Source organism: Rhinoderma darwinii, chromosome 2 (assembly GCF_050947455.1).
Source record: "Rhinoderma darwinii isolate aRhiDar2 chromosome 2, aRhiDar2.hap1, whole genome shotgun sequence".
Taxonomy (NCBI): Eukaryota; Metazoa; Chordata; class Amphibia; order Anura; family Rhinodermatidae; genus Rhinoderma; species Rhinoderma darwinii.
This window is the reverse complement of record NC_134688.1, coordinates 406350177-406638534: the sequence shown is the minus strand read 5'-3', so window position 1 is coordinate 406638534 and position 288358 is coordinate 406350177. Positions and strand designations below refer to the sequence as shown.

The 288358-nt window shown below is 43.2% G+C and overlaps 1 protein-coding gene across 1 annotated transcript; it reads left to right on the top strand.

Annotated features, from left to right (window-relative positions):
* The first annotated feature begins 138975 nt into the window (after window positions 1-138975).
* On the top strand, window positions 138976-266287 carry SMTNL2 (smoothelin like 2). The gene is made up of 9 exons (XM_075854144.1): window positions 138976-140110; window positions 208520-208604; window positions 208949-209170; window positions 213002-213061; window positions 218551-218620; window positions 228666-228833; window positions 241103-241220; window positions 242278-242429; window positions 263673-266287. The coding sequence occupies exons 1-9, from the start codon at window positions 139766-139768 to the stop codon at window positions 263797-263799; spliced, it is 1347 nt and encodes a 448-aa protein (XP_075710259.1). The 5' UTR covers window positions 138976-139765; the 3' UTR covers window positions 263800-266287.
* The last annotated feature ends 22071 nt before the right edge of the window (window positions 266288-288358 follow it).

Here is a 288358-nt window from a genome sequence, read left to right as displayed (position 1 = left end):
CCAGGGTTGGCCCTGTCACTACCCACCACAGGTTTGAAGGCGATGTAAACCTTTGAATGCAGTTTTTGTTGTTTTACCAGTCTGTTTGGTGCTACTTTGTAAATACTTTTTATTAAAAATTATTTTTACTTTATGAGATACAGCTTCTTTGTATCCTGTACACAGAGCAGCTGTATCATGCACTGAAACCTTTATCTGTCAGGTCAATGGGACTCATGAATTCAGTGTCAGCGGGTCCTGCATGTCCCTGTTCATAATTTAGATTTGATCGATAACAGGTGGATCCTGACCCACCAACACTGAACCCGTCAGTCCCCCAGACAGGATACAAAGCAGATGTAACTCCAAAAGTAAAAATAATTTTAAATAAAAAATATGTGTACATAGCCTTTAAGATCTCTCCCCCTCCCCCAGGTATCCTCTCTCCTTCCTCTACTCCTTCCTTCAGATATCCTCTTTTCCCCCAGTTATCATCCCCTTAGTATAATATCTCCTTTAGTGTTATCCACCCTCCATTATTATCTCCTACCCACTACACCATCATTTCCCTGTCCCCATTGTCATCTAATCCCCTCCCCCCCCCCCCCCCCCAGAGAAAGCAAATGTCTTACCCAGGTCTGTATGACATCCTCCGGACACTGAAGCACAGCATTGTATCACAAGCAGCAGCTCTACGACGGCTCTTATCTCCTATGCTGCGTAACGGGACAATAAACCTGTTTTCTCCCTCTGATACACAGCACAAGAGATAAGAACTGCTGCTGGTGATACAAGACCATGAAGCAGAGCTGAGAGGGTACAGTACCGACATGGGTAACATTGATTTTCATTGGGGGGATGCATAGCTCCCAACCGTCCCGGATCCGGCAGGATAGTTCTCGGTTTCTCACCGCTGTCCCGCCGTCCCGGGCAGTCTGCAAAATGTCCCGCTGGGCGCTGCAGCTGTATCAAAACAGCTGATCGCTGCTGAAAGGCGCCCTGCATGCCAGACGACTGCAGCAGCGATCAGTGTCAGAAGAAGGCAGGTGACAGGTCAGGTGACTGGACTGGTCCACTCCCGGGCCGGCATCGACACCAGTGAGAACGCCGCTGCAAGACTCCTGCCTTCTTCTGATGGTCAAAGCAGAGCGGTGAGTGGCAGCAGTAGGCTACCTCTACCGCTCTCCGCTCTGACGGCATTGTGGCACAAAGTATAAGGGGGTTGTGTGGCACTATGTACAAGGGGGAGGGGGGTTGTGTGGCACTATGTACAAGGGGGAGGGGGGTTGTGTGGCACTATGTACAAGGGGGGGCTGTGTGTGGCGCTATTTACAGGGGGCTGTGTGTGGAGCTTCTACAGGGAGGCTGTGTGTGGTGCTATCTACAGGGGGCTGTGTGTGGTGCTATCTACAGGGGGTCTGTGTGTGGAGCTATCTACAGGGGGTCTGTGTGTGGCTTAATCGACAGGGGGGCTGTGTGTGGCGCTATCTACAGGGGCGCTGTGTGTGGAGCTATCTACAGGGGGTCTGTGTGTGCCGCTATCTACAGGGGGGCTGTGTGTGGCGCTATCTACAGGGGGTCTGTGTTTGGAGCAATCTACAGGGGGATGTGTGTGGAGCGATCTACAAGGGGGCTCTGGTGGATGATTTTTCCATTGACCAGCAGCAGAGTTACACAACTGGAAAAATAAATCCCCATCATGTAACTCTGCTACCTGTCAATTGAAAAGTCATCCACCACAGGGTCTCCCTCTTGACTTACATTGTTCTCAGCCTTTTGGTTTGTCCTGCAGCTGCCGCTGCTGTGATGAGCAAATGTTATAACCAAGTTAGAAAAAGTAACATTAAAGGACGAGTGTCGCGAACAAATTTTTTTTTATATCAATTTGCTTTTAGTGTTTTATTAAAAAATGTTTTATTTATTTGTGTGTTTGTGTTTTACTTTTCTTTATTTTTTAACTTTTTCTTGTCTATGGGGGCTGCCATTTTTTTTTCCATCTCTGTATGTGTCGATTAACGACACATACAGACATGGAATACGGCACATACAGCCCCATAGTGAATGCGAAGGTGGCCTGTTCCATCCACTATGCTGTACGCCGTCTGTGTGGGAACGGCGCATGCGCCATTCCCACACAGTCTAAATTGAAGGTCTTCGGCCGAACGACGTCCGGCGCCATTTCCTTGTGGACCGGAAGCCGCGGCCGGACAGTAAGATTACTACTTACGGTCGCGGCTTCCGGACTTGTGCACTTGGAGCGGAGGGAGCAGACGGAGCGGACGGACCGGAGGGAGCGGCGGCAGGAGCAGGTAAGTTAGGTCGGTGTATGTACGTGTTTTAGTGTGTGATTACTACTGTATGTAAACCTACTACACTGTGTGTTAGCTCAAAAAATGGCGACACAGAGTGTAGGAGGTTTGACCGTTCAATCCCCTCCTTTTTCCTGGCACTAGCCAGGATAAAGGAGGGGGGATTCTGTGAGCTCACTAGAGCGAGTGTGTATTCTCAAATTTTGCAGCATAAAGCAATGTGGTTGCTTTACCACAAGCCAATGCTGCAACTTTGGGAATTGCTCCATCTAGTGACCAGCACTGGGAAATGTTATAAATTAGAATCTAATTTATAATATTTCCTGACTCGTGAAAAAATTAAAAAAATTAGAACAATGTTTAATCACTTATACACTAACTGTTTAACTAAAAAAAAATTTTTTCTAGCGACACATTCCCTTTAAGACGATATAACCTGATCCATAATATTGGTGATATCCATCGTCTTTTTTTGTAAGTCTAGAGATCCGCAGTGAGAATATGATCTTGTTATTTGAAGAAGGATCTGGCCGTGATTTGATGTGTTTATGCGGGATATTGGTCGTGGTCAGGGACGTGGCTTAAAAATTTCCCTCTTTTCTGAATTCAAATGTTGGGAGGTATGGGGATGTGATGTGAGGAGGCTCCGGGCAGCAGCAGCCTCACACAGACATCACATACTCACGGTGTCAGAGGTCTTCTGTAATGACGGGGGTAAGGAAACAGACAAGTGAGCCCTAATCTACCCGCCATTCAGTCCCTGCCTACTTGCAACGACCCGCCCTAGGCGACGGGGTACAACTGGGCGATGATCCCTACACTCAATAGGTGCACGACAGACAAACAGACAAGGGTACAAAGAAGCCAGGGAAAGGGGGAAGTTGCCCACGGGAACACTGTGAGCAATAAGCGAGGTGAACGAGCTGAGTCAAAGCAGGAGATGAGCGAGGTACAAAAACGCAGAGCAGAAGAGTGGTCAGAAAAGCCAAGGTCAATCACAAGCAGAGGATCAGTAGTTCAAGAAGCTGCAGCAGGGCCAGGAAACCAGCAGAGAAGAATCACAAGCAAAGGAGGAACAGGAAAGGCAGGGATAAATAGACAGAGGGCGGGAGCTAGCTCCGTCTGGCCAGGCTGTGATAGGCTCTCCCACTCCTAAGCCTGCCATCCTGGGTGGTGGAAGATGGAGTCAGTCTCACAGACATAGAAGCAGGTGCAGACTGATTACCTATGGGCGTCGACACAGAAGTTGTGTCTGGCAGATCCTTTACAGTACCCCCACCCTTTTATGAGGGGCCACCGGACCCTTTCTAGGTGGACCTGGTTTATTGGGGAACCAATACCCCAGCGTGAACATCCCGGGCGGGTACCCAAGTCCTCTCCTCAGGCCCGTATCCTCTCCAATGGACCAGGTACTGGAGGGAGCCTTGGACCATCCTGCTGTCCACAATCTTGGCCACCTCGAATGCTACCCCCTCAGGGGTGAGAACAGGGACCGGAGGTTTCCTCGAGGGAGCCAAGGACGGGGAGCAGCGTTTAAGGAGGGAGGCATGAAACACGTTGTGTACTCGAAAAGATGGGGGCAACTCCAGTCAGAAGGAGACAGGGTTAAGGACTTCAATGACCTTGTATGGCCCTATAAACTGGGGAGCAAACTTCTTGGACAGGACTTTAAGGCGCAAATTCTTTGACGATAGCCACACCAGATCCTCGACCACAAACAAGGGGTTAGCAGAACGTTTTCTATCTGCCTGAGATTTTTGTATGCTCTGGGACTCCTCTAGGTTCTTCTGAACCTGGGCCCAGACTGTGCACAGTTCCCGATGAAGGACATCTACCTCGGGATTGTTGGAACTACCAGGTGAAACGGAGGAGAACCGTGGATTAAACCCAAAATTACAGAAAAAGGGGGAGACCCCTGACGAGTTACTGACCCGGTTATTAAGGGAAAATTCGGCGAGGGGAATGAATGAGACCCAATCATATTGACAGTCAGAGATAAAACACCTTAAATATTGTTCTAGAGACTGATTAGTCCTCTCAGTTTGGCCATTAGTTTCAGGATGGAAGGCAGAGGAGAAGGACAGATCAATCTCCAACTTTTTACAGAAGGCTCTCCAAAATAATGAAACAAATTGTACCCCTCTGTCAGAAACAATATTGACAGGGACCCCATGGAGACGCAGGATGTGTTTGACAAACAAGGTAGCTAACGTCTTAGCATTGGGTAGTTTCTTGAGGGGCACAAAGTGGCACATCTTACTGAAGCGGTCTACTACAACCCACACCACCGACTTGCCTCGAGATGGAGGCAAATCGGCGATGAAATCCATGGAGATATGGGTCCAAGGTCTCTGGGGAATGGGCAAAGAACGTAGTAAGCCCGCTGGTCGGGACCTGGGAGTCTTGGACCTAGCACAAACCTCACAAGCGGCGACGTAGGCCTTAACGTCTTTAGGCAACCCAGGCCACCAATAGTTTCTGGCAATGAGGTGTTTGGTACCCAGGATGCCTGGATGACCAGATAGTGCGGAGTCATGATTTTCCCTAAGTACCCTTAGCCGGAATTGCAGGGGAACAAACAGCTTGTTCTCAGGAAGGTTCCCGGGAGCTGAACCTTGATCAGCCGCAATTTCAGAGACTAAATCAGAATCAATAGAGGAAATGATTATACCTGGAGGCAAAACACAAGCAGGATCTTCCTCCGAAGGAGGGCTGGCCATGAAGCTATGCGACAGTGCATCAGCCTTAATATTTTTAGACCCAGCCCTATAGGTAACCAAAAAGTTGAATCTGGTAAAAAATAACGCCCATCGAGCTTGTCTCGGGTTTAGCCTCCGGGCAGATTTTAGGAAAACCAGATTCTTGTGGTCGGTAAGGACCGTAACCTAGTGCCTAGCCCCCTCCAGGAAGTGGCGCCACTCTTCAAATGCCCATTTAATGGCTAAGAGTTCGCGGTTGCCAATATCATAGTTACTCTCAGTGGGCGAAAACTTCCTGGAGAAGTAGGCACAGGGGCGGAGATGGGTGAGGGACCTGGTACCCTGGGACAAGACAGCCCCCACTCCCACCTCGGAGGCGTCAACCTCCACGATAAATGGCTCCATTTGGTTGGGCTGAACCAGCACTGGGGCCGAGATAAAGAACTTCTTAAGGACCTCAAAAGCCTGGACAGCCTCAGGAGGCCAGTGGAGGAGATAAGCACCTTTGCGAGTGAGATCCGTAAGAGGCTTAGCGATGACCGAGAAGTTAGCAATAAATCTCCTGTAATAATTAGCGAACCCCAGGAAGCACTGTAACGCCTTCAGGGAGGCAGGTTGGACCCATTCCGCCACAGCCTGGACCTTGGCGGGGTCCATGCGGAATTCATGAGGAGTGAGGATTTGACCAAAAACGGTATCTCCTGCACCCCAAACACACATTTTTCGGTCTTAGCAGTTTGTTTTCCCGAAGGGCCTGGAGCACCTTCCTGACATGCTCAATGTGAGAGGACCAGTCCTTGGAAAACACAAGTATGTCATCAAGGTACACTACAAGAAATACCCCCAGGTAGTATCTTAAAACCTCATTTATGAAATTCTGGAAGACAGCGGGAGCATTACACAACCCAAAGGGCATGACGAGGTATTCGAAATGACCTTCGGGCGTGTTAAACGCAGTCTTCCACTCATCCCCCTCTTTGATGCGGATAAGGTTATACCCCCCCCGTAGATCAAACTTAGAGAACCATTGGGCCCCCTGAACCTGATTGAAGAGATCAGGAATCAAAGGAAGGGGATACTGGTTCCTTACAGTGACCTTATTCAAGTTACGGTAGTCAATGCATGGCCTAAGACCACCATCCTTCTTCCCTACGAAGAAGAAGCCAGCACCTACCGGAGAAGTAGAGGGGCGAATGTAACCCTTGGCCAGGCATTCCTGGATATACTCTCTCATGGCTTCACGTTCGGGACAAGAGAGATTAAATATCCTACCCTTAGGGAGCTTAGCTCCTGGTACCAATTCAATTGCGCAATCATATTCTCTATGAGGTGGTAACACTTCGGAGGCCTCCTTAGAGAAAACATCAGCGAAGTCCTGAACAAACTCAGGTAGCGTGTTCACCTCCTCAGGGAGAGAAATAGAATTAACAGGAAAACATGACGTCATGCATTCATTACCCCATTTGGTAAGATCCCCAGTATTCCAGTGAAACGTGGGATTATGCAACTGCAACCAGGGAAGGCCTAAAACCAAAATCGGACGATAATCCCTGCATCACCAGTACAGAGCACTGCTCCAAATGCATGGAGCCAACAAGGAGTTCAAAAACATGGGTATGCTGTGTAAAATAACCATTAGCAAGAGGAGTGGAGTCGATACCCACTACCGGGACAGGTTTAGGCAAATCAATCAATGGCATAGCTAGAGACATAGCAAATTCCACAGATATAATATTAGCAGAAGACCCTGAATCCACGAAGGCACTGCCGGTAGCAGACCTACCACCAAAAGAGACCTGAAAGGGAAGCAAGATTTTATTACGTTTCATATTTATGGGAAATACCTGTGCACCCAAGTGACCTCCCCGATGATCACTTAGGCGCGGAAGTTTTATGGCTGCTTATTCTTACGCCTAGGACAGGTGTTCACTTGATGCTTGTCATCCCCACAGTAGAAGCAGAGACCATTCTTCCTGCGGAACTCTCTACGCTGTTGGGGGACACGGAGGCCCCGAGTTGCATAGGTACCTTCGAGTCTTCCGTGGAAGAACGAAGCAACGGAACCTCGGGAGGCATCATGGGGGAGTCAGAGGGGAAAACACAAAAACGTTCACGTCGTCGTTCCCCGAGACGTCGGTCAAGTCGTACCGCTAAAGCCATAACCTGATCTAGGGAGTCAGAAGAGGGATAGCTAACTAGTAGGTCTTTCAGGGCGTTCGACAGACCCAATCTAAACTGGCACCTTAAGGCAGGGTCATTCCACCGAGAAGCTACGCACCACTTCCTAAAGTCAGAACAATACTCCTCAACAGGTCTCTTACCCTGACGTAAGGTCACCAGCTGACTCTCGTTAAAGGCAGTCTTGTCAGTCTCGTCATAAATGAGTCCGAGAGCAGAAAAGAAAAGATCAACGGAGGAAAGTTCAGGGGCATCAGGAGCCAAGGAGAAGGCCCATTCTTGGGGCCCGTCCTGGAGCCGGGACATAATTATACCCACCCGCTGACTCTCAGAACCAGAGGAGTGGGGCTTTAAGCGAAAATAGAGCCTACAACTCTCCCGAAAGGAGAAAAAAGTCTTCCGGTCCCCTGAGAACCGGTCAGGCAACTTGAGGTGGGGTTCAAGAGGTGAGGGGCACTACCATGGTAGCGTCAGGCTGGTTGACCCTCTGAGCCAGGGCCTGGACCTGTAGGGAGAGGCCCTGCATTTGCTGAGCCAGGGTCTCAAGGGGGTCCATAGTAGTGTCAGGGACCAGGGTAGACTAGGTATATGGGCTTGTGATTATGTAATGACGGGGGTAAGGAGACAAGTGAGCCCTAATCTACCCGCCACTCAGTCCCTGCCTACTTGCAACGACCCGCCCTAGGCGACGGGGTACAACTGGGCGACGGTCCCTACACTCAATAGGTGCACGACAGACAAACAGACAAGGGTACAAAGAAGCCAGGGAAATGGGGAAGTTGCCCACGGGAACACCGTGAGCAACAAGCGAGGTGAACGAGCCGAGTCAAACCAGGAGATGAGCGAGGTACAAAAACGCAGAGCAGAAGAGTGGTCAGAAAAGCCATGGTCAATCACAAGCAGAGGATCAGTAGTTCAAGAAGCTGCAGAAGGGCCAGGAAACCAGCAGAGAAGAATCACAAGCAAAGGAGGAACAAGAAAGGCAGGGATAAATAGACAGAGGGCGGGAGCTAGCTCCGTCTGGCCAGGCTGTGATAGGCTCTCCCACTCCTAAGCCTGCCATCCTGGGTGGTGGAAGATGGAGTCAGTCTCACAGACATAGAAGCAGGTGCAGACTGATTACCTATCGGCGTCAACACAGAAGTTGTGTCTGGCAGATCCTTTACATCTTCTTCTTCTGCTGCTGCATGACGCCTCAACTGCATTCAAACCTTCCGTTGCCTTCATGACGTCTCTTCCCTCCTTGTCTCCTCCACACACGCTGTCACACCACTGTGGAGGAGGACGGGCGGGCACAATGTGAACAGCAGGCCCTTATGGTTTTACTTTGAAGCATAGAGCGGGCCCAGACTCCGTGATGAGACCTGTTCCTTGCACCAAAGTGAAATCATAAGGGCCCGTGAGCAAATTATTTGCTGCAGTGGAGCGCGGGCCCACGTTTTTTCGAATTCATGACCGGTCCTCTGACGCCAGTACCGTCACTACTGCCCTGATGGCGGCCAGGCCCGGCGGTGATGGTGCGGGCTCAGCTCCTGAGCCCGCACTATCACCGCAACGTAATAGTACAGCGCTTTGCGGGAAGCTGCACTACTGCAGCTCTGTTCCTAATCAAGTGAATAGGAGCAGAACTATAGTAACCCAGGAAGGCTGCAATACAGTGGTCAGAGCCTTCTGCTTCTGTCACCAATTCCTGCATACCTTCAGGTGCTCAAAGGGGCGAGAACAGCTCATCCGAGTTTTAGACCCCCACCAATCATATACTGATGACCTACCCTGTGGATAGGTCATCAGTATAGAAAACAGCCCCCAACCTGGACAACCCCTTTAAGCTCATTTTATTTAAAACTATTTTCTAACAATAAATCACCTTGAAAAACACATAAATCAGATTGTTCAAAAAGTTAAATTTTCTGAAATTGTGTGTCAATATATCTGACATAGATGTCATATCCAAACATATATATCCTATGACTCATATATATGTCATATTATTTGTCATAGTTGTATTATTTCTGACTTCTTATATTCAATATTTGCTGATGACGAGGAAGGAAATATATATGCATTTGTCACATGCAGCTGCTTTGACACATCAGCTTTCTGTTTTCTTAACTGATGTAGCAAAACATGATTTCATATAGGATTGAAGTCAGTGCAGAACCATGCATGAATAGACAGGTTGTGGTGCATAGCTGGATTGGATTCTGTTTACACAGTGTCACAATGATTTCACAATGTAAACTTTGGTGTAATGTTATTGTATGATTTCAGGTAAGAAATTACAATTAACATGTAGAAAAATCTATCAAGAGTAAAAGGAAGTGTCATAGTGTTGCAATTACATAGTCACGGCTTTGTTACATTAAAAAAAATATATATATATTTGACCAAAATATTCATCAACATCTTCTAAATGCATTAAACCAGTACAATAGAATAATTGAAAAATAAATTTGACAGTGAATTTATATTTACTTTTTTTTTACATAAGTTGAATATCTTGGAAATATGGTTTCTCAGAAAATGTACTTGATGTTTTAAAATGGATGTTGATAAAACTTGAGGGTTCTACCCCCTCGGTGTCTCCTCCAGGGACAGCTAACACACAGCCTGGGCAGGTTCTTGTTATTCATATTTTTGTGGATCAGCTCCTCTGGGGACGCATTTATCTACAGAGATGAAGGTAAAAATTATGACATGCGAGTTGTAGATATTTGGTCGCTGGTATCTCTGGAACAGTTGACCATAGATAAGAAAGTATAAAAAGCCAAAGGTGACTAAAACCTTTTGAAATTGGCTTCAAGTCTTTGCCATAATGGCTACTGTCATTACTCAAAAACAATTGGAGAAAGCTTGTGAATTATTTACTTACATAGACACTATTTATCCTGTTTACACGTTACAGCCGAATGGAGATATGAAGATGAGTTCAGATGGCGCCTGGTCCCACGGCCATTGGCTGGTCCTCAAAAGCGATGTTTAGATCCAGCTTATTCTGGCACATAGGCCATCAATATTAGATTGGTAGGGGTCTAACGCTTGGTCTCTCTGCCGATCAGCTGTTTGAAGAGGCTACAGCACTTGTACAAGCGATGCAGCCTCTATATTCTTACTTTTGTAGCGACTGTGCAGAGCTGTCCCATTCAAGTTTTCCAATCTTTCCTTAGGTTATAGGAGGCCTGTCGTACAACTCCTGGGGCATCTCTTTTATATACTGGGCGGCTCAAGGTGCTTCTTATCGACACATGCGGATTTATCATGAAGAGGTGTTAGAGGTCTCAAGTGGCTTCAAGCCCTGCCATTAGTAAATTGACCCATGCTCGGTTCGGGTAGCGGAGCTTATCTCTGTGAATCGTTCTGATTTTGATTGCTTTTCTGCTTTCTTTCCTGATTTAGTAGTAGTCTGGTTGGAACTGGTCCCCCAGGTTTTTATTATAAGGCCTGCATCCATGCGGCTATGCGGGTGTCCTGTCATGTCAGATCAAAGGGGGGGAAGTTATTCGTCACCGCCAGTTAAAAGGTGACAACTGGCAGGAAATGTTGCAGGATATGTTAATTTAAACAACATCGTTTTAGATATATTCCGGTTGGATTTGCATTACGTCAAATACAGCTCTCTGATTTTGCTGATAGGTGGGGGTAGGAGCTTGGTGTAGGCTTACACCTAGCTTCTATGGCAGTGTGGAAGAACCTTGTTCTATTCCAGTCAAGAAATAAGAGTAGTAAAAGTCACCTGACGTACCTACAGATACATGCCCACCGCGGCTGTGATGGCGAGGAATGCAAGGTTATAAGTTAAAGAAGAACAAAGAAATAGTAAAATATTTACTGGACTAAGTTCTCCATACGTTAAAATAAAGCTGTGGCCTACCCCCACTTATTACCCACAACGAAGTCGTGGGATAGTATTGTTTTACAAAGGAACACAAAACGGGTTTATGTCTCGGCAGTCTAGCTAACTAGTAAAGGATTTTTTAAAAATTACCTAATAAAGATGCACCCTTTTATTCCTGATTAACATCTTATGAGCCTTTTTAAAGTATGTCCTTTTCAGTTAGGGTAGGGTCACCATCAGGACAGGAAATTAGCCTGGCCTAACTATGCTCAAAAATGGTCGCACCGCCACCAAACGCCATCAAATTCAGCTGTTCCTGGGGCTTGTGCAGTATTTTTATTTAAAAAAAGTTGGCCCCAAAACATATAAATTTGTAATTATAGGGCCAGTGCATTTCACATAACAAATCCCATTGCCGGCTCCACTTGCACTTGTAATGATGGGCTTTGCCTGCCAATTGCTGTAAGCAGGGCCGCCATCAGGAATTTCAGGGCCCCCTACAGCTAAATTTTCGGGGCCCCCCTACCGTGGCACCGCCTGTTAACGGTACTCCGTCCAGCACTATATCATGGTACCCAGGGCCGCCATCAGGGGGGGGTATTAGGAGTACTGATGTGAGAGGCCCGGCCAAACCTAATTGAAAGGGGGGCCCGGCAAACTGCCGCGACTTGCCTTTGGTAGAAAAAAAACAGGCCCCTGCAATGGGGCCCGTTTTTTTCACCAAAAGAATGTCATGAGCTGCGGGCCCCCCTTTCAATTAGGTTTGGCCGGGCCTCTCACATCAGTACCCCTAATACCCCCCCTGATGGCGGCCCTGGGTAGCATGGGGGTCGTCATGGGGGCCGTCAAACACCGCCGCCCGTGCGACCGATCACGCGCACCCGCAAACTCCCGCGCATGTGCACCGGCGACCGCCTGGAACCGCGCACCGAATTTTGAGGCAGATTTTGACCTGCCCACACTATCTTGCCGCGTTTTTTGCCTGTGGCGATTGAGGACAGCAGACAGAAAACGCAGCGAAAAATGCATTTTCTGCCTCCCATTGATTTCGATGGCAGGTCAGAGGCGGAACCGCGGCAAGAAAGGACGTGCTGCTTTTTCTTTTTTCCGCGACTGGCTCCCATTGATTTCAGATTAAATCAATGGGAGGCGGTTTTGGAAGTTTTTTGGTGCTGATTCTGACGCAGTGTCCGAGTCAATATCAAGGCCCAAAAACTCTGTGAACTGGGCCTTATTGTTAGGGCTTATTCAGACGAACGTGTAATACATCCGTGCAACGCGCGTGATTTTCACGTGCCTCGCACGGACCTATGTTACTCTATGGGGCCGTTCAGACTGTCAGTGATTTTCACGCACCTCGCACGGACCTATGTTACTCTATGGGGCCGTTCAGACTGTCAGTGATTTTCACGCAGCGTGTGTCCGTGTGTCCGCTGCGTAAAACTCACGACATGTCCGATATTTGTGCATTGTTCGCGCATCACGCACCCATTGAAGTCAATGGGTGCGTGAAAATCACGCCCAGCACTTCCGCAGCCGTATAAACTATGAATGAAAACAGAAAAACACCACGTGCTACAAACATACAAACAGAGTGTCATAATGATGGCGGCTGCGCGAAAATCACGCAGCCACGCATCATACGCTGCTGACACACGGAGCTCTTATGGACCTTTTGCAAGCGCAAAACGCCACGTTTTTGCGCGTGCAAAAAGCACACGCTCGTGTAAATCCGGCCTTAGGGTAGGAACACACTAGGCATGAATGCTGCGGATTTTATGCAACACATTTTATTGTGGATAATCCGCAGCGTATCACAGTCGCAGCAGAGTGAATGAGGTTTAAACAAATCTCATCCACACGCTGCAAAAATAATGGACCTGCAGTGTGGCTTTTTAAGCCGCAGCGTGTCAATGTATTCTGTGGAATCGCTGCTCCTCTGATGCGGAAATGGCGCGGTTCTGCCGCAAAAATCACACATGAGAAAAAAAAAAAGGCACTTTTTAAAATTTATAAAAAAGTTTAGACTTGCCCCGGCCGTAGTCCTGGTGACGCGATCCTCTATTCTTAGCGCAGCTCGGCCTCCTGTCATGACGTTTCATCCCATGTGACTGCTGCAGGTCACATGGTCTACAGCGTCATCCCAGGAGGCGGGGCTACGTTCAGAAGAGAGAGACGCGTCACCTAAACTACGGCCGGTGCAAGTCTAAACTTTTTTTTCCCTACAGGATTCCCGCAGCGGACACGCCTCACCAAACCTGCGCCACTATTTGGTGCGGTTTTGCTGGCAGAATTCCCTGCGGCTACCGGGGCGGATAAGCTGTGTAGTTTTACTCAGCATATCCGCCTAGTGTGTCCCTTATGATGTCGCTCCTGGAGCTGCTGCCGGTCTCTAAATAGGCAGTTGGTTCAGTAGAATTTGGAATTATTTTTTTTTGTGAACCAGCTTAAAAAAATACAAAACTTTTGTGTTAGGGCCTGTTCAGATCACCGTTCGCTTCCGTTCCGTCTGAGGTTTCTGTCGGGTGAACCCCGCAACGGAAAGTGAAAGTGACAGCACAGCTTCCGTTTCAGTCACCATTGATCTCAATGGTGACGGAAACATCGCTAATGGTTTCCGTTCGTCACCATTCCGGCTGGTTTTCGGACGGAATCAATAGCGCAGTCGACTGCGCTAATGGTGATGGAAACGGAAGCTGTGCTGTCACTTTCACTTTCCGTTGCGGGGTTCACCCGACAGAAACCTCAGACGGAACCCCGGAACGGAAGCGAACGGTGATGTGAACAGGCCCTAACACAAAAGTTTTGTATTTTTTTAAGCTGGTTCCCAAAAAAAAATCATTCCAAATTCTACTGGACCAACTGCCTATTTAGAGACCGGCAGCAGCTCCAGGAGCGACATCATAAGGGACACACTAGGCGGATATGCTGAGTAAAACAACACAGCTTATCCGCCCCGGTAGCCGCAGGGAATTCTGCCAGCAAAACCGCACCAAATAGTGGCGCAGGTTTGGTGAGGCATGTCCGCTGCGGGAATCCTGCAGGGAAAAAAAAGTTTAGACTTGCCCCGGCCGTAGTCCTGGTGACGCGTCTCTCTCTTCTGAACGTAGCCCCGCCTCCTGGGATGACGCTGTAGACCATGTGACCGCTGCAGCAGTCACATGGGATGAAACGTCATGACAGGAGGCGGGGCTGCGCTAAGAATAGAGGATCGCGTCACCAGGACTACGGCCGGGGTAAGTCTAAACTTTTTATCAATTTAAAAAAGTACCTTTTTTTCTTCTCATGTGTGATTTTTGCGGCAGAACCGCAGCATTTCTGCAACAGAGGAGCAGCGATTCCACAGAATACATTGACATGCTGCGGCTTAAAAAGCCAAAAGTCACACTGCAGGTCCATTATTTTTGCAGCGTGTGGATGAGATTTGTTCTAATCTCATCCCCTCTGCTGCGACTGTAATACGCTGCGGATTATCCACAATAAAATGTGTTGCATAAAATCTGCAGTGTTCATGCCTAGTGTGTTCCTACCCTAAGGCCGGATTCACACGAGCATGTGCTTTTTGCACGCGCAAAAAACGTGGCGTTTTGTGCATGCAAAAGGTCATAACAGCTCCGTGTGGCAGCAGCGTATGATGCGCGGCTGCGTGATTTTCGCGCAGCCGCCATCATTATGACACTCTGTTTGTATGTTTGTAGCACGTGGTGCTTTTCTGTTTTCATTCATAGTTTATACGGCTGCGGAAGTGCTGGGCGTGATTTTCACGCACCCATTGACTTCAATGGGTGCGTGATGCGCGAACAATGCACAAATATCGGACATGTCGTGAGTTTTACGCAGCGGACACACGGACTCACGCTGCGTGAAAATCACTGACAGTCTGAACGGCCCCATAGAGTAACATAGGTCCGTGCCAGGCGCGTGAAAATCACGCACGTTGCACGGATGTACTACACGTTCGTCTGAATAAGCCCTAACAATAAGGCCCAGTTCACAGAGTTTTTGGGCCTTGATATTGGCTCGGACACTGCGTCAGAATCAGCACCAAACAACTTCCAAAACCGCCTCCCATTGATTTAATCTGAAATCAATGGGAGCCAGTTGCGGAAAAAAGAAAAAGCAGCACGTCCTTTCTTGCCGCGGTTCTGCCTCTGACCTGCCATCGAAATCAATGGGAGGCAGAAAATGCATTTTTCACTGCGTTTTTTGTCTGCTGTCCTCAATCGCCGCGAGCAAAAAACACAGCAAAAAAACGCGGCAAGATAGTGTGGGCAGGTCAAAATCTGCCTCAAAATTCTTTAAGGAATTTTGAGGCAGATTTTTTTTGCCTGCAAAATACTGTGTGAACAGGGCCATACATAAACAGCACTTTGAGATAATTTACTCACCGTGTCAGAAGAGCTGCTCCCACTCAAGTCCTCTTCCGGCGATGTCTTCCAGGCGAGGTCTTCGGTCCAGACGTCCAGTCCTTCACCTCCAGCCAGGCTCCAGGTAAGTTTTGTCCATGTGTGTCCGCGGCTGCGCGCGCGGCCGATCGCGGGTGCGGGCGTTCGTGGGTGCGCGCGTTCGTGGGTGCGCGCTCGCGAGTGCGCACGCGCGGGAGTTTCCTTGTGCGCGCGATCGGGTGCGCGCTGCGGGCGGACTGTTTGACGGCCCCCCATGACGAGGGGAGGGGGCCCGCAGCAGCAGCAGCAGCAGCAGCTCACGACATTCTTTTGGTGAAAAAAACGGGCCCCATTACAGGGGCCCGTTTTTTCCTACCAAAAGAATGTTGCGGCAGTTGCCGGGCCCCCCTTTCAGTTAGGTTTGGCCGGGCCCCTCACACCACTACCCCTAATACCCCCCTGATGGCGGCCCTGGCTGTAAGCCCCCTGTAATTTTGTCCTTCTGTTGGCTCAGTTATTTTCACGGCTGCATGGTTGGCCGTAGACTATAATGGGCTGACCACACGGTTACAGAAATAAGCAGAGCGGAGCTAACAGGAGACAAAGTGGGACGACACTTTCCTTAAAAACAATAGGCGGCTTATATTACTGGAAGGAATTCTTACTTTTAGTGATCAGCAAGGGTCACAATGGTTGCATCTCCACCGATCTAACATTGATGGCATGCCCTAGCGATATGCCATCAGTGTCTGCAGTTGGACAACCCCTTGTCCATTTTTATCAGCCCAGACAAAATTAAATATAAAGGTTTCCAAGGTTTGCATATGAAATAAGTATTGCATAAAACAGAAGTTGCCAATTGTTTTTACCTTGTTAGCCGCATTCAACTAAAAAATTACATACTGAATGTGAGACTTAATAGAGACAAATTAAATGTGAAAAAACATGAAATTGTGAAACTTCAAATGTTTGCAGATAAATATTACTGAAATATTGTCAATGTATGTGCCATTTTGTAGCTAGTGTTAATGGTCATAACTCAGGGCTCCTATGGCAAGCCACACATTTGGAAATCTAGAAGAACATGTGGCTTACTGGTTGAGGACCATTGGAAAAAAGGAATCAGATCATCTTTGCAGCCTGAGATATAAAGTCACTGTTAATCACTATGTTCTTAAAATTATTACATTGTTTCAGTTACTTTTTTTTTGGTATTGGTTACTAATGTGTTAGACCCAAACGCAGCAATAAATCTCTGGGACAGTATTAAATTGTAAATGTAACATGCTGAGTGAGGAGAGTCTCTGGAATCTTTTTTATGTTGGCAACTGTACTTCTGGCAAAGACTCCACAAAGCCTACTTGTGTCCAGCGATTAATCCCCTTCTCAGATTTCAAACATGACTGTGCTTTTCTGACAATGGACACAGTTCAAGTGGGATCACATCAGGAGAAACATAACATAGAATTCACTGACTTTATACATGCAAGTCGATACTTTAATGTCTTGATCGAATAATAAATTACTTTTATACCTTTATGACAGCAAGATACATATTTAATAACTCAAACTTTTGTAAAACTTACTGAAGACATGGGCTATTTATGAAGCAAAGTAATTTAGTTACTATCATAAAATATTTTTATTTGGGGAACACTAACTAATCTTTTATATTAAATTATTGAAGAATTAAAGAGGTTGTCCCATGACAACCACTTTTTTACTTTTATAATTAGACAGGTTATAGCCTCTGACAGGTCCAGCCTATGACACCCCCACTGTTGTTAACAAAGGAATGCCCTGAATCCCTATTCTTGGCCTGGAAAGCACAATCTATCTACAGGGGGCATTGTGTGTGGCACTATTTACAGGGGAACACTGTGTGGCACTCTCTACAATGGGAAAATGTGTATATATAGTCTGTATATATGTACTGATTGTTGTTCTGGCACCATATCTTTATACCGGGCTTGTTTCTGGTGCTGTATTTATGTACTGAGCTTAGTTCTTGTCCTGTATTTATGTAATGAGCTTGGTTCTGATACTATATCTATATACTGAACTTCATTCTGGTGTTGTGTATATGTACTGATCTTGGTTCTGGTGCTGCACTGTCCTCCGCCCTTTCACAATTCCAAGCCTAACTAAAAGGGCTGAGCATGCTAAGCCCGCTTAGGGTACTAAATGTGCACATATAGGTCTATACGTGATGGGTGAGTTTAATATAACAAGTGTGGGTAGGTAGGTAGGTAGGTAGGTAGGTAGGTAGGTAAGTAGGTAGGTTTGGATGCTTTTGTTCTTATATACATATTGTGGAATATTTAATTACACATTCTGGACAATTAGCCACACAAGCTTGGAAAGTTTCTATGATATTACTGATACATACAAAAATATTTATTTAGAGTCCACATTCTTATATAGAGTATTTACAATATTGTAATTGTTTTATTTGATCATTAGAGTCATAATCATTATCCGTGGAGTGGCACAACGTGCCCCTTCCCCCTAGCACATATATCTTTGTAGGCAAATTAGAGAAAATGTTGTTAAAAATTTGAATCCCACACCTGGATATGTTGTTCATCTCCATAAAGATGAATAGGAGTGTTGGAAACCGAATACACTCTCTATTTCATTGTGAATGGGATCATCGGAAACCGCAAATTAAGCTTGCTGAGCTTTTTCCTACATTTACATCTATCTTTATGGCGAGGGCTGGCGCATGCTGGTCTTGGTTTCTGGAAAAGAACAGGAATTTAGGGGTCCTCATTCTCAGCCATACTGGGGTGTCAGAGGTTGAATCTACCTAAATTACTTTTTTAACTTGTCATATTGGCGGGTTACAACAATAAAAAATAATTGTTGTTGTGGGACAAACCATTTGGTTCACTGGGCAGCAATAGTTCAACTCACCCTCTGACATGTAGTTTTTGCCACACCGCCACCCTGACAACACTTCGACACACATCAAGTACTGCCCAGATAACACAGTAATAGAGAACAATTAGTCTGCCAGTTTAGTCATCCAGATCACTCTTGGGCTGACACCAACATGCTCAGACAACTTTGTGAGTAATAGTTCCAAACTTCATGAGTGTACAACATTGGTGCAGGTTGATCTACTCTTGCAACTAATCATTTCATTTATGAAATATTAAGATCTCTTTATTTTTCCACATAAGTGAATGTTAACCAGATGACACTGTATGACACGTTATTGGACACATTCAGCAAGATCATTGTGTCTGGTTAAGGCCCTAACATTGTTTGCGGTGTATAGCAGTATTTCTGTTATCACTAGTTGGGTGTGAAAGGCAAATAGCAATGAGCAAGCAGAATGTTTTAGACATAACACAGTTATACACACAAAACATCATATAATAAACAATGTATATATTGTGTAGCCATTGGCTGGGAAAGTACTGAAGGTGGTGTATTTCTCATCTGGCTGGTAAAGATGAGTGAGATGGGAGGAATCCGGGAAAATTAGGTTTCTCAGCAAAACTTAGTTTGCTGAGGGTTTTTGTTAAATCTGTATTCTGGGCCTGGATTTCTATGGAATGGCAAGTAGGGTTAGTAGAGGGACTCTCAGCTCTACTACAAGATTTCTCTTAGTCAGTACAGGTGTGCACGTTGCTGGACTATTTAGGGCTGTAGTGTCAGAGCCTGGGAATTCACACTAGGATAGTGTGGAAAGCCTGATCCAAGGAACTATGTACTACTGGTTTACTATAGTTGAGGAAGCCTGCTGTTTAGTTAGTTGCTCAGATAGATAAAGTGTTTACTTTCTGCAAGTCTTGTATTGGCCATTTTACACCGGCTGATAAGCGGCCGGTGCAGCGAGCTCCGATCAACGAGACATCGTTGATCGGCACTCGCTTGCTCCTGTCACACAGAGCTATGGATGGGGATGAGCGCTCGTTACTCCGATCGCTCGTCCCCATACATTATTATCATGTCGGCAGCGCCTCTCCCTGTCCACACAGGGAGATGTGCTGCGGACAACAATAATATTTGACTTTTTTAAAATGATAAGACCAGCAGATGATCGATTTGCTCGTTCATCTGCTGATAGTTCCCCTGTTTACATAGGGCAATTATCAGCAACGAGTGTTCTATAAACGCTCATCTGCCTGATAATTGCCAAGTGTAAAACCCCCTTAAGTTGGATAAGCACTTTAGTTTCAAGTTTATTTTTGGACTGCAATAAAGCAAAATTTGGACTTTAAACTTAAATGGTATCAACATTGTAATTGCCAACTGCTCCCCCGTCATACACACAGATCCAGAATAGTTTTTTTGGATTATATGTACTTCTGGAGTGCCGCTACCGTTCATGGATGGATAGTTTGCTGTAGGTGAAGTGGTCTTTTACCTAGAAGCTAGTACCCACCTAATAAGGATCCCTTACTGTGCAGCTCTATCCCTTGGCTGGTTTGTATTAATAATTTCTATATATTTACATATATTGTGTAACAACATTCAATAACAATGGATTTATTCATGGTTATGTGACATTTATCAATAGAAAGAAACTCTAATGTCAACTATACAACACATCTCTACAAAGTGGTGTTTATTTATTTCTACTATTTCACACAAAATAATTGAATACCTATAACACACCTCAGACTGGGGAAATACAAAGGGGGGAATTTATTAAGACTGGCTTTTCATACGCCAGTCTTCATATGAAGAGTGCTGGAGTAAAATGTGCCTAATTTATTAAGAGGTGCATGCCTTTTCAATTTTTAGGTTCATTTCTGGCTGACCACGCTGAGGAAAAAAGGCAAATCTGTGCCTGCTAGATCTCTGCTATAATTTACGCCAATTTCTGGCATATATTATAGCAAAAGTGCTCATTTTGCTAAGCGCTGCCCACTTTTCAAAAAAGTGGCGAGACAAGCACAAAAGTTAGAAAATTTTTGTGCACAAAAGAAATAGTTTTAGCACAAATTTGGACTTTTCTATGCCAGAAAACTGGCGTGATTGCTTAATGAATTACCCCCACAAACTATTTGCAGAGAAACAGCCGAGATTCGTTGCATCCACAATCTGTGTGCAGTCCCAACCTAACTTATCACTGGTTTGTCCAATGGTTTTATAAACTTTGTATTTAGTCAAGTGGAGATCACCTGCCTGATCTACAAGTGTTTCAAGTCATTGCTGTATAAATAGCCTAGGTTTCAAGCCACAAGTGCGTAAAATGCCTAGGTTACCAGGGAAAAGCAGCCGCTGAATGAGTATATTAACATGCAGTAGATTTGTGTCAGAAATTTCTGCGACTGTCCTATTCATTTATATAGGACTTGCAGAAATCATGCACATGCTGCAGAAACCATCCTTTGCAGATAAATGGAATGGATTTTTTGTTGGAGAATTTTCTACAATGAATCTGTCGCATGTTAACATACCTAAACTCCATTGTTTATACAGGACTCTAAAAAAAAGTAATGGGCAGACCACTGAACTAATGGAATTTACAGAGGATATTTGACCATCATAGCTTACACGACCACAGGATTATCAGGGGCAAATAGGCACTAGGCATCAAGGATTACCAAGGCAAGTGAGCCACCAGGCATCATCAGGTCACTAGGCATCCAGGAAACAGATGGCAAAATGATTCACTGACTGACTTTCAGGTAGTGAATGTTGACTGTGCCGGTGGCCGCCTGGTACTGGTTCACTGACTGTACTACTACTGAGACCACTAGGAACCAGATTCTGACTGTACCATTGACCACTTGTTTACCATTAGACCTAGGAATCACATGTTGAAGGTCGCTGCTACCTTAAAGGGGTTATCCGGGGACCAAAAAAAAATAAAAATTGCTTTGCATTTATATTTTTGTGTAAAAATAAGTCACTTACTAATGTACTTGAATTAAAAATTCGATACTAAATGGTGCCGTTCAAACCCGGCAAATTGTTCCCGGAAGTCCTGGAGTTTTTTTTCTAATATTGATGACGTGCCGACATGGCCCCACATGACTGAGGGCTTGCTGCCTGTGACGTCGGCAGCAGTAGTGGAGTCCCTAGGCAGAGCATCAGCTGATTCTCTGCTCGGGAATTCCAGCTATAGGAAACCCCTGAAGTCACTGACCAAATGTCAGGAGCAGTGCTGGAGTCCAGCAATAGGCAATGTGACAGCCCCTTGCGGTCATGCCCTTGATAACGCACCATTTAGTACCGAATTTTTAATTAAAGTACATTAGTAAGTGACTTCTTTTTACATAAAAATATGAATGCAAAGCAATTTTTAAAAATGTTTGGTCCCCGGATAACCCCTTTAATCTAAGTACTCTGCGTGAGGGAGAAATGGGGCTATATGACACTACCAGGTGATGTTGACACTACTATGTGGCATAACTTTATTTGCTCTATCATCTGGTGGAACTATATGATAAGTAATGTGACACTGGTGAGTGGGTACTAGTGCATGTCATATTCTGCTGTGGCATCAGCAATTGTTTTACAAGGTCTTAGGCCCCATGCACACCGCCGGCTGCTGATGGACGCCCGTGCTCCCAAACAAAGTAAAATATGAAAAATAGGACATGCTCCATAATTCCTGGCACAGTTCTATGGCACGGACACCCATCTGTAGCGATACGGAAAGGTGTCCTCGGCCAATAGAACTGAATGGGTCAGTAAAACCGTGGACGGCGTTACGGTCCGCGGTTTTACAGTCTTGTGCATGGAGCCTAAAGGCCCTTATTACACTGGCCGATAATCGGTCGTTGCAGCGAGCGCCGATCAACGACACATCGTTGGTCAGCCCTTGTTTGCTACTGTCACACGGAGCTATAGATGGGGGAGATGTGCTGCCGACAACGATAATATTTTACTTTCATATTAAGATCATATTCTATATTATATTCTATGAACGCTCGTCTGCCCAATAATCGCCCAGTACAAAACCCCCTTAACAAAAATTAGTTTGTATGTAAGTATCAATGAGCCTCGTCCTAAAATTTCAGTTACAAGAAAGTGTCCTTAAAGAGGCTCTGTCACCAGATTTTGCAACCCCTATCTGCTGCAGAATCAACTGAAGCCTCTGGTGCCGATGTGTCCTCGCTCGTCTGACACGATGCAGGACCTGTGAGTGACGTCACAGCGTGATCTGGCAGAAGCTGGGCGTTCTGAAGAGAAGTGGATGATACTTCTCATCAGAACGCCCAGCTAGTAAAAGTATTAAAAACGCCCCGATGTACGCACATAATACACGCCCACTTGGACTTTTACTTTTAAACACACCCACTTGGACTTTTGCAAGCCTCATTTGCATAACTACAAAAATGGTCATAACTTGGCCAAAAATGCTCGTTTTTTAAAAATAAAAACGTTACTGTAATCTACATTGCAGCGCCGATCTGCTGCAATAGCAGATAGGGGTTGCAAAATCTGGTGACAAAGCCTCTTTAAACATAGTAGTAACCTTAAAAGTTGAACGCCCAAATCTGAATGGCTGCTATGGGCAACACTAACAATTTTTCTTACATCAGTCTTTATGCATGCTCATTGATACAAGAACATATGACAAATAAAAAGAATATGAAGAAAATTGTTTTGCAATTGAGGTTAGGCGTATGTTGCTGTCTGGCATTTCTCTATGCTGCCAATTTATTCTTGAATATTGTTATTTGGCACTACAATGCAGGTACTACTTTGAGATCTGTTATACCAGCGCCGTGGAACATTAGAAGGACACAAAGGCTACCTAAGACACCAGTATTATGAATGGCACATAATGGGTGGGGGCCCTGTTACAATTTATGCATTGGGGCCAGGAGCTTCAAGTTATGCCACTGTGTGATAGTCACTACTATATCACTGCGACTAAATTCTAGTTTTGTCTACTGTCCTCTGTGAACAAGGGAGACCCAATTCTAATTTCTTCTAAATGGCACTGTAAATTCTAATTCTACTCCTGGACCTGTCCTAGAACAATGACGGCTGCTATTTGATTGGTTGCTATAGACTACATTTTTACTTTACATAGTTACATAGTTGATCAGGTTGAAAAATGACACAGGTTCATCAAGTCCAACCAATAATCCTACCGTTTAGATCCAGAGGAAGGCAAAAACCTCCATTAAGGTGGATGCCAATATCCTCATTGGGGGAATATAGGAATAAATCCCTGGATCAACGTCCCATCTCCAGAGCCTAGTACTCATAAATTGTAATATTATATTTTTTAAAAGGAAGGCATCAAGACCCTTCTTGAACTTGCTCAATGAATCAACCATCGGAACATCACGTGGCAGAGACTTCCAAAGTCTCTACTTTTCATAAATAATATTATTAGTTAGTTACTTAGCACCATAAACTTCCAGGGCACTGCACTATTTGCGCCACTGAAAAGTAAAACATTTCCTAAAAGTGAAAAACATTTATAAAAATTATCCACTGTCAGCAAATCATTGTTATGAAGTGTGGAGAGATAAAAATAATCAAGAGTTCTGTTTTAAAGATATTTCCATGAAATCAAATGTTTATTTTTGTAATACGCTTCTCTTGGGCTCCACAGTTTTGTTACCAGATATGGTGTGATCTATGACTAAAATACATTATTCATGGGAAAACGCATTACTTTGTAATAAGAATGACCTCAAGACCCACATTATTTTGAGTATCTTCTCTAAGCAGTCAATGTCTTCTGTCTCTCTAATCTCAAAGATTATAGATAGCAACTAAAATAAGATTGCTCATGTTATTTTAGGAGTATGATCAAAGGTTTGATAGAAGGGGATGTATAATAGAGGAAAATTATGGGAGATCTTAGAGAAATTAGTTTTTTGTGCAGAAAATGGTTTTAATGAAATTATATTTGTAATGTTCCTTTCAACGAACGCTGATTCATACATCAAATAAGAAATATTCCTATAAAGATAAATGACCAACACACACGCAAGAGCTATTGGGGCCTCATGATGAGAAAATAATTGCACTTTATCAATGTTTTGTAAGTAATGAACTGAATTAACCCATTCTTGTTTCTATTCTTGTTATATAAGGCAAAAGCTGTATCATAAAAAATATGTTAAAGAACATATATAAACAGATCTTTATCACCTATTGGGTACAAAAAACTGTTTCTAGAGAAGTGGTGTCGCTAGGTCCATCTCCTAGTACTGGGATTTTATTAATGGTCTTCAACAGAGATATAAGTGGGGAATGATGGTTAGTATAGGCAGAGATTACACATGTGGGAACCGTAACAGTGTTTTTGGGATTGGAAACCAAACATAGCACCACTCTTGTCCATGGGATGTGTCGGGTATTGCAGCTTGGCCCTATTCAAGTGAATGGACATGCTTGTGTAAACACACACTGATTTCATCTCAAAGATCAAGCGCTACCACCACCTTTCCCCACCTTCTACTGCCCTCCTTACGATATGTTTTTGTGATGTCTCTCATAGTAATTCTTGGACCTGTCCGTTACTAGAACAGCATATTATACTAACATGTCTGCTTTATGAACCCTTTTTGCTGAAGCAAACTAATGTGGAAAAAAACATATATACTGAAGAGATACGCAACTGTATTTATCTCCGTATAGCTGTATCTCTGTCTGCAGACCTACTCGTGCTCTACGCTCTACCAATGATCTAGGATTAAAGGGAAGGTGTCATGATTTTTTTAATTTTATTAATTTATGTGTTTTTATGTAATAAAATATTATATTTATTTGATTTATTTTTTGTCACAAAATGTAGTTTTTTACTTACATGTTTTTCTGCACTGGGGGCTACCATTTTTATTTTATCTGTGTATGTGTCACTTGACGACACATACACAGAGGAAATATGGCATCTACAGGGCATAGGACATAACGAAAAAATACGAAACAATACATCCTGTGCTTCAGCCGTCTAGCTCTGTACTGCGCATGCTGTGTGGCATGCACAGTTCAGAGCGACCCAGCATAGAAGCTGGTTTGTAGGGGGAAAGCCGGCACCATTTTGGTGAAGACCGGCCGGTTTCAGGTAAGGTGTGTGTGGTGTGTGTGCCCCTTCGCGACCCCCCCCCCCCGCTGCCCTTCGTTGTGGGCCCCCTTCGTCACGGACTCGCCATCCCCCCCCCCCGCCCCACCTCGTCGGCTGCATGTGTGGGTGAGGTTTGTGGGGGGAACTCCATGATGTGCAAGAATTATAATATTTATGCTGCATCTCTAGTTCCCGTCCCAGTTCACTGACCTCTAGTTTCTTTTGTGGCACAGGGGGAAGATAGACGTCTGCTGTAGGTAAGTATTTTTGTTTTTCATATTACTAATGTAACGTCTATGGCCAAGGGCCGTCGCTCAGACTTACCCTTTGATGGCCCCGGCCATGGACATCTGTCTTCTCGGCGACATTACCCCTCCAGGGAGACGCCGGAAATCACTTCCGGGTCCTGGGACTGTTTTCCGCAGGGCGCGCGCCCGCGCGTGCACGACCTTAAGGCCAGTACGCGTCCAGCTGTCATCACTCAATAATTAGCCCAGAGTGCTGCTGGACTATAAAAAGGGCTCTGCGCACTTGATCCTTGCCTGAGCATTGTTGTCTGCCTTTAGTTTGTCTTGCAAATGTTCTTCCAGTTTTTTCCAGTTCCCAGTGTTACCCGTTCCTGCTGCCTGTACCCTGTATCCCATGCTATCGTATCTACAGAGACAGTCAAGTCGTGTCTAATGCTGCATCTACTGTGCCAGCTACAGTGAGAGTCTAATCGTGTCTTCCGCTGCATCTACTAGCCTTCTACAGTGAAAGTCAAGTTGTGCCTCCGCTACTGTCTACATTGCCTCAGGTACCCGTTCTGGACTATAGACATTGTTTTGTACCTAGTTGGCCAGCTGCTAACCCGCTACGTGGTACGGCCTAGTGGGTCCACACCCCGCGCTGTGACAACTAACTTTATTTTTTTTGTTTTGCAGGTTCCGCTGGAAATATTGGACTACATCGTCGATTCGTTGCACTACTGCGATGATCTATATTTTTTTTTAAATAAATAGAATGGTTAATGAGGGTCTTGTGGGGGAGATTTTATTGCAATAAAAAAATATTTTCTTATGTCTCTGTGTTTTTTTTAATACTTTATTAGCGCCTTAGTAATGGCAGTTGTCTGTTTGACAACGTCCATTACTAAGGCATGGCTTAGTATTAGCCAGTAAAAAGGCTAGCAGTAACCCCCCCCCCCCATTATTACCCCGGTACCCACCGCCACCAGGGGTATCGGGAAAAGCTGGGTACAATCCAGTACCCAACCATCTGTAGTGATGGACGAGCACTAGGACAGCCGCAGACTGGTATTACTAGGCTGGGAAAGGCCAAAAACAGAGGTCCTTCCCACCCTGGTAATGCTAGGCTGCTGCTGCTATGTTTTATCTGGCTGGTTATGAAAATTGGGAGGGAACCCACATCATTTTTTTTTCTTAAATAAATGGAAAAAAACGACATGCCCCCCCCCCCCCCCATTTTTCCTAACCAGTCAGATACAACATAGCAACAGCAGCCTATCATTACAAAACAGTGGCCCTTCCCACCCTGGTAATTACGTGGGTACCCCCTCATTTTTATAACCAGCCTGATAGAACATAGCAGCAGCAGTCTAGCATTACCAGGGTGGGAATGGCCTAAAAATTACACCCCTGCGGTCGCCCCAGTGTCCGACCATCACTACAGATGGTCAGGTACTGGAATATACCCGGCTCTTCCCAATACCCCTGGTGGCATTAGGTACCGGGGCAGGGGCGTAACTAGGAAAGACTGGGCCCCATAGCAAACTTTTGACTGGTGCCACCCCTTCCCTGGGTGTCACACAACCCCCCTTGTAGATAGTGCCTTTTTTACAGCCCCCCTGTAGATAACGCCATACAGCCCCCCTGTAGATAACGCCATACAGCCCCCCTGTAGATAACACAATACAGCCCCCCTGTAGATAACGCCATACAGACCCTCCCTGTAGATAACGCCATACAGCCCCCTCTGTAGATAACACCATACAGCCCCCTCTGTAGATAACACCATACAGCCCCCACTGTAGAGAACGCCATACTGCCCCCTTGTAGAGAACGCCATACAGACCCCCTGTAGATAACGCCATACAGAGTCCCCTCTGTAGATAACGCCATACAGCCCCCTTTGTAGATATCTACAGAGGGGGCTGTATGGCATTATCTACAGGGGGCACTCTGTATGGCGTTCTCTACAGTGGGGGCTGTAGGGCATTATCTACAGGGGAGGTCTGTATGGCGTTATCTACAGATGGGTCTGTATGGCATTATCTACAGAGGGGTCTGTATGGCATTATCTACAGGGGGGTCTGTATGGCGTTATCTACAGGGGGGTCTGTATGGCGTTATCTACAGGGGGGTCTGTATGGCGTTATCTACAGGGGGTCTGTACGGCGTTATCTACAGGGGGATCTGTATGGCGTTATCTACAGAGGGGGCTGTATGGCGCTATCTACAGAGGGGGCTGTATGGTGCTAACGCCATACAGTCCCCCCTGTAGGTAACGCTACACAGCCCCCCCTATAGGTAACGCTATACAGCCCCCCCTGTAGGTAACGCTATACAGCCCCCCTATAGGTAACGCCATGCAGCCCCAACCCCCCCAAAAAATATGACCTACAGTCTGTCCTACAAAAGACATGTTTCCCCTATCCACAGGATAGGGGATACATGTGTGATCGCTGGCACTGATAGGGCGAACGGGGGACTGAAAGTCCCCTGAAGTTCTCCATGACTAACCTCTGACTTCCGGCGTCTGCGCAGCTCAATAAAAATGAAAGGAGCGCTGGTCACGCATGCGCACAAGCGCGACCGGCACTCCATTCATTTCTACGGAGCTGCCGACAAAGACCCCGGAAGTCCGAGGTTTGTGATGGAGAACTTCAGGGGACTTTCAGTCCCACGTTCTCCCTATCAATGCCAGCGATCACACATGTATCCCCTCTCCTGTGGATAGGGGATACATGTCTTTTGTTTAATGGCAGAGCGGGGAGATACCTCCCTGCTCTGCCGTAGTGTTCAGTGGCGTCGCGCTGTAGCAGCCATAGCGGCTGCTAGTGGAGACTCCGGCCATGGTGGGGGCCCGTGCCGGCAGGCGACACGGGCCCCCTCATGCCGCGGGCCCCATAGCAGCCGCTACGCTCCTGTAGCGGGGTAATAATGGGGGGGTTAGTACTAACTTTTTGACTCGCTAGCACTAAGCCCCTCCTTAGTAATAGACGTCGTCATACAGACAACTGCCATTACTAAGGTGCTAATAATGTATTAAAAAACAGAAATAACTCCATGTTCACAGAGAGATTTTTGGTGCGGAAACCGCATTGGAATCAGCGCAATAAAACCCCCAAAATTGCCCCGCATTGATTTCAATGTGATGCAGAGGCGTCTACTTCCAAGGCGAATTTGACCACTCGCAGGAAAAAAAAGCAGTGTGTCCTTTATTGGCGCAGCTTCCGCCTTGACCTTTTGAAATTAATGGGAGGCAAAGAAAAACTGCAGCGCTCGTTTCCAAGCGTTTTTCCTGCCGTTTTTTGCATGCTGTCCTTGCATTAGATCTAATGGCCACGGGCAAAAACCGCACTGAAAACCGTGAACAAAAAAGCGCACGCAGTTCAAAATCGACCTCAAAATTCCTGAAGGAATTCTGGCTCAGATTTTTTTTCTGCCTGCAAAAAACTGTGTGAACAGGGCGTAAGAGTGTATACACATAGTGCGGTTTTGCCACGTTTTCCCCCCATGGCTGAAAAGCACATAGAAAAATGCATGCATTTTTACGGCAATTTTTTCTATGCGGTTTTTGTCAATGTGGCGAAAATGTGGCAAAACCGCACATTTCAATACACCCTTACAAAATATTTTTTATTGAAATAAAAACTCCCCCACACAATCCTCGGTAACCATTTTATTTTAAAAAAAAACAAAACGTAGATCGACGTAGTCCAAACGGTTCAGCGGAACACTTTTTAAAATACAGGTGTGTTTTACGCACACTTTTTCGTGTGTTTTGTGCGTGCTTTTTGCCGTATAATTAGGACTCCCACTGACTGAATGGCAACATTTGGAGCGTTTTACGCACCAAAGAATTGATCCGACACCTCTTTTTTATGCAACACGCTTTTTAACAACGCTCACGTAAAAAAGTGCGTTGTATGTACTAAGAGCGCGCTTTACCATTGATGTAAATTGGAAGCTTAGTGTAGCGTTTTTTTTGCGCATAAAATGCACCAAAAAACACGTAAAATACACACCGTGTGAACCTGTCAACTGAAAAGTCATTCACCACAGGGTCTTCCCTCTTGACTTTCATCATTCTTAGCCTTTTGGTGTGTCCTGTAGCTTCTGGCAGCTGCATTGTACAATCTCTTCAAAAATGGAGCTGAACAATGCTTAGCAATTTGAAGACACCTTTTCCTGGTTTGTAGCCAAAAATAGGGGGGGTGTCTCACGCCCACATTTACAGCAGCTGTAAGTCAGGTTGCTTTGCCTGATTCACCTTGCTGTAATTCTTGGAAGTGCTCCCTCTGGTGGCCAACATAGGAAAATATTTCAAATTATTATTTACTTTTAAATACTTTCTACTTTGTGCAAAAAAAAAAAAAAAATGCACCAAAAAAAATAATACAAATAAGTAACTTGCTTGAATTTTTTTTTAAATTCCCGACACATTCCCTTTAACATCTTCCAAACTCTAGAATTTTCCTTGTGCTGCAGCAGTCCTCTGGAATGCATTATCCTAGATAATGAGATTGATTTCCGATAACCACAGCTGTAAGCGTGACCTAAAAAAAATTTTTTTTAGGCGCGCCTAATTCCCTTCATTTGACTGTTCTTGTTTTCACACACTCTCTAGCTATTCCTCAGAACGCAATCCCCTCATTCAGCAATATCTCTCACACCTCTTACATCCTTAGGGTATGTTCACACGAGGTCATTATGTCCGTAATTGACGGACGTATTTCGGCCGCAAGTACCGGACCGAACACAGTGCAGGGAGCCGGGCTCCTAGCATCATAGTTATGTACGACGCTAGGAGTCCCTGCCTCGCTGCCGGACAACTGTCTCGTACTGAAAACATGATTACAGTACGGGACAGTTGTCCGGCAGCGAGGCAGGGACTCCTAGCGTCGTACCTAACTATGATGCTAGGAGCCCGGCTCCCTGCACTGTGTTCGGTCCGGTACTTGCGGCCGAAATACGTCCGTCAATTACGGACGTAATGACCTCGTGTGAACATACCCTAAGGCCTCCTGCACATGGGACAGAAATTCTGCAGCATTTACAAAACATAAATTGACATGCTGTAGATTTAAGATCCGCACCACAGTTTAATTTCCGCACATTATTCTGTCGATATTATTGCAGTGTATGGATGACATTTGTTTAAGTCTCCCCCACTTTACTGCTACTGCAATACACTGCAGCATTTCTGTCCTATGTGCAGGAGGCCTAGTGCACTCCATATATGTGTCTGCAGCGATACTGACTGGGGGAATGGCTCATGCAGCTTTATGAATCTTTCCAAAATTTGCACAAGAGATTGCTGGTACAGAACAAGCACTTTTACCTCTAGTGACACCCCCTATGTCCTCATAGAGTGTATATATGAACAAAAAAAGGGGGAAGCAAAAGGGAGGATCCTATAGGGCGCTGCTGCGTGGTTGTTAAAAGATGGTCAATGATGATAGATACTAAAATATATACGTGGATATTTATTTAGAACATTCAGGCTACGCGTTTCGACACTGTACCAGCGTCTTCCTCAGGCCACCTGAGGAAGACACTGGTACAGTGTCAAAACGCGTAGCCTGAATGTTCTAAATAAATATCCACGTATATATTTTCGTATCTATCATCATTGAGCATCTTTTAACAACCACGCAGCAGCGCCCTATAGGATCCTCCCTTTTGCTTCCCCCTTTTTTTGTTCATATATTTTGACTAGCGGTAACCGTTCTGGTTTACCGGCTTTGGATCCTGGCAGCAGCACGAAGTGGACTTATTATTCTTTGCCTTTATCACTTACTAACGAGGTGAGCAGAACCGATTATGTTTATGGCTCTCCCGTTATCCCATTGACCTGCACTATGTGGCGCCGTGCTTTTTGCTTCTTTTTTCTCTCATAGAGTGTAATCTCCTGTGAGCAGGTCTCCCACTCTTCATGTTTACTTGTCCCCCTGTAATGTCGGATTTTGTTTGTACACGTATCCTCTGAATTGTAAAGTGCTGCGGAATATTTTGGCACTATATAAAGATTATTATTATTAACTGTATACCTATATAGCTGCGTACATTTACTATTGACTTCCAATATACATGTATACTTTAAAGCAGGGGTCTCAAACACGCGGCTCGCGGGACACAGAGCCGCTAGTATAGGTTCTGCTTTGGGACTCTGTGGAATCCCCCGACATCACTGTCCATATATGGACAGTGATGTCAGGGGCTTTCTCAGAGCCGGAGTCCTGGGCAGAGCACTAGTATAAGCTCTGCCCCGGGACTCGGGTAAGCCCCCGACCTCCCTGTCTGTGCATGGACAGTGATGTCAGGGGCTTCCCCAGAGCCGGAGTTCGGGACTCTGGCTCTGTGGTTGCCCCTGACATCACTGTGCATATATGGACAGTGATGTCAGGAGCAGAGCTGGAGTCCCAGGCACCTGGGACTCCGGCTCTGAGGTTGCCCTGACATCACTGTCCATATTTGGACAGTGATGTCAGGAGCAGAGACGGAGTCCCAGGAAGAGCGCCACTAGCGCTCTGACCGGGACTCCAGCTCTGGGGTTGCCCCTGACATCTCTGTCCATATATGGACAGTGATGTCAGGAGCAGAGTTGTAATCCCAGGCAGAGGGCTAGGAGTGGCTCTGCTCCAGGACTCCAGCTCTGAGCAAGCCCCTGACATCACTGTCCACATACGGACACTGATGTCAGTGGCTTTCCCAGAGTTCTAGAGCAGAGCCTATACTAGTGCTCTCCTCTGGGACACCGGCTCTGTGGTTGCCCCTGACATCACATTCCGGTCCAGGAGGATCCCCTGATGTGACTGTCCACATCAGGGGCTCCTCCAGCAGAGGAATCCCCGGACAAAGCATCAGCAATGCACTGGCTGAGTATTCCACTCCAAGAGGGAACCCCAATGGAGATATCTACTGGGGTGTGTGTGGCACTATCTACAGAGGGCACTGTGGCAGTATCTACATAGGGCACTGTGGCATTATCTACAGAGGGCAATGTGGCATTATCTACAGAGGGCACTGTCGCATTATCTATGGGTGGGTGTGTGGCGGTATCTACAGAGGGCTCTGGGGCATTATCTGGGGGGGGTGGAATTATCTACAGAGGGCACTGTGGCATTATCTACAGAGGGCACTGGCATTATCTATGGGTGGGTGTTTGGCAGAATCTACAGAGGGCACTGTGGCAGTATCTACAGAGTGCACTGGGGCTTTATCTACAGAGGGCAATGCGCCTTTATCTAAAAATTTGTGTGTCTGCCAAACTCTGCCAACTGAGCCACCGGACTGCATTTAGCGAAACTTAAACTGGAAAACTGGATTGTTTAAATAAGCACGTGTGGAAAACTGGCAAATTTCCATTAAGTTTAAACTCAGCACTATTATTATAGTAATGTAGTATTATTATAGTAATGTAGTATTGTTATAGTAATATAGTATTGTAGTATTTTTATAGTAATGTAGTGTTATAGTAATGTAGTATTGTTATAGTAATGAAGTGTTATATTAATTTTGTGTTATAGTAATGTAGTATTATTATAGTTATGTAGTATTGTTATAGTAATGTAGTATTGTTGTATTGTTATGGTAATGTAGTATTGTTATATTAATGTAGTATTGTTATTATAGTAATGTAGTATTATTATAGTAATGTAGTATTATTATAGTTATGTAGTATTGTTATAGTAATGTAGTATTGTTATAGTGATGCAGTATTGTTATAGTAATGAAGTATTGTTAGGGCACGTTCAGACGTGGAAGAATTTTTCCGCTGCAAATGTTGGTGCAGATTTGGGGCAATTACGCAACGAATCTTCACCAACATTTGCATATTTGACAGGTAAGTCAGACGTTGCTGGAAAAGACAGTGGACTTGCCACAGATTTCAGTTTTTGCATTGCAAAGGCTGAAATCCGCAGTGAAATTCCGCTTCTTCTCCACAATGGAAAGAGCATGCTGCGGAGGGAAAAATCTGCACCGCAGCCTAATTTCCGCACAGTTATTTTCTGCAACGTCTGAACTAAGTTTCCTAAAAATGTATAGAAAGAAATTTAAAAAACGGCTGCTGCAGAATTCCACTGCGTACTGTCCGCAGCAGAATTCAACAGCAATTCCACCACATCTGAACGTGCCCTTATAGTAATGTAGTAGTGTTATAGTAATGAAGTATTGTTATAGTAATATAGTATTATTATAGTAATGTAGTATTATTATAGTAATGTAGAATTATTATAGTTATGTAGTATTGTTGTATTGTTATAGTAATGTAGTATTATTATAGTTATATAGTATTGTTGTATTCTTATAGTAATGTATTATTGTTATAGTAATGTAGTATTATTATAGTAATGTAGTATTATTATAGTAATGTAGTATTGTTATACTAGTTCAAATAACATTGATTAACAATAATTTTGTAATATATCAAATTTGAAAGTAATGTACCCCATCAACTTCACATTTTTTCTATATGTGGCCCACTTACCCGGCCGAGTTTGAGACCCCTGCTTTAAAGGCTATTTAAACCTTTGAACACTTTTTTTTTTTTTTTAATAAAACAATGTATTATGGTGTTTAATGCAACGTTTGAATTGGTTGCTATTACATTTTTTTTTACTAAATAGAAGCTGTATCTTGCACTGAAGCCCGAATACGTCAGGTCAGCGGGACTGACAGCTTTGGTGACAGTGAGTCTCTGACTTAGATCATAACTTAGATGCGATCTATAACAGGTGGATCCTGCATGTTAGAGACACGCAGGACTCGCTGTCACCAAAGCCATCAGCTCCGCTGACCTGACGGATTCGGGTTTCAGCGCAATATACAGCTTCCATGTATCCAGGATACAAAGAAGTTGTGAGTCAAAAGTAATTTTTTTAAAATAAAAAAACAATTCAAAAGTTGCATTAAACACCATAATACATTGTTTTATTACAAAAAAAAAAAAAGTATTCAAAGGTTTACATAACCTTTATTGTATACACTTGGTATATGTCTGGCCATAGAAGTCTATATAAAAATCAAAGTACCGTATTTTTCGGACTATAAGACGCAGTTTTTAGCAACAATATATCTTGCTAAAAAGTCCCTGCGTCTTATAGTCCGCAGTCAAGGGCCTTGGCATCACCGGGCCCCATGGCCGCGTCATTATTTAACTCCTTCCCGACCCATGAAGTGCCGGCACCTCATGGAGCTGGAGGGGGATGATATGTCAGCTTCTGACACGCTGCTATAACGGCCAAGAACAGCAATTTCGCTGTTCCTGGCAGTTTAAAGGGCTTGTGCCATAAACCACATGTATCCCCTATCCACATGATAGGGGATACATGTGTGATCGATAAGGAGAACGGGGACTGAAAGTTACCAAGAGCGCTGCATGAGAAGCTGTGACTTCCACGTTCTGTGTCCAGCAGCTTCATAGAGATCAATGGGATTCTTCAGCACATGCGTGAGCGGCTCTCCATTGATCTATATGGAGCTGCGGAACAGATAAGCCGGACACAGAACCCGGAAGTTCAGGCGTCTCATGTAGCGCTTTGGGTGGTCCCCTGTTCTCCTTATCACTGGGGGTCCCAATAAAACTACAGCTCGTCCCGCAAAAAATAAGCCCTCACACCACTCAATCGATGAAAAAAATATTAAAAAAATTTGGCTCTCAGAATGTGGTGAAACAGAATGAATAATTTTTTAACAAATAATTTTTTTCCTATTTTCTGTTGTCTAAAACCTGGGTGCGTCTTATGGTCAGGTGCGTCTTATAGTCCGAAAAATACGGTATATACTAGATACCTTCCCGATAAATATGCCGAATGGAATTGGTAAACTTAATGTGAACAGAGCTTAACCCTCGAAATTCGGCTCCTAAAATTATATAAAACACTATAAGACATTATATATATATATATATATATATATATATATATGTATGTATATATATATATATATATATATATATATATATATATATATATATATATATATAAATTTTTACAGTAAAAATCATTCCCATCTCTCTATGACCACCATTTATGATAATAGTGATAGCAATGCTTGGTCAGAGAAAATGTTTTATGAAGGTATGATCATTTTCTAAATTTGCCAAGCGATTATTGCTACAATTGATAATTTTTTGTCCAATCATATGAAAAAAATCACTGCCATTAAATACTGTAGGGAGTCTGTCGGCCAGACACTTGTATTTGGACATTAAAGGCTATGTAAGCCTTTGAATGGCATATAATTTTTTTTAATAAATAGATCAGTTAGTGTGATAAGTGCAACTTTCTAAATAGTTTTTTATTAAAAATTTGTTTTCGTTTTTGAGATACAGCTGCACTGTATTCTCTATACAGAGCAGCTGTATCTTTCGCTATGAGCTGAATCAGTCTGTCCCACGGACCTGACGGGTTCAGTGTCATCGGGTCCTGTATATCTTTGACACGAAGGATCCACCTGTAATGTATCACATCTAAGTCACAGAACCCGTCAATCTCGATTACCTGACGGGAGCAGGATTTAGCGAACGATACAGCTGTTCTGTTTACAGAATACAGAGCAGCTGTATCTCTAAAAGTAAAAAATTATTTTTAATAAAAACTACTTATAAAGTTGCCCCAATCACAATGACTGACCTTTGTATATATATATATATATATATATATATATATATATATATATATATATATATATATGTGTGTGTATATATATATATATATATATATATATATATATATATAAAAATGCCATTCAAAGGTTTACATAGCCTTTAAAGCGTAACTCCAGACAAAAACTGAAAAAACAGGCCACACCGATGTACCACAACATTTCCCTAAATATTTTGCTTACCTAAATACCGTAATTCCAGATATCCTTCTTTGTTCTCTCCAAGGCTAAAGGCTATGGTATTTATGACTACATATTGGCATTTGGCAGTCGTAGTACTTCCTATGTTGACTGCCAATTGATTCATGCCAGTGCTGCTTGGTTGTCATGTCCAGCATAGGCTACAACTATGGCTTATTAGAGGACAGTAGGTCACCTCCGAAATGGCGAAAATCATCGAAGAAACACTTTGGGGAGATGTAGCGCTCTATGAAATTTGCCAAAATCCATTTTTGGCCGTATTTTCAATAAAGACTTTGCACATAATGTTAATATTATTTTTAAAAAAGTCTCCTGCTGAGAAAGTGCACTAGTTTATACCAAGATGTCCCGTCTTTGTTTTGTAACATGAAATGCGGATCAGATATGTTATATGTTCACAGCACTATCCAGCACAAACACAATACTATAATATGATTCTTCCTTATCAACTTCCATATATAAGTTCACTTATCGTTGCCTGCCCTACCTGCTGCTGCAGTTTTCTGCCCTCTTCTGTAATATTTATGTACTAGATTTATCAACCATTAATCTACAACGTTTTTCTTTGTACACTGATAAGTGTTAGGCTGGGTTCACACGACCTATTTTCAGGCGTAATGGAGGCGTTTTACGCCTCGAATTACGCCTGAAAACACGGCTCCAATACGTCGGCAAACATCTGCCCATTCATTTCAATGGGTTTGCCGATGTACTGTGCCGACGACTTGTAATTTTACGCGTCGCTGTCATAAGACGGCCCGTAAAATAACAGCCTCATCAAAGAAGTGCAGGACACTTCTTGGGACATAATTGGAGCTGTTTTTCATTGAATCCAATGAAGAACAGCTCCAAATTACGTCCGTAATGGACGCCCCGCAAAACGCGAGTACGAGCAATTACGTCTGAAATTCAGGAGCTGTTTTCTCCTGAAAACAGCTCCGTAATTTCAGACGTAAATGCAGTTATCGTGTGCACATACCCTAAGGGTATGCCCAGACGTGGCGGAGTTCTGCATACACTGTCCGCATGAATGCCGCACAGAATCTGCATTGCAGATTCTTTTGCGGCTTTGCCTAAAATGGGCATTAAATTGATGCGGACTAGCCGTTGCGTATTGAGGGGAAGAGGGCTTCCCTTCTCTCTATCAGTGCAGGATAGAGAGAAGGGACAGCCCTTTCCCTAGTAAAAGAAAAATAAATTCATACTTACCCGGCCGTTGCCTTGGTGACGCGTCCCTCTCTTGACATCCAGCCCGACCTCCCTGGATGACGCGGCAGTCCATGTGACCGCTGCAGCTAGTGATTGGCTGCAGCCGTCACTTGGACTGAAACGTCATCCCGGGAGGCCGGACCGGAGGAAGAAGCTGGGAGTTCTCTGTAAGTATGAACTTCTATTTTTTTTACAGGTTGATGTATATTGTGAGTCACTGTCCAGGGTGCTGAAACAGTTACTGCCGATCGTTTAACTCTTTCAGCACCCTGGACAGTGACTATTTACTGACGTCACCAAGCAGCGCTCCCGTAATTACGGGTGCACACACGTAGTCGCCCGTAATTACAGGTGCACACACGTAGTCACCCGTAATTACGGGAGCCCCATTGACTTCCTCAGTCTGGCTGTAGACCTAGAAATACATAGGTCCAGCCAGAATGAAGAACTATCATGTTAGTAAAACCAATACGCTCCGCAGCACACATAACATCTGCGGACTTCATTGCGGAATTTTGACTCTCCATTGAAGTCAATGGAGAAATTCCGCAATGAGTCCGCAACAAGTCCGCTACACGTCCGCAACAGTCAGTGTATGCTGCTGACACCAAATTCCGCACCGCAGCCTATGCTCCGCAGCGGAATTGTCCGCAACGTGTAAACGAACCGAACTAAAACGCTGTGGAAAGCAATGGAGAAACGTGTACGCTGCGGATTTTCGCTGCGCACTGTCCGCAGCGGAATTCCAGAGCAATTCCGCCACGTCTGGTCATGCCCTTAGGGCACATTCACACGTGGCAGAATTGCTGTTGAATTCTGCTGCGGACAGTCCGCAGTGGAATTCTGCAGCAGCCGTTTTTTACATTTCTTTCTATATTTTTAGGAAACTTAGTTCAGACGTTGCAGAAAATAACTGTGCGGAAATCAGGCTGTGGTGCAGATTTTTCCCTCCGCAGCATGCTCATTACATTGTGGAGAAGAAGCGGAATTTCACTGTAGATTTCACCCTTTGCAATGCAAAAAAGGAAATCTGTGGCAAGTCCGCTGTGATATCTGCAACGTCTGAATTACCTGTCAAGTATGCAAATGTTGGTGCAGATTCGTTGCTTAATTGCCCCAAATCTGCACCAACATTTGGAGCGGAAAAATTATGCCACGTCTGAACGTGGCCTTATTCTTCCAGTACTTAGCTGCTCAAACATTGAAACTAGCACATAATAATATATGTACATTACATTCATACAGTACATTACAATATACACAATACAAATAAAACATCATCGAAATGATAGGAGGACAAACAGTTTTTCTGAGCACACAATAGATAACAATGACACAGGCAAGGATATCAGCATATGATGCACGGTCACTAGTAAATGAGGTAACCATTCGAGTCTCCTGTACATGATGTAAAAGGGCCCTAAGAGAACATCTATACTGTTGGTATAACTTGGTTGGTATAACAAAGTGAACTTGTCCCTCCAACTGTGTCATCAAAACGCAGCTCCTTATTATATATTTGATTATATAATATATCAATATAATTTGTGCTTCAATTATTCAACATTTTCAAGATTTATTTTCTGTCAGGCCCCATGCACACGACCGTAAAAAACCTCAGTTTTTGCGGACCGCAAACGCGGTCCGCAAAATTGGACCCATTCACTTTCATTGAACGCGGACACCTTTCCGTAGCACTACAGAAGGGTGTCCGTGCCGTGGAAATGTTCCGAAAATTATGGAACATGTCCGTTCTTTTGCATTTTGTGGGGCGTGCTCCCATACTTTGTATGGGAACACGGCAAGAAAATGCGGCTGTCAGTGGGCGGCCGGCCGTGCCCGCAATCACGCGCCGTGATTGTGGGCACGGTCGTGTGCATGCGGCCTCAGTTGTAGCAAATTGCACAATTGTAGCAAACTCCCAACTCTTACAAGGGTTTGCCACAATTGTATCCAGTCCACAAGCGAATATGGCCCCAAGCACACGACCGTAGCCGCGTGCACCATCCAATTTCGGCACGGACGGCCCGAGGAGTGTCATCCGCGGGCGTCTGCAATCACGGACCGTGCACACACAAGATGTGCATTGACTTTAAGGAGCCTGGACTGCAAATGCGGTCCGTAAAATGACTTGTCCTATTTTTGTGCGGTCCGGACTCCCGGAAAATGCATGGGCCGTGGATACCACAGTTGTGTGCATTGGCCCATAGGATAGAAAGTGTTCTATACTATCCGCAGTTGCGAATAGTGTGCAGCCGCAAAACTACAGTCGTGTGCATGAGGCCTTAGACTGATCCCATAAGCAACAGTTCCAGTTTTGTTTTCAGTTGAGATACAGCCACACATACCTTAGAATTATGACCCACCATTCTGCTGCCGAACTCCAACAGATCTGACTTTCATGAATGTCTAATTGACATGTCACAAAAGTCTCTCCTTTAAACACTTTTTTCTCCTTGCTTTATCCTTCTCGTTGCTCTGGAATCCATTTTAAAAACATTTAATGTGAAGGAGTTTCTAATGTCAAATAAATGCAAATCAGTTTAAAAAAAATAAATGTAAATATCCTGGTCATACGGCACGCCCTCATGTCCCACTGCTGTACCGTCAGCTGATATTGCCATGGCAGTACTTCTATGTGGGCAACCTCAAGGTTTCCTTACAAGGGAAAAAGTTGTTGGTGATTTACAACGATTGTAAGAATTCCAACCATGTTGAAAATGATTATGATTGTTAGTCAACTTTTTCCAATATACATAAACATTGAAGTGCGAGTCGTAGTAATGTCCCGTTTTTATTTTGCAGGCAATCAAAAGTCACCGTGTAGCATTAGCTTTTGGCCTCATTCAAATTTGCGCATTGACATAGAGAGTTATATAGTCACATGAAATATGGATAATTTTGAGTCAATTTGCTCTATATTGATGTCAGAATTGTGTCAGTATTTTGTATCTTAGGACCTGTTCACATCATCATTGCCCTTCTGTTGAGGGGTTCCGTTGGAGGTTCCGTCGGGTTAACCCCTCAACGGAAAGGCAAACGGAAACCTCAGCTTCTGTTTCCCTCACCATTGAACGCAATGGTGACGGAAACCTAGCTAATGGTTTCCGTCTGTCATCGTTGTGACAGGGTTCTGTCGTATTGATTCCGTCCCAAACAACGGAACCCTGTCACAACGGTGACAGACGGAAACAATTAGCTAGGTTTCCGTCACCATTGCGTTCAATGGTGATGGAAACGGAAGCTGAGATTTCCATTTGCCTTTCCACTGAGGGGTTAACCCGACGGAAACCTCCAGTTTTCAGCAAGTGCTGTGTACACTTGCGGTTAGGTCAGCAGTCATCAGAGGGCAGGATTTCAATGAAATGTTACGCTTTGATTATATAGCTGGAGGCAGATAACACAGGATCACATAATTCAGCTCAGTTCCTACTCCTTCTCCCTCTCCCTGCATAGTGACCTCTGCACCTGTCACAGAGCATGCTCACAACACTCTAGAAAAGTAATTTTTCTTCCTTCATTTTCGTATATATTCCCTTGTCTATTGTAAAGCAAAACTCTGGCAACTGCAGCAGCTCAGACAAGATGGCTTCCCCCATAACCATGTAAAATAAAAAAAAGTGAATAAAAAATATACAAATCGAACAATAAAAATATAAAATATTTCAGTATATGTATTGAATTAGTAAGAAAGTAAGGTGATACATTAATGTATATAATCTTTAAGAAACCTCACTGTTGAACATTGAGGGTAAAAGTATGTACCCCCATTGTACCCAGCCCCATTGCACACAACTCAAGCATCGAGACTATATATATATATATATATATATATATATATATGAGAAAAAATTATCTGCATATGCTGATATTTATCCAGATTAAAAACAAAGCACTTAAAATGGGGTAGCGTCTATTACCAGTACTCAAGCTTTCCTATGAAAGTTATTTATATGCTTTTCTAATAATAAAACATTATGTATGAACTACAAATGATGTGAAACCAGCCAAGAAAAGCAGAAGAGATTTTTGAAAGAATAAACATAAAATCTAATTCATGGTTATTTTTAGAAATAAACAACCCCCTCACAGTTCAGATAATTGAGACACTTAACATGATCAAAGAAAAAAAACTCCAACTTTGCCAACTGTTTATAGACGTGTACTATTACCACTTGTTTTTTAAAGCAGTCCCCGAATTTGAACTTTCGTAATGGAGCCAATGAAAATGGGTTTGCATCTAAATGTGTCCTATTTGAATCATTTAGTTGCATCTATATAAGGCTGTTTACATGACGTCTTGGCCATATACGTTTAGCATGTACATCCGGAAAGCTACCGATATATATGCTAAATGTGTGTATATTGCTCAATTGTCAAAAGTAGGCCAAAAAAGGTATGGAATAGAGTAGTAGACTATGCCATTCTATCCCGCTGAGTCCAGCAAAAAAAAACACCATATACTTTAAACGTATACTTTCTTTAACATGGTAGCCTATGGCATCCATCACAGACTTCCGTACATGCTATGAGCTTTTCAATAGCTTTTATTATGTATCCTTTAAACATAATATATTATATTTTAGATATTTATTATAATCCTGTTATGGACCTGAATTATAAACCCTCTATAGTACACCCAAATTGGCACTGCCTAAACTAAAACAGTGGGTGGATTTAACAACTTTTCTACACCTGTTTTCTGCTGTAGAAACGTTGCAAAATTGAGCCATTACCACTGCTCTCACCACTTTTCTAAAAAGGTGGGCTGAGTTTAGCAGTAGTGGTGGGGCCAATCGCAGCCTAACACATTTACTATAATTTACGCTAGTATAAATTATAACGGAAATCTACGTCAGCTCTTGTCTGGCATAGATTTCAGTTAGTGGCGCTCGGACAGCTGAAAATGTGACAAATTTATTAAGAAGCGTGCGCCTCATAATGAATTTGTTGCATCGAACTCCAGCTTATTTCCTATTAAGACTGGGGCATAAAATGCCAGTCTAAAAAAATTCTTCTCTAAGGGATCCCTCTAAGTAGTCAGACAACACAGGCAAAAATCAGCAAAATAGCCGGAAACAACGTAAGCAAACAAACAAACAAACAAACAAACAAACAAACATAACAATGCAACAGCACTCTGCGGAGACTAAGATATGTGCAAATAATGTACAAAATCCAATCCCCCCATTCAAGAGTACAATGCAAAAAAGTACGGCGGTCTACCTAAATACTTTATCAGGGGAAGTTCAATAGGGTTAAGACTAATGACTTAGATATCTGTCACCATGTCAAGAAAAATATCTGTGGAAAAGTTGATCTGTTGGATTTTTCCAGTTGTTGTCGGTTGCAGTCTTGGAAAGTCATTCATGGTAAGCGACAGATTTACATCCCATCAATAGAAGCTCAGACAAGGTTACAGGCCAAGACTGAGATAGATCGGTGATTTTTTGGTATGGCGTTGTCATCCAGAATGACAGCCTTCACAGATCGACCACAAACGACAAGTCGCTCAGAAAACAGCCGTCTGAAATTACAAGAGTGTGATCAGCTTTAGAGTAATTGAATAAAACATTTTAGTTTATTTACAATAATTGAATCGATGATCCTTTGCCTTTTTACCAAGCAGCTAAATGCAGTCAGGTTGAATGGAGATGCATAATAACTGTTTATATCCAAAATAAGAGAGGTGTTATGTGGCACACAACCTTGTAATAGTTAGTAGTAAATTTTCCAAAACTGTCTATCTTCAATCTTCGCCTGGGAAATTCTTCTATCAATTGTATGAAATCCCTTGTAAAATACGCCTTGCACCACCCATGTCTTCAAAAATCCAGTAACTTTTGACACTTTCAGGTCTCACCCTGAGATATCACACCTATCAGACTTTAGTTCTGCAAATGCTAATGTTCTGGCAGGAAATGATAAAGCCGAGTAGTAACTGGAAAGGTGACATCACCCTAGAGACTTTTATAAGCATAAATTGAACAGAAAACACTTTCCATAGTAGGGTCCATAGAAATATTTGTCAACAGACCACTTATTGGTAGGAAAAGGAGAGATGATATTAAGTTATAAGGCAAATAATGAAATGATAATTAATGAATACACAAAAACAAAGGATCCATCAATGCAAACATTCCATTAAAGTTAAACAATCTTTAAAATTACTTATAATGACAAACATTCAATGTTTGTCATTATGAGGCATCACAGAACAATTGGATTTTTCTGGTTATATCATGCTGACCTAGTAGGATAAAGAGGGGTCTGCCACTAGTGATTTAGTAGTATATACAGTGTTCAGTGACCTAATCATATACACTGGAGCCAGTACCATGTGATCAGTTGGTAAATATTGGGGTCAGTCACTATTGACATAGCGGTACATACTGAGCTTATGTAGCGTCCATGGCCACGGGCCGTCGGGTTTACTTACCTCCCGACGCCCGCAGCCATGGACCTGTGAGCGCTGGTCCCCATCTCCTACCTAGGAGACGCCAGCGCTCACTTCCGTTCCGGTCTGCTGTGTCCAGTAGGATGCGCGCACACGCTCGTGCCCGCTCTTAAAGGGCCAGCGCGCACCTGTAAAACAATCATCATTATCAACAACATGATTTCCTGGTCTATAAGAAGGCCAGCCCTTCTGATTCTTGCCTGAGCATTGTTAGTTATTCCCAAGTCTGTCTTGCAAATGGTCCCTTAGTGTTTCCCGTTCCAGTTTTCCCCGTGCCCTGTTACCTGTTCCTGTATCCCATGCTGTGTTCTTGTTCCGGTGCCTACTAGTTGGAGTCGTGTCTACTGCACCTGCTGTTGCTTTGCCACTTCCTGTGTCATCTGCCACGTCCAGAGGGATTCACCACGTCTGGCGCAACCTGTGGCACCTGTTTAATCTGCCACGTCCTGAGAGATTCGCCACATCTGGCGCAACCTGCGGCACCTGCTGTCATCCGCCATGTCTGCCGTTACCTGTTTCACCCGCCTCCATCCGTGCCAGAGCTGCGGCCACTGTCTGGACTATCCAGGTACCCTTGTGCGGGACTTTGTAATTCTGGAGTTCCTGTTGTTTGGCCAGCTGCCTCCCTGCTTCGGCGGTGCGGCCTAGTGGGTCCACATATCCAAAAACCGTGACAGTACGCTCAGGCCATATTGTGCGTCTGTGTCCCCAGAGGCCAGAGAGACCCCATTGCCTAGGATTAGTTGGAGAAACAACTCTAGGTGGAATGGTACCTAATAAAGCATTCTGTTCCAAGCTGACTATTCCTGTGACCCTAGTATCCGGCGAGAGGATGCATCGGATTTCTGCCTATCTTGACTCTGGGTCTGCGGCAAACTTCATTCAAAAGGAGCTGATGGATCATCTTCAGTTGCCCACAGTTCCCCTAGAGACATCTTTGGCTGTTTCCTCAGTGTATGGACTGACTCTGCCTGATCCCATCGTTTCTAAAACCAAGCCGTTGAAGCTCCAGGTTGGAGTCCTTCATTCTGAACTGATTTCTTTCCTTGTTTTGCCCAAGGCCATCAATCCTGTTCTGCTGGGCCTGCCTTGGCTTCGACTACATGCCCCAGTCCTGGACTGGAATTCTGGAGAGGTTCTTCAATGGGGCTCCAAGTGCCTTGGTCATTGTCTGTTGCAGATCCATCCTGTCCAGCCTCCTCTACCTCAGACCTTGGCAGGACTGCCACCCCAGTTTGCTCAGTTTGCAGATGTTTTCAGCAAAAGGGAGGCTGAGACACTGCCTCCACATCGGATTTATGACTGCCGCATTGAACTGGTTCCTAATGCCTCTCTCCCCCGTGACCGAGTATATCCTCTTTCCTTGCCAGAGTCTCTATCTAATGTCGGCCTATATCAGGGAGAATTTAGAGAGGGATTTCATATGAAAGTCTTCCTCCCCGGCCGGGGCTGGATTCTTCTTCGTTAAAAAGAAAGACGGATCCCTTCGACCCTGCATTGACTACCGTGGTCTCAACCAGATCACGGTCAAGAACAAATACCCGTTGCCACTTATATCCGAGCTGTTTGATCGCATACGAGGAGCCAACATTTTTTTCTAAGCTAGACCTGCGGGGCTTATAACCTAATCCGGATTCGCCGGGGTGACGAATGGAAGATGGCATTTAATACCCAGGACGGGCACTACGAATACCTAGTGATGCCCTTCGGACTGTGTAACGCTCCCGCAGTGTTTCAGGAATTCGTTAATGATATCTTCCGAGATCTCCTCTATGTCTGCGTTGTTGTTTATCTCTATGATATTTTGATTTTCTCCCCAGATCCGACGACTCATCGGAGGTATGTCCGTTTAGTGCTACTACGATTAAGAGAGAATAGTTTATACGCCAAGCTGGAGAAGTGCGTTATCACGAGGCGGGGTGTGGACCCCCTGGGCAGCTGGCCAAACAGGTATGGTACAAAATCTATAGTCCAGAAAAGGGTACCTGAGGCAATGTAGACAGCAGCAAAGCAGGCTCAGTTGGGACCAGGCAGCAGGTAGATGTCAGGCATGGAGCAGCAAAATAGGCATGGAGATGAAGCACAACACGACAACAGCTCAGCACGGCAGTAGACCAGGATGGTACAGATAGCACAGGAAACAGGATACAGGATACAGGTATGGGGAACACTGGGAAGCTGGAAGACACTTAGGAGACCTTTTGCAAGACAGACTAAGGGAAACAACAACACTCAGTCATAGCAGGGGGCTGGACCCCTCTTGTAGTCTAGGGTACTCACGGGTCAATGTTCATCACAAGTTCCGGTGCATTACAGTATCCCCCCTCTTACGCCCCCTCTTCTTGGGACCAGAGCGAGAGAGGAACTTTTTCAGAAGAGATGGGGCATTGAGATTCTCCTCTGGCTCCCAGGACCTCTCTTTAGGACCAAGCCCCCTCCAATCCACAAAAATAAAAAGTTTTTCCTCGCACTCTCTTGGTGTCCAAGATCTGCTTGACCTCAAAGGTTTTCGAAGGGCCGCTGGAGGCAACCACAGGGCTGGGAGTCTTGGAATAGCGGTTCAGAATCACCGGTTTCAGGAGGGAGACATGGAAGGAGCTGGGAATCCTGAGGGTTGGAGGCAGCCGAAGCTTGTAGGCGACAGGGTTGATCTGTTGCAGGATCTCGAATGGTCCGAGGAACCTGGGAGCAAATTTACAGGATGGCACCCTCAGCCAGATATTCTTTGAGGACAACCAGACTCTCGTACATGGAAGAAACTGAGGAGGATCCTGTCTTCTAGTATCTGCTTTTCTCTTCATGCGATCCACCGCCAGCAGAATAGAAGATCGGGTCTGTTGCCATATTTGCAGAAAGTCCCTGAAGGTCGAGTCAGCTGCAGGCACCTGGGACATAGTAGAGACAGGAAGAGGTATTCGAGGATGTAGACTATGAAGAACGGGCTGGAGATGGTGGACTCACTAGTATGGTTATTATAGGAGAATTCTGCCAACGGGAGCAGCTGCACCCAGTCATCATGTCATCTAGAAACGAATTGCCGCAGATAGTTCTCCATAATTTGGTTAATCCTCTCGACTTGCCCATTGGACTGGGGATGATAGGCTAACGAGAAGTCCAACTTTACACCAAGGAGACCACAGAGTGCTCTCCAAAACTTTGAAGTGAACTAGATCCCTCGATCCAAAGCAATATGCAGGAGAAAGCCGTGCAGATGGAAGATGTGTTGTATGAAGAGGTCAGCCAGTTGAGCAGCAGAAGGCAGTCCAGTAAGGGGAACAAAATGAGCCGTTTTAGAGAATCGATCCACCACCACCCAGATCACACTGCAACCCGCAGAGAGAGGAAGATCCGTGACAAAGTCCATTGCAACATGCTGCCAGGGGGCATCAGGCACAGACAGTGGTTGGAGCAGGCCAGCTGGTCTGGAGTGAGCAATTTTATTAGCTGCGCATACAGTGCATGAGTAGACGAAGTCCCTGATGTCTTTGGGCAGCGTGGGCCACCGGAACTGACAGGCGATTAGGTCTTGGGTCTTACGAGTCCCCGCGTGACCTGCCAGCTTGGAGCTGTGACCCCAGCGAATGATTCTTCCTCTGTCAGCCAGACGTACAAAAGTTCTTCCTGGAGGAATGTCTCTAACCTGCAGAGGGTTCACAGAGAAGATGCAGGAAGGATCAATAATATTCTGTGGAGACTCCACAGTGTCCTCTGTTTTGAATGACCTAGCCAAGGCATCGGCCCTCACATTCTTGTCGGCAGGTCGGTAATGGAGTTCGAACCGGAATCGAGCAAAGAATAATGACCACCTGGCTTGACGAGGATTCAACCGTTCAGCCGTCTGTAAATAGGTCAGATTTATGTGATCCGTGAAGACCACTATAGGGTGGACTGCGCCTTCCAGTAGGTGACTCCTGCCGGGCCAGCTTAATGGCCAGTAACTCCCGATCCCCAATCGAGTAGTTGCACTCTGCGGAAGAAAACTGTTTGGAATAGTAGCCATATACCACAGTCTTGCCTTTAGAACCTCTCTGGAACAACAGTACGCCAGCACTAGCAGAGGAAGCATCTGCCTCTAAAGAAAACTGTAGGGACACATCAGGGTGGTGAGGAATAGAAGCTCACGTGAAGGCTTTTTTCAAGGTCTCAAATGCGGCTTCAGGCTCCGGAGTCCACATTTTGGCATTCATACCCTTCTTTGTGAGGGAAGAGATATGGGCTGTCAATGACGAGAAGTTGGGGCTGAACAGCCGGTAGAAGTTGGCGAATCCCAGGAAGCGTTGTATGGCCCTTAAGCCCTGGGGGAGTGGCCACTCCAGGACAGCCTTTACCATTTTCAGGGTCCATTTTGAGGCCCTGATCGGAGATTATGTAGCCCAGGAAGGGAAGGGATTTTTTTTCAAACATGCACTTCTCCAGCTTGGCGTAAAGATGATTCTCCCTTAAACGAAGCAACACCTGGTGGACATGACTCTGATGAGTTACTGGATCTGGGGAAAAAATCAAAATGTCATCAAGGTAGACTACTACACAAACACAGAGGAGGTCACGTAAAATCGCATTCACAAACTCCTGGAACACAGCGGGGGTGTTACACAGGCCGAAGGGCATCACTAGGTATTCATAGTGCCCATCATGAGTATTAAATGCGGTCTTCCACTCATCACCCTGACAAATCCGAATCAGGTTGTAGGTCCCCCGTAAGTCCAGCTTAGAATTTTTTTTTTGCCCCCCATATGCGATCGAACAGTTCCTAAATTAAAGGCAAAGGGTACCTGTTCTTCACCGTGATCCGATTGAGGTCTCGGTAGTCATTCCAGGGACGGAGGGATCCATCCTTCTTCTTGACAAAGAAGAACCCGGCTCTGGCCGGGGATGAGGATTTACGAATGAAGCCCCTCTCCAGATCTCCTTAATATAGGTCGACATAGACTGAGTCTCTGGCATGGAGAGAGGGTATACTCTACCGTGAGGAGGGGATGAATCAGGAACCAAGTCAATCGGACAATCATAGGCACGATGAGGCGGCCAGGTCACTGCTTCCTTCTTGTCGAAGACATCAGCGAACTGAGAGAAACACGGAGGCAACCCTGCGAATGACTGATGCAGAGAAGGCTACGGTGGATGGATATGACCCAGACAGCAGTCGAGACACTTGGGACCCCACTGGAGAACCTCTCTGGAGTTCCAATCCAGGACTGGGGCGTGCAAACGGAGCCAAGGCAAACCCAGCAGCACGGGGTTGACGGCCTTGGGCAGAACAAACAGGGAGATGAGCTCAGTGTGAAAAGCTCCCACTTAAAGTCTCAATGGCTTGGTCATGGAAAAAACTGGGTCAGGCAAAGGCAGTTCATCTACCGAGGCAACGATCAATGGACTTTCCAGGCGGACAGTAGGCAACTGGAGTAGATCCACAAGGTCTTGACGGATGAAATTAGCTGCAGAGCCAGAGTCCAGGTAGGCAGAAACCGGATGGAGCCTCTTGCCAGCGACGATGGTCACGGCAATAAACAGTTTGGAAGAGAGTTCAGAATTAAATGCAGTAGCGCCCAGGGTTGTCTCTCCAACCAAACCTAGGCATTGGGGTTTTTTGGTTTCTGTGGACACAGATGCACGACATGGCCAGCGAGGCCGCAATACAGACAGAGACCAGAGGTGCCACTGCGCTGTTTCTCTTGTATAGACAAGTTTAGGCGATCCACCTGCATCGGCACCTCGGGCGTAGCAGTAGATGAAGGCAAGAGGGGTTGTTGAAAGTTGGGTGCCAATCTAGGAAGCCATCTCTCCTATTGCATCTCATGAGACCTCTCCCTGAGCCTTATATCTACCCGAGTAGCCAACAGAATCAGGTCGTCCAAGGCAGGTGGTAGGTCTCGGGCAGCAAGTTCGTCTTTGATCCTGGGCGACAGGCCATGCCAGAAGGATGCCACCAAGGCCTCATTGTTCCAGGACAGCTCTCCCGCCAGGGTCCGGAACTGGGTGGCATATTTGCTCACGGAGGAGTCCTCTTGGCGAAGGTAAAGGATAGCTATGGCTGCCGATGAAACACGTCCTGGCTCCTCACACACAGTACGGAACAACCGTACGAACCCCTGGAAGTCTCGAGTCTCGGGTCCCTGTCGTTCCCAGATTGGGTTCGCCCATGCCAGAGCCTTGCTAGCAAGTAGAGACACGATGAAGGCGATCTCGGTTCCGTCCAACGGAAAAACTCGGGCGTGTAGGGAAAAATGGATATAGCATTGGTTAAAAAATCCTATGCACGTACTTGCGTCTCCATGGAACCGAGAAGGTAATGGCAGCGAGAACTGGGAATCTGAACTTAAACCGCCAGGAGAAGTAGCAGGAGGGTCGGTCGGGGGAGCGTGTATAGAGGAAATGGAAGCAGTTAGCGCCCCTAGCTGCTGCACCATGGAGTCCACCGCCACAAGAAGTTGATCCTGTTTTGTTCGGAGATCCTACAGGTCCGCCTGCATGGCTTGGGAGGGTGACATGCCCTTAAATTGCCGAGCGGGGTCCATGGCCTGAGTGTACTGTCACGAGGCGGGGTGTGGACCCACTGGGCCGTACCGCGTAACGGGATGGCAGCTGGCCAAACAGGTATGGTACAAAGTCTATAGTCCAGAAAAGGGTACCTGAGGCAATGAAGACAGCAGCAAGGCAGGCTCGGCTAGGACCAGACAGCAGTTAGACGTCAGGCGTGGAGCAGCATAACAGGAGTGGAGATGAAACACAACACGACAACAGCTGAGCACGGCAGTAGACCAGGATGGTACAGATAGCATTGGAAACAGGATACAGGTACGGGGAACACTGGGAAGCTGGAAGACACTTAGGAGACCTTTCACAAGACAGACTAAGGGAAACAACAACACTCAGGCATAGAAGCAGGGGGCTGGACCCCTCTTATAGTCCAGGGTACTCACGGGTCAAAGTTCATCACAAGTTCTGGTGCGCGTGCTGCGCCTTTAAGAGCGGGCACGAGCGTGCGTGCACACCCTACTTGATCTGGCTGAAGTGAGTGGACGCGAGCGCTGTCATCTTCTGAGGAGGAGGCTGGGGCCAGCGCTTGCTGACAAGTGGCTGCGGCTGTCAGGGGGAGGTTGGGGCAGACGGCCCGCAGCAACGGACATTACATGCGTCTTTGAGAGGAGTTCTTTGCCCTTCCTGGGCTACATCACCTCGGATCAAGGTATCAAGATGGATCCTGAGAAAGTGAGAGCTTTCCTGGAGTGGCCACGTCTTCAAGGCCTAAGGGCCATACAGCGGTTCCTGGGATTCGCCAATTTCTACCGGCAGTTTATTCCAAACTTCTCATCTCTGACGGCTCCCATCACTACCCTTACCAAGAAGGGTGCGAAGGCCAAGGTGTGGACTCCAGAGGCAGAGTCCGCATTTATTAGTCTCAAGAAAGCCTTCACTTCAGCTTCGGTCCTCCATCATCCTGACGTATCTCGGCAGTTCTCATTGGAGGTGGACGCTTCCTCTGTTGGTGCAGGTGAACTTCTGTTCCAGAGGAGCTCCAAAGGAAAGGCAGTAGTATGTGGCTACTACTCAAGACTTTTTTCTTCTGTTGAGCGCAATTACTCTATTGGAGATCGGGAGATCAAATAGGCTCTGGAGGAGTGGAGACATCTTCTAGAGGGCGCAGCTCACCCCATCCTAATCTACACCAACCACAAGAAACTTACCTACCTTCAGTCCGCTTAACGACTAAATCCCCATCAAGCCAGGTGCTCGCTGTACTTCACCCATTTCCAATTTGTGCTCCACTACTGTCCCGCTGACAAAAATGTGAGGGCCAATGCCCTGTCCAGATCGTTTGAGACAGAAGACACAGTGGAGTCCCTTCAGACATTCATAGACCCGTCCTGCATTGTCACTGCTAATCCTCTGCAGGTTAGAGACATCCCTCCGGGGAGGACGTTTGTTCGGTTGGCAGACAGGAGAAGAATTCTCCGCTGGGGACACAGTTCTAAATTGGCTAAGGCACGCTGGTGTCTGTAAAACCTTAGACCTGATTGCTCGTCACTTCTGGTAGCTCACGCTGCCCAAGGATGTTGTGGACTTTGTCTCTTCTTGCACGGTGTGTGCTTCTAACAAAGTTTCTCACTCCAAGCCTGCTGGCCTGCTTCAACCTCTGCCTGTACCCAATGTCCCCTGGCAGCACATTGCGATGGACTTTGTCAGAGACAGGATGCAACACTGTCTGGGTGGTGGTGGACCGGTTCTCTAAGATGGCACATTTTATCCCGCTGACCGGCCTACCTTCTGCTCCCTGACTGGCGAGTCTCTTCATTCAACACATCTTTCGCTTGCATGGCTTCCCTCTTCACATTGTGTCTGATCGGGGGGTTCAATTTACGTCAAAGTTCTGGAGAGCCCTCTGTAAACTCCTGGATGTGAGATTGGACTTCACAGCACGATAACTGGGTACAGCTTCTTCCGTGACCGAGTTCTCGTACAACAACCACACAAGTGAGTCCACCACTTCCACTCCATTTCACATTGTGTACAGTCAACATCCTAGAGTCCCTCTTCCAGTGTCGACTACATCTCAGGTACCCGCTGCTGACTCTGCATTTGGGGACTTTCTGCAAATCTGGCAACAGACCCGGTCCTCTATTTTGCTGGCAGTCGATCGCATGAAGTGAAAAGCAAATACAAAGAGAAAGGAGCCGCCTCAGTATCTTCCGGGTACCAAAGTCTGGCTATCCTCTCTGAACATTCGTTTGAAGATGCCTTCATACAAGTTTGCTCCCAGGTGCCTTGGTCCTTTCGAGATTCTGCAACAAATAAACCCTGTCTCCTATAAGCTGTGGCTGCCTCCTACCCTCAGAATCCCCAACTCCTTTCATGTGTCCCTCCTGACACCTGTGGTCCTGAACTGCTACATCAAGACTTCTAGTTCCACAGTTGCTCCCAGCGGTTCTTCTGATGTTTTCGAGGTGAGGGAGATGCTGGACTGCAAGAGGGTAGGAGGAAGGACTTTCTATTTGGTGAACTGGAGAGGGGTTGGTCCTGAGGAGAGGTCCTGGGAGCCAGAAAAGAACCACAGTGCTCCTGCTCTCATTAAGAAATTCCTCTCTCGCTCTGGCCCCAAGAAGAGGGGCATAAGATGGGGGGATACTGTAGCGTCTGTCATGAAGGGTCTGTGGACCCACTGGGCCGTACCGCCTTGGCGGTAAGGCAGCTGGCCAACAGGGAGCTGGTGATTGTCTATAGTTCTATAGGTACCTGTGGCAGCTCAGACAGCAGCAGGGCAGGCTCGGCTGTCAGGCGAGGTGAAGCAGGTCAGACTTGGATGCAGCATGGCACGACTTTGGCACAGCTCCGTGCTAGACCAGGAAGGCATGGATTGCTAGGAACAGGAACTGGAAACAAGTATAGGTACAGGGACAGGGACTGGAACAGGAAACACACTAGGAGGCCATCACATAGACAAACTATAGGGAACACAACAACGCTCAGGCATAGAACTAGGGGGCTGGACCCCTCTAATAGCCAGACCTTAGTGCCAGGAAGAAACCGAGGAGGCTCTCTTCTCCTTGTGTCAGCCTTCCGTTTCATGCGGTCCACTGCCATTAGGATGGAGGATCAAGTCTGCTGCCAGATCTTCAAAAAGTCTCTAAACTTGGATTCAGCTGCAGGTACCTCGGAAGTAACAGGCACCGGGAGAGGAATTTGTGGGTGCTGGCCGTAGACAATGCAGAACGGTGTATTCCTAGTAGACTTGCTGGTGTGATTATTGTAGGAGAACTCCACCCATGGGAGCAGCTGCACCCAGTCATCATGCTGCTTGGATATGAAGTGGCGTAGGTAGTTCTCCAAAATCTGGTTGATCCTCTCAACCTGACCATTAGACTGAGGATGGTAGGCAGAAGAAAAGTCCAACTTCACGCCAAGAAGTCCTCAGAGGTCTCTGCAGAACCTCAAGGTAAATTGAACCCCCCCGATCAGACACAATATGCTGCGGCAAGCCGTGCAGGCGGACGTCAGGCGAGGTGAAGCAGGTCAGACGTGGATGCAGCACGGCACGACTTTGGCACAGCTCCGTGCTAGACCAGGAAGGTATGGATTGCTAGGAACAGGAACTGGAAACAAGTATAGGTACAGGGACAGGGACTGGAACAGGAAACACACTAGGAGGCCATCACATAGACAAACTATAGGGAACACAACAACGCTCAGGCATAGAACTAGGGGGCTGGACCCCTCTTATTGTCCAGGGTACTCACGGGTCAAAGTTCGTCTATGAGGTCTGGTGCGCACGCTGCCCCTTTAAGAGCAGGCACGAGCGTGCGCGTGCACCCTACGGGATCTGGCAGAGGTGAGTGGACGCGAGCGCTGGCGTCTCCTGAGGAGGAGGCTGGGGCCAGCGCTTGCCGACTCGTGGCTGCGGCTGTCAGGGTGAGGTTGGAGCTGACAGCCTGCAGTGACGGACATTACAGTATCCTCCCTCTTACGCCCCCTCTTCTTGGGACCAGAGCGATAAATTTCTTCAGAAGAGTAGGGGCATTGAGGTTCTCCTCTGGCTCCCAGGACCTCTCTTCAGGACCAAACCCCCTCCAATCCACCAAATAAAAAGTCTCTCCCCTCACTCTCTTGGTGTCTAAGATCTCCTTGACCTCAAAGATGTCCGAGGTGCCGCTGGAGGCCACCGCAGGGCTGGGAGTCCATGGCCATGGTCGGGTTTACTCACCTCCCAATGCCCGCAGCCATGGATCCGTGAGCGCTGGCCCCCATCTCCTTCCTAGGAGATGCCAGCGCTCACTTCCGCTCCGGTTTGCTATGTCCCGTAGGGTGCGAGCGCACGCTCGTGCCAGCTCTTAAAGGGCAAGCGCACGCACCTGTAAAACAATCATCATTATCAACCAAATGATTTCCTGGTCTATAAGAAGACCCCAGCCCTTCTGATCCTTGCCTGAGCGTTATTAGTGATTCCCAAGTCTGTTTTGCAAATGGTCCCTTAGTGTTTCCCGTTCCAGTTGTTACCCGCGCCATGTTACCTGTATCCCGTGCTGTGTTCTTGTTCCGGGACCTACTAGTTGGAGTCTTGTCTACTGCAGCTGCTGTTGCTTTGCCACCTCCTGTGTCATCTGCCACGTCCAGAGGGATTCGCCACGTCTGGCGCAACCTGCGGCACCTGTGTCATCTGCCACGTCCTGAGGGATTCGCCACATCTGGCGCAGCCTGCGGCACCTGCTGTCATTCGCCACGTCTGGCATTACCTGCTGCACCCACCTCCATCCGTGCCAGAGCTGCGGCCACTGTCTGGACTATTCAGGTACCCTTGTGCGGGACTTTGTCATTCTGGGGTTCCTGTTGTTTGGCCAGCTGCCTCCCTACTTCGGCGGTGCGGCCTAGTGGGTCCACATATCGTGACAGCTTAGTTTCCCTATACTAGGTTTAGTTCCTGAGGACCTTGCTGTAAACACTATAGTCTGACACTAGTGACCTGGTTGTGTATTGCTGTGTATATTAGGGCTTTATGCTTCAAACTAGTTGAGACAAGATGGGAAAACTTCCTGCAAGAAAGAGTGGTCAGGCAAAAAGAGAAAAACCACTGTACCACAATATTGGAGGTGTGTCTAAACGTGGCATCTGACATGCCAGCATGAAATGGACCCCATGTATCAGCCAAGGTGACCCATTACACTAACATACATTGCAGGTCATGGGGTAAAATGCAAGGAAGAAGGGCCCCAAGGTTCCAGATCAGAAAACAAAGTATAAATAATGCCCGTTAGTGGCCGCCGTGAAAAGGCGTATTGGCGGTCACTAACGGGTTAACAATATTTAAAATGACAACAAAGGGGGAAGATAGTGTAAACTTCATCTTCATGCAAACTCTCACATCCAATAATGATAGTAGTTTAATGCTGTTCCAGTCACATTTAAATAGTGTTAGTCCATGAGACATTGCATAAATGACATATATAACTCCAGAAATGGCAACTTGCCCATTAGAAATATAAGTGGCTACCTGGCATCACAACCCGATGCGGGTTTCGGCACAAAGCCTTCGTCTGGGGGTGGTGCCAGAAAGTCATAGCGACGTATTTATATCTAAATAAACAAATAGAAATTGTTCCGCTTGCCGATGGCAGCTGTAATGGATAAGACAGATGAGCACTAGCCGGTGTGAGACGCATTGCGTTCCCCATCAGGTCCAGCGGTCTAACATCCGGGTTGCCACTGATGACATCAGACGTCGCGACCTGAGGCGTCACGCGTAGACACACCACATGACAGCGGAAGCCGCCGCTGGTAGCCGACGGGTGCGCATGCGTCAAACCCCACCTCCCAAAGCACCCTGCACAATGGAATTGTGCAAGTTTCTCCTAAAGGGGCAGTAACCATACTGAGAGTCACATGACCACATGGTTAGCTCTGCGTGTGCTGAATTGGAGAAGATCGTATTCAAAAAATAAGTACCCTACCATTGGCAAATATGCCATAAATTGCATGATGTTATAACAGCCTAACATCAACATTCAAAAAGGGCTCCAGGTCTTCCCTGGGTAATTATAGACCAGTAAGCTTAACATCCATTGTGGGGAAAATGTTTAAGGGGCTGATAAGGGACTATATACACAATATATGACAAAAAATAGTATTAGAAGTGACAGCCAGCACGGTTTTACTAAGGACAGAAGTTGTCAAACCAGCCTGATTTGTTTTTATGAAGAGGTGAGCAGAAGCCTAGACAGAGGGGCCGCTGTGGATATAGTGTTTTTGGACTTTGCAAAGGTATTTGACACTGTCCCTCATAGACGTCTAATGGGTAAATTAAGGACTATAGGTTTAGAAAGTATAGTTTGTAATTGGATTGAGAATTAGCTCAAAGACCGTATACAGAAAGTTGTGGTCAATGATTCCTACTCTGAATGGTCCCCGGTTATAAGTGGTGTACCCCAGGGTTCAGTGCTGGGGCCACTATTATTTAATGTATTTATTAATGATATAGAGGATGGGATTAATAGCACTATTTCTATTTTTGCAGATGACACCAAGCTACGTAGTATAGTACAGTCTATGGAAGATGTTCGTGAATTGCAAGCAGATTTAAACAAACTAAGTGTTTGGGCATCCACTTGGCAAATTAAGTTTAATGTAGATAAATGTAAAGTTATGCATCTGGGTAGCAACAACCTGCATGCATCATATGCCCTAGGGGGGGCTACACTGGGCGAGTCACTTGTTGAGAAGGATCTGGATGTACTTGTAGATCATAAACAAAATAACAGCATGCAATGTCAATCAGCTGCCTCAAAGGCCAGCAAGATATTGTTGTGTATTAAAAGAGGCATGGACACGCAGGACAGGGATATAATATTACCACTTTACAAAGCATTAATGAGGCCTCATCTAGAATATGCAGTTCAGTTCTGAGCTCCAGTTCATAGAAAGAATGCCCTGGAGTTGAAAAAAATACAATGAAGAGCAACGAAGCTAATAAGGGGCATGGAAAATCTAAGTTATGAGGAAAGATTAAAAGAATTAAACCTATTCAGCCTTGAAAGGAGACCACTAAAGGGGGACATGATTAACTTAGACAAATATATGAATGGCACATACAAAAAATATGGTGAAATCCTGTTCCATGTAAAACCCCTCAAAAAACCTGCAGAGGCGACAAGCCTTCTTTACTGTGAGAACTGTGAATCTATGGAATAGTCTACCGCAGGATCTGGTCACAGCAGGGACAGTAGATAGCTTTAAAAAAGGAATAGATAATTTCCTAGAACGAAAAAATATTAGCTCCTATGTGTAGAATTTTTCCCTTCCCTTTTCCCATCCCTTGGTTGAACTTGATGGACATGTGTCTTTTTTCAACCGTACATACACTACCGTTCAAAAGTTTAGGGTCACTTCGAAATTTCCTTATTTTTGAAAGAAAAGCACAGTTTTTTTCAATGAAGATAACATTAAATTAATCAGAAATGCACTCTATACATTGTTAATGTGCTAAATGACTATTCTAGCTGCAAACATCTGGTTTTTAATACAATATCTACATAGGTGTATAGAGGCCCATTTCCAGCAACCATCACTCCAGTGTTCTAATGGTACATTGTGTTTGCTAACCGTGTTAGAAGGCTAATTGATGATTAGAAAACACTTGCTGTTTAGAGGAGCTATAAAACTGACCTTCCTTTGACCTAGTTGAGAATCTGGAGCATTACATTTGGGGGTTCGATTAAACTCTCACAATGGCTAGAAAAAGAGAGCTTTCTTGTAAAACTCGACAGTCTATTCTTGTTCTTAGAAACAAAGGCTATTCCATGCGAGAAATTGCCAAGAAACTGAAGATTTCCTACAACGGTCTGTACTACTCCCTTCAGAGGACAGCACACACAGGCTCTAACCAGAGTAGAAAGAGAAGTGGGAGGCCCCGCTGCACAACTGAGCAACAAGACAAGTACATTAGAGTCTCTAGTTTGAGAAATAGACGCCTCACAGGTCCTCAACTGGCAGCTTCATTAAATAGTACCCGCAAAACGCCAGTGTCAACGTCTACAGTGAAGAGGCGACTCCGGGATGCTGGCCTTCAGGGCAGAGTGGCAAAGAAAAAGCCATATCTGAGACTGGCTAATAAAAGGAAAAGATTAATATGGGAAAAAGCACACAGACATTGGACAGAGGAAGATTGGAAAAAAGTGTTATGGACAGACGAATCGAAGTTTGAGGTGTTTGGATCACACAGAAGAACATTTGTGAGATGCAGAACAACTGAAAAGATGCTGGAAGAGTGCCTGACGCCATCTGTCAAGCATGGTGGAGGTAATGTGATGGTCTGGGGTTGATTTGGTGCTGCTAAAGTGGGAGATTTGTACAAGGTAAAAGGGATTTTGAATAAGGAAGGCTATCACTCCATTTTGCAACGCCATGCCATACCCTGTGGACAGCGCTTGATTGGAGCCAATTTCATCCTACAACAGGACAATGACCCAAAGCACACCTCCAAATTATGCAAGAACTATTTAGGGAAGAAGCAGGCAGCTGGTATTCTATCTGTAATGGAGTGGCCAGCGCAGTCACTAGATCTCAACCCCATAGAGCTGTTGTGGGAGCAGCTTGACCGTATGGTACGCAAGAAGTGCCCATCAAGCCAATCCAACTTGTGGGAGGGGCTTCTGGAAGCATGGGGTGAAATTTCTCCCGATTACCTCAGCAAATTAACAGCTAGAATGCCAAAGGTCTGCAATGCCGTAATTGCGGCAAATGGAGCATTTTTTGACGAAAGCAAAGTTTGAAGGAGAAAATTATTATTTCAAATAAAAATCATTATTTCTAACCTTGTCAATGTCATGACTATATTTTCTAGTCATTTTGCAACTCATTTGATAAATATAAGTGTGAGTTTTCATGGAAAACACAAAATTGTCTGGGTGACCCCAAACTTTTGAACGGTAGTGTAGTTACATATGGATACATAAAAATAGCCAATGACCATATATTACTTGCAATAAATATATACATGGTGTAACCTGACCCTACATCATTAATAATACATAGCTTCTCCCAAAACAGTACTTTATGTACTACAAGAAAAACATTCGGCCAAAAGCATGAAGTGAAAAATAGCGGGGAAAAAAGTAAAAACAAAACAAATATTGAAAAATAGGCCGTGCACCATTTGGTTCAATGCTTTGAAACTTTGTATCTTGTATCTATGTCCATTTAAGCTTGTTGCTACCTGGTGTCCACTAACACACTGTGGCAATCATCACTGGATTTTACATATATACATGCAGTATATGTGTTTTATATTTTTGGATTCAATAAAATGTATACTTTTTATAATGTATTGGTGTTTGACACACTTTTTCGCTGTAGGTTATTATTCTAATTTGAGTAAGTTGACACCACTTCTTATTTTTTATAATCTAGGGCAAATATAGGCCTCCCCCTACATACGAGATATACATATGGGATAATTCTCATTGAAGTAGAGGGGGTTTATGGTCGATCCCTGTTTTGGTATAGTATGTTATACACTTTTCTCTTCCTTATACCACATCTTGGTTGGTTTATTTTATACCAGTAAAATTCGACAAACTTTTTGCGCACATTGGCACATTTTAAACCACGTCTTTTTCAGCTAAGCAATGCCCCCTAAACATTGGCAGATCATTGCAACAGGACACTCTGTTACTCAGTTTTCAACCCAAATAGTGGTTGTCTAAACCAGTCAGCCCCTTTAAAGAGGCTCTGTCACCAGATTTTGCAACCCCTATCTGCTATTGCAGCAGATCGGCGCTGCAATGTAGATTACAGTAACGTTTTTATTTTTAAAAAACGAGCATTTTTGGCCAAGTTATGACCATTTTTGTAGTTATGCAAATGAGGCTTGCAAAAGTCCAAGTGGGTATGTTTAAAAGTAAAAGTCCAAGTGGGCGTGTATTATGTGCGTACATCGGGGCGTTTTTAATACTTTTACTAGCTGGGCGTTCTGATGAGAAGTATCATCCACTTCTCTTCAGAACGCCCAGCTTCTGGCAGTGCAGACACAGCGTGTTCTCGAGAGATCACGCTGTGACGTCACTCACAGGTCCTGCATCGTGTCAGACGAGCGAGGACACCGGCACCAGAGGCTTCAGTTGATTCTGCAGCAGCATCGGCGTTAGCAGGTAAGTCGATGTAGCTACTTACCTGCAAATGCTGATGCTGCTGCAGAATCAACTGTAGCCTCTGGTGCCGATGTGTCCTCGCTCGTCTGACACGATGCAGGACCTGTGAGTGACGACACAGCGTGATCTCTCGAGAACACGGCTGTGTCTGCACTGCCAGAAGCTGGGCGTTCTGAAGAGAAGTGGATGATACTTCTCATCAGAGCGCCCAGCTAGTAAAAGTATTAAAAACGCCCCGATGTACGCACATAATACACGCCCACTTGGACTTTTACTTTTAAACACACCCAATTGGACTTTTGCAAGCCTCATTTGCATAACTACAAAAATGGTCATAACTTGGCCAAAAATGCTAGTTTTTTAAAAATAAAAACGTTACTGTAATCTACATTGCAGCGCCGATCTGCTGCAATAGCAGATAGGGGTTGCAAAATCTGGTGACAGAGCCTCTTTAACTGTGTATAAAGTTATAAGGGCAGGTAATATTATATTTATATGATCATGCAGAAATGTCACAATAAGTTCTTGCAATACTGGATGAATAAGTTTATTAATTAAAGATCTATTCTCTCCACAGGCACTGGCGTTTGGCGATAAGCTATATCTTAGAGCTGTCCAAAGATTAGGTCATAGAATTTTTACTCCCAGGATTTATATGATAGAATGTAAGAATTAGATCCTTTGGAAACTGTAGTTCTATCCCCCAAGTCATTTCTCACTTGGCTGAGCAGATTTGGAATAAAGTTCTGTAGTTAGGCTGCAAGCACATCTTGTGCATCTTGTCTTTTGCACATCAGAAGCAAAATATATTTCTATGCCTTGTGCCAAAATATTTAGTCATAATACATTTATCGACATCCCTGCAAAAGTAATTATTTTTATGTAACGGAAAAAAAAGCCAGATCTTTGATGCTGAAACCATATCCCATAATATCCTACCATATAATGAATATCCAGAAACTCAGCAACTCTCCACCTTTATCAGAATCTGTACTGAACTCCAAATGTAGAGTACTCCGAATTTTCCTGTTATGTCATACTGTTTGGTATTAAATAGTCTGTTTTGGTAGAAAACAATTTGGGAGATTTATCAAAATTGGTGCGCGGTAAAAGTGAAGGAGCTTCCCACAGCAACCAATCAAATTATGTTTTTCATTTGTAAAAGGGCCTCTGAAAAATTATATCTGAAATCTGATTGGTTGCTTTGGGCGACTGCTACTCTTTTCCTTTGCACCAGTTTTGATAAATCTCCCTCAATGGTTATTATCCCTTAAAACTAGTGCAGAAAAAAAGTGAAGGGGTTGCTTTTTCCAACCTATGACTTTACAACTTTTATTGCCAAGTGCATGTTGAAAAAGAAAGATATTTTCTGTTTTGACATTTCACATACACTAGTTACTTTCAAATGGTCCAATATGTTCCTATGACTGGATGTATTAGAAAATTGTTAGAAATTAATACTTCTAAGCAATAGGACCATGGTTAAGTATTATCATCTAAGCAAATAGCATTTTCATGACTTGAATCATTCAAAGGGATCTTTCACGTGAGCAAACAGTAAACCTAACTGAGTTGTGTCTTTTGGGGCTACATATCCGCATAGTGGATAAAGTAGGACTTAGGGTTAGTCGAGACAAGACGGATTTGCTGTGGATTTGTGGTGTGGATTCTGCATTCTGCAGCAATTTACAGTACAATACAAGTGTTAAGAGTTTTTAAAACCCCGTTCACAAGTAACAGAAAAAAATCTGAACTGTAAGTCGAGCAATCTTATTTTTGTGCAGAGAAGCAGTAGATTTTCATCACAGATTTCACCCTTTGCAATGCATAGGGGGAAACCTGTGGCAAATCCGTGAAAAAAATCTGCATGTACCATATGCAGATTTTGCTGCAGATTCCTAGTGGACTTGCTGCAAAAGCCAATTGTCTGCCACGTCTGGACGCATCATTTAGGGGTTGTCTGAAATTAAAAAAAGGGGTTTACTTTTTTTCCAGAAGCAGTGCCACCTTTGTCCATGGGTTGTGTCTGGTATTGTAGCGCAACTCCATGCCCTTGAATGGGGCAGAGCTTGAATACCAGACATAGCCAATAAACAAGGGTGGCGTTGTTAGATGGGTTTTCCAATTCTAAGAGATTGATAGGCAATCAATACCTGATTGATGAGGGCCAGCGATCATCTGTTTTGAAGGGGCTGTTCATTCTGTGAATCGCCTACACAATTGTAGCGGCGGTATACAGTATTACAGCCTTCTCCTTTTCATTTGGATAGGAGAAGGCTGTAATACTGTTAACCTGCCGCTACAAGTGTGTCGGTGATTTACAGTACGAGCAGAAACAGGAATGAAGGGGAGGCAATGCTCACACGAGAGCCGCACCCCCTTCACAACAGATGATCGCCGGGGTTGGCCCTCATCAATCAGGTATTGATGGCCTATCCTGAGGATAGGCCATCAATTTCTTAAAACTGGAAAACCCCTTTAAAATAACCCACTTATTCTATTCAACATATAGATATACACAGCTATTATCAGTCATCAGTTTTAAACTTGGATATGCACATTACATATTGAACACTTCCAGTACAGTAAACCTGATGGCTGACAGGCTAGTCAATTATAAAACCCTAGCAACTATTCTAAAAATACTTTTAAACTTTTAGAAGAGTATCATGGTGATAGACACATTCACTGGCCTCAGAGGATTGAGCAGTTGATGAACTGCCGACATCCCAGTCATTGGAACGTCTTAATCTAATAAAGAAGCTGCAAGAAAAAGAGCATAAAATAATAAACACAATAAAGTCAAGAAAACTAAAGCTAAATTGCTATATTTTCTACAATTAAATGACAATCAGCATCTGTTTATTCCAACGATTTGTCTCAGTTACTTCTTGGAAATACAATCACAACAGAAATATAACTGAATAATAGAACTGATTTATTTGGACAGTACAGAAAGGCTCTAAATGGACAGAGGAAATGCTAAACTTGCTGAATAATATAATTACCATGAAATCAGGACACGGAGTGCATAACAGAATGGGAAACTTAGGAGAGTGTTTTGTATTCAGCACAAGATTTAGCACAAGAAAAGCTGACTAGGTCATTGTGTTTCAATGCAAACCCTCAATATCATCCTTCATGTTTAATATCATTCTCAGCTGCATTTCCATGAACATGAAACCAGGGGATAGAACTTTATACAAAGCTCCGGAGACCTGCAGTGGTATCACTTCCCCGTCCAGAACACAAGATCATTTTATTATTGTACATAGTGTATGGTTTCCTTTTATAATGAAGAAATAATAGACCAGCGTTATAAGGGTAGCTTTGTTCTTGCAGTGTAGAACTTTTACTTGCCAACAAAAAGTGGCGCGTATGCTTTTCCAAACATAACAGCATTTGCAAGAGGGTTATATACATATAGCTAGGGGGGCTGATTAAGGTTACTTTTATTTATACATTTACCCAATATTCTCAAAGATTATGCAGATTTGTGGAGATTATACAAGAGATTTGGAAACTGAATTGCATTGACTATCTGGCTCCAGTGGTAAAGGTGGTGTAAAGAACTGGAAATGTTGTAGCTATATATTTGTGCTTGGAGATGTATTACCCTACCCATAGACATCAGGAGAGTCTAAAGAAACTTTAATGAAGCAAATGAAAAAAAAAGAACAAAGAATATAAAACTGCTTTCGGGGTTTATCAACATGTGCCACTCGCTACTCTGCATTACAGCAAGAAAAAATGGTTTTAATAGGAGCATGCAGATCCATCGGAACTAACTACATACAGTGACATTTTTTACAAAGCAATGGTCTGACCATATGCAGTCTACTGTCTAATAAAAAGAGCACATGAAAAAATTAGTCATGAGAGAGGAAAATCACTAGAACAAAGGGACTGTGTTGTTCCTCTGATGCTGTTGAGCCAGTCACTGCTCCTGAGTGAAGCCAACCCAAGTCCCTTGAAGCCAAAGAATATGGCGCGGTGAAGAGTGCTGCAGTCTTTTTGTTCCAGAGACTAGTGGGGCTCTCAGCTTATAACCAAGTTCAGGAATCAAGGAACCAGTTACATTTGTCAAGGATACACTAAACAGACAGTTAATACAAGATGCTTTGACTGTCCCAGGAAAGTAAAGGCTTTACTAGGCCAAAAGGCCTAAACGGAGGCCACCATGACACGGCCTATAGGGAGGGAAGTAAGAGTAGGGAGGGTTTAGGAGGTGGTGGGAGGGAGAGTTTTATAAATAGGCTCCTTATGGGGGGAAGATCATCAGTTGGGTACCAGAATGCAGAGTGCTATATGGGATTTTACATTTTATTTGGTTTTGGTTTGGGTGTCGGTCTAGAATTTCTGCTTTTTGGCGTATATTTTTCTGTTGTCCTGCTGTCACGGCAGCGGGGATGGCGGGTTGGTGGTCCTTGGAGTTGTTTAAATTGGTAGGGGGGATTTATAATGGGTATGTTCCCCTTAATAATTATACTGAGGTATTGCATTCTGGCGTATTTTGGGCTCCTGCTGGGTGGTGTCCCGGGGAGTGGGTGGATATTGGGAACACCTATCTGTTGTTTCTTCATGGTGCCCCGGAGCCTGTGGTGCACAGCTGGGGGTAAAATGGAATATGCGTGCAATATGGCGGCCAGATTTTGTAGCTCCAAGGACCTCCTCCGTCTTATGTGTGGGGGTTATCATTAGAGGTTTGAGTTCAATGTTTTCTATTTGTGGTATTAGATATTTTCTATTGTTATTTAATGTTTGTTAATAAAATGGCTGCTGTGGCCAATTCAATTCAACCATCTGTTTCTGTCTCATTACTTGAGTGGGGACGCTGGGGTTGGTATAATTGAGCAGTGTTTGTAGGGAGATGGTTGAGGCTTTAATTTAGCGTTCTGAACTCTACAGTACCAGTGTGAAGACATAGTAGGATCTGGTGAGGTATTCTACGAAGGTTCTAAAAACAGCACACAGGAAAATATGAAAAGCTCTCAGATCATCTGGAAGATCATGCTCTATAATAAGTGAAACAATCTAAGGAAAGACAAGTAATTAAAATAGGCCAAATGCTGGTGCGTAACATTGTGCCTATCTCAAATGAATCTTTGGGCCACGATCACACACAGTTTTGCTGCAGTTTTTGTGGCAGTTTATGGCTCAGTCTTCGGAGCCAAACACAGACGTGGACACAAAAGGAGGGAAATGCAACAGTCTTTTCTTTATACCTTTTGGATCCACTTCTGGCTTTGGCACAAAAAACTGAGCCAAAAACTGCCACAAAAACTGCATCAAAACTGTGTGTGATTCTGGCCCAAAAGAATAGGAAAGCATATAAGACATAAAGCTTAACTAGGGAAAGCAGAATGAAAAAATCCCCACAGAGTAAAGCTGGCTATATATGGTCACGTTTTTCCATATGATAAGATGCTGACACAGTTTACGGTAGTCTTAATAGGCGTTAAATAGGCGTTAAATGGGTTGTCCAGGTTTCAGCAAATTAATGTTATTCTTTGTATAATTAAAATGTAGACATTTTTACAATATACTTTCTGTATTAATTCCTTGCAGATTATTGTCTCAGCTAGGTGAATAAATCTCATCCGCATGCTGCAGAACATTTTACTGACAGAAATCAGAGATTGCTGCGGATTTGAAATCTGCAGCATGCTCATTCTGTTCTGGATGTTTACTGCGATGTCACCCATTTCAATGTAGAAGGTTTATGCTACGGAAATGTTGCGGAAAATCCTCAACATTTCCGCCCCATGTGAATCCAGCCTATTAGTATCTTTTTGAAGGTCTTAACTATTACCAGTATATGTACGAGGTGCATCCCAAAAATAATGAGAATGATTTTTTACGCTCCCCACGAGGGCTGCGTAAGGAAAGGGGGGATGGATGTTGTTGTGGGGGTATCTCAAGTATACCGCTAGACCTTTCTCAGTTGAACTCGAGCCTTTTGAAGCGTCGGTACGTTAAAAAAGCGCACCCTTGTTTTTCCCTCTTGTCACGGAAGAAAATGCAGAGGAGCATCGAGCAGCGTTACGCAATCAAATTTTGTGTGAAACTTGGAAAAACAGCTTCAGAACCTCAGAGATGCTGAAGACAGCGCATGGGGAAGCTGCTTTGTCGTTAGTCCAAGTTTTCAGATGGCACAAGGTCTTCAAGGATGGAAGGGAAGTCGTTGAGGATGAACAGCACTCGGGGCGACCTTCAACATCAAGAACCGATGAGAATGTGCCCTATAGCCCTGACTTGGCACCGTGTGACATTTTCTGTTCCCCAAAATCAAAACTCACCTGAAAGGACACCATTTTGGTACTGTTGAAAAGGTCCCGTCAGCCGCGACGAGGGCCCTGAACAACCTTTCATATGCAGACTCCCAACACTGCTATGAAGAATACTGCTGGAATCGTTGTGTTCAGTCCCAGGGGACTTACTTTGAAGGTTATTGAGCCTAATTGTATGGTCTTTGAATAAAAGGATTTTTTTTTAAAACCATTCTCATTACTTTTGGGACGCGCTTCGTATTATTTAAAGGAACAATGTCACCCCAAAATTTTTTTTTATATCAGTTTGATGTTAGTGTTTTATTAAAAACTTTTATATTTATTTGTGTGTTTGTGTTTTACTTTTTTTTATTTTTTTACTTTTTCTTCCCTATGGGGGCTGCCATTTTTTTTTCCATTTCTGTATGTGTCGATTAATGACACATACAGACATGGAATACGGCACCTACAGTCCCATAGTGAATGCGAACGGGGTCCGTTCCATCCACTATGGTGTACGCCGTCTGTGTGGGAACGGCGCATGCGCCGCTCCCACACAGTCCAAGTTGAACTATGCGCCGTCCGGCGCCATTTTCCTGTGGACAGGAAGTCGCGGCCGGACATTAAGATTACTACTTCCGGTCGCGGCTTCCGAACTTGTGCACTTGGAGCAGCGGCAGCAGACGGAGCGGACGGACCGGAGGGAGCGGCGGCGGCAGGAGCAGGTAAGTTATTTCTATGTATGTTCGTGTTTAAGTGTGTGTTTACTACTGTATGTTAACCTTCTACACTGTGTGTTAGCTCAAAAAATGGCGACACACAGTGTAGGAGGTTAGACCGTTCAATCCCCTAGTTTCTCCCGGCACTAGCCAGGATAAAGGAGGGGGGGATTCTGAGAGCTCACTAGAGCGAGGGATTTTTTTCCAATTTTCCAGCATAAAGCAATGTGGTTGCTTTACCACATGCAATGCTGCAATTTTGGGAATTGCTCCATCTAGTGACCAGCACTGGGAAATATTATAAATTAGAATCTAATTTATAATATTTCCTGACTCGTGAAAAAAATAAAAAAAATTAGAACAATGTTTAATCACCTACACACTAATTGTTTAACTAAAAAAAATATATACATTTTTTGCTAGCAACACATTCCCTTTAAAGGTTTTGAATGCTTTTTCTCCAAGGCATGTTATGGCAAATTACTAGGCTATGCCATCACTCATTTTGGGAGTCTGACTGCCTCTACCTGCACCGATCCTTAGAATGAAGGGACTGCAGGGCTAGCTATGTTCTTGCTCCTTCATAGTGTTTCCCTGCAAAGTGACGATCCGGGCTCCTGTTGTGCAAGGAACTGCAACACAGCCTAATTCACTTGAAAGGAGCTGCGTTGCAATTCCCTGCCTAGAGGGTGGCCGGGAGCATCGCTCTTCAGATAAAAAGGCTGAAGAGATCTTGGTTCCATGGTCCCTTCGTTTTTAAAATCGGCAGGGGCAGAGAGTTCAGATCTCCAACGATTGGAATTTTTAATGCATATCCTAACAATAAGTCATAACATTCTAAGATGGGAATACCCCTTTAAGCGTAACTCCACTCAAAAGGCCTCAAGGGATCCATAACAAAAGAAGATCTGGGGTGTTAAAGCTCAAGTTCAGTGTTGTTACGATTTGCCAAATGACATTAAAAATTCTGACAGTGTGAGCTCAGATTCTGACTGGACACTGACACTTTCTCACTAAGTATTGTAAGTGGTAGTTAGTTTATAGTCAAATTCGGAACTTTAGCCGGCAAAGATGACATCCACATCCAACTGTTTTTATTTTGGAAGGAACGATCAGCGACATATAGAGAGGTGCGAGCTTGTTCAGGTGTTAATAGTCCACACAGCTCCACTCCTTGTGTATATAAGTATGTGATTACTGAGCACTGGAGTTGTACTTGAGTTTGTCATTCTTGTGGAGCACCACTTATGCATTTCTGATGTATTTGGATTATTTACCAGGTTCAGGGAAGAGCTCTTGTAATTGCTTGTGTACTCATTTGTCAAAATGTCCAGTGTATAAAGCGCTTACGTACATGTATCATTCTGCTATTGTTAACTAAAGAGCAGTAAGTATGACGGGTATTGAAATTTTGATTTACTTACGTTATTTATATTATTTAAAAAAACATTTTTAGAATCTGATGATTTATCTGAAACATGTGAGAACATAACGCTTAATGATATTTTTATAGCGTTGCGCACGGCACAAAGGATTGGTGTGTGTCTATGCTAAAACCTTTAAAAGAGCAATTCAACTTGGAATTTTTCTTTAATGCTACACAAGTTGATGCAGATTGTGTCCCTTTGACTGCAGTTTATATTCCTTTATATATTTTTCCTTTTCCATTTTAAAAGACAGAAAAATTACAACATTGTATACCAGTATACCGCCATGTATCATAGAAGAAAAAAAAAGAGCAAATACACAACCTTATAGACATGTATTCCAGCCACATCACAAGATCCAATGCTTCCCCCCAATCCTTAAAAATAAATAAATAAATTTTAAGATAAGGGCATGAATAAACCTCCTCCTCGTCCTTCCTCCTCTTTTACCCAGTTGGGTTATTCAACAGGGGCCTCTCTTCAGTTGACCTAAACTGAATCCAAGAATCCCATAATCGCCTAAATTTGGCTAGGTAGTTTTTTTTTTTGTTTTTTTTTAATAACCATATTCCATATCTTATGGAATATCTTATAATTCTTGTTAACAACTTTTTCCATTCTATCACCAGTGGGGATTGTAACACTGGCGGCCACTGATCACCGCTATCCTGCTTCCCCTGGTGGCTGCCAGTGTCTGTTATCTTAGTGCCAGCGTCTCCCTCCTCCTCCTTGGGGACGCCGGCATGTACTGTTCCCGCTTGCTGCTTGCTCCCGTAGGGCGCGCGTACATGCCGTGGTGACCTCTTGAAGGACCAGCGCGCACCACTAAAATCTTCTCTAGCATATCCCTCCTTCCTGTGCCTGAGAAATGTTGTGTCTACCCATGTTCGTTTAGCAAATGGTCCCTTAGTTGTAGCCTGTATCCGGTGTTCCCGTATCCTACTTTCTGTATCCCGTATCCAGTAATTGTGTTTGTTCCAGTGCGGGGTGTTCTAGTGGTGGAGTTGAGCACACTATCTGTGCCAAGTGTCATCTGTGCCAAGTGTCTGCCACACCGATGGTCTGCCATGCCAAGGGTCTGCCATGCCAAGTGTCGGCCACACTGAGTGTCTGCCACGCCAAGTGTCTGCCAAATCTCCTATCCAGGTACTCTTGTCCTAAAGACTTTCATTGACTATTGTTTGGCCTAGTGGGTCCACATAACTCACGATCGTTACAGAGATGTTCGGGCCATCCATTTGCTTGCAATGGTCAGTCTTGCAAAAAAAAGCAATATAGATATTATATTTCTTATGGGTTGGGGTATCAGCATCCTATCTTGGCCTCAGGGAACTTAACCTTTAAGTTTTGATCTATTTGTTTTTAGACATCTGCCCAAAATTGATAAACCAAGGGGAATTTCCAGTACCTACGAGTAAAACCTGCTTCTAGTCTTCCACATCTGGGACAATCTCCAGCATCTCTATCAGAAAATCTTGGGGGTTAGATATAGACGATTTGCAATGAAATACTATGTAATTTTATGTGATTTACATGTCATCCTTCTCCATTCTATAATATCTATTGTGCCCAAGACACTTTTCCATTTCTCTTTCCCCCCATAAGTCATCCCATCACCTACCTCATTTTTAATTCTTTATAAATCACGGATAACAATCCTCTATGTCTATCTAATTGGAGTAAGTTTCATAATTAGTCGGAAGATTCCAGTTGGAACAGAGTTTCGTCCGATGTAGCTATCACCGCGTGGTGTAATTGGAAATATTAAAATTTCATATGTAAAAATATATTAAATTCTTTGGAAAGTGACTCAAACTCTTTTAACTTCACGTCGTTCAAGTTTAAACATCCATTCAAATGTAACAATTAAAATTGCCGAACAACGGCGTGAATTTTTGTGCTTTTACTGCAGTTACTTATCTACTGTCCCTCGGGTCGTGGTCTTTTAAAGTAATAACTGCATTGGGAGGACATTTTGAGCATCTATAGGAGTTGTCACTCTTTGTCACCTGTTCAATATTGAAAGTGAAAGCGCACTCCTAACTAGGGACATTTTCAATTTGAGAGTGAATCTGTAGACAAGAAATCATCATTTAGGACATAGTCACACGCGGCAGATTTATTGCAGAAATTTCTGTGACTGTTCCATTTATCTGAATGAGGTTTGCAGAAATCCATGCACATGCTACAGAAATAACCCCATTCAGATGTATGGAATGGAATTTTCAGTCGCAAACATTTCTGCCACGTGTGAACATACCCTTTTGTGTTTTTTTTGTATCCAAGTATATGGCTTTCTTTTACTGGAATCAAAAGCAATACAGAAAAGAGTGATTATTTATGTTGCATGTAGATACAGTAAATTGTATGGGCAAGGCCCCCCCCCACATGGCTGGAGGCTCCGCTAGCAGCCGCTATGGCTGCTACAGCGCGACGCCACTGAAGGGGTTGTTCCTACAAAAGACTTGCATCCCCTATCCGCAGGATAGGGGATACATGTGGGATCTCTGGGACGTCCGGCGATAAGGAGAACGGGGGACCGAAAGTCCCCCGAAGTTCTCCATGACAAACCACGGACTTCCGGGGTCTATCGGCAGCTCTACAGAAATGAATTGTGCAGCGGTCGCGCTTGTGCGCATGCGTGACCAGTGCTCCTTTCATTTTTATTGAACTGCGCAGACCCCAGAAGTCCGAGGTATCTCATGGAGAACTTCGGGGAACTTTCGGTCCCCGCTCTCCTTATCGCTGCCAGCGATCACACATGTATCCCCTATCCTGTGGATAGGGGATACATCTCTTTTGTAGGACAAACTATAGGCAGTTTTTTTGGGGGGAGGGGGGTTGGGGACTGTATGGCGTTACCTACAGGGGGGGGTTTAGGGCTGTATGGCATTATCTACATGGGGGGTTTGGGGCTGTATGGCGTTATCTACCGGGGGGCTGTATGGCGTTATCTACAGGGGGGGCTGTATGGCGTTATCTACAGGGGGGACTGTGTGGCGTTATCTACAGGGGGAGGGCTGTATGGCGTTATCTACAGGGGGGCTGTATGGCATTATCTACAGGGGGGGCTGTATGGCGTTATTTACAGGGGGCTGTATGGCGTTATCTACAGGGGGAGGGCTGTATGGCGTTATCTACAGGGGGGCTGTATGGCATTATTTACAGGGGGAGGGCTGTATGGCGTTATCTGCAGGGGGGCTGTATGGCATTATTTACAGGGGGAGGGCTGTATGGCGTTATCTACAGGGGAGGGCTGTATGGCGTTATCTACAGGGGGCTATGTATGGCGCTATCTACAGGGGGCTGTATGGCGTTCTCTACAGGGGAGGGCTGTATGGCGTTATCTACAGGGGGCTATGTATGGCGCTATCTACAGGGGGCTGTATGGCGTTATCTAAAGGGGGCTGTGTATGGCGCTATCTACAGGGGGCTGTATGGTGCTATCAATAGGGGGCACTGTGAGGCGAAATCTATAGGGTGGCACTATCTACCAGGGGGGGTGGTGTGATACCCATGGGGAGGGGGTGCCCCAGTAAAAAGTTTGCTATGGGGCCCAGTCTTTCCTAGTTATGCCCCTGTTTGTGTACATTACGCTAGATTCATGCCACAATTATGCGTCATATGAAAAGGTACTGTTTTGTTTCAAGATTAAAAAAACAAAAGCTACTTTTAAACCCTGAAGCACGCAGCCTATTTTGACCTTCAGGGCACAGGAATTTTTTTGTAAACATTTCTGTAGCACCACATTCCAAGAGCTATAACTTTTCAATTGTCTGTCTACTTAGCCATATGGGGCTTGTTTTTTTGCAGGACGAGTTGTATTTTTTAATTGTACTAATTTGTGGTACATATAACCCATTGATTTACTTTTAGCATTTTTTGGGTGGAGGAAAAAACAGCAACTCCGCCATCCATTTTTTTTTCTTTTCATATTATCCATAGTGCAGTATAAATAGCATTTTACCTTCATTATATGGGTCTATACATTTACGCCAATACAGGTATGTATAGTGTTTTTTAATATGTGACTACTTTTTCCACTATTAAGGGTATGTTCACACGCACTATTTACGGACGTAATTCAGGCGTTTTTTGCTGGAATTACGGCCGAAAATACTGCTTGAAAGCGTGGGCAAACATCTGCCCATTCATTTGAATGGGTTTTACGATGTTCTGTGCCGACGGTCATTTTTTTTACGCGCCGCTGTCAAAAGACAGCGCGTAAAAAAGACGCCCACGTCAAAGAAATGCATGTCACTTCTTGGGACATAATTGGAGCCGTTATTCATTGACTCCATAGAAAAACAGCTCCAATTACGTCCGTAATGGACGCTGCGAAAAACGCCTGCACATGCCATTACATCTGAAATTCAGGAGCTGTTTTCGCCTGAAAACAGCTCCGTAATTTCAGCCGTAACGGACGTGCACGTGTGAACATAACCTAACCCCTTCCCGACATTTCCGGACGTATACATACATCCTTGCTGGCACAGGGGAGTATGGAGCGATAAAATATTTAACCCCTTAGATGCTGCGGTCAATAGACGTTTTGAAATTTTTTTTTTTATTTTTTTTTTAATACAAGTGTGCATCAGTGTGAATGGTGCAACAAATACATTTTAATAAAAATACTTTTTGAGATACAGTTGCTTTGTATCCTGTATACGGAGCAGATGTATCATTCGGTAAGACCTGAATCCATTCAGGACTGACGGGTTCAGTGAAAGCGGGTCCTGTGTGTCTACGATTACAGGTAGATTCAGCGTGTCAATCACATCTAAGTTATGAACTTAGATGTGATTGGTAGACACCCAGGACCTGCTTAGGGTATGTTCACACGTCTTAACAATTTACGTCTGAAATTACGGAGCTGTTTTCAGGCGAAAACAGCTCCTGAATTTCAGACGTTTTTGCAAGTGCACGCGTTTTTCGTGGCGTCCATTACGGACGTGATTGGAGCTGTTTTTCAATGGAGTCAATGAAAAATGGCTCAAATTATGTCCTAAGAAGTGACATGCACTTCTTTGAGGCGGGCGTCTTTTTACACGCCGTCTTTTGACAGCGGCGCGTAAAAATACACCTCGTCTGAACAGAGCATCGTAAAACCCATTGAAATCAATGGACAGATGTTTGCAGGCGTAATAGAGCCGTCTTTTCAGGCGTAATTCGAGGCGTAAAACGCCTGAATTACATCCGTAAATAAGCCGTGTGAACATACCCTTAGGGCAAAGCCACACGTGGCGGAATTGCTCTTGAATTCCGCTGCGGACATTCCGCAGCGTTAATCCGCAGCGGAGCCGTTTCTCCATTGACTTCCACTTCTATTTAGTAGGGTTCGTTTAGACGATGCGGACAATTCCGCTGCGGAGCATAGGCTGCGGTGCGGAATTTGGTGTCCGCAGCATGCAATGGCTGTTGCGGAGTTGTGGCGGACTGGTTGCGGACTCATGGCGGAATTTCTCCATTGACTTCAATGGAGATTCTAAATTCCGCAATGAAGTCCGCAGATGTTATGTGTGCTGCGGAGCGTATTGGTTTTACTAACATGACATTTCTTCATTCTGGCTGGACCTATGTATTTCTAGGTCTACAGCCAGACTGAGGAAGTCAATGGGGCTCCCGTAATTACGGGAGCGTTGCTAGGCGACGTCAGTAAATAGTCACTGTCCAGGGTGCTGAAAGAGTTAAGCGATCGGCAGTAACTGTTTCTGCACCCTGGACAATGACTACCGATCACAATATACATCAACATGTAAAAAAAATAGAAGTTCATACTTACCGAGAACTCCCTGCTTCTGTCTCCAGTCCGGCTTCCCAGGATGACGTTTCAGTCTAAGTGACAGCTGCAGCCAATCACAGGCTGCAGCGGTCACATGGACTGCCGCGTCATCCAGGGAGGTCGGGCTGGATGCCGAAAGAGGGACGCATCACCAAGACAACGGCCGGTAAGTATGAAATTCGTTTACTTTCACTAGGGAAAGTGCTGTCCCTTCTCTCTATCCTGCACTGATAGAGAGAAGGGAAGCACTTTTACAGCAGTCCGCAGCAGCTAGTCCGCATCAATTTACTGCACATTTTGGGCAGATCCGCCACAGAATCTGCAACGCAGATTCTGTGCGGCATTGATGCGGACAGTTGCGGAGGAAATCCGCCACGTGTGGGCATGTCCTTACACTGAACCCGTCAGTGCCGCTGACCTGACAGATACAGGATTCAGAATAAGATACAACTGCTCTGTATACTGAATGCAAAGTAGCTGTATCTCAAAAGTAAATTTTTTTTTAAATAAAATGTATTTAGGAAGTTGCACCAATCACACTGATGGACAATTTTATCTAAAAAAAACAACAAAATTATTTAAAAGGTGTACATATCCTTTAAAGGGAATGTGACGCTAGAATGTATTTTTTTTTTTAGTTAAACAATTAGTGTATAGGTGATTAAACATTGTTCTAATTTTTTTAATTTTTTTCATGAGTCAGGAAATATTATAAATTAGATTCTAATTTATAATATTTCCCAGTGCTGGTCACTAGATGGAGCAATTCCCAAAATTGCAGCATTGCATGTGGTAAAGCAACCACATTGCTTTATGCTGCAAAATTTGAGAAAACTCACTCGCTCTAGTGAGCTCACAGAATCCCCCCTCCCTTATCCTGGCTAGTGCCGGGAGAAACGAGGGGATTGAACGGTCAAACCTCCTACACTGTGTGTCGCCATTTTTTGAGCTAACACACAGTGTAGTAAGTTTACATACACTAGTAAACACACAGTAAAACACTTACATACACAGAAATAACTTACCTGCTCCAGTCGCCGCCGCTCCCTCCGGTCCGTCCGCTCCGTCTGCTACCGCCGCTCCAAGTGCACAAGTCCGGAAGCCGCGACCGGAAGTAGTAATCTTACTGTCCGGCCGCGACTTCCGGTCTACAGGAAAATGGCGCCGGACGGCGCACAGTTCAACTTGGACTGTGTGGGAGCGGCGCATGCGCCGTTCCCACACAGTCGGCGTACAGCATAGTGGATGGAACGGGCCCCGTTCGCATTCACTATGGGACTGTAGCTGCCGTATTCCATGTCTGTATGTGTCGTTAATCGACACATACAGAAATGGAAAAAAAAATGGCAGCCCCCATAGGGAAGAAAAAGTTCAAAAATAAAAAAAGTAAAACACAAACACACAAATAAATATAAAAGTTTTTAATAAAACACTAAAATCAAAAAAAAAATTCCGTGACACTGTTCCTTTAAGCCCTAATAAGAGCCTGTCAGTAACAGGATATGCTGCAACACAATAGTATTGCTGGTTAAAGTCCTCTAGGGGGACTAATAAAAAAGTCAAAAATATCTAAATAAAATTTTTTATGTACAAAAAAATATTAAAAGATAATTTTTTTACTATATATATATATATATATATATATATATATATATATATATATACATATACATATATATATATATATATATATATATATATATTTATATATTTTAACATATTTGATATTGCCACGTCCGTAAAAGTCATAACTATTGCAATATAACAATATTCAGGCCCCCTTCACACACAGAAAAGTTTTGGCGTTTTAAACTGCATCAAAAAACGCTTCTAAAAATGCTAGCGTTATTAAAATGTAACATGCCTTTTTTAAGGCGTTTTTAATGGTCTTTCTGGTGGCTTTTTTTTATGTGGTGTCCTATAGTGAAGCCTATGTGAAAAACACCTGACAAAACGCTATACCCAGAGCATGGTGCGTTTGGAAAAATACGCCACTGACCACAACATTGCCTCCAAAACGCCATAAACCAAAATGTAGTTGTGCATAGTGCATTCAATATTTTACTATAGACTTTATTGTATCATCTGGCTGTACACTAAAAAAAAGCACTACAAAACACTTCCAAAAAAGCTAATAAAAATGCTCATAAAACCGCTCATAAATGCTCATAAATGCCGCAAAACGCTGTGTGTGAATTCAGCCTTAACCCGCATGGTGAATGCCGTAAAAAAGCAAAACATTAAATTGACAGAATCACTGTTTTTTAGGCACCTCGTTTGTCGTCTCAATGTAGTTTTTATTGCACGGTGAGCGCCACAAAACGAAACCCCAAAAAACATAGAGAAATTGTATCCACTCTGTGCGCCGCAGGGAATCCTGGCCGAAAAACCGCACGAAATTGTGGTGCAGTTTTTCGTCCGGAATGCCTGCTGCGGAAATCCTGCACAGAAAAATAAATTGGATACTTTTCATGGTGACGCATCCCTCCGACATCCTGACGTTCTGTAGCCCTGGGATGACGTTTCATCCAATGTGACCACTGCTGCCTGTAATTGGCTGCAGCGGCCACATGGGATGAAACGTCATCCTAGGAGGCCGGCCTGGACGAAGAAGCACAGATTTCTTTGTACGTTTGTTTTTTTTCTGAGTTCCATTTTTTTGCGGTGGAATCACTGCTTTTCCACTGCAAAAAAAAACACAACATCTGTAATTTCTTGCAGGTTTTACCTCATCATTGAATTCAATGGGGAAGACGCGCAACAAATAAGCAGTGATTACGCAAAAACAATTAACATGCTGCGGAATAAAAAAACGCACCACAGGTCAATTTCTGAGCGTTTTTTCCACTTTGCTGCTACTGTATTATGCTGCGGATTTTCCGCAACTAAATCCGTTGCAGAAAATTGGTAGTATTTACACTACGTGTGACCTTACCCTTATGGTTTTTGGAAGGTGGGGTGGAAAAAGCGAAAAAAAAATCCCAAAAATGGCTGTGGCGGGAAGGGGCTAAAACATATTTTATAGAAATTATTTTCCATCGCTACATTCCAAGAGCTATAACTTTTTATTTTTCTATCGACTTAACTTTATGAGCGCTCGTTTTTTGCAGCACGAGTTATATTTTTCAATTCAACCAAGTTGGGGTACATATAACTCATTGATTAAAAGGTAACTAAACTTTTAAAAAACTTTTGACATGTCCGAGCTCCATTTCTCGAAAACCTGCACCAGCTTTGTACGGGCTCATGGATTTTCTATTGAGTCCGTACACTGCTGTCTCGGCTTTCCGAGAAAATCCGATCATAAACTAAGTGGCACAGCATTCACATTCTGCTGCTTCGTTTTTGCAATCAGTCTCTGTGCTTGGGCCCCCACCGATCAAAACTTCTGACATGTCAAAAGCTTTTTTAAAGTTTGGTTACCCTTTAACTTTTTTTTAAACAAATTTTATAGGGAGGTTAAAAAATGCGTAATTGCCCATTTGCATCAATATTTGCAGCGGAAAAATTCCGCCACGTCTGAACGTGCCCTAAGGGTATGTGCACACGGCCTATTTTCGGCCGTTTTTCAGTCCGTAAACTGCCGAAAAATCGGAAGCAGAACGCCTCCAAACATCTGCCCATTGATTTCAGTGGGAAAAACGGCGTTCTGTTTCTTTGGGCCGTTTTTTTATGCGGCCGTTTTGAAAAACGGCCGCGAAGAAGTAGTGCAGGTCACTTCTTGGTACGTTTTTGGAACCGTTTTTCATTGACTCTATTGAAAACAGCTCCAAAAATGGCTGTAAAATACGCTGCGAAAATCGCGAGTGCCATAAAAAACGTCCCTTGAAAACAGCTCTGTATTTTCAGACGTTTTTGAGTTTGTGTGTGAACATACCCTAAGGGCACATTCAGTTGAATTCCGCTGCGGACAGTCCGCAGTGGAAATCTGCAGCGGTCGTTTTTTACATTGGTTCCTATACATTTTTAGGAAACTTAGTTCAGACGTTGCGGAAAATAACTGTGCAGAATTTTACCTCCGCAGCATGCACATTTTGTTGCGGAGAAGCAGCGGAATTTTCAATGCGGATTTCAGCCTTTGCAATGCAAAAACTGAACTCTGCGGCAAGTCTGCTGTGATATCTGCAACGTCTGAATTACCTGTCAAATATGCAAATGTTGCTGCAGATTCGTTGCGTAATTGCCGTGGTGTGGCGTTTACGGCCCAAAATACGCCTAAAAAAAACGGTAGCTGAATGCCTGCAAACATCTGCCCATTGAATTCAATGGGAAAAACTGTGTTTTTAAAAAAACGTTGCGTAAAAAAACGCATCGTAAAAAGAAGGAGCATGCCACTTCATGAGATTTTTTTGGAGCTGTTTTTCATTGTGTCAATGGAAAAATAGCTCCAAAAAGTCTAGAAAAAAAACGTTTTCAGCTTCAAAAACGGCCGAAAATCAAAGGCTGTTTTCCCTTGAAAACAGCTCCATAATTTTCAGCTGTTTTTGACTCAGCGGGTGAACATACCCTTAAGGCCTTATTTACACGAACGTGTTTCACGTCCGTGATACGCGCGTGAAAATCACTGTAACTCAATGGGGCCGTTCAGACAGTCCGTGATTTTCACTCAGCGTTTGTCCGCTGCGTAAAATTCACGACATGTCCTATACTTGAGCGTGTTTTGCGCATCACGCACCCATTGACTTCAAAATGAAAATCACTTCCGTGTGCTGCGCGTGATTCGCGCAACAGTAGATCAAGAAATGGAGGGAAAAAGAAAACCACCGCCTTCATTTATTTTTCTAAACCTCAAAACCGCGTGTCATAAGGATGGCATATATGCGAAAATCACGCAGCCACGCACCAAACACTTATGACACACGGAACTGCAACGCGCAAAAAACGCAGCGTTTTTTTGTGTGCACAAAACGCACACGTTCGTGTGAATTTCGCCTAAGGCTCATGCACACGACAGTAATTTCATCTATCCAGAAATACTGTCAGCAAACACGGATCAGTAGGCATCCGTATTTCATCAGTATATACCTAAGGGTGTCTGTAAATACGGTCCGTATTGCATCTGTATTCCATCCGTATATACGGATCCTTACAAAAAAAGGGAGGTTGCAAATGATGTCTTCAACATGTTGCCTAGCAATGCTTCCGTAAATACGGACGGTATACGGATGCACATCAGTAGCCGTCCGTAATTACGGACAAGTATAGGACAGGTTCTATCATTTTTTCAGCACGGACACCCATTACTAAAAATACTGAAAGGTGTCTGTGGCCAATAGAAATGAATGGGTCCGTAATTATTGTCAGTATTTACTGTCCGTAATTACTGATGAAAAATACTGTCGTGTGCATGGGGCCTAAGGCCCCATGCACACGACCGTAAAAAACCTCAGTTTTTGCGGACCGCTATTGTGGTCCGCAAAAATGGACCCATTCACTTTCATTGAACGCGGACACCTTTCCGTAGCGCTACGGATGGGTGTCCGTGCCATAGAAATGTTCCGAAAATTATGGAACATGTCCGTTCTTTTGCATTTTGCGGGCCGTGCTCCCATACTTTGTATGGGAGCATGGCCCGAAAATGCGGGTGGCAGTCGGCAGCCGGCCGTGCCCGCAATTGCGGGCCGTGATTGCGGACACGGTCGTGTGCATGGGGCCTTAGGGTATGTTCACACGCTGTGTTTTCAGGCGTATTTCGGGAAGTAAATGCCGCGAAATACACCTGAAAAAACGGAAGCTAATTGCCTACAAACATCTGCCCATTGAATTCAATAGGAAGAATGGCGTTTCGTTCAGACGGGGCGTTTTTTACGCCGCAACTTTAAAAAACGGCACGTAAAAAAAAATGCCCTGTAAAAACAAGGAGCATATATATCACTTCTTGAGCCATTTTTGGAGCTGTTTTGAAAAAATGCCTGGAAAAAACGTTTTTATCTTAAAAAACAGCTGGAAATCGGAGCCTGTTTTCTCTGAAAACAGCTCTGTAATTTTCAGCCGTTTTTTACTCTGCGTGTGAACATACCCTTTTCAATGCGGTTTTTGGCAGTGCAAAACTGCACCGTGTGAATACACCCTTAGTTGTGATGTCATTAAAATAGCAAACTATTAAATTTAAAAAAACATAATTGGAATATTTTGTTAATTAGAATATAGTTAAAATTGTGCCCTTTAGAATCTCAGATTAAATATAACATATTTGTTTAATAAAAGGAATTTGATCTACCTGGACCATTAGTTTCCAAAGTACTTAGTTTAAGTTACCGTGACATGAACCCGGTGTGCTTTTTCCACCCTGTCTGGCACGTGACATTCCAACTGTGTGTAACTAGATGCGCACAAAGTGCATGGAAAGAGCTCTATTCTGGGAATAGAGCCACTAACAGCTGATAGTCACAGATAGAATAATTTATGTCTCGCTAGTGAGGACCATTATTCTCAGAGCTTTGTAAAGACGCATTCCCTGATAAGTGTTATATGTCTTATGCAGATTCATACATGAGTTAATGTGTAGACCTGTAATCCACACCCAGCTAGCTTATCACTCATTAATATCTGCCGCCTCTGAGCCATAATATTCCTGTGGGGCCACAATCACACACAAACACAGTTGTGGTACAGTTTTTGGCTAAATTTTTGAGCGAACGCCAGAGGTGGATTCAAAAGGAAGTACAGTCACACGCGGCAAATTTTGTTTCAGAAATTTCCGCAAATGAAAATCCGTTCCATTCATCTGAATGGGGTTGCTTCTGCAGCAAGCACATGGATTTCTGCACACTGCTGCGTCTATTACGGAAGCAGCTGAGCTCCACGATTTCCGTTACTCCCATTCACTTCTATGGCAGTTACGGAAACAGCGTAGCACAGCGAGCACGGCTGTTTGCCATAATCTCAATGACCTCTCCATCCGTTCTCCGCCTGAACACGTCCCAGAGGTGGGACCCATATGTATCAGATATTTAAGGCATATCTAGTGGATATGCTATAAATGTCTAAAATGGGAATGCCCCTTTAAGAGGTTAAAGGGATTATATAGGGTATATGCTAGAGCAAAAAACATAAGGAGTGCATCAAGAGATGCCCCAATAGTACAATATATGAAGAAAAAAGGGGGTATCAATATTGGATGTGCACATCCAATAATAAAAAAACAAAAAACTGTATGTAAGTAACAAAGAAATTACATTTAAAAGCTTAAAAATTGCATACAGAAAAAACAACTATGTGGTAGTCCATAATAAGACATTTCATATCGGAATGAAGCCCCAAAAATATATAGACTATTGAACAAATTAATTAATTATTTCCCAAAAAGTTTGCAAGCATAATTAGTCACATATAAAAAAAAAAAAAAACAACACAAAATAAGCATGCAAATAGAATGGGGACAAAGGCATGCCAAAAAATAAAAGCCAAAAGGAATGAATAAACCTGTATTGAATATGATATCCAGCTATGGGCTAACAACCCTGACCTACGTTGATCACTGAGCTTCTTCAGGAGCCTCTGTGAAATGGTTATTCTTAAGGCCAGGTTCCCACTTAGCGTAAACGTTGCGGAATTTACGCAACGGAATTCTGTGCGGAAATTCCGCAGCATTTACAGTAGCAGCAAAGTAAATGAGATTCAGAAAATCTCATGCCCACGCTGCAGAAAAAAACACAGCGTAAACGTTAATAAATTGACTTGCGGTGCGGAATTTAATTCCGCAGAATGTTAATTTATGCTGCATTTCTGTTGATTTTCCGTTGCAAGTTTTCCCCATTGAATTTAATTGGGATACAAATCCCGCAACAGAAAGCCAAGTGTTGCAACTTTTCTTCCTGCAGTCCGGCCTCCTGAGATGACGATACAACCCATCTGACCGCTGCAGCCAATCACAGGCTGCAGCGTCACATGGCCTGCAGCATCATTGTAGGTGGCCGGACCACGCGTAGAGAAGAGGGAAGGGGTAAGGTTATGTTCACACGCCTCCAAACATCTGCCCATTGATTTCAATGGGAAAAGCGGCGTTCTGTTCCGACGGGCCGCCAAACAGAAGTGAAGTGTATGTCCCTTCTTCAGCCGTTTTTGGAGCTGTTTTTCCTACTCTATAGAAAAACAGCTCCAAAAACAGCCGTAAAAAACGCAGCGAAAATTTGCGAGTGGCTTAAAAAACTTCTTGAAAACAGCTCTGTATTTTCAGCCATTTTTGAGTTTGTGTGTGCACATATCCTAAGTATCGATGTTTGTTTGTTTTTCAAGCGCTGCTTTCCACGACAGAAATTCAGTTCGAAAAACCGCACCACAATGCGGTCCGATTTTTCGGATGGAATATACTGCGGGCTCCAGGTCGGATACGCTGCGTGATTTTTAAGCAGCGTGTCCAACATGTGGGAACCTGGCCTAAGGCTGGATTCACACGAACGCGGCGTTTTGAGCGCGCAAAAAACACTTGACAGCTCCGTGTGTCATCCGTGTATGATGCGCGGCTGCGTGATTTTCGCGCAGCCGCCATCATAGAGATGAGGCTAGTCGACGTCAGTCACTGTCCAGGGTGCTGAAAGAGTTAACTGATCGGCAGTAACTCTTTCAGCACCCTCGACAGTGAATTCCGATCACCATATCGAGCAACCTGTTAAAAAAAAAAAAAGAGGTTCGTACTTACCGAGAACTTCCCGGCCGTTGCCTTGGTGACGCGTCCTTGGTGACGCGTCCTTGGTGACGCGCCTCTCTTGACATCTGGCCCCACCTCCCTGGATGACGCGGCAGTCCATGTGACCGCTGCAGCCTGTGATTGGCTGCAGCCTGTGCTTGGCCTGTGATTGGCTGCAGCTGTCACTTGGACTGAATTGTCATCCCGGGAGGTCAGACTGGAGGAAGAAGCCGGGAGTTCTCGGTAAGTCAGAACTTCTTTTTTTTTTACACGTTCATGTATATTGGGATAGGAAGTCACTGGCCAGGGTGCTGAAACAGTTTAACTCTTTCAGCACCCTGGACAGTGACTATCTCCTGACGTCGCGTACCGGAAATTTTTTTGCCGGGTTCGGCCAAAACGAGTTCGGTCGAACCCGGTGAAGTTCGGTTCGGTTCGGTTGTCCGGGTTCCCTCTTCTCAAAGACACTCCATTTGGATGTTTGTAAACAGAAAAGCACGTGGTGCTTTTCTGTTTACATTCATCCTTTTGACAGCTGTTGCGCGAATCACGCAGTTCGCACGGAAGTGCTTCCGTGCGGCATGCGTGGTTTTCATGCACCCATTGACTTCAATGGGTGCGTGATGCGTGCAAAACGCCGAAAGAACGGACATGTCGTGACTTTTTTTCAGCGGACTCACGCTGAGGAAAAATCACGGACATGTCTGCACGGCCCCATAGACACAGATAGGTCCGTGCAACGCGCGTGCAAATCACGCGCGTTGCACGGACGTTTTTCCCGTTCGTCTGAATAAAGCCTAAGACTAATTAAATAAGCTATACCTGTAGGGACAACAGTGAAACAATGCCGGTTATATGGCATCTCTGTTGTCAGAATGCACCTGTGCCAACACTCTGGCATAACAAAATAACGTCTTGACGTCACACATATGAAAGTGTGCATGCAGAGTTAAAAATAGAACAAATAGGTTCACTCTGACACTGGCGTCTCTATTGTCAGAATGCGCCTGCACCAACAATTTGGTATATCAATATACCGCCTTAAAGAGGCTCTGTCACCAGATTCTCAAATCCCTATCTCCTATTGCATGTGATCAGCGCTGCAATGTAGATAACAGTAACGTTTGTTTGTTTTTTAAAACGTTCATTTTTGGCCAAGTTATGAGCTATTTTATATATATGCAAATGAGCTTTGAAATGGACAATTGGGCGTTTTTTTCCCGTTATTGTCCAACTGGGCGTGTGAGATTCCCGCAAGCCGCGCGTAATGTCGCGAGATTACAGATGTAAACGAGATTTCGTTTCCCTTGCTGGAAATCTCAAAGAAAAGAGTCAGATGTGTCAGGATTCTGAATACACATGACGTCCAGGCTGGATGGTCATGTGTATTCATTATCAGGACACTTGATTAACGTTAATCTCTGTGTATGCGGCTGCACATCGCTGCTGTGTAAATCAATGGAGATGAGTGTATGACGCTGACTGGTCATTGATTGGTCAGCGTCATACACGTAAACACGCCCAATTAAAAACACAATACACGCCCAGTTGGACATAACTAAAAAAAAAACGCCCAGTTGTCCATTTCAAAGCTCATTTGCATATATATAAAATAGCTCATAACTTGGCCAAAAATGAATGTTTTAAAAAAACAAAAAACGTTACTGTTATCTACATTGCAGCGCCGATCACATGCAATAGGAGATAGGGATTTGAGGATCTGGTGACAGAGCCTCTTTAATGTCACACATATGTAAGTGCACATGCATAGTTACAATTAAATCAATATACAACTCAATCTATATAAATAAAAGTTGTATCGTGCAAAGAGAAAACACGTAAGAACCACACATAAAATTTCTAAAATTAGCACTGAACGTGCGGAACAATTCTGCAATGTGTAGATCAGATTACTTGAAATCTCATTTACTTTGCTGGTACTGTATTACGCTGCGGATTTCCTGCAGGAAAATATGCACGGCAAATCCACACATAATACGCATCATGTGCATTTTGTCTTAAAGTGCAAAAAAGTGCATAGAATAAAATCATGTACAAAAATCATTGAAGTAATAAAAAGTTATAGAGATTACATCACATAAATTAGTATTTATAACTAGACTAGAAAACTTTTTATTACAGTATACAGTGATGTTCCTCAACCTGTTGCAGGAAAATTTTATAGGCCAGTTTGTGGAAGACCCGACTAGAGGTGAAGCTCTGTTGGATCTGGTCATTTCTAATAATGCAGATCTTGTTTGAAATGTCATTGTTTGTGAAAACCTCGGTAACAGTGATCACAATATAGTTATATTTTACATATACTGTAAAAAACAAACGCAGGCTGGGAAGGCAAAAACAATTAATTTTAAGGAGGCCAATTTCCCCAGGATGAGGGCTGCAATTCAGGACATAGACTGGGGACAACTAATATCAAATAATGGTACAAATGATAAATGGGAGATTTTAAAATCCACTTTGTATAGTGCAAAATTTATTCCTATAGGGTAACAAGTGTAAACGACTAAAATTAAACCCCACATGGCTTACACCTTCTGTAAAAAGGGCAATACATGACAAAAAAGGGCATTTGAAAAATACAAATCTGAGTGTACAGCTGTAGCCTTTGTAAATTAAAAAGTGCTTAAAAAAAAAGCAAAAATACAAAATCAAAGGCAGGTGGCCGAGGATAGTAAAACAAATCCCCAAAAATGCAAAAAAGCCAAGTTCTGAACATTTAGGACCCCTAAATAGTGGTAATGGGGAGTTGGTCACAGGGGATCAAGGCAAAGTTACTAAATGGGTTCTTTAGCTCTGTATATACAACAGAAGAAAGTGCAGCTGATGTAGCCGATGCCTGTGTTATATCAATTAATATACTGAATTGGCCAAATGTAGATATGGTCCAAGCGAAGTTAAATAAAATAAATGGGCACTAGGCTTTCGGACCAGATGGGTTACAACCTAGAGTTCTTAAAGAACTTAGTTCAGTTATTTCTGTCCCCCTCTCCATAATATTCAGTGATTCTCTAGTGACTGGTATGGTGCAAATGTGGTGCCTATTTTCAAAAAGGGCTCTTGGTCTTCCCTGGGTAATTATAGACCAGTAAGCTTAACATCCACCGTGGGAAAAATATTTGAGGGGCTATTGAGGGACTATATACAGGAGTATGTGACAAAAAATAGTATTAGGGTATGTTCACACGGCTTATTTTCGGCTGTTTTTCGGGCCGGAAAGTCGGAAGCAGAACGCCACCAAAAATCTGCCCACTGATTTCAATGGGAAAAATGTTGTTCTGTTCCGACGCTTTTCAAAACGGCCGCGTAAAAAAACAGCCCCGCAAAAAAGAAGGGCATGTAACTTCTTAAGTCGTTTTTGGAGCCGTTTTTCATTGACTCTATAGAAAAACAGCTCCAAAAACGGACTTCAAAAACGCTTCGAAAACGCGACTTTGATTAAAAAAAACTTCTGAAAATCAGGAGCTGTTTTCCCTTGAAAACATCTCCGTATTTTGAGAAGTTTTTTATTTTGTGTGTGCATGTTAAGGATCTGCCAGGCACAGCTTCTGTATCCACGCCCATAGGTAATCAGTCTGCACCTGCTTCTATGTCTGTGAGACTGACTCCATCTTCCACCACTCAGGATGGCAGGCTTAGGAGTGGGAGAGCCAATCACAGCCTGGCCAGACGGAGCTAGCTCCCGCCCTCTGTCTATTTATACCTGCCTTTCCTGTTCCTCCTTGCTTGTGATTCTTCTCTGTTGGTTTCCTGGCCCTGCTGCAGCTTCTTGAACTACTTGTCCCTGCTTCGTATTGACCCTGGCTTACTGACTACTCTTCTGCTCTGCGTTTGGTACCTCGTACACTCCTGGTTTGACTCGGCGTGTTCACTACTCTCCTGCTCTGCGTTTGGCACCTCGTACTCTCCTGGTTTGACTCGGCTCGTTTACTAGTGGCGGGTAGATTAGGGCTCACTTGTCTGTTTCCCTATCCCTGTCATTACATAATCACAAGCCCATATACCTACTCTACCATGGTCCCTCACACCACTATGGAAACCCTTGAGACCCTGGTTCAGCAAATGCAGGGTCTCTCCCTACAGGTCCAGGCCCTGGCTCAGAACCAGCCTGATGCTACCATGGTAGTGCCTCTCACCTCACCTCTTGAACCCCACCTCAAGTTGCCTGACCGGTTCTCAGGGGACCGGAAGATTTTTCTCTCCTTTCGGGAGAGTTGTAGGCTCTATTTTCGTTTAAAGCCCCACTCCTCAGGTTCTGAGAGCAAGCGGGTGGGTATAATTATGTCCTGGCTCCAGAAAGGGCCCCAATAATGGGCCTTCTCCTTGGCTCCTGACGCCCCTGAACTTTCCTCCGTTTATCTTTCCTTTTCTGCTCTCGGACTCATTTATGACGAGACTGACAGGACTGCCTTTGCCGAGAGTCAGCTGGTGACCTTACGTCAGGGTAAGAGACCTGTTGAGGAGTATTGCTCTGACTTTAGGAAGTGGTGCGTAGCTTCTCGGTGGAATGACCCTGCCTTGAGGTGCCAGTTTAGGTTGGGTCTGTCGAACGCCCTGAAAGACCTGCTAGTTAGCTATCCCTCTTCTGACTCCCTAGACCAGGTTATGGCTTTAGCGGTACAACTTGACCGACGTCTCAGGGAAAGACAACGTGAACGTTTATGTGTTTTCTCCTCTGACTCCCCCATGATGCCTCCCGAGGTTCCATTGCTTCGTTCTTCCACGGAAGACTCGGAGGTACCTATGCAACTCGGGGCCTCCGTGTCCCCCAAACAACATAGAGAGTTCCGCAGGAAGAATGGTCTCTGCTTCTATTGTGGGGATGACAAGCATCAAGTGAACACCTGTCCTAGGCGTAAGAATAAGCAGCCGGAAAACTTCCACGCCTAAGTGATCATCGGGGAGGTCACTTGGGCGCACAGGTATTTCCCGTAAATATGAAACGTAATAAGATCTTGCTTCCCTTTCAGGTCTCTTTTGGTGGTAGGTCTGCTACTGGCAGCGCCTTCGTGGATTCAGGGTCGTCTGCTAATATCATGTCTGTGGAATTTGCTATGTCTCTAGCTATGCCTTTGATTGATTTGCCTAAACCTGTCCCAGTAGTGGGTATCGACTCCACTCCTCTTGCTAAGGGTTATTTTACACAGCATACCCCTGTTTTTGAACTCCTTGTTGGCTCCATGCATTTGGAGCAGTGCTCTGTACTGTTGATGCAGGGATTATCGTCCGATTTGGTTTTAGGCCTTCCCTGGTTGCAGTTGCATAATCCCACGTTTGACTGGAATACTGGGGAGCTTACCAAATGGGGTAATGAATGCTTGACGTCATGTTTTTCTGTTAATTCTATTTCTCCCCCTGAGGAGGTGAACACGCTACCTGAGTTTGTTCAGGACTTCGCTGATGTTTTCTCTAAGGAGGCCTCCGAAGTGTTACCTCCTCATAGAGAATACGATTGTGCTATCGATTTGGTACCAGGAGCTAAGCTCCCTAAAGGTAGGATATTTAATCTCTCTTGTCCCGAACGTGAAGCCATGAGAGAGTATATCCAGGAATGCCTGGCCAAGGGTTACATTCGCCCCTCTACTTCTCCGGTAGGTGCTGGCTTCTTCTTCGTAGGGAAGAAGGATGGTGGTCTTAGGCCATGCATTGACTACCGTAACTTGAATAAGGTCACTGTAAGGAACCAGTATCCCCTTCCTTTGATTCCTGATCTCTTTAATCAGGTTCAGGGGGCCCAATGGTTCTCTAAGTTTGATCTACGGGGGGCGTATAACCTTATCCGCATCAAAGAGGGGGATGAGTGGAAGACTGCGTTTAACACGCCCGAAGGTCATTTCGAATACCTCGTCATGCCCTTTGGGTTGTGTAATGCTCCCGCGGTCTTCCAGAGTTTCATAAATTAGATTTTAAGAGATTACCTGGGGGTATTTCTTTTAGTGTACCTTGATGACATACTTGTGTTTTCCAAGGGCTGGTCCTCCCACATTGAGCATGTCAGGAAGGTGCTCCAGGTCCTTCTGAAAAACAAACTGTTTGCGAAGACCGAAAAATGTGTGTTTGGGGTGCAGGAGATACCATTTTTGGGTCAAATCCTCACTTCTCATGAATTCCGCATGGACCCCGCCAAGGTCCAGGCTGTGGCGGAATGGGTCCAACCTGCCTCCCTGAAGGCGTTACAGTGCTTCTTGGGGTTCGCTAATTATTACAGGAGATTTATTGCTAACTTCTCGGTTATCGCTAAGCCTCTTACGGACCTCACTCGCAAGGGTGCTGATCTCCTCCACTGGCCTCCTGAGGCTGTCCAGGCTTTTGAGGCCCTTAAGAAGTGCTTTATCTCGTCCCCGGTGTTGGTTCAGCCCAACCAAATGGAGCCATTTATCATGGAGGTTGACGCGTCCGAGGTGGGAGTGGGGGCTGTCTTGTCCCAGGGTACCAGGTCCCTCACCCATCTCCGTCCCTGTGCCTACTTCTCCAGGAAGTTTTCGCCCACTGAGAGTAACTATGATATTGGCGACCGCGAACTCTTAGCCATTAAATGGGCATTTGAAGAGTGGCGCCACTTCCTGGAGAGGGCTAGGCACCAGGTAACGGTCCTTACCAACCACAAGAATCTGGTTTTCCTAGAATCGGCCCGGAGGCTAAACCCGAGACAAGCTCGATGGGCGTTATTTTTTACCAGATTCAATTTTTTGGTTACCTATAGGGCTGGGTCTAAAAATATTAAGGCTGATGCACTGTCGCGTAGCTTCATGGCCAGCCCTCCTTCGGAGGAAGATCCTGCTTGTATTTTGCCTCCAGGTATAATCATTTCCTCTATTGATTCTGATTTAGTCTCTGAAATTGCTGCTGATCAAGGTTCAGCTCCCGGGAACCTTCCTGAGAACAAGCTGTTTGTTCCCCTGCAATTCCGGCTAAGGGTACTTAGGGAAAATCATGACTCCGCACTATCTGGTCATCCAGGCATCCTGGGTACCAAGCACCTCATTGCCAGAAACTATTGGTGGCCTGGGTTGCCTAAAGACGTTAAGGCCTACGTCGCCGCTTGTGAGGTTTGTGCTAGGTCCAAAACTCCCAGGTCCCGACCAGTGGGCTTACTACGTTCTTTGCCCATTCCCCAGAGACCTTGGACCCATATCTCCATGGATTTTATCACCGATTTGCCTCCATCTCAAGGCAAGTCGGTGGTGTGGGTTGTAGTAGACCGCTTCAGTAAGATGTGCCACTTTGTGCCCCTCAAAAAACTACCCAATGCTAAGACGTTAGCTACCTTGTTTGTCAAACACATCTTGCATCTCCATGGGATCCCTGTCAATATTGTTTCTGACAGAGGGGTACAGTTTGTTTCTTTGTTTTGGAGAGCCTTCTGTAAAAAGTTGGAGATTGATCTGTCCTTCTCCTCTGCCTTCCATCCTGAAACTAATGGCCAAACCGAGAGGACTAATCAGTCTTTAGAACAATATTTAAGGTGTTTTATCTCTGACTGTCAATATGATTGGGTCTCATTCATTCCCCTCGCCGAATTTTCCCTTAATAACCGGGTCAGTAACTCGTCATGGGTCTCCCCATTTTTCTGTAATTTTGGGTTTAATCCACGGTTCTCCTCCGTTTCACCTGGTAGTTCCAACAATCCCGAGGTAGAGGTCGTTCATCGGGAACTGTGCACAGTCTGGGCCCAGGTTCAGAAGAACCTAGAGGCGTCCCAGAGCATACAAAAAACTCAGGCAGATAGAAGACGTTCTGCTAACCCCTTGTTTATGGTCGGGGATCTGGTGTGGCTATCGTCAAAGAACTTGCGCCTTAAAGTCCCGTCCAAGAAGTTTGCTCCCCGGTTTATAGGGCCGTACAAGGTCATTGAAGTCCTCAATCCTGTCTCCTTCCGACTGGAGTTGCCCCCATCTTTTCGAGTACACGACGTGTTTCATGCCTCCCTACTTAAACGCTGCTCCCCGTCCTTGGCTCCCTCGAGGAAACCTCCTGTCCCCGTTCTCACCCCTGAGGGGGTAGAATTCGAGGTGGCCAAGATTGTGGACAGCAAGATGGTCCAAGGCTCCCTCCAGTACCTGGTCCATTGGAGAGGATACGGGCCTGAGGAGAGGACTTGGGTACCCGCCCGGGATGTTCACGCTGGGGTATTGGTCAGGAGGTTCCACCTTCGTTTTCCCCAATAAACCAGGTCCATCTAGAAAGGGCCCGGTGGCCCCTCATAAAAGGGGGGGTACTGTTAAGGATCTGCCAGGCATAGCTTCTGTATCCACGCCCATAGGTAATCAGTCTGCACCTGCTTCTATGTCTGTGAGACTGACTCCATCTTCCACCACTCAGGATGGCAGGCTTAGGAGTGGGAGAGCCTATCACAGCCTGGCCAGACGGAGCTAGCTCCCGCCCTCTGTCTATTTATACCTGCCTTTCCTGTTCCTCCTTGCTTGTGATTCTTCTCTGTTGGTTTCCTGGCCCTGCTGCAGCTTCTTGAACTACTTGTCCCTGCTTCGTATTGACCCTGGCTTACTGACTACTCTTCTGCTCTGCGTTTGGTACCTCGTACACTCCTGGTTTGACTCGGCTTGTTCACTACTCTCCTGCTCTGCGTTTGGCACCTAGTACTCTCCTGGTTTGACTCGGCTCGTTTACTACTCTTGTTGCTCACGGTGTTGCCGTGGGCAACTGCCCCGTTTCCCTTTGTTCTGTGTTTCCTTGTCTGGTTGTCTGTCGTGCACTTACTGAGTGTAGGGACCATCGCCCAGTTGTACCCCGTCGCCTAGGGTGGGTCGTTGCATGTAGGCAGGGACTGAGTGGCGGGTAGATTAGGGCTCACTTGTCTGTTTCCCTATCCCTGTCATTACAGTGCACATACCCTTAGGGTATGTTCACACGGAGTGTTTTCAGGCATATTTCAGGGCGTATACGGCGTTCTGCTCCGACGGGCATTTTTTTATGCCATGTTTTCCAAAAATGGCACGTAAAAAGACCACGCGAAAAAGAAGAGCATGTCACTTCTTGTGACGTTTTTGGAGCCGTTTTTTCATTGACTCGATAGAAAAACAGCTCCAAAAACGGCCGTAAAAAACGGCTGAAAATCAGGAGCTGTTATTCCTTGAAAACAGCTCCGTATTTTCTGACATTTTTAATTTTGTGTGTGCACAAACCCTTACAAGTGACAGCCAGCACGGTTTTACTAAGGACAGAAGTTGTCAAACCAACGTGATTTGTTTTTATAAAGAGGTGAGCAGAAGCCTAGACAGAGGGGCTGCTGTGGATATAGTAATTTTGGACTTTGCAAAGGTATTTGACACTGTTCCTCATAGAAGTCTAATGGGTAAATTAAGGACTGTAGGTTTAGAAAGTATAGTTTATAATTTGATTGAGAATTGGCTCAAGGACCGTATCCAGAGAGTTGTGGTCAATGATTCCTACTCTGAATGGTCCCTGGTTATAAGTGGTGTACCCCAGGGTTCAGTGCTGGGACCAATATTATTTAACTTATTTATTAATGATATAGAGGATGGGATTATTAGCACTATTTCTATTTTTGCAGATGACACCAAGCTATGTAGTAATGTTTGGTCTATGGAAGATGTTCATGAATTACAAGCGGATTTGAACACACTAAGTGTTTGGGCATCCACTTGGCAAATGAGGTTTAATGTAGATAAATGTGGGTACCAACAATCTGCATGCATCATATGTCCTAAGGGGATCTATACTGGGGGAGTCACTTGTTGAGAAGGATCTGGGTGTACTTGTAAATCATAAATTAAGTAACAGCATGCAATGTCAATCAGCTGCTTCAAGGGCCAGCAAGATATTGTCATGTATTAAATGAGGCATGGACTCGCGGGACAGGGATGTAATATTACCACTTTACAAAGCATTAGTGAGGACTCATCTAGAATATGCAGTTCAGTTCTGGGCTCCAATTCATAGAAAGGATGCTCTGGAGTTAGAAAAAATAAAAAGAAGAGCAACGAAGCTAATAAGGGGCATGGAGAATATAAGTTATGAGGAAAGATTAAAAGAATTAAACATATTTAGCCTTGAAAAAAGGCGACTAAGGGGGGACAGGAATAACTAATATAAATATATGAATGGCATATACAAAAATATCGTGAAATCCTGTTCCATGTAAAACCCCCTCAAAAAACAAGGGGGCACTCCATCCGTCTGGAGAAAAAAAGGTTCAATCTGCAGAGGCAACAAGCCTTCTTTACTGTGAGAACTGTGAATGTATGGAATAGTCTACCGCAGGAGCTGATCACAGCAGGGACAGTAGATGGCTTTAAAAAAGGCCTAGATAATTTCCTAGAACAAAAAAATATAAGCTCTTATGTGTAGAAATTTTTTACTTCCCTTTTCCCATCTCTTGGTTGAACTTGATGGACATGTGTCTTTTTTCAACCATACGAACTATGTAACTATTCACATATGGGGTAATACCATACTCGGGAGAAATTGCTTTACAAATGTTGGGGTGCTTTTTCTTCTTCCTTGTGAAAATGAAAAATGTTGATCTAAAACTACATCCTATTCATTTTCACGGCTTAATTCTAATTAATTCAGCAAAAAAACTTGGGGTCAAAATTTTCACTATACCCCAAATGCGACATGGTGCCCAAAAACAATTCCAAAAGCCAAATGGCTCTCCTTCCCTTTTGAGCCCTACCATGTGTCCAAACAGCAGTTTGACAGCATATGGGGTATTGCCATACTCGGGAGAAATTGCTTTACAAATGTTGGGGTGCTTTTGCTCCTTTAGTTGTAAAAAAATTAGAAAAATTGTTAAACCTACATTTTATTGGCAAAAATGTAGATTTTCATTTTCACAGCCTACTTCCAATAGTTTCTGAAAAAAACCTGTGGGGTCAAAATACTCACTATACCTGTAGGAATTACCTTGAGGGGTGTAGTTTCCCAAATGGGGTCATGGAGTGTTTTGACCCCTCAGGGACTTTTCAAATGTGACATGGCCTCCGCAAACCATTCCAGCTAAATTTGCGCTCCAAAAGTCAAATCACGCTCCTTCCCTTCTGAGCCCTGCCATGTCTCCAAACAGCCATTTATGACTACATATGGGGTACTGCTGTACTCAGGAGAAATTGTTTTACAAATGTTGGGGTGTTTCTTCTCCTTTAGTCCTTGTGGAAATGAAAAAAGTTTTATAGGAAAAAAAATTATTTTTAATATTCACAGCCCAATTCTAATACAATCTATAGTAAAAAAAATAGTGCAGTACCGTGTTAGCCAGAAACAATATGCAATGTTAAATACCTTTGTGTCAAAAAAGACAAAAGTATAGAAGGTATGATACCTTTATTGGCTAACCATAAAAGTTCTATATGCAAGCTTTCAGAGCACACAGGCTCCTTCTTCAGGCAGTTTACAAATGAATGACTTCGAAAAAAGCACAACATTTAGATGTTGCACAAAGACAATTAGTACATGAGGTGATACATCATTAAGATAAGCCGAGGCAATAAAACGGAGGTTATAGGGGTGATGACTTAGGAGTTAAGGCATTTGGAGTCAGTCTGATGGGGGATGTGACGTGTGTCCATGTAGTGGCTCATAAATCCTGGTGTTAGATTGACGCCTTGTGTCAATGACTGGAATTTTATCATCATCTTGAATTCCCAAATTTTTCTCTCTCTGTTGTTTTTAAAATGACCCTTTAGTATTAGGACTTAAATCTGCCAAACTGTGATCAGGTCCAGAGAAGTGTTTTCCCACGGGTGTATCAACCTCCTGTTTTATTGTATGTCTGTGAAGATTCATCCTGGTTTGTAGTTTTTGTATGGTTTCTCCAATGTAGATTCCTTTATTGATGCACCTTGTACACAGGATCATGTAAACTACATTGGAGGATGTACAGGAGAACGTGCCAGTGATTTTATAGTCCTGCTGCGTGTTTGGTATGTGGATGGTGTTTGATGACAAGATGTTGGTACAGGTCTTGCATTTTCTACTGTTGCAAGGAAAAGTTCCAGTCTCTGATGGTGGTGAGAGGGCACTTCTGACCAGGAGATTCCTTAGGTTTGGTGGCTGTTTGTATGCAAGGAGAGGTAAATCCGGGAATATTTCCTTCAGTTTATTGTCTTTGTTGAATACAGGTTGGAGATCAGCAGCAATTTTCCTCAAGATGTTCATTTGTGGGTTGTATATGACCACTAGGGGCACCCTGCTGTTGTCTTCCTTCTTTTTGTGCTCCAGAAGATTGCTCCTTGGAGTTCTTGTTGCTCTGTAGATCTGATCATCTATAATCCGTGGATGGTATCCCTGTTGTAGGAATGTATTCCTCAGTGATAGCAGGTGTTGTTTTCTGTCTTCACTGTCTGAACAGATTCGTATGTACCGCAGAGCCTGGCTGTAGATTATGGATTTCTTTACGTGTCTCGGATGGAAGCTGTTCCATCTCAGATATGCTGGACGGCCTGTGCGTTTATGGTAGATTGTTGTTTGTATGGTATTGTTTCTCATGTATATGGTCATGTCCAGGAAATGTATTTGATATGTAGAGTAGTTGAGAGTGAGTTTGATGGTAGGATGGAACTTGTTAAAGTTTTTATGGAAAGAAAGCAGTTCATGTTCAGAGCCTGTCCAGATTATCAGCAGGCCATCAATGTACCGGAAATATGCTAGAGGTTTAGTTGCGCAGGTTGATAAAAACTCCTCCTCTAGTTTGGCCATAAACAGGTTAGCATACTGTGGTAACATTTTGCTACCCATAGCGCTTCCCATACATTGCAGATATATGTCTTTGTCAAATAATTGTGATGGAGTACGAACCTGATGAGTTGTAGGGCTGGCTCTGTCGCTAGATTGTTCTTTTGAAGAAAGTGTTGGCATGCGGCTATGCCATCCTCATGGGGGATGTTAGAATATAAAGATTCCACATCCATAGTTGCCAATATTGTTCCCTCTGGTAGTGGACCTAGGGCTGAGAGTTTGCAGAGGATGTCTGTGGTGTCCTGAACATAACTGGGTGTGCATCTCACCAAGGGCTTTAGAAGATTTTCCACTCAGCCAGAAATATTCCCAGTTAGAGTCCCAACACCTGAAATGATTGGTCTCCCTGGATTGCCTTCTTTATGTATTTTAGGTAACATGTAGAATGTTCCCATTCTGGGATTGTCCGGTATGAATAGTCCGGAAATGAATGTTCTATCTAAAGGACTTACATTTTGTCCCACTAAACCACTTGACAGAGCCCAGTTTTGCAGTGACGTGGAGGAACACTTCCGCAGATTGCGGATGAAAGAATTATTTTCTGACAAAACAGATATGACATCACAAGCTGGGATGGGAAAAGAAACCTCAAGAAAGAAGAAGACAACAAGCTGGACCCCTCAACCTGGATACAATCCAACTTTGGATTACCACATTGACTGCTTCAGAAAAAAGTGAAATCTGACATATTGGACCAACAGCACAAAGTAACACGCAATCTCAGCATGGAGGAAAGGAACACCACAAAATCACTAAAATCCAACAAAGACATCATCATCAAACCGGCTGATAAAGGATGCGCTGTAGTAATTCTGAATACATCTGTCTACATCCAGGAGGCACATAGACAACTCTCAGACAGAAAATACTACACCCTGTTTAATGAAGACCCCACCAAACAATACACAGTGGAACTTGTCCATATCATCAATCGTTTCATCGTTGTGTAGGACCTTATACCGGACAATCCCAGAATGGGAACATTCTACATGTTACCTAAAATACATAAAGAAGGCAATCCAGGGAGACCAATCATTTCAGGTGTTGGGACTCTAACTGGGAATATTTCTAGCTGGGTGGAAAATCTTCTAAAGCCCTTGGTGAGGTGCACACCCAGATATGTCCAGGACACCACAGACGTCCTCTGCAAACTCTCAGCCCTAGGTCCACTACCAGAGGGAACAATATTGGCAATTATGGATGTGGAGTCTTTGTATTCTAACATCCCCCATGAGGATGGCATAGCCGCATGCCAATACTTTCTTCAAAAGAACAATCCAGCGACAGAGCCAGCCCTACAACTCATCAGGTTCGTACTCCATCACAATTATTTTTTATTTGACAAAGACATATATCTGCAATGTATGGGAAGCGCTATAGGTAGCAAAATGTCACCACAGTATGCTAACCTGTTTATGGCCAAACTAGAGGAGGAGTTTTATCAACCTGCGCAACTAAACCTCTAGCAGATCTCCAGTACTTTGATGACCTGCTGATAATCTGGACAGGCTCTGAACATGAACTGCTTTCTTTCCATAAAAACATTAACAAGTTCCATCCTACCATCAAACTCACTCTCAACTACTCTACATCTCAAATACATTTCCTGGACATGACCACATACATGAGAAACAATACCATACAAACAACAATCTACCATAAACCCACAGGCCGTCCAGCATATCTGAGATGGAACAGCTTCCATCCGAGACACATAAAGAAATCCATAATCTACAGCCAGGCTCTGCGGTACATACAAATCTGTTCAGACAGTGAAGACAGAAAACAACACCTGCTATCACTGAGGAATACATTCTTACATCAGGGATACCATCCACGAATTATAGATGATCAGATCTACAGAGCAACAAGAATTCCAAGGAGCAATCTTCTGGAGTACATAAAGAAGGAAGACAACAGCAGGGTGCCCCTAGTGGTCATATACAAACCACAAATGAACTGGCACGTTCTCCTGTACATCCTCCAATGTATGTACATGATCCTGTGTACAAGGTGCATCAATAAAGGAATCTACATTGGAGAAACCATACAAAAACTACAAACCAGGATGAATCTTCACAGACATACAATAAAACAGGAGGTTTATACACCCGTCGGAAAACACTTCTCTGGACCTGATCACAGTTTGGAAGATTTAAAAGTCCTAATACTAAAGGGTCATTTTAAAAACAACAGAGAGAGAAAAATTTGGGAATTCAAGATGATGATAAAATTCCAGTCATTGACACAAGGCCTCAATCTAACACCAGGATTTATGAGCCACTACATAGACACACGTCACATCCTCCATCAGACTGACTCCAGATGCCTTAACTCCTAAGTCATGACCCCTATAACCTCCGTTTTATTGCCCCGGCTTATCTTAATGATGTATCACCTCATGTACTAATTGTCTTTGTGTAACATCTAAATGTTGTGCTTTTTTCGAAGTCATTCATTTGTAAACTGCCTGAAGAAGGAGCCTGTGTGCTCTGAAAGCTTGCATATAGAACTTTTATGGTTAGCCAATAAAGGTATCATACCTTCTATACTTTTGTCTTTTTGACACAAAGGTATTTAACATTGCATAATACAATCTATGAAACACCTGTAGGGTCAAAATGGTCACTACACAGCTAGATAAATTCCTTGTGGGGTGTAGTTTCCAAAATATGGTATTTTTTGGGTTGCTCGTTTGCTTCTGAGGCCTGTGCTTCAGTCCATTACCTCACTAGGGCCACATGTGGGATATTTATAAAAAAAAAAATGCAGAATCTCAGTAATACATATTTACTTGTATTTCTCTGGTAAAATGTTATGTGTTTCAGAAAAAAATGGATTAATATTTCTGCAAAAAAAATTTAATTTGTCAATTTCATCTTCACATTGCTTTAATTCCTGTGAAACTCCTAAAGGGTTAAGAAACTTTCTAAATGCTGTTTTGAATACTTTGAGGGGTACAGATTTTAAAATTGGGTGATTTATGGGGGTTTGTAAAGCATAGGCCCCTCAAAGCCACTACAGAACTGAATTGGTCCCTGAAAAAATAGCCTTTTGAAATTTTCTTCAAAATGTGAGAAATTGCTGCTAAAGTTATAAGCCTTGTAACATCCTAGAAAAATAAAAGGGTTTTCAAAAAAATTACGCCAATCTAAAGTAGACATATGGGAAATGTTATTTAGCAACTATTTTGTGTGGTACAAGCATCTGTTTTACAAGCAGATGCATTACATTTTTTTGGTGTTTTTCACAATTAAATACTGAATGTAACGACCAAATATTACCACTAACATAAAGTCCAATGTGTCACGAGAAAACACTCTCAGAATCGCTTGGATAGGTAAAAGCATTCTAAAGCTATTACCACATAAAATGACACGTCAGATTTTATAAATTAGGTTCTGTCAGGAAAGTCAAAACAGCGGGAGGCATTTAGAGTTAGATTTTGGAATTATTTTCCTAATTGAAGAAAAGTTCTTCAAAGATTGTGTTCTCTGGAATACTGTCAGTGCCAAGCGCAACACAGGCACGGAAAAGGGAGCTTAATGCATGGCTGTAGTCTTGGTGTAAGGAAGAGATTTTTGGGTTCATAGAGCACTGGGCTGACTTTGCATTGGAGATCAATCTTTATGCTGTTGATAGATTGCACCGAAATGGAAGTTGGCCGCTGTACTAGGGAAGAGGTTTTCGAAGATGGTTGGAGGAGTGCTTAAACTAGATAAGAGGGGTGGAGGTGATTTGGAAATTGGTGGCCTAAACAGATCAGGCAAAGATCAGGGACCAGCTAATATCCCATTGTTACAACCTAAAACACTACTTAAAAACTATGCAACTACGTGCAACTCTGCCACCATTTCCATGATAAATATCTTTTGTCTATTCAATGGATATTAAATCCAACATCCAACTTAATATTGGAAGCAGAACTCACTGATTTTATAACTAATGTTTAGCATAGTTTGATGGCAGTGATGCCTTTTAACAGACCTTACATACTGTATCTGCATAGCAAGATATTCTGTTCCAAGAACGTTTGGCGGGAGTAAAGGTCTCTTCTGCACACACTTAAAGGGAAAGCATCATTGTTCAAACATTCCACCTGCTATTAGGTAAGATGTAAAGATGATTCAGAAAATGGATACACTGATTTCTGTATTACGTGTGTACTATGTTGGTTTATCAACTTTCAGCTTTACAAGTTGTAGATTGCCATTGTGGCATATTGCCAGCTCATTTAAGTGCTTACTACAGGCAATTAACTCAGATGAGATACTACTGTACTTAAATGCAGACATGTCACATAAACATTGTGTAGACAGTCACTTTGTGGGCTGAACCTATCAATTTTCTGGTATCCATTAACATCACTGCCTGAAAAGTATAGTTGTAACTGATATTTTAAAAGTTACGACTTTGCATTCCGCTATGATAACATCACGTTGTATAAGATGTATATACTAAGGTCCTTAGTAAAAATGTCAAAATATGTGTTGCACGTGATCGGTAGTGGAGTTCCGCCTCTGAAGACCAAAGGAGGAAGTTTACTACTGCGCGAAGAACCGTTTCAACTTTGCTGGGCCCAGTGCAAAAGTTTCATGAGTGGACCCCCCCCCCCCATGCTGAACAGACTGGCGCACTGAGGATTAATATTGTCGTTGTTCCCAGTGATCGGGCTGCACTGCTGGCTGTGCTGTAGTGTTCTGTACTTATGTAGTTTACTGCTCTACCGCGCAACCCTCCACGCTGCTCCTATATCCCCGTGACCCTCTCTCCTCAGCACCCAGCCAACCCGCATAGCTGGCATGTTGCCACTAGACTCTGAACAAGCTGATGCTGCACTCCTCCCTCCTAGCCCGGCCACATGGGAAACTCTGTCTCTCTGACAAACAGTAATGCTACAGAGTGTTCAAAGACACTACAGCGAGTCGCATGCCGCTGAACAGAACAACAGGAAGGAGAATGGCCAGACCGACACAGAAGGGGAGAAGGAAGACAGATAACCAATAACGTTGAAAGATGCAAGGACTAATAAGGGACATATACTCAGGGGAAGACACATAATAATGCTGCTCTCCACCCTGTCTCTGGGTGCCCCCCCCCCCCCCCGCCCCCAAACCTCCCTTACAAGTTTTCAGCTGTGTCTGCCTCCAAAGAACGCAAACACAGTTTAAAATGGTGCCGCCACCAGGGACCCCTTTGCAGGTGGTTAAATCGGCCCTGACTGGGCATGCTTACAGTCATCCAGAACTGCAATAGAGAACAGGAAGACAGTATAAAGGCAAGCACTTAATATAGCAGATACATACTTAGCAGTTATACACTTTTTAAATGTTTATTTTATTGTCATTCAAACTTGCACCTAATTTCCAGGACATACACATAGATACCTGCTTAAAGTTATCTTATTGCACACTGTTTTACGTTACCAACTACGCATACATTTATACACAGCGAGCAGACAACCGGCCTTATTTTACATGAAACAATTATGAAGGAGTCGGAGTTGGAGTCGGACAGTGGAAAAAAAAAGGAGCTAGAATCGACTGTTTGGCTTAACAACTCCACAGCCCTGCTACTAGCTGGATGTGTGTAGCGTCCACAGCCGCGGACCGTCGGGATTATTCACCCCCCGACGGCCGCAGCCATGGATCTGTGAGCGCTGGCCTGCATCTCCTTCCTAGGAGACGCCAGCGCTCACTTCCCATCGTTCTGCTGTGTCCCGTAGGGTGTGCGCGCACGCTCGTGCCTGGCCTTAAAGGGCCAGCCCGCGCACATGAAAATAATCATTAATTAGCGCATGATCACCCTGGAGTATATGAAGGGTCCTGCCCCTTTACTCCTTGCCTGAGCATTGTTGTGTTTACCCGTATTAGTCTTGCAAATGGTCCCTTAGTGTTATCCTGTTCCCAGTGTTCCCGTACCTGCTACCTGTATCGTGACAGTAGGCTCAGGTCATGGACCCCGCTGGTCAACCCAAGACCATGATGACGTCACAAGCCATTCGGGCGGTGAAAATTATTGCGCATCGGATGGATACGCAAGCTACAACCCTCCCGGCACCTGCTCCTATTGCTCCTGCTGCTCCTCCTACTACACCTCCTGGCAGTACACATTTGCTATTCGCTCTGCCACTGCCTCTCCGTTACGACGGAGACGCGAGGACCTGCAAGGGATTTCTGAACCAGTGTCAGATCCACTTCAGCCTACATGCCAGTGCATTTCCTTCTGATGGCGCAAGGATCGCATTCATAGTAACTTTCCTTACTGACAAGGCCCTGGCATGGGCGAACCCCATCTGGGAACGTCAGGGACCGGAGACCCGTGACCTACAGTGTTTCCTACGGACTTTCTGAACTTTATTTGAGGAACCTGGGCGAGTATCTTCAGCGGCTGCATCCCTGCTGACCCTTCTCCAAAGAGATACTTCCGTGGGCGAGTACGCCATTCAGTTCTGTACCCTGGCGGCAGAGCTGATCTGGAACAACGAAGCCTTAGCAGCTACATTCTGGCAAGGTCTTTCCTCCGATATCAAAGACGAGCTTGCCACTCGAGACATACCCTCTACTCTAGATGACCTCATTCTTCTAGCCACCCGGATTGACATGAGGATCCAGAAACGGTCTCAAGAGATTTACCGGGTCAGGAGATTGCCCAGGCTGGCTCCTACATTCCAGCAACCCCTGCTGCCATCATCAGCTGTCCAATCAGTGGAGTCTACACAAATAGACCATCTCAAACTGTCTGCCCAGGAGAAACACCGCAGACGGACTTCGGGACTTTGTCTGTATTGCAGCCTCGAAGGCCATGTTGTGCGTTTGTGCCCTCAGAAGCCAAAAAAACTACAATGCCTAGGATTGGTTGCAGAGACAACCCTAGGTGTAGCGGCGCTAAATAGGAAGTTCTCCTCTAAACCGTCCATTCCAGTGATCATAGTGTCTGGTGAAAAGACGCACCGGGTCTCTGCCTATCTGGACTCAGGGTCCGCAGCAAACTTCATCCAAAAAGACCTAGTGGATCTTAGTGGACACTGTTTGGCCAGCTGCTATCCCACTATGGCAGAACGGCCCAGTGGGTCCACATACCCACAGATCGTGACAGTGTGCATATATCAAAAATCCATTCCAACTTGTTCAGTAGATGACATGTGAAGGGTAGGTAATTCAGAAAATACTTGTTTTCCCTCTTAACCCTGGTTTGACATTTGGTCGACAGCTTTCTAACTTTGAGTCTAGTATAAAATGTACTTTATGCATAGAGCGTGCAATATTTTCTATAACAATAAACTACTGGCCAGTGAAGAACAGTTGGAGACAAAACCAATGGCATCTTTTGATAAAAGTCAATAGTCAATAAGTAGTTTAGCAACGTAAAACAATATTTTGCGATGTAACCTAATCTAATCCTAGTTTAGTAATTTAAAGATTATTTCTCCACGTCTATCAAAGTGCCTGCTTAATATAATAAAATAAAAAGAACTCAGCAACCCTACTCAAGAACAGCAGTACTGCTGACAGCCATTCCAGTTTACACATCAGTATTCAGTTTACTATTTTTTTTAAGCAGCAAGATATATGAAGGTCATTCAAGTGCCATTAAAAAAACATTAGGCTAAACAAATCTGTGACGATCGAGTGTTATAAATTATGGCCACTCTTCTACTTTAGAAATGAGGTATATGATATTTGTTAATGACAAGCAATTATTCAAACGCTGCTGGTACTTCACTAACATGTGACTCTAATCTGTAACTAAACATGTTTTATTGTACTATTTTACTACAAGCAGATATTGTTAGTATAGTTTCCTACGCTTGCATTCAAACTAAACCACTAAACATCTCACATTTTATCATCCCATACTATTTCACTCATTGAACCACAGCTTCTATCTCTTACGTACATATTAACCCTAATTTGGTCAAAGTAAATTTAGAAGACTAACGTATGCAACTCCCTCTCAGTTCGTGATTTTTACTCCTCTAACTTCACCACAATATAAAAAAAGAACAATGGAATTTAATTGGACCACTGATACAAAATAGCGGTCCGATCCTTTCTGCACACAAAAAGTTACAGGTTCAAAAGACATTAGTGTGAATGTGCACTCCAAACTCTTTCATCCTACCCAGAACCCTCTGTAGGTGTATATGGGCCCTTTGGCAGCAGAGTGACAGTAGGTCCCCTGTCCTCGCTTGACAAGAGTAAACCATGTTCACCGATATTGCCATAGGCCCCTGAAACTGGTATGCCCTGGCATCTGCCCTGGTTTCTTTGGTTCTAATGTCAGCCCTGATCCTAACAAAGATCTGATCAATCTTGTCAAAGATCATTGACTTACTTCACCCTGACTAAATGTTCTTTCATCCTTTGTGTTGATAACTAGTAATTAAAAAGAATATGGTCATATTCACAAAGTCCTTCGCTCGCTACTAGGTACCTAACCTTGCCACACTCATAGAGGCTTGTTTACACAAGTGTACTTAAAGAGGCTCTGCCACCACATTATAAGTGCCCTGTCTCCTATATAAGGAGATCGGCGCTGTAATGTAGGTGACAGTAATGCTTTTTATTTAAAAAAAACGATCTTTTTTCACAACGTTAGGAGCGATTTTGGTTTATGCTAATGAGCTTTCTTAATGCCCAAGTGGGCGTACTTTTACTTTCGACCAAGTGGGCGTTGTACAGAGGAGTGCATGACGCTGACCAATCGGCATCATGCACTCCTCTCCATTCATTTACACTGCACTAGCGATATAGTTATATCACTATGTGCAGCCACATACACAAGCCCTAATGTTACTGCAGTGTCCTGATAATGAATACACATGACCATCCAGCCTGGACGTCATGTGTACTCAGAATCCTGACATTTCTGACTCTTTTTTTGTGAGATTCCGGCAAGTGAAACCAAATCTCGTTTAGCTCCGTAATCTCGCGAGATTTGGTTTCACTTGCCGGAATCTCACAAAAAAGAGTCAGAAGTGTCAGGATTCTGAGTACACATGACGTCCAGGCTGGATGGTCATGTGTATTCATTATCAGGACACTGTAGTAATGTTAGGGCTTGTGTATGTAGCTGCACATAGTGATATAACTATATCGCTAGTGCAGTGTAAATGAATGGAGAGGAGTGCATGATGCCGATTGGTCAGCATCATGCACTCCTCTGTACAACGCCCACTTGGTCGAAAGTAAAAATACGCCCACTTGGGCATTAAGAAAGCTCATTAGCATAAACCAAAATCGCTCCTAACGTAGTGAAAATAGATTGTTTTTTTTAAATAAAAAGCATTACTGTCACCTACATTATAGCGCCGATCTCCTTATGTAGGAGACAGGACACTTATAATGTGGTGACAGAGCCTCTTTAAGATCTGTGTTCCCCTGTAGATCTTTTTTTCAGAAAATTGAGCACGGATGCCGCAAAGAGAAGGATATTAGGTTTTCCTTCTCTCTGCTAGGATCCATTCCAGCTTTTGGAAAAAAAATACAGAAGGGAACATGACAATAAAATTTGCTGTCACTTCTTCACGTATGTATGAGTCACATAGGTCTTTTAAAGTCGGCTACTCTAAAGCCACTTCACATGGGCGTATTTTGGTCAATATTTTTTTCAGCAGCACTTGTAAGCCAAAACCAGGAGTGGATTCAAAACATGGAAGAGGTACAAATCTTTCCATAATACTTGTTCATGTTCCTCTCTAAGTTTAGGTTTACAAATGTTGATGTTTTCACACAAGCGTTTATTTCTGCAGTATTACGTCCAAGTGCCGGGGCCCACTAGCCTTCGGGGGGCCCACCCGTCCGCCAGGCGCTGATGCTGCTATCATGGCTCCTCCAGGAGTGTTGCAGACAGGATTCTGCTTCTAGAGGGAGCCCCTGTCTAGGAGGCTGCGTAACTACCGCTGTAGCAGCCATAGTGGCTTCTACGGGGCCCGCGGCATGAGGGGCCCGTGCCATCCCCCGTCACGGTCCCACCATGCCCAGTTGCCCCGCTAGTAGCCATTATGGCTGCTACAGCGGTAGCGACACCACATTCAATAGTACAAGAGCAGAGCCTTTGCTAGCGCTCTGCCCGGGACTTCAGCTCTACTCTGGACATCACTATCCATATATGGACAGTGATGTCAGGAGCAGAGCAAGAGTCCCAGGCAGAGTGTTAGTAGCGCTCTGCCCGGGACTATGGCTTTGGGGTTGCCCCTGACATCACTGTCCATATATGGACAGTAACGTCAGGGAATCCTCCTAAAGTGGAATCCACGGCCAGAGCATCGGCATGCTCTGGGTGGGGATTTCTCTCCTGGAGGAGCCCCTGACATCACTGTCCATATATGGGTAGTGACGTCAGGGGCTTCCCCAAGAGCGGAATCCCCGGCCAGAGCATCAATAATGGCGGTTCCACTACTACCTACAGCGAGGGGGGCTGTGTGGCACTACCTGGGAGGGGGGCTGTGTGGCACTACTTGGGTGGGGGGCTGTGTGCCACTACCTGGGAGGATGGGCTGTGTGGCACTACCAGGGAGGAGGGGCTGTGGGGCACTACCTGGGAGGGGGGCTGTGTGGCACTTTCTGGGAGGGAGGGCTGTGTGGCAATACCTGGGTGGGGGGCAGTGTGGAACTACCTGAGAGGGGGGCTGCGTGGCACTACCTGGGAGGGGGGCTGCGTGGCATTATTTAAATTAATGGTGGTACAAACTGAGGGCCTAATTACTTTACGGGGGCATAAACAGGGCCTAACTTCTATATGGGGGCACAAAGTGACTTTTGCTGACATTTTATTGCCGCCGTAAGTTCACCCGTAAAGGGACCCACTAAGTCTGTGTTGCCAAAGGGCTCACATAAACCTGGAGCCGGCCCTGATTACGTCCATATTCTTTGGTGCACAATACAAAGCCAATGTTACCCTATAGGACTAGTCATGTCCCGTGAAGACATTAAATTAGTATTACAGATGAGTAATACTGATGCAATATGATGCATAATACAGATATACAGTAGTGTGGATACGAATTATGTACTTTTACAAATAGACTTGTGTGAAACTGGCTAAAAGCTGAATTCTATCAGCAATTTTTTCCTAAATTGTCAACATTCATTCCCTGAATTCTCCTCCTGCTCCAGTGCAAAACAGTATGGTCAGCTGCACCAATATTTTTTTTTTCTAAATTCATTTAATCCGATACCCAAAGGATCTGAGTGATGCAGATTATGAAGCAGTTTGGGAGCAATCAACATTTTGCAATCTTGAATTTGTCCCAACCATGATATGATTGTTTGCACCATTTTAACTATCGCATATAAAATCGATCTTGTCCACACATTCAATTTTACTAGTAATAGACTATAGTAGAAGAAAGTTGTAGGACAACAATTTACATGTTACAATTAAACCATGTAACTCAAAGAAGAATTATAATTTTTATGTATATAACATGTCTTTATCATTCGTCATATACATCGTTCAGCTATAACAATAAAACCACTGACAGGTGAAGTAAATAACAATTATTATTTTGTTCCAATGGTGCCTGTCAATTGGTGGGATTTATTAGACAGTTCTTAAAGTTAATGTGATGGAAGCAGGAAAAATGGGCAAGTGTAAGGACCTTAGTGACTTTGACAAGGACCAAATTGTGATGGCTAGATGACTGGGTCAGAGCGCCTTTAAAATGGCAGGTCTTGTGGGAGGTTCCTGTATGAAGTGGTTAGCACCTACTCCTGTCCACCGCCAAAAATTGCTTACAGTGGGCATGTGAGCCTCAGAACTGGACCGAGAAGCAATGGAAGAAGGTGGCCTGGTCTTATGAATCACATTTTTTTTTTACATCGTGTAGATGGCTGGGTTTGTCTGCGTCGTTTACCTTGAGAAGAGATTACACCAGGATGCGCTATTGGAAGAAGGCAAACTGGCAGAGGCATTGTGATGCTCTGAGCAACGTTCTGCTGGGAAATGATGAGTACTGGCATTTATGTGGATATTACATTGACATGTACCACCTATCTACATTGTTGCGAACCAAGAACATCCCTTCATGGCAACAGTATTCCCTAATGACAGTGGCCCCCTTTCAGCAGGATGATGCGCCCTGCCACAATGCAAAAATTCTTCAGGAATGATTTGAAGAACATGACAAAGAGCTCAAGGTGTTGACTTGGCCTTGAAAATCCCCAGTTTTTAATCTAATCGATCATCTGTGGGATGTGCTAGAGAAACAAGTCCAATCCATGGAGGTTCCACTTTGAAACTTACAGGACTTAAAGCATCTGCTGCTAACATCCTGGTGTCAGATACCACAGGACATCTTCAGAAGTCTTGTGGAGGCCATGCCTCGCCAGCTCAGAGCTATTTTGGTAGCACAAGCGGAACCTACACAATATTAGGCAGGTGGTTTTAATGTTATGGCTGAACAGTGTATATCTTTTCATAAATTTACACTTAGCAATAATTGCCACATGTAAGTTGGCTGTTAGGCTTCATTCACCTGTTAGGCTTCATTCACATCTGCATCGAGACTCCGTTCATGGGTTCCGTCTGACCTTTCTGTCAGGGGAACCTATGAACGGAATCCAAACTGAAACAAACGGAATCCATAGGTTTCCGTTTGCATCACCATTGATTTCAATGGTGACAGATCCGGTGCAAATGTTTTTCGTTTGTCACCGTTGTGTAAGAGTTCCGTTGTTTTGATGTAATCAAAACCGTAGTCGACTGCACTATTGATTCCGTCAAATCAACAGAATCCTTACACAATGGGGACAAACGGAAACCATTTGCACCGGATCCGTCACCATTGAAATCAATGGTGATGCAAACGAAAACCTACGGTTTCTGTTTGTTTCAATTAGGATTCCGTTCATGGGTTCACCTGACGGAAAGCTCCGACAGAACTCATGAACGGAGTACCGACGCAGATGTGAACGAAGCCTTAATGTGTTCGAAAAAGAGTCCGTCTAGCACTCTTTATCAAGGTTTTTCATCACTTTTCTGATTTGAAAAGTGGCAGTAAATGCCAGGTCCATAATGATGAATATAACACACACTGCACTTGTTAATAGGCTCATGTGCCAAAGGGACGGTGCACCAGTATTTTATTAATCTCACTAAGTATACCAAATCCATAGCAAGTTTGGTAAGAGATCATGTGATGCCTACCTCTTGCACAGATTAAAAAGAGGAATTCAAAGCACTTGGGTGGCATGTAAGTAACTAATTAGCAAAACATCCAGTGTGTTTAATTATATAGAGGAATTCTCAAAGAACAAAAGAAAATCCAACAACAACTGAAAGTAAATTTTATCAGGTCAATTTTGTGTATCTTGATTTATGTATTGACATTTTTGCTAATTGAGTTCCTGGTATTGCATTTGTTTTGTTGCCTGGGGAATAAATTGTCTTTTTATCGCTTGGATGCACAAAACGTGTCATGAGCTACTTACAAAAGCAAAGGATCTCAGATATGACAGCTGTGCAACTAAAATTGACTTTAAGCATGTTCTTTCAAATAAATGTATTGTAATAATACAGTATCATACAATTATTATGCATTACCTTTTTCAGCAATTTGTGCTACAGTACCTCTTCTGTGGGATCGGACACGACAGGCTAGCCTCCGCTCACACACGCCTCAAGGAGGCTTGGGCGCCCATCATCGGGTGTGTGCGTGCGTGGCTGTTCTCTTAAATAAATGTAACATGATAATAAAATAGCATAGTTAAAAATTGTTTGATCTAAAAATGTTTATTTACATTATGACATCAAAGAATTTACTGTCACAGTTTATGGTATAAGACATACAAACAGAGAAGTAATACAAAGAAAGTACTATACACCTACAATTAGATATAGATCTTGTATGATAAGCTACAGGGTGCTCCACGAAAAATAAAACCCTGTCTCCCTTCTGTGGTTTGTACAGGATAATAGAAGAATTACATACTTACCCGTTTCAGAAGATGCTGGAAGTGGTTACCGACAGCAGCTATGCAAAGTTGTGCCCATCTTATGTTCAGGAACACCTTGCACACCACACGTTCTATATTCCTGACATGAAATTCAATTCGCTATTTCAGTTTGGCCACTATCTGCGGATTAGTTTAATAAAACGTACCCTTCAGGTAACCCCACAGATAAAAGCCGCACACCATTAGGTCTGGTGACCATGGAAGCCACGATCCTTTACCCATTATATGTTCTTCTGTGAACTCGGCATAGGGATGCACGCGACAAATGGCAAGTTGCTCCGTCTTGTTGAAAGAAACAATACTCACGCTCTTGATCAGTTAACTGTGCACAGAATTACTCGATGTCCATGTACATGGCTGTGTTCTCATTTTCATAAAAAAATATTGGTCCCACATTCCACGTACCCATAACTGCCCACCAAACGCCAATTTTGGATAATAAAGTGGCTATTGGTGCCGTTCGTGTGTATTATCTGTGTGCCAGTACCTATTGCTCTGCGAATTGACACACCCGGTTAGATGAAACTACGCTTCATCGGACATGATTTATTGCAATGGGTGCAAATTGCTGTCTACAATCATATCCAGTAGCCAATTGCAATACACCCCACGCTTCTGTTTATCCCCTTCTTTAAATCTTGCACAAATTACACTCAGTATGGCTTTAGGTGAAGCGATTTCAGTACATGTTGTTCTGCTTAGGAGTGCCTGTTGGCATAATACTCAAGTAGATTTCCGAGGGCTTCTTATAATCCTCCCCTAGATGTCTCCAACAACGACAGGTGTTTGAACACGTGATTGTTTTTTGTTTTTTTTTTGTATCGGCTATGGATAATCTGTTATGCCAATAATAGAAGGTTTTGCAAATACTCTCACTTTTTATGTTATACAAGTGAGTGTTGGAACCAAAATGGTGTATACCACCAATGTTATATAAATTTGTATTGAGGAAAGGACAAGTGGGACAAGAGTAATAATCTGTTATGCCTCTTCTGCTCTAAACGATGTATACTGCTTTTTGCTGAAATGGGAGGTCTGGAAAGTGACCAGCAAAACAGGAAAATAGAATACTTAAAGAGGCTCTGTCACCACATTCTAAGGGGCCTATCTTGTACATAATGTGATCAGCGCTGTAATGTACAAGGGTGGGCCATTTATATGGATACACCTAAATAAAATGGGAATGGTTGGTGATATTAACTTCCTGTTTGTGGCACATTAGTATATGGGAGGGGGGAAACTTTTCAAGCTGGGTGTTGACCATGGCGGCCATTTTGAAGGCGGCCATTTTGTATCCAACTTTAGTTTTTTCAATGGGAAGAGGGTCATGTGACACATCAAACTTATCGAGAATTTCACAAGAAAAACAATGGTGTGCTTGGTTTTAACGTTACTTTATTCTTTCATGAGTTATTTATAAGTCTCTGACCACTTATAAAATGTGTTCAAAGTGCTGCCCATTGTGTTGGATTGTCAATGCAACCCTCTTCTCCCACTCTTCACACACTGATAGCAACACTGCAGAAGAAATGCTAGCACAGGCTTCCAGTATCCGTAGTTTCAGTTGCTGCACATCTCCTATCTTCACAGCATAGACAATTGCCTTCAGATGACCCCAAAGATAAAAGTCTAAGGGGGTCAGATCGGGAGGCATTTCTTCTGCGGTTCTGGTGCAGAATCAAATGTAGCCTCTGGTGCCGATGTGTCCTTACTCGTCCGACATGATGCAGGACCTGGGGCAGGAAGTGAGTGACGTCACAGCGTGATCTCTCGAGAACACGCTGTGTCTGTGCACTGTCGGAAGCTGGGCGTTGTGAAGAGAAGTGGATGATACTTCTATACACAGCGCCCAGCTAGTAAAAGAAGTAAAAACGTCCAGATGTAACGAACACAATACACGCCCAGTTGTACTTTAACGTTAAACACGCCCAGTTGTACTTTAGAAAGCCTCATTTACATAAATATAAAAATGGTCATAACTTGGCCAAAAATGCTCGTTTTTTAAAAAAAAAAAACGTTACTCTTATCTACATTGCAGCGCCGATCTGCTGCAATAGGAGATAGGGGTTGCAAAATCTGGTGACAGAGCCTCTTTAAAACCTCATTTATGAAATTCTGGAAGACCGCGGGAGCATTACACAACCCAAAGGGCATGACAAGGTATTCGAAATGACCTTCGGGGGTGTTAAATGCAGTCTTCCACTCATCCCCCTCTTTGATGCCGATAAGGTTATAAGCCCCCCGTAGATCAAACTTAGAGAACCATTGGGCCCCCTGAACCTGATTGAAGAGATCAGGAATCAAAGGAATAAGATACTGATTCCTTACAGTGACCTTATTCAAGTTTCGGTAGTCAATGCATGGCCTAAGACCACCATCCTTCTTCCCTATGAAGAAGAAGCTAGCACCTACCGGAGAAGTAGAGGGGCGAATGTAACCCTTGGCGAGGCATTCCTGGATATACTCTCTCATGGCTTCACGTTCGGGACAAGAGAGATTAAATATCCTACCCTTAGAGAGCCTAGATCCTGGTACCAAATCAACTGCGCAATCGTATTCTCTATGAGGAGGTAACACTTCGGAGGCCTCTTTAGAGAAAACATCAGCAAAGTCCTGAGCAAACTCAGGTAGAGTGTTCACCTCCTCAGGGAGAGAAATAGAATTAACAGAAAAACATGACGTCATGCATTCATTACCCCATTTGGTAAGATCCCCAGTATTCCAGTCAAACGTGGGATTATGCAACTGCAACCAGGGAAGGCCTAAAACCAAATCGGACGATAATCCCTGCATCACCAGTACAGAGCACTGCTCCAAATGCATGGAGCCAACAAGGAGTTCAAAAACAGGGGTATGCTGTATAAAATAACCATTAGCAAGAGGAGTGGAGTCGATACCCACTACCGGGACAGGTTTAGGCAAATCAATCAAAGGCATAGCTAGAGACATAGCAAATTCCACAGACATGATATTAGCAGAAGACCCTGAATCCACGAAGGCACTGCCGGTAGCAGACCTACCACCAAAAGACACCTGAAAGGGAAGCAAGATTTTATTACGTTTCATATTTACAGGAAATACCTGTGCGCCCAAGTGACCTCCCCGATGATCACTTAGGCGCGGAAGTTCTCCGGCTGCATTCTTACGCTTAGGACAGTTGTTCACTTGATGCTTGTCATCCCCACAGTAGAAGCAGAGACCATTCTTCCTGCGGAAGTCTCTACGTTGTTGGGGGGACACGGAGGCCCCGAGTTGCATAGGTACCTCCGAGTCTTCCGTGGAAGAACGAAGCAATGGAACCTCGGGAGGCATCATGGGGGAGTCAGAGGAGAAAACACAAACACGTTCAAGTCGTCGTTCCCTGAGACGTCGGTCAAGTCGTACCGCTACAGCCATAACCTGATCTAGGGAGTCAGAAGAGGGATAGCTAACTAGCAGGTCTTTCAGGGCGTTCGACAGACCCAATCTAAACTGGCACATTAAGGCAGGGTCATTCCACCGAGAAGCTACACACCACTTCCTAAAGTCAGAACAATACTCCTCAACAGGTCTCTTACCCTGACTTAAGGTCACCAGCTGACTCTCGGCAAAAGCAGTCTTGTCAGTCTCGTCATAGATGAGTCCGAGAGCAGAAAAGAAAAGATCAACGGAGGAAAGTTCAGGGGCGTCAGGAGCCAAGGAGAAGGCCCATTCTTGGGGCCCTTCCTGGAGCCGGGACATAATTATACCCACCCGCTGGCTCTCAGAACCTGAGGAGTGGGGCTTTAAACGAAAATAGAGCCTACAACTCTCCCGAAAGGAGAGAAAAGTCTTCCGGTCCCCTGAGAACCGGTCGGGCAACTTGAGGTGGGGTTCAAGAGGTGAGGTGAGGGGGACTACCAAGGTAGCATCAGGCTGGTTGACCCTCTGAGCCAGGGCCTGGACCTGTAGGGAGAGACCTTGCATTTGCTGAGCCAGGGTCTCAAGGGGGTCCATAGTGGTGTCAGGGACCAGGGTAGACTAGGTATGGGCTTGTGATTATGTAATGACGGGGGGTGGGGAGACAGACAAGTGAGCCCTAATCTACCCGCCACTTAATCCCTGCCTACTTGCAACGACCCGCCCTAGGCGACGGGGTACAACTGGGCGACGGTCCCTACGCTCAATAAGTGCACAACAGACAAACAGACAAGGGTACACAGAGCTAGGGGGAGAAAGGGGCAGTTGCCCACGGCAACACCGTGAGCAACAAGAGAAGTAAACAAGCCGAGTCAAACCAGGAGTGTACGAGGTACCAAACGCAGAGCAGGAGAGTAGTCAGCAAGCCGGGGTCAATTTGAAGCAAGGAAAATAGTACAAGAAATTGCAGCAGGGCCAGGAAACCAAACGAAAAGAATCACAAGCAAAGGAGGAACAGGAAAGGCAGGTATAAATAGACATAGGGCGGGAGCTAGGTCCGTCTGGCCAGGCTGTGATAGGTTCTCCCACCCCTAAGCCTGCCACCCTGGAAGATGGAGTCAGTCTCACAGACATAGAAGCAGGTGCAGACTGATTATCTATGGGCGTTAACCCCGAAGCTGTTCCTGGCAGATCCTTTACACTCTGTCACAGATTTCTTAAAACAATTCCAGACAAAATAGAACAGCATGCAGCATTATTTTGTATAGTAAAATGATGGATACCATGATGGAAACCTGACAGAACCCATTAAAGTTAATGGGTACTGTGGGCATCGTTGGTCCAACACTTCCATTAATTTTTATCTTCTATGACGAAATAGAAAAACAGAGATAATGACGCAGATGTAAACAGAGCCTAAAAGCCCTATTGCACCGGCCGATAATCGGCCGATGCAGCGAGCGCCGATCAACGAGATATCGTTGATCGGCGCTCTTTTTCTCCTGTCACACGGAGCCATGGATGGGGACGAGCGGTTGTTACACCGATCGCTCGTCCACATACGTTATTATCACGTCGGCAGCGTTTACACAGGGACATGTGCTGCCGACAACAGTAATATTTTACATTTTGAAAACGATAAGATCAGCAGATCGTTCAACTGCTGATCGCTGCCCTGTTTACACAGGGCAAATATCGGCAACGAGCGTTCTATGAATGCTTGTCTGCCCGATAATCACCCAGTGTAAAACCCCCTTAACAGAGCTCCAAATCTTGATAAAGTATAATAATATGTATAATATAATCAAGTACCCTATACATTTATTAGCAGCACAGGTGGAGGTTCACTATAAGACAGAGGGGGTCATAAATAAAGCATTTGAATATTTCTACTTGTCCAGGCTGTCCAGCTCTGTGTATGTCATCAAGCGTGGCAAGTGGTCACTAAGCGTTCAGCAGTTTTAGAATAATGCAGTCGTCATATTTTCAACTTGTTTCCATAATATCTGAATTTAGAGCAGGGCAGCCATGTATGGATAAAAGTGTTTCTCTGTTTACAGTCCTAAAGCATTCATCAAAAATTTTTGAACCGATTCCATATCTACTATCTTGAGTTAAATAGGCACAATGTACCATTCTGTACGCCTGCTCGGAATATTTTAATGAAGTGAAACAGTTGCCCACTCTGTTACATTCCATTGCTTATTTGAATATTATTTTTCAATTATATTCTTTAATATGTATATTGTTTCAATCATACAATTCAAAGACAATTTTCTTGACTTTCTACCTCATAGACATAGTTCACTGTTTTTGTAATTGATATCATATGATTTATTTCTGCATATTGTATGTGGGAAAGGATAATTGAAAGTGGGTTTCTCCAGACAATCTATATTATTCTATAGTGTAAAAGTAAAAATACTATATTTTATAAATCAACCATACAGTACTTTGTTCTATACATGTTTTCATATTTCAATGATAACCTGCTGTAGATTCAGCCAGTGAAGCATTGGTCATATTGTAAATGGACTCACTAAAAGATTTGATCAATAATCTATGTTTATGAGCAAAAGAAACTGTGGCAAATGGTATCATGAATTTAGTGATGGCTGGTTGAGTATAATTGATAAACAAAAAAGTGACAAATGAGGCTTGAAGGTAGTCTGTCAGATGATTTATGGCTACTAAGCTTATAGCAGCAGAGGATAAGGGGCTTAAACACATGTGAAATATACCTTTGTGGGCGCAGAAAGACTCAGGAGCGCAGAGAAAAATAACTTTGTTCGCATATACAAATAAGCTAAAAAAAAGTGCCTTGAGGGAAGTCCCAAGCCCAGTAAGTGATCCGGCTCTTGCAAGTAAACCCTGCCCAACACCTCTCCCTAAGTCTTGATTGACGACCAAGGTGTTTGGCAGGGTTTGCTCACTAGAGCCGAAGCACTTGCCGGGCCTGGCTCTGCCCTCGGGGTACTTGCGAGCTCATTTGTATCGAAAACAAAGTTCTTTTTTTATGCTGTGCTAAGTCTATCTGTCACCACAAAGGTATGTTTGCACATGTGTTTAAGTCCATTATACAGTGCTAGAATTAGCTTATTAGCCATAAAGCATCTGACAGACTCCCTTTAAGGGTATGTGCACACACACTAATTACGTCCGTAATTTACGGACGTATTTCGGCCGCAAGTTCCGGACCGAACTCAGTGCAGGGAGCCGGGCTCCTAGCATCATAGTTATGTACGACGCTAGGAGTCCCTGCCTCGCTGCCGGACAACTGTCCTGTACTGTAATCATGTTTTCAGTACGTGACAGTTGTCCTGCAGCGAGGCAGGGACTCCTAGCATCGTACATAAGTATGATGCTTGGAGCCCGGCTCCCTGCACTGCGTTCGGTCCGGTACTTGCGGCCAAAATACGTCCGTATATTACGGACGTAATTAGTGTGTGTGCACATACCCTAACACTGATAATTGTAAGGTTATGCACTTAGATAGGTAAAATACATGAAATCATTACATTCCAAATGAGAAAATACAGTAAAACTGATATGAAAAAGGACTTAGGGATTTGGATCAACAGTAAACTTCACCATAACATCAGTGTCAGGCAGCTGCTGCCTAGGCAAATAAGATCATAGGAAGCATCAAAAGGGGAATAGATGTACATGATGAAAATATAGTACTACTATACAAATCACTAGTTAGACAACATTTGGAATATTGTGTACAGTTTTTGAAACAAGAAAAACAAAGTAGAGACATAGTTGAGCGGGTTCAAAGGCACGCAACCAAAGTAATAAATGGAATGGGTGGACTGCAGTACCCTGAAAGATTATCAAAATTGGTGTCATCATCTATTAACAAGGTATAAATGTCAAAGCTGAATAGAGATTTTTTTTATACTCAGGATTGTAACTATAACAAGGGGGCATTCTCGCCACCTAGGGGAAAACAGTTTTCTAAGTCAGATAACTTATGTCCCATGCACACGAGCGTATTTTTCATCCATCCGTAAATACTGTACGTAAATACGGATCTTTTGTCATTTATATTCAATTTTACTGCCTGAAAATAGAACGATTAAAATATTGATTTATTAAATTGTTTCATTAAAATGAGCCATCTTAGCCCTAAGTACAATGTAAACAGGCTCAGATGAGGTGGTCAGTAATAAGGAGAGGTGTTGTAAAGGATCTGCCAGGCACAGCTTCGGGGTTAACTCCCAGAACTAATCAGTCAGCACCTGAGAATACATCCCTGAGACTGACTCCTGCTTCCACCATTCAGGCTGGCAGACTTAGGAGTGGGAGAGCCTATCGTAACCTGGCCAGACTCAGCTAGCTCCCGCCCTCGGTCTATTTAAGCCTGCACTTCCTGTCCCTCGGTGCTTGTGATTCTTTCCTTGTGGTTTACTGGCCCAGCTACAGCTCCTGCTATTTTTGATCCTGCTCCATACAGACCCTGGCTTACCGACTACTCTTCTGCTTTTCGTTTTGTACCTCGCACACTCCTGGCTTGACTCGGCTCGTTCACCACTCTGGTTGCTCACGGTGTTGCCGCGGGCAACGGCCCCTTTTCCTTGCTTGTGTTCCTTTGTATGTTTGTCGTGCACTTACTGAGCGCAGGGACCGCCGCCCAGTTGTACCCCGTCGCCTAGGGCGGGTCGTTGCAAGTAGGCAGGGACAGAGTGGCGGGTAGATTAGGGCTCACTTGTCCGTCTCCCTACCCCCTGCCATTACATAATCACAAGCCCATACCTAGTCTACCCCAGGTCCCTGACACCACTATGGATCCCCGTGAGACCCTGGCTCAGCAAATGCAGGGTCTCTCCCTACAGGTCCAGGCTCAGGGGGTCAACCAGCCTGATGCTACCCTGGTAGTTCCCCTCACCGCACCTCTTGAACCCCACCTCAAGTTGCCCGACCGGTTCTCAGGGGACCGGAGGGCTTTTCTCTCCTTTCGGGAGAGTTGTAGTCTTTACTTTCGTTTAAAGCCTCATTCCTCAGGTTCTGAGAGCCAGCGGGTGGGTATAATTATGTCCCGGCTCCAGGAAGGGCCCCAAGAGTGGGCCTTCTCCTTGGCTCCTGACGCCCCTGAACTTTCCTCCGTTGATTGTTTCTTTTCTGCTCTCGGACTTATTTATGACGAGACTGACAGGACTGCCTTTGCCGAGAGTCAGTTGGTGACCTTAAGTCAGGGTAAGAGACCTGTTGAGGAGTATTGCTCTGACTTTCGGAAGTGGTGCGTAGCTTCTCGGTGGAATGACCCTGCCTTAAGGTGCCAGTTTAGGTTGGGTCTGTCGAATGCCCTGAAAGACCTGCTAGTTAGCTATCCCTCTTCTGACTCCCTAGACCAGGTTATGGCTTTAGCGGTACGACTTGACCGACGTCTCAGGGAACGACAACGTGAACGTTTATGTGTTTTCTCCTCCGACTCCCCCATGATGCCTCCCGAAGTTCCGTTGCTTCGTTCCTCCAGGAAAGACTCAGAGATACCTATGCAACTCGGGGCCTCCGTGTCCCCCCAACAACGTAGAGAATTCCGCAGGAAGAATGGTCTCTGTTTCTACTGTGGGGACGACAAGCATCAAGTGAACAACTGTCCTAAGCGTAAGATTGCAGCCAGAGAACTTCCGCGTCTAAGTGATCATCGGGGAGGTCACTTGGGCGCACAGGTATTTCCCGTAAATATGAAATGTACTAAGATCTTGCTTCCCTTTCAGGTCTCTTTTGGTGGTAGGTCTGCTACCGGCAGTGCCTTCGTGGATTCAGGGTCCTCTACTAATATCATGTCTGTGGAATTTGCTATGTCCCTTGCTATGCCTCTGATTGATTTGCCTAAACCTGTCCCGGTAGTGGGTATCGACTCCACTCCTCTTGCTAATGGTTATTTTACACAGCATACCCCTGTTTTTGAACTCCTTGTTGGCTCCATGCATTTGGAGCAATGCTCAGTACTGTTGATGCAGGGATTATCGTATGATTTGGTTCTAGGTCTTCCCTGGTTGCAGTTGCATAATTCCACGTTTAACTGGAATACTGGGGAGCTAGCCAAATGGGGTAATGAATGTTGTACATCATGTTTTTCTGTTAATTCTATTTCTCCCCCTAAGGAGGCGAATACGCTACCCGAGTTTGTTCAGGACTTCGCTGATGTTTTCTCTAGGGAGGCCTCCAAAGTGTTACCTCCTCATAGAGAATACGATTGCGCTATCGAATTGGTACCAGGAGCTAAGCTTCCTAAGGGTAGGATATTTAATCTTTCTTGTCCCGAACGTGAAGCTATGAGAGTGTATATCCAGGAATCCCTGGCCAAGGGTTACATTCGTCCCTCTTCTTCTCCGGTAGGTGCTGGCTTCTTCTTCGTGGGGAAGAAGGATGGTGGTCTTAGGCCATGCATTGACTACCGTAGCCTGAATAAGGTCACGGTAAGGAACCAGTATCCCCTTCCTTTGATTCCTGATCTCTTTAATCAGGTTCAGGGGGCCCAATGGTTTTCTAAATTGGATCTACGGGGGGCGTATAACCTTATTCGCATCAAAGAGGGGGATGAGTGGAAGACTGCGTTTAACACGCCCGAAGGCCATTTCGAATACCTCGTCATGCCCTTTGGGTTGTGTAATGCCCCTGCGGTCTTCCAGAATTTCATAAATGAGATTTTGAGAAATTACCTGGGGATTTTTCTGGTAGTGTACCTTGATGACATACTGGTGTTTTCCAAGGACTGGTCCTCCCACATTGAGCACGTCAGGAAGGTGCTCCAGGTCCTTCGGGAAAACAAACTGTTTGCCAAAACCGAAAAATGTGTGTTTGGGGGTACAGGAGATTTCATTTTTGGGTCAAATCCTCACTCCTCATGAATTCCGCATGGACCCCGCCAAGGTTCAGGCTGTGGCGGAATGGGTCCAACCTGCCTCCCTGAAGGCGTTACAGTGTTTTTTGGGGTTCGCTAATTATTACAGAAGATTTATTGCTAACTTCTCGGTCATCGCTAAGCCCCTTACGGACCTCACTCGCAAAGGTGCTGATCTCCTCCACTGGCCTCCTGAGGCTGTCCAGGCTTTGAGGTCCTTAAGAAGTGCTTTGTCTCGGCCCCGGTGCTGGTTCAGCCCAACCAAATGGAGCCATTTATCGTGGAAGTTGACGCATCTGAGGTGGGAGTGGGGGCTGTCTTGTCCCAGGGTACCAGGTCCCTCACCCATCTCCGCCCCTGTGCCTACTTCTCCAGGAAGTTTTTGCCAACTGAAAGTAACTATGATATTGGCAACCGCGAACTCTTAGCCATTAAATGGGCATTTGAAGAGTGGCGCCACTTCCTGGAGGGGGCTAGGCACCAGGTAACGGTCCTTACCGACCACAAGAATCTGGTTTTCCTAGAATCTGCCCGGAGGCTAAACCCGAGACAAGCTCGATGGGCGTTATTTTTTACCAGATTCAATTTTTTGGTTACCTATAGGGCTGGGTCTAAAAATATTAAGTCTGATGCACTGTCGCGTAGCTTCATGGCCAGCCCTCCTTCGGAGGAAGATCCTGCTTGTATTTTGCCTCCAGGTATAATCATTTCCTCGATCGATTCTGATTTAGTCTCTGATATTGCTGCTGATCAAGGTGCAGCTCCCGGGAACCTTCCTGAGAACAAGCTGTTTGTTCCCCTGCAATTCCGGCTAAGGGTACTTAGGGAAAATCATGACTCCGCACTATCTGGCCATCCAGGCATCCTGGGTACCAAACACCTCATTACCAGAAATTATTGGTGGCCTGGGTTGCCTAAAGACGTTAAGGCCTACGTCGCCGCTTGTGAGGTTTGTGCTAGGTCCAAGACTCCCAGGTCCCGAACAGCGGGCTTACTGCGTTCGTTGCCCATTCCCCAGAGACCTTGGACACATATCTCCATGGATTTTATCACCGATTTGCCTCCATCCCAAGGCAAGTCGGTGGTGTGGGTGGTGGTGGACCGCTTTAGTAAGATGTGCCACTTTGTGCCCCTCAAGAAACTACCCAACGCCAAAACGTTGGCTACCTTGTTTGTCAAACACATCCTGCGTCTCCATGGGGTCCCTGTCAATATTGTTTCGGATAGAGGGGTACAATTTGTTTCATTGTTTTGGAGAGCCTTCTGTATGAAGTTGGGGATTGATCTGTCCTTCTCCTCTGCCTTCCATCCTGAAAGCAATGGCCAAACGGAGAGGACTAATCAATCTCTAGAACAATACTTAAGGTGTTTTGTCTCTGACTGTCAATTTGATTGGGTCTCTTTCATTCCCCTCGCCGAATTTTCCCTTAATAACCGGGTCAGTAACTCGTCAGGGGTCTCTCCTTTTTTTTGTAATTTTGGGTTTAATCCACGGTTCTCCTCCGTTTCACCTGGTAGTTCCAACAATCCCGAGGTAGAGGTCGTTCATCGGGAACTATGCACAGTCTGGGCCCAGGTTCAGAAAAACCTAGAGGTGTCCCAGAGCGTACAAAAAACTCAGGCTGATAAAAAACGTTCTGCTAACCCCCTGTTTATGGTCGGGGATCTGGTGTGGTTGTCGTCTAGGAACTTGCGTCTCAAGGTCCGTCCAAGAGGTTTGCTCCCCGGTTTATTGGGCCGTATAAGGTCATTGAGGTCCTCAATCCTGTCTCCTTCCGGCTGGAGTTACCCCCGTCTTTTCGGATACACAACGTGTTTCATGCCTCCCTCCTCAAACACTGCTCCCCGTCCTTGGCTCCCTCGAGGAGACCTCCTGTTCCCATCCTCACCCCTGAGGGGGTGGAATTCGAGGTGGCCAGGATTGTGGACAGCAAGATGGTCCAAGGCTCCCTCCAGTACCTGGTCCATTGGAGAGGATACGGGCCCGAGGAGGGGACTTGGGTACCCGCCCGGGATGTTCACGCTGGGGTATTGGTCAGGAGGTTCCACCTGCGTTTCCCCAGTAAGCCAGGTCCACTTAGAAAGGGTCCGGTGGCCCCTCATAAAAGGGGGGGTACTGTAAAGGATCTGCCAGGCACAGCTCCGGGGTTAACTCCCAGAACTAATCAGTCAGCACCTGAGAATACATCCCTGAGACTGACTCCTGCTTCCACCATTCAGGCTGGCAGGCTTAGGAGTGGGAGAGCCTATCGTAACCTGGCCAGAATCAGCTAGCTCCCGCCCTCGGTCTATTTAAGCCTGCACTTCCTGTCCCTCGGTGCTTGTGATTCTTTCCTTGTGGTTTCCTGGCCCAGCTACAGCTACTGCTATTTTTGATCCTGCTCCATACAGACCCTGGCTTACCGACTACTCTTCTGCTTTTCGTTTTGTACCTCGCACACTCCTGGCTTGACTCGGCTCGTTCACCACTCTGGTTGCTCACGGTGTTGCCGTGGGCAACGGCCCCTTTTCCTTTCTTGTATTCCTTTGTGTGTTTGTCGTGCACTTACTGAGCGCAGGGACCGCCGCCCAGTTGTACCCCGTCGCCTAGGGCGGGTCGTTGCAAGTAGGCAGGGACAGAGTGGCGGGTAGATTAGGGCTCACTTGTCCGTCTCCCTACCCCCTGCCATTACAGGTGTGCTGATGTGATAGTATAGTTGCAAACACCAAGCACCACCTCACCCCTAACGATATATTCTACTGACACACCTCACTGACTGACAGACAATCCAATTGGGATTGTCTGTCAGTCAGTGAGGTGTGTCAGTAGAATATATCGTTAGGGGTGAGGCGGTGCTTGGTGTTTGCAACTATACTATCACATCAGCACACCTCTCCTTATTACTGACCACCTCATCCGAGCCTGTTTACATTGTACTTAGGGCTAAGATGGCTAATTTTAATGAAACAATTTAATAAATCAATATTTTAATCGTTCTATTTTCAGGCAGTAAAATTGTTAATTTACGGAACGGAATATTCTATCAGTGTGCGTAGTCATTTATATTCATGCTTAAATCATCCGCATTTACAGATAAGGGTGTCCATAAATACAGTCCGTGTTGCAACCGTATTTAAAGATCCACTAAAAAACAGGACGGAATCTAGGGTAATCCCCTGGCGTTGGACATCCCTAGCCGTCTGTAATTACAGAACTGCCCATAGACTTCTATGGAGAGTCCGTGCCGTAATTATGGTAAAAAAAAGGACATGTTTCGCCGTTTCTACGGGACAGACACCCATCCGTAAAGCTACGGAAAGGTGTCCGTAGCCCATAGAAATGAATGGGTCTGTAATTACAGTCCGTAATTACAGATGAAAAATACGGTCGTGTGCATGGGGCCTAAGCAAGCAGGGTAAAGGCCCTTTTACACTGGCCAATTATCGGGCAAACAAGTGTAAACAGGGCAGCGATCAGCAGATGAATGAGCACGTTCATCAGCTGATCGTATCGATTTAAATGCTCATAATATTATCGTTGTCTGCAGCACATTTCCCTGTGTAAACAGGGAGACTATCACGTTGGGTGCGTGGACCCACTGAGCCGTACTGCCTTGACGGTATAGCAGCTGAAGTGTCCTAGGTAGTTCTCCATGATTTGATTGATCCTCTCGACTTGACCATTGGATGGTAGGCTGAGGAAAAGTCCAACTTTACATTGAGGAGTTTACAGAGGGCTCTCCAGAACCTTGAGGAGAACTAAACCCCATGATCAGACACGATATGCCGCGGCAAGCCGTGCAGGCGGAAGATGTGTTCGATGAAGAGGTTGGCCAGTCGAGAAGCAGAAGGTAGGCCGGTCAGCGGAACGAACTGAGCCATCTTCGAAAATCAGTTAACCACCACCCAGACCGTACTGCATCCCGCAGAGGGAGGCAGGTCCGTAACAAAGTCCATTGCTATATGGTGCCAGGGAGCATGGGGCACAGGCAGTGGCTGGAGCAGGCCAGCAGGTTTGGAGTGAGCAACATTGTTAGTTGCACACACCAAGCAGGACGAAACAAAGTCCATGATGTCTTTGGGCAGCGTGGGCCACCAGAAATGACGGGCAATCAGATCCCGGGTCTTACGGGTACCCGCGTGACCTGCCAGTCTGGAGCTGTATCCCCAGCAGAAGATTCTCCCTCTGTCTGCCAGGCGCACAAAAGTCCTCCCCGGAGGGATGTCTCTAACTTGCAGGGGGTTGACAGAGACAATGCAAGACGGATCAATAATATTTTGTGGAGACTCCATGGTGTCCTCTGTCTCGAACTACCTGGATAAGGTATCGGCACTCACATTCTTGTCAGCCGGACGGTAGTGGAGCTCAAACTGGAACCGGGCAAAGAACAGTGACCACCTGGCCTGACGAGGGTTCAGCCGTTGGGCCGTCTGAAGATAGGTGAGGTCCTTGTGGTCTGTGAATATCAGGATGGGATGAACTGCGCCCTCTAGTAGATGTCTCCATTCTTCCAGAGTCAATTTGATGGCCAGTAAATCCCGATCCCAAATCGAGTAGTTGTGTTCTGCGGAACCTCTCTGGAACAGGAGTGCAGCAGCACCAACAGAGGAGGCATCTACCTCCAATGAAAACTATCGAGATACAGCAGGATGATGGAGGATAGAGGCTGACGTGAAGGCACTCTTCAGGCTATTAAATGCGGATCCAGCCTGGGAGTCCACACCTTAGCGTTCATCCCTTTTTTGTGAGGGTAGAGATGGGAAATGTCAGTGAGGAGAAGTTTGGGATGAACTGCCGGAAAAATTGGCGAATCCCAAGAAACACTGTATGGACCTTAAGCCTTGAGGGCGTGGCCATTCCCATACGGCCTTTACTTTCTCCGGATCCATCTTGAGACCTTGGTCCGAGATTATGTAGCCCAGGAAGGGTAAAGAGCTCCTCTCAAACACGCACTTCTCCAGATTGGCATACAGGCGATTTTCCCTCAATCGCAGCAGAACTTGATGGACATGTCTCTGATGAGTTAACAGGTCTGGGGATAAAATTAAGATATCATCGAGATAGATCACAACACAAACATAGAGGAGATCCCAGAAGATGTCATTGACGAACTCTTGGAAGTCCGTGGGAGCGTTACACAGGCCGAAGGGCATCACCAGATATTCATAGTGCAGTCTCGGGTGTTAAATGCCGTCTTCCATTCGTCACCCCAGCGAATCCGGATTAGGTTGTAAGCCCCACGCAGATCTAGTATGGAAAAAATTTTGGCTACCCGTATGCGGTCAAAATGCTCTGAAATCAATGGCAACGGATATTTATTCTTGCCCGTGATCTGGTTGAGACCCCGGTAGTTGATGCAGGGTCGCAGAGAACCATCCTGCCGGGGAGGAGGATTTACATATGAAACCCCTCTCCAGATTCTCCTTAATATAGGCGGACATGGACTGAGTGTCTGGTAAGGAGAGAGGATATACCCTACCATGGGGAAGGGATGCATCAGGAACCAGCTCGATAGCACAGTCATACGCCCAGTGTGGGGGCAGCGTCTCTGCCTCCTTCTTACTGAAGACATCCGAGAACATAGAATAATGACAAGGCAATTCTGTCAAAGGCTGAGGACGAGGAGGCGGGGCTGGATCGATCTGCCCCAGGCAGCGGTCGAGGCCACCAGGGCCTCATCTTTCCAGGACAGCTCTCCTGCCAGGGTACGGAATTGAATGGCGTACTCGCCCACGGAGGTGTCTCCCTGGCGCAGGTTCAGCAAGGAGGCCGCTGCCGACGAGACTCGTCCAGTCTCCTCGAACACAGTGCGAAATATCCGGAGGAACCCCTGGAAGTCTCGGGTCACAAGTATCTGCCATTCCCAGATCGGGTTCGCCCACGCTAGGGCCTTGCCAGTGAGCAGAGAAACAATGAAGGCAATTCTGGCGCCATCAGACGGAAATACTCTGGCATGAAGAGAGAAGTGGATCTGGCACTGATTGAGAAATCCCCTGCAGGTACTGGCATCTCTGTTGTAACGAGGCGGTAGTGGTAGCGAGAATCGGGGATCAGCACTGGTGCTGACAGGAGGTTTAGCAGGAGGATCAGTCAGAACAGGAGCTGAGGAGGCTGCATCTTACGCATCTAGCCGCTGTGCAATGGAAATCACTGTCAGGAGGAGTTGGTCCTGTCGTGAACGAAGGTCTCGCTGATCTGCCTGCACCGCTTGAGACATCGACAAAGTCTTAGGCTGACCAGCGGGGTCCATGGCCTGAGTGTACTGTCATGTTGGGTGCTTGGATCCACTGGGCCGTACCGCCTTGACGGTATAGCAGCTGGCCAACAGAATACCAAGTCAAAGTCTATAGTTCGGATAGGTGTACCTGTGGTAATTTCAGACAGTAGCCAAGATGGGCTCAGATGGGACATTGATAGCAGGCAGACACCAGGCGTGGTGTAACCAGGAAGACGTAGTACACAGCACAACACGACTCCAACTCTAAACGTCACTTGGACCAAGATATCACGGGACACAGAATACAGGTAAAAGGAACGGGAACACTGAGAACTGGAAAACACTTAAGGGACCATTTGCAGAGATAAACATAGGTAAACAACAACGCTCAGGCAATGCAGGAAGGGGCAGGGCCCTTCTTATAGTCCAGAGTGATCACAGGCTAATTTGGTATCTAATTCAGGTGCGCTCGCTGGCCCTTTAAGACCGAGCACAAGCGTGCGCGCGCAACCCACAGGACACAGCAGAGTGAAGAGGGCGCTGGCGTCTCCTGAGGAGGAGATGCGGGCCAGCGCTCACTGATCAATGGCTGCGACCGTCAGGAGGTGAGTAATCCTGACTGTCCGCGGCCATGGGTGCTACAAAGATGTGCTGCCGACACTATATAAATGTATGGGGACGAGCAATCGGCGGAACGAGTGCTCGTCCTCATACTAGCTCTTTGTGAATAGTAAACGAGCGCCGATTAACGTGCTGTCTCGCTGATCGGTGCTCATTGCACCGGCGAAAGTTGGCCGGTGTAAAAGTACCTTAAGAGCTTGTTCATATAGTGCAGTCCCCCATATTTTACTCTGGTGCATATAACAAAATGAACTATAGTTATAAGTATAAAATAAGACCATTAGAAGTGTGCTTACCAACTCTATTCTCCCACATTGCTCTGAACAGGACTGTTATCTTCAAATTAAGAGTAGTTTGAATTTGGCATTCTGGCACAAAGCATAAAAGTCCTGAATGTCGAAAACCAAGAAAAAAAGGCCCAGCTAAACCGTCTGCTTGGAATCTGTACGGAGGTGCACAGAGTCTCTGCGGCTCTGTACTACTACTATGTTGATAGCATATAACAGAGATATTGTTCTGCAAAGTATTACTTCCAGTAAGGATAATCTCAGTAACGCGATGTCAACTTGGAGGTTGTACGGAGCTCTATCATGGTTGTGTGCATAAGGCCTTAAAGGGGTATTCCCAACTTAGACATTTATGACATATCTAGAGGCTATGCAATAAATGTCTGATAGATGTGGGTCCCAGCTCTATATCGAGAACAGGGGTCACCTGAACCCGGTTTATCTGGTGAGGTGGCCGCTGGCTGACGATTCTGGGCAGGGACTAGTGGAGAGGGGGCCGTGCTTGCTCGGCTGTTTCCATAACTCCCATAGAACAGTATGGAGAGAGCTACGCACTGCTGAATTTATGGAAACTGCATGGGGATGAACTTTCATCCCAGAATAACAACAAACATTGCTCTATGAATATGGAATCGAGTGCTCATCACGTCATTATTGTCAATCGGCCCTCATTACCGGACAGTGTAAAAGGGCCTTTCGGTGGACATGATTATTAAACTACGGTTACTGGTCTTATCTGCTTCCTAAGTTATTTCTCCTAGAACAACCATACATCACATTGGTTGTGGAAAACAATTACCAATCTTTTTATGTGTCTACATTAGGACAGATCTAAAGTCTTGTTGTAAACACTTCCCAGCATCGGCCTTCTACAGCTGAGTAAGTGTATTTCTTTTCCTCAGCTGTTACATCCTCTATGACAAAAATCAGATAACCCAGAAGTAAGGTATGAGTGTTCGGCCCCGTCTGTTCTACTAGTCTGAGTAAACACTTAGTATAATATACTGTTTTATTGTGTCTACTGGTAGTCACAGAAATAGTTATAACATTAGTCTGTGTTTTTCTAATTATTTATGGTCCGTGTGACAATGAGTAAGAGGAACATACCAGAAGTATTTTTCTGTTATGGTAAGCCAGGTCACACATACTGTAAAGACTAAAGATGGCCATACACATAAGAGAAATTATTGGCCATTTTGGCTGACCACCGTTTGTAAAATTCGCAATGGTCGACTTCTGTCTGTTGAAAATGTGATCGGCCAAGTTGGAAAATTCCGGCTGTTGTCAGCCGAAACTACTTGGCATGACCAAATTCGGCCGATCATTTGCTATTGTGCGCAAGACCCAGGGACTCCGTTTTTTTGTTTGTTTTTTTAACCCCTTAAGGACGCAGCCTAGTTTGGGCCTTAAGGCTCAGAGCCCATTTTTCAAATCTGACATATTTCACTTTATGTGGTAATAACGTCGGAATGCTTAAACCTATCCAAGCGATTCTGAGATTGTTTTCTCGTGACACTTTGGGCTTCATGTTCGTGGTAAAATTTGGTCGATATATTCAGTGTTTATTGGTGAAAAATTGCAAAATTTAGAGAAAATTTTGAAAAAATTGCATTTTTCAGAATTTAAATGCATCTGCTTGTAAAACAGACGGTTATACCACCCAAAATAGTTACTAGTTCACATTTCCCATATGTCTACTTTAGATTGGCATCGTTTTTTTAACATTCTTTTATTTTTCTTGGACGTTACAAGGCTTAGAACATAAACAGCAATTTCTCATATTTTTAAGAAAATTTCAAAAGCCTTTTTTTTAAGGTACCTCTTGAGTTCTGAAGTGGCTTTGAGGGGCCTATGTATTAGAAACCCCCATAAAACACCCCATTTTAAAAACTAGACCCCTCAAAGTATTCAAAACAGCATTTAGAAAGTTTTTTAACCCTTCAGGCATTTCACAGGAATTAAAGCAATGTGGAGGTGAAATTTGCAAATTTCATTTTTCTTGCTGAATTTCAATATTATTCCATTTTTTTCTGTAACACAGAAGATTTTACCAGAGAAATACTACTAAATATGTATTGTCCAGATTCTGCAGTTTTTAGAAATGTCCCACATGTGGCTCTAGTGCGCTCGTGGAATAAAACACAAGCCTCAGAAACAAAGGAGCACCTAGTGCATTTTGAGGCCTCTTTTTTATTAGAATATATTTTAGGCAGCATGCCAGGTTTGAAGAGGTGTTGAGGTATGAAAGCAATGGAAACCCACCAGAAGTGACCCCATTTTGGAAACTAGACCCCTCAAGGAATTCATTTATGGTTGTTGTTATCATTTTGACCACACCGTTTTTTCACAGCACCTATTTGAATTGGGCTGTGAATTAAAAAAATGATATTTTTTTCCATTAAGATGTAATTTTTGTTCAAAATTTCTTATTTTCACAAGGAATAAAACACCCCATTTTGTTGCCCAATTTGTCCTGAGTGCGGCAATACCCCATTTGTGGTGATAAACTGATGTTTGGGCCCATGGCAGGACTCAGAAGGAAAGGACCACCATTTGGCCTACTGGAGCTTTTCTTGTGCTAAGTCATGTATGCAGAAGCCCCTGAGGTACCAGTACAGTTAAAACCCCCGAGAAGTGACCCCATTTTAAAAACTACACCCCTTAAGACATTCATCTAGTGGTGTAGTGAGCATTTTGACCCCACAGTTATTGTGTAAAAGGTAATGCGCAGCAGATGGTGCAAAGTGAGATTTGCAATTTCCTATGCATATATGCCATTTCAGTGTCTGATATATTGTGCCCAGCATGTGCCACTGGAGACATACACCCCATAAATTGTAATGTGGGTTCTCCCGGGTACGGCAATACCCTACATGTGGCTGTTATTAGCTGCCTGGGCACACGACAGGGCTCAGAAGGGAAGGACCACCATTTAGCCTACTGGAGCTTTTCTGGTGCTAAGTCATGTAGGCAGAACCCCTGAGGTACCAGTACAGTTGAAACCCCCGAGAAGTGACCCCATTTTAAAAACTACACCCCTTAAGACATTCATCTAGTGGTGTAGTGAGCATTTTGACCCCACAGTTATTGTGTAAAAGGTAATGCGCAGCAGATGGTGCAAAGTGAGATTTGCAATTTCCTATGCATATATGCCATTTCAGTGTCTGATATATTGTGCCCAGCATGTGCCACTGGAGACATACACCCCATAAATTGTAATGTGGGTTCTCCCGGGTACGGCAATACCCTACATGTGGCTGTTATTAGCTGCCTGGGCACACGACAGGGCTCAGAAGGGAAGGACCACCATTTAGCCTACTGGAGCTTTTCTGGTGCTAAGTCATGTAGGCAGAACCCCTGAGGTACCAGTACAGTTGAAACCCCCGAGAAGTGACCCCATTTTAAAAACTACACCCCTTAAGACATTCATCTAGTGGTGTAGTGAGCATTTTGACCCCACAGTTATTGTGTAAAAGGTAATGCGCAGCAGATGGTGCAAAGTGAGATTTGCAATTTCCTATGCATATATGCCATTTCAGTGTCTGATATATTGTGCCCAGCATGTGCCACTGGAGACATACACCCCATAAATTGTAATGTGGGTTCTCCCGGGTACGGCAATACCCTACATGTGGCTGTTATTAGCTGCCTGGGCACACGACAGGGCTCAGAAGGGAAGGACCACCATTTAGCCTACTGGAGCTTTTCTGGTGCTAAGTCATGTAGGCAGAACCCCTGAGGTACCAGTACAGTTGAAACCCCCGAGAAGTGACCCCATTTTAAAAACTACACCCCTTAAGACATTCATCTAGTGGTGTAGTGAGCATTTTGACCCCACAGTTATTGTGTAAAAGGTAATGCGCAGCAGATGGTGCAAAGTGAGATTTGCAATTTCCTATGCATATATGCCATTTCAGTGTCTGATATATTGTGCCCAGCATGTGCCACTGGAGACATACACCCCATAAATTGTAATGTGGGTTCTCCCGGGTACGGCAATACCCTACATGTGGCTGTTATTAGCTGCCTGGGCACACGACAGGGCTCAGAAGGGAAGGACCACCATTTAGCCTACTGGAGCTTTTCTGGTGCTAAGTCATGTAGGCAGAACCCCTGAGGTACCAGTACAGTTGAAACCCCCGAGAAGTGACCCCATTTTAAAAACTACACCCCTTAAGACATTCATCTAGAGTGTAGTGAGCATTTTGACCCAACAGTTATTGTGTAAAAGGTAATGCGCAGTAGATGGTGCAAAGTGAGATTTGCAATTTCCTATACATATATGCCATTTCAGTGTCCGATATATTGTGCCCAGCATGTGCCACCGGAGACATACACCCCATAAATTGTAATGTGGGTTCTCCCGGGTACGGCAATACCCTACATGTGGCTGTTATTTGCTGCTTGGGCACATGGCAGGGCTCAAAAGGGAAAGATGAGGGGGATAAGCTGTGCGGAGTGCATCAGGGTAAATTAAAAATCAAGGGATGTATGGTAAATTTTAAAACAATCTTTCATACAGAGCCCTGGTTTTTCGGGACACGTGTCGCATTGGTATGTTGTGTCCTTCCTTATCCCCCTCTTATAGCACACTTTGCACCTCTTTTGACTTTTTCCCTTCTTGCCAGTTTGGGGAACTTCTCCTGGAAAGTGTTGCCCTGGTACGATGCGTGTGGCCTCGCTTCCAGAAGTACTGGGTGCCCCTCCTTCCTGGTCGCCAAAAATTAGGTTCTTTATAACCACCTCTTGAAATTCCAGGAAAGTTCCCCTCTGGCCTGCACATCGACGTAGCACGTACGCATTGTACAATGCCATCTGTATGATGTGCACGGCCAGCTTCTTATACCACACCCTCGATTTCCGCGTAGCGCTGTAGGGCTTCAGGACTTGATCTGACAAGTCCACCCCTCCCATGTACCTATTGTAGTCCAGGATGCAATCTGGTTTGGGGGTCTCTGTACTGGTACCTCGTACAGGTACATGGGTACTGGTGTGGCCATGTATTGTTGTCAATACAAGGACATCTCTCTTGTCCTTGTACTTGACACACAATATGTTGCTACTAGAATGTGCCCTGCTCTCACCCCTTCTGAGTGTTTGCCCAAGCAGTGTTTTAGGGAGGCCTCTAAGATTTTTTCTAGCAGTGCCGCATGCCGCAGTCCTTCTGGAAGCGAGGCACTTGAAGAGCGGGACGCTGGTATAAAAATTATCCAGGTAGAGGTGGTAACCCTGGTCCAGCAGTGGGTGCACCAAATCCCACACAATTTTTGCGTTAATTCCCAGTAAGGGGGGGCATTCTGGGGGCTGAATACTGCTGTCCTTCCCTTCATATATCCTGAATTTATATGTATACCCTGATGCACTCTCGCACAGCTTATACAACTTCACGCCATACCTTGCCCTCTTACTTGGCAGGTATTGGCGGAATTGAAGCCTCCCTTTAAAATGTACCAGGGACTCATCAATAGAAATACACTTCTCGGGGGTGTATGCTTGGGCAAACCGGGCACTGAAATGGTCTAATAGGGGTCTCAGTTTATATAAACGGTCAAAACTGGGGTCATCTCGGGGTGGGCACTGCTCATTATCGGCATAATGTAGGAAGCGAAGTATTGCCTCATAACGCATCCTGGACATGGCCATACGGTACATCGGGGTGTGGTATAGGATGTCCGTGCTCCAGTAGGTCCTAATGGATGGCTTTTTTAGAAGCCCCATGTTCAAGAGCAGTCCCCAGAACTTGCCCAACTCTGCTGCGTTTACAGGAGTCCACCTCTGGGATTGGGCATAAAATGAGTTGGGGTTCTTGGTGATATACTGTTGGGCATATAAATTAGTCTGGGTGACCATTAGCTCTATAAAGTTATCAGTGAAGAAGAACTTGAAAAAGTCCATCTCACTGAACCCTGCCGTGTTAAATTTGATGCCTGGGCTGCCCGTGTACTCAGGGATTTGGGGTTCATAATGGTCTGGTGTGGGTGTCCAAATGGGGTCACTTCGCTCAGGGGTATCACTTGTTGTGGGGTCACTTCTCTCAGGGATTTCTACTATGGTGGTGGTCCTGGGGCGTCTCCTAGGGGGTCCCTCCTCTTCATCGCTGGATGAGGAGGTAGACAAATAAAATACTGTATCGCCATCCGACGAGTCTGTGTCGGAGGCCAGAAATGCATACGCCTCTTCAGCAGTAAATGTCCGTTGGGACATGCTTGTTGTGCGAAGACAAAATTTATATACTGCAAAAAAATAAATCCCTAACTGGGAGCAATAGGATAGCACAACTAGCACAAATGTGTGTTTTGTTTTTAGAGAGCAAGTGGACTTCCCTGACACTAAAGCTAACTAGGGCGAGGGTTCCTAACACTAAACCTAACTAAATTTTATGTGGACTTCCCTAACGCTAAACCTAACTACGGCGACGATTCCCTGACACTAAACCTATCTAGATTATTTCAAGCTTCCCTGACACTAAACCTAACTACGGTGACGGGTGCCTGACACTAAACCTATCTAATTATTCCGAGCTTCCCTGACGCTAAACCTAACTACGGTGATGGATCCCTAACGCTAAGCCTATCTACGGTGACCGATTCCTGACGCTAAATTCCCTGACACTATACCTAACTACGCTTTTTGACGGTTCCCTGACACTAACTAACCCTAATACTAAACTAACCAGTTAAATTTTCAAAATTGGCTAAACTAACTATTTTTTTTTGTTTCTTTTTTTTCTTTTTATATTTTTTTTTTTGTTTTATGTTTTATATAGAAAAAAATGAAAAAAAAATCCCCAGGGACCAAGAAATGTGGTCCTGAAGACTGAAAAGTGGTCAGTGATAGGAGATCACTGACCAAAAAACGTGGGTAGAACTCAAAGAGGAAGGGAACAGGAGTGGGTAGTGGATGGGGTGGTGGGAAGCAAAAAAAACGTTGTTTTAGAAACTTTTTTTCACTTTTTTTCACTTCTTTTCTCTCTGACTCTCTGCTCACAACCGATCTCAACGCCTCGCTAACTCCAACAGGGCGTTCAGGGCGGTTGCAGCAGGATGTGAGGTCAGAGAGAGGAAGTGACGAGAATGATCGCTGCTATTGGCTAGTTACTCACTGACTAGCCAATAGCGGCGATCGGCGAGGCGGGACCATAGTAAATGGTCCCGGCCCATTATGCTGTGATAGCATGCTGTCAGAAACAGCAGCTATCACAGCTCAGGAACGCCGGGCTCGAGCACTGCTGTGCTGAATGAGACCGATCGCTGCTATTGGCTAGTTACTCACTGACTAGCCAATAGCGGCGATCGGCGAGGCGGGACCATAGTAAATGGTCCCGTCCCATTATGCCGTGATAGCCTGCTGTCAGAAACAGCAGCTATCACAGCGCATGAACGCGCCGGGCGCGCGCACCGCTGTTCTAACTGCAAGACGTACTATTACGGCATGGAGCGCGAACGATAGAGCTGCCATGACGTAATAGTACGTCAAGGAGCGGGAAGGGGCTAATACTAAACTAACCAGTTAAATTTTCAAAATTGGCTAAACTAACTATTTTTTTTTGTTTCTTTTTATATTTTTTTTTTTGTTTTATGTTTTATATAGAAAAAAATGAAAAAAAAATCCCCAGGGACCAAGAAATGTGGTCCTGAAGACTGAAAAGTGGTCAGTGATAGGAGATCACTGACCAAAAAACGTGGGTAGAACTCAAAGAGGAAGGGAACAGGAGTGGGTAGTGGATGGGGTGGTGGGAAGCAAAAAAAACGTTGTTTTAGAAACTTTTTTTCACTTTTTTTCACTTCTTTTCTCTCTGACTCTCTGCTCACAACCGATCTCAACGCCTCGCTAACTCCAACAGGGCGTTCAGGGCGGTTGCAGCAGGATGTGAGGTCAGAGAGAGGAAGTGACGAGAATGATCGCTGCTATTGGCTAGTTACTCACTGACTAGCCAATAGCGGCGATCGGCGAGGCGGGACCATAGTAAATGGTCCCGGCCCATTATGCTGTGATAGCATGCTGTCAGAAACAGCAGCTATCACAGCTCAGGAACGCCGGGCTCGAGCACTGCTGTGCTGAATGAGACCGATCGCTGCTATTGGCTAGTTACTCACTGACTAGCCAATAGCGGCGATCGGCGAGGCGGGACCATAGTAAATGGTCCCGTCCCATTATGCCGTGATAGCCTGCTGTCAGAAACAGCAGCTATCACAGCGCATGAACGCGCCGGGCGCGCGCACCGCTGTTCTAACTGCAAGACGTACTATTACGGCATGGAGCGCGAACGATAGAGCTGCCATGACGTAATAGTACGTCAAGGAGCGGGAAGGGGCTAATACTAAACTAACCAGTTAAATTTTCAAAATTGGCTAAACTAACTATTTTTTTTTGTTTCTTTTTTTTCTTTTTATATTTTTTTTTTTGTTTTATGTTTTATATAGAAAAAAATGAAAAAAAAATCCCCAGGGACCAAGAAATGTGGTCCTGAAGACTGAAAAGTGGTCAGTGATAGGAGATCACTGACCAAAAAACGTGGGTAGAACTCAAAGAGGAAGGGAACAGGAGTGGGTAGTGGATGGGGTGGTGGGAAGCAAAAAAAACGTTGTTTTAGAAACTTTTTTTCACTTTTTTTCACTTCTTTTCTCTCTGACTCTCTGCTCACAACCGATCTCAACGCCTCGCTAACTCCAACAGGGCGTTCAGGGCGGTTGCAGCAGGATGTGAGGTCAGAGAGAGGAAGTGACGAGAATGATCGCTGCTATTGGCTAGTTACTCACTGACTAGCCAATAGCGGCGATCGGCGAGGCGGGACCATAGTAAATGGTCCCGGCCCATTATGCTGTGATAGCATGCTGTCAGAAACAGCAGCTATCACAGCTCAGGAACGCCGGGCTCGAGCACTGCTGTGCTGAATGAGACCGATCGCTGCTATTGGCTAGTTACTCACTGACTAGCCAATAGCGGCGATCGGCGAGGCGGGACCATAGTAAATGGTCCCGTCCCATTATGCCGTGATAGCCTGCTGTCAGAAACAGCAGCTATCACAGCGCATGAACGCGCCGGGCGCGCGCACCGCTGTTCTAACTGCAAGACGTACTATTACGGCATGGAGCGCGAACGATAGAGCTGCCATGACGTAATAGTACGTCAAGGAGCGGGAAGGGGCTAATACTAAACTAACCAGTTAAATTTTCAAAATTGGCTAAACTAACTATTTTTTTTTGTTTCTTTTTTTTCTTTTTATATTTTTTTTTTTGTTTTATGTTTTATATAGAAAAAAATGAAAAAAAAATCCCCAGGGACCAAGAAATGTGGTCCTGAAGACTGAAAAGTGGTCAGTGATAGGAGATCACTGACCAAAAAACGTGGGTAGAACTCAAAGAGGAAGGGAACAGGAGTGGGTAGTGGATGGGGTGGTGGGAAGCAAAAAAAACGTTGTTTTAGAAACTTTTTTTCACTTTTTTTCACTTCTTTTCTCTCTGACTCTCTGCTCACAACCGATCTCAACGCCTCGCTAACTCCAACAGGGCGTTCAGGGCGGTTGCAGCAGGATGTGAGGTCAGAGAGAGGAAGTGACGAGAATGATCGCTGCTATTGGCTAGTTACTCACTGACTAGCCAATAGCGGCGATCGGCGAGGCGGGACCATAGTAAATGGTCCCGGCCCATTATGCTGTGATAGCATGCTGTCAGAAACAGCAGCTATCACAGCTCAGGAACGCCGGGCTCGAGCACTGCTGTGCTGAATGAGACCGATCGCTGCTATTGGCTAGTTACTCACTGACTAGCCAATAGCGGCGATCGGCGAGGCGGGACCATAGTAAATGGTCCCGTCCCATTATGCCGTGATAGCCTGCTGTCAGAAACAGCAGCTATCACAGCGCATGAACGCGCCGGGCGCGCGCACCGCTGTTCTAACTGCAAGACGTACTATTACGGCATGGAGCGCGAACGATAGAGCTGCCATGACGTAATAGTACGTCAAGGAGCGGGAAGGGGTTAAATAAAGCTGATTAACTGATCGGGCAGTTTTGTCATTTATGCAACTGGTGGGATTGTTCATAAGAGCAATTCCACAGACGATTGATCAGCCACATTGCAGCTGATCACTATCTTAGTAAGGTTTAGTAGTCAAGGGGCAACAGGTCATAGTTACTACTTGTGGGACAGCTGACACCCCATCAAACTATGAGGCTGGGTTCACACGACCTATTTTCAGGCGTAAACGAGGCGTTTTACGCCTCGAATTACACCTGAAAACACGGCTCAAATACGTCGGCAAACATCTGCCCATTCATTTCAATGGGTTTGCCGACGTACTGTGCCGACGACCTGTAATTTTACGCGTCGCTGTCAAAAGACGGCGCGTAAAATAACAGCCTCGTCAAAGAAGTGCAGGACACTTCTTGGGAAGTAATTTGAGCTGTGTTTCATTGACTTCAATGAAGAACAGCTCCAAATTACGTCCATAATTAACGCCTCGCAAAACGCGAGTACGAGCAATTACGTCTGAAATGCAGGAGCTGTTTTCTCCTGAAAACAGTTCCGTAATTTCAGCTGTAATTGACGTTATCGTGTGCACATACCCACAGTCTGTTCTGTCTATAGAAGACAACCAATAACACACCAGTAGTCTCAGAATAGATCCTGGATGTATTTTTGACTGTCATGTACTCAGATTTATATTATTTTATTGGGTCTACCGGTAGTGATAGAAATAGTTCTAGTCTAAGCGCAATTTACATGAGCAGATAACCGGTCAGATTTTAACGCTAATGTGTGAGCATGCACGATAATCTCCAAATGTGAATAGGTGACTGAACGACTAGCGATAATATGGTTGTTGATCATTCAAATAATCATTTATGTGAACCTAAAAATAATTGTTGGCTGTTCTGACATTGGGGTTTGTAACATGAATCTTTTGATATCCAACAGACCAACATGTACTACTGGTGAACAAGTAATGATGTTTTTACGGTTTTTGAGACGATAACACTGCGTGTAAATACCGGTCTAGAATTGCTATTCAATAGTTTAGAGTGATTTCTGCTTGTGTAAATGGCTTCTCCATATTTATATTCCCCATAAAATGAGTTTAGAGGAGAGCTCTCTGCCCTGGTCAGCTCCACATTACAGTCTCTCTCCTGCTCATCGCTGTCACCTCACCCCTCCTCCTATTCTCCTCTGGAGATAGATAAGGGGCCTGTTTATTTTGGCACAGCATGGTAACACAGGAGAGAAAGGCTGGGACTCCCCCTCCTCCACGTCTCCTCTGTCCCTCCCCTGCCTGAGCATCTCCTTGCAAGCTGCCTGAGCGTATTAGAGAAGCAGTACTAACTCAGTCAGGGCTTAGCAGTGTGCAGGAGCAGCAGTAAGCAGTGCAGCATCAGTAGTATAGAAGCAGCAGTGAGTGGTGCAGCACCAGTGATCAGAAGTACAGGAGAAGTAGTGAGTGGTGCAGCACCAGTGATCAGAAGTACAGGAGAAGTAGTGAGTGGTGCAGCACCAGTGGTCATAAGTAGTACAGGAGCAGCAGTGAGTAGTGCAGCACCAGTGGTCATAAGTAGTACAGGAGCACCAGTGATCAGAAGTACAGGAGAAGTAGTGAGTGGTGCAGCACCAGTGGTCATAAGTAGTACAGGAGCACCAGTGGTCAGAAGTAGTAAGCAGTGCAGCACCAGTTTTCAAAAGTACAAGAGAAGTAGTGAGCAGTGCAGCACCAGTGGTGAAAATTACAGGAGAAGTAGTGAGCAGTGCAGCACAAGTGGTCAGACGTACAGGAGTAGTGAGCAGTGCAGTGAGTGGTCAGACGTACAGGACTAATGAGCAGTGCAGTGAGTGGTCAGCAGAATACAAGAGCAGTGCGCAGTGGAGAGCAGGACTCTGCATCCTGTCAGGTACAAGTGGGGTTTCCCGCCTAGTAGCAGCAGCAGAACCTGAGCGCCTGCCTTCATACACAGTGACAGGTGACTAGCACAGAGGTGACCTCCGCACATAGCCTGTATACAGCAGCTCCCAGCATCACCTCACACGGCGGAAGTGACCGGTGCAGGACAAGGTGTCGCTCATCACTACAGGACATGAGTGTGTAACGTGCGCTGCTGAAGTAAAAGTTACTGCACGTTTTCTCCCAGCGGCTCCGGGCACTATGGATAACCAGGGCGTGGAGGTATCCGTGTGGCCGGCGGTGAGCTGCAGGAGTATGGCGGAGGAAGAGCAGGTGTGCCCGCTGCGCGGAACAGTACAGGGGCTGCAGGCGGAGATGGAGGACTTCAGGCGCGGGGTGGAGAGGCAGCTGGAGGACGTGCTGAGACTGTCCGGACCGCTCTCCCGTACTGTCACCGACCTGCAGTGCGAGAACCGGCGTCTACGGGAGCAAGTGGAGAAACTCAACCGCCAGGTGGAAGCACTGAGCCGGGCAGCAGGGCTGAGCGGGGAGGGTCAGACCAGGTACTCCAGCCATGCTCTGCTGTCAGTGTCTGCAAAAGCTCAGGTCAGTCACTGCTTGTATACAGCTATATGATTTGCATAACGAAAATGGTTGCAAATGTCTTGTTCAAAACATCAAGAATCATTCTCCTTGAATAAAGTCGTTGTGCTATTTTATGTATATGTTAATAATTTTATAGTGAAAAGGTCTACAACTTTCATTTACTCACTATTGTCAAGATCTCTGATTGTTGTCAGTTGATGATAACATTCTCGTTTACAACCAGAGGCTGAAAATTACAGACCAAATTTGCCAGTGACGGAAAAAAAACCAACACGGCAGATCAAGTTTTCCATAGATTTTTGCATGCTTGTTCGAGTCATGCAAAGGCACAAACTGTCAGCGGAAAATGGGCTACGTCGACCTTTATTGGCGGTCCCAAATCTCTCTAGTCTGGTTTCACACACAGTGTCTTGATACCTTATCGGTGACTTTTTTATTCTGCGGTTATTTGCACAAAACTGCTGCTGCCAGATGCAGATCCGTTTTACCTACATTGATACATTGCAACAAACTGGCCGGGAGAAGTCCAGAGCTTTGATGCTAATGTATATACTCTCAGGGTTGACTACTGGATGTAATTGTATCTACTTCTCAGCTGCGGGCAGGACTAGGTCTCTACAAGGTTTCTCTTTTGGAGAATATACACAAGAATGTTTTCATCCACTGAGAGCAAGCAAAGTATATTAGAAAGTTGCAGAACTGTTTAATCTCTTTTAATGTGTTTGTTTATCGGACATTTATTATGTTGAGAGGTTCTATTGTATTTTTTACATACCATATATATATATATGGTCAAGTTCACAATGAGCGTCTTTCTGTAGCTTGCACACCTCTGTATAATGAAGATGCAAGTTTTTTTTGGTGTTTCTTCATCTTATACCTTCTTATGCTTTTCCTTAACATTAACTGCAGGTGTATAGATAGATATACACGTGTAATTTGTGAAAATGGCACCAAAATGTGGGGCATGTTTCAAGTTTACAAAGCTGGTGTTTTGATGGGGCTCAGTTTGCATGTGTCTGGGCGTACATGTGCACTTTTTAACAATATCACAGATGTTGGCTTTATAAATATGGCGCAACATGTGCATCTTGATAGCTGTGCCCCTATTTGACCCCCTATTTCATGCAGCAACAATCAGTCCGCAGGCGTTGGAAATTTTGTATTTTTTTTTGTTTGTTTTTTTTAAAAGCCCTTTTATTCGTGAATCAGCGGGCTAAATAAAATCCTGGATAACCCCTTCAAAGGGGTTTTTGCTATTTAAGATCATTTATAGCATATCAAATGGATATGCCATAAGCGTTTCAACCACAGAAAGGGGGATGCCTAGTCCCCCAAACATCTCAGAGAGGTTTAGATTATAATCTAAGGGTGTTACAGAGACATCAGAGATCGCTTACTGAAAGCGGTCATGTCTCTTATTCATTATGTTTTCAATACAATATAATATATCATGCAGCCAAGATTTCCCTTACGTGTTAAAGCGTACCTGTCGTTTCAGGTGACTTTTTAGAATAAGCCTTCATGTGTATAAATGGAGAATAACACTATTCCTGGCCATTCGGTAACTTGTATACGGCATTTTTGATCAGTTTACGTCTATGTATGCTCTTTCTAATTGTCAGATTTCAATGTGAGAAAGAGGAGAATCCTGTTCCCCCAATCTATCTGTAGCACACCCTCAGAAGCAGCATGGAGGACATTATACATCAATGAGCAGTGTAGCTTCAAATCCAGTTTTTGGGTGAGAGAGAACACTTACTATAGGCTGCAACAGGGTCTCTGTGTGTCTCTGCCTCCCTCCAGCAGCTCCATCCCCTCAATAGATTTATTATATGCGCAGCATGTAACCTAAACCCTCAGTGAACTGATAATCCAGATTTTAGCAGTAAATGGAGAGCACATAATGAATTCAGGGGTGGGGGCAGGTGAAGTGCCTTATAAGTAGAGAGAGAGGGGCATTTTTCTCTAATAAGATATATTACAAGGTTTCTTGTATTCGTTTGTACTATTGATTTGTTGAAATGAAAGTGACAATTTAATTCCTTAAAGCTGGTAATAGCTGTTGGCCAACAATAAGGTGCTGGTAGGTTGTCGCATGTATCTGGAGCCATGCTGACTGTAGTGCATCCCACATTTGTTTGAGTAATACTGCCACCCTTGGCCCGAAAGCCAATAATCATCCCTTTTTGGAACTCTGATCGCCCCTTTTACCCATGGCAACAACGAGTGATGTGTTCAGGCAGCCTATCGCATACCTTATACCCACCAAGCCAGCCCACGACACATCACTTCCTTCATGGGCTACGCGCTGCCGATGTCGAAAGCAGGAGGACGTCATAATAATGTGACTCCACTGTGTACGTGCTTGACTTGGTCGAGTGTGCATGTATTTTTAATGGGGAGAGGGGAATAAGCCGCTATTAGACCTTAATGCGGCTTCTCTTCCGTGGGAGCAAAGGATTCTGCCATTGGGGGACAATTGGATGAAAACGGTGGGTATATGGCCAATTTTATTACGAATTATGAGATCGTAATAGTAGATCATGCTTTCAATGCTGAGGGGTTAGACAAAGATATAAGGATACTTGTATATTAACACAAATTTAGCAGAGGATTAAATAGTACTTGTACTGTCAGAGAAATTTTGATATGATTGAGCGACATATCAGAAGTTTTAAATGTTGGTGGTCGACGTTGACGAGTAGAGCCAATTACAGCCAAAGGTGCAGAGTGCTCAGCTGAGTGCTTCTGCCCCTTTTTTTTTAAGCAATTGTGGTAGTCTCCGCTACTGGACCCTCACTCATTAATACTTCTGATATGTCGCTATGACATTTTCAGAGTTTTCTGAATGTGTGGTTACTTTTTAAGCTGGCTGTAAAAAGATTTGTTTCCTCTGATCTGAGAAGCATTCAGATAATTCTATGGACGTTCTCATATAATGTGTCTGACTCTACCATTTATTATTGCGAATCTGCCATGATGTATGACCCCTTTAACTTAACCAGTTCAGGACCGGGCTATTTTGCGCCTTCAGGACCAGACACCGTTTAGCCATTTTTAGCACGTGTTAAATGGCTGTAACTTTTTTATTTGTGCTAACGACATGATTTTTGCGACGTTTTTTCCGTAGACAATGCAGGTTTCATTTTTTATCGTTTTTATACACACCTTTTTTGCTATTTTAGAATTTGTATTCATAAAGTTTGAAAATAATAGTAAAAAAATAAGCTTTTTTACGTTTCAGCTATTTTTTTGGGGTAATATGCGTTTACCCTAAAATAGACCTTTTATTTGTGATCGTCATTGTCTACCGTAAATTTTAATATATTACATGTCTATATTAGGGTAATTGGGTCAGCGCTAGCGTTACAACAAAAATTGGCGGGGGGGGGGGGAACGTTTTTTTTTGGGGTGGGTATTTTATGTGTATTAATTTTTTTTTGCACTTTACTTTATTCTTTTATTACTATGGTCTGTCCCTCAAAGGACAAAAAAGACCTTTGGGGAATTCTATATATATTTTTTTCTTTCTTTTACACCATGTTTTTCCACTGTAACTGGAGCTGCACAGTTACAGGGGAAATCAGCCATCTCATAGTGACGATTGTCACTAACTGGGCTGTGCTGGGTCTAGTAAGACCCAGCAGCAGTCTGTCAGTAATGGCACCCGGCGATCATGTGACCAGTCACATGCTCACCGGGAGGAATAGAGACAGCGCCGCTGCTGCTGTCTCTATTCCTATACACAGCGTTCATTGAGCGCTGTGTAAAAAGACATCGGAGAAGACAGAAGCAGCTAAAGCTGCTAATATCTTCTCCTCAGGGTCCCCGGCAGTCACTGACAGCCGGAGACCCGACATTCAGCTGCCCGATCGCGCGGGCAGCAAGTTAAAACCCGAGCCGTAAAAAGTCTATGGCTCGGGTTTTAAGGACCCGTCCCTGACCGCTGGCCGTAAAGATACAGTTAAAGAGAAACTTTCACCTCCCCATGCATGTGCAGCATGTAATGGGCAGGGATGCACAAACCCTGGGGCACTTAACATTTTTTTTTTTTCTACCCTCCGTTATTTAGATATCGGTGCCATTATATTTGGCGCCCGATATTTAAATAACCCCCATGAACGGTCAATGGGGCGTCTACTGGCAAGGGGGCGTATTACTATGGCTGTGACACTGTCCAATCAGATATGGACAGTGTTACAGCAAGATAGAGGAGAGAGAGAGAGAGAGAGAGAGTGTGCGCGCGCACGTGCTCACTCTTCAGCTTTCAAGATCCATTTTCTGGGGGTGTGTCACTGCTATGGACAGTGTAAGGGTATGTTCACACGGCCATTTTTCGGGCCGTAAACGCTCGAAAAACGTCCGAAAATTCGGAAGCAGAACGCCTCCAAACATCTGCCCATTGATTGCAATGGGAAAAACAGCGTTCTGTTCCGATGGGCCGTTTTTTTACGCGGCCGTTTTGAAAAACGGCAGTGAAAAAGAAGTGCAGCTCACTTCTTGGGACCTTTTTGGAGCCGTTTTTCATTGACTTTAGAAAATGTCTCCAAAGACGGCCGTAAAAAACGCAGCGAAATTCGCTCTTGAAAACCGCTCCGTATTTTCAGACGTTTTTGAGTTTCCATGTGAAAATCCCCTAAGAGCTGTGGAGCACTCATTTGTTCAGCTCTTGCGAGAGATCAGTCTTGTACTTTGTCTGCCGAAATGACAAATGCACAAAATCACGGTAAAGAAGCATGCGGTTTATCAATGCGGTTCCAACTGCACCTCAACCGCATAGTATGAGTGAACTTTCATTGCTTTGTTTTTGTTAAGGGTTTATTCGTTTGGTGCAGTTAAAACGCAATTTGATCCGGTTTTCAATGCAGGAATAACACAGCAGCATTGAAAAAATGCTTTAAAATTGTTGCAAAAACGTAGTTTTTGGATGCGTTTTAATTGCACCTCAACCGCGGCGTGTGAACATAACCTTTTAGGCCTTATTCACACAAGCGTATTTCACGTCCATGTTACGCGCGTTAAAACAACGGACGTCACACGGACCTATGCAATTCAATGGGGCCATTCAGACATTCAGTGTTATTTGACGCAGCGTGTCCGCTGCATGAAACTCACTGCATGTCCTATTCTTGTGCGTCTTTTTGCGCATCACGCACCCTTTTGAAGTCAAGGGGTGCGTGAAAAAAACGGACCGAACACGGACGTCATCCGTGTGCTGTCCGTGTTTTTCACGCACCAGTTGCTAAAGAATTGATGAAAAACACCTTCAGTTTTTTGGTTTTTTTTGCTGACGTAAAAAACGCCTGACATACGGATAACATACGCGCGTAAAAAACAGACGTGCACCATACACAGATGCCACTCGGAACTGCAACTCAGGAAAAACGCTGCATTTTTTACACTCGCAAAACGGCACGTTCGTGTGAATAATGCCTAATAGAAAGAATTTATGATAAAGCCAATATTCTTTAAAGGGGTGCTACCCGAATTAAAAATTATCACCTATTCACAGGATAGGTGATAAATGTTTGGTCACTGGGAGCCCCACCGATTATGTGAACGGGAGTCCTGAACCCGCCATTCTCCCTTATTGCATCCCCCGCAGTGAGGAGGAGCTTGAGCTCCATTAACGTCTGAGTGACTGAAACAGCCGAGCGCTGTGGTCGAGCGCTGTCTACGTCCTTCCCGTTGACTTTGTGCGCTGCTGCTGCTTCATTCATTCTCAACTGCCGCTCCATTTAATCGATCTAACAATCGGTGGGTCCTCCAGCAATCCGAAAATAATTATTTATCCTGTGGATAGGTGATCATTTTTGCTTCTGGAACAACCCTTCAAATTTAAAAAAAAAAAAAAAGTTTTTTCTGTGTCCTCCCACAATCTATATTTATCTATAGTACTGTTCACTTTATATTATATTTATAATGCTGTTATTTCGGTTCATTGTACTGAACTTACTGTAATGTGTTAAACCACGAATGGACAGAATGGTCTGAAAAAAATCTGCCAGTAAAAATCAAATGTCAATTTACAAAACCGTGCAGATTTGTATAGTGTATAAGGGTCTAAGTGAAAACCCTCAGGGCATGTTCATATGCAAAGTAACTTTTCCTCTGCGGAAATGACCTTGCATGCAGATTTTAATAGGGATTTCATCCTTTGCATTGCACACAGGGCAGTTTTGATGCATTTTTCTAGTAAAACGAAGACCTGATTAAAAAAACAGATTAAATATAAAGCATAAAGACTTGGATTGTACAATCCTGCCACATAAACAAGACCTAAAAATGCAACAACTATGTGAACAAGTCCTGAAAAAAAAAAATTTTTTATGATACCTTGTAAAATGTACAATATATGCTATATTTTGTTTCATATATGACCCTGTTTACATCTGTGGCGTAGGCTCTGCCACAGATTATGTGACAACTTGAAAGCAATCCTAGTGCTTCATTTAGCAACCCCGTTGTAAGTTAATGGTTTCTGTCGGGTGCTGGTGGTATCCGTTGTATGTAAGACTAAAATCAATAATGTATATCTATCTTTTCACTTTGGCAAAGGCATAATTGTAATCTATTAGGTGTTTTTATGTTTTATGAAAACAAAGTAACAAGTTCAGGATCAAAACACTGTAGATACAATGGGGAGAATTTGGCAACATTTCTATGTCAGTCTTCTGGCATGGAAAAGTTGCAAAAGGGTCTAAAAGTCACAATTTGCATTTTAAATGGACAATTTTGGCTTTTTTTACACCGCCCTCGCCACTTCTGTGGAAATTGGGAGTCCCTTCACAAAAGGGGGTGTGACCGCAGCAGCCCAACACATTTATTATAATTTACGCCAGAAAGCTTTCATAAATCATAGTGGAAAACGACACCATCTCCTAACTGGCGTAGGATTCACGCGGGGGGGGGGGGGTAGCAAGGTAGGTGCCTATGCTGAGCCTGTTCTTTGTTTCCCCCCCAAAATCTGCCTACCGGCGCAACAGACAATAAATGAAAAAAAAAAAATTTAAGCCAGTCCTGTTCTCCCCTGCAGGCCCCTCATCATAACGTGGCTCTTACAACGTACTGACGCCAGCCAGCGTTAGGACGTTGTATGTGACGCAGCACTGATGATGAGTGCAGCGTCACATATAAGCTCTACGTCAGGACCGTGTGTGAAACACTCGGTGCGCTGAGGGAGCTTGAGGGGATCTGAAGGGGCGAATAAGAGCAGTGAGGTTACGATATTTTTATTTTATGGCTGATGGGGACAAAGGATGGCGCACGGCCCGCTGAAAGGTGTTTGCTCTTAATAAATGTGTCACATCTTACTCCTAGATTCTATTCGGACTGCTGCATGACACGCCAGTCTTAGTGAATTCCCCTCAATGTTTCCTAAATGAATGTCTTCAAGAATGCAGTATTGCAGGGCAATTTCAAGTGATCCAGTGGCTATATCTAGAACTCCCCTTCTTATGTCTTTCACTGCTGGACATTTGGTGTGGAATTCTTTCCTTCCTCCCCCTTTCATTGTTAAAAATAGCTGACCACTTTAAGTAGCCCCTTGTCCAGTCATTGTGTCAGACTGTCCCGCAGAGAGCCTTCACAGAAGCTTTATTCTGATCATGTCCTGTCTGTTTCAGGTAATCTCTATGTCCCTGCTCAGCGGTGCTGGGGTTTGTTGTGACTATTCAGTCTTTCTAGGAATTATATTATTGTTGGAGAGTTTGAAGTTAGTTTTATTTGATAATTATACAGTTTGTTTTTGTGCTAATGCCGAGACGTTACTTAGTTAGCATTCGTTAAGCTAATGATTATTTACTGCAAAATTGTCATAAACCTCTAGGCTTTATATTATGTTTGTTTATGTGGTTTTATTTCTACTCAACATGTTTGATGTGCATGTTGTATATAGTTGGGTTCACACACCATGTTTCTCATGCAGATCTTACTTTGTAAAAATACCTTTAATACCCTTTGTTACTTTATATCATACGGATGATGTGCTAATCTTTCAATTATGCTTTTTCTCTGAACGTTTTTACAAAAGCAAAGTTCTGACCGAAATACTGCTGTATGAAGTAGCCTTCTGCTTTTTCTTTCAGTATGTGGAAATGCGCAGAATTATGGGTCTATTAGTCCATTATAATAAATTAGAAATTGAGTAAATTGTAATTGCATCGGGACAATAGCTGTGTTTTTTTGTTTTTTTTGTTTGTTTTTGTTTTTGCTATTATGAGAATCATTTGATATTTTTCCCATACTAGCAAAACATCTCCGGGCGCAAATACATTATCTGCAAGTCTGACTGATTATTTGTCATAGTCTATGCCTGTCGTTCCAGCCGGACTCTACAGAATATATGTACTTTGATACTTTCTGAGTGTGATTCAACGCTCCTGTTGTGATGGTCCTTTTTGTGTTCCTATCATGATGTTGCCAGACATAAGGCTGTCTCACTATTTCCTGAAAGTCACCCGCTGTGCCCTATGTAGTGCAGCTGAAATAGCTTAATGGCACTGCTATTTTATTAAAAATGTTTTCCATTCCCCCCCCCCCCTTCCTTCACGGCAGGTTGTCTGATTTATCATGTTAAAACAGGTGGATACGTCGGTTGTTGTCACTATGACCTTTCTGCCAGTAACGATAAAGCCACCTGCTGTGTAATGTATAGAGATCATGAGAATGTACACAGAGTCCATCACAGCTGAAGATCATGTACTAAATTTAAATGACTTGGTATCAAAAGTAAGCTGATAGCAGCATGCCCTCCAATGTGACCTATTTCCCCCTGGATGTACTGTTCTACTTCTGTTCTTACCATTTACTGTATATCCACATAAAACTTAGCTATAGTTAAAGGGGTTGGCCAGGAATTATTATTTTGTTCTAAAAAGTGTCCCCCAGCCTTGGCTTGCCTTCCCTAAAACCCCCTACTAACCTTCTAACCAGTCTGTTTGATCTCCATTGTCACTGCTGCTCTGTTTGTTTACATCCCTTGCTTCTGTTCCTATCTGTTTCCTGTCTTGTAACCCACCATACCCATGATCCCTTGCTGCATCCGAGGAGACGGGTTACACCCCCCTCTTCCTCCGCAGCATCTCTGCTATTTACATACTGCCATGCCCCTCTATATTCACAGGTCATTCCCTGCTCTAATTAGTCACCCAGCTCCCTGCACTGTCACACACACCAGGTAATAATCACACAGGGGTGATGGGGGTTATATACAGGGGTGATGGGCATAATACACAGGGATCATGGGGTTTATACATAGGGATGATGAGGGTTATATAGAGGAATGTTGACCCCCATCATCCATGTATTTATATAACCCCCATCATCGATGTATTTGTGTAACCCAGAGTGGGCGATGAGAGAAGCGGAGCGGGTGTGTACGAGGAAAGATGCAACAGCCAGGCATTGAGGGAACTCCAGGGATATCCTCTGTAGATACTGCCACACACCCACCTATAGATGATGCCACAGTGCCCTCTGTCGATGATGCCACTCACCCACCCGTGGATAATTAAGTGTTACGACTTTTACTTCCTCTAGCTAGTCAAGTTTGATCGTCTTCTCGGCATGGACTGTGATGTCAGAGGCTTCACCAGAGTCATGGGGCAGGGCCTATACTAGCTTTCTGCTTGGGACTCCGGCTCTGGAGAAGCCCCTGACATCACTGTCCATATATGCATTACCTTGAAGTGATTGTTACTTTTTCTGTTTATTTAGTTTTTTCTTACTTGACAATATAATAACTTTATTATGGAACATTTTTTTTAAAGCTATTAAAGGGAAGGTGTAATTTTTTTTTAGTCATTATATTGCTTTTTATATAATGTAAAGAATTATTTTATTTATGTTGTCACTTTCAACTTTTTTATGTATTAACCCCTTCCCTCTTTAGCCACTTTTAACCTTCCTGACCGAGCCTCATTTTTCAAATCTGTCATGTCACTTTATGTGGTAATAACTCCGGAATGCTTTCACCTATCCAAGCGATTCTGAGATTGTTTTCTCGTGACACATTGGACTTTAAGTTACTGGCAAAATTTGCTCGATATGTTCAGTATTTAATTGTGAAAAACACCAAAATTTAGCGAAAAATTAGCATTTTTCTCAATTTAAATGTATCTGCTTGTAAGACAGGCAGTTATAACACACAAAATTGTTGCTAATTAACATCCCCCATATGTCTACTTTAGATTGGCATTGTTTTTTGAACATCCTTTTATTTTTCTATGACATCACAAGGCTTAGAACTTTAGCAGCAATTTCTCACATTTTCAAGAAAATTTCAAAAGGCCATTTTTACAGGGGCCAGTTCAGTTGTGAAGTGGCTTTGAGGGCCTTATATATTAGAAACCCCCAAAAAGTCACCCCATTTTAAAAACTTCACCCCTCAAAGTATTCAAAACAGCATTTAGAAAATGTCTTAACCCTTTACACATGTCACAGGAATTAAAGCAAAGTAGAGGTGAAATTTACAAATTTCATATTTTTTTGCAGAAATAAATTTTTTGTACAATTTTTTTTTATAACACGGAAGGTTTTACCAGAGAAATGCAACTCAATATTTGTTGCCCAGTTTCTGCAGTTTTAGGAAATATCCCACATGTGGCCGTAGCGTGCTACTGGACTGAAGCATCGGCCTCAGAAGCAAAGGAACACCTAGTGGATTTTGGGGCCTTATTTTTGTTAGAATAAATTTTAGGCACCATGTCCGGTTTGAAGGGCTCTTGCGGTGCCAAAACAGTCAAAATCCCCCAAAAGTGACCCCCATCTGGGAAACTACACACCTCAAGGAAATTATCTAGGGGTACAGTGAGCATTTTGACCGCACAGGTTTTTTTACAGAAATTATTGGAAGTAGGACGTGAAAATTAAAATCGACATTTTTTCAAAGAAAATGTAGGTTTAGCGATTTTAATTTTTTTTTCTCATTTCCACAAGGACTAAAGAAGAAAAAGCACCGTAAAATTTGTAAACCAATCTCTCCCGAGTAAAACAATACCCCACATGTGGTAATAAACGGCTGTTTGGACACACGGCTTGGCTTAGAAGGGAAAGAGCGCTATTTGGCTTTTGGAGATCACATTGAGCAGGAATGGTTTGCGGCGGCCATGTCACATTTGCAAAGCCCCTGAGGGGAAAAAACTATGAAAACGCCCAAAAAGTGACACCATTTAGGAAACTACACCTCTTGAGGAATTCATCTAGGGGCGTAGTGAGCATTTTGACCCCACAGATGTTTCATAGAATTTATTAGAGTTGGGCAGTGAAAATAAAAACAATCCTTTTTCTTCAATAAGACGTAGCTTTAGCGCAAATTTTTTCATTTTCGCAACAAATAAAGGAAAAAAAGAACCCAACATTTGTAAAGCAATTTCTCCCGAGTACGGCAATACCCCATATGTGGTCATAAACTGCTGTTTGGGCACACGGCAGGGCTCAGAAGGGAAGGACCGCCATTTGGAGTGCAGATGTTGCTGGATTGGTTTCTGGGCGCCTGTGGGCCCAAAACAGTGGAAACCCCCCAGAAGTGACCCAATTTTGGAAACTACGCCCCTCAATGCATTTACCTAGGGGTGTAGTGAGCATGTTAACCCTGCAGGTGTTTTGTAGAAATTAGTGTGAACTCGAAGTTGCAGAGTGAAAATGGGATTTTTTCCACAGATATGTGGACAATATGTGGTGCCCGTCTTGTGCCACCATAACAAGACAGCTCTCTAATTATTATGCTGGGTTTCCTGGTTTTAGAAACACCCTACATGTGGCCCTAATCTCTTGCCTGGACAGTCGACCAGGCTCAGGAGTGAAAGCGTACCATGTAAAATTGAGGCCTAATTTGGCAATTTACAAAGTATTGGTTCACAACTGCAGAGGCTCAGATGTGAAATTATAAAAATAAACCCCCGGGAAGTGACCCCATTATGGAAACTGCACCCCTCAAGGAATTTATTAAGGGGTGTAGTGAGCATTGTCACCCCACAGGTCTTTTCCATAAATGAATGCGCTGTGGATGGTGCAAATTAAAAATTTATATTTTTCCCTAGATATGCCATTCAGTGGCAAATATGTCGTGCCCAGCTTATGCCACTGGAGACACACACCCCAAAAATTGCTAAAAGGGTTCTCCCGGGTATGACTGTGCCATATATGTGGAAGGAAACTGCTGTTTGGGGACGCTGTAGGGTTCAGATGGGAGGAAATGCCATTTGGCTTTTGGAGCGTGGATTTTGCTTGGTAGTAGTTTTGTTTGGAGTCTTACTGGTGTTTCCGTTTATAATGTAGGGCATATGTAAGCCGGGCGGAGTATATAAGGGGCATAGTCAGGTGGTAGTATAATGGGGTAAAAAAAAAACCAATAAAATGATCCATAGATGTGTGTTACGCTGTGACACAATCATTTCTGCACAGGCCGGTGTCGCACTGATATATGGCCTCCTTTATTATCCCCCTTTTGATCCACACTCCGCGCCTTTGTAGTTTGGGGAATTTTGCTAGGAAGTGTTGTCCTGGTATAATACGGGCACCGTCTCTTCCAGCGGATATGTTTGGGCTCTCCCCTTCCTGGTTCTCTAATTTTAGGTCCTTGATAAATCGCCTCTTCAAACAGAAGAAATGTTCCCCTCGGGCACAACTGCATATTTTTTTATTTCCTGACTTATTGGAGCCATAACTAATTTTATTTTTCATAGACGTAGCGGTATGAGGGCTGGTTTGTTGCGGGACGAGCAGTAGTTATTATTGGTACCATTTTGGGGTACATGCAACTTTTTGATCACCTTTTATCCTATTTTTTGGGATGCCAGGTAAACAAAAAAACGCAATTCTGGCACAGCTTTTTTTCGTTTTTTTAATTCAGCGTTCACCATGCGTTATAAATTACATGTTAACTTTATTCTGCGGGTCAGTACGATTCTGGCGATACCTATTTTATAGGACTTTTTTATGTTTTACAACTTTTTGCACAATAAAATTACATTTGTAAAAAGAATGTATTTTTTCTGTCGCCAAGTTGTGAGAACCATAACTTTTTAATTTTTTCGACGGAGGTGTATGAGGGCTTCTTTTTTGCGGGACGAGCTATAGTTTTTATAGGTAGAATTTTTGGATACGTGCGACTTTTTGATCACTTTTTATTCTAACATATGTAGGGCAAAGTGACTAAAAAACAGAAACTCTGGTAACGTTTTTTACGGGTTTTTTTTACGCTGTTCACCGCGTGCAATAAATAATATCATATTTTTATACCTCAGGTCGTTACGGTCGCGTCGATACCAAATACATATGGTTTATTATTATTTTTCAATAATAAAGGACTTGATAAGAGTAAAAGGGGGATTGTGTTTTATTTGATTACTTGAAACTTTTATTGTTTTCAAACTTTTATTATTTGCACTTTTTTTTTACACTTTTTCTCAAGTCCCACTAGGGGACTTGAAGGTCCAACGGTCAGATTTATTTTTTTTCTAATACATTTCACTACCTATGTAGTGCTTTATAAAATATAACTTTTACTTCATATTGTTTAAAATAATGTGCAAAACATACACACAGGACAAATTTAAAGGCTAAAAATGTGCTCTCTTTTGTGAGAGAAAAACTGACATTCTGTACGTTTTGTGCAGAGTAAATGCAACTGACATTCTGTACGTTTTGTGCAGAGTAAATGCAAGGCTCCAAAAATTACTGCATAAAGGAGGAGGTTTTTTCAAAGGTATCCTTTGAAAAAACCTCCTCCTTTATGCAGTAATTTTTGGAGCCTTGCATTTACTCTGCACAAAACGTACAGAATGTCAGTTGCATTTACTCTGCACAAAACGTACAGAATGTCAGTTTTTCTCTCACAAAAGAGAGCACATTTTTAGCCTTTAAATTTGTCCTGTGTGTATGTTTTGCACATTATTTTAAACAATATGAAGTAAAAGTTATATTTTATAAAGCTCTATCATTATTCCAGTGATTCTTTACTAATTCTAAATAGAGTATTTATGCTATAAAAAACCTTTGGTGGAAGGAATAAAAATACCACCTGACAACTACCTATGTAGTGCAATGTATTAGATCTGTCAGTCATTCACTGACAGCAAGCCGATTAGGCTTCGCCTCCCGGCGGGGCCTGAATCGGCTTCCGTAATGGCAGAGCAGGAGACCATTGTGTCTCCTGTTGCCATAACAGCAGTCGCCAGTCCTGATTGCCTGTCAGGGCTGGCGATCTGCTAGTAACCGCTACGATGAAGCAATTGCTTTCGATTGCTGTATCGAAGGGGTTAATGGCAGGGATCGGAGCTAGCTCCGGTTCCTGCCATTACAGGTGGATGTCAGCTGTACAGTACAGCTGACTTCCACCGCTGATGACGCCGGATCAGCTCCTGACCCGGCGCCATCTTGCCGGCAGCTACGGAAGCCGATCAGGCTCCGCCGCCGGGCGGATCTTGACCGGCTTCGGTGCTAGGCAGACTGGGAGGCCAGTATTATGCCTCCGGTTGCCATTGCAGCCACCGGAACCCCAGCAATTTCATTACTGGGGTTCCGATGAGCTGCAAACACCTTAAGTGCAGCGATCGCGTTTGAGCGCTGCACTTAAGGGGTTAATGGCGGGGATCGAAGCTAATTTCGGTCCCCGCCGTTACAGCCGGATGTCAGCTGTAAGATACAGCTGAGATCCGGAGATGATGGCACTGGCTCAGCTTCTGAGCCGGTCCCAAACATTCGGCGTAAATGTACGGCAAGATGCGGGAAGTCAATGCTTTCCATGACGTACATTTACGGCAAATGTCGGGAAGATGTTAATACTTTTACTTCTCTATGGGGGCTGACATTTTTTTTCATCTCTGTATGTGTCGATTAACGACACATACTAAGATGCTATACGGCACATACAATCCCATAGAGAATGCGAACGAGAGCCGTTCCATTCTCAGAAGCGTACGCCGTCTGTGTGTGAACTGCGCTTGCGCAATTCACACACAGACCAGAACGAAGCTCGTTCCTAGAGAGAAATCCGGCGCCATTTTCATGTGGAACGGAAGCTGCTGCCTGACAGTAAGATGACGACTTCCGGCCGCGGCTTCCGGCCATATGTTCAACGAAGCGAAGGCGCAAGGAAGAGGAGCGTAGGCGGCAAGAACTTGGTAAGACGCTCAGAAAATGGCGGCACACAGTGTATGAAGTTTGAAGACATTCAAACCCCTCCCCCGCCTGGCACTAGCCAGAAGAAGGGAGGGTGGATTGTGTGAGGACACTAGAGGAGAGTGTGTCCACCCCAAATTTGCAGCAGAAATCAATGAGTTTGCTTTACCACAGTGACCATGCTGCAATTTTGGGAACTGCTCCCTCTAATGGCCAGCACATGGAAATATTATAAATTAGAATCTAATTTATAATAATTTCTGACTTGTGACATTTTTTTAAAACATTAAAACAATGTATAATCAGTTATATACTCATTGTTTAACTGAAAGAAGAAAATAATTCTAGCGACACATTCCCTTTAAGGCTTAGTTCACTTGACTTGACTGTCATAGTGAAGGATCCATGTTTTGGCAATGTCAGGGCACACTCGCAAAACGTTGGCCCGATCCAGAGCAGCCTTGATAACGGACACATTTTTATCAGTTCTTGAAATTGTTCAGTGGATCCAGCACTTCGTCAATTTCATTGTTCTGCTCCTATAATGGGGCAGAACCACGGAATAGAAGAACGTATTTGTGAACAGAGCCTATTCACACGTTTGAAACACTTAGGACCACTATTATTCAACTTATTTATTAATTATCTAGAAGAAGGGATTAATAGCACTGTTTCTATTTTGCAGATGACACCGAGCTATTTACTATAGTTTAGTGTCTGGAAGATGTTCCTAAATTACAAGTCTGCTTAAATACGCTAAGTGTTTGGGCATCCACTTGGCAAATTAGGTTTAATGTGGATAAATGTAAAGTTATGCATTTGAGTACTAATCCTCTGCATGCTTCATATGTCATAAGGGAGCTATACTGGGGAGTCACTTGTTGAGAAGAATCTGGGTGTACTTGTAGCTCATAGACTAAATAACAGCACAATGTCAATCAGCTGCTTCTAAGGCCAGCACGATATTGTTGTGTATTAAGAGGCTTCGGCTTAATACTACTGCTTTACAAAGCATTAGTGAGGCCTCATCTGGAATATGCAGTTCAAACCTAGGCACCGTTTATAGAAAGGATACCCTGGAGTTGGAAAAAATACAAAGTAGAGCAACTAAGCAGATAGGGGGCATAGAGAATCTTAAAGAGGCTCTGTCAGCAGATTTTGCATTTTTGGCCAAGTTATGACCATTTTTGTATTTATGTAAATGAGGCTTGCAAAAGTCCAACTGGGCGTGTTTACAGTAAAAGTCCAACTGGGCGTGTATTGTGTGCGTACATCGGGGCGTGTTTACTTCTTTTACTAGCTGGGTGTTGTGTATAGAAGTATCATCCACTTCTCTTCAGAAAGTCCAGCTTCTGGCAGTGCAGACACAGCGTGTTCTCGAGAGATCACGCTGTGACGTCACTCACTTCCTGCCCCAGGTCCTGCATCGTGTCGGACGAGCGAGGACACATCGGCACCAGAGGCTACAGTTGATTCTGCAGCAGCATCGGCGTTTGCAGGTAAGTCGATGTAGCTACTTACCTGCAAACGCTGATGCTGCTGCAGAATCAACTGTAGCCTCTGGTGCCGATGTGGCCGACACGATGCAGGACCTGGGGCAGGAAGTGAGTGACGTCACAGCGTGATCTCTCGAACACGCTGTGTGTCTGTGCACTGCCAGAAGCTGGGTGTTAACGAACAGAAGTTGATGATGCTGATTCGTCAGCATCATACACTCCCATTCCTAACGCCCAGCTAGTAAAAGAAGTAAAAACGCCCCGATGTACACACACAATACACGCCCAGTTGTACTTTTACTGTAAACACGCCCAGTTGTACTTTTGCAAGCCTCATTTACATAAATACAAAAATGGTCATAACTTGGCCAAAAATGCTCGTTTTTTAAAAATAAAAACGTTACTCTTATCTACATTACAGCGCCGATCTGCTGCAATAGGAGATAGGGGTTGCAAAATCTGGTGACAGAGCCTCTTTAAGGTGGTTTTACACAGCGAGATATCTCCCGTGTTCACCACTTTTAGGCCATGTTAGCACTGGGCGGATACGCTGCGTAAAAGCACGCAGTGTATCCGCCCTGTGCGACGCAGGGAATTCCGGCTGAAAAAGCGCACCAAACCATGGTGCGGTTTTTCGCTGCGGAAAACTGCTTAATTAACCGGCCTGCTAGCAGGACAGATCATCTCCGGAGACAATTGGCTGCAGCGGCGGTCACATAGGATGAAGCGTACCCTCTGACGACATACAGGCTAGTCTCCTGGGATGATGTTTCATCCCATGTGGCCGCTGCTACAGCCTGTGATTGGATGAAACGTCATCCCAGGAGGCAGCGCTGGAGGGAGGAACACAGACTTCTGAGTAAGGCTGGGTTCACACGACCTATTTTCAGACGTAAACGAGGCGTATTATGCCTCGTTTTACGTCTGAAAATACGGCTACAATACGTCGGCAAACATCTGCCCATTCATTTGAATGGGTTTGCCGACGTACTGTGCAGATGACCTATCATTTACGCGTCGTCGTTTGACAGCTGTCAAACGACGACGCGTAAAAGGACTGCCTCGGCAAAGAAGTGCAGGGCACTTCTTTGCAACGTAATTTGAGCCGTCGTTCATTGCATTCAATGAAGAGCAGCTCAAGATTACAAACGTCAAAGACGCCTCGCATAATGCGAGGAGGAGCTTTTACGTCTGAAACGACGCAGCTGTTTTCTCCTGAAAACAGTCTGTCTTTTCAGCCGTAAAAGCCACTCCTCGTGTGCACATACCCTTAGTGTGTTTTTTTTAATGTATTGCGGGATCGCTGCTAACCCGCCATAAAAAAGGCAACAAATGCTATTGCTTTGTTACGGGATTTACCTTCCTATTGAATTCAATGGGGAAAACCCGCAACAAATAAGCAGCGTTTACGCAAATACAATTGACATGCTGCGGAATAAAATCCTGCACCGCAGGTCAACTTCTGAGCGTTGTTTCCGCTGAGTATTTACACAACGTGTAGATGAGACTTGTTTGATCTCATACACTTTGCTGCTGCTGTATTTGCTGCAGATTTTCCGCAACTAATTCCGTTGCGGAAAAACCGCAGTATTTATGCAGTGTGTGAACTGACCCTTAAAACGCGCACCAATTGACAATACAGTTTTTATATCGGCGCTCATTGCGCCCTTTAAACGGAGCAATGATCGTTGATTATGGGGTCGAACAATCGATACTACAATTGCTCGTCCCAATTCATTTGCATCATGTCGGCAGCACATCTTCCTGTTTACACAGGGCAATGATTGGGACAGGGCAATCGTTGGCTCATGTAAAAAGGCCTTTAACCTTGAAGAAAGATTAAAAGAATTACATCTAAGACATCTAAGGGGGAGCGACGACATGCAAGTATAACAAAGGCCCGTACAAAAAATATGGTGAAAAGCTGTTCCATTAAAAATTTCCTGTAAAAGACAAAATGGGCTCGCCCCATCTGGCGTAAAAAAATTAACAATTATTTAACCCCTATCGGCACGAGGACGTAACTGTCCGTCGTTGCGGGAGGTTACTTCCCGCACGAGGACGTACAGTTACTGAGTTTTTCCCGGTGCACACGGTCGCCGACAGCTGACACTCCCCTCTTGTCGGCCAGCGGTCCTTTGTCGCTGATTTCGGCGAATTAACCCCTTAAATTCGGCGATCGGTTGCAATCGCCAAATTTTATGGGTTTCTAGCATATCGGCAGACCCCCGTCCGAAATCGCGGGGTCTGCCGATAGTTAGTATGGCAAACGGAAGCCAAACAATGGCTTCCGGGTCTGCCATGGACAGAAGCCCATCAGGACCAACCTTCGGCTGGTCCTGATAGGCTTCCTGTCAGAGTGACACGAAGTCACTGTGTCGTTCCCGATGCACACTGTTGGCGACAAGGTGTGCGTCGGGAACTTGGAGATCAGCTGTCCCCGACAGCTGACACTCCAGTGTTGCCGATCAGCGGCTCATCGCCGCTGATTTCGGCAATTAACCCGTTACATGCGGGGCTCGATTGCGATCTCCGCATGTAGCGGGTTTGTAGCGCATCAGCAGCCCCCATGCAATCGTGGGGGCTTCTGATGCTTGTGATGGCACCCGGAGGCCAGACAACGGCCCCCGGGTCTGCCATGTATGTCAGCCTATGAGGATCAGCCTCTGCTGATCCTCGTAGACCAACTGTCAGAGTGACTGTGACGTCACACTGACAGTTGGAATACGTTACACTACCTAGGTAGTGTAATGTATTCTAGCAGCGATCAAAGCTGCAGGTCAAAAAGATAAAGTGTAAAAAGTTAATAAACAAAAATATAAAGTGTAAAAAGTAAAAAAAAGTTAATAAAAATGTTTTATAAAAGTGTAAAAATAAAAGGTTTTGTTTTCCTATAATAAGTCATTTATTATAGGGAAAAAATGAAAATGTTAAAAAAAAAGTACACATATGTGGTATCACCGTGTTCGTAACGACCCAAACTATGAAACTATAATGTTCATTTTTCCGCACGGTGAACGCCGCAAACAAAATAAATGGAAAACTGTCAGCATCGCTATTTTTTGGTCACCACCCCTCCCAAGATATAGAATAAAAAGTGATTAAAAAGTCGCATTTACCCCAAAATGGTACCAATAAAAACTACAACCCGACCCGCAAAAAGCAAGACCTCCCACAGGTTTTTTGACTAAAAAATTAAAACGTTACGGCTCAGAATAGCGTCTCAGAAAATAAATTATTTTATAGAAACTTAATTTTATTGTGCAAACGCTGCAAAATGTAAAAAAAATTATACACATATGGTATCGGCGTAATCATACTGACCGGCAGAATAAATTAAAACGTAATTTATTGCGCACGGTGAACACTGTAATAAATAAAGAATTTAAAGCGCCAAAATCGCTGTTTTTTGGTCACCTTAGCTCTAAAATAGATCCTGAGGGGCCAAAATGCTCACTATACCCCTAGAAAAATTCCTTGAGGGGTGTAGTTTCCAAAATGGGGTCACTTTTTGGGGGTTTCGACTGTTTAGGGACCACAAGACCTCCTCGAACCTGACATGGTGCCTAAAATATATTCCTAAAAAAAGGAGGCCCCACTAGGTGCGCCTTTGCTTCTGCGGCCGGTGTTTCAGTCCATTAGGACACTATGGCCACATGTTGGATATTTCTAATCTGCAGAATCTGGGCAATAAATATTGAGTTGCATTTCTCTGGTAAAACCTTCTGTGTTACAGATTTTTATTTATTACAAATTAATTTCGGCAAAAAAAATGAAATTTGTAAATTTCACCTCTACATTGCCTTAATTCCTGTGAAACACCTACAGGGTTAAAATACTTTCTGAATGCGGTTTTGAATACCTTGAGGGGTGCAGTTTTCAAAATGGGTTGATTTTATGGGGACTTTCTAATATATAAGGCCCTCAAAGCCACTTCAGAACTGAACTGGTCCTTGAAAATATGAGAAATTGCTGCTAAAGTTCTAAGTCTTGTAACGTCCTAGAAAAATAAAAGTACGTGAAAAAAAGATGCAAACATAAAGTAGACATATGGGGGATGTTAACTAGTAACTATTTTGTGTGGTATTACTATCTGTTTTACAAGCAAATACATTTAAATGTAGAAAAATTCAAATTTTTGCACATTTTTGCTAAAAATTGAAGTTTTTCACAAATAAATATTGAATTTATCGACCACATTTTTTCACTAACATAAAGTACAATGTGTCATGAGAAAACCATCTCAGAATCGCTTGGATAGGTAAAAGCATTCCGGAGTTCTTACCACATAAAGTGACACATGTCAGATTTGAAAAAATCATCTGTGTCCACAAGGCCAAAACAGGCTGTGTCCTAAAGGGGTTAAATAGGACATGCCGTGAGTTTTGCGCAATGGACACACGCTCTGTGAAAAATCACAGATGTGTGAATAGCTTTTTTGGATTGCATGGGTCAACGTGCAATCCGCAGGCTTCAAAAAAGGCTTAAATAATTTCTTAGAACTAAATAACATCAATGGTTATGTAAACGTGTATTATTGTTGATGCAGTCTGATCGCCACTTGGGATCAGGAGGGAAATTTCTTCTTTATAGGGCAGATTGGCTCATGCCTTTTTTTTTATTTTTTTTTTTTTTTTTTTTTTCCAAACCTTCTTTCGGATCAATAGGGGGGAAACAAAATTCTACCCTTATCACTTCCCTCTCTCCCATTCATTGGTTGAACTTGATGGACGTATATCTTTTTTTATAACGTGCTAACTATGTATGTAATTTATTGCTTGTTCTGATCTTTTAGTTTCTGATTTATTCATGATACATAGTAGCACTAATGATTCTATAGTATACACGCAAAGAGCATATAGTCTCAGTAAGAAAGACGACCGTTTTCGGGAATAGTTTCAGTAATGTTGCTGAAAATTTCTGTTGTCAGCAGTTTATTTAGTTCTGCCGGCTGCTATTGAAACCAGTCAACAAACCGATTGACAGACATATCCCGAATAGCGGAGCAGAGCTCCTGTAAAGCTTTCTCCTGTTCAAAGTCCCCTCCATTGCATCTTAGGAGCTAGGACCCTTCTGTATACTTCTCACATAACCGTGTCTACAGCACATCTTCACATCTTCTTATGGGTCATGCTTGTAAAGGGAATAATTCCAATAATAACATTCCATTATAGAACAAAAAAAAAGGAGACAAAGTTTTGACTTTTTTTTAATTTGTACTTTCTCTCCCCACTTGAGAATATTTTGGAGAGTTATCAGTGTTTTATATTTTCTCTGCTGGTTCCCAGTAAGCAAAAGGCAAGCGGAGCCTAATATGAGTGGTAAGCCAGCATGCATTCCATTCACACCAGATGCTATTGTATTGCAGTCTAATTTTCCATCCTACTATATTGCATGTAGAGTGGTGAAAAGTGAACTTACACATATGTATTCTATCCCTGTTGATGAAAGCTGTTGTTATGGTAACTGCTTACATGTAAATAAATGTTTCACTTATTTAGCGGTCTAGAAGTGCTGCTGGATACACTTTCTATGCTGTGTCATAGCACATCACTTTCCAACTACTGTATAGCAGTTGATTCAACGCAGAACCTCAAGGGTTAATTAACTAATTAAATATATATATGTATATATAGCGGCTACTCAAATGAATTGGTGGCCTTACAATTATACTGTATATTATAAGTCCACACTTTGCAGTGACTCTCCACACCAGCTAGTAAAAGGGAATTGTGAGTAGACTATCACCTTCTATGAAGTTCATATTTTCTAATAGGGCATGTGGACAGTGGATGTCCAGTTGGGACTAAACCTTTTATACTTTATTTACATACAAATGAAAAAAACTCTGGCATGAAGATCGTTCCAGCCTCTTAATCCACACTAATCAAATATGTGGACTGTTGATATTTCAGGGAGCTGGGGTTTAGATGCTGTTGGCACATATCCATACAAACGACCTGCCCATTTTCACTATGTATAGTTGTCACCGCTGGATTTCAACAGGATTTGGAGAACTTTGATGCTGCCTATCTAGCATAGCAATGACAAAAGTTATTCGTTATGAATTCTGGATTCTCACGAATACATCAGTACAATGGGAAACTGAAGAAAATCTGTACATGGGACAACACTCAAGGATGTTTTAGGCGTAGACTAGACAGACACTTTTTTTAAGACGTGACTACTTGTAGTCTAGCCTAGGCCCTCTTCTGCACAAGTAAATGGTTATTTAACTGGGAAAACCAACAAAGTTGCTATTTTCATTCCAAACGGAACAAAAATAGATGTAAGCAGATGTTTCTCATTTATTGTGTCCCAGCTGTCTCTGTCTTCCTATACACTAAGAAGCTTCTCTATCTGAAGTTACAGGGCTATAAATATTTCCCTTTGTGTATGTAATGTGTGATACATATACCCTAGACCAGGGGTCTCCAACTCAGCCGTGTAAATGGGCCGCATTACATTCAAATTTGATACAATACAAAATTTTTGTTAATTAGTTATTTAAACAACAATTAATACTTCATTACTATATTAATACTACATTACTATACCGATACTACAATACTATTATAATACAGTTTTCCAGCTTAAGTGTCACTAAATGCAGTCTGGCAGCTCAGTTGGTAGCGTTTGGCAGACACAAGAATATAAAGATTGGGCAGACCCTTAGTGCCACTGGGCCCACTGTAGATAGGGCCACTGGGCCCACTGTAGATAGGGCCACTGGGCCCACTGTAGATAGGGCCACTGGGCCCACTGTAGATAGGGCCACTGGGCCCACTGTAGATAGGGCCACTGGGCCCACTGTAGATAGGGCCACTGGGCCCACTGTAGATAGCTCCATTGGGGCTTCCTCTAGGACGCTTTGGCCGGGGATTCCTCTGCTGGAGGAGCCACTGACGTCACTGTCCATAGACAGTGACATCAGGGGATCCTCCTGGACAGGAATGTGATGGCGGCAAACCCCACAGCAGGAGTCCTGGACAGACTGGTACTAGCACTCTTCCTGGGACTCCAGCTCATCTCCTGACATTACTGTCCATGTATGTGATATCAGGGGCTTGGCCAGAGCCGGAGTCCCGGGCAGAGCGCTAGTAGCGCTCTTCCTGGTACTTTAGCCCTGCTCCCAACATCACTGTCCATATAGTTGTCAGTGGCAACCCCAGAGCCGAAGTCCTGGGCATAGAGCTACTAGCGCTCTGCCTGGGGTTGCAGCTCTGCTCCTGACATCACTATCCATATATAGACAGTGGTGTCAGGGGCTTCCCCAGAGCGGGAGTCCTGGAGCAAAGCCGCTTCTAGCGCTCTGCCTGGGACTATTGCTCTGCTCCTGACATCACTATCGCTAGTATTGTCTCTGCTCTGGGACTCCTCCTCTGGGGAATCACCTGACATGACAGTCCTTATATGGACAGCTACTTCAGGGGCTCCTCCAGCAGAGGAATCCCCGGCCAAAGCGTCGGCAATGCATTATAAATGACCTATTTAAGTTAGTCTGCGGGTTGATGTGATTGCGGCGATACCATATGTATATAGGTTTTTTATGTCTTCTGGCGTTTGCACAATAAAATCACGGTTTTTAAAGAAAATTATTTTGTTTTTGTGTCGCCATATTCTAAGAGCCATAACTTTTTTTTTATTTTTCCATCAAGAAAGCTGTGTGAGTGCTTGTTTTTTGCGGAACAAACTATTTTTTATTGGTACCAGTTTTGGCTACATGCGACATTTTTATCCCTATTTATGAAATTTTTTCGGAGCTGAACTGACTAAAGATAGCGATTCTGGTATAGTATTTTTATTTTTTTATGGCGGCCAACGTGCAGGATAAATAACATTATATTTTTGTAGTTCAGGCCATTTGATGATTTTTATTTTTATTTTTTCATTTTATTACTTTGAACTTTTACTTTTTATTTTTGTACTTTTTTTTTTTTTGTTTGTTTAGTCCCACTAGGGACTTGAAGATCCAACTGTTGGATTGTTGTTATAATACCCTGCAATACTTATGTACTGCAGGGTATTAGACCTGTCAGTTTGACACGGACATGCAGCGTATTCGGTTCTGCCTCTGGCAGGACCTAATAGCCTTCCATAGATGGCAGAGCGGAGGCCAATCAATGAAGCAGCTTGTTGATCGGCTCTTGGCTGCTCCTTTCACAAGGAGCTATGATCAGTAATGTATGGGTTACTACGATTGTTCTTCCCCATACACTTCCATTGTGTTGGCTGCAAAGAGAGATGTGCTACCGACAACTATAATATTTCTTGCCGTATAAATGAGCCAATGAATGAGTGTTTGCTTCTTAATCGGCTGACCATTGCCATGTTTACACAGGGTAATGATCGGGAACGAGCGTTCATATGAAAGTTACCCACACTAACTGCATCCATATGTCTGTTCTCCTAGTGTGTACAATTGTATATGTATTAAAGAGGCTCTGTCACCAGTTTATAACTGCCGTATCTTCTACCTAATCTAATAGGCGCTTTAATGTAGATAAGTAATGTGTTGTTTTTTTAAAAAAACGTTTATTTTTGATAAAGTTATGAGCATTTTAAGTGTTATGCAAACTTGTTCTAAATGCCCACTTTTTTTTTTTACTCTACTATGCCCACTGGGTCAAAAGAGAAGTGTATGATGCTGACCAATCGGCGTCATACACTTCTCTTTATTCATGTTCAGCTTAATCCACAGCACAGCGTGATCTCGCGAGATCACGCTGTGCTGTCACTAAGGCCCCATTCACACGAGCGTATCAGATTCACGTGCTTGAAAAACGCGTGTGACTCTGGTCCGCGTGTGTTGCGTTATGCATCCGTGTGCTTTGTGAGTGGCATGTGTTATTCACACACTCGCAAAGCATATCGTGTGTGTGTAGTGTGGTTTTCACGCACCCATAGACATCAATGGGCACGTAGGTGTGTGTGAAAGCACCAATATAGGACATGCAATGAGTTTCACACAGCGGACTCTCGCTGCGTGAAAACTCACGCATGTGTGAACGGCCCCATTAAAATCAATGGGTCCGTGTGCTGCGCGTGATTTCCATGCGCAGCACACGGACGTTATTCACGCTGTGCTGTCACTCCCGTAGTTCCTTCACACAAGCGATGGGAGTATGACCAGACATCACCTCCAGGCTGGAGGCGATATCCGGTGATTCTCCCGTCGCTTGTGTGAAGGAACTACGGGAGTAAGTGACAGCGCAGCGTGATCTCGCGCTTCACATATCTACATTAAAGCGCCTATTAGATTAGGTAGAAGATAGGACAGTTATAAACAAGTGACAGAGTCTCTAAGTATGTTAGTCACGAAAGGTAAGTAAAAATGTAGGCATTTTGGTGAATGTGGAGCCTTTTGGAGTTAGAAGTCGGTCTGGCTCAGGAACATTTGTTTAGTTCTGTCACTGTAGCTCTTTGTTTACACAACCACTTCACATATTAATGACTCTCGTATAAAGTGCAGAATTTTTATTCTATCTTTTCTGCCAAATGGAATTGGCAGTGTGAAGAAAGTACAACCATATGTTTTTTATTTATTTTTTAAAAATGGCGACAAACATTAAGATTTCTCTATAGGCATGCACTGAAAGATTTATAATGCTGTGGTGGTTCAGTTTAGTTGGGACAATGACAAATGGCCTTTGGTATTGATCATTTTACTATCAAAGAGTTTGGGATTTTTCTTTGAGGGAGAGTCAGTCTATAATATGTGGAGGGAAACAAATTTAAGGGGTTCTCCAATGGTAATAAGATTGGGAATTCCTGTTCTATAAGATCAATATCAGTCAGACTGGATTCTTGTAGCCTCATCTAACCATCAGATACATATTAGATTGTAGTATTTCAGATCATATGGATAATAATGTCTAGAAAAATACTTCAATAATTGGTCCCTCCAAGGAAAATATTCTAACCCAGAAGTATGTACTTTGCTGCATCACTAGTCTTCTTAAAATAATTACCAATACAAATAAGCTAACACTCATAACTAATATTAGTCAGTATTTTGCATTCGTTTTTGTAAGCCAAAGCCAGCACTGGCAACCGCAACGCTAGTGCAAACACTGCATTAGGGTATGTTCACACATAGCGTAAACACTGCGGTTTTCCGCAACGGATTCAAATCCGCTGCGCATTACAGTAGCAGCTGAGTGAATGAGATTTGAACAAATCTCCCCCACACGCTGCATAAAGAATCAGCCGAAATCAAAACGTTTATAAATTGACCTGAGGTGTGTTTCGTTTTTGTTTTTTTTATCCGCAGCATGTCCGTTTATGCTTCGGAATTGCTGCTTTTGTGTTGTGGGTTATTCCTGTTGCATTCAATTGGGAAGTAAAACTCACAACGAATGTTGCAATTTTTGTGGCGGAAAAGTTGCGATTCCACTACTAAAATTGCAACACAGAAAAAAAAGAATGAATAAAAAAAGGTTTATAGTTACCAGATGGGTGTTGCCAGTGACGCTTTCTTCTGTTCTCTGTCCAGGCCGGCCTCCTGGGCTGACGTTTCATCCCATGTGATTCCTGCAGCCAATCACCGGCTGCAGCGTCACCCCATTTTGCCGGACTGCATGGACCATAAAGGGATGCGTCGCCATGACAGGGATAAGTATAATTTTTTTATTTATTTAGTTTTTTTTTTCCAACCATGGTTTTCTGCAGCGGGCATTCCACCCGAAAAACTGCACCACAATTTGGTTCGTTTTTTTCGGGCGGAATTCTCTGCGGGATCCGGGGCAGCTACGCTTGTACTTTTACACAGCTTATCCGCCCTGTGTGAACATGGCCTTATCGTTTTTCTCGGTTCAGGGTTCCACTCCTGGTTTTGAAGCAAAATACTCACAAATACTGCCTTGTGAAAGTGGCCTTTAAGCCTTATTCACACGGACGTGTCCGTTTTGCGCGCCCAAAAAACGCTGCGTTTTGCGTGCGCAAAAGGTCCGTGTGTCATCCGCATATGGTGCGTGGCTGCGTGATTTTCGCGCAGCCGGCATCATTATGACACTCTGTTTTTATGTTTACAAACATAAAAGCACGAGGTGCTTTTCTGTTTTCATTAATTTATTTTACTACTGTTGCGCGAATCACGCGCGGCACCCAGAAGTGCTTCCGGGTGCCGAGTGCAATTTGCACGCACCCATTGACTTCAATAGGTGCGTGCTGCGCGAAACACGGGCAAGTATAGCACATACGCTGCGTGAAATTCACTGACCGTCTGAACGGCCCCATTCACTAACATCAGCATTGTGAGAAACTAGACATGGACCGCACAATCCACAATATATACGTTGATCTGAGCCGCTAGGCATAATTTAGAAACATGAACATGAGGTTCTTTGTAAACATTTTGATCAAACTGTATAAGCCCACTTGCCACTTCACGGCCATTCACTAACATAGGTCAGTGCGACGTATTATACGTTCGTGTGAATAAGGCCTTCAGGTATGTTTAGACAGGACAAGAAATCTATGACCTGAAAACTACAATTTTCTCTAGGGAAAGGTCAGCCACCTAGCAACAGCTGATGGATACATGCGACTAGCCTCCTAAATTGAGTCCGAAAGTGATTGAATGCATTACTGGCAATGTTCTCACTGCTTCAGATGAAGTCCGGGGCTTCTCAGAATTTTTTCGAAAGCGATAACTTCTACATCCACTAGAGATATTAGAGTTACCGTATATGAAGTAAAGGGATCAAACCATTATGACTTCTGTAGGAGTGAATTTGCTGGTAATTGAGCACACTGTCTTATTAACCCCTTCCCCTGCATGCATTCTGGGCTTTAATGACCAAGCAATTTTTTTTTTTCGTTTTTTTCCATCGTCCCATTTAAATTGCTATAACTTTTTCATTTTCCCGTCGTCATGTCTGTATGAGGACTTGTTTTTTTGCGGGATGTATTTGCAAGCTGTATTTTTCAATGGCACTGTTTTGGGGTGTATAGGATGTTTGATTAACTTTTTTTTGGGGGGGGGGGAATATAAAAAAACAGCCATTTAGAGGGGCGTGGCTTGGACATGGCGCTGATCAGACGTGCTGCCTGAGAGCTCCGTTCCTGCACTTCCCTAACCCGCTCATAAGCACAGCAAAAATCACACTTGCACTTACCTAATGGTCAGAAAATCCAAGGCCACCACGGGGACTCCATACTGTACGAGGCAGATGTCTTCAGCCGGCTCCATTCAGAGATTCCTCACCGACGCTGCTGCTGGGCCGTCTCCCAAGATGGTGCCGCTGGAGTGGAAACGAGCTGGCGCCGGGACTCCGCTTGTGGAGGGGACATCTTCGGCGGCTGTCGCTGCATCATCAGGTACCGACAGTACCCCCTCCTCGGCCTCTGGTTCCCTGGGGCAGTTTCCTTCCCTACTGGCGGGGGTGGAGATGTGTTCCTCTGGGACTATCATGGCGCTTCCTGCTCACCACGTGGTGCCTGTCATGGCGCCCAGGTCTCTCCTTCTTCATCCTCTGGCGTGCCGGGGCCTGCATTACTGCCTACTGCTTCTCCCAGGGAACAGGATCCTCATCCCTCTCCCCATATCGTTGGTTCTGCTGGCATGGGGGATGATTTACAGGGACTGAGACAACAGCTATCCGCATTGCCCACTAAACAGGACATGGAGCGTTATGTAAACCATCTGGTGATGACCTACAAATCAGAGATACAATCTCTTACTAATAATCTCTCTCAATTGTCCGATCAAGTGCAGCGCATGGAAGGCGACATTTCCACTGTTACACAGCAGCAAGTCTCTCATGCTGACCGACTGGATCATCACTCCCAGCAGATTCATGCGCTATTTAACCTGGCTGAGGATCATGAGAATAGGAATCGCCGTAACAATATTCGGCTTCGGGGCATCCCTGAGGATATCTCTCCGGGGCAACTCATACCCGTCTTACAGTCCCTGTTTAACTCCTTGCTGGAGAGCCCTACTGATGACCCGCTAGAGCTGGATAGAGCTCACAGGACTCTTGGCCCTCGTAACCCGGATCCTGATAGGCCTAGAGATGTGCTATGCTGTGTCCATTTTTTCTCTCTAAAGGAGCAGATCATGAGGAAGGCCCGGGATAAAGGGGAAGTTTTATTACAAGGGGTCAAAATTCAGCTGTTATCTGTTTTGTCCAGGATGACCTTGGACAAACGCCGAGTGCTTCGTCCTTTACTGGATGTTTTGAGAGAGCATGAGATCTCCTATTCCTGGGGTCACCCCTTTCAGCTACAGGTTCGCAGGGATGGGACATTGTTGAGTGTTCGGGACCCAGGGTATGTTCCGGATTTCTGCGCTGCTCTCAGTGTGCCTAGAGTTTGCCTTCCTGATTGGCCTTATGTTCCCCTTCCACCGCAACACCCAAGACCACGCAGGCGTGGTCGCTCTCCCGCTTCTCCTATGGGGCGTCCTGGTGGACGACATGCTGATCCGCTGTGATTTCGTGTAGATGTCTCCTTTGCGGCTTGCGGTCAGACTGGGCCTGTCCATTTTTAATTGTTATTGCATTTATCATATGAGACGATAGTCTGCTGTGTTCAAAGTGAAATTATCTTTATGTCCGTTCTTTTGCTATAGGTGGAGGCTGCCGGAGAACAGATAACCACCGGCAAGTGGCCTAAGTATTGTTGTTGAGTTACCAGTGATGCTTCAACATGACTGTTATGCTATTATTTCCGTTATTGATAATTGCCTGCATGTACATTTATGTTGAGAATGAATGCATTCCAGGGAGTTTTCTTCTCTGATAGTTTCTTTCTGTTCCTGATAATACTGCCTGTCATTGCCTAATTACCTTAGGATATTGTGCTAATTACCTTGATTTTCTTTTCTCTTATGTTATGATTCTTATTAGATGTGTGATATTTGTACTGGGTTGGGGGGTGTGGGGCGCTGGCTAGACCTTGTCCTGACACTTCTCCACTTAGGGTCTCACTGGTTGTATCCGGTGTATATTGGATTGTTTCTCCTTGAGTAGATCAAGGAGTGGGTGATTGTTTCGCCCGTTTGTCTGTCTTTGTTGTCGTGTCTCCCTTCCTTGTCTGTCTGTCTTCTTTTCGCCACTGCTTTAGCGCATTTCTTTGCAAGCTCCTTCGGTGGGAGGTGGTGATGGCGCAATTGAAAGTCTGTACCTTTAATGCTAGGGGGCTTAATGTCCCAGAAAAACGCTCGCAAATTTTATATAACATGCACAAAGAGCGGGTACATATATTGTTCCTACAGGAGACTCACTTCCAGGTGGGCCATACGCCACAGTTTACAAATCGATATTATCCGGTCTGGTTCCACAGTGCCAACCCGGAATCCAAGTCCAAGGGCGCTAGTATATGTATTCACAAATCGCTCTCCCATAAAACTATTTATGTTCTTGTTGACCCAGGTGGTCGGTATGTTTTTCTCAAACTGTCCATACAGAATAAGATTTTTACTCTGGCTAATTTGTACCTCCCCAATCAGGACCAGGGTCGAGTGGGCCGATTATTTTTGAGGAAATTGAAGGAGTTCACCGAGGGCGTTTTAATTGTAGGAGGAGATTTTAACTTGACTTTCGACTCCAGGCTTGACACCTCCTCGGGCAGGTCTGCTGTTCCTAAGTCGCACTTAGGGGCACTGAAGACTGTGATGCATTCCATGCAATTGATTGATGTGTGGAGGATTCTGCACCCTCAGGTAAGAGAGTATACTTACTTCTCCCCACTGCACAACATGTACAGTAGGATAGACGCTTTTTTGGTTAGCCACCACTTGCTTACCTGGCATCCTACTTCTGAGGTGGGCCCTATGGTTTTGGTCAGATCATGCACCTGTGTTTCTGACACTTACATTTCCTAATTTGGTGCCTAATTTCCAGTCGTGGAAACTCAATGATAATTTACTACGTGATACAGTATGCGTGTTGGCCCTTAAAGACTCACTCACCATTTTTTTTGAGGTTCATGAGCATGAATCTACTCCCTTGCCACTCCAGTGCGAGGCGCTGAAGTGTGTCATTAGATGAGTCTTGATACAACATGGGGCACGCTTGAAGCGAGAAAAAGGGGTAGCTATTGCGCGTCTCCTTACTCAGATACGGGATCTGGAATCCTGTCATAAGCGGGTTCCATCCTCACAGGTTTTTGCGGATCTTACTACAGCGAGAGAATCCTTACGTTCTCTAATAGATCAGTCACACGCGCGGTTCAGGGATCGGATGCGGAAGCACTCCAACGAATTTGCGGACAAATGTGGCAGGTCTTTGGCACGAATATTGCATCCCCGTACACAAGTGTCATACATCCCTAAAATTACATCTCCCTCGGGCAGTGAGGTTCATGACCCGGTTGGTATTACTGATTGCTTCAGACAATATTACTCGGCTTTATATAATATTAAAGGCCAATTTCATGATATTACGAGGTATTATGAGGTGTTACGGGATAAAATCGACCGTTATGTTCATGATACTGCGTTGCCGTCCTTGGAGGATGGGGTGGCTTTGGGGCTCGAGGAAGATTTTTGGGAATCGGAAGTGGAGCGTGCTATTGGAGACTCTCCCGTGGGCAAGAGTCCGGAGCCCGATGGGTTTAATAACAAATTCTATAAGACATATAAAGATCAACTGGCTCCTTTTTTGACGACAGTCTTTAACTCTGTGTCTTCCTCTTGTCCCTTTTGCGCCTCAGTCCCTCGAGGCTCATATTACCCTCTCACCAAAACCAGGCAAGGATCCAACGTCGTGCGCAAACTTCAGGCCCATATCGCTAATCATTGTTGATGTAAAGCTTTTCGCGAAGTTGCTTGCCTCTTGTCTGTCGCCGTTACTGCCTGGCTTGATCGTGGATGATCAGGTGGGGTTTGTATGCGGTCGGGAAGCGCGGGATAATACTAACAAGACCCTCCTTTTAACATCATACTGCCAATCCCGTAAGATACCAATGTGCTTACTTTCGGTAGATGCCGAAAAGGCTTTTGACAGAGTGCACTGGGTGTTCCTCCGCAGTGTCCTGACGCAGGTTGGCCTTGGCACCACTATGGTGGATAGAATAATGGCGTTATACCGTAGGCCTACAGCTCGAGTTCGTGTTAATGGTCTATTATCTGACTCTTTGTCTATCGCTAACGGCACGAGACAGGAGTGCCCACTCTCGCCTCTTTTGTATATTCTGATCATGGAACACCTGGCCGTGGCACTGCGGAGCAACCCTAATGTTAATGGTGTACGTGTTGGCTCACAACATCATAAATTGGCCTAATATGCATATGATCTCCTTGTGTACATTACGACTCCCATGATTTCTTTGCCATCTTTGACAGAGGAGTTTGAGCGCTTTGGTAATTTTTAAGTAATTTTAAAGTCAATTACTCTAAATCAGAGGCCTTGAATATATCTCTGGATGCTCCTCTGGCTGCCCATCTCGCTGAGGTTTTCCTGTTCAAGTGGCAATCTATGTCCTTAAAATACTTGGGGGTGCATGTCCCCACGTAACAGTCAGACCTGTTTGCTTTGAATTACACGCCCATTCTGCAGCGTACTCTGAAGGAATTGGCGGAGTACGGCGGGAACCGTATGTCATGGTTTGGGCGTATCAACGCGGTCAAAATGGATATCTTGCCCAAATTCCTATACATCTTCCAGACCGTCCCTATTGTCGTACCATTGGGTATTTTCCAGACCTTACACAGGGCCATAACTAAATTTGTATGGAGCTCCTCTAAGCCTCGCATCCGTTTTGCTGTCCTTAGTCGGCCAAAAGTAGACGGGGGCGCGGGTCTTCCAGACTTTAAACGATACCATCAAGCTGCGATGATTATGAGGGTAGTGTATTGGTTCAGTTCGGAAACGGGTAAGCAATGGGTGCGCATGGAAAGAGCCATGTCTCCTCTTGCATTGTTCTCCCTGCCATGGTTGTCTGTCCTTCAGCGACAAACTGTTTCTCTGCCTTTCCTCACACGTCAGTTTCTTGTGGTATGGGAACGGGTCTTTGGTACTGCGGGCCTTGTTCATCGCCCGGGTCCTTTTGACTCCTCTCTTTGATAACCCTTCCTTCCCTCCGGCGGTGGGTGTTGATACATTCCTCTGTTGGGAGAGAGGGGAGGGTGGATATTTGGCTGAGACCCTTACTCCTGACGGTGCCATCCTATCAATGAATGCTGTCTCTGAGGCCTGACCGGGGAGACGATCAATCTGGTGGTCCTATTTGCAGTTGCGTTCCTATCTTTCTTCCCTGGGTGACTGTCTTGTGTTGCTACAGGATAAGACTCCTCTGGAACATTATTTGTCCTTGACTACTGCTCCTTCTCATGTGTTGTCCTATTTACATGGAATCCTTCTGCCTAAGTATTCTTTCTCTCAATTGTCCTTCACTACTGCATGGGACGAGGAAATGGGGGTTCGACATTCTGAAGAGGAATGGGGTACTTCCTTCCTTCTAGCTCAAGTTACCAAAGTCTTGTTTTGCTCCGGAGAAGAACTATAAGATACTTACCAGGTGGTACTGTTGTCCTGCCTTGTTGCATAGGATATTTCCTAATGTGTCTGAATGTTGGAGGTGTGGGGAGGCTCCTGGAACTATGTTGCACATTTGGTGGGACTGTCCCAAGCTACGTCCCTTTTGGGGGAAAGTTTTTGATCTAGGTAACAAGCTTTTTCACACTGAGGTCCTGACCTCGGCTTCCATTGGACTACTTTCCATGGTTCCTGGATCACTCCCACACCCCAAAAAGGGTGTCTTTAGGCATTTTCTGACCACGGTGAGAACGGTGATACTGGAAGTCTCATACTGTACCTTCTTTGCAGGAATGGGTAACGGAGGTGAACGGGATTATGAGGATGGAGGAGTTGCTGTCCGCTGATAGGGGCAAATCTGTGCTCTTTGTCCAAACTTGGGCGGTGTGGTCTGGATTCCGGGGTGGTGCTGATCTACCTCTCTGGTTGGATGGAATATTCTGAACAAGCTTATATAGCCTAGCTGAGTGCGCTTTGTCTGTATGTGTTTCCCTTTGTCGTCTGGTGTCTTGTGTTTGTGTGACTCTACATTTAAATGTGCACTTATACGTGCCAACTCTTACTTCACTGGGGGACTGGTTCCCTGACTTGTTTTGATGTGAACATGGTACAGTTATTACCACTACATTTCTATTACTACTCAATCTTGATGGTTGGGAGGTTACCTCCTAATGATCATATATTTATATACTGTTATTACGATGTGAAAGTTAATCTATTGCACTGCTTGCAATTTTTTTTGCAAATATGTGAAATGTTTTATATACTGTTATATTTTCAAAATAAAAATCTTTGATAAGGAAAAAAAACCCCGCAATTTAGCCATTGTTCTATGCATTTTTAAATTGATGCCGTTCACCATGTGGCGTGAATATCATGCTACCTTTATTCTATGGGTCGGTACAATACGACGATACCAAACGTATAGTTTTTATTACTTTTGCAGAATAAAAACACTTTTGAACTAAAATAATTTTATTTTGCATTGCTGCTTTCCAAGAGCTATAACTTTTTATTTTTTCCGTCGATGTCGCCATCAGAGGGCTTGTTTTTTGTGGGACTTAATTGCTACCATTTTTGGGTACATGGGACTTATTGATTAGCCTTTATTTTTTTTGGGGGGGGAAATGGGAAAAAAAATGCAATTTTGGCGGTTTTTGCGTTTTTCTTTTTTACTGCATTCAACTTGCGGTTTAAATAATATGCTAACTTTATTTTTTGGGTCATTACGATTGCAGTGATACCATATGTGTCGTTTTTATTTATTTTTTACACTTTTACTAAATAAAACTTTTTATGAATAAATATAATTTTATTTTTTTCTCTGGGTACCTTTTTTATTAATTTTCTTTTCACATTAATAATTTTTTTCAGTCCCGCTAGGGACTACACTTTTGATCGCTTATATAATGCTTTTGGTATACTTAGTATATATCAAAGCATTACTGCCTGTCAGTATAAAACTGACAGGCAATCTATTAGGCCATTCCTCTGGCATGGCCTAATAGGCATATATGCCAGGGCGCCTTTGTTAGGACCCCAGCTTCCATGCCAACACCGGCGGCCCGCGATCGCATTTCGGCCGACGATTGGGTACAGCGGGAGCTCCCTCCCTCTGTAAACTACTCTGATGCCGCAGTCGCATCTGAGGAATTAAACGATCACGATCTAAGGAAACTTCGATCTCTAACGTTGGAGCAGTAGCCTGGCTGTCATTAGACAGCTGAGCACCAGCTCCAGCCTGCACGGGACCCCCGTGCAGGACTCTGATTAGGCCGCTGTAAAAAGGCGGTGGCCTAGAATAAGGCCCCTTAATGACCACAGTGAAAAGGCGTATCGGCGGTCATTAAGGGGTTAAAGGACCATCTTATCTCTATTCAGAAATACATACATCATCGCATACAGGAGCTTGCAAGAGAAAACCTTACAAGACGGTAACCAAAAACTGTCAAAAATAGTTTTTCGTTGTTGACCACTACTTGTAGTCCCCAGATTTCAGGGTCTTTGTTTATTTCTGTGCCTTTTGTTCTGCCTGCAAATAATATACAACCTCCTGTACTGTCACAGGTTAGGCTTCGTTCACATCTGCGTCAGGGCTTCGTTCCAACATTCCGTCTGAGCTTTCCGTCGGAACGGAGCCCTGACTGACCTATATGGACAGTGAAGTGAGGGACTTCTCCTGGATTGGAATCCCCGGCCACAGCGGTGGGGATTCCGCGTCAGAAGTCCCTGACATCACTGTGTCCATATATGGACCGTGAAGGCAGGGACTTCTCCTAGAGCGAAATCCCCGGCAACATCGCCGGGGATTCCGCTTCAGAAGTTCCTGACGTCACTGTGTCCATATATAGACACAGTGAAGTCAGGGACTTCTGCTGGAGCGGAATCCCCAGCCACAGCGTTGCCGAAGCTGTGGCCGGGGATTGGGGTTTCCGCTCCTACAGGGAGGAAAAAAATACCCTCCTCCTCCTCCCCACATGCACTTCGCACTGTGAGGAGGAGAAGGAGAGCGAGCGAGCGACGGAAGACACGGCCGTCACTTGGGAACACCTTCAAGTGATGGCATGTCCCAAGTTTCCCGGGCCGTCAAAAAAATCGGTCGTGTGAATAGCACCATTACGGCCCATTACGTGACGGCCGGCAAACTCTGTCGTGTGCATAAGGGCTAAGAAAGAAAAAATTAAATAACAATTCTACCAAATATATTTCTTGGCCTTTTTGAATGACAGACCATAAGAATAAAAAATTGCGGCCATGTGCATGGGGCCTTAGAGACTCTGTCACCACATTATAAGTGCCCTGTCTCCTATATAAGGAGATGGGCGCTGTAATGTAGGTGACAGTAATGCTTTTTATTTTAAAAAACGATCTTTTTTCACGTTAGGAGCGATTTTGGTTTATGCTAATGAGCTTTCTTAATGCCCAAGTGGGCGTACTTTTACTTTCGACCAAGTGGGCGTTGTACAGAGGAGTGCATGACGCTGACCAATCGGCATCATGCACTCCTCTCCATTCATTTACACTGCACTAGCGATCTAGATATATCGCTATGTGCAGCCTCATACACAAACCCTAACATTACTACAGTGTCCTGATAATGAATACACATGAAATCCAGCCTGGACGTCATGTGTACTCAGAATCCTGACACTTCTGACTCTTTTTTTTTTTTTTTTTTTTGTGAGATTCCGGCAAGCGAAACCAAATCTCGTTTAGCTCCGTGATCTCGCGAGATTTGGTTTCACTTGCCGGAATCTCACAAAAAAGAGTCAGAAGTGTCAGGATTCTGAGTACACATGACGTCCAGGCTGGATTTCATGTGTATTCATTATCAGGACACTGTAGTAATGTTAGGGTTTGTGTATGAGGCTACACATAGCGATATATCTATATCGCTAGTGCAGTGTAAATGAATGGAGAGGAGTGCATGATGCCGATTGGTTAGCGTCATGCACTCCTCTGTACAACGCCCACTTGGTCGAAAGTAAAAGTACGCCCACTTGGGCATTAAGAAAGCTCATTAGCATAAACCAAAATCGCTCCTAACGTTGTGAAAAAAGATCGTTTTTTTAAATAAAAAGCATTACTGTCACCTACATTACAGCGCCGATCTCCTTATATGGGAAATAGGGCACTTATAATGTGGTGACAGAGCCTCTTTAAGCACGAAATACAATAAAGGGATCATTCGTTCAAGTTATAATGTAAGGGAACACTCAAAATATAACTAAATATTTGTTACATATGCAGTGCCATCTCAACAGCCATAGTTTACTCTAGCAGATATTTGGAGGATGTCCCTTAAATTATACTTTTGCTCATTGAGGTAGTGTCCAAAATGGTGCATATATTTGTAAATCTATTAGAATCCTTCACCTGGTTTATTCGATTTGGCGTGATCGCATGTACATGAGTACCTAACAAGTATTTATGGAAGGCACTCACATGAGGACTGACCCTTGCAGCTATATGTAACAGAAAGTAGGTTTGTGTATTATAAAGTCGGGACCTTTTGTAATTTTTTTTCCTCGCTGCCCCCTACTGGTATGGCAGCTGTGTGGCAGGAATTCTCCTAATGGAGTAATTGGGAAGAATTTCCACTGTTCCCTCAGATAACTGAGTAGAGTAAGGCTCAGATAATCTGTGAGGTGATCTGTTTGCTGTAGCCAAATGACGAAGCAATCGCTACTTTTGCCTCAGTGATGACTAACTCAGACCAAACAGGTGTTTATATGTTGTGAGCCAATAGTGGAGCAAATGCTCTGCTTACAGAATGCAGTTCTGTTGCCTTATAGTAAAGACATCTTTCATAGTCAAACGTATTCCCTCCATTTTCCTTCAAATCTTCTGGTTTTCCCAGAATAGACATGTATAAGGCTGGGTTCACACGAGCATGTTACGTCCGTAAAGGACGGAACGTATTTCGGCCGCAAGTCCCGGACCGAACACAGTGCAGGGAGCCGGGCTCCTAGCATCATAGTTATGTACGACATAACTGGGACTTGCGGCCGAAATAAGTTCCGTCCTTTACGGACGTAATGTGCTCGTGTGAATCCAGCCTAACCTGCTGTCTCCCCAGCTGCTATCGCGTTTATTATCAGAGGTTCAGGTTCTATCTCGCCAGCTGCTGTCATATATCCGAGCTGCAGGGTCCATCTCACCAGCTGCATTCACTTATCAGATGTACAGGGTCCATCTCACCAGCTGCATTCACTTATTAGAGGTGCAGAGTCCGTCTCACCAGATATAGTCACATTATTAGGGTATGTGCACACGATGAGAGGCTTTTACGGCTGAAATGACAGACTGTTTTCAGGAGAAAACAGCTGCCTCGTTTCAGCCGTAAATGCTCTTCCTCGTATTATGCGAGGCGTCTGTGACGCTCGTAAATCTTGAGCTGCTCTTCATTGAGTTCAATGAAGAACGGCTCAAATTACGTTGCAAAGAAGTGCCTTGCACTTCTTTGCCGAGGCAGTCAATTTACGCGTCGTCGGTTGACAGCTGTCAAACGACGACGCGTAAATTACAGGTTGTCTGCACAGTACGTCGGCAAACCCATTCAAATGAATGGGCAGATGTTTGCCAACGTATTGTAGCCTTATTTTCAGGCGTAAATCGAGGCATAATACGCCTCGTTTACGCCTGAAAATAGGTCGTGTGAACCCAGCCTTAGTCACAATGAGCCCTAAGATAATCCTTTTCTTAAGGCTGACCATACAGCTGTTTAAATGCGCTGTTTGCGTTGTTCGTGTGGGAAATGAGACCCTTATGGCAGTGTCCATTGTGCTACATACTTTAGTCCACTCTCCTCATATTCAGAGCTTGAGAGATATGTACATATAGCATTGCCCTTTCCAGACACCCTGCTTCTTTTCTTTCAATGTTTTCTTTCTCTTCTAAGGAAGAAGATGAACAGAGTATATACCTCCTCTCCCTTCCTGCATAAACCAGCGGGACATCACTTTTTGTGGGGATATCCCCATATAAACTGACCTAGCTTCTTGTTTCCCTTTCCTAATTTCTGAGCGTGGAGCTGGGTTAACTCTGTGCATTTTCATTACGTTTTTACCAGGCGTTTTTTTTGGTTGATGATCTCCCATTGAGAGACATGCTCGAAAAAGCAACTGAACACAGCCTGAGAAGGTTTCACATATTGCATGGCCCTTTCCAGACGCCTTGCGTGCTGCAGGGTCTCATAGGTGAACTGCATCTGTATGAGTATGAGACCGGAATAAATTGTTGTAAGTGATCCACTAAATCTCTGTCCTGAGTGATGAACACCACTATGCAGGTCATGATTTACCACAGAAGTCTAGTCTGTATAATCTGATGACACCAGTAACATCCATCCCTCGTATATTGACTGTGACATAAAATATATTAGTGAAAAGAGGCATGTTTTTTTTTTGTCCTAATCGGAAAGAAAAATCTCTCAGCAACTCTGAGGCTGGGTTCACACGACCATGTTACAGTACGGGACAGTTGTCCTGCAGCGAGGCAGGGACTCCTAGCATCGTACATAACTATGATGCTAGGAGCCCGGCTCCCTGCACTGTGTTCGGTCTGGGACTTCCGGCCGAAATACGTTCCGTCCATTATGGACGTAACCTGGTCGTGTGAAGCCAGCCTTTTAGCCCCGAATTACGTCCGAAATAGCGGCTCCAAAGCGTCGGCAAACATCTGCCCATTCATTAGAATGGGTCTTACGATGTTCTGTGCAGACGGTCATTTTTTTTACGCTCCGCTGTCAAAAGGCGGGGCGTAAAAAAAGACGCCCGCGTCAAAGAAGTGCCTGTCACTTCTTCAGACGTAAATGGAGCCGTTTTCCATTGACTCCATGGAAAAACAGCTCCAATTACGTCCGTAATGGACGCAGCGAAAAGCGCCTCAACATGCCATGACGGCTGAAATTACGGAGCGGTTTTCTCCTGAAAACAGCCCCGTAATTTCAGCCGTAACGGACGCTGCCGTGTGAACATACCCTTAGTAAAGACGTTTCGGCCGAACCTCGGCCTTTGTCACGGTCGCTGTAAGACGATATCACTGGTATGGGTTGTCCACCGGATATTCCCTGTGTGTCACACACACGGAATATCCGGTGGACAACCCATACCAGTGATATCGTCTTACAGCGACCGTGACAAAGGCCGAGGTTCGGCCGAAACGTCTTTACCAAGTCGCTTTCCACCTCAACTTTACCATCTTTTGTTGCAATAAAACTTAAATTTGTTTGCATCTGGATCTTTTGCGTACCTCTGTGAGTGCTGGGGTTATATATTTTCAATATTGTGGGATTCTCGTCCCTACCTTACTAGCACCACGCCAATTGATTGAGGAGTGCATCCCAATATCTTTTTTTGAACATACCCTTAGGCTGGGTTCGCACACCTTATTTACGGACGTAATTCGGGCGTTTTAGCCTCGAATTACGTCCGAAAATACGGCTCCAAAGCGTCGGCACACATCTGCCCATTCATTTGAATGGGTTTTATGATGTACTGTGCCGACCGTCATTTATTTTACACGCAGCTGTCAAAAGACGGCGCGTAAAAAAGACGCCCGCGTCAAAGAAGTGCATGTCACTTCTTGAGACGTAATTGGAGCCGTTTTCCATTGACTCCATGGAAAAACCGCTCCAATTACGTCCGTAATGGACGCAGCGAAAAACGCCTGCACATGACATTACGTCTGAAATTCCGGAGCTGTTTTCTCATGAAAACAGCTTCGTAATATCAGGCGTAAAGGAGGCTGCCATGTGAACATACCCTAAGGGCATGTTCACATCACCGTTCATTTACTTTCCGGGGTTCCGTCCGAGGTTTCCATCGGGTGAACCCCGCAACGGAAAGTGAAAGTGACAGCACAGCTTCCGTTTCAGTCCCCATTGATCTCAATGGTGACGGAAATATCGCTAATGCTTTCTGTTCGTCATCATTCCGTCTGGTTTCCGGTTTTCCGACGGAAGCAATAGCGGAGTCGACTACGCTATTGCTTCCGTCGGAAAACCGGAAACCAGCCGTAATGGTGACGAACGGAAAGCATTAGCGATGTTTCCGTCGCCATTGAGATCAATGGTGACTGAAATGGAAGCTTTCACTTTCCATTGCGGGGTTCACCCGACGGAAACCTCCGACGGAACCCGTAACGGAAGTGAACGGTGATGTGAACAGGCCCTAAGACTGCTGTCTGACTAGAAATACAAATTTCGTAGGATATTAGAAAAGAACTGACAAGAAGTATGCAGCCCGCCTTACTTACTAACCATTTGTAGTAATCTGGGAAACATTTTGTGCAATTCTGTGGTAAAACTACACATAACGTGCTGCTTTACCCGGTAACATCTGTATATGAAGCCGTCTGAAAATATTCTGAGGTAAAGCCCTACCTGGGCAGAATTCCACCTGATGGGAAGCCGCGCCCCAATCAGGACTTCACCTGAAGCACTGACTACATGCGCAGTAATGCATTCTATCACTTTTCAGGAGGCAGAAGGTCTGTACACATCCGCTGTCTCCCGAAGACAAAATACAAACGACAGTGCGATGCTAGTTAATGATGGGGTTTTACAAATCTCATTCACACGCTGTGGATGTACTGTGCAAATCACTCATGTCTGAACGTGGCCTAATAAGGTACAAGCACTTTTATATTCACTGTTCTTTAAGGTGAGGAGAAGTTGTAATACAAGGGTTAAATATTTTGGGTGCATTTGCCAAATATTTGTGAACATTTTTTTTTTCTTAATCACTTGTGATATACAAAGTCTGGTTCTAGGAAAATGGGTTTAAATGTAAACTCCATCCTGCAATAAGTCTGCTGGTCCAGACAGCTGTTGGCTGAGACGTCCAGATTGGTTCCTGGTGACATCACTTCACCACAGCTGGCTCCGTGCATGTCCCCTGAGGCAGCGCTTACAGCTGGAACTGCTTCCAGCATGGGAGGTGATATCAGCTTTGGATCTGCTAGTGTGATTAATGGCTTATGCTTTCTTAATAGACAGTGTGAGCACTTAATCCCCCCCCCACCTTGTTTAGTCCGGGCTGATTACGACTTACCTTTATTGTGCAGTAGGGGGCGCAGCAAAATAACTTTATGCCATTAGAATAGTGTGTTTTAACAATCAAAAGGGTGTTGCTATTTGCAGAGGATGTTGATGTATTTCAGAGAATTATCAACTTTCCTTAGGGCCCATGCACACGACGTTTGTTGTTGATCGGGCTGCAAACTATGTGTCATATTGCCTGTATTTGGGTCTGTAATGCCTTTGAGTTACTTGCGCAGCCATTACAAATATACATCTATTATGACCGTGTTTTCATTTGTATTTCGCCATCCGCAAAAAAAATGGAGGGAATTGTTACTATATTTTCCTATCATCACGTGGAAACACCCATAGGAAGGTCTGGCATTTAACGTATACCTCTGGCGGATGCTGCACAGTGGCATCTGTCACACGTAGGCGCCCATGTTTAAAAAAAAAAAAACTGTATTCCGCATGGCATACATATATATATATATATTTTTAGCGAATTCCTTCAGGATGGAATAGCGAAGTATACTAAAAGAACACTCTTTTGGTCTCTGTGGGGCTAATGGAGCCCTATGGACGTGCACGTTGGGAGCTGTCCCGATGTACACAATAGACGTAGGGCACAATCGTGATGTGAATCAGACCTTGGTTGAGTTTGGTTTTTTTTATAATCCAGTGCTCCGTGATGATCTTAATTCTGGAAGTGTTGTATTTTTACTTAATAGGAAATCTGTGATTTTCTAGGAGTGCACTTCATCGCATTGAGAAAAAAACTATCTACCGGTAGAAAGTTGTCCTACGCAAAATGGAGACTTGTTTGTAAACGACCGCAGGGATTGATTAACCCCTTCCCGACATGCGCCGTACATGTACGGCGCTGTCGGGAGGTGCTTCCCGCAAAGCGCCGTACATGTACGGCGCAGTGATTGTGCGGGCTCAGAAGCAGAGCCGGCACCGTCACCGCGGGGTGACAGCTGTATTATACAGCTGGCACCCTCCTGTAACTGCCAGGACCGGAGCTACTCTCCGATCCGGCAGATTAACCCCTCAGATGCTGCGCTCAATAGAGCGCAGCATCTAATAGGTTTTCACCCGATCGGCAACCCAGTGATGCAATCGCTGGGTTGCTGTGGCAATCGGACGCCAGAAAATGGCGTCCGAGTCTGCCTTGTACGGGAGCCGATGAGGACCCGCCTTCGGCGTGTCCTCATAGGCTTGCTGTCAGTGAATAACTGACAGCGCTAATACACTGCACTACGTATGTAGTGCAGTGTATTAGAGTAGCGATCGGGGCATCAGGCCCTCATGTCCCCTAGTGGGACAAGTCAGAAAAGTAAAAAAAAGTTAATAAAAATGTGGTAAAACAATAAAAACACACACATTTCAAATAAAAATAAAGCTAAACTGACTTTTTTCCCATAGTAAGTCTTTTATTATGGGAAAAACCGTAAAAATTAAATAAACTATACATAATTGGTATCGCCGCGTCCGTAACGACCCAAACTACAAAACTATTATGTAATTTATCCCGCACGGTGAACGCCGTAAAAAAAAAACATGAAAAACAACGCCAGAATCTTTGTTTTTAGGTCACATCTCCTTCCAAAAAATGCTATAAAAAGTGATCAAAAAGTCACATTTACTCCAAAATAGTACCAATAAAAACGGCAATCCGTCCCGCAAAAAATAATCCCACACACCGCTTTGTGCACTCAAAAATAATAACGTTATGGGTCTTAGAATATGGCAACACAGAAAACAAATGATTTTATAAAAAAAGTGATTTTGTTGTGCAAAAGCCGCAATACATAAAAAAACTATATAAATTTGGTATCGCCGTAATCGTATCGACCCGCAGAATAAAGCTAACATGTAATCTAGGGCGCACTGTGGATGCCGATAAAAAAAACAATAAAAAACGATTCCAGAATTGCTTGTTTTTGGTAATTTCCTTTACCAAAAAATGAAATAAAAAGTGATCAAAAAGTCGTATGTGTTCCAAAATGGTACCAATGAAATCTACAGCCCGTCTCGCAAAAAACAAGCCCGCACACCGCCCAATCAACTGAAAAACAAAAAAGTTACGGCACTAGTAATGCGGTGATGAAAAAACATCTCAATGCGCAGGCCGGAGGGGAACATTCCTGCAGTTTCAGGGCCCTAGTATTTAGGAACTAGGAAAGGGCAGGGACATAGCACATCCGCTGGAAGCGAGGGCACCCGTATTATACCAGCGCAAAACTTTCCCAGTAATATTTCCCAAACTACGAAGGAGAAAAAGTCCCCAAAAGGTGCAGAGCGTTACAGAAGGGGGATAAGAAAGAAAACCGTTTATCAGTGTGACACCGGCCTGCGCATAACGGATCGCTTCACAGCGTAACACACATCTATGGATAATTGTATTATTTACCCCATGATTATACCCTCCTATTATGCCCTGATCTACTCCGCACAGATTACATATACCACCACATTATAAGCTGAAATACCAGCAAAACCCCAAACAGAACTATTACCAAGCAAAATCCATGCTCAAAATGGCGGTCTTTCCCTTCTTAGCCCTACAGCGTGCCCAAACAGCAATTTATGGCCACAAGTAAGGCATTACCATACCCGGGAGAACCCGCTTAACAATTTATGGGGTAACATTCTCTAGGGGCACAACATCTTGTGCGGTGAATGGGCAGATCAGTGGAAAAATTGCAATTTTCACTTTGCACCATCCACTGCGTATTCATTTCTGAAAAACACCTGTGGAGTCTAAATTCTCACTACACCCCTTCATAAATGCCTTTAGGGGTGTAGTTTCTAAAACGGGGTCACTTTTGTTTGGTACATCAGGGGTTTTGCAAATGCAACATGGCGTCCGCAAACCATTCCAGCAAAATCTACGCTCCAAAAGATAAATACCGCTCCTTTTCTTCTGAATGCTCCCATATATGTCAACAGCCGATTATAACCACATATGGGGTGTTACCGTACTCGGGAGAAATTACTTTACAAATGTTGGGGTGCTTTTTCTTCTCTATTCCTTGTAAAAATTAAAAATGTTGATCTAAAACGACATCTTGTTGGAAAAAAAAATTATTTTTCATTTTCATGGCTTAATTCTAATTAATTCAGCAAAAAACCTTTTGGGATCAAAATTTTCACTATACCCCTAGATGATTCCTCAGGAGGTGCAGTTTCCCAAATGGAGTCAATTTTGGGGTGTTTCCACTGTACTAGTACTACAGGGGCTCAGCAAATGTGACATGGCGCCCAGACACTATCCAAAATCCAAATGGTGCTAGTTCCATTCTGAGCCCTACCGTGTGTCCAAACAGCCGTTTATGACCACATGTGGGGTATTGTTTTACTCGGGAGAAGTTGCTTTACTAATTTTATGGTGCTTTTTCTCCTTCAGTCCTTGTGGAAATGAAAAAAAAAACCTAAACCTACATTTTATTTAAAAAAATGTAGATTTTCATTTTTACGGCCTACTTCCAATAAGTTCTGTAAAACACCTGTGGGGTCAAACTGCTCACTGTACTCCTAGATAATTTCCTCATGGGGTGTAGTTTCCAAAATGGGGTCACTTGTTGGGGTTTTCCACTGTTTTATCCCCTCAGGGGCTTTGTAAATGTGACATGGCCTCCGCAAACCATTCCTGCTAAATTTGAGTTCCAAAAGCCAAATGGCGCTCTTTCCCTTCTCAGCCTCGCCGTGTGTCCAAACAGCCTTTTATTACTACATGTGGGGTATTGTTTTACTCGGGAGAAATTTCTTTACAAATTTTATGGTGCTTTTTCTCCTTTAGTCCTTGTGGAAATGAAAAAAAATTTGCTAAACCTACATTTTATTTGAAAAAATTTAGATTTTCATTTTCACAGCCTACTTCCAAAAATTTCTGCAAAAAACCTGTGGGGTCAAAATGCTCACTATACCCCTAGATAATTTCCTCAAGGGGTATAGTTTCCAAAATGGGGTCACTTGTTGGGGGTTTCCACTGTTTTGTCCCCTAGGGGGCTTTGCAAATGCGACATGGCCTCCGCAAACCATTCCTGCTAAATTTGAGCTCCAAGAGCCAAATGGCGCTCTTTCCCTTCTAAGCCCTGCCGTGTGTCCAAACAACCGTTTATTACGACATGTGGGGTATTGTTTTACTCGGAAGAAATTGCTCTACAAATGTTGTGGTGCTTTTTCTACTTTAGTTCTTTTGTAAATGAAAAAAAATTAGCTAAACCTACATTTTATTTGAAAAAATTTAGATTTTCATTTTCATGGCCTAGTTCCAAACATTTTTGCAAAAAAACTGGCCGGTCAAAATGCTTGCTACACCCCTATATAAATTCCTCGAGGGGTGTAGTTTCTCAAATGGGGTCACTTTTGGGGGGTTTCCACTGTTTTAGTTCCACAAGACCTGTTCAAAGCTGACATGGTGCCTAAAATATATTCTAATAAAAAGGAGACCCAAAATCCACCAGGTGCTCCTTTGCTTCTGAGGCCGGTGCTTCAGTCCAGTAGCACGCTAGAGCCACATGTGGGATATTTCCTAAAACTGCAGAACCTGGGCAATAAATATTGAGTTGCATTTCTTGGATAAAACATTCTGTGGTACAAAAAAAATGGATTCAAAATGAATTTCTGGAAAAAAATAATGAACTTTGTAAATTTCACCTCTACTTTGCCTTAATTCCTGCGCAATGTCTAAAGGGTTAAGAAACTTTCTAAATGCTGTTTTGAATACTTTGAGGGGTGCATTTTTTAAAATGGGGTGACTTATTGGGCGTTTCTAATATCTAAGGACCTCAAACCCACTTCACAACTGAACTGGCCCCTGTAAAAATAGCATTTTGACATTTTCTTGAAAATGTGAGAAATTGCTGCTAAAGTTCTAAGCCTTGTAACGTCCTAGAAAAATAAAATGATGTTCAAAAAATGATGCCAATCTAAAGTAGACATATGGGGGATGTTATTTAGCAACATTTTTGTGTGGTATAACTGCCTGTCTTACAAGCAGATACATTTAAATTGAGAAAAATGCAAATTTTTGCAATTTTTCGCAAAATTTTGGTGTTTTTCACAATTAAATACTGAATGTATCGGGCAAATTTTGCCAGTAACATAAAGTCCAATGTGTCACGAGAAAACAGTCTCAGAATCACTAGGATAGGTAAAAGCATTCCGGAGTTATTACCATATAAAGTGAAACATGTCAGATTTGAAAAATGAGGCTCTGTCAGGAAGGTCAAAAGCGGCCAAAGAGGGAAGGGGTTAATTGCTCTGAGTAATATTCCACTTTTATAACCTGGTTTTCATAAATGTATGTCTGTGTTTCCAGTGCATATGATATGATTGCATTCACACCATGAAAGCACTGGGGTTTTTTATGTATTTCATTGTACACCATGCACTGATGCGGAGCATTAAATTGCTTGATGTCTGCTACTCCTGTGCATAGCAATGAGGATGAAGCTGTCATATGTTGGCTCACATCTCTGCAGTAGTGTTTTTTGTTTTTAAACTTGCCACCCTCTGGCTGGGTTCATATGTCATGGTCAAAATTTAGTTTTTTTTTGCTTCAAAACGCTTTTTAACCGCAACGTGCAAACCCAGCCTTCATAAACAAAATGTTCACATCAGCAAATAATTTTTTACAGCCGCTACCAGTAAAGTAGGCTGTCTTGGTGTGTCACACTTGCAGTGACGAGGTCAAATCTCCCCGCGCTGCTTCATACTATCCTGTCCACTCTGCAGAATTTCATGTGCAGTCTGCCCCCTCTATAACCTTCAGTAGTTACCAGAAGGATAATGTTTTCACCACAATTATTTTACGGGTCATGAACAGCGGTAATTTGAGTGCATTCCAATTTCTGTTGATGTATAGAAGTTATGACTTCTAAAATACTTAAATAATGAGTGTGTTCGCTTGGGACTTGCTGGTAAGTGATGGGTTAATCCTGTTATTATGGGAAAGGTTACATTGGCTTTGCAGCAGAAATCCTTGTCAATAACCTAGTGTTTTCTAGGACCTTCTGTGTTCTGTTTTGGGCTCCCTGAATTTGCACCTGTTATTGCCGGAGGCTTGGTTTCAGAGCGCCTTGTAAAATTGCAGTAAAGGAGGAATTTTATTAAAATGCACAGGAAAGAAGCGGGATACCCACTGAAGAAAAGGTTCATTTATGTACAGTTTTCACTGGCAAGCTGGTACATCATGCCAGAACTATCAAGGTTTAATCATTTTCGTCTCGCCTGTGTTCATTCATCTGGCTTCAATCACCTACTTTTATGCAAAGTACAGACACTGGAAAAGTGGTGACATTTCTAAGATCTTCAACAACAATGAAACCAGATTTGTAATGTTTTATTAAAGTGCATTTCCCCCAAACATAAAATCATTACCTGGTTACAAAAGTCAGAGAGTTGTCCTGTTGTCTGACCTTCATTCTCAATTCAGAAGTGGCTGAATACTCTTGGTTACCCTACAGGAGTAGACAACCAATGTAATGCTTCCGCGGAACGTATAGGCAGATGATAGTCAACTGTGTTCCTGAGTTGCATACATATGCCATAAAAAAAATAAATTTCATGCACTTTTTTTTTTTTGTTGTTTTTGCAGCCTATTAGGGTATGTTCACACGGCCTATTTACGGACGTAATTCGGTCGTTTTGGCCCCGAATTACGTCTGAAAATAGCGCCTCAATAGCGCTGACAAACATCTGCCCATTGAAAGCAATGGGCAGACGTTTGTCTGTTCACACGAGGCGTATATTTACGCGCCGCTGTCAAATTACGGCGCGTAACTAGACGCCCGCGTCAAAGAAGTGACCTGTCACTTCTTTGGCCGTAATTGGAGCCGCTATTCATTGACTCCAATGAATAGCAGCGCTAATTACGGCCGTAATTGACGCGGCGTTCAAGCGCCTGCACATGCCGGTACGGCTGAAATTACGGGGATGTTTTCAGGCTGAAACATCCCCGTAATTTCAGCCGTTACGGACCCCCGCCGTGTGAACATACCCTTACATTTTTCAGTAGAGTTGGGGCTGCGAATCCTGGCGTATCCCGTCCAAAAGGATAATGTTTTGTCTTTTTTTTTTTTGCCCAATAAATGGGTATTCGTATTTCAGCAAATTTAAATTTAGTCTTTTGTATTATGAAAAGTTATAAAAATTTGCAATGTGCTTATTTTGTCAATTCATAACGGTTTTCAATATTTCTGCTTACTGTCATTCCGTAGAAACTTTTTGTTTACTCCGAGGTGATAAAAATCCATCACATAACCAGAACCGATTTTTAAAACTGGAAGTAATCACTGAAGGATCTTTTTGCATCACTGCAAGCAGAGATCTTAAACTGTGAGGAATTGATACAGAATAACGTTACATTTTACAAAGCATAACATTTATGTTCTGAAACTGGAATAGTTTACCAGATCATCACTACTGGAAAATGTTGTTTTTTTGCTACAATATTACTAGGTTATGGTGATAATGGTTAATAATTGCTTTTCCCATCAAAAAAAGAATAGACCAAGAAAATGTATTGATTTTGTCTCTCCAATGTGGCTAGTTCCACGGTCTAGTTCCAAAATTGGCAGTTTACAGCTTTCCTACAGGTAGAAAGTCTTAAGCATGTGTTCTCTGCATTCTGTCCTCAAAGGTTCGGGTTGCACCAACTACTGATTCTATCTGTTATCTCTGGATTCTTACATTAAATATTAACTTTCTTAACCACTCCAGAAATAATAATACATAAAACTCTGGTAGATTGCTTATCTAATCAGTAATACAGGGTACACATTTTCATACATTCCATTAGAATAAAGAAATAGTAACGAGTCTCCGAGGCCTGGATTGCTAAATAGAAATGAGGTCAGGCACATTTATATTGTCCACCTATTTTTTTTTTTTTTTTCTGTTATTTCCTTTTTATCACTAGCTAATTTAGCCAAATGTTTACACCTCACATAAAATATATGGTTAAAAGCATGTGAACACACCTCATAATTATTGGGTTTAGTTGCTACATTCATTGCAAACCGGTGCATAAAATCAAGCACACAGCCATGCAATCTCTATAGACAAACATTGGTAGTAGTATGGGTCATAGTAAAGAGCTAAGTGACTTTAAAGAGGCTCTGTCACCAGATTTTGCAACCCCTATCTGCTATTGCAGCAGATCGGCGCTGCAATGTAGATTACAGTAACGTTTTTATTTTTAAAAAACGAGCATTTTTGGCCAAGTTATGACCATTTTTGTAGTTATGCAAATGAGGCTTGCAAAAGTCCAAGTGGGTGTGTATTATGTGCGTACATCGGGGCGTTTTTAATACTTTTACTAGCTGGGCGTTCTGACGAGAAGTATCATCCACTTCTCTTCACAACGCCCAGCTTCTGGCAGTGCAGATCTGTGACGTCACTCACAGGTCCTGCATCGTGTCAGACGAGCGAGGACACCGCCACCAGAGGCTACAGTTGATTCTGCAGCAGCATCAGCGTTTGCAGGTAAGTAGCTACATCGACTTACCTGCTAACGCCGATGCTGCTGCAGAATCAACTGAAGCCTCTGGTGCCGGTGTCCACGCTCGTCCGACACGATGCAGGACCTGTGAGTGACGACACAGCGTGATCTCTCGAGAACACGGCTGTGTCTGCACTGCCAGAAGCTGGGCGTTCTGAAGAGAAGTGGATGATACTTCTCATCAGAGCGCCCAGCTAGTAAAAGTATTAAAAACGCCCCGATGTACGCACATAATACACGTCCACTTGGACTTTTACTTTTAAACACACCCACTTGGACTTTTGCAAGCCTCATTTGCATAACTACAAAAATGGTCATAACTTGGCCAAAAATGCTCGTTTTTTAAAAATAAAAACGTTACTGTAATCTACATTGCAGCGCCGATCTGCTGCAATAGCAGATAGGGGTTGCAAAATCTGGTGACAGAGCCTCTTTAAACATGGCAATGTCATAGGATGCCACCTCTACCACAAGTCAGTTTGTTAAATTTCTGATCTGCTAAATCTGTATCAATCAACTGTAAGTGCTATTATTGTGAAGGGCCTATTCACATCAGCGTTGGCTTTCTGTTCAGGGGTTCGTCGGGTGAACCCCTCAACGGAAAGTCAAACGGAAACCTTGGCTTCCGTTTGAATCACCATTGATATCAAACCATTACCGTTTGTCACCATTCCGGCAGGTTTCTGTTTTCTCGATGGAATCAATAGCGCAGTCCGTACCCACACGCATTGCAGATTTGAACCCTTCTACATTTAAAAATCCACAGCATGCTCTGAAAAAGTTCAGCAGCCTGCAACACTGTCCTTCTGCTGATTTTCTGCCTGCAAATCCGTATGGATGTTTGCAGGAGGTCTTGCACTCCAAAATCTTGTGGAGAAGAGTGGGGTCTGTTATAGCTGCAAAAGGGGGATCACCTCCATATTAACCCCTTAACGCTATGTGCTGTAATAGTACATCACAGGTGTTGTCCTGTTAACGCGAACTGACGGACTATTATGTCATAGCGTTAACAGGGTACGGTGTCTGCAGTCACAGATTTAAAGCAGTAATAGCTTAACACTATGGGTATGTTCACACGTCGTATTTGCAGTAGTTTTTCAGGCCATGAAACACCCCGAAAAACGGCTAAAAATATGGGGGCTGAACGTCTCCAAACATCTGCCTATTGATTTTAATGGGAAAAACGGCGTTCCATTTCCAAGAGGCGTTTTTAAGCAGCGCATAAAGAAGTGCGTGTCACTTCTTGAGCCGTTTTTGGAGCCGGTTTTCATCGTCTCAATAGAAAATCGGCTCCAAAAACGGCCGTAACAAACACCTCAAAAAACGCTTGATGCATAAAAAACAGCTGAAAATCAGAGGCGGTTTTCCCTTGAAAACGGCTCCATATTTTACGTCCGTTTTTTGTTTGCCGTGTGAACATAGCCTATCACTTCACGGCCTGGACCGGAGCTAGCCTCCGATCCGGCCGATTAACCCCCGGTTTTGAGCGCTGCATCTATGGTGTTTACAAGCAGATCGGTACCCTGCAATGCATTCACAGGGTTCCGATGACTGCTCCGGCAGACCGGAGGCCTAACAATGGCCTCCTGTCAGCCAAGTATGGATGCCTGCTAGGTCCCGCCCAGAGGTGGGCCTAAAAGGCGTCCGGCCGCAGTAACAAGAGGGTGCAGGCTCAGACTCTGAGCCCGCGGCATCAGTCGCCGGTGTTGGCTGTATGTTACAGCTGACACCGTTCTGTAACGGCAGGGAACGGAGCTAGCTCCGATCTCTGCCATTAACCCATTTGATGCCGCGATCAAAAGCGATCGCGGTATCTTAGTGGTTTGCCTCCTGGTCTGCCGCATACGATAGCCTATTAGGACCCACCCAGAGACGGGACCTAATAGGCTGACTGACCGGTCTAATGCATTGCACTACGTGGGTAGTGCAATATATTAGAGTAAAGATCAGAAGGGCAGGCCCTCAAGTCCCCTAGTGGGACAAAAAAAAAATGAATAAAAGTTTCAAGTGAATAAAAACAAACCCTAACTTTTATCCTATAATAAGTCTTTTATTATAGGAAAAAAATGAAAACGTAAAAAATAATAAAAGCACACCTATTTGGTATCGCAGCGTCCGTAACGACCCAAGCTATAAAAATATAATGTTATTTTTCCTGCACAGTGAACACCGAAAGAAAAAGAAAAAAACCATGCCATAATCGCTGTTTTTATTTTTATTTTATCCCCACCCCTCCCAAAACATGGAATAAAAAGTGATCAAAAAGTCCCATGTACCCCAAAATACTACCAATAAAAACTACAACCCGCCCCGCAATACACAAGCCCTTACACCGCTTTTTTGAGTGAAAAATAAAGTTCTGGCTCTCCGAATATAGCGACACAAAATGTGCCTTGTCCAAAAGCGGAAAAAGATCGAGCACCATTTATCAGTGCGACACCGGCCACGTATCTCTGAAATATTTATTTACCGCATTAATAATACCCCTTTTAATATACCCTGATGTACTCCAGACAGATTACATATGCCCCCTCATTACAAACTGAAATACCAGTGAAATCCCAAACCGAACAACTTCCAGGCTAAATCTGCGCTCCAAAAGCCAAATGGTGCTCCCTCCCCTCTGAACCCTACAGCGCGCCCAAACACCAATTTACGTCCACGTATTTGGCATCGCCATACACGGATGAACCAGCTTAGCAGTTTACGAGGTGTGTGTCTTTGGTGGCAAAAACTGGGCACAAGATATTGTGCACCTAAATGGCATATCAGCAGAAAATTGCAATTTTCACTTTGCACCATACGCCGCGCATTATTTCCGAATGGAAAAACACCTGTGGGGTCAAAATGCTCACTACACCCCTTAAAATGCCTCAAGGGGTATAATTTCCAAAATGGGGTCACTACTTGGGGGCTTGTTTTACTATTTGACCTCGGCCCTGCAATTGTGGGCCAATACTGTGAAAATCGCCAAAATAGACCTCAAATGTGCATATAGCTCTTCACATCTGAGCCCTGTCATATGTCTGAGCAAATGATATATGCCTTGAGGGGTGTAGTTTCGAAAATGGGGTCACTTCTTGGGGGCTTCCACTGTACTTTTGTTTTTTGGGCACCATGTTGCATTTGCAAGACCCTAAGGTACCATCCAGCCAAATCTGCATGCCAAAGAGCGTTCCTGACATTCTGAGCCCTGCCGTGTGTCCAAACAACAGTTTATGACCACTTCTGGGGTATTTTCCTAATCAGGACAAATTGCTTTTCAAATGCTGGGGTGCTTTTTCTCTTTAATTCCTTGTGAAAATTGAAAATGTCCACGTTTTTTCGGAAAAAATATAGCTTTTCAATTTCATGGCCTAATTCCACTAAATTTAGCAAAAACCTGTGTGGTCAAAATGTTCACTATACCCCTCGATAAATTCCTTCAGGGGTGTAGTTTCCCAAATGGGGTCACTTTTGGGGGGTTTCCACTGTTTTGGTCCCACAGGGGCTTTGCAAATGGAACATGGTTACCCAAAAACCATTACAGCGAAACTTCAGCTCAAAAAGCCAAATGGTGCTCCTTCCCTTCTGAGCCCTGCCGTGGGTCCAAACAGAAGTTTATGGCCACATATGGGGTACTGCCGTAATTAAGAGAAATTTATTTACATATGTTGGGGTGATTTTTCTCCTTTATTGTGAAAATGGAAAATCTATTTTCCATTGAAAAAAAATTAGATTTTCATTTTCACGGTTCCATTCCACTAAATTCAGCAAAAAAAACTGTGGTCAAAATGCCCACTATACCCCCTTGATAAATTCCTTGAGGAGTGTAGTTTGACAAATGGTGTCTTTTCGGGGGTGTTTTGGCCCCATAAGACCTCTTCAAACCGGACATGGTGCCTAAAATACATTCTAATAAAAAGGTCCCAAAATCCACTAGGTACTCCTTTTTGCTTCTGAGGCCTGTGCTACAGTCCATAAGCATGTGGGATATTTCTAAAACCTGCAGAATCTGTTCAATAAATATTGAGTTGCATTTCTCGGGTAAAACCTTCTGTGTTACAGAAAAATAAGGATTAAAATTCATTTCTGCAAAACAAATTAAATTTCACCCCTACTTTGCTTTAATACTTGTGAAACGCCTAAAGGGTTAATATAGTTTCTAAATGCTGTTTTGAATACTTTGAGGTGTTCAGTTTTTAAAATGGGGTGATTTATGGGGGTTTGCATTGTATGGGCCCCTCAAAACCACATCACAACTGAACTCGTCCCGGAAAAAAATAGCCTTTTGAAATTTTTTTGAAAATGTGAGACATTTCTGCTAAAGTTCCAAGCCTTGTAACGTCCTAGAAAAATAAAAGGATGTTCACAAAACGATGCCAATCTAAAGTAGACATATGGGAAATGTTAATTAGCAACTATTTTGGGTGGTATAAACATCTGTCTTACAAGCAGATACATTTAAATTTAGAAAAATGCAAATTTGTGCAATTTTTCGCTAAATTTTGGGGTTTTTCAAAATTATGTATCAACCAAATTTTACCTCTAACAAAGTCCAATGTGTCACGAGAAAACAATCTCAAATAGGTTTACCGTTTCACTTTGTACAATCGCAACTGAAACAATTTAGTTGGCAGGATTTGATGGTACCAATCATCATAACATATATGTTCCCAGTCACATTTAGGCCCCATGCACACGAACGTGTTTTTGCGGCCGCAATTCCCCCGAAAATCCACGGGAGAGTTGCGGCCCCATTCTTTTCTATGGGGCCATGCACACGACCGTAGTTTTTACGGTCCGTGCATGGCCCGGGAACCCGCACCGCAGAAAGAACGGGCATGTCCTATTACGGCCGTCTTCTGCTGTCCGGGCTCATTGAAAACAATGACGGCGGCCATGTGCATGTCCTACGATTTGCGGGCGGCCCGCGGCTGACAGTCCGCAGCCGGCCGACCCGAAAATCACGGCCGTGTACACGGCTACGGTCGTGTGCATGAGGCCTTACGGTTTACTGACTTGATCGTGCAGAGGATGCCACGTGATTCTTTATTTCTTGGGACTGCACAAGCTGTAGCTTACTGTTTGTCCTATGAGTCAGTAAGTTTTTAGTCTGCATGTGGTACATTTGTCCTGAGAATAAGATTATTTATACTTCAGAGTCTAAGGACATGATATCATTAATAAACTGTTGCTTTCCTTGCCAGGCAGACTTATATTACGCACATAGCACTTGTGAATGTTATGACATGCACGCCAACGCTGGAGCCGGACTATAAATTATTGAGGCCTGTATCTAAATAGTATTGTTGAGTGTGATGCGGTCCTTTACGCAAGAGGATGGTACAGTTAATCATTGATGAGAGATCACAAGCACAAGGAATGGCGTTTATTGCCTTTTAAACTTTTTTGTCTACTCAAACACAGACTGACACAGAGTCTGAATCTATAAGAACAGCACCGCACATGTCACTGTTTGTGCAAGAGGAGCGGTGATCTATTTGCCATAGTAAAACATTGATCTTTGCAGCTGTTGTTCATTAATGCAATGTAAGTTTTTAGCTCAACCTTCCGTGAATGTATTTGTGTGGTCATAGCATTACAACGTATTACTCACATCACTTTGCACCAGTAAATGTTTACTTACACTCATTTCAATATCCCCAGTCTGTGGGTTCATTGATGGGCAGTACTGTGAGGGTAGGGCGAAAGGTGAGGTGGTTCTGCTGTATCGCATGTGTTACTGCATAACTTGTCAGGTATGTAAAATACCTTTTAAACGGCTTGTCCAAATGCCATGTAAGGACAAATGAACACTATTTAGGACACTGTCAGGATCGGTTCACACGTTGCGTAAATAGTGCGGATTTTCCGCAACTAATTAATCCACAGCAAATACAGTAGCAGCAAAGATAAAACAAATTTCATCCACACGCTGCGTAAATACTGAGCGGAAATACCACTCAGACTTTGACCTGCGGTGCAAAATTTTATTCCGCATCATGTCAATTGTATTTGCATAAACGCTGATTGTATGTTGCGGGTTTTCCCCATTGAATTCAATAGAGAGGTAAAACCCACAACAAATAGCAGTTTAAATGCAAAAATACAACTGAGAAAAAATAAAAATAAATCTTATACTTACCCAGGGGTCTGTTCCTTCCTCCAGTCCGGCCTCCTGGGATGATGTTTTATCCCATGTGATCACTGCAGCCAATCACAGGCTGTAGCGGCGGTCGCATGGGATGAAACGGCATCCCAAGAGGCAGGCCTGGATGATGTCAGAGGGCCAGCCTCCTGGGATGCCGCTTCATCCCATGTGACCACCACTGCAGCCAATCACAGGCTCCTGATCTCCTGGGATGAAATGTTAGCTAGCAGGCCGGCTAAGTGCTGCAGGTTTCCGCAGCGGACATTCTGGGCGAAAAACTGCACCACAGTTCGGTGCGGTTTTTCGCCTGGAATTCCCTGTGGCGCACAAGGCGAATACGCTGCATGCTTTTGCGCAGCGTATCCGCACCGTGTGAACTCAGCCTTAGGGTATGTTCACACGGCCTATTTACGGACGTAATTCGGGCGTTTTTGCCCCGAATTACGTCTGAAAATAGCGCCTCAATAGCGCTGACAAACGTTTGTCTGTTCACACGAGGCGTAATTTACGCGCCGCTGTCAAATGACGGCGCGTAAATAGACGCCCGCGTCAAAGAAGTGACCTGTCACTTCTTTGGCTGTAATTGGAGCCGTTACTCATTGACTTCAATGAATAGCAGCGCCAATTACGTCCGTAATGGACGCGGCGTTCAAGCGCCTGCACATGGCGTTACGACTGAAATTACGGGGATGTTTTCAGGCTGAAACATCCCCGTAATTTCAGCCGTTACGGACGCCCTCGTGTGAACATACCCTCAGAGAGGAGAGCCCCTGGAAAGAGCAGCTCTTGCTCAATAGGGATTGGCACAACCAAGGTTGCATGTTCATTTAAATTGACATTGTATAATAAACCTGTGGCCACAAGCAATTTCACAAGGCAATATCAGTGGAATACTGGAAAGTCTACAATTAGAAATGGGCGGTTTTATAGTCCACTTTTTTGTCATGGATAAACAGGCGCAGAAATTTATGGATCTCTTTTATAAAGGGTATATTTACATGCGGCAGATTTCCTGCACAAATTTCTGGAACTGAAAATCCGTTGCATATAACTGGGTTTTTTTCTACAGGAAGCACATGGATTTCTGCAAGTTCCATTCAGAAGAACGGGACAGTCACAGAAATTCAAATCTACCTTGTATTAGACTAATCAAAGGTGATTTCTCTGGTGGCATTACTAGTAGTTCAACACCTTCCCGCCCATGACGTAATGGCATGTCACAGCAAATCCCGCATACTGCTGTACTATTACGTCAAAGTGATTGTGCGGACACAGGAGCTGTGCCCGCACCGTCACCTGCAAAAACCTCCCATCCCAGGCTGTTTAACTCCTTCGATGCCGTGGTCACTAGTGTCCAAAACATCCAAGTGGTTAGATAGAGGAAGGGGACTCTTTCTGTCAACCCATTGCTGCTCTTGCAACGCTATCATGGGGTGACCATTTGTTCTCATGGCAGCGGGGGGCTTCACAAAGACCTGCGAGTCTGACATGTGAATGTGCTTATGGCAGGGCCTAATAAGTTGCTTGTCAGTGCAGCACTAATTCACTGCAATACGGGGGTTAGGTTTATGTGTAAATAATCTATATGTAGACCCTATGCATAAAGCAGTTTGCATTAAGTTTTTTAGGCTGTGTTCACATCTGGAATCCATTGTTCTTCTCAGTCAACGAGAATGCAAGAAGAGCAGGATCCATCGCATCTCTTTTGCCCAGCAAAGTCTACGAAGTTTGTGACAAATGCCCCTAACAGAACCACCGACACAGATGTGAACATGGCATAACCAAAACTGAACAAGATGTTTATTCTTGAGACAGATGTGTAAAACGCTTTGCATAACTTTCGAAAACACAAGTATCGGAAATTTATGCCAGCAAATATCTGTAATGAGCGACCTTCATACAGCGTTTTAATGCATGTGTTGCATGACTGAGACATTTTTCCAGACTTCATTTTTATGCACCAGCCAGTTTTGGCATTATCATCCTCATCTATACACTTCGTGCACATTTACATATGTTTTAAGAGCATACATATTTTGCTTTTGCTCTTCACTGTTCTTGACTATGTAGGGTTGGTTCGTGAGTGTTGACAGGGAAGCTGGCGCTATCATATAGACAGGGGTGTCTGGCAGCAGATGCTAGGCAGTCTTCCAAACAGAAGTGTAAGTGGGAGGATGGGCCTCTGTGGTATGTGTTGTCCTGATAACACCCCCAGTGAAACAAATATTTGGTGGACACGGACACATTGTCTGAAATCTAATCGGAGAAGTATTATAAAATTAAGTTCTAAAGGTTAAGAGCCTGCTTACTGGTAGAATTACATATCCAACATCCATTATTTATTTATATATCTCCTTCCTTCTTTCCTTCCTCCTGGATGTACACAATATACCAGGCTTGTACAGTTTAATAAAAATTCAAAATGGTGGAAAGATAGTGGAATACAATTATTTTGGAACCATATATTTGATTAGGCGATTTGAAATCCATGTAAAGAATCCTAGAACTTGAGCTGTCGGGAAATGTAAGCTCATGCTCTAAATTGGTCAGACCCACTGTCAAATCATATTTAGAAATATTTTATTTTAGTACACCTACAAAAAAGATCTCCATGGGGTGGTTGAAACAGAGTTGTTTCAAAAATCTGGTGCACTGGAAGAATTTAGTTCTTTCAAAAATAAGTAGTTGTATTTGTGTAGCACCACAATTTTTTTATTTGTAATGCTTTTCATTAAAGAACATTTTTTTTTTTCTGCTAGAATTTACCTTATCCCCACATTTATTAAGTGGGTCAAGCTGCTCTACTGTGCACGATCTTCTAGAGTGGCTTTGAGTGGTTGGACTCCTGACCCTTTTTTCTTTGTTTAGAGGTACTCTACAGGTTTGCCCCCTTTCCCCGCTACTGTTTGCTCTAGCGACTGACGTTTGCCCCAAATTGTAGGTTCTAATCTTCCTTCTAGAGAATCCCTACATACAACGCTCTTGTCACTTGCTTTGGATAAATGTCTGGCTTATCTATTAATTGGTCCAAGTCTCATATTCTGCCATTGGACATGTTTGCGTACGCATAGACAGCAGTCTTTACCCCGATTCTATGGTCCACCTCTATTACCTATCTTGGGATACAGATCTCTAGATCAGTTTCTGACTTTGAGAAGTGAACGTCACCCCCCTCATCGCCTTCTGGCAAATCAAAATTGGTAGATGGAATAAACTACTTCTATCTACTGCAGCAAGACTGAGTCTGGTCAAAATGATCCTCATGCCTAAAATACTGTATGTACTGCAACAACCTCCCGTGTGTCTTCTTAACCGTTTGCTGAAATGCGTTGAAAGTATACTTGCTACATTTGTCTGGATTGTTGGCAGATCACTGGTTTCACGCAAACACCTATGTGCTCCATGGGATGAGGTTGGTGTGTCACTACCCAATGTTGGGTGTTATTATATAACAAGTCACTTCTTTCAATTGACCAGGTGAGGTTCAGATAAGCGTGTGAGAGTCCAGATCTTAATAATTTCAGCTATTCTCACCCTCTATACCTGCTCTTCTGTGGAATTCAACACACTGCCAGGAACCATGGAATTATCTGACCTTATGTCAGGACTTGTTGGTTTGGAATTTTCTATTCTGTGGGGTTGACTAGACGCACTCCACTGTGGCACTGTAAAGCCTTTCCGAAGCTTTTACAGTTTTCTTCTGAGATCACCTGGAGTAAGAGTGGAGTTTTCTACGTTTCTCATCTATACTCCGACATTGACATCAAGCCATTTTCGGAGATACAGGGAGAAATTAGCCTTTTCCATTTCCAAATATCATATTTAAGAGTTAAACATTAGTCTTGAGACGCGGTTGGGTCCTTCCTAATTTTATTCTTTCTCCTCCCTTAAGTCCTTTTAATCACTGTTTATTTTACGATCTTTTATCTAAAAGTCCAGGGAATTTGCACTCTTATCCGTCTGAATAAAGTGAAAGGGGAAATGTGGGCCCCCAAATTATCTTCCTCCAGTCATAAAGAGGCTCACACAGTTCTATATTTTACATAAGGCATGTTATGACTACTAGACTCCACAGGTTCCACCCAGATTACTTAGGCCTCATGCACACGACCGTAGCCATGTGCACGGCCGTGATTTTCGGGTCAGCCGTGAGCCGCCCGCAAATAGCGGGCCATGCACATGGCCGCAGCCATTATTTTAAATGAGCCTGGCACGGACCGTGAAAACCAGGTTGTGTGCATGGCCCCATAGGACTGAAAGCACGTTCGTGTGCATGGGGCCTTAGATGAATGCCCTAAATGTCAACTTACCACTGGTACATTCTATCATTTGATTGTGGTTATGTCCTAAAGTGGCGGAGTTCTGGGACCAGGTTGTTAAGTCTCTCAATGACGAGATGGGATGTCCTGTTCCACTAAGAACATGATATCCAAAACTTGCCTATCATATTGTGCTCCATCATTTATGGGTTGGCTAGCTATCATTGGTAAAATGCTGCCTTCCGAAAAATGGATTTACCAACATCGAAATTATCCTCTCAAATACATAAAAATATGGAAACGATGGTTGCAATCTCCTGCAACGGTCTGCTTTTCACGCTTTGTGTTTGCCTCACCAGCATTTCTTATTTGATTTATCTCCTTATTCCATGTTGGCTCTATTTTTATTTTATGTGACCATCATACTGAATGTTTACCACCGCAATAACCTGTTGATCATAAATATTTTGATACATTTTGTCTTTGTACTAATGGAAACTGTCTGATTTGTTCTAGTTAATTTACATGATCTTTTAGTCTGAGTCGAATTTACCCACATGGATACTCTACTTTAGTGTGTATATATACCGTTCCCCATTTGCTTCATACGTCGTTAGGCCTCATGCACACGGCTATGCCCGTAATCACGCTCCGTGATTACGGGCATGGCCAGCGGCCACGGACATCCACCCGCATTTTCAGCCCCGTGCTCCCTCTATAAAGTATGGGAGAACGGTCCGTAAAAATCAAAAGATGGGACATGTCCTGTCTTTTGCGGAGGCTTTCTACGGCCCGGACGACACCTTCCCGCAAATATACCGGAAGGTGTTCGTGGTCAATAGAAATAGGTCCGTAATTACGGACTAAATCTACGGTCGTGTGCATGGGACCTTACTTGTGTACTACCAGTTCTACTTAGTTCAACTTTTTGTTTCTTTATTCATAGGGACTCCTTTGTTAGAACTGGTCTATTTGCATGATTTCAGATGCATTGTTTCGATTTATTTTGATCCACTCTATTTATATAGCTTATAATACTTTGTATTTATATACACATTTTTCTGTGTTGCTTATATTCCATACTTGTATGTTGCTTTGTGTGTGGTATATGCTGTACTGCAATAACGTTTACTTGCTAATAACACTTTATACAGATGAAATTCCGTAACAAGAACGCGATGTGTGAAACCAGCGGTAAAAAGTTGGGGCTGCTCAGTTCACACAGGCATTTTATAAGTTTCTAGCTATAGATACACATATATTCCTAATGTACTGCTATTTGACAAATTAGGTTGCATGTTTTATGACTTGTGATACAGGAATATGCTATTTATTTTATATTTAACTTTTTATGAATTATTGTTGTGGTTGTAGACTTTTTTTATTTTAAGATGCCTTTTTTTCTCCCACTGTGGGATAACTGAGACCACTTGAGGATAATAAATATCAGATCATTCTCTGCAGTATAATCATATTTACAGTGTAATCCATGTCCTGGTGCAGAGTGGGAGGTTGATGTGAGGTGAAGCAGCTGTGAGCTTCATTCCTTCATGTTTAATAGAAAATATGACTCTTAGGTACACACAAATGCTTTAGTTATCTATAACGTATAGAGGTCAGACCCTTAAAGATTGCTGGAGGACTGATCATGCATGAGAAGCTTGAATGGAGCGGCGATTTAAAATGTCTGCTGAACCATTCAGTGTCTAAGACTAAAGGAAACAGCCGAGCGCTGTACTCGGCTGTTTCAGTCAGTCTCCTAGACTTTGAATGGAGCGGTAAAGCACATGCTCGACTTTAGCTCTATTCTAAGCCACTGTGGTTGAGCAGTGAGGAGAAAAAGGAGGTTCGGGACCCCAGTTCTCCCAACCAATGGTGCACCCCCCCCCCCCCAGCGATCAGACACTTCTCCCCTATCCTGTAGATGGGGGATAATTTTGTCGATTCTGGGAATACCCCTTTGCATTTTAAGTATCATACACATACTGAAATCTGAAATTGTGCCAATAAAATAAAATTTGATGGAACAATTGCAATTTATCAAATACTATAAAGTTTGTGCCGAGAGCCCCTAAAGCCATCCCTCAGCAGGGGATAAAGTTATAACACCAGTAGTAGATGTTTACATTGATCAGGCGAGTACAGTAGAGTGGAGGAAGGTCCAATATTACCAGGCAAAAGTGAGGTGTTTTTTTTTCCCCTTTTTATTGGCCATAATTTGCATTTAAGAAACAAAACGTGCATCTATTGTAGATATGCAGTTCCCTTTCTTTGGAATAGTTAGGCTGTTTATGCGTGGTTTGGCTCCTCATTGCACCACCGATAAAGTGATAAACATTATGTTTATACATGGCTGTGGTTATGTCACAAGCATTTGTAGTGACCCTTTCAGTAACGGAGAATACGTAGGCTTTGCAGATCCACACATAACATGACATTGCCAAATGCTAAAATCATATTACACAGCATCTGTGAAACTAAAACTATCGGCATGTTGGAGAGCACTGCTCTAGAAGGTATGATTGAATGTTACTTGAATTGTTTCTTATATGAACACTCTCTAATTTTTATTTTAGTGTCCTTTGTCTAAGGGATAACTTGACCCTGTGTAAGTCGTAATAACTTTATACAGTGATCGTACAGAATGTTCCTGGCTCAGTGTCTTCTGATGGAGATAAGTTGCACAACAGTCTTGTTATTGTTGAGATGCTAGGTCTGTTTTCTCAGTGTCTTGTGTACTAAGATAGGTTGCACGTATGCAGACAGAGGTTTTGAATATAGTATGTTCTAAATCCCAAGCTATTTGCATTGCTCATTCATAAATAAGAATTGTAGGATTGTGATTTTATGGGCTTTTAACACATGTGTATATCTTGAACCGAAGCATTCGCATGTAATGTCATTAGCGTTCAATGTCAATCAGCTGCTTCTAAAGCCAGTAGAATACTGTCGTGTATTAAGAGGCATGGACTTGAGTGACAGGGACATAATATAATCACTTTACAAAGCATTAAAACCTTCAGTTACACTTACATGCTTATTTGTAAAATATATTTGCACTCACTATAAGCTGCAGTTTTAGATATCCTTTTTAATTTAAAATGACTGCTCCTTTAAGACATGTTCCAAATTGTACTTGCAAATATCTAAATAGATTTCAATGTGGTGTCCTATAAAGTAGTACTGATCCATTATTATTGTAGACTGCAGCTGCTTTGTTAATATCATATAGTATATCCTATCACCTATACAATTGCTTTTGCAAATTTAGGCTGGGTTCACACAGCGTTTTTGCAGGAAGATTTAGCTCTGCCTGCACGCTCTATTTCACCCGTGGCCATTGAGCGCCGATGGGCAAAAACGCAGCGAAATGTGCTTTCTCTGCCTCCCATTGATGTCAATGGGAGGTCAGAGACCTAAACGCCCGAAGATGGGGCATGTCGCTTCTTTTTCCCGTGAGACGGTTTTTCCGCGGGGAAAAAAAAACGCCTCCGCCTCCCATTGAAATCAATGGGAGGCATTTTTGGCCATTTTTTTGGAGCTGTTCATTTATTCAATAAGTTGCGTTTTATTGCAATATTATGTAGTTAGGTAGTGTGCCCTTAGGGCAATCAGTTGTGAATAATGTATATATTTATACCCGCTAGCTACTAGAGTCGAATAATTTCTTTCCCCCCTGCCTCTCCCTCTCTATGGTGACTGACAGGCTGCTGTGTATTAACATTTATAACTACCGCTGTATTCTTTCAGAGCTCCTATTAACCAAATGGCACAATATTTTTCAATTCGCACAGCGTATTCAGCTGACAAATCCACTTTAAAATGGTTTAAAGTATTAACCCTTTCCCGCAAAATGACGTACCAGGTACGTCATGGTGAGGGGGATGATGTATGGAGCAGGCTCACACGGCACATTCTGCAGATGTCCGCTTTGTATTACAGCTGACACCCTAGACTAACGACGAGGAACAGAGTGTTATTCCTGTCCGTTTAAACTCTCAAATGACGTGGTCAATAGCAACCGCGGCATTTAAGAAGTTAGAAAGAGGGGGCGATCCCCTCCGACAACCCATCAGCCCCCTGTGACACGATTGCAGGGTGTCGATGGTTGTCATGGCAGCCCATGGGTCTAATGAAGGCCCCCAGGACTGCCTTCTGTCTGCCTCTGCTAAGCCCTGCCTCCGGAATATCTGTGGAGGTCATCAACACATATGCTAATATGAAATATTATGTTTCCATGGACTCCCAAACAAGACTTTACTGACAACCGTGCAACCAAATATAGTATTTGGGTTATTTTTCATATACACAAAAATGAACATAGAATTGAATTGAACATGTTCTTTTACTTCAGGGTCCCTTAGCTTTTTTTTTTTTTTTTTTCAAGCATTTGGTTACATTCATTCCAGCTTTACTAGAGGAAGTAACAAGGCAACAAAAAGCAGAAAGAGAAATGGATATCTTCTGCGGATTGAACTTATGTGTTAGACCTCATGCACACGACCGTAGTGGTGTGCACGGCCATGATTTTCGGCTCAGATGGCCACGGAGTGTCACCCGCTTGCCGCCCGCAAATCACGGGCCGTGTGCATGGCCGCGTACATTCTTTTCTATGAGTCTGGACCGCAAAACATGGCCGTAATAAGACACTTCCTATCTTTTTGCGGTCCAGGCTCCTGGGCAATGCACGGACCGTGGAAACTACGGTCGTGTGCATGGGCCCATAGAAATTAATGGGAGTGGATGAATTGTGGCCGCAAAAACACGTTCGTGTGCATGGGGCCTTTTATATTGAGCTGCCATTTTCTACGGAGCCTCATGACCCTTTCCAACAATATGCATGGGCATATAAATCCACTTGCATACTGCTATGCAGTGGAGTTGGGCTTTAAGCACAATGGCATCCTACCCAAAAAAGAAACTGATATTGTACACTTCTGATCTTTAGCAGCACACAATATCTTCCCCCTACGCCATCATACTCGGTCTCATCATCCTCTCAGGTATAAGAAAACCGTACATGTGGTGTATTGTGTGTACATTTATGTAAGTATGTACTTTAGATCAGTACTTCATTGAATCATATTGTATGGCAGGTTGTGTATTAGTATGTTGTATGACTACTAGGTATTCCTGTACTGTTGCTGAAGGGATTAAGAATGTGATCAGTTAAATGGATCCAGTACGACTGGCAGAATCCAACTGTGATGGCACTGGTATTTGATTTATACAGTGGGTCACAGATTAAATAAGTTTAGGTTTATAGTAGCAAGTCCTTAAACTTGTCACACATTATTAGATCCACTACAGGTATGACACGGAATGAAATGTTTGTCAATCTTTTTGTTCATTTTGAAAACATTGTAGGTGTAAAGTATACATTTTACACGTACGTACGTACGTACGTACGTACGTACGTACGTACGTACGTACGTACGTACGTACGTACGTACGTACGTACGTACGTACGTACGTACGTACGTACGTACGTACGTACGTACGTACGTACGTACGTACAGAACTTTTCAAGAACGTCACCGTGAACACCCACATTCTTAAGATCTGTTAAGCGTTACATTTGTATGATCGCATCATCTCTCATTGGCCAGGGTGCTGTAGTTCAGCATGATGGTACTAGTAGGTGCTTGTTACCAACACTTTGTATACAATCCTACATCACCTTCTTTACAGGAAACAGATGTATTCAAAGGCTCCCACCTTCTACTTGAAATGTATATACATTACATTATGTTGCCTAGTTTCAAAACATTGATCTTTTCCTGTATACAGCTTGTTTTTGTAATGTAAAGGGTTGTGTTGTTAAACAGTATGACAATGGTAATATGTAAGGGGAAGTTGCTGAGCAAAGTGTAATACAAATAATGCAGAAATGAGCTACTTTCTGTCTTGTTGCAGTATATCAGGAGTATGTTCTGCTTATATGTAAACCAAGTTAACTGAGTATAAACAATATAATGGGCAAAGATGTATACAAAAGGCTCCATTATACTCAACACACACACTATAAACATTGAACTGTTGCCATCATTTCATTATGTATTGAGGGATTTTTCTTTTCTTTTTTTAGTATGCCTGTAGATCCTTTATTATATTATATTTTGTAACATTGCAAGAATTCTGGGAAGCATAATTTTTTAAGAAACTGTTTTTGGAGGCTCATATTTTCCCTTGTATGAATTGAGGCCCCAATAACTTAAATCATCTAAGTGACTGAACTCTCCAGACATAATGTATAATGCACCAAAGAGAGAACTCTTGTGTCATGCTCCGCCCCCTCACGCCCTGCACTAGTGATAACGCAGTGTAAGTTATGCCCAGTGTTCCTTTAAACTACTTGCATCACTTTTTATTCTCTAAATGTTTACAATTATTAAATATGAGTAAGAATTAATCTTTTAGCTTTTATGCTATAACGTGTAGAATAAATTGAAATGGAAATATACTCTTTATGTAGATCTAGTATTAATTTAAAGTGTTGTCTGGTTAGCAGAAGTTAAATATTACAGTACAGTACATTACAGTAAAATTTGAATTGACATAATTATTTTGGAAGAAAAAAAACATACATATTCTATAGTATCACTGATTATTTCTACTACTTGACAGTGATGGAATGGTAATCTTTTACTGACTGAGCATAGCATTAATGTAATTCCTGCACTCTTAAGCCTAACCCCAGTAAAATCTCTTAAAGCCCTGGCTAGCCATCCAGTGTGAAAAATGTATTTGGTTCTAAGCCTTCTAATCCTGCTATTTTTCAAGTTGACATAATCTGTAACCTTGTTCTTTAAATGTGATCGCTAATCGGCTACGAGCTGGCAGATTCATGTTATATTTGGTTCATTTCCTTGGCAGAGCGTCGTGCCAGAGGCACACAACGATGTTGATGCTGCAAAATCACCTAGTACAGTTGTTGAAAATGGACATCAACCTTACCCTGGTATGTATGCAGAAAATGTAACCTAATATTGATCATTTCAAATTTACACAGTGAATACAGTCTTTATTTTGGCTGTAGTCCTATAGATGTCCTCTTTCCTTTGCATTAGTGGTCCCTCCATCTTTAATTTGTGCCATGTAGAAAGTTTGTAGACAAATTATTGATTCCGAGTAGCTGCCTGGAAAATATAATGCTGTAGGAGTAAACCCCTGCTCTATAACTCTGATCTGTAATTTATTAAAAGAAAAATGGTATACATTTTCTAAAGCTAGGTCAACCGCAGAAATTGGTTTTTGTGATGCTTATGTTAATGCCTATTGCTTTTCCCATACACATTTTAACAGAGAAAGAGAAGACCCCATTGGATTCGGTCTCCGAGACTCCCACACTTCCAACCGAGGAACACTCGCCAGCCATGTCAGTCAGAATGCCACACATGCCTGTCACTGCAGTGAAAAAACTATGTGGGGACACCCACTCTACCACTTCCAATGGTGGCGTCCGTCTACAAGCCTCAGAACCAAAAAGTCCTATTGAAATGGCTTCAAAACAAAGTAGTTCACAAGGTGAGGACAAACATTGAGATTAAATTCTGGGTATCAATCAGCCACATAAATGAGATCATGAGTTCTTTTAAAGAAGGAGCCACCACCATTAAGTTTCCAGTGAGTTCCATTGTATTGTAGCCCTGGTAATAAACTCTTATTTGTTTAGGTGTGAATAGTGTGCTAGAGGATTATTAGAATGGAGCTTTGAAATATTTTTTAGTTACAACCAAGGTATATTCAATTTTCTTATGCTCTAAACATTCTATAAAATGTCTAACCCTATTACCCTTAGACTACATTCAGACGAGTGTGTCTGATTTGCTCGTGTAGAAAACGAAGCATTTTTCCTACATTTCTTGTCCGTGTGCGTTATGTATTGGCATGTGTTTATCACATCCGTGGAAGAACTTCATTTTTTTTTTATTTCTTTTTTACATTTATTTCTCTGCTTTTCTATGTATTTGATGCCTGAAACACGGACAGCACACGGATGCCGGATGTGAAAACGCACCAATATAGGACATGCAGTGAGTTTCACGCAACAGATACTCACTGCGTGAAAATTAATGCGTGTCTGAATAGCCCCGTTGAAGTCAATGGGTCCGTGTGCTGTGAGTTATTTCAAGGCACAGCACACGGATGAGTATTATGCTCGTCTGAATGAGCCCTTAATAGGTTTGCCTACACTTAATTCCTCTCAAGCGAAGCAGTGCCCTTGGGTATGCAAGATGTTCTAACAGTCCACAGTAGTCTAGAAGTAGTCTGAGTAGTGGCTCATATATGTAGCCCTATAATGTGTGTTATCTATATTATATAGCCATAAGTAAATTATTTAGTAATAGGAACAGATTTTCCAATGTCCTGGAAATATGCAGATTTGATTGTGGGCACTATTAAATCGTAAATTATTATTTGAATGGAGAACAATATGAACTGCTGAATTCTGTAAAAAGTTTAACTTGCAGCCACCATGGGGCTTTTTCCACCATCTATGGAAGTTGAAGCAGGCAGTCAAGAGGCTACCTATATTTGCATAACTCCTATAACGGATCGATCGTCTCTTCCAGGCATCGGGCAACGGCCTCCTGACTTCTCTCTTTTAGTACCCAGTAGACTATATGGGTATAATCAATGTGGTAAATACAAGAAGATTGTTACTGTATACTAATGTACTTAATATTGTTTTCCAATCAGATCATTTTGGTGCAAGAGCCCCTTTAAGATTCTGAGTCTTTCAAATGTTTACTTATAACTGATGTTAAAGCTACGGGTCTATAGGTTCTTGCCTTTATTTTAGCCACTATTTAAATATTGGTTCTACATTTGCTTTCTGATATTGAGCCTGTGTTTAGGTTTTACCAAAGGTAATCTAACCATTACAGCACTTACATGAAAATATGAGTTTTTGCAGCAACTAGCCCTTGTCTCTATAGATTATCAGCTTAGATATTCAGTATATGGAAAACTGGGTAAAGGGAACAATGATCCACCTCAATAATTCCTGATGGCAGGTAGACCTGTCTCCCAAAGCTAGCAATCTGCATAATTGCAGTTTTGTTACCATCCCTATGGTGGTAAAAGGGTTTACAGCAAATTTGAGGGCATTGGAGTGTTATATATTACACAATACCTATAGTTGTATTGCAGAATTTGCTCGAATGTTTCCACTAACTATACCTTCATCAAATTGTTGAATATTTTAAAGGGATCTGCAACATTTTAGCAATTATCTAATGATAGATTACAGATCCAGCCAATTTTGCTTCATTCTGTTTAGAAAACCTTTCATTGTAGCTAGCTCCAGTATTTCACTTTCTCCTGCTGGCAACACTCTTTGTTTTCCTTTTGTAAATCCTCTATAATTGCTCAGGTTACTAATCATGTTCTGTTCAGCCAGCAAAGTGGCACATCACACTTCTGTAACTGATAGGTGAAAATGATAGGTCATATTTTAATGGTCCTCAACAAATAAAAAAAAATCTGTTTTATAGTTCAGTGATCGGAGATATTGTGGCAGATTTAATAGACTGTATAAATTTAGACCAGGCAGTCTGTAGATGCGCCAAATTTATCAGTGATTTTCGCTATATAATATGGCACATCTTGCTAGAGATGTAAGACGTTTTTGTTTTCCCTATACTATTTAGCTTTGATTTCATTTGTCTGACTTTGGCACTTTTGAAGCCACGCCCCCTCTTCTACTAAGCCACACCCACTGTTGTAGACACTCTTTAAAAGTGGCTAGTGAGGTGCAATCATCTGTTCTTAAATAGTCTAAAATTAAATGCGCCAAAATTTGGAGCATTATTTCAACGCATTCTAGATGCAGACACGGTAGTAAATCTCCCCAATTGTGCCTTATGCTATACCAACACCTCACACGATATTCTATAATGTACACAGTCCCTACCAAAATGGTCTGTTGACCACATACCCTGTCCACAGGGACTCCCACAACTTGTCTGAACCTTGATCCTCCATGTCTGAACCTTTCTACATGCTAAAGCCAGTCAATACCTCTTGAGAAGTTGTTGGTGGACTTAAGTTTTGGTTAAACCAACTGTTCATAGTGAGACTTTCGAATTCAGAATTTCTTATTTTTATTAAAATATAGGGGTTTATGCCTAAAACAACATTCCCAACATATATTTGTGTATAGCCTTTTAGCTGGATTGTATCAATGATGAGGAAATAACCGATGGGTCTAACATGTGGTTTATTATGCTCAAACATCAAGACTTGTCAAGTGCAACGTAGATTCTAGAGTATGTGAAAAAAAAAATTGTGCCCTTGTGTGACAGTTGGGCTAGTATAATCTGATTTTATCATTTTAATTTATTTCTGTATAACATACAGAACACTTCTAACAGCTGCTGACCCACTGTGTGTCTCTAAGTTCATAACTATACGATAAGCATTTGTTTTTTTTGTTTTTTTTTTATTGAATTGCTCGCCGGGAAGAGGTCATACACAAACATATTTCCCACCACACAAGTGATTTCTTTGTTTTTGTTTCCCATGCAAAATAATTAGTATGATGGTAAATCTCATGCAATTGCATTGTTTCACATGTATGTTTCTTAGTCAATTGTATCAAATTTTGAACATGAAACATACGTGTTCCAAACAATTGAGCAGATGGCAGACGTCAGTCGGAACAGAATAGAAAACCTACAACGTCCCTTCTATCATTCAGAACAGGTCTTATTTATTCCATAGACATAACAAATCGTTATATCGTTGTTCATAATTATTATGGCTGTGGCCGGCAAAATAGTGTCTCTAGAGTCAAAAGTTCAAAAATGGATCGATTTTCACGCTGCAAAGCCAAAACTATTTTGTTTGTCAGGGAAAGAAAATCCACAGATGATCACTTTGGGGGGCCGTTTAGTAGGTATAATTGTACCCGCTACTTTATGGCTTTGTTAAAGCGGTCGCTGGGTTCCGCTTTGTCAGATTTCCAGTATTTTTGACTCCAAGAATAGTGTAGTCCACAGCGCTGTTACAAAAACACAACTGAATCCTGACTGACCAAGTTAATGGGCTTGCTCAGGATGAAGTGGGATTCGTTTTAAAACCGATCAACAGACGACTTTTTACCATCTTGTAATAGATTTTACAATCTGCTACACTAAAAAAAAACCAAAAAAAAAAAACCTGAGAATTCCATATTCCTTCCCCACACTGCACTGGTACGGACTTGCACTTCATAAACTACTTTCCATTGAAACAGGTGTTACATGAATGACATCATTCTGAATACTTGCTGATGACCTGGTTAATGTAAAGATGAAGTATTGTATCTAAACACTTTATTGTATCTTTGTCTCTGCTTTGTGTAACTGTTAGGTGCTGTCAGGACATGGAATGCCAGCGTTGTCAGGACAATGGGTGTAACGGCAAACTCTGGTGAGAATCTTCTTGTGTTACTTCTCCAACTCTAATTCCCTCAGTGCCGTAAGGCAGAGGATTAGCGGATGGCGTGTGAAATATAGCCATTAAATATAAACTATTAGGATCACAGTTGATACCTGATTTTAATGCGCTGCAGGCATCGGAGTTTCAGCACATAATCCCAGCAAGGTAGAATTTGTCTGCATGTGTTTGTCATTTAGTAACCTTCTCTTCTTTCAGTTAAAGCTGCTATGAGTTATGACATAATAGTATGTTCTGTGTCAGTGGTAATGCATGCCTGAGAACATTGACAGCACTCGTGTGTGTGTGTGTATGTATATATATATATGTATATGTATATATATATATATATAATGTGTCGATAAAGTTATTTATAACATCTGGTGTGATTGAATTCAAAATGTTTACTATTCTTTCCCGCAGCTCGTCTAAGTTTGCGATCCTAGTCTCATAGACTTTACTTTTTAAATACCCCCAGTAAAAAAAAAAAAGTCCGATCAGATCTGGTGATCTCGGTGGCCATTCTATCGGACCTCTTCTACCAGTCCATTGATCAGGAAAATTATCGTTCAGAAGATTTCGAGCTCGCAGAGAAAAATGAGCCGGAGCTCCATCCTCCTGATACCAAACATTGCGGAAAGGCTTCTCCAGCAATATTTTGAATAGCCGGTATCACTTGGTTTCTTAGCAAATTGCAGTAATTTTCTGCATTTGTTTCCTTCAATGAAAAACGGTCCTACAATATGATTGAGAAATATTCCGGCCCAAACGTTAACCTTCTGAGGATACTGGTTATGACTGTCGAAAATCCACATTGGATGAGAGTCTGCCCAATACCTCATGTTCTGTCAATTTACAGAACCGTTTAGTTCAAACGTAGCTTCATCCGAAAAACAGGTCCAGTTGAAAATCTGATGATCATCATCAAATTGTGTCCTCATTGTATCGCATAATTCCACTCTTCTGTCATAATCATCGTCGGATCGCTCCTGAACTAGACGTATTTTATAAAGATGATAAGGATGCCTCTTCAAAATTCGACGGACTGATGTGGCACTGATATCATTTCGTTGTGCTCCACTCGAGACAGATGTATGAGGATTATCATGTACAGTGAGCAGAACTTCTAAAGCTTTTTCATCATTACTCGCATGTTTGGGTCTTCCGGACCTTGGTGCGTCTAATGGAACCGGTTATTTCAAAACGATGAACAGTTCTTTTAACCCCTTTAGGACACAGCCTGTTTTGGCCTTGTGGACACAGCCTATTTTTTCAAATCTGACATGTGTCACTTTATGTGGTAATAACTCCGGAATGTTTTTACCTATCCAAGCGATTCTGAGATTGTTTTCTCGTGACATATTGTACTTTATGTTAGTGAAAACATTTGGTCGATAAATTCAATATTTATTTGTGAAAAACTTCAAATTTTAGCAAAAATTTGCAAAAATTAGCATTTTTCTAAATTTAAATGTATTTGCTTGTGAAACAGATAGTAATACCACACAAAATAGTTACTAGTTAACATCCCCTATATGTCTACTTTATGTTTGCATCATTTTTTTTCACGTACTTTTATTTTTCTAGGACGTTACGAGGCTTAGAACTTTAGCAGCAATTTCTCATATTTTCAATAAAATTTCAATAGGCCATTTTTTCAGGGACCAGTTCAGTTCTGAAGTGGCTTTGAGGGCCTTATATATTAGAAAGTCCCCATAAATCCCCCCATTTTGAAAACTGTACCCCTCAAGGTATTCAAAACCACATTCAGAAAATATTTTAACCCTTTAGGCGTTTCACAGGAATTAAGGCAAAGTAGAGGTGAAATTTACAAATTTCATTTTTTTTGCCGAAATTCATTTGTAATAAAAAAAAATCTGTAACACAGAAGGTTTTACCAGGGAAACGCAGCTCAATATTTATTGCCCAGATTCTGCAGATTTTAGAAATATCCAACATGTGGCCCTAGTGTCCTAATGGACTGAAACACAGGCCGCAGAAGCAAAGGAGCAGCTAGTGGATTTCGGGGCCTCCTTTTTTTAGGAATGTATTTTAGGCACTATGTCAGGTTTGAGGAGGTCTTGTGGTACCTAAACAGCCGAAACCCCCCCAAAGTGACCCCATTTTGGAAACTACACCCCTCAAGGCATTTTTCTAGGGGTATAGTTAGAATTTTGACCCCACAGTTTTTTTGCAGAATTTAGTGGAATTAGTCTGTGAAGATGAAAATCACCTATTTTTCTGTGGAAACATAGAATTTTTTCATTTTTACAAGGAATAAAGGAGAAAAAGCACCCCAAAATTTGTAAAGCAATTTCTCCCGATTACGGCAATACCCCATATGTGGTCGTAAACTGATGTTTGGACCCACAGCAGGGCTCAGAAGGGAGGGAGCGCCTTTTGGATTTTGGAGCGCAGATTTTGCTGGATTGGTTTTCAGTGCCATGTCGGGTTTGCAACGCCCCGGAGGGACCAAAACAGTGGAAACCCGCCAAAAGTGACCCCATTTTGGAATCTACACCCCTCAAGGAATTTTTCTAGTGGTATAGTGATCATTTTGGCCCCTCAGGATCTTTTTTAGAGCTAGGGTGACCAAAAAACAGCGATTTTGGCGCTTTAAATTCTTTATTTATTACAGCGTTCACCGTGCGCAATAAATTACGTTTTAATTTATTCTGCCGGTCGGTACGATTACGCCGATACCATATGTGTATAGTTTTTTTTACGTTTTGCAGCGTTTGCACAATAAAATTAAGTTTCTATAAAATAATTTATTTTCTGGGACACGCTATTCTGAGCCGTAACTTTTTTATTTTTTCGTCAAAAAAGCTGAGGGAGGTCTTGTTTTTTGCGGGACGGGTTGTAGTTTTTATTGGTACCATTTTGGGGTAAATGCGACTTTTTGATCACTTTTTATTCTATATCTTGGGAGGGGTGGTGACCAAAAAATAGCGATGCTGACAGTTTTCCGTTTATTTTGTTTGCGGCGTTCACCGTCTGGAAAAATTAACATTATAGTTTCATAGATTGGGTCGTTACGAACGCGGCAATACCAAATATGTGTACTTTTTTTTAACGTTTTCATTTTTTCCCTATAATAAATGACTTATTATAGGAAAACAAAACCTTTTATTTTTACACTTTTATAAAACATTTTTATTAACTTTTTTTTTTCTTTTTACACTTTATATTTTTGTTTATTAACTTTTTTTTTTCTTTTTACACTTTATATTTTTGTTTATTAACTTTTTTTTTACTTTTTACACTTTCTTTTTTTGACCTGCAGCACTGATCGCTGCTGGAATACATTACACTACCTAGGTAGTGTAATGTATTCCAACTGTCAGTGTGACGTCACAGTCACTCTGACAGTTGGTCTACGAGGATCAGCAGAGGCTGATCCTCATAGGCTGACATACATGGCAGACTTGGGGGCCGTTGTCTGGCCCCCGGGTGCCATCACAAGCATCAGAAGCCCCCACGATTGCATGGGGGCTGCTGATGCGCTACAAACCCGCTACATGCGGAGATCGCAATCGAGCCCCGCATGTAACGGGTTAATTGCCGAAATCAGCGGCGATGAGCCGCTGATCGGCAACACTGGTGAGTGTCAGCTGTCGGGGACAGCTGATCTCCAAGTTCCCGATGCACACTGTCGCCGACAGTGTGCATCGGGAACGGCACAGTGACTTTCTGTCACTCTGACAGGAAGCCTATCAGGACCAGCCGAAGGTTGGTCCTGATGGGCTTCTGTCCGTGGCAGACCCGGAAGCCATTGTTTGGCTTCCGTTTGCCATACTAACTATCGGCAGACCCCGCGATTTCGGACGGGGGTCTGCCGATATGTTAGAAACCCCTAAAATTCGGCGATTGCACCCGATCGCCGAATTTAAGGGGTTAATGCGCCGAAATCAGCGGCAAAGGACCGCTGGCCGGCAAGAGGGGAGTGTCAGCTGTCGGCGACAGCTGACCTCCTGGTTCCCGGTGCACACTGTCGCCGACAGTGTGCACTGGGATTAACTCAGTAACTGTACGTCCTCGTGCGGGAAGTAACTTCCCGCAACGACGTACAGTTACGTCCTGGTGCGGGTAGGGGTTAACAGTTGACAATGGAATTGGATCACGGATAGGATAAGTGGCATTGAATAAAGCTGCTACTTCTCGATAGGATCTTATTTTTTCTTCGCCATACCATCTCATTAATAAAGTGATCCTTTCCGTTTCGGTCAAATGCATTTTGTGATATGACAATAGAAATGTACAGAAATTAAAATTACTCTCCGAATTAGCGCTCTCTGAAATTCACAAGCGACTGCCGAAATGTGTACACATGAAATCATGTTACAATAGTAGACAAGGTCCATTTTGTATGGCCGAGGCCGATTGTAATAATACGTAATTTAAAGTCACCTTGATGTGACATTCCCAAGCTCACGCACACACGCGCGCGCCCACACACATTTAGGATTTTACCCGCGGTACATTTTGGGTAATGCGAACACCGGCGGTAGTCGATAATGAAGTTGATAACTTAAAGTTAAATATCTCAGGGAAAAAAATTTCTTTCTCAAAATCGATTTGCGCCATTGTTTTCGTATTGAAAAGAGCTTTCAAATATCTCTATCTGTCTATATTGGATTCCCTAATAACCCTAAAATAGTTGATGCAACATCAAACCACTGAACATCTCCTCAAAGTCCCAATTGAGGGTCAGAAAGAAGCTTGAACTGTATACAAAGCAATGCATTCCTCTGCCTTTATTTCAGCAGTGTGTACTTGAGTTATTGGGGAATCTATTAGCGGCCCTCATTAAAGAAGTCTTTCTTTATGACAGATCCTCTTTGACTAGTAATCCGAGCTCCCTGATCAAATAGCCCCCTTTATACAAAAGCAGTGTGAATAGTGCAACTTTCTAAATAGTTTGTATTCAAAATACTTTTTACTTTTTGGATACAGCTGGCCTGTATTCTCTATACAGAGCAACTGTATCTAGCGCTAAATCCTGCTCCCGTCAGGTCCACGTGACAGTGGGTCCTGCGTGTCTCTGACATGCAGTCTCTATCTACCAGCAATCTATCACATCTAAGTTCAGGACTTAGATGTGATAAATTATAGGTGAATCCTGCATTTTAGAGACATGCAGGACCCGCTGTCAGTGAACCCGCCAGGACTACGGGACTGACTGATTCAGGTCATAGTGAATGATATAGCTGCTCTGTATATAGACTACAGAGCACAGCTGTTTCTGAAAAAGTAAAATGAATTTTTAATAAAAACTATTTAGAAAGTTGCACTAATTTGAGTTATGATAGCAATTCATACCTGTAGTTTGAGTAAATCTGCAAGTATATTATCCAATGCTGGTTCATCTAGTTGCTATTTTGAAAACCGCAGTTCCCATGTAGACAGATGATTGTTTTGTTTTTTTTCATTATGCAGAATTATTTTTTTTATATTGAACATATTGTTTTTTACATTTTCAGAAAAAAATCTATCTGCTACAAAATCTACACAAAGTTACAGTGTTTCAAACTCCTCAATAATCACTGAAAGGTATGTGTTATTGCTCATCTATTTTACTATGCATTAACTCTTAACAGCCACTATCTTCAGGGGGAGATTTTGTGTTGGCTCACAAAGGTGGGAAAGCAGAAAGGACCGTGACGTCTTTATTCTAATCAAGAATTCTTCAACCAATGCCATCTTCTTACATGACTCAATGACATGTCATGCATTCAACTGCACATACCCGAAGACTCACGATATAGATGCAACGTAGTATAAACAGATATACACGATAATGTATTACAGTATATCATTAGTCCTCTGCACTACATGAAAGAGAGCTCACTCTCCATGTACCCCACAGCACTAGGGGTTATTTCTGAGATTCTGCACCATAGGCACCGTGAACCTAACCATGGCTCCCTATCGACAGGCACAATGGCATTAGCAAAGAATGTAGGAACTAGACCAAGGGTCTCATTACTCCTAATTTACAAGGAATTCATGCATGAATACATTTGATACATTTCACTGTTGTTTATACAGACAATAATAAGACTTTAAGCTTATTTGTGTGTAGTATTATAATAATTAGAATAATATTATTAATAATCACTATCCGTTCCATTTTTAAACATGCTGACCACTCTGGATATGAGGTTATTTTACGACTCTTTGAAAGGTTAGTACTTTCTTCTTCTTCTTCTTCTTCTCTTCTTCTTCTTCTTCTCTTCTTCTTCTTCTTCTTCTTCTTCTTCTCTTCTTCTTCTTCTTCTCTCTTCTTCTTCTTCTTCTTCTTCTTCTTCTTCTTCTTCTTCTTCTTCTTCTTCTTCTTCTTCTTCTTCTTCTTCTTCTTCTTCTTCTTCTTCTTCTTCTTCTTCTTCTTCTTCTTTTTCTTCTTCTTCTTCTTCTTCTTCTTCTTCTTCTTCTTCTTCTTCTTCTTCTTCTTCTTCTCTTCTTCTTCTTCTTCTTCTTCTTCTTCTTCTTCTTCTTCTTCTTCTTCTTCTTCTTCTTCTTCTTCTTCTTCTTCTTCTTCTTCTTCTTCTTCTTCTTCTTCTTCTTCTTCTTCTTCTTCTTCTTCTTCTTCTTCTTCTTCTTCTTCTTCTTCTTCTTTTCTTCTTCTTCTTCTTCTTCTTCTTCTTCTTCTTCTTCTTCTTCTTCTTCTTCTTCTTCTTCTTCTTCTTCTTCTTCTTCTTCTTCTTCTTCTTCTTCTTCTTCTTCTTCTTCTTCTTCTTCTTCTTCTTCTTCTTCTTCTTCTTCTTCTTCTTCTTCTTCTTCTTCTTCTTCTTCTTCTTCTTCTTCTTCTTTCTTCTTCTTCTTCTTCTTCTTCTTCTTCTTCTTCTTCTTCTTCTTCTTCTTCTTCTTCTTCTTCTTCTTCTTCTTCTTCTTCTTCTTCTTCTTCTTCTTCTTCTTCTTCTTCTTCTTCTTCTTCTTCTTCTTCTCTTCTTCTTCTTCTTCTTCTTCTTCTTCTTCTTCTTCTTCTTCTTCTTCTTCTTCTTCTTCTTCTTCTTCTTCTCTTCTTCTTCTTCTTCTTCTTCTTCTTCTTCTTCTTCTTCTTCTTCTTCTTCTTCTTCTTCTTCTTCTTCTTCTTCTTCTTCTTCTTCTTCTTCTTCTTCTCTTCTTCTTCTTCTTCTTCTTCTTCTTCTTCTTCTTCTTCTTCTTCTTCTTCTTCTTCTTCTTCTTCTTCTTCTTCTTCTTCTTCTTCTTCTTCTTCTTCTTCTTCTTCTTCTTCTTCTTCTTCTTCTTCTTCTTCTTCTTCTTCTTCTTCTTCTTCTTCTTCTTCTTCTTCTTCTTCTTCTTCTTCTTCTTCTTCTTCTTCTTCTTCTTCTTCTTCTTCTTCTTCTTCTTCTTCTTCTTCTTCTTCTTCTTCTTCTTCTTCTTCTTCTTCTTCTTCTTCTTCTTCTTCTTCTTCTTCTTCTTCTTCTTCTTCTTCTTCTTCTTCTTCTTCTTCTTCTTCTTCTTCTTCTTCTTCTTCTTCTTCTTCTTCTTCTTCTTCATCTTCTTCTTCTTCTTCTTCATCTTCTTCTTCTTCTTCTTCTTCTTCATCTTCTTCTTCTTCTTCTTCATCTTCTTCTTCTTCCTTCTTCTTCATCTTCTTCTTCTTCTTCTTCTTCTTCTTCATCTTCTTCTTCTTCTTCTTCTTCTTCTTCATCTTCTTCTTCATCTTCTTCTTCTTCTTCTTCTTCATCTTCTTCTTCTTCTTCTTCTTCTTCATCTTCTTCTTCTTCTTCTTCTTCTTCTTCATCTTCTTCTTCATCTTCTTCTTCTTCTTCTTCATCTTCTTCTTCTTCTTCTTCTTCTTCTTCATCTTCTTCTTCATCTTCTTCTTCTTCTTCTTCTTCATCTTCTTCTTCTTCTTCTTCTTCTTCATCTTCTTCTTTCTTCTTCTTCTTCTTCTTCATCTTCTTCTTCTTCTTCATCTTCTTCTTCTTCTTCTTCTTCTTCTTCTTCTTCTTCTTCTTCTTCATCTTCTTCTTCTTCTTCATCTTCTTCTTCTTCATCTTCTTCTTCTTCTTCATCTTCTTCTTCTTCATCTTCTTCTTCTTCATCTTCTTCTTCTTCATTTCTTCTTCTTCATCTTCTTCTTCTTCATCTTCTTCTTCTTCTCATCTTCTTCTTCATCTTCTTCTTCATCTTCTTCTTCATCTTCTTCTTCATCTTCTTCTTCATCTTCTTCTTCATCTTCTTCTTCATCTTCTTCTTCATCTTCTTCTTCATCTTCTTCTTCATCTTCTTCATCTTCATCTTCATAGACCGCCCAACATTTAGTACAAATCTCTGGGGTTAAATGCTTTAATGGACCAATGAGGCTTAGGGCCTGTTCACATCAGCGTTTGGTTTCCGTTCATCTGTTCCATTCAACCTTTTCCGACGGAGGAACCGATGAATGGAAAGCTAAACGGAAACTCTAGCTTCCGTTTGCATTACCATTGATTTCAATGGTAATTCTTCCGTTGCAGTTGGTTTCCGTTTTAAAGTTTCTGTTTTTTTCACGGAAACAATGTAGTAGACTACACTATTGTTTCCAATACATATTGTCCCAGCATATGCCAAATGGACACCCTTTTGGCATATGCCTGGTCAATAGGGCCCTATAGATAAGTTCAACATATAAACAGGGGAGCATAGTTTGTAAAACGTAAACACGCAAAGATGCCCGAATAGCGCTATAATAGCAGGCGCAGTAAAACCCTCTGACATGCTGATGGCCAACAGGAGACACATTGTTCTGATTAGCTGATTGGTGGAGAGGGCTCTCCTGAACCATTCAGACTACATTCATAATAATAACTTATTGAAATGTGTACATGCAAAAGGTATAATTTACGACCTACATGAAAGCCTATGTCGTTATCCGGTTCGTTTTATTATACTTGATGTTATGGTGTAGCTGAGCCCATACGTTACTTTCACTTATGAACTTCACAAAAATATATTATGTTGGTTACTATGGCCAAATATTTATAACTGTTGTCAGAGTTTTCATGATTGATCTAATTGCATCCTATGCAAGCGGTTTATAAAATAGGTAAAAATACCATGGCTAATGTTCATGGGGTTTTGGTCAGGCTGCCAGATCTCAAGTTTACCTTCTAACGTACCTGATCATTAAATGTTGTATAGGAAAATCCCTCATTGTAACGGATATTGCTGCATGGTATGCAAGTCTTGTTACATTTAGCCGATCTACATCATTACATCAATAGTATTATTGTATTAATGAAAAAATATATTTTAAGAATATAGAAGGTTGTGCTGCAACAATTTCTATTCCCAAGTTCATCTTATAACTCTCCCTTCCACTGGTTAAACTTTATAAAAATGTGTTTTGTCAACCATATGAACTATGTAAAAAGTAAGGAAACAAAATATAAGTTGGCAACGTCCTGCACTGTATAACCTAAAACACTATATACAGGTGTCATTCAATGACATTGTATTAGATCACAGTCAACTATAGCAATACAAACCCTAAGGCCCCATGCACACACGTGCCCGTAATTGGCTGTGCTCCCAATATAAAGTATGGGAGCATGGTCTGTAAAAAGCAAAAGATGGACATGTCCTGTCTTTTGCAGAAGGTTTCTATGGCACGGACACCTTCCTGTAAATATACGGGAAGGTGTCCGTGGACATTAGAAGTGAATTACAAACTATTTTTATGGTCGTGTGCATGGGGCCTTATAGTCAGAGTCATTCTGTTTAGAAGAACAGGTATAAACAGTCAGATGATTTAGTATATAGCTAGCTACCTAGGGCAAACAAAACCGAAAATTGGACAAATACAATCGGTTGCAGCTTTTATTACTGTGTTTTTATATGATCCTTTCCATTTATGAATAGTTTATGGATTGCTTATTTGATCATTTCTATATGCTTAGCTCTGGATTTATACTTCATTTATATACTTTTATACTTCATTTATATACTTCATTTATACTTTAGACTAAAAATCCGTAAAACCAGTGAAAAGTAAAAATAACAATATTAATCCTCAGACCTGTTATTACAATTGGTGACTAATTCTCTACACCCAGTCAGTCTGGATTTCTGTCACAAAGGAAATAATTCTTCCATTTCATTTCAACTGTGAAGATGGTAGTCACAAAAATCCTAAAGCTAAGATGTCATCAAACCTTTAAAAAATTGTGAAAAGAAAAGACAGCTCCCACCCTAAAACTGGTTATTCTGGATATTCAATATATCAATATGGCTCTCAACCTGTCCCAATGTGTAAGGCTGCAACTGACGAGGAGTGATTGATGGCTTTGCCAAAAGATAAGGACATGTCATCTTGAAGAGAAACGGCCTCTTTACAAGTGCTTCGTGGAATTGTTTGGACATGTAATACATTTTACACAGTGTGGATGAACCGTACATCACTGTGACAGTAATTAAAGGGAAGAACTGGGGCCCATGTATGCAGCATTGACATTGTGTACATAAAAGTACTTGTGGCATGCACATATAAAACAAATTAAGAACTATATATAGCTAGGTAGCTGGATGTGTGATCACAAGAGCGAGTTCAGTGTTCACAAAACTGTCGCCAATAGAAACAGCTAAATCATTGTATGTAGGGCATGGGAGAAATGGACGTTTACAGCTCTCCAGTATTTAGCAAAGATCTCTAGAGATCTGTCTCTCTGTGTATATTTGATTGAGACGAGGCTTGAGCAAGATTGCTGAATGAGATTTCACTATTTATTTATTCAAGCCTATCTATACGTTCTTTAAAGGGAATGTATTATCAGAAAATTACATATTGAATTTAGGTATTATAGTCCTTTTTTTAATAATGTTTGTTTTTGGGGGTTTTTATGTGACAAATCCTGAAATGATACACAATAGGGTAAGATTACCTTCTTTCTGCAGCAATTACAAAGCTGTGGTCACTGTCAGTCATTCTGTACTGCACATTATAGAGACAGGAAGTGGTAAGATAATGCCCTGCCATTGCATAATGTGGGAAGACATTCTACTACCAGAAAAAAAAAAAACAAGGGAGTGTTGCACCCATATTAATAAGTAATGGGCAATTCATTGATGGGCAAAGTTGTTGTGTTTGCAGCGTTCACTGTCTTTTTATTTTTCTTTTTTTTTTGGGGGGGAGGGAAATATGGCCATTCAAAAAGTCCTTGCAAAAGTTTATTTAGAACAAGTCAAGGGAGCTATGAAAAACTTGAATATAATTACTAACTTGAATATGAAGTCCTTGAATATAACTAGTAGAACAGTTGAAGCCTAATTCAACCACAAAAGCTTCCCTTTACCTATCCAAGAAAACCCAAAAAATTTAAAGACTATGGCATAGCAGTACAAATTCTTAGGGCAAGCAGTCCTCAAAAAGTCAAAGTAACAATGCATTGAGCACTAGTGAGGGAAGCCACTAAGAGGCCGGTAACCGCTTTGAGGGAATAAGTAGCTTTTGTGACTGAAATGGCGTACAACAACCGTTACCCTGGTGTATTACCAATCACCGTTTTATGGCAAAGAGACCACCACTGTTTTTAAGCAAAAAGACAAGAAAGCACCATGAATACACTTTGGCATGTAGGAACCATTATTTCTAGTGGGAATGGATGCTATTGCCTGATGAGGCTAAAATGATAGCGTTTTCTATTTTTAGAGCCAAAAATCTCATTTGGCATAAGCCAAACACCGCACACAATAAAAAAAAGACCACATCCCCACCATAAAGCATGCTAGTGGTAGCATTAGGCTTTTGGAATGCTTCTCTACAGTATACCCTGCAAGGGTTGTGATGAGAAATGGTGCAAGTAGCTGGAGGAAAACCTGCTGCAGTCTGCAAAAAAAAACTGTGCTTTAGGAGAGTATTTCTTATTTAGCATAATGAATTTAAACATAAAGCCATAGCTACACAGGAATGGCTTACACAACTACAAGGTTAAGGCAGAAACATATTTTGGGGCAGTTTTTAGAGCCGAAAGGATAAAGTAAAGACTGATACGCTGCATCTGGTTTGATGCACTTCTGGCTTTGGCGTTAAAAAATACTGCATAAGAAACTGCCCCAAAAACTGTATGTATACTCAGTCCATGGATTTTCTGTAATTTTATTGTTTATTTTAAATATACACATAAATGTATTCTTCATAGTTGGGCACAATTGGTAATACTTTTGTATAGGTAAATTACTAAACTGCCTATTTTTTACCCCCCCCCCCCCCCCTACAAACACAACTAAAATCCCTTGTAAAATGACAGTGAGGTCTGTGGTACGTGCGCCTGTATTTCCTTTTCTACTGGAATGCTTGCATTTAATCATATGGAAAACATTGAATGACCTTGTTACAGGACTCTTGAGTCAGGCAGCAACATCTAAGGCATCGTGTCTTTTTTTTTTTTTTTCCATTAGATGGTTTACACTGTGTTTAATTTTCCTGTCATGCGTTTTACAAAAGGAAAGAAAAGCTGTCCGTCTGTCACTTTTTACCTGCGTACAATTGTAATTATCACACTACCATTTCCTAAGCTAAACACACTGTCAATGAGTGTAAAACATTTGTTGAGAACTAAAATAAACTCTAAAAGTTCCACATTAACCAAATACAAAGTATTCAGAGAAGAAACGATTGTTAATTAAAATTGTAATTGTAGCTTAAAAGGGTTGTCTAGTTTGGATAGCCCCTTTTCATATTTCATGTTCCCCAGGAGAGTATTTGTTATGTCAGAAGGAATAGCAAGAAGAATGATTATTTAATGAAGTGTTATAAAAATCCAGAGTCATTCACTTATTTAAGTTGGTCAATCTTCAGAGCAGATTGATGTGGTTCTTGGTTCTGGAAAAATAGAAAGGGGGCTGTATCTGGGGTCTAATCCAGCATTGTACCAAACATGCCAAGAGGCAACATTGGTGGAGTTAGTGAGCTTGGACCACCACCAGTTTCAGGTACAAAGGGACTGGCAAAATGGCAATATTTCTGTAGTTTTGGAAACTGAACAAAGCGTATCTGTCATCCTACTATGCTGCCCTGTGTTAGTCCGGTTGAGATGAGTTTCCCCATAATATTCTGCCCTTAAAGGGGTTGTCTTTTCCGACTTCTAGCAAACCGCTGCTTTCTACAGGGGAAACCGCAGTCAGCTAGGCAATTCCCTGTAGTGTCCACTGCGGGAGAAATATAGTAGTTCACGCTGTCTATGTAATACATGGATGACAGGAATATGCCAAAGCGGAAGATGCCCCTACAAACCGACCATCCGTTCTAGCTAAGAGGGGGGCCCGAGTGGGGTAACCCCCTTTTATTGATATCCATGTGGCAAAAAAAGCATATGGACCGGGTTCTATTCATGAGACAACCCCTTTAAATAGTACAGCATAATAACCGATCTGCTTTAACTCCTTAACGCCGAAGGACGGATATATCCGTCCTCAGCAGCTGCTAGTTCACGCAGGACGACGGATATATCCGTCCTGTGATCGCGCGGGTACTGCCACTGTACCCACGCGATCAGCGGCAGGAGCATGGCTGTTATACACAGCCTGTCTCCTGCTGCAACTGCCGGAATCGAAGCGCGCTCCGATTCCGGCAGTTTAAACCATTAAATGCCGCTGTCAATAGTGACAGCGGCATCTAATGTGTTTGACAGAGGGAGGGAGCTCCCTCTCTCACCCGATCGGCGCCCCCGCAAACAAATCGCGGGTCGCCGTCGGGTTTCCATGACAGCCGGGGGTCTAACAAAGACCCCCAGGTCTGTCTTTAGCAACTGCCTGTTAGGCGATGCCGGACGTATACAAAGTATACCAAAGCATTATATATGCGATCGGCACATCGCATAGTGAAGTCCCCTGGTGGGACTTAAAAAAAGTTAGTTTGTGGGAAAAAAAATAAAAAATTACAGTCAAAAAGTGGTTTTATTCAGTAAAAGTGTCAAAACAAATAACACATACACATATATGGTATCCCCGCGATCGTAACAACTTGACCAATAAAATGAACACATTAATTAAACCGCCGGATGAACGGCGTCCAAAAAAACCGCAAAAAACGCCAAAATTCTCTCTTTTCTCCCATTCCCCCCATAAAAAATAAAATAAAAGTGAATCTATAAGTCCTATTTACCCCAAAATAGTAATAATGAATACTACACATTGGTCCACAAAAATCAAGCCCACATATGGCCACATCGGCGGAAAAATAAAAAAATGACGGCTCTTGGAACACGGCGATGCAAAAACAAGTAATTTTTTTCTAAAAGGGTTTTTATTCTGCAAACGTAGGAAAACATATAAAACCTTTACATATTTGGTATCCCCGTAATCGTTCCGACCCATAGAATAAAGTTAACATGTTATTTACGCTGCATAGTAAACGGCGTAAATTTATAATGTGAAAATTAATGCTGGAATAGCTGCTTATTTTCAATTCTCTCCTAAAATAAAGTTAATAAAAGTTAATCAATATATCGTAAGCATCTAAAAATGGTACAATTACAAAATACAACTCGTCCCGCAAAAAACAAGCCCTTTTACGGCTATGTCGACGGAATAAAATAAAAGTTACGACTCTTGGAATGCGACCATGAAAAAACAAAAAATAATCCTTGGTCATTAACGTGCAAAATGGCCCGGTCATTAAGGGGTTAAGGTCTGTAACAATGTTTGTAAAGGTCCAAAGATTAGAATGAAGAGATGTAATGGGTTCTGATTACCAGGCTCCCTGCCAACAGACTATGTAAATCCAGGAAATACTCAATTGTAATAGGGAATCTGTGGAATGATACACATTCATATATTCTATGTAATCACAAATGTTGTCTTCCCCATGCCTCAGTTCCTCTCTCCTCCCTCAAAAAAAAATGTAAGATGTAAAATGAATGTCCAAATATACTGTTCTTCCAGTACAGACGCTACAAATTACCACCAGATAAAGATGTCGGTTAGGTCTCATGCACACGGCCGTGCCCGTAGTCACGGTCCTCAATTACGGGCACGGCCAGCCGCGGACAGCTCCATAATTTTTGGAACGTTTGCCCAGACAACTTCTGGCAAATATACGGGAAGCTGTCCGTGGTCAATAGAAGTGAATGTGTCCGTAATTGCGTACCATAATTGCAGTCCGCAATTACGTTGATTTTTTTTTTATAGTCGTGTGCATGGGGCCTTACTCTAAAATTCTTACTGCTGCAAAGTCTCGCATTTTGCTTTGCAATGATACGGTCAGAGATTTAAATTTTGCCAACTCACTCAAGGCATAGTCATAGGTCTCTTCTGACATACAAGTTAATTTGCTTTCTGTGTAAGCTGTCCAAAAGTAAGGAAATTATTTGTGCTTTGTTTTAGGTTATTTTTTCCCCTCTTATATAGATACATGAATGTTAGACTTTCTTGGACGGTACATTGGTTACGGTCTTTGGAAAATCTTACGTATTCTTATGAAATGTACGTTTTGCTCTGGTAATACAATGAGCTTAGTCAATGGTTTATCTCCATTTAAAAGATAGAATAGAAACCTCTGTTGTAACCGTAGGTGGTACATGTGCTTTCAATGATCATATAGAAATTATTGTTTATATTTCAGGCTGGTAATCGATTGTTCATGTGCTCCATGTTGTCTTTGTTTGCTTTGCAGCACAGACAGATATTTTGATGTTACTCCCAAATCTCACTCTCCACCACCGGCTTTGAGTCGTCATCCTGAGAAGAAACGCGAGTTGATGAGGTCACAGACATTACCAAGATCCTCTGGAACCCAAGTTCGCAAAGCCTTCTTTGAGAAATTTGAACAAGACAGCGGGAAGTAAGAAGAATTCCTTACATTCACACCTTAATGTAACTTGTAGAACAGAGCTCAAACATATTGTACAAGTGAAAGTTCACTTCTTTTATGTTCATATTTAGGTAAGTAGGAAGTGGATGAATAACTGGAGCATTTAAGGCCCTGTTCACACCGTTTTTTGCAGTCAGAAAAATCTGCCTCAAAATTAAGTTTGGCATTTTGAGGCAGATTTTGACCTGCCTGCAAATTCTTGCTGCGATTTTCGCTGCATTTTCCACCCGCGGGCAAGAGACTCTCTCTCTCTGCCTCCCATTGATTTCAATAGGAGGTCAGAGGCGGATCTGCGGCAAGAAAGAGCATGGTGCTTTTTTTTTTTTACCGCGATTGGCTAAAAACCGCAGCGGGAAAAAAACTCCTCCACCTTCCATTGAAATCAATGGGAGACTGTTTCAGCCGTTTTTTGTCGCTGATTCCAGCGCAGTTTCCGCGTCAATATCCGTGTCGCAAAACTGTGTGATCTGGGCCCAACAGTCATATTAAAATTGGGAAAAACTTTTTTTACTCTACATTTCTAATTCATATTTCAAGTAAATATAGTTGGTGCATAACTCAGGAGCCTTAAGAGCATTTTAACCCCTTAGTTACGTAACTAGTTTTAGCCTTAAGTACCAGATATTCTGGCATTGTTTGTTTTTTAGGGGTTTTTTTTATGGCGCTTACCGTGTGTGTGATAAATAACGTATTTATTTTATAGTTTAAAATAGCTACGACTGCGGCGATACCAATTATGTATAGTTTGGTGTTTTTTTTGTTTTTTTTCCATATCTTTATTTTTTTTTTTCCCTGTAAAAATACTCCGGTGCCACGGTCAGCATTGATCGCTTTAGCTAAGGAGTTAAACGGTCAAATCATGCAGTAAAGAATAAAAAAAAGGAGGGGGGGGGAATAAAAATCCATGTTGGCCCTCCACCTGGGGTCATCTGAAGCCATAGGCAGGGACAGAAGGTTTAATTTTTCTTTCTTTGTATTGGGGTGATGTGTTGTAAGAAAAAAAATTTCTTTTTGCAATAATAAAAATTTACTTGATAAAAAAAAAAAAAAAAAAACAGGGACAGAAGGATAACAGACCCCTCTTCTCTGACTACCTCCAGACTGTTGGCACGTCCCTCCCTGGATACTTCTGATGAATTTGGCGCATCTTACTAGACATGTTAAACGCTTTTCTCTTTCTTAAGCCACCTCATGACTGACATACTTTACACCAATGGTGCAAGTCATTAATGAATGTGGTGCGTTTTATAACTCTCCTTACGCATCGCCCATTTTTTAGACCAAAAAAAAACTAAAGTGTCTAAAACACATATTAAATTTAGCATGTACTCCCATTTTTTGGCGCTATTTGAGACAGAATTCTGTCGCATTTTGCTTTGTAAATCTCAATGAATTTGTATGTTCACAGAATAAAGTGTAAATTAAAAATCTGGTTATAGTTTCCGGCTGCTATCGTTTATAGCATTTAAAGAGGCTCTGTCCCCACATTATAAGTGGCCCTATCTCCTACATAAGGAGATGGGCGCTATAATGTAGGTGACAGCAGTGCTTTTTATTTAGAAAAACAATCTATTTTTACCACTTTATGAGCGATTTTTTGCTTTATGCTAATGAGTTTCTTAATGCCCAAGTGGGCGTGTTTTACTTTAGACCAAGTGGGCGTTGTACAGAGGAGTGTATGACGCTGACCAATCAACGTCATACACTTCTCTCCATTCATTTACACTGCACTAGCGATATAGCTATATCGTTATGTGCAGATACATACACTATAACATTACTGCAGTGTCCTGACAATGAATATATATTACCTCCAGCCAGGACGTGATGTGTATTCAGAATCCTGACACGTCTGAATCTTTTCTGTGGGATTTCCAGCAAGGCAAACGTAATCTCGTTTACATCGTAATCTCGCGAGATTACGTTAGATCGTTTTTCTAAATAAAAAGCACTGTTGTCACCTATATTACAGCGCCGATCTCCTTATGTAGGAGATAGGGCACTTATAATGTGGTGACAGCCTCTTTAACTACCGGTATTTCTATATGCATATAACTAGCACATTTAACAACTACCTTATAACGCTTTAAAGACTATGTGCACTGCTTTTTCTTTTCTTTTTTTAATAAATAGAACTGTCCGTGTGATTAGTGTAACTTTGTAATTAGATTTTATTTTAAAAAAAATTACTTTTGGAGATACAGCTGCTCTGTATTCTCTATACCGAACAGCTGCATGGTTTGTTTTTCACTGAATCTGTCAGGTCCGCGGGACTGACGGTTTCACGGACGGCGGTCCTGCATGTTTGACAGCTCCACCTGTAAGCTATCACATCTAAGTTATGAACCTAGATGTTGTAGTTTGCAGGTGGATCCTGCGTGTCAGAGACACGCAGGACACGCTCTCACTGAACCCGTCAGGTTCGCGGGACTGACAGATTCAGTGAAAAACGAAAGATACAGCTGTTCTTTATAGAGAATACAGAGCAGCTATATCTCCAAAAGTAAAATACATTTTTAATCAAAACTAATTAGAGAGTTACACTAATCACACTGATCTATTAATAAAAAAATAAAAATAAAAAAAAACCTCGAAGGTGTACATAGCCTTTGAGGTGGGTTTCTTAAAATTACAATGTTCACACTGATAAGTTAATCTTACGTATAGGGAAATGCACAATACGTGATAAAATGTACCTCTTGGCAATGGAATTCAAGCTCGGTATTGTTTGTGATGGCCACATTTTTCAGAGACAGGTACAGGAGTAGTCATGGATGATTATCTCTTGGGTAAATATGCACTGGTTATTACTCTTGTGAGTACATGCTTAGAATATTTCAGCTGACTGTATTTGATTTTATATTTAATACTTGAGTTATGTTCTTAAAAAATTATTCTTTGGGACGAATTTAAAACTTCAAGTCTAGTTTACAATTGTTCAGTCATGCAACACTTACATAGACACCTCCTGTACATCATCCAGTGTAAGAGGGAAACAGCACTAGTGGGTATAATCCATCAGTGTAAACCTGGAGCTCCCTTGGAGAACCAGGTTAGTGAGTGAATAAAGTTGTTTTACTCAGAAAGCCGAGCAGTTGTTGTACGGGCCCATGTCATAGTGACATGTCAGAAGTTTTGATCAGTGCTCCACCGATCAAAACTTCTGACATGTCACTATGACATGTCAGACGTTTTCTGAAAGTTTAGTTACTCTTTAAACAGGTTTTTCTATGTCATAAAGTGATGGCATATCACTAAGATATACCACAACTTTCTGATCGGTTGTGGTCTGAGCTCTGGGGGCAGCCACCAATGCTAAAAACAAAGGGACTGCAGCGTTGCGTCCCCTTTAACATTTTCCCTGCACAGCGGTGCTCTTGGCCACCCGCTGTACAGGGAAAAACACTGAAGGGGCTGCAATGCAAAACCAGCACTGTGGCCCATTTATTCTCTGGGTGTGTTGGGGTCCCAGAGGTTGCACCCCTTTAATCAGAAAGTGATGGCACATCTTAGCGATATGCGATCACCTTTTTTTTAATTTTTTTATTCTTTTATTTTGATTTTGTAATAAGATCAACAAACAATCGGACAAAAATCATCAGAATACACTCAAATGTGCTATTGACCGTGGCCACAGGCCCGTTACATACAGTGCATGAATTCAATAAGAACAATAAGAAGTGCAATATCTCTGAGTGATTTTGGAAGGCATGCAGCTATGCACCCTGAACCCGCAGCGATGCATAAAACCATTGCAAAACAGAAATATAGTGAAGGAAACCAGAAAAGCGCAGAGACAAAAGGAAAGGAAGGATAGACAAGTGTCCGACATACTTGAGCCTAGGGAGGGGGACCCTGAGCCATGATGACCTTGTATTCCTCGGAGGATTGAAACCTGATCCATTCCACCAGGTTTTGAGGAAGGTAGAATGAGACCCTTTCATTGATGCTGTGAGGTCCTCCATTCTCATGATCTCCTGGATCTTGTGACACCACATGCCAACCGACGGGGGACATGTCTGTCTCCACAACGCTGGTACACATGCTCTCGCCGCGTTCACCAAGTGGCGGACGACTGAGCGTTTGTACATGGGCAAAGGCCTCTCACACAGATGCAGCAGAAAAAGGCGCCACACCTCAGACCAAAAATCAGCCAAGAGTGGACAGTCCCAAAAAATGTGTAAGATTGTACCCACCTGGTCCCCACATCTCCAGCACAGAGGCGAGACCGCTGGAAACATAGCGTGCAATCTGGAAGGCACCCTATACCAACGAGACAGTATTTTATACCCTGCCTCCTGACATCTGCTGGCCATGGAAGACTTGTGTGCCATAGTAAACAGACGATCCCGCTGTTCAGGAGTGAATGTGAGCCCCAGATCATGTTCCCAGCTAAGCAGGTAGGAAGGGGGGTGCTGATTAGATGGTGAGACCAAAAGCCTGTATAATGTGGACAGGGAATGTCGCATTGTGCCCGTGCCTGTGCATAAAAGTTCAAACGGAGAGCTATTCTGCGCATATGCCGCTGGGTTAGGTAAGCTCACCAGGAAATGTCGTAGCTGGGTGACCTGCCATGTAGAAAAGGGGACCGGATCTGTCAAGGAGGGAGGCGTGGTGGTAGGATATAAAATCTGGAAGACCCACACCCCCTTCCCACTTTGTACGAAAAAGCAAGGAACGGGCGATACGCGCAGGTTTCCCCGCCCAGATAAATTTGTGTAGGAGAGACAACAGAGATTGAAAGAACGGGCGTGGGACGTGTATCGGGAGAGCCTGGAAGAGGTACAGGATCCTCTGCAAAATATTCATTTTGAAAATTGCGCACCTCCCAAACCAGGTGAAAGTACCAGAAGTCCATGAGTCCAGGTCTCGTTTCACCCGTTGAAGCAACGGAGGGAAGTTCACCGCATAGAGGTGAGACAGGTCCCCAGGAAGCTGCACCCCTAGATATTTAAGGGAGTCTCTTGCCCATTTGAACGGGAAGGACTCTGCCAAGTCGTCGACCAAATTGTTCGGCAGCAAAATGTTGAGGGCTTCGGACTTCTGGTAGTTAACCTTGAAGTTAGACAGTTGCGAATATCTATTTAATTCTGCCATGAGGTTGGGCAGGGAAATCCGGGGAGACGTGAGGAAGAAGAGCAAGTCGTCCGCATAGGTCGCGACCTTATGAACCCGTTCGCCCAGGGTTATGCCCGATATGTCTGGGTTGGATCGAATATGGCACAAAAAGGGCTCCAAACATAAAATGAAAATTAATGGGGACAGAGGGCAGCCCTGTCTTGTGCCATTGGTAATTGTAAATGAGGAGGAGTGATATCCGTTGACCTTAACCTGTGCCGACGGGGAAGAGTAAAGACCTGAAATCCACTCTATCATGTGTGTTCCTAAGCCCACGTGCCGCAGAGTAGCCTGCATAAAGTCCCAGTTGACTCTGTCGAATGCCTTTTCCGCATCCGTTGACAGAAAGCAAGTGGGAGGGGTAGAAATGGCCGCTTGGTACATTAAATTGATCGCTCGAGTGGTATTATCCCGTGCCTCACGCGATGGCATAAAGCCCACCTGGTCTCTATGAATCACGTTATGCAGGAGCGGAGTCAGCCTCTGTGCCAGAATCTTGGCAAAAAGTTTCAAGTCCACATTAAGTAGTGAAATGGGACGATAATTCTGGCAAAGAGAGGAGTCCTTCCCTTCCTTCGGTATGACCGTAATGTGGGCCCTCAAGGTGTCTCGGGGAATGACCCCCCCCCCCCCTCAGTAATAGAATTGAATGCCTGGAGAAAGTGGGGCGAAAGTAAGTCCGCATAGGCCCTATAATATTGAAGGGGCAAACCATCCGGGCCCGGTGCCTTCCCCGTGGGTGAGTCCTTCAGTGCCCATGCCAGTTCTTCCGGGGAAATGGGTGCCTCCAGAGGCGCGATTGCCTCAGGAGGGATACATTTCAGCCCCGATGACCGTAGATATTGATCAATCTTTTCCAGGTGACCGCCACCTTCCACGGAAGGAGGTGCACTGGGAAGATTATAAAGAGCGTGATAGTAGGCACGGAAGGCTTCTGAAATGTTTTGTGGAAGCTGGAGTCGGCGATTTTGTGGACCTAGAACATAAGGGACGTATGTACGGGCGCGGGTCTTCCTAAGTGCTCTAGCCAATGTCCTTCCGGGTTTGTTACTAAATTCATAAAAGTGACGTCTACATTTAACTATGGAGGCCTTCGCCTTGGCCAGACATATTGAACGCACCTGTTCTCTCAATTGTCCCAATTCTGTCCCCACCTCCCTATCCTGAGTTGCCTTATGTGACTGCTCCAATCTGTGTATTCGGGTCAATAGGTCCCTCAAGAGTGCCGTTCTTTCTTTTTTAAGTTTAGTACCCACCCGGATGAAAGCCCCGCGCACCACGCATTTGTGGGCTTCCCAGATGCAAAAGGGATCTACCCCTGATGTGGCGTTTAGTGCGAAGTACTCCACTAAGTCCCTGCGAATCTCCGCGGCCACCGTCTGATCCTGAAGAAGCGACTCATTTAGTCGCCACTGCCAAGAGCGTGAGTGAGCGGTAGGGCGGGATAGAGTAAGAGTAATGAGGGCATGGTCAGAAAGTGTGATGCTGCCAATGGATGCCGAAGCAAGGCTAGGGAGGTGCGTGTGGCGCAGGAAAAAGTAGTCGAGTCTGGAGTAGGAGTTATGGGGTGCAGAGTAAAACGTGTAATCCCTGGACGTTGGATGTAGGACCCGTCACGTGTTCACTAACTGGTGTTCGTGCACTCTTGAGGAGTCTAACAAGGGGTCAAGTGTGATATTCAAATCCCCCCCAGTATGAGTGTGCCTTCCAGAAAGCCGTCCAACGCCCCAAGGACCCTCTCCAAGAAGGCCACTTGACCAGTATTGGGGAGGTAGTAGGTAGCCAGGGTGTACAGTGTGTCATCTAGCTTACCCTTCACGAAGAGGTACCGGCCTGCTCCATCCTTGCAAGTCTCCACATGCTCCCAATGTAGAGTGCGGGAAATCAAGATAGAAACCCCTTTGGTCTTGGAGTCATGAGACGTGCTGTGGTACACGTCCGGGTAGTTGGAGTCTGTGAGCCTCTGTATACAGTCAGCCCGAAAGTGAGTCTCCTGCAGGAACGCCACATGTGCTTTCTTTTTCCATAGGAGACGGAGAATGGAGGACCTCTTCTCGGGAATATTCAGCCCCTGTGCGTTCAGAGAGATAACAGTTATGTCAGACATGATGACAGACGGATGTATGGACAGAAGGGGGGGGGGGGAGAAGGGAGGAAAGGAAAGATGAAGAGAAAAACGAAAGACACAAACGCTCTAAGATTGGAGTGCTAAAACCTCCAGTACTCTACGAGAGCTACGCCTTCCCAGAGGAAGTCTCCCGCCACAGCGCAGCTCCCGGAACCCTAATGGGGAACGCGGAAGAACAGAAGTGCAGAAAGAACAGTGTCACAAAAACACAGCAATTAACAGTAAAAATTTCCAATAAATTGTATCAAAGCCCCGAACCCACCCTAACATCTATCAAATGGACCCAGCCCCTTCTTCAAAACTAGACTGCAGTAGTAGCCTTCCCCCACCAAAATAAACCTGCTTCCCCGACCCTCCGTTTGAGCTCTGCCTCTAAAGCAACCCCTTCAACGCCAACAGTCACCGCTCGATGAGAATCCTGCTGGAGAAAAAAGGAGGAAAGCAGGGGTTTGCAGTTATCTGTAAAAGACGCCGCAAAAAACGTGAGTACTTGCAAAAACGTCTGAAATTCAGGAGCTGTTTTCGCCTGAAAACCGCTCCGTAATTTCAAACTTATTTTGCGTTTGCGTGTGAACATACCCTTACACCTCTTGCATACGACCAAGATCGGGCCATAAAAATGGTCCGTGTGTCGGATGGATTTCCCGGCCCGACCACGGTACAGATGAACGGGACTCCTAGCATCATAGACATTTGTGATGTTAGGAGTAACTGCTGTTCCGTACTGAATAAAATGTTACAGTACGAAACGGCAGTTGTGTGGGGAGGCAGAGACTCCTAGCATCATAAGTGTCTATGATGCCTAGAGTTCCGTTCACCTGTACCATGGTCGGGCCGGGAAATCCGACCGACACACGGACCGTTTTTCACGGCCAGATCTCGGTCGTGTGCAAGAGCTGTAAGTTATGAACTTAGGTGTGATCGATAGCAGCTTGATCCTGCGTGTCCGAGACACGCAGGACCCGCTGTCACTGAAGCCATCAGTCCCGTGGACCTAACTTATTCGGGTTTAAGTGAGAGATATAACTTCTATGTATCCAGGATACATAGAAGCTGTATCTGAAAAAGTAAAACTATTTTTTTTATAAAAAAAACAATTAAGTTGCTTAAAACACCATAACACATAATAATAAAATAAAAAGTGGTTAAAGGTTTACATAACCTTTTTAAAGATCCACCATTTAAATTGACATTGTCAAGAAATCTATATTTATATGCAGCTTGTCCTAGGTTGCATGAAATATTTCTCCAGGTTTACTGTCTTGTACGCTGCTCCCTGCAGGCAGGGTAGTGTTAGGCATTACTTGTAATATGGACGTGTTCACCACTGTTGGGTTCTGGAGTTTTTGTTTTATATAGTGCCTGATCTTCCACAAGTTCCGTGAACCATCTGTACTTTCAACCCCCTGGGTGGCCTTCCTTCCCCATTTTTTTTTTATTTTTTTATTCATGGTGATTATAAACTATACATGTTCTCACATATGTTTGTGTTAAATGTTAAGCTGCTATAGTTAGTTTGGAGACATTTACAGCAATGTAAATGTAAACTTGGGCGTGTTCAATCCCATGGAAAGTTCACGTTATGTGGTTGGTTGTTATCCTATGTACTATGGGATCATCCCTTTTGTTTAACACAAGCCATAAAATGTTTGTTTTCGTTGTAATGTGTACTCACTATAGCATTTAAATTTAACTTTGTTAACCCTAAATGTACATTTACATGTTACAATCTATTAGTGATAGCTTTACGATGGTAATAATTTCAGGAGTTGGCTATGTTCACGGAGTCATCGCTTCCATTGTGAATGGAAGGATTCAGACCGCACCTGACTGGCTTCATTGGGAGGTGAGGTTTCTGTCGTTTTGACGGGAACAATAGTGATGCATGCTATTTTTGCAGTGTCTGAACTACTGAAGGAACCTACAACAGCGGCGCAGAACGGCAGGGTTAGCAGAGCTTATGATGGATGTTTACACTTACAAAAGTTATATATGTGCTATGAATAATTTTTTGGGGCATATTTAATCATACTAACAATACATTCATTCATAGGTCCCAGATTACTGGAGTCCTTTTGAGCTATATCTGTGAACTATCAATGGACGATTTTATGATTTGTTCCAAGCTGACGTAAGCTTTTCTTATACAGGCTAATCTGACAATCACGTCAAGTCATGTATGAGGAAAATAAACCTTTTCCAATTGTGTTCATTCTATTCTAGACCCATTCTATCCATTCTAGACCCAAAGGCTCTTTTACACAGGCAGGTAATTGACAATACAGCTTGTCAATTGGCGCTTGTTTGCTACCTATTAAGTGAGAAATAATTGTAATGTGTGGGGGGGCGAACGATCGTTAAAACGATTGTTCGTCCCCATACGTTTTCATTTTGTTAGCAACACGTTCCCTGTTTAGAAACGGAGATGTGCTGCTGACAAGCGACCGTTTAAAAGATTCGATCAGCCGATGAATTAACATTTGCTGAATTTTCGGCCGATGTAAAAAGGGCCCTCGACCATGTCTTAATAATTGTAAATACGAATGTTAGTAGTTTAAAGCTACATTCACATACACAAAGTGGAATTGCTCCGGATATGCGGGGGGGGGGGGTGTTCCATCGTGGAATCTTGTAGCAGCAAAGTGGTATAAGATTTTAAGAAATATCATCCAAACGGGTGTTGCGGATTTAAAAAAAAAAAAGACTCTACTCCCCTCCTGACGTTTTGTCACGTGAGCCACCAATTACAGTTTCCACAGGTAATCCCACCCATGTTAGCGTTTTCTAAGGGATAGCCAAAGTGTAAAATATTGGGAGCCATGCAGGCATGTAACTAGCATTCAAATGGCTTAGGGCTGCATAGCAAAAAAACAGGAATGGCAGAAAGCCACCTCTTTCACCCACACTAAGAAATGACGTTCCTGTACCTGAATGTACCCCCTCAGCCATAATACCCCACAGCTGCTATGGCTGTAGTTACACCCATGGAGCCAGGCTCTCAAATGTAGTAGTAGTAATAGCAATAATACACATCTCGATAAAAGCAGGACTCATACAGCAATTGTTTTCAGCTACCTGTTCTTCCAAACAGGGTAAATAACACTGCTTTTTTGCTTTTAAATATTTTCCATAAACATGGGGTTACCTGATAGATTGTTACGGGATATTGGTCCTGTATATCTATTTGTTATATGTAAATCAGAAGCAGATATCTCATATAGAATGATGTACATGTATCGGAGTTGTGAAAACCTGAATTTACCTGTCTAATGTTACACGATTGTGTAATATGAATTTAATGCCAGACTACAGGATCTATTTCCAGCTTGACCATAGATCTGGGTTGACAAATTAGATCCGTCATTGTTGTGGTTGACTAGATTGATCATCTGCGGTTGAGGTTCACCACACAAGTTGTTTGGTTTTTTTCGTTTTGGTTTCTTGCTGAGTAAAATTACAAACGTGTCCAAACGTTGGCTGATCAGTCTGGTTTCTTTCAGACCTCATGTGGCCTCAAACCATTATTATACGGTTTTGTCTTTTTCTATTTGTATGATAGGAATTTTATGTCAGACATTTGTGTTACAAATTAACATTTGTACAAGATGGATGTGTGAACTTTCATTGTTTTTCCTTTATTTTTAATTTTTGTAAATCTAGTTTTAAAAGGACCTGTCCGCTCTCCTCACATGTCACTTTAGTAAATACTTTGATTCCCCATGAAACAATTCTTGAGAATCTTTTCTCAGAATGGTAAAATGTGCTGTGAATAAATTGACAATTGGGCATTCCCCTTTTCTATAGAATGTGCCACTGCACAATCTTAGACTGTCCGCTCTGATTGGACAATTTCATATTGTGTAGGAGCATGCCAACAAGGGGAACGCTAACACCCAATTTATTCATACATTTCCTGGAGGCATAAGAGAGGAACAGCGCAGCAGAGTTTTAAGGAAATATGCGCTAGAATATATATATTTACTAAAAATCGATTTAGAACTTTATAATGTATTTTGTTTCAGTTCTTCACCAAGATTTTGTTTGTCAATTAATTGAAACATTCTTTAGGGCAGGAGAGGGATTTGTACTGTCAATTTTCTTAAAGCGAACCTTTCAGCAGTGCTGACTGGGCGATATAGGGGAGGGCATTTTAAACGTACCTTTTTTTTCCTCAGTAATGCAAGTTGCATGACCAAGAAAATTGATGTTTAATTCCCAAGGAACGCTGATCCCAAGTGCCACTGAAGTAGGACTTTATGCTCCGGCGCTGCACACTGCAAGCCCTGCCCCCCTGCTCTGAGTATCGGCTCTAGGAAGGTCTCCTGAATGGCCACTGGAGCCGTCACTCAGAGCAGAGAGTGGCACTTGCGACTGCCGTCCCGGGGGATCCTACAACGGTTTCTCGGTCATGCAGCTTGCATGATCGAGAAAAAAAGTAAGTTTAAAATGCCCTCCCCATCTTCTATATCGCCTTTTCAGCAGTTTTTGAGGTTTCAAAATTGCTGACCGTTTTCCTTTAACGGATGGTATTGTCTATACCGAATACAATTGTAACACCCTTTCAGCTGCAAGAATTATTTGGTCTGTACAATTTAATGCTTTTATAATCCAACTTTTCCTGATCGCAAACCTTGATTGCAATCATAGATAGATAGATAGATAGATAGATAGATAGATAGATAGATATGACCTAGATTGATTTTATTACTTTCTTATCAGGCTGTTTTCTATTCAGCAGGATTTTAAACCTAGGCAACAAGCTAGAATATTGAAATTTTTTACTCTAGACATTCGATTTACAGGTGGTGCTTTTATATTAAGGCAAAAGTGCTCTTTATGTTTCTCTCGTTCATTCACTATACCTAGGATGTTGTTTGTTTGATTTTTTTTTCTCTATAAAAAAACGAAATCTATAAACACAGCAAAGCATAGTACTCTTGTGCAGTGTAAGCAGCGCCTCCGGTTATTAATCTACTTTTGTTGCTATTTATAGAGGCAAGGGGGAATCCAAGGTGAAGCTGAAAAGGTCACAGAGTTTTGGAGTCGCCAGCGCTAGCAGCATTAAACAGATCCTCCTGGAATGGTGCCGCTCTAAAACGATTGGTTACAAGGTAAGATGTCGACTCCACTGCAGGACATTTATCTCCTACACTAATTCACTTACAATTTTGTAGGAAAGCAACTACCTTAGGTTTTTTTGCAGGCAGAAAAATCTGCCTCAAAATTTCTTCAGGAGTTTTGTTGCTGATTTTGACCTGCCTGTACTCTCTTTGCCGTGTTTTTTTGCCGCGTTTTTTGGCCGCGTGCATTGAGCGCTGCGGGCAAAAAACGCAGCAAAAAAAAACGTTTTCTCTGCCTCACATAGATGACAAAGGGAAGTCAGAGATAGAAACGCATTTTTTTTCCCTTTTTTTACCATTGAAATCAATGGGATGCGATTTCGGCTTTTGTTTGGCGCGGTTTCCACATCAAACAGAACGCCACAAAAACTCTGTGTGAACTAGGCCTAAATGTGTTTTTGATGTTTGGAAAGGAACCAAAATATTTTAGCGAAAAACATGAAATCACAGGGTGAACAGAGCAGTGTCTGCATTAAGGTTTCATGAACACATTCGAACCCAAGACTTCTATTCTGCAAAAGCAACATTGCTAACCGGGGAGGACTCGCCATTAGGGCCATGCCCGAGGGTCCATGGGTAAAGAGGGGCCCACTGTCCCTTAGTTACAACACTCCTTAATGTTTAATTGCACGGCCTGAAAGAAGTAAAAAAACAAACAAGCAGTTGTAAGTGATAATTTGTCTTCAAAATCAAATTATTAACCCAAACTAAATGTGTCATGGCTATAGTGGGTAGTAGGGGTCCATGACAATTGGTGGCCAGGGGACAAGATCACTCTGTCCACCCATAACTGCTGATTATCACTGCACAATTTTTTATTTATGCATATTTTATTTATTTTTGTCCAAAAATTTGTGTTCACAAACAAACATATAATTATTACCACACGATATCGAATGCATCGCAGGTTTCTAAACACTCATTTTTGAAACATTTTCTTTAGCCATTTCTACTAAACTGGTACAGATCTCTTTGAAATTGTACTATGTTTTTTTTATGGGCTGTAAAATGCAATCTTTTTTTTTTTTTTTATGTTTCCATCTTTTAGAAAATTGATCTGCAGAACTTTTCATCCAGCTGGAGTGATGGAATGGCTTTCTGTGCTCTTGTCCACTCTTTCTTCCCAGAAGCTTTTGACTACGACGCTCTGGTGCCTTCAAATCACAAGCAGAACTTTGAACAAGCTTTCTCTACAGCTGAGTGAGTACTTTTTCTGTGTTTAGTGTCGGTCACGTGAGCCTGACTTAGATAAAAAGTTTTATTTTGTCTTGCATGGGTAAAGGTGTCGTTCTCGTTTTTGCACAATAGGTTTTACTCTAGTGTATGCACATAGATAAAACCAGATGTTCCTCTGGTACTTGGTAGTTTTTGGTTTGCTGTTTTATTCACTGTAAAAGTTTAATGGTATAACTATGACTAATGCCCTATAAAGAGAAAGTTATTGTCTCAACATTTTCCATGCAAAAATAAGCGGGAGCTATGGGACAATATTTTATCTAAGCGTGTTCCGAGAAATCACATCTGATCTGTCACCCCTACTTACAAAGCACAGAACAAAACTGGACATTGCTTAACATCTTTAAAGAAGCACTTCAGGATTTATTTATTTTTTTAAGATGAGCTATGTTTATGGGATTAGGGTGACTTTTAAAGGGGGTTATCCTGGACCTTAACAATGATGGCCTTTCCTTTTTGATCAGTGGGGATCTGACCTCTGGGACCGTTGCCGATTAGCATAATGAAGGGGACCATCAAGTGAATGAGACAAGCTGCAGTACCAGGCATAAGCGCTGCAGCATCTTTATAGTGGTGATCAGGGGGGATCCCGAGGGTCAGACCCCCAACCTTCAAATATTGATGACCTATTCTAAGAACTGTATAGACATAGCGATAAATGATAAAGTATAAATGTATACAGTAAGACCACGCTAGTGTTAGTTGCAAGAATTTTATCGTTTAACCCTTTCATGCCGACAATCTGTATATTCACATCCTTTTCGCACATACCCCGTGCAGCCAGGGCGTGAATATACAGATCACTGTTCCAGCCGCCATAGCGCTGTGAAAAGCGCTCGGACGCCGGCTGTGTCCGTGTCCCCGGCTCCCCAGCAACCTGTTCTCTGACAGCCGAACCGATCGGTTCGGCTGCAGAGAATATGATCACCGGTATTAACCGCTTCCTGACCGCCCACTGTAAATTCACGTCGGCGCTTGCTGGGCTCTGTGCAGCGCCGACGTGAATTCACAGTGGGTGTTAAAAGCGCGATCCGGGTGTCTCAGAGTAGTGCTGACACCCGGATCGCGCTGTTATCCTCTGCCTCTGGTCCTGGAGACATGACCGGGACCTGAGTGGTTCAGGTCCCGATCATGTGATCGCAGGGAAAGTTTGCTGTAGCAACAAACTGGAAAGTTTGTTGCTACAGCAAACTTTCCCGAGGACTGATTGCCGGTGCTGCCGTCGGTTGCATGGCAAAACCGGAGGCCATACAACAGCCTCTGGTCTGCCATTCACGGAAGCCTATGAGGAGCAGCTGGTCCTCATAGGCTTCCTGTCAGTGTGACTGTCGGCGTCACACTAACCGTTTATAATACGTTACACTACCTAGGTAGTGTAATGTATTATAGCAGCTATTAGTAATGTTTTATACAAGTGTAAAAACAAGTTATAAGCTACAAAAACAAAAAATGCTTTTTTTCCTATAATAAGTCTCTTATTATAGGAAAAAAAATAAACCGTTAAAGTACACATTTGGTATCACTGCGTTCGTAACGCCCCCAACTATAAAACTATAATATTATTTTTCCTACACGGTGAACACCGCAAAAAATAATTAAAAAATACTAGCATCACCACTCCCAAAATAAAGAATAAAAAGTGATTAAAAATTTGCATGTACCCCAAAATAATACCAATAAAAACTACAACCCATCCCGCAAAAAACAAGCCCTTACACAGCTTTTTTTTTACTGAAAAAAAAAAAAATTACGGCTCTATAGAAAAGTGATTTTATTGCGCAAACGCCACAAAACATAAAAAAACGATATACATATGGTATCGCCGGAATCGTACCAACCTGCAGAATAAAGTAAAATGTCATTTATAGCGCACAGTGATTACTGTAAAAAAAAGGACAAAAGCATTGTCAAAATGTATGTTTTTTTTTGTCACTTTGCTTGCCAAAAAATCGAACAAAAAGTGATCAAAAAATCACATGTACCCTAAAATGGTACCAATGAAAACTACAGATTGTAAAGTAACAAATAAGCCCTCGCATGACTCCGGTGGAGAAAAAATAAAAAAAAGTTCTGACGCTCAGAATATAGCGACAGAAATTGTCCAGTGTCCAAAAGCGGATAAGATTGGGCACCATTTATCAGTGTGACACCGACCACAAATCTATGAATTATTTATTTCCCCCCTTATTATGCCCTGATGTACTCTGCCCAGATTACATATACCCCCACATTGTAAACTGAAATACCAGCAAAACCCCAAACAGAACTATTACCAAGCAAAATCTGCGCTCCAAAATTCAAATGGCGCTCCTTCCCTTCTGAGCTCTGCCGTGGGTCCAAACATCAGTATATTACCACATATGGGGTATTGCCGTAATCGGGACAAATAGCTTTACACGTTTTTGGGTGCTTTTTATTCTTTATTCCTTGTAAAAATTACATTATATTTTTTCAGAAAAAAAGTAGATTTTCATTTTCACAGACCTATTCCAATAAATATAGCAAAAGAGCTGTCGGGTCAAGATGCTAACTATACCCCTAGATAAATTCCTTGAGGTGTGTAGTTTCCCAAACCACTTTTGAGGAGATTCCACTGTTTTGGCACCACAGGACCTCTTCAAACCTGACATGATGCCTAAAATATATTCTAAAAAAAGGAGGCCCCAAAATCCTCTAGGTGCTCCTTTGCTTCTGAGGCCGGTGCTTCAGTCCATTATCATACTAGAGCCACATGTGGGATATTTCTAAAAACTGCAGAATCTGGGCAATAAATATTGAGTTGCATTTCTCTGGTAAAACCTTCTGCATTACAGAAAAAATGTATTACAGAAAAAAATGTATTACAAATGAATTTCACCCCAAAAAAATAAATTTGTACATTTCACCTCTACTTTGCTTTAATTCCTGTGAAACGCCTAAAGGGTTAATTAAACTTTCTGAATGCTGTTTTGAATACTTTGAGGGGTACAGTTTTTAAAATGGGGTGATTTATGGGGTCTATCTAGTACATAAGGCCCTCAAAGCCGCTTCAGAACTGAACTGGTCCTTGACAAAATAGCCTTTTGACATTTTCTTGAAAATGTAAGAAATTGCTCTTAAAGTTCTAAGCCTTCTAACGTCCTAGAAAAATAAAATAATGTTCAAAAAACAATGCAAATATAAAGTAGACCTATGGAGGATGTTAATTAGCAAAAATTGTGTGTGGTATTACTATCTGTTTTACAATGTAGATTACATTTAAAATTAGAAAAATTATAATTTTTGCACATTTTCTTTCAATTTTGGCGTTTTTCACAAATAAGTTATCAATTTATTGACATAATTTTTCCACTAACATAAAGTACAATATGTCACGAGAAAACAATCTCTGGAATGCTTTTGCCTGTCCAAGCGATTCAGAGTTATTACCACATAAAATGACACGTCAGATTTGAAAAAATGGGTCTGGTCATTGAGGCATCGAAGACCCTTGGTCCTGAAAAGATTAACTTTGTCTATACAGGGGATTTGGAGTCCCGTACCAGAAAAATAAATGGAAAGATATATTCACAAATTAATCCGCACAAAAGATTTGACTTATTTAGATTTAAAAAAAACACATAACACTCAATCACTGTATGGCAGGTTTAGGCACAAATTGCTTAATTCCTCAGTGAAGTCATTCTACACCCGGCGCCTACATTTTCATTCGCTTAATCCTTTCCTCACAATGGCTTCATCCATAGAGGGCTACCGAATTTCCTCATCTATAGCAAAACCAAGAATAACTTGTCTTCTGACGCTATAGCTAAGTTCACACTTGGGTTCTAAAATACGTTACTCTGATCCGTCTTTAGAGAAGGATAAAAACGGATCGGATAAAAATCCCATTGGAATCAAAATAACGGATGCAAACAAATTACAATTAGTTTGTATCCGTTTTACATTGATGCTAATGATCAAAATAACCCATCTGTTAGACATCTGTTTTTTAACATAACTGATGCTAATGGATGCAATTATAAATCCCATTGATTTATATATACGTTTAATATACGTTTACCTCTCTTCCGTCAGAGGAAGAGAGAATCGAAAGATTAAACGGAAAGCAACGGTTAAGTTAGATTTACCATTGATTTCAATGGTAATTCTTTAGTTTCAGTTGCTTTCCATTGTCTCCGTTCGCTAGGTTTCTATTTGTTTTACGGAAACAAAAGTTCTGCAGACTGCACTTTTGTTTCCGCTCAAAAAAACGGAAACCTAGTGAACGGAGACAAACAGAATGCAACTGAAACAAAAGAATAACCATTGCAATCAATGGTAATTCTAATGGAACCGTTGCTTTCCGTTTAATCTTGCGATCCTTTCTTCCTCTGATGGAAGAGAGGTAAACGTATACTTATATAACGCAAGTGTGAATTTAGGGTCATTTCCAGCTGTGAAGGAAAAGGCCAGCTTTGATCTGTAGTGCAGGGCAGACAATGAGCATGTATCTGTCTGCAGTGTATAATATTGTAGTGTAAATATTTTCAAATGTGGTTTTATTTCACAAAGTGTTCGCCTTTTTACCATGCAAAACATAAATAAATCTGAAAGAAAATATCTATATTTATTATATATTTATTTTATTTAGCAAAAAAGCGGTGTCATCACTTTGCATCAAGATTTGTTTAACCCAACCTTCTTTTTGCTATAATCAGTCTGGTTGTTTTAACAAGACTAGCAATCGAAAACACATGCTGAATGCCTGGACAGAAATTCTCATGAACATGGATGGTATAAAATAGTTTTTACCCTGATCTGCATGACCTCCTTGCACACCATTTTATTATGTCTCGGAATACCTTGGATATCCATTTACCACATAGCTGTCATGGATACCTCTTGGCTTGCTTTTGAAGATGCCTTCATTTGTTACAACAAAAGCTGCTGCAACCTGAAGCATCTTCTCTAACATACATCAGAGTGAAGCTGAACACGGACTGGTGAACAGAGAATGGGTTTTTCTCTTGGGCAGCGCAGGTCTTGAAAGAGTAAATTCCAGAACTCTGCAAGGTGTTTACAGGAGACATATCACCTGTTTTTCTGAAAAAGTATATTACAGATGACTCCCCTGAGACGAGCTCTTCTGGAGATACTTCAGATCACTTTTTTCTGCACCTACCATTTAAAAGTCAATGTTCACAGAAGAAGGCCATGAAATATTTAAAGGGACACTCCAGCCAAAACTAAACATTTCCCATGTGCTCCATTATGGTATTTCATGTGTCACTCTCTCACATGTTATTTTTTTTTCTGCTTAGATCTCTCTCTCTCTCATATATATATATATATATATATATATATATATATATATATATATATATATATATATAAAATTTCTCTCTCTCTCTCTCTCTCTCTATATATATATATCGCTCTCTCTATCGCTCTCTCTATATCTCACGATATATATATCTTTCTCTCTCTCTTTCTTTCTTTCTTTCTTTCTCTTTCTTTCTCTCTCTCGCTCTCTCTTTCTCTCTCTCTTTCTCTTTCTCTCTTTCTCTTTCTTTCTCTTTCTCTCTCTTTCTCGCTCTTTCTCGCTCTCTCTCTTTCGCTCTCTTTCTCGCTCTTTCTCTCTCTTTCTCGCTCTTTCTCTCTCTCTCTCTCTCTCTCTCTCTCTCTTTCTCTCTCTCTCTTTCTCTCTCTTTCTCTTTCTCTTTCTCTCGCTCTTTCTCTCGCTCTTTCTCTTTCTCTCTCTCTCTCTTTCTCTCTCTCTCTTTCTCTTTCTCTCGCTCTTTCTCTCGCTCTTTCTCTTTCTCTCTCTCTCTTTCTCTTTCTCTCGCTCTTTCTCTCGCTCTTCTCTTTCTCTCTCTCGGCTCTTTCTCTCTCTCGGCTCTTTCTCTCTCTCGGCTCTTTCTCGCTCTTTCTCTCTCTCGGCTCTTTCTCTCTCTCGGCTCTTTCTCTCTCTCGGCTCTTTCTCTCTCTCGGCTCTTTCTCTCTCTCGGCTCTTTCTCTCTCTCGGCTCTTTCTCTCTCTCTTGGCTCTCTCTCTTGGCTCTCTCTCTCGGCTCTTTCTCTCGGCTCTTTCTCTCGGCTCTTTCTCTCGGCTCTTTCTCTCGGCTCTTTCTCTCGGCTCTTTCTCTCGGCTCTTTCTCTCGGCTCTTTCTCTCGGCTCTTTCTCTCGGCTCTTTCTCTCGGCTCTTTCTCTCGGCTCTTTCTCTCGGCTCTTTCTCTCGGCTCTTTCTCTGGCTCTTTCTCTGGCTCTTTCTCTCGCTCTTTCTCTCGCTCTTTCTCTCGCTCTTTCTCTCGCTCTTTCTCTCGCTCTTTCTCTCGCTCTTTCTCTCGCTCTTTCTCTCGCTCTTTCTCTCGCTCTTTCTCTCGCTCTTTCTCTCGCTCTTTCTCTCGCTCTTTCTCTCGCTCTTTCTCTCGCTCTTTCTCTCGCTCTTTCTCTCGCTCTTTCTCTCGCTCTTTCTCTCGCTCTTTCTCTCGCTCTTTCTCTCGCTCTTTCTCTCGCTCTTTCTCTCGCTCTTTCTCTCGCTCTTTCTCTCGCTCTTTCTCTCGCTCTTTCTCTCGCTCTTTCTCTCGCTCTTTCTCTCGCTCTTTCTCTCGCTCTTTCTCTCGCTCTTTCTCTCGCTCTTTCTCTCGCTCTTTCTCTCTCTCTCTCTCTCTCTCTCTCTTTCTCTCTCTCTCTCTCTCTTTCTCTCTCTCTCTTTCTCTCTCTCTCTCTCTCTTTCTCTCTCTCTTTCTCTCTCTCTCTCTTTCTCTCTCTCTGATCCAAACACCTCAAACTTCGATTTGTCTGTCCATAACACTTTTTTCCAATCTTCCTCTGTCCAATGTCTGTGTGCTTTTGCCCATATTAATCTTTTCCTTTTATTAGCCAGTCTCAGATATGGCTTTTCCTTTGCCACTCTGCCCTGAAGGCCAGCATCCCGGAGTCGCCTCTTCACTGTAGACGGCCCATCGTGTTTTTACGTCGGTCACTAACGGGCCTTATTCCGATGCCATAGACTTTTTACGTCGCGGCATCGGAATAAGTAAACAGAGCAGGGAGCTGTCAAATCTCCCTGCTCACAGCTTCTAGAGGCAGCTGAGGGCTGGGGGCATCCCTGCTCTGCCGGGTGAGATCGATATTAGTATCGATCTCACCCTTTTAACCCCTCAGATGCGGTGCGCAATAGCGAGCACCGCATCGGAGTGGTTTTGGAGAGAGGGAGGGAGCTCCCTCCCTCTCCCACCGACACCCGGCGATACGATCGCCGAGTGTCAGTGTCTCTAATGGCAGCCGGGGGCCTAATAAAGGCCCCCAGGTCTGCCAGTAATGAATGCCTGCTAGATCATGCCGCAGGCATGACCTAGCAGATGCCTGTCCGTTTTAAACGGACAGGCATAATACACTGCAGTACAGAAGTATTGCAGTGTATTATAATAGCGATCGCAGAATCGCATATTAAAGTCCCCTAGTGGGACTAGTGATAAAGTTAATTAAAAAAAATGTGAAAAAAAAAATGAAAAACCCACTTTTTCCCTTTACAAACTGCTTTACTATTAAAGACCCCGACTATAAAGCTATTACATTACTTAACCCGCACGGTGAACTCCGTAAAAAATAAAATAAAAAAACGACAGAAAAATTGCTGTTTTCTGTGAATCCTGACTTTAAAAAAATGTGATTAAAAAGTGATCAAAAAGTCGCATCTACTCCAAAATGGTACCAAGAGAAACGACAAGTCGTCCCGCAAAAAAAAAGCCCTCATACAACTGCATCGGCGAAAAAATAAAAACGTTACGGCTCTTCAAATATGGAGATGCAAAAACAAATAATTTTGAAAAAAAAGCGTTTTTACTGTGTAAAAGTAGTAAAACATACAAAAACTATACAAATTTGGTATCGTTGCAATCGTAACAACCCGCTGAATAAACTTATTGTGTTATTTATACCACACGGTAAACGGCGTAGATTTAGGACGCAAAAAAGTGTGGCGAAATTTCTGATTTTTTTTCTATTCCCCCCCCCCCCCCAAAAAAGTTAATAAAAGTTAATCAATAAATAATATCTCCCTCAAAATGGTGCTATTAAAAAATACAACTTATACAGCTATGTTGACGCAAAAATAAAAGGGTTATAGCTCTTGGAATGCGACGATTGAAAAACGTACAAAATAGCCTGGTCATTAAGGTCTAAAATAGGCTGGTCATTAAGGGGTTAATGAAGCTGCCAGTTGAGGACCTGTGAGGTGTCTATTTCTCAAATTAGAGACTCTAATGTACTTTTCTTGTTGCTCAGTTGTGCAGCGGGGCCTCCCTCTTCTCTTTCTACTCTGGTTAGAGCCTGTGTGTGCTGTCCTCTGAAGGGAGTAGTACACACCGTTGTAGGAAGTCTTCAGTTTCTTGGTAATTTCTCGCATGGAATAGCCTTCATTTCTAAGAACAGGAATAGACTGTCGAGTTTCACATGAAAGCTCTCTTTTTCTAGCCATTTTGAGAGTTTAATCGAACCCACAAATGTAATGCTCCAGATTCTCAACTAGCTCAAAGGAAGGTCCGTTTTATAGCTCCTCTAAACAGCGGTGCTAACATAATTGCACAAGGGTTTTCAAGTGTTTTCTAATCACCCATTAGCCTTCTAACACAGTTAGCAAACACAATGTACCATTCGAACACTGGAGTGATGGTTGCTGGAAATGGGCCTCTGTACACCTATGTAGATATTGCATTAAAAACCAGACGTTTGCAGCTAGAATAGTCATTTAGCACATTAACAATGTATAGAGTGTATTTCGGATTAATTTAATGTTATCTTCATTGAAAAAAAACTGTGCTTTTCTACGAGTCTATGGAGATCTATGTGTCACCACGGGTTTCAGCAGTTATTGTACCACACTAGTTTTGCACAGGGGGGATGGACAGAAACTTCTATCACCAGCTACCGCTGGTACTTAGACAGGTTCCTGTCACACGGGTATAATGTAGAAGAATATAGTGCAGACTCCCTGACCTGTATACTTATGGTTACTCAGGAGAATATAGAGAATGATAATCACCCAGCATGCAGAAATGGTATGGTCTTTAGCTGGTCATGTGATGCTGTGCTGAAGCACCATGGGATTGATAGCAAATCAGAGAGGAAGAGAAAGCTCGGCAAATATAAGAACCTAGATGGAGGCTTTTTTTATTCACAGACAAGGCAGCAGTTAAAAAAGTGAGTACAGATTACATAAAAGAAGTGTAGAGTGTGGTATACAGTCACGTGGGGGATGCAGATATGGAAAGTTGTCTTTCCACCGGAGGTGGTCTTTTATATTGTATCATTAAAATAATAGTAAACTGTGATGGAGTGTGACTTCTTTTAGGGTAAATAAACATGCACTCTCATTGTTGTATGCTGCCCTAATCATGCCCTAAAAGTTTTCCTAGCCAAGAAAAGCTGGGGGTTTGCCCTTAAATGGGCGGCTAAAAATTCAGAACAAAATCCCTGATATCGTCCCTAATGTATTTCAAAGGACATGCATGCCTAAAACAGCAGGGGAATTAACAGGCGAGTAAAAATACTCCTCTTAGTATAAATCACGCACTTCTCCATGGCTAAAAATACTACTCAAAAACACTAAGGCATGCTTGAAGATAGGCAGCCTGATTATGAGGACGGTATATCGACATGGTGGCAGTTTAGGAGCCTAGCAAGTGGCTAAAAATAATATAAAGTCTTTCATGACATGTAGTAATATGTTTATTTGCATGTTATTTTATTTATGCAGATGCACGATAAAAGCGCAGCCTCATAAGTAAGGGTGATAGATCACATTGCCTATCACACCCTCTCCCTATTGCCATCCCTCCCCCACTTAAGCATGGCAATAGAATCTTTCCTACATACATAGTGTAGAAATATAAATGTAGGGAAGATTTTATTGCTTGATTGGGGAAGGGATCGCAATAGGGAGAGGGTGGCATTGGTAAATCTATCTTTATTTACATATGTTAATCAATGGATCGCGCAGCATACATTCTGAGGGATCCTGCCAAAAAATGTAATTGTGTAGTCTAACACGCTATTCCATCCTTCAAAAAAAAGGGATACTGACGTATACCAGCCTGGCTGAGACCAAAAGCACACACTTTTGGTCTCAATCGGGCTAATTGAGCCCTATGAATACGTTTAACGTGTTCATCTGGAGCTTTCCCAACATACGTGCTAAACATAGGCTTAAAACGTTATGCGAACTAGGCCTAAAGCAGGAGTCTCAAACTCGGCATGGTAAACGGGCCACACATTGAAAAAATTTGAAGTTAACGGGCCACATTACTTTCAATTTTGATACAATCCAAAATTATTTGTTAATCAATTAATTATTTGAACTACTATAACAATAATTACATTACTGTAACACTACATTACTATAATACTACATTACTATAACAATATTACATTACTATAATAATACCATGAGAAACTTGGAGAAGGAGAAGTTATTACGCCACAAATGAGTAGAAAAAATAGCAGATTTTATTAGGACATACAACACAATATGAAATCTAAAATTCAAAGACGGATCCGAATAAAAAAGGAACACAGTGTGGTGGCTACAAAAACATTTAGGAGTTTTTAAGGGGTATTGAACCCACCATGGCACAAAAATAAACCTAGGCACTAAGTTGAAGTCCAGCATAGGTCATGCCTGACATAATCTAAGCGAAATAGCAGCTACGTAGTTATAGAGTGATACTAACATGTAAGTCTATGAAAGTATTTAAACACAGAGAAGATCGCTAGATAGGTTATGCATGTATACAAACACATTCAGTAGTGTCAGTGCCAGCGAAAAAAAGTAGAGTATCAGCGATTCATATAGATCACAATAAGTATGTACCTTGCATACAAATATGTAAAGGTGGGCTTACCCATAGAAATAGATGTAGTGAAGGCCCCACACTGTAGCCTGAAAACGTGACGCCCCGACGCGCGTTTCGCCAATGGCTTCCTCAGGGGGTAGTGTATATTGAGCTGCATTGCCATGTTTTATTTATAGTTCCATTATCAGTAAATATGGAGTTCCGGTGTTTGTCTTCCCGTTCTGGTCCACGGCGCATGCGCGGGAACCCGACTTGAGCCGCGAGATCCCTGCCCTCTGTCGTCACGCACCCAGTGCGCCTGCGTGCCCCCAAGGACGCGTGTCCATGGGAACAGAGCAGGCGCAGTGAGAACGTGTAGACGACAGAGAGCCAGGGCGAGGCTCCCAGGTACAACCGCCGTATGCGCAACCCCAGGACATATTGAGTAGTTCGAATGAGCATGAAGACATGTCGGCATTTCAAAAGATAATAAATATGACTGTTGGTGTTTGTGATAACTACTAAAAAATAATAAAGTGTATGTAGTGTCATATGAATCTGATGTTTGTGATATCTGCCTGGGGATAAGCAGAGGGAAAAAGAGGGTAGAGTGTGTTGAGTAGATACATTTATTAAAAAAACATAAGGGAAAAGAAATGTGAAAGGGTCGCAAAGTAACCATATAAGTGAAAGAATGTGATTAATAATTTAAATCTGACAGTTTTATGACGCCTAACTTTCTACTTGACCTGGTAAGTCCTTATATTTCAACTATAATAATACCGTTCGGTTTAAATTTTCATGAAATTTGCGCGTTTACTCCATGTGCTTATTAAAACAATCCAGTTTTAAATGCAGTCTGGCGGCTCAGTTGGCAGACACAAGAATGTCAAGTTTGGACAGCCCTTTGTAGATGGTGCCCTCTGGAGATGGTGCCACACGCCCACCAGTAGATAATGACACGGTAGCTAGTGCCACACACACCCACCCCCCAGTAGATGGCTCCATTGGGGCTCCCTCTAGAAGTGGAATCCCCATCCAGAGCATTGCCGACGCCTTGGCCGGGGATTCCTCTGCTGGAGGAGTCCTTGACATCACTGTCCGTAGACAGTGACATCGGGAGATCCTCCTGGACCGGAATGTGATGTCCGGGGCAACACCAGAGTCTGAGTCCCAGAGCAGAGCACTAGTATAGGCTCTACTCCGGAACTCTGGGAAAGCCCCTGACATCACTGTCCATATATTGACCGTGATGTCAGGGGCAACCCCAGAGTTGGAGTCTGCTCTGCCTGGGACTCCAGCTCTGCTCCTGACATCACTGTCCATATATGGACAGTGATGTAAGGGGCTTCCCCAGACCCAGAGTCCCGGAGCAAAGTCGCTTCTAGCACTCAGACACTCCTACTTTGGCCTGCTCTCTCCCCTCCCAAGGGAGCTACAGTGCCCCACGGGCCGTAGATGACAGCCTCCGGGGCCCACGCGTTTGAGACCCTTGACCTAAAGCGTAATATTGCCTGTACAGGCGTTATTGCAACCCCCGCTGTGGACTATCCTAAATCGGTGAATATACAGCATTAAACATCCTCCGTTGCACACGGAGATTCTTTAGCATGCACTCTTGGTAATTTGCAAATTAAATTAGCTGATCTGTATGATATTCACATGCAAGTTAACAGTTCTACATACTGACAGGTTTTAAGGTGATTGCTAAGGGCTCATTCAGACGAGCGTATATGATGTCCGTGTGACGGCTGTTAAAACAACGGCTGCCTCACGGACTCATGTATTTTTAAAATGGAGTTGTTCACATGACCGTTGTTTCAATGGCGCATGTGAAGGGTCAGTGAAAAAATAGGTCATGTCCTATTTTTTTGCACTTCAATAGACTAGAGTATTTGGAGGGATGCATGAACGAGCTCGTTCATCAGCTGATATGCTCGTTTATGCAGCCAATAAAATGGTTGCCAGTTGGCAGAACATCTTCCTGTGTAAACAGGTAGATGTTCTGCCGACATAATGGAAATGTATGGAGACGAGTGATCATAGTAACGATCGCTCATCCCTATACATAACTGATTATTGCTACTTGTGGAAGGAGCTAACGAGCGCCAATCAACAAGACAGCCCATATGAGTGTTTTTAGGTGCCAATTACTCTACCTATCCCTCGTCCTAGCTCGGAAACATGTTAATCAATTTTCACATATAAAAATCACTTTCATAACTGATCTAAATCTACTGCAGAATTTGAAGGTTACAACCAATAATAGCAATATATCATAAATCGATCCTGCCTTCATAACCGGCATTATTTTAGTGCACTTTTATAAAAGTTTTAGGCTTCCTCCACACTTGTACAGTCATAGCTTTTTTTTCAACGTAACTACGGTAAAATTGTGTTCCGGGGTTTCTTTCCTTTCTGTCCAGTTAGTATTTCAGTTAAATATAGAACACAGGAAATATTGGTGTTATTGCCTCCGGCTGCTTGTGATCCACAAAAAACTGAGGCTGAGCACTTTGAAGAGCCAAAGGGTCTGCGCAGACTTTTCACTTAGGGGGGCACCTGAGTCAGTCCTGTATCAGTGTGAACCCTGGCTGGCACATGTAATCACTTTTGCTCTTTGTACACGTGCCCCCCGGGCTCAGTTATTGTTTGTGTTTCAGGAATGTTTTCATAATGACTTCATCTTATCCTAACCCCCTCCCCTTTTCCCCCAAAGGAGGTGCGGATCATGAGTTTGCTATGTATACCTCTGTCTGTAGCCATTCTTAACTCTTTCTGTTTGGCAAGTTACATTACAGCATAACACAAACTTCTTGATGTGGTGTGACTATGAACAAGTAATACGAGCAAGGTCTTCATTCAGACTAGAAACCTAACACAGTAACAGTTAGGGTATGTTCACACGGCAACGCCAATTACGTCTGAAATGACAGAGCTGTTTTCAGGCGAAAACAGCTCCTGAATTTCAGACGTTTTGACAAGTGCACGCGTTTTTCGCGGCATCTATTACGGACGTAATTAGAGCTGTTTTTCAATGGAGTCAATGAAAAACGGCTCCAATTACGTCCCAAGAAGTGACATGCACTTCTTTGAGGCAGGCGCCTTTTTACGCGCCGTCTTTTGACAGCGGCGCGTAAAAAAAAAAAGCCCGTCTGCACAGAACACCGTAAGACCCATTGAATTCAATGGGCAGATGTTTGCAGACAGTTTGGAGCCGTTTTTTCGGCCGTAATTTGAGGCGTAAAACGCCTGAATTACGTCTGTAAATAGGGCGTGTGAACATACCCTTATACCCATTATTATTTATTTGGCTTCAGCTTTCATGTGGGATGTATGAATATCTGAAGATTTGTGGGCATCACATGGCTCATCCAAGTGCAAGCATCCTATTCAGACAAAGAGCCTTGTTGTATCTTGTCAGTTACACATTAAAGGGAATGTGTTGCCAGAAAAACATGTTTTTTTTTTTTTTAAATTAAACATTTAGTGTGTAGGTGATTAAACATTGTTCAAATTTTTTTTATTTTTTTCACGAGTCAGGAAATATTATAAATTGGATTCAATTGGATTCTAATTTATAATATTTCCCATTTCTGGTCACTAGATGGAGCTATTCCCAAAATTGCAGCATTGCAAAATTGGGTAAAAAGCCCTCGCTCTAGTGCGCTCTCAGCATCCCCCCCTCCTTTATCCTGGCTAGTGCCGGGATAAACGAGGGGTTTGAACGGTGTAACCTCCTACACTGTGTGTCGCCATTTTTTGAGCTAACACACAGTGTAGTAGGTTTACATACAGTAGTAAACACACACGAACATACATTGAAATCTCTTACCTGCTCCTGCCGCCGCGGCTCCCTCCGGCCCGTCCGCTCCGTCTGCTGCCGCTGGTCCAAGTGCACAAGTCCGGAAGCCGCGACCGGAAGTAGTAATATTACTGTCCGGCCGCAACTTCCGGTCCACAGGAAAATGGCCGCCGGACGGCGCCAATTTCAAATTGGACACTGTGGGAGCGGCGCATGCGCAGTTCCCACACAGACGCCGTACACAGAAGTGAATGGGACGGGACCCGTTCGCAGTCCCTATGGGACTGTGGCTGCCGTATTCCATGTCTGTATGTGTCGTTAATCGACACATACAGAAATGGAACAAAAAATGGCAGCCCCCATAGGGAAGAAAAAGTGTAAAAATAAGAAAAAGTAAAACACAAACACACAAATATAAACGTTTTTAATAAAGCACTAACATCTTTAACATATAAAAAAATAATTTGTGATGACACTGTTCCTTTAACTTGCTCTTTACAAAGTGTGAACAGATTGTTTTCACACCGTTATTACAATGGGGATCGGTAAAATAGATAAATTATTACCCGTGACTGAGTGAAAAAGTCAAATTAAAATCCTGGATTTGCTACTTTGAGATGTAATTTGCTTTATTATTGGCCACACGAGTATTAGTGTAGATATATAACACCTGCCAAGTGTTGACTCAGAAACACTGTATTGGGTATTCTTGCCAATCCAAGGTTTGATCATATGTTGGACTCTATTTTGATGCTTTGTTGTATTGATCTGAAGCCATTCCATCGTGCCAGTAGTAGTTTCTTATCAACATATTGAACACTGTGCTGTAAGCGCTCCATGTGCCGCCATACAACACCATATTATGAAGGTATTCTACCCTAAAAGCAATGCTTCGTCGGGAGAATACTGCTATAATATGGAAGCAATAGAAAAAACTCCAGCCTTCCCATGTTTTTCACTATCTGAACCACGCACGGTCATTTTAAGGTGCATACGTTTAAAGGTATGTGGAACATAAAGGAAACTGCCACAAAACTGCACTTTGTGAACCTGACCTACACTACCGTTCAAAAGTTTAGGGTCACTTAGACATTTCCTTATTTTTGAAAGAAAAGCACAGTTTTTTTCAATGAAGATAACATTAAATTAATCAGAAATACACTCTATACATTGTTAATGTGCTAAATGACTATTCTAGCTGCAAACGTCTGGTTTTTAATGCAATATCTACATAGGTGTATAGAGGCCCATTTCCAGCAACCATCACTCCAGTGTTCTAATGGTACATTGTGTTTGCTAACTGTGTTAGAATGCTAATGGATGATTTGAAAACCCTTGTGCAATTATGTTAGCACCGCTGTAAACAGTTTTGCTGTTTAGAGGAGCTATAAAACGGACCTTCCTTTGAGCTAGTTGAGAATCTGGAGCATTACATTTGTGGGTTCGATTAAACTCTCAAAATGGCTAGAAAAAGAGAGCTTTCATGTGAAACTCGACAGACTATTCATGTGTTTTAGAAATTAAGGCTATTCCATGCGAGTAATTGCCAAGAAACTGAAGATTTCCTACAACGGTGTGTACTACTCCCTTCAGAGGACAGCACACACAGGCTCTAACCAGAGTAGAAAGAGAAGTGGGAGGTCCCGCTGCACAACTGAGCAACAAGACAAGTACATTAGAGTCTCTAGTTTGAGAAATAGACGCCTCAACTGGCAGCTTCATTAAATAGTACCCGCAAAACGCCAGTGTCAATGTCTACAGTGAAGAGTCGACTCCGGGATGCTGGCCTTCAGGGCAGAGTGGCAAAGAAAAAGCCGTATTTGAGACTGGCTAATAAAAGGAAAAGATTAATATTGGCAAACATACACAGACATTGGACAGAGGAAGATTCGAAAAAAGTGTTATGGACAGACGAATCGAAGTTTGAGGTGTTTGGATCACACAGAAGAACATTTGTGAGATGCAGAACAACTGAAAAGATGCTGGAAGAGTTCCTGACGCCATCTGTCAAGCATGGTGGAGGTAATGTGATGGTCTGGGGTTGCTTTGATTCTGGTAAATTGGGAGATTTGTACAAGGTAAAAGGGATTTTGAATAAGGAAGGCTATCACTCCATTTTGCACTGCCATGCCATACCCTGTGGACAGCGCTTGATTGGAGCCAATTTCATCCTACAACAGGACAATGACCCAAAGCACACCTCCAAATTATGCAAGAACTAGGAGTGGCCAGCGCAGTCACCAGATCTCAACCCCATAGAGCTGTTGTGGGAGCAGCTTGACCGTATGGTACGCAAGAAGTGCCCATCAAGCCAATCCAACTTGTGGGAGGGGCTTCTGGAAGCATGGGGTGAAATTTCTCCCGATTACCTCAGCAAATTAACAGCTAGAATGCCAAAGGTCTGCGATGCTGTAATTGCTGCAAATGGAGCATTCTTTGACGAAAGCAAAGTTTGAAGGAGAAAATTATTATTTCAAATAAAAATCATTATTTCTAACCTTGTCAATGTCTTGACTATATTTTCTAGTCACTTTGCTACTCATTTGATAAATATAAGTGTGAGTTTTCATGGAAAACACAAAATTGTCTGGGTGACCCCAAACTTTTGAACGGTAGTGTATGTCTGTCCCCATTACTTCTAGACACTGCCGAATACAAAGGATGATGTTCCTATGTAATTTAGTGATTCAGAACTGAATCCTGCAGTGCTTGTACACAAAAAAGGACTGTAAAGGCCAGTTCACACAGAGTTTTTTGACGCGGAAGCCATGTCGCAAAACGCGCCAAACGGTTTAAAATGCCTCCCACTGATTTCAATGGGAGTCGAAGGTGTTTTTTTTTTTTTTTTTTTTCTTTCCCGCGAGCGGAAAAATTGTCTCGCGGGAAAAAAGCGACATGCCCTATGTTTGGGCATTAACGTCTCTGGCCTCCGATTGACATCAATTGGAGGCAGAGAAAGCGTATTTCGCGGCGGTTTTTGCCCGCGACGCTCAATGGCTGCGGGGAAAAACGCTGGAAAAAAAAAGGAACAGCAAACCGCGTGCAGGCAGATGAAAATTTGCCTCAAAATTCCAGACGGAGTTTTGGAGCAGAATTTCTGCCTGCAAAAAAACTCTTTGTGAACATAGCCTAAAGCGTCTAGTGTTTTTGATTTATATAAAAGTTTGCTATGTGCAGGGTCTACATTTAACAATATCTCCACCTAAAAGTAAACAAGCATAGTTCGGTGGAATTCAATGTGTTAACAGGAGTTGCATAGTATGTCATCTCTGATGTGTTACTCCCCACCTGTGATCCAACATTACTCCTTTACTTACCTAAAAGGCACAAGATTGCGCCATGGTAAACTGCAAGATCTACATGGTAATCCTTTGTATTGTTGACTAGAGGCCTGCTTTATAATAAAGTGCTGGCGTCAATGTGCCTGTCGCAAAAAAACTATTCATTTTGTGTAACCTGATTATACATTAAAGGATATGTAAACCTTTGCACTTTTTTATATTTTATTTTTTTTAATAAAAGAAGGTATTATGGTACTTTAAACAAGTTTTCAATTGGTTTTTATATATAAAAAAATGTTTTTCTTTTTGAGCTACAGCTTCTATGTATCCTTCATACATAGAAGCTGTATCTTGCGCTCAGAGCTGAATCCGTCAGGTCAACGGGACTGACTGCTTCAGTGACAGCGGGACCTGCGTGTCTCTGATCACATCTCTAAGAGTTCAGATGAGCGGGACTGACGGCTTCTGTAAAAGTGGGTACTGTATCTCTGACACGCAGGATCCGCCTGTTATTGGTCACATCTGTTCATGAACATAGATGTGCTCTATAAGGGCCTGTTCACATCTGCGTTGGAGGCTCCGCCAGAGATTTCCGGAAACAATAGAGCAGCATGCGGCGCTTTTTTTTTTTTTCTAGTAAAACCAGGAGCGCCCAGACTGACTGCCGAGGGAACCTATTAAAGTCAATGGGTTCCATAGCCCCCCGGTGGTGTTCGTGTTGCAACGAAACCGTTCCGTCCGGCATTCCCTTGTTCTGCTCCTCTAACGGAGAAGAACAACTGAATGCCCTGACGCAGATGTGAACAGGCCCTAACATGTGGATCCAGCGTGTCAGACACGCAGGACTCGTGTCACTGAAGCGATCAGCCCAGATTTGGCTCAGAGCAAAATATACAGCTTCTATGTATCCAGGATATATAGAAGCTGTATCTCAAAAATTACACATTTTTTTTTAATAAAAAAACTATTTGTTTTTTAAAATACCATAATACAATGTTTTTTGTTTTTTTTTAAAAACTGCAGAGGTTTACATAGTTTTTAAAATAAGAGTCGCTGCTGAGCGTTTGTCTTTTTTTAAGGTTTGGTTTAGGAACCCCATTTTCCACTACCCTATTAGGAAATTCCAAATTAATAGAGAGGGGTCCTCATTTAGGTCCCTCATCTGTTAGCCAAAGTGGAGGTTGGCTACAAAGGGCCTCTTTATCTGTCTCCCCGGACCCGGCATATCTGTGTGTTACATGTACAACCTATTGATTTCAATGGGAAGTGTGCAGTGTTTGCTACACCTGTTGTGGCACTGCAGGGGAATTGAACACTTGCTGCTAGGTTCCCCTACAGATTACAACTGATCAATAAGGTCCTAGCAGCAGGAAAACCTGTGACCAGCTTAACTATGGGTTGTCCAAAATAGGGATGTCACGATACCAGAATTTGGACTTCGATACCGATACTTTGTGTAGTATTGCGATTTCGATACCAAAAACGATACTTTGCCAACAGTAATAAAAAAATGTTCTTCCATTTTCTGATGTGAGGCGCGTGGTGTGATGAATTTTGAATGTGCCTCATTAATAGTAATTAACCCCATCATGTTTCTGAGTCATAATGGGTTAATGTGTAAGGTACATGATGGGGTTAATTACTATTAATATGGGCCACATGGAGGTTAAATTCATCACACCTCGTGCCTCACAATAAGTGAAAGAAAGCAGTTTTTATTGTATTTTTTTACAGCGCACACTTAATAAATGATGCAAAAAAATAGTTGTGCAGGTTATTACGGCCGCGCCAATACGGAATATGTGTATATTTTATGTATTGAGACTTATTTTAATGTTTATTGTATAAAAGGCGTGTGTATTTTTTAAATTTAATATTACTTTGTTTTTACTTTTACTTTTATTTTTAAACTTTAATGTACTGGCATATATCTATATCCCAGTACATTAGCCTGTGTACGGATAGTACACAGGCAGTTGTTAGGACATACCTAAGTATGCCCTAACAGAAAATATGGTAAGACAGCCCTGGAGTCCTTCAATGGATCCTGGGCTGTCTGCCCATATATGGTATGTCCCACAATCGCGTCACAGGGATTCCTGTGACACAATCCAAGGGGAATCCCCCTTCTCACTTTCCATATCATTACGGAGGCCTATAGAGATAACAGGTTTACGGCTCTTCCTTTTAATGGCCATTAGACCTCATGCACACTTCCATCCCCATTTTCACGGCCGTTTCTCACGAATCAGTGTGTCAGTTATGGTGTCCGTGTGTATTCCGTGTCCGTTCCGTGTTTCCGTTTCAAATGGACGTTTCACTTCCGTGTTTTCGTTAAAAAAAAAAATGGAAAGTATTGAACTTTATTTGACTTCTATGGGCCCACCAGTAACGGAATCACTGACCAAAGTAGTACATGCTCTACTTTTAACGGAACGGATCCGTCAAAAATAATGGAAGTGTGCATGGGCCCATTGAAATGAATGGGTTCAGGGTGCTATCAGTGACAAAAACGGATAGCACCCTGAATGAAAAAAACTGAAGTGGGCATGAGGCCTTAAATAATTACATGAAACCAATATTCCAGCTATTTCTTTAATACCAGTTTCGCGATTGTAATCTGGTTTACCAGACTCCTTAATTTAATCAGATTTCAGGATTTATCTTTTTCTCTGGAAGGGGAAGAAATGTAATGTTTACCTTCATACCCAGCCCCTCATTAAGTGGACGACCTGGTGTACTAATGCCAAGGCACTTGTGTAGATTGTTTTATCCTGTGCCACAATGTTCATACTTCACTTAAAGCACAGTAACAAATTCACTTCTGACCCAGTCTGCAGATTAGTATTAATAGCGGCAGGATTTCTGACACAGGGTTCTCCAAAATCTCGGATTACATGCAAAGGATTATGATGAGGTTTGATGAACCGTTGGTAATAATGGCGCTTGCATCCACCTGCTCTTCATGTGCTTGGATTTAGCCAGCGCTGACAGAGCTCAAGTCTGCAAAAACTTTATATTTCTGTCATTTCAGATTAGAATATGCAAGTAATCCTTAACACAAAATAAAATGCAATCAATCACATTTATAGTAATAAGATAAATAAATTGTGAATTTGTTCAATGAAACGGTAACCATGTAATTTTCTTATTACAATAAAAATGCATTATTATTAATTGTCCATTTTGTAACCAGATTGAACTTGTTTGTGACACAGTTGACTTCCTTTCAGACTAGGATAAGTAGTTACGGCAGTTTTACCTGCTATTCCCATACATCAATGCTTCCGTCAATGATTGCCTGTTATTTTGCTACTTATTTCAGAAAAATGGCTCATTGTGACCGACTCATTGAAGTTGAAGACATGCTGATGATGGGCAGAAAGCCGGATCCTATGTGTGTGTTCACCTATGTCCAGTCTCTCTACAACCACCTGCGACGTTTTGAGTGACCTCTCTGCCAACACTGTCAAGGTTTCCCATCCGCAACACGGTGACTGCTGGTCTCTTTCTCCATTCATCCTCCACTCCTCACAGCAGCCTCCTGACAACATGTCTTTCCATCCATCTCCCTTGCAGCTGACACTGTGGCTGCCTTCAGGGAGACGGATCACACAGGAATGTCCACAAGGTGCTCAGGACACTATTTTTTACAAAATCATTCAGGTTGTGCTTGACAGAAAAGGCGGTGGGTGTGTTGGTTTTGTCACCTCTGGACTTGTTTTGATAGTCTGCTTCTTATCTGAATGACACCCTGGTGGCTCATTGTCTGGCCTTGTGAAACCAACCGATCCTGTGCAACGAGGTGCCGACAAAGAAGTGAAGTGTAGAGCAAGAGACTCCGACTTACAGAAGCGAGCCAATGTTGTGGTGATCAGCCTGGTGCTAATGGACTGAACCCACTACATTCAGTTACTGCACTGCAGCTTTGTTTTTTGTTTTTTGCTTTTAAAATTCTTTACAAATTTATTAAGGTCTTTTTTTTTTATCCTACATTCACCCCAGGGAACATAGACTATGCATGTATCTTCTAAGCCGGGCAACTGTTATCTAATATTTCTATAAAATATACCCATGTCCTCGTCCGTGCAATAGAAGATGATGTTATGGACTAAATTGTGATCTCAAGCATGAGCCAAAGAATAGAAAATCCTTTTTTATTTTTAAGTTTTTTTGGGTTTTTTTTTGTGTCAACTGCTTAAGTATATATTGTTATTATACATGCAGGGTTTCCATGTGCCGCGATCACTGCCAATCTTAATTCAGAATAACAGACCTCCAATAAAAGGGCTACGTAGATTGTTTTTATACAGAATCCTGTTTGACTCACATAATATTTGCTAGCTTTTAATGGATTCATATCGTGCCATTTGACTTTAATATGGAAGCTTTAACTAAATGAAGTAAGGTTTTTTTTTTATATTCTATTATTACAAATAGAAGTATAATATTTGTACTGCGTTCTTAGAAAGTGATATAGCTGACACATGTTTATAGTCATTACCATGGATATGTGTATGCATACTTTTGTGTTGTATTTATTTTTTAAAGCGTATCTGTCAGCTCCCCTGATGTGTGTTTTTTTTATTAACTTGCATACCTCATAAAATAACGATTCTGGAGCCTTTTTTTCTTGTGCCGTTCCTCTGTTGTTCCTCTTGGAAATGTATGAATAAATTGACAACTGGGTGTTATTCTTCCCCCTTGATGATGGGGTGTGTCTCTACAAAGTCTGATACGTTCAGCACTCATTAGACAGGGTCAGAGTGTGTAGGGACACACCCTATTGACAAGAGGAGCGGTAAAACCCAGTTATCAATTTATTCATAAATTTCCAAGAGGAATAACCGCACAATGCTGAGTTCCAAGAACTACTGTTCTCATTGACAATAGTGTCTCCAGACATCCTCACACTCTCAGCAATGATGAAACAGTTTGTAGGGAAACATCCTGTTTACAAGGGGAATGGTTACACACAGCTGTCAATATATTCATGCATTTCCAAGAGGAATAACAGAGGAATGGCACATCAGAGTTCCCAGGAAAGATGCTCCAGAATCATCATTTAATGTAGATTGAAAGTAATAACTGAAATAGGCATGTCGGGAGAGCTGTCCTGTCCTATTTCAAGTGGATCTGTCATTTTAATATGCTGCCCTATGTAAGGTCCACATATTACAGCTACAGGTCCTTACTTCTAGTAGCCAAAATGGCACAAGAAAATGTTAGTATTTTGGCTTATAGGAGCGATGGGAAAAAATACAATGTGCTCATAGTTATGAGTCCGCTGTTTTCATGTGGGTAGAGCTTCCCCCCCCCCTCCTTTAGGCCAGTCATTGACAGTCTGCTATGTATACGTGCATATACAAAAGCCCGTCAGTCACCTCCGAGAGAGGTGGGGGGGGTGCTCCCCTCATGAAAACATCTGACTCATAACAGAGTCCTACTGTATCCTTTCAGCTCTCCCATTAGCTAAATGGCACAACATATTTTTTTTTGTGCCATTTTGGCTACTAGTAGGTACCTGTATCTGTAATATGCTGCCCTTATTGCACATATTAAGCTGACAGATCCACTTTAAGAGTAGGGAAAGTATTGGGCAGCGATGATCTTACTATGGTTGAATGTTTTTTTAATGGCAAACCCCACAAAGTACAATTTTCTATTTGTGCACAATTATACAATTACGTGTAAATTGATGATGAAATAAGGTCACAGTCACTCCACCATGTTTTTAAGCATTTCTGCTAGACACATCCTCTTGGTAGTGCTCTTGTGTATGCACTGACTTTTTAATGCAGTTTAGATTTTATTGTTTTGGCAAATGACACTAGTGGGAAATGTATGTATTAGGCAGCATATTGTTTGACAGGCTGGGGAAGAAGACTGAAGTTTGCTTGTTCCCTATTGGCTGATATTAATAAAAACACTGATTCCTTCCATCTGTGTCATAACTACTTAATGCTACCATCCAGTTGGCATCATCATCATCATCATCTTGCCTTGGAAACTAATGTAAAATGTAAATCAATCACAAATTTGCACCAAAGTATCAGATCCAGGACTTTCCCTTGACTGGATCCGATCCCGAATGTGGCACATAGAATACGTCTCGCACACAGACCGTTCATATAGCCGTGCAGGGGTGGACGTATAGCCAGTGCAGCCTGTTCAACTGCACAGGGGCCCAGAGGCCTGCTATAAGTCTCTCAAAGATTACACTGACCCGGCATTATCCCAGTCATCCAATCAGAGAATCTATGATTGTCCTAGCTGCTCTGTGATAGGCTGGGTAGCTGATGATGTGGGATTTGTGGGTCTAAGCAGTCTACAGACAGTTACCCCTTTCACTACACTACCCTATACCACCAGTGATGTTACCATCAACCCCTTCAATGCCCTAGACCACCAGGGATATTACCAGTCATTGCATAGGTTATTAAGGCTAGCCAGACATTTTCCAGAGATTTTTTTTATAGCTATTATTGTCTTGTATATCATTACAACAGGTTGCTATTTTCCATTGCTCCAAATTGAAGCATTGCTCTGTGAGATAAACACCCTGGACGCCAGGCTGATACATTGTAGGTAACTACCAGATAGATTTGTGCAGCTGCTGCTGATGTGTTTAGCTCACAGAGCATTGCTCTGAAATATGCCACTGTAAAGCCATAGAAATCTACGTAGGCCACTGGCCACAATGTTAAAAAAAATAAAAAATTATACTACGCAGTATACGTTTTTGTTCGGTGGCCCACTGTATAGGAAAGTGCAGACTGCTGCGCTTTCCTCAACCGTAAAAAAAAAGTTTTGCCAGTGCATACTACCCCAGCGGAGTCCAGAAGGATACTCTTTTGGCCACTGTAATGTAAATGGGGGCCTATGGGTACGTTTTTAATTGGTTTATTGATATTTGTAGTGCCAAATTTTTTTTAAAAAACTCATGAAAGTTGCATGTGAATATGACGCCAATTTATTTCCTTGGAATGTAAGTTTCATGGTAAAATTGTAATCCGCACTATTGAGCTACAAAACGTCTACGGCAACCTAGGTGACACCCCCTTATTGGTTGTGTTTGCCTAACAAGTAAATAGCAAGTCCTGCACAGGTGGAGGAAACAATCTACATGATAGCAGACTCCATATGTTGCTATTGTTGTTTTGTATAAGGAATCTGTAATAAACCCTGGTTATTAATGGGTTACTACTATAAGGAAAGCCCCGGAAGGCTCTTCTGTTAGCTGACAGTTCTGTCACTTTTACTGTGTAAATAGCATTTGCACTTTCTAATAAATTGAGACATCCTCCGTGTGTAACAGTTTAAGCGCCCCTGTAGCTATTAACTCCAGAAGTTCAGGCTACAAATCTAGTTCTTTGGAAATCAGACACCAGAAGTCTGTGATATTATTAGAGTGACTTGGATCTGCATCTGTCAATAGCTGTGATTGCAGAGTGTCAAGTGACTGGATGGAGTCTTCTGTTTGTTTCTTAGAAGTCCTGTTGCTCTGCTCAGATTTCTGGTAATTTCAAGTAAAAGGAACTGTTCATTCCGGGTGCTTGTATCCATCAGTGCTAAAAATCCCGGTTAGAAGTAAAATTATGATCTGTTCTGGCTTTATTCAGGCAAATTGGCCACGCTTGTGTGAATAAGGCCTTAGGCTGTTTATGGGGAGATATTGAGCACTTCTAAGGGCTCGTCCACACGTAACGAAATTGCTGCGTATTTTCTATCTGGAATTGTGGATGGAAAATACGCAGCGAAATACAGTTGCAGCAAAGTGGGTGAGATTTAACAAATGTCATCCACGCTGCGGTGCGTAATTTTAGTTCCGCAGAATGTCAATTATTGCTGCGGAAAGTGGACTGATTCCCGACATTTTTCTGATGTACAGCGTAATTTGCAGCGGAAATGCTGCAGAATTTCTTACAAGGATGAAAATTACATCAAAGGAACAAGAAATATCACCATCACACAGCCCTTGAATAAAAATGCACCAACAAGGGGCGTGGCTTGGCAGCCGAGAGACATGGCAGCTTGATTCCCGAGCTTCGGCAACACTAAGGCCCTGTTCACATGGAGTTTTTTGACACGTTTTTTGACGCGGAAAACGCGTCGGAAAACGACCCAAAATGACTCCCATTGATTTCAATGGGAGACGGAGGCGTTTTTTTACCGCGAGTAAAAAAAACGCCTCGCGGCAAAAAGAAGGGACATGACCCTTCTTGATGCGGTTTCCGCGTCCAAAACCGCATTGAAAGCAATGGGGACACGTCAAAAAACACCTCGAACTAGTGAGGTGTTTTCTGACGAGTATATTGCCGAGAGTTTTGGAGGAGTTTCTTGCAGGAGTCGTCTCCTGCTGCTAGTCCAGCCCAGAAAGGGGCTGTCATTTCCTGTCTGCTCGTGGAGCCTGAAAAACATCGTGGACAGAACTCAGGGATACAGAAAACCGAAGTCCTGCATCCAAATCTAATCCAAGTAAGTGCACTTGCTCCTATGCTCCATACATGCTATACATGTATGGAGCTGTGCATTATTTTTTTTAGAATTTTTTTTTTAATCTTTTTTTTAGATTTTTTTTTTTCAATTTTTTAATTTTTAATTTTTTAATTTTGTTATGCAGTTGTTCATGTATGTCATCTCTTTTTTTATTTTTTTTTAACATTTCAGGAACAGAAATGACGACAGCAGAGGTGTACCACCGAATGGACATTGATGTTGGGAAATTGATTCAAGAAGTAAGTATACTTTTTTTTTTTTTTAATGTGGGCCTGTTCACATCAGCGTTGTTTCCGCTGAGGGGTTCCGTCGGTGCTTTCAGTCAGGGGAACCCCTCAACGGAAAGGCAAGTGTGAAGTGGTGACAGATCCGTTGCTAATGGTTTCTGTTTGTCCCCGTTGTGCAAAGGGTTCTTTCGTTTCGACTGAACCAATACCGCAGTGTAGGGAATCCCATTAGCAACGGATCCATCAGCATTGAAGTCAATGATGATGCAAACAGAAAACAATGTTTTTTTTAATGTGGGCCTGTTCACATCAGCGTGGTTTCTGCTGAGGGGTTCCGTCGGTGCTTTCAGTCAGGGGAACCCCTCAACGGAAAGGCAAGTGTGAAGTAAGTTCCGTTTGCATCACCATTCATTTCAATGGTGACAGATCCGTTGACAGAAGGATGTCAGGCTGGGTTCACACGACCATGTTACGTCCGTAATGTACGGAACATATTTCAGCCGGAAACCCGGACCGAAGACAGTGCAGGGAGCCGGGCTCCTATCTTCATACTTATGTACGATGCTAGGAGTCCCTGCCTCGCTGCAGGACAACTGTCCCATACTGTAATCATGATTACAGTACGGGACAGTAGTTCCACGCAGAGGCAGGGACTCCTAGCGTCGTACATCACTATGATGCTAGGAGCCCGGCTCCCTGCACTGTCTTCGGTCCGGGTCTTTCGGCCGAAATACGTTCCGTACATTATGGACGTAACATGGTTGTGTGAACCCAGCCTCATGCGTGTGAAAACCTCGGCAAAAACAGCCTGGAAAACCGCGTCAAAAACCACGTCAAAAACCACGTCAAACATGAAAACCTCCAGGGTCAGTTTTTACAGGAGGAATTTTCCTCCTGCAAAAAAACTCCGTGTGAACAGGGCCTAACGCTGATTTCAAAGCAAGGCTCTTCTAACGTACAATCTGGGCTTTGGAAGAAGCGGACTGAACTGCTCATGATGACAAGAGGCAAGAGAAGCCTTAAACAACAAGGCAAGTTGGACTTCTACTTTGATAAAGACCGGGATGGAGAAGGGGCTTCTGGCCTCGCTTCCCGCTCACACACATCTAGCCCGGGGAAACCGGCTTCACCACTTTCTTCAGGCTCTTCCCAAGAAGGTAAACGTTCTCCACTTATCTCAACGGACCCACGGAGATCTTCGATTATTCTGGGTTCCCGCTATAGCCCCTTGGCTGTGGAGCCATCGGAGGATTTCGGCGCCAAAAGCACCATGTGGTCGACGCCATCTTCCACTTCACTTAGGCCTGAAACACGGCGCCTCAAGTCGCGCATGCAGAATCGTCAGGATGTGGAGGTAAGCGATGGTGTTTCTCTTCCCCATGTGTCGCCCTCAGTAGTAACTGCATTCAGAGACATTCCTACAACTGATCGTCCTGCATCAGGCACTTTGATGAAAGAGATGCTGAACGCAGTGTTCAGCATCTCTATGCATACAGAATTCACGGCTTTATTAGCCCCCATTAATGCTACAATGCAGGGACTGGGTCAGCGGATACACCATATAGAGAACAAAATGGGAGACTTCGCTACATCACACAACAATCTTGTGGATTCACACTCTGATTTATCAGCAGAAATTGAAATTTAAAAGCTCATAGACCTTGAAGACCGCTCCAGGCGGAACAATGTGAAGATCAGGGGCATTTCGGAGGACATTCAACCAAGGGATCTCACTAAACACGTACAAGAGATTATGTTGGCTATATGGCCGGCAAGTTCCGCTACCGACATAATAATCGACAAGGCACATAGAGTACCTCATCCGGAAGATGTATTCATCCGAATTCATTACCATGTTTGTTGAAAGACTAATTGATGGCCTCTGTTCGGCTACTTGGAGACCTGCCATCGCCATATCAACATATAAAGTTATTTGCTGATTTATCATTGGCTACACTCCGCCTGCGGAAAAATGTATCTCCGATTTACGGCTATACTAAGAGATCAGATAATCGCCTACAGATGGGGATTCCCTATGAAAATTCTGATACGTCATAATGGATCATTACATGTTATCTCCACCTTGCTTGAGGGACGGAAAGTTCCTGCAAACGTGGAATTTTCCACTTTCTGATTTTTCAGAAGATGGTGCGATCTCATCCAACCGCTTGGAAAGGGAATGGCAGGTGGTGCCACCTCGGAAGTCAATTCCTCGTTGAAGAGTTAACATTACCTCGTGTCACACCTGCCGATTGGAGTTTGACCATGTCTCTGGAATCCGAGCCCTGAGTGACCGTCCCACTAGTTTTCTATTGCTCGTACAGCTGTATATGTGTTTATTGTGTATATTTAATCTGTAGGACTCTACTTTTTGGGTCTCGAGTTACCTTTTGTTTCCTTTTGATTAAGATTTCTCCCAGCTAGATATGTGATGTACTGTACTGCTCAAATGCTGGACGCACTTATACTTCTATGGTATAATGATTTATTCTTACCGAATGTGATTAGTTCTTTTGAAATCCCCTCTCCTATGGATCCCTACCAGATGATAAACAATGTGTGTGTGTATTACCGGATTTTTCATTTTTACAATATAGCGCTCTCTAATATATTAGGATGATTAAGTCTGTTTCCCTAAATGTGAAGTTTGAAAAGTCCCCATAAAAGATCATTTCTTTGGAAAGAGGCTCTTTCAGGTGTAATGTGTGCACAAGAGACTCGTATAATAGAACAAGATGCCCATAGAATAAAACACCCTACGTTATTCTTTCTCACCATAGCAAAAAACAAAGGGGGGTACTCCTCGCAATAAGGAATACAGTAGGCGTTTACTCCAATTTCATCTTTATTGGATCCGTGTGGGAGGTATATCATTCAAATTGGAGAACTTAACAATGTGTTATTTACGATCGTCATTGCATATGTTCCAAACACACCAACTCCGCTTCCTTAACAAATTATTCCGTAAAATCAATAAGGTTAAACAAGGCGAATTGGTGGTTTGTGGGGATTTTAATACCATACATGATCCTATGATGGACTCCACAAGTGTACATAGATCCTACTCCCAATCCTTAGCCCCTGTCCTCCTTAGAGAAGACATTTTTGATGTATGGCGCATTCAACATGACTCGGAAAGGGATTACTCCTTTTTCTCACCGGTACACCGGTCTTATTCTCGCATAGATCTATTTCTTGTTAGTAGATCTTTATTACAGAAAGTGGAGAAATCTACTATTGAGATAATTAAGTGGTCGTACCATGCAGCTATTACTATATGTGTTAATGAAGCTCATTCCTCTTCACTGCATTTCTTATGGAGAAATAATACTTCCCACCCTAAGTATACAGAAGAACTGCGTAAGGGCCTTGATGAATATTTCTTGTTAAATGTTAATTCTGTTGTACAGGATCCATTTGTTCTCTGGAATGCCCATAAGGCATACTTGAGAGGTCTTTTTATAAAGTGGGGGCATAGAGCAAAGAAAGAAAGGGAGCATCAATTTGATGACATACTAGCGCAAATACGTCCTTTAGAATCCTTAAATAAATCCGATATAACGTTGGATAATATTGAGACGTTGCGGACTCTTCGTATTAAATTGCGAGATTGCAAGTTCTTTTCATATTTATACATTAAACAATCTATTAAAGCACAATATTATTCTCAGGACAATAAAGCTAGTAAACTTTTAGCACATAGATTGAAGACAATGGCTGTTAAGAGTAAGATACCATTTCTCATCGATCCACTAAAATCTATCCCCCTGCGGATATAGCACAGAAATGTATGGAATATTATAATTCCCTATATAACTTACATCCCTCTCCTGCAAACCCTCAGTCTGCTCAACAAGCCGTTAAGGATTTTTTTTACATACCCTGAACCTCCCACGTCTATTACTCGACCAACTGAACTATTTGAATCTCCCTTTAACGGAACTGGAAATCTCCAAAATCATTAGATCTCTCCTGATGCATAAAGCCCCTGGCCCCGATGGTTTATCTGGTATATACTATAGAACTTTTGAAGAATCCCTTCTGCCTTATTTGTTTGACACTCTGCAGCATGCCATTATTCAGGGTTCCTTTCCTAAGGAGATGTTGAGTGCAGTGATAGTCACCCTTCCAAAGCCAGGAAAAGCACCAAATTCACCACAACATTTTCATCCCATATCCCTCCTTAACTCTGACTTAAAAATCTATGCTAAAGTTCTTGCGAACCGTCTAGCCTCTAAGGTTCCCTTTCTGGTTCATAGGGACCAAGTCGGTTTTGTCAAAGGTAGGCAGGCTCCTGAAAATACTAGGAGGGTTCTTAATATTTTAGATCATTTGAATGGATTGGGGACTCAGGCTGTTATAGTAACTCTGGACGCTGAAAAGGCGTTTGACCGAGTTAATTGGTCGTTCGTTTTCTCGGTGATGGATGAAATGGGATTTGTGGGATCCATAGTGAATGCAATTAAAGCTCTTTACACCTCCCCATCGGCGAGACTCTTTGTTATCAAAAACTCTTCAGAAAGAGTTCCATTAACAAACGGGACTAGGCAGGGATGCCCATTGTCACCTTTGATTTTCGTTCTTTCCATAGAGCCATTCGCTCAGGCTATTAGACCACATTCATGGGGTACAGATAGGAGATCGACCTCATTGCATTTCTTTATACGCGGATGACATAATCTTGACCCTGGAAAAACCAGAAACCTCTTTATCTGCCACCTTTAAGATTATACAGGACTTTGGTGATTTAGCATTTTATAAGGTTAATATGGGAAAATCACAGGCTCTGCCTTTCAACATATGTATCCTAATGCTTCCCATTATTGCTGGAGAAATTGTGGGGGTAAGGGGACTTTATTACATATTTTATGGACATGTCCGTTGCTCAAAACTCTTTGGGATTCTTAGTTCCTTTTGTTGTCAGAACTCACAGGAATTACAATTCCTCCTTCCCCATCGCTAGCATTGCTTTTTCTAAACATTACAGATATACCGGCAAAATTCAGAGTTATCTCAGCACATGTATTTATTGCGACCAAACTAGTGATAACTCGATGTTGGAAGAGTTTGACAATTCCTCCTTTACAAGAAATCATTGCACATGTTAACAGTACTTGTTCACATGAGAAAATGATGGCATTTAAAGACCACTCATTTCCTAAATATGAGAAATTGTGGGGCCCTTGGTTGCGAAGTGCTCATAATGCTGGGTTCACACACCCTATTTACGTAATTTGGGCGTTTTAACCTTGAATTATGTCCGAAAATACGGCTCCAAAGCGTCGGCAAACATCTGCCCATTCATTTGAATGGGTTTTACGATGTACTGTGCCGACGGTCATTTTTTTTACGCACCGCTGTCAAAAGACGGCGCGTAAAAAATGACGCCCGCGTCAAAGAAGTGCCTGTCACTTATTGGGACATAATTGGAGCCGTTTTCCATTCTCCATAGAAAAACAGCTCCAATTACGTCCGTAATGGACGGTGCGAAAAACGCCTGCAACATGCCATTACGTCTGAAATTCCGGAGCTGTTTTCTCCTGAAAACAGCGCCGTAATTTCAGGCGTATCGGACGTGTACGTAAAAACATACCCTAATTGTGTTCCATAGGGACGGGTTGCCCACTAGTCTTCTAACATCAATATTTTTCGTTTTAGCTGGTGTCTACTTTGAGATCTTACATTATTTCTTTTGTATTGTGTGTTTTTGATTTGTTATTTTCTGTACTATTAGGCTGGGTTCACACGACCTATTTTCAGACGTAAACGAGGCGTATTATGCCTCGTTTTACGTCTGAAAATAGGGCTGCAATACGTCGGCAAACATCTGCCCATTCATTTGAATGGGTTTGCCGACGTACTGTGCAGACGACCTGTCATTTACGCGTCGTCGTTTGACAGCTGTCAAACGACGACGCGTAAATGGACTGCCTCGGCAAAGAAGTGCAGGGCACTTCTTTGCCACGTAATTTGAGCTGTTCTTCATTGAACTCAATGAAGCACAGCTCAAGATTTACGAGCGTCTCAGACGCCTCGTAAATTACGAGGAGCATTTACGTGTGAAAGGAGGCAGCTGTAAACAGTCTGTCTTTTCACACGTAAATGCCTCTCATCGTGTGAACATACCCTTAATCCAGTACATTCTAGATCTGAAATGGCTCGCAGACAGGGTTTTCAAGCTCATCCTTTAATGGAACTCTTATACTTTGTCAAAGATATTGGACTTTTATTTTATAGTTCGTTCATTTCAATGTGATCCATGTGATAGATGATTTGCTGTGTCTTAAGAGTGTTATCTTATCAAACTATATTCATTGGACTGCAAAGTCTGTCTGTTTATTCCTTTTTAAAAATTAAAATACAAATTTATTGAGTTAAAAAATGCACCAACAAATTGCAGTAAAAGTCTGCACTATTTTCCGCTGTAAAAAAAATGCATGATATGGTGCTGATTGTCTGCTAGTTGAAGCTAAACGTTTGACAAACTTCTGACATGTCATAGTGACATGTCAGAAGTTTGATTTCCTGGGGTCTGAGCACTGAGACCCCTACCAATTGCTAGAACGAAGCATCTGAAGCACTCGTGTGAGCGCTCAGCCGCTTCGTGTCAGTTCGTTTTTTTACGGAAATAAGCGCTTCAGCTGCTTCGTTATAGCGATTGGTGGGGGTCTAGGTGCTTGGACCCCCACCAATCCATACTTCTGACCTGACACGTCATAGTGACATGTCAGAAGTTTGTCAAACGTTAAGCTACACTTTAAATTTTCTGCAGCAAATCCGTTACGTCTGGACAAGCCCTTAGGCTGTGTTCACACCGGGCAGATGTGCTGCATAAAAGAACGCAGTGTATCCGCCCTGTGCCCCACAGGGAATTCCGGGCGAAAAAGCGGACCAAACTGTGGTACAGATTTTTGCCCGAAATGTCCGCTGCAGAAAACTGCATCACTTAATGATGTTTAATTCCAGGAGACCACTGCAGCCTGTGATTGGATGCAGCGCCAGTCACATGGGAAAAAGCGTCATCCCAGGAAGGCCGGCCCTCTGATGTCATCCAGGCCGCCCTCTTGGGATGAAGTTTCATCCCATGTGACTGCCGCTACAGCCTGTGTTTGGCTGCAGCGGTCACATGGGATGAAACGTCATCCCAGGAGGCCGCTCTGGAGGGAGGAACACAGGCTTCTGGGTAAGTATGACGTTTTTGTTTTTATTCAGTGTTGCGTTTTTTTGCGGCGGGATCACTGCGAACCTGCCGCAAAAAAACGCAGAAACTGCTATTTGTTGCGGGATTTACCTCCCGATTGAATTCAATGGGGAAAACCCGCAACAAATAAGCAGCGTTTACACAAATACAATTGACATGCTGAGGAATAAAATTTGCGCCGCAGTTCAATTTCCGAGTGTTTTTTTTCGCTCCGTATTTATGCAGCGTGTGGATGGGATTTGTTTAATCTCATCCACTTTGCTGCTACTGTATTATTATGCTGCGGATTTTCCCCAACAAATTCCGTTGCAGAAAAACCAAAGTATTTACGCAACGTGTGAACTGACCCTTACAGGAAAAATCAGTTCTGTGAGCTGACCCATCTCGTGCCAGTGTTATAACCCAACATTAGTGTCATTGAGGCATCTGTCCATGTATCATATGTCAATACAATGCGTGTGGTCCAGAAATGCCAATGTTGTTTCTATCGCTTTAAACAATGAAAAAGCGTAAGACCTTCATTCGGTTTTGGGAATATCCATTCGTTTCCTTTCTCCACAGACTCATGATTTTGTGTTTGAACAGGGTAATAAAAGGTCAAAGTGGTAGGAAAAACTTAATATTCTCAACTCAATTAGACTGCACTCCAAATGGTAAGTTTTAGATGAATTTTATTTCAGCTGGAGGTGAAGCCTCAGTCCAGTGCCCAGGTTCAGCTTGATAAAGGGCTTTTTGATGAAACGTTAAAATTATATTTACCTTGGTGTACTTACGACTGGAATAAAAATACTTCAAGCCCAATATCATTTGGAGTGCTGTCTCTGAGTTGGGAATATTACGTTTTTACTTGCTTGCGAGAGAGGTTTGAGACGTGCACCTGAGAATCATTGAAAAGTACAGGTGCTGTTGTCTACTGGCGAAACTACAAACAGGTGCGATAAATGCTTTGATAAAAAGTTTGTAGGACTTCTAATGCCTGGTACTTTTTGGAAGTAACCTATGATGTAGGCAGTTCCATGTTTTCTCGTTGCAGCGTAAGCACCCTTAGGGTATGTTCACACGCAGTGGTTTCAGGCATATTTCGGGGCATTTACGACTCAAACGCTTGAAAAAATGGAAGCTGAACGCCTACAAACATCTGCCCATTGAAATCAATGGGGAAAACAGCATTTAATTCATACGGGGGGTCTTTTTACGCCTATTTTAAAAGAAGCTTCATTTTCAGCTTCAAAAACGCCTGAAAATCAGAGGCAGTTTTCCCTTGAAAACAGCTCCGTATTTTCAGATGTTTTTTTGCTAAGCGTGTGAACATACCCTTAGTGCTCATTATTTATAAAATATATCCTGTACTAAGTTTCCCCTTTGATATTACATAGCCAGTAAGACCAGGACCAGCAATGTCTTTCCAGCCAAATAGTCAAACAACTTTATTACAGTGACAGAACAACATGGCAGGAATCATGTAGTCCCAGCATGACGTCATATAAAGAAATCTTTAACACCCAGGAGAATGTCACCATTAAAATCTGAATTACGTAATATTTTACCCTAAAGCAGTACAAATAACAAAGAAAAATTATTTTCAATTTGTAATCCCCAAAACTGAGCTTCGTGCAGGGGTCTCAAACACGTGGCCCGTGAGGCTGTCATGTGCACTCTGATGGGCAACGAAGTTCGTTCGGGAGAGAGCAGGCCGAAGGAGGAGCGTGCTGGTCAGTCAGGAAGGAGCACAGTTCCTTTCCCGTGCTGCTGGATCATTGGTGGTAGGTGAGCAATGGCCACACAGTACCCTGTAGATAGCTCCCCACACACCCCACCCTGTTGACAGCGCTGCACCCCCCTCACTGTAGTTAGCTCCATTGGGGCTCCCTCTAGGAGTGGAATCCCCAGCCAGTGCGTTGCCGACGCTCGGGCCGGGGATTCCTCTGCTGGAGGAGCCCCTGAAGTCAGTTCTATATGTGGTCAGAGAAACCCCCAACCCAAGCATCGGCATAGCTCTGGCCGGGGAATCCAGGAGGATTCCATGATGTCACTGTCCATATATGGACCGTGCCTTCAGGGGCTCCTCCAGCACAGGAAAACTCTGTCCAAAGCATTGGCAATGCTCTGGCTGGGGATTCCACTCCAAGAGGGAGCCCCAATGGAGCTATATATGGATATATAGGGGGTGGTACTATCTACAAAGGGGTGTGTGTGGCACTCTCTACAGAGGGCACTGTGGCAGTATCTAAAAAGGGGCTGCCCAATCTTGACATTCTTGTGGCTGCTAACTGAGCAGCCAGACTGCATTTAGCGACTTAAACTGGAAAACTGGATTGTTAAAATAAGCACGTGGAGTAAACTCGCAAGTTTCTGGTATTACTATTATAGTAATGTAGTATTATTATAGTAATGTAGTATTTCCATTGTTATATTAATGTAGTATTATTATAGTATTGTAGTATTGTTATAGTAATGTAGTATTGTTCTAGTAATGTGGGATTATAGTAATGTAGTATTTTTTTATAGTAATGTAATGTAGTATTGTTATAGTATTGTAGTATTGTAATGTAGTATTCTAGTAATATAGTATTATTATAGTAGTTCAAATTGCTAATTAACAATAATTTTGTATTGTGTCAAATTTGAATGTAATGCGGCCCGTCAACTTCACTTTTTTTTTTATGTGCAGCCCATTTACCCGGCCGAATTTGAGACCCCTGCCTTGGTGATATAGTTTCGGTTGTTAATTTCTCATCACTTGGAATAACCAGAGAACACATAAGGCTTCCTTGTGGCAAGAAATGCCACATTATATACATTTCAGGGTACAAAGCACTTTTATGAATCGAGAAAATAAATTTAAAAAAATACAACATTGGCGTTTACTAAACCTCATGTGGTAAATGTCTCATTCTGATGCTAAAAAAGACCGCAGTAGATCATGATGCAAGGCTTCCCTAATATGTACTGGGAAATCCATTTTAAAATGTAATGCAGTTCTATATATAGTGTTATAGAAATTATCTGAAAAAGGGAACAATTCTCTTTAAGTTTAGGATCCACACTGAAGCTCATCCTACAGCTTTTAATAAGAAGCCGTGTGTGAACTTGGTCACATGAAAACTTTAACTTCAAACAATAACAGTGCCACCTACAGGCTGCCTTTAAAATGAAATACATTACAGGGAGTCTGTCAACAGGTTTACACTGGCCTAGATGAGAGCAGCATAAAGTAGCGTCAGACCATGATTAGGTCATGCTGGGTCACTTACTTTGAAATACTTTGTGGCTTTTCATAAAATCCTGGTTTTCTCCTGTGGTTCGTATTCATGCGCTGCGGCTAGCCCTGCCCTCCCACCGCTGATTGACAGCTTTCTCCCCATACTGTGCACAGGGAGAAAGTTGCCAATAAACTCGGATTTTGTTACATACTTTGTGATTTACAAAGTCAGGCTAGATTCACATGAGCGTGGGGGCACTCGGACGTGAAATACGTGATGTTTTTTACGTCCGAGGTGCCCCCGTGATGGTCCCGTTTTCACGGATCCCCATAGACTTGAGATTATGGAGGGATCAGTGAAAACTGAACAAAATAGGAAAGGTTCTAAAAAAAAAAAAACATGCGTTCCTGTGACAGCTGTTGTTTTAACGGCCGTCACATGGACGTATTCAACGTTCGTGTGAATAAGGGTACGTTCACACACACTAATTACGGACGTAATTCGGGCGTTTTTGCCCCGAATTACGTCCGAAAAATGCGACTTGATAGCGTTGACAAACATCTGCCCATTGAAAGCAATGGGCTGACGTTTGTCTGTTCACATATTTACGCGCCACTGTCAAATGACGGCGGGTAAATGGACGCCCGCATCAAAGAAGTGACCTGTCACTTCTTGGGGCGTAATTGGAGCCGTTATTCATTGACTCCAATGAAAAGCAGCGCCAATTACGTCCGTAATGGACGCTGCGTTCAAGCGCCTGCACATGCCGTTACGGCTGAAATTACGGGGATATTTTCTCCGGAAAACATCCCTGTAATTTCAGCCGTTACGGACGCTGTCGTGTGAACATACCCTAAGGCTTTGGGAATGTGCACACGGTAGCCGGCTTTTACGTCTGAAATGACAGACTGTTTTCAGGAGAAAACAGCTGCCTTGTTTCAGACGTAAATGCTCCTCCTCGCATTTTGCGAGGCTTCTCTGACAGCCGTAAATTTTGAGCTGTGCTTCATTGAGTTCAATGAAGAACGGCTCAAATTACGTCTGAAAGAAGTGTCCTGCACTTCTTTTGACGAGGCTGTATTTTTACGCGTCGTCGTTTGACAGCTGTCAAACGACGACGCGTAAATGACAGGTTGTCTGCACAGTACGTCGGCAAACCCATTCAGATGAATGGGCAGATGTTTGCCGACGTATTGTAGCCTTATTTTCAGACGTAAAACGAGGCATAATACGCCTCGTTTACGCCTGAAAATAGGTCGTGTGAACCCAGCCTCAGGTGAAACAGCACCGTATTCGCGGTCTCCGGCACTTATTCATGCTGCCCTCACATAGGGCGGCATAAACCTGGTGAGTGACTGATTCCCTTTAAGAAAGATTATGACAATTTGTACAAAACATAAAAAAGCAATTGAATGTCTTAAACAATGAAAATACAGTTTTCTTTCATAGTAGAAGTAGTTTAGTGTCACTGCTGTAGGATTTTAATATTTCTTGGTTAAACACTTAAGGAGTTGTCTGATGTAAATAGTCCCTTTCCATATAGATATTAGGGAACACCAATCCCTCATAGTCATAGGGCATGCTCGTTCTAATGGAAGCATATTGATTTTTATGGGGAACGTACAATACCTCATTTTTCCTACAGTGCCTGTGCATAGAAAATCAGTGCTGACAAAATAGTAAGGCTCCCACCAGCAGGACGCTCTGCAATCTGCAGTACTAATGGAGAGCTGCAATCTAAGGTTGGGTTGCTAAAACCAGCTAACAAACTTAGGCCTCGTTTACACGAGCGTGATATACGTCCGTGCGACGCGTGTGCTTTTCACGCGTGTCGTACGGCCCTATGTAAGTCTGTGGGGGCATTCAGACAGTCCGTGAGTTTTGCACAGCGTGAGTCCGCTGAAAAAAAACTCACGACATGTCCTATATCTGTGTGCTGTTCGCGCATCACGCACCCATTGAAGTCAATGGGTGCGTGAAAATCACGCAGGTCATACGGAAGCACTTCCGTGCGAACAGCGTGATTCGCGCAACAGCTGTCAAACTATGAATGTAAACAGAAAAGCACCACGTGCTTTTCTGTTTACAAACATCCAAACGGAGTGTCATGATGGCGGCTGCGCGAAAATCATATGGTGGACACACGGAGCTGTTAAGTGCCTTTTGCGCACGCAAAATGCAGCGTTTTTTGAGTGCGCAAAACGCACACGCTCGTGTAAACCAGGCCTTTTGCTAGATTTACACGAGCGTAGAAAACCTCGGACATGAAAAACTACAGTTTTTCACGTCCGAGGTGCATTCGTGCTGTACCCTTGAGGGACGCGTTATCATGCATCCCCCATAGACTAGATTCTATTGAGGTATGCGTGAAGCGCAAAAAAATAGGACGTCCTATTTTTTTTACGTACCCTTCACACTCTCCGTTGAAACAACGGCTGTTTCGATGGCCGTCACACGGACGTATTTAACGTTCATGTGAATAAGGTCTTAGGTTGTATTCATACGTGCAGGTTTTGATCAGGTTTTTTTATGCAGTTTTTAAAGCCAAAACCAGGATTCAAAGAAGAGGAAAACAACATTACTACCAAATTTTGCCATCTGTCAACTACTTGCTAATGTACCAAATGTAGGTTAGCAAAAAGTAGGAGAAAGATGCAAGATAGTAAGACTGCAGGATCAGACTACACTGAGTCTGTTGTCTGTTACCATGGAGATGCATAGGAGCTGTAGAAACAAAACAATAGGGCATTCTTAATCAAGACTTTACAAAGAATTTACTCATCAAGAATCTAGTTGAAACCTGTACATTAGAAGATTGATCGCCTAATAAAAGTATGTCAGCGTTCGCAATGGCAGGCAACTGATCACTTTTGTATGACCCGCAATATTCCATTTAGGTATTCTGGGGTGGTGCTCGCCAACAAGTAGTCCTTTGAATGACACCTATTCCTATTGTACATAACCTCAAGGCAACAGGCTGAGAGATGTGAGACCCCTGTGGCAATGGCTGTTTCGCGTTAACTGAGGCTTCATCATGGCCCTAACTATGTGGTGATGCACCCACACATTTTATATATATATATATATATATATATATATGTATAAATTAATGTGTATATATTCATATACATGTCCACTGACAACGTCATCACAGCACTATACATATCATTACCGTCAACAGACAAGGAATCCAATAGAACAAAACTGTACCATAAGATTGTTTGTCATTCAGACCAATCAGACCCAGTGCCTCACATAAAAAAGTAATTGGATCAGAACTAAAATATACACAAATAATTTACATTTGGTGCATATGTTAACATGAAATGTTTAATATGGGCATAGAGTGGTTCACACCTACTAATCCTGGTGGTTTAGGATAATGAAGCAGTTAATAGTGTTCTAGGTGAGGAAAATGTATCTATAATTTTATTTAATCTAAATAGGACCATAATTCTTTATAGAGCTGGACCTCTATTCTTCTAATACATTGCTCCAAATCCCCTGCTTCCCTTCTCACAATCATCCAATTAAATGAAAACATTCAGTTTGTCTGCAGCTGCCACTAGAGGGAGCTCAATGCATAGAATTTATATTTCTCCCATTAAACTCAATAATAAATCAGTTTTTGCGCAAATCATGTTTGAATGGTGCATGCAATCACCAGAACCTAGTAGTATAGTTAAGATGCCACCTTTCAAACTAGTCAGTTTGTGAAGTATTTAATCTGCTAGATTCTGCCACGATCAACTGTAAGTGCTAATAATGTGAAGTGGAAGCATCTAGAAGTATGCTACAAAGCAGTAGACATGCGAGCTCACAGGGCCAGGGTGGCGAGAGCTGAAGCACATGGCGCATAAAATCTTCCATCCTCTGTTGCATCACCCATTACAGAAATCTCAACTACATCTGGAAGTGACATCAGCACAAGAACTGGGCGTCCATGACATGAAATGGGTTTCTATGGTGGAGCAGCTGCGCACATGCCAAGCGTCAGATGGAGTGGTGTAAACTAGAACTGGACTCTGGAGCAGTGGAAATGTTCTCTGGAGAGATGAATCATACTTCACTATCTTGCAATCTAATGGACAAATCTGGGTTTGATGGATGCCAGGAGAATGCTACCAACTGGAATCCATAGTGCCTTCCGTTAAATCAATGGAGGAGGGATAATGGACTGGGGTTGATTTTCAGGGTTTGGCCTAGCTCCCTTATTTCCAGTGAAGGGTAATGTTAATGCTAAAGCATACACAGATATGTTAGACAATTTTATGCTTTCAATTTTGTGGCACCATTTGGGGAAGGCCCTTTCCTGCTGCAGCATGGCTGTGCCCCTGTTCACAAAGTGAGTTCCATAAAGACATGGGGGGGGGGGGGGGAGCTTGAGATAGCTCTGAGTGTTTAGAGCTTATACTTGCGGAGCTGACTATGCGTTGCAGGTATGAGTTCAAGTATATATGAATCAGCATCATACACCTCTCTCCATTCATTTACACTGCATATAGCGATATAGCTATATCGTTATCTGCAGCCTCATACAGACACTATAACATTACTGCAGTGTCCTGACAATGAATATGCATTACCTCCCGCCAGGACGTGATGTGTATTCAGAATCCTGACATGTCTGAATCTTTTCTGTGAGACTTCCAGCAAGGAAAACGTAATCTCGTTTACATCGTAATCTTGCGAGATTACGTTTGCCTTGCTGGAAATCTAAAATCGCTAGTCGCTATATCGCTAGTGCAGTGTAAATGAATGGAGAGAAGTGTATGACGCTGATTGGTCACTGATTGGTCAGCGTCATACACTCCTCTGTACAACGCCCACTTGGTCTAAAGTAAAACTCATTAGCATAAAGCAAAAAATCGCTCATAAAGTGGTAAAAATACATTGTTTTTCTAAATAAAAAGCATTACTGTCACCTACATTATAGCGCCGATCTCCTTATATAGGAGATAGGGCACTTAACTCAATGGCGCAGATTTACTAATAGTGTCAGGTAAGCATTAGTCTAGATGCGACAAATTTATCACAGTGGCTCATGCTGCGGGATAAATTTGGAGCACTTTTAGACACTTTTGTCTAACTTTATACCACCTCTTGGTTGAATTTATAGAAGTTTTTCCACGCAACGATTTTGGCGCATCTTAAGCCATGCCCCCTTGTCGAGTGACTCGAAAAAGTGTCTAAAACACTTTGTAAATGTGGCTCAGTGCCAGAATTCTGTCACATTTTGATTAGTAAATTTGTGCCAATGTTTTCTCTAGTGTGAATGACATGGTGGAGTGGGGAAAAGCATTTTTCTTTCTAAGGGTATGTGCACACGGCAAACTAAAACCACAGGGAAAACCGCCCCTGATTTTCAGCCCTTTTTAAAACATCAAGCGTTCTTTACGGACGTTTTTGGAGCTGTTTTTCTAATGAGACAATGAAAAACGGCTCCAAAAACTGCGTTTTTTTACGTGCCGTTTTTCCAAATGGCCGCATGAAAAAAAGCCCCATCGGAGCTAAACGCTGTTTTTCCCATTGAAATCAATGGGCAGATGTTTGGAGGCGTTCAGCCTCCATGTTTTTAGCCGTTTTTCTGGGCGTTTACGGCCCAAAAAATGGCTGAAAATAAGCCGTGTGAACATACCCTGAGTGGAGTACGGCTTTTTCTAATACATGCATTTTCTGTTCTTTCGCATTAATAATGTGTCCCAGACTCCCATATGACAAGTCTCCAGCATCCTCTATTATCACTCACATAGTCCCAGTTTCCTGCGTTGTTTCCTCTAATTGTGATCCGTACTTCCGTCAGTAGCTTTATTATACTTCTGAAGAGGGCAGCAGGTCTGTCTGTACAAATCCATTTTCTCAAGACCGCCCTGACATCAAAAGTGCACGTGTGGTAATGATCTATTGTTTCAGCATCATATCCGCCCTTCAGGTTTGCGTTTCTAATGTTTTATATATATATTTAAGTCTTCGCAATATGTCTCAGTAAAGTACGCCGAACCATTTCAATGTATCCACAACTCAACACAAGTGTCTACAAGAAATTGTAGTTATTTTATTTATGCCTTAAATATTTAAAACCCACTTGTTACATTATATATCGTTATATTATAGTTAATAATGTTTTAACGTTTTATATTGCAAAATGTTTCTAGAATAGAAGGTAACATTGAAATATAATTCCAATAATTCTTCATTCCCCAAGATAATCTCCCTTTAAATGAAAGTGAATGCTCACCAAAATTCTACGCTTATTTTTTTCTTATAAGCCCAGTTGTACATAGCACCCATAAAAGTGTATCTCAGTACGCCTCGGCTTTCATACAGAGTTCAGATTCATCCAAAATCTGAGAGAGAAAAAACCATGGCATGTTCCATTGGATGGCGTAAGGCGGCTACCTCTGTAATGCATCGCCGTACGGTGGCATCATTTGGCAGAATATAGAGTATGGAGCACGCAATGTGCTGCTGTACGGGCTCTGTGGACGTGGCTCTGCTTAGTCTATTTTCAATCGGGCTCATAAAAGCAGAGTAACCATAAAGCTTGGAATAATATAACAAACCATCAATTACCTAAAAATCTATGTTAGCCTATAGGAATATCATACCAGAAATATGTCAGTGTAAACGAGCTAAGTAGCGCTATGAAGAGAAGACCATATATACTTCTATAAATCACTCCATATTATGACGATTATGGAACTAAATAAGCTCAGTAAATAATAGATCCTAGGTTCTTTTTCAGCACGGAGAAGTCAGGTACACATAATGACATCATTGCCAAAAAGAACAAAGAATGAACTTCGCTCCATGTTTCCACTTAGCAGAACGTGTGTTTTAGGTAAATAGAGACTTGAACATGGGGACATGAGCCTTCAGCATGAGTCATTTCTGAGAATTGTTCTTCTTCAGATACCATTACCTAGGTGGAGTGCAATATTTAAAAGGCAGTGGGTATTTTCTCTATTTCAGTGCGGTTTAAAATTTAGGTTTACTCTTCATGCTTAAGCCCCATGCACACGGCCGTGCTCGTAATCACAGCCCGCGATTACGGGTACGGCTGTCAGCGGACAGCCACTCGCATTTTCGGCCTGTGCTCCCATACCAAGTATGGGAGCATGGTGTAATGACGGGGGTAGGGAAACGGACAAGTGAGCCCTAATCTACCCGCCACTCTGTCCCTGCCTACTTGCAATGACCCGCCCTAGGCGACGGGGTACAACTTGGCGGCGGTCCCTACGTTCAGTAAGTGCACGAGACAAACAGACAAGGGGGGGCGTGGCCAGCAGTCGATGGCGCCGGTCGCATAAACTGAGAGCTCCGCGCCCTGCCACGCAGATCCAGCAGCCTACAGCGGGGAAAGGTGCCTCATATGGGGAAAAAAAGACCCCAAGGGTCTAGACTCACCCCTGCAGCACAGCACCAGGTCGCCGCCGCTCCACCAACGATCGACGGCTACTTTCTTCGGCGGCAAGCCACGCCGCTCCCTCAGCCGCAGCCATCTTGGACAGCCTCGTGTCAGAAGGAAGGGGAGATGTCCGAGCAGGGAGAGGAGACAGTGCCCCACGTACAGGGTAAGCTGAATAGCCGGATGGCTAAAGTTCACCCTCCCAGCTCCCCTAAGCTGTCCTCCACCTCGTCCTGTGAACAGCAGGGAAGGGGGTCCTCTATCCCAGGAGCAATGGAGGCCAGGCCACGAGGAGCATCAGCTCAGTTAGAGGCCCCAGTACACCTGCTTGAACCACCAATGTCACAGCCCTCAGCACAAATGGCCCTACAGATTTGGCCTGCACCTAAACCTCAACGGCCCACGATCCAGCAGCCGGGGAGGAGAGACGATCTGGGGGATACACCATCTTTGACCCCCTATGCCCAGGCACCTGTATATGCCTCAGATTCTGACCTGGAGGATTCAGCCTCACTTCCTTCAGATGTGCCCCCTATGTGGAGGGAATGTTTCTCACAGTTGCCCACTAAAGAGGACTTTAAGAGTATGATACAAGAAGTGAAGGCAGCTTTTCGTTCAGAATTGGCGGGGGTGTCGCAGCATATACAGCAGATTGCTACGAGGGTGGAGGCTCTAGAAGATGACCACGATGCCACTAGGCGCCATGTCTCTGTGATACAGTCTTCAGTGTCCTCCCAGCTGGCGTCCATTAGAGATATGCAACTGCATCTAGAGGATTTGGATAACAGAGGTCGCCGTCATAATATAAGGATAAGGGGCATACCGGAGCCCTCGGGGTCTGAAGATCTTCCCATCGTGTTAGAGACTATCTTTAACGACCTTTTGGGTGCACCCCCGTCTAATCGGATACCGCTTGACAGAGCGCATAGAGCACTGAAACCAAAATCCATTACATCTCAGCCCAGAGATATCATCTGCTGTGTCCAGGATTTCCGCACTAAGGAGGACATTATGCTTAAAGCCCGTCAGCGTAAAGACCTGGAGTATGCCGGTGTGCCGATTCAGTTATTCCCGGATCTCTCCTGGATTACGTTACAGAAAAGACGTCTGCTTCGTCCGCTTCTCGCAGCCCTACGGGACCACAATATTATTTATCGATGGGGGTTTCCGTTCTCCCTTACAGCCCGAAGAGATGGTGTTTCTGCAACCCTGAGGTACCCAGGGGATTTGCCTCATTTCTGTGACTCCCTTGGTATACCAACGCCCAAGATGCAGAATTGGGAGACTCCTTTGCCGCCTTCGTCTCCACCTCCAGTCTGGCAGTCGGTCCGAAATAAGCGGAGGACCTCTCCAAGACGACAGTCTAACCGAAGTTCACCAAGACCTGATTTGAATTGATGGACGCTGCGCAGATACACGGCACCTCCGTAATATATGTGAAGGAGCCTGGTCACCCATACCAGCTGCTCCCTT

Bases quoted from the DNA above. Each gene is read 5' to 3' on its own strand.
- SMTNL2 (XM_075854144.1), top strand. From the start codon at position 139,766: ATGGATAACCAGGGCGTGGAGGTATCCGTGTGGCCGGCGGTGAGCTGC. The intron at 208,605-208,948 runs GTATGTATGCAG...ACATTTTAACAG, and splicing joins TGGACATCAACCTTACCCTG to AGAAAGAGAAGACCCCATTG. The intron at 209,171-213,001 runs GTGAGGACAAAC...TGTAACTGTTAG, and splicing joins AAAACAAAGTAGTTCACAAG to GTGCTGTCAGGACATGGAAT.